Source organism: Pinus tabuliformis, chromosome Q (genome assembly GCF_031772625.1).
Source record: "Pinus tabuliformis cultivar Carrire ecotype Pingquan chromosome Q, CPIR1, whole genome shotgun sequence".
Lineage (NCBI taxonomy): Eukaryota > Viridiplantae > Streptophyta > Pinopsida > Pinales > Pinaceae > Pinus > Pinus tabuliformis.
The window spans coordinates 515,652,781-515,941,138 of NC_142296.1; the positions used below are offsets into that span (position 1 = coordinate 515,652,781).

At 39.1% G+C, this 288,358-nt stretch overlaps 2 protein-coding genes and 2 pseudogenes across 2 annotated transcripts; 2 read left to right on the forward strand and 2 right to left on the reverse strand.

Moving 5' to 3' along the window:
- Positions 1-28,515: 28,515 nt before the first annotated feature.
- LOC149220429 (putative boron transporter 2) lies at positions 28,516-133,528 on the forward strand (annotated as a pseudogene).
- Positions 133,529-149,200: 15,672 nt separating this feature from the next.
- On the forward strand, positions 149,201-175,223 carry LOC149220430 (putative boron transporter 2; annotated as a pseudogene).
- A 1,047-nt stretch (positions 175,224-176,270) lies between these two features.
- Positions 176,271-193,255, reverse strand: LOC149220431 (uncharacterized). Its single transcript, XM_089387096.1, has 2 exons — positions 192,468-193,255; positions 176,271-179,151 (listed from the first exon to the last, which is right to left on the reverse strand). The coding sequence occupies exons 1-2, from the start codon at positions 193,253-193,255 to the stop codon at positions 176,271-176,273; spliced, it is 3,669 nt and encodes a 1,222-aa protein (XP_089243222.1).
- A 2,703-nt stretch (positions 193,256-195,958) lies between these two features.
- Positions 195,959-196,660, reverse strand: LOC149220432 (uncharacterized). Its single transcript, XM_089387097.1, has one exon. It carries the CDS (start codon positions 196,658-196,660, stop codon positions 195,959-195,961), a length of 702 nt encoding a protein of 233 aa, XP_089243223.1.
- Between the last annotated feature and the right edge of the window lie 91,698 nt (positions 196,661-288,358).

The following is a 288,358-nucleotide window of genomic DNA, read 5'->3' on the forward strand; positions in this document are numbered from 1 at the left end:
AGCAGTTATATGGGACGCTTGTACCATTATGATCAATAATATCCATGCTAATAAGAATTTCATTCAAGCAACGTTTCACATCACAGGGAGCAATATCCATGGGCATCTAACCAATGTGTATTTTCCCCATAAGGCCATGCACAAGATAGAAATCCTGAACACCCTCTCAGTAATCAACACCGATAGGCTGCATCCTCTGTGGATTACTGGGGGCGATTTCAACATGATCACCAAGCTGGAAGAAAAAAGGGGAGGCAGGAATAGATGGGATAAGGAAGGGAATAACCTAAAAGATTTTATTCAGAACAACTAGCTTATTGACATGCCATTCAATAATGGACTTTTAACCTGGAACAACAAAAGAGCAGGGTTGCATCAGATTGCATCTCATCTGGACATATTCTTACTATCAGACAACGCAATACATATAGGAGGAGACTTTTCCGCTTCTATCTTGCCGCTCTCATGGTCAGATCACTGGCTAATCTCTCTTCAATGGACTCGTCCTGGTAACTCAATCCGAAGACCATTTCACTTTGAGGCTTTATGGATGTCTAATCAACACAGAATGGAACAATTTTTCTCCTCCAAATGGTACAAAAATGTTTCAATTTTAGCAGAAGCTTAAGCACCTCAAGGGCAAGATCAAACAATGGAACCATTCTTCTTTTGGCAATATTTTCCAGGCTCAGAGTGCCCTCGATCAAGATATGAAACGACTACAACAGAGGATTATAATAGAAGGCCAATCAGATGACCTGTCAGAACAGGAAAAGCATCTTGAGTCGCAGATCTTAGAGAGGGAAAAATAGGCAGAAACACTATGGAGACAAAAATCGAGAATAAGATGGCTTAAGGATGGAGAAAAAACACAAAAATTTTCCACATAACCACCATCCAACGTAGAATGAATAACAACATCACTCATATTCAAAATGAACAGGGGGTAAAGGTGGAAACACATGAATAAATTGAAAGCGAACTTCTAAACTATTTCAAGCAAGCTCATCATGAGCCATAAATAGACAGGTCGCACGCCATAGAAAAAATTACAAGGAATATTCCTAAAGTTATTACAGAGGAGCATAACCAACTACTTCTCAGGCCTATCGACTTATAGGAAGTGGAAATGGCAGTTCGTCTACTGAAAGATGGGAAGGCGCCTGGCCCGGAAGGATTCACCTCAAATCAATTTCTGAGAGCTGATTAAAATGGAAGTCTGGCAGGTTGTTGAGGAATCAAGAACCTTGAGATGGATGCTTCCAAGAATGAATGCTACATTCATTGCCCTTATTCCCAAGGAAGCTCAACCCAGCACCCCTGACAAAGATAGGCCTATTGCCCTGTGCAACATAATCTACAAGATCGTCTCCAAAATCATTGCCTCCAGACTCAAACTGCTGCTCCCTCTCATCATTTCGCTTGAGCAATCTGGATATGTTGAAGGCAGGCAGATCATGGATGGCATCATCCTAACTCATGAAATTATCCACTCCCTGAAGCACTCCAAAAAGTTAGGTATGCTCCTTAAAATAGATCTTTCTAAAGCATTTGATAGCTTAAGCTGGTTATACATCAAAAAAACTCTTATTGCTTTTGGTTTTGCTCCTTCCTGGGTAAGGTGGGTCATGAGTCTTATATCCTCCTCCTTCTTTTCTGTACTGATCAATGGCATTCCCTCCTCCCCCTTTCATCCTTCTCGGGGAATTAGACAGGGAGACCCTCTCTCCCCCTTCCTTTTCGTTATTATGGCAGAAGGGTTGGGCTGCAGCATTAAAAAAGCTCAACAATCACAGCTCCTAAGAGGTTTTTCTTTTCATAACTCTTCCACCTTTACTCACCAGCAATTTGTTGATGACAACATGCTTTTTGGTCATCCATCCGTCCAGGAAGCTCGCCAACTCAAAATGTTACTAACGGATTTCTCGGAAGCCTCGGGGGCCACTATCAATAAAGCCAAATCCAAAATCTTCTTTTTTCATACCCATGTTCCTACCCAAGCAACCATAGCTCGCATTCTTGGATTTTCTATTGTTGTCCTCCATTCCAAATATTTAGGAGCTCCCATGACTACCTCGGCCTTGAAGCACTCTTCTTGGAAAGTCCTCTTAGAAAATCTGGAGGCTCGCCTTACCTCTTGGACTCATCGGGCCCTCAATATGGCGAGTCGGCTAGTCCTTATAAAAGTTGTTCTTCAATCCATGCCGCTGTATCTTTTCTCGATCCTAGCGGCTCCCAAATGGGTTCTCAAAGGAATTAAACATCTCCAGCGATCTTTCTTATGGGGCAATTCAGGTCAAAAACGCAAATGGGCTCTAATCAAATGGGACACAATTTTCCTTCCAAAGTGCGCCGGTGGAACTGGATTGAGGGATCCCTATCGTAGCAACGAGGTCATGGGTGCTCGAATCTGGTGGAAATGGCTTACTATGCCATTCACCCCCTGGGCCACTCTATGGACAGCAAAATATGCCAACAATTGCCCAACAGAAGAGCTAATAAGAATGTCAGAAGTTAGCATGGGTTCCCTAATCTGGAATTCGGCCAAGCAACACAGAAGCTTAATTCAGCAGCATAGCTTCTGGGAAGTTAAGGACGGCAACACAGCAAGGTTCTGGGAAGATTCCTGGCAGTAGCAGCCCAAGTTAAAGGACCTAATCTCATCTATGCAACTTTCGGAGCAGGATATGCAGCCCTATGACAAAGTAATTTTTTTTTGGAATCCCTCTACAACACAAGGATATAGGCAATGGATTAAGGCGGATCAAATCTTAAGACATGGAACAAAACAAATTCAACAAACTCTTGATACAGAATTAATGAAGAGGAAAATACAACACTCAGACGAAAGGGATATTCTTAGATGGGGCTATGAAGAAAAAGGTACCTTCACCACTAGGGAGGCTTATAATATCATTATCAAGGAACATATGGTCAAAGACCCTCTTTGGAGCAAAGTCTGGGACCCTACCAACTGGCCGAAAATCTCAACCTTTCTCTGGCTTTTATGTCAAAATAAAATCCTCACTTGGGACAATCTCAGGAAGAGGAACTATCATGGGCCCTCACTATGCCCCAATTGCAGACAAGAAGAGGAATCCATAAAGCATCTTATGCACTCTTGTCATCTTGCGCGTAAACTTTGGGAAAAAGTCAGTTTTCGATGCCAAAAGGAAGGAAGAATACATGGAGACATCATAGCCACTGTACGCAACTGGGATCGGAATCCATATCAAAGCAAGATTTTAAACTTCCTATGGAAGCTCATTCTGGGCTTCCTCATGTGGAATATTTGGAAGGAGAGAAATCGGAGAATCTTCAAGGATCACTCTGCGCCCCTAGAGAATCTTTGGACAATCATCTGCCAAAATATCAAGGAAACCTTACTTCTCCATACCTGGTATGAGGAGGACTTTCCTTCTCTCCCCCAAGAACAAAATATCTGGGCTAATTGGAACCTTCAGTGGAATCAAGTACCAATATCCAAAGGAACAACTCCTCCAAAGGGCAGTTCACCTGAAAAGTGGCTCCCTCCCCCCAAGCATATGTTCTAGTTAAACTTCGATGGAGCCTCGAAAGGCAACCCAGGTAATGCAGGCTTCGGAGGGATATTCAGAGACTATAAGGGTGCTCCTCTTCTAACCTTTTTAGGATCAAAAGGCTGGGATACCAACAACTCGGCCGAACTGGAAGGTCTATGGCAGGGTCTTATTCTAGCTCAAAAAAAGGGATACTTTCCGCTTATTATAGAAGGTGACTCTTAGATCATCATAAATATGATAATCAAAATTATGCAAGGCACTCCTTCAAGCAAAGTGAGCAACAGTTGGAGAATGGCGAAGCGGCTTGAAATCATTGAAATCTGGCTCTCTTCTCACAGGGCGATCACTTTCAAGCACATACGCCGGGAAAGAAATAAAGTAGCTCACTTACTAGCTAATATTGGAGTAGAAAGTGGATTGGATCTTCACACAGGCTCAAATTCCAGATTGGCCTCAGAAATCCAACTCATGGAATACCAAAATATTGTGAAGAATGAAATGAAACAAGGAGGAGAAGAGCACCCGGATGCGGGTGATTCTCGAGCTCATTAATGGAATTAAATAGGTGTGACGGCGCTCGGCCATGCCAGCTGTTGGCTAGCACTATTATCAATGCCCAGACTTGGCACATGATGGCTCACCTAAGGCGAGAGCAGGTCCACCTGCAGAATGAATTAAATGCTCACTTCGGCCGAGACAAGGCAGATGATGGTTTAAACATGGCGAATTCGGCCTTCAACCCCACTGTTCGCACCCCGTCCTCTAGCCTCTGCCCGCTCCAAGCAGGAATCCCCTGTAACATAATGGTTTCAGGCAATTGTCGTTGGCTCCTGCTGGTTATTGATTTTGGAATTGGGTTTCCTTTCTCCCATTCCCAGCCTTGCTCTCTGAACCCTGTCCAAGATCCTGATGTGCATTCTTGGCTTTCCATCAAAGAGCCCCATTCTACTGAGCTTCCCCTTCGCTGCTTAGCCATGATTCGTCATCGCATGAGAAGCCGCCATGGTGGGAGCCGTCGTGGTCGTGCGCGTTCTTAGGTTGCTCAGTCCGTTGATCGGCCTCCGTCCCCTGCCTCTCCGACCTCATCTGAAGCTAATTCCCCCCCCCCCCCACCAGCCCATCCAACAAACCCTTCCCGCACAATGCCTTCCAGTCGACACATTTCAAATTTCAGAGCAGCCTGAATAGGCCCATCATCACGATTCATATCACCATCATTTTCTCCGAAGAAGAAGCTCAGCCTCATGCTCTTGCGCGTACCTTGGCAGAGCACTCTTGGGCGTACGTAGAGTTGCGGGCAGCCATGGCTCTGAGCAGAACCTAGCAGATGAAGGCAAGGCAGAAAGGCGTGGCGAGCAGCATGAGGAGGGTGACACTCTAGGCGACATTCGGCCACTAGGTGGTAGCTCTCATGGTGCCACAGTTTCGATGGCCATTGCGGGCAGCTCAAGTGGAACCGTCCAACGCTAGATCCTCCAGGTGGCAGCGTGGTTGGTGACGTGGAGAGGGATGGCAAAATTTGCTATGGCAATGCTTGCCCCGTCATTGAGGAGTCACTAGACCAGGACGTCCCCATGTGATGCCACTTGGACCCCCTCATGTCTACTCAGAGTTTTTTTACTGCTCACTGGTAAGGTTCAGATGTTCATGGTTTTGTGGTTTTGTTTATGCTTCTATGGCTCGGTAGTCTGTGGTTCTATTGCTGACATGTACAGCTTTTCTGTCTCTCGGTGTCTGTCTCGACTGCTTCAAAAGGGGTTATCTCAAATCCTCATTTTGGTTTTGTCGTTGTATTCCCACTCCTATGTATGGTTTTTTGTTCACTGTAACTGGTTTTCCCAATTATGGGAGAGTTTTGATGACCTGAAAGCACTCAGATGCTCTAGACTGAGGCTACTGCCTCTTTGTAATTATATTCTTCCTTCTTTTTAATAGAATTAGTCTTTACAGAGAAAAAAAAATTGTTTACTCATAGGGAATTAACAATGTAGAGAAAGAGGCTCGGGTGGAGATTCAATTCATTTCTAATGTGGAAGTGGAAGAAAACATGGGACATTGGGTCCTTGATACAAGGAACACTCGAACTAGATAGAATAGATATTTCCGAACTATTGATTTGTATTAGCATATCAAGACAACCATGGGCAAGGTGTTAGTGAAAAGAAATAAGGCCCAATAAGATATTATTCTTAACATTGATGCATTTTTTTCTATGTGGTTCATGGACCCGAAAGATTGGTAATCGGTATGTCCACGAAATATTGTACTAGGCAGATCCACCCAAAGGGATCACTTACTATTGGCTCAACCACGGAGCCTAACACTAAGAGTGTCGAGAGAATTGAACCTATGACCTCTCTTTAACAAAGGTGCTTTAAACACGGGGACTCGACCAATTGAGCAAACCCTTGGGGCTTCCTTAGCATTGATGCATTCCAACACTAGCTGAAGAAATTAGACATTAAATTTTCTCTCATGGCCAAGAAACTTGTTGATTTAGACTTCTCTAACTCCGAGGAGGATAGTGTTGGTCCTTGTCCTATAAAGGTGGACTCTCCCACAAAATGAATGTTTAAGATGTTAGCTTTTGTTTATTTTCTTGAGCAATAATACTACTACCCAAGAGAGATATAATCCAAGATATCATAGCCATTATTCTTATCATATGAGAGTTTTTATACTATATAATTGTGTTATTAAGTTTGGATTGATCATATAGCCTAAAGCAACATACCTTTGCTAGTAATCTAGTTTCCTAAGTGGCACGTTAGTAGCTACAAGTTATATGTTTTCTATTTTTTGTTAAAATAATACAGATCTATGCATAGCTTTAAAAAAACCACCCAAACCAATTTTTTTACAAGAGACCAACTGAAAAATATATATATTCATATCAAGAAATTACAATAAAAAAAATATGTAAATACACCATATCATAAATCAAAATCGTTGCCTTATTTCAATTTAACAAAGGAAATGGTAAGCATAGACTTTACACTACACACCCATATTTAACAACAAGTAGACCTCAAAATTTAACCCAAATTTTCAAAATTTAAAATAAATATAACAAAATTGACATGAACTTATAAACCATAAATAAAATTTGAAATTTTTTGTTAAATTAATATTAATAAAAATATTTAATCCCTATCAAATTTTTAAAACCCTTGATAATAAAAAATAAAATAAAATATGAAATTTTACAATCCATGTCATAAAAATGATTCATTATAATTTTAGTTTTTCTTCACTAATTTTACTACCTATCCTTATCATTCAAGTCTATGATTTCTAGCCTATTTTTTTAGGGCAACTCTCTTATTTTTACTCAGTCATGAAAATTATAATTATCATTTATCAATTTTCTTTTTCAAATATCATTATTTTATTTTGTCTGAACCTTTTCTTGAAAATTATAATCTCGTTTTTCATTTCCCTTTATTTAAATACGCTAAACTTAAAACAATTGGAAATTTGTAATCCATTACTTGATTATCAGTTGTACTTGCATGTAGCACCCATAGTAGCATCACTTGTAGCAACTTCAACCTCTCTTTGCTCAAATCTCAAAAACACAGTCATCTGCGAGCAAAAGTTATACATCCTAATTTAGAGTGCTGAGTCAAAACTATTGTATATCGAAAACAAAGTTGCAAGTTGAGTTTCTACTGAAAAAAAAAGTTGTAAGTTGAGTGCCCTAGGCTTCGAAAGTTTAGGCTTTAACAATGGATACATTGTAACATGTACACAAACTCCACATTGCACAATCCATTGTCCTCGTCGAAAGTAAATAGTGGCAGGTACCTACCCTATTTTATTGGTAAATAGTATCGATATTCAAAAATGGCATTGGTCGAAGCTCCAACCTCCAACACATAACTGCAGTGTGAAGGAAGGACCGACTCTAACTGCAGTGTAAAGGAAGGACCAAATCTATACTCCAAACTCAAAATCAGAGTTTGCAAATGCATTCGGGTTAAGGTGAGAAAGGGAGGAGGGAGGCATTGTTTTATCAATATAAATTTATTTTTAAATATGGATTTCACATGAGCGGAGAGGTATCCAAATTTTTCACGTGTAATTTTTTTATGAGCAAACATTATTTAAATGTTTTGTATAGTGTTTTTTTGTTTTTTGGTTGACATGAGCAAAATTTCAATTTTGACGACGGACGAACATCTTTACACATCATACTGGGTTGTAGAATGAGCCTCTCGGCTCAACGAGATGGAGTAGGCACAATAAATGGAGTAGGCGGCACCTACACATAATATAATCCTTCTGAGTTACTTTAAATAAACAATGTAATGGCCATCAACCTCAATGTGACATATTTTCCATTTAATTCTTGCATAATGTGAGAGTGGTCTAAAAAGTAACATTACATGGGATTATTGTGGTTCAAATGATTGTGACGATATAATAAGATAAATTAAAGAGAAAATGGTGGTAGGTAACTTCGTGCAACTCATTAACCACCACCTCTTTCGAAAATGACATCAATTGAAGCTTTAGCTTTCAACGCATAACCTCATTGCAAAGGTATTACTAATGTTTTATAAAATTTATAGCCCACCATAAATAAGTTTTACCAACTCGAATGCTCATTTCTCGAGACGATGACATAATGAATTTGGTTGCATTTGACAAGAAAAATACCATGTGGAGGGCATTTTTCCTATTATATTCCAACTCTAATGGAAATAACACATTTCACACATTAATTACATAGCCGTTTTATTGTGGGGTCTTTTGTAGCGCAACGTAGAGATTCGTCGTCCTCTCATACTTGTCCCTACCCACATCATCTTAATTTGCCGTTGATCATTTAATCGGAAAGGCGTGGCGAGCAGCATGAGGAGGGTGACACTCCAGGCGACATTCGGCCACTAGGTGGCAGCTCTCATGGTGCCACAGTTTCGATGGCCATTGCGGGCAGCTCAAGTGGAACTCGTCCAGCGCTGGATCCTCCAGGTGGCAGCGTGGTTGGTGACGTGGCGAGGGATGGCGAAATTTGGTATGGCAATGCTTGCCCTGTCGTTGAGGAGTCACCGGACTAGGACGTCCCCATGTGACGCCACTTGGACCCCCTCATGTCTACTCAGAGTTTTTTTACTGCTCACTGGTTAGGTTCGGATGTTCATGGTTTTGTGGTATTGTTTATGCCTCTGTGGCTCGGTAGTCTGTGGTTCTATTACTGACATGTACAACTTTTCTGTCTCTCGGTGTCTGTCTCGATTGCTTCAAAAGGGGTTATCTCAAATCCTCATTTTGGTTTTGTCGTTGTATTCCCGCTCCTATGTATGGTTTTTTGTTCACTGTAATTGGTTTTCCCAATTATGGGACAGTTTTGATGACCTGAAAGCACTCAGATGCTCTAGACTGAGGCTACTGCCTCTTTGTAATTATATTCTTCCTTCTTTTTAATAGAATTAGTCTTTACAGAGAAAAAAAATAAAATTGTTAACTCATAGGGAAATTAACAATGTAGAGAAAGAGGCTCGGGTGGAGATTCAATTCATTTCTAATGTGGAAGTGGAAGAAAACATGGGACATTGGGTCCCTGATACAAGGAACACTCGAACTAGATAGACTAGATATTTCCAAACTATTGATTTGTATTAGCATATCAAGACAACCATGGGCAAGGTGTTAGTGAAAAGAAATAAGGCCCAATAAGATATTATTCTTAGCATTGATGCATTTTTTTCTATGTGGTTCACGGACCCGAAAGATTGGTAATCGGTATGTCCACGAAATATTGTACTAGGCAGATCCACCCAAAGGGATCACTTACTATTGGCTCAACCATGGAGCCTAACACTAAGAGTGTCGAGAGAAATGAACCTATGACCTCTCTTTAACAAAGGTGCTTTAAACACGGGGACTCGACCAATTGAGCTACCCCTTGGGGCTTCCTTAGCATTGATGCATTCCAACACTAGCTGAAGAAATTGGACATTAAAGTTTCCTTCATGGCCAAGAAACTTGTTGATCTAGACTTCTCTAACTCCGAGGAGGATAGTGTTGGTCCTCGTCCTATAAAGGTGGACTCTCCCACAAAATGAATGTTTAAGATGTTAGCTTTTGTTTATTTTCTTAAGCATTAATACTACTACCCAAGAGAGATACAATCCAAGATATCATAGCCATTATTCTTATCATATGAGAGTTTTTATACTATATAATTGTGTTATTAAGTTTGGATTGATCATATAGCCTAAAGCAACATACCTTTGCTAGTAATCTAGTTTCCTAAGTGGCACGTTAGTAGCTACAAGTTATATGTTTTCTATTTTTTGTTAAAATAATACAAATCTATGCATAGCTTTAAAAAAAACACCCAAACCAATTTTTTTACAAGAGACCAATTGAAAATATATATATTCATATCAAGAAATTACAATAAAAAAATATGTAAATACACCATATTATAAATCAAAATCGTTGCCTAATTTCAATTTAACAAAGGAAATGGTAAGCATAGACTTTACACTACACACCCATATTTAACAACAAGTAGACCTCAAAATTTAACCCAAATTTTCAAAATTTAAAATAAATACAACAAAGGACATGAACTTATAAACCATAAATAAAATTTGAAAATTTTCGTTAAATTAATATTAATAAAAATATTTAATCCCTATCAAAATTTTAAAACCCTTGATAATAAAAAATAAAATAAAATGTGAAATTTTACAATCCATGTCATAAAAATTATTCATTATAATTTTAGTTTTTCTTCACTAATTTTACTACCTATCCTTATCATTCAAGTCTATGATTTCTAGCCTATTTTTTTAGGGCAACTCTCTTATTTTTACTCATTCTTGAAAATTATAATTATAATTTTTCAATTTCCTTTTTCAAATATCATTATTTTATTTTGTCTATACCTTTTCCTGAAAATTATAATTTCGTTTTTCATTTCCCTTTATTTAAATACGCTAAACTTAAAACAATTGGAAATTTGTATAGCATTACTTGATTATCAGTTGTACTTGCATGTAGCACCCATAGTAGCATCACTTGTAGCAACTTCAACCTCTCTTTGCTCAAATCTAAAAAACACAGTCATCTGCGAGCAAAAGTTATACATCCTAATTTAGAGTGCTGAGTCAAAACTATTGTATATCGAAAACAAAGTTGCAAGTTGAGTTTCTACTGAAAAAAAAAAAAGTTGCAAGTTGAGTGCCCTAGGCTTCGAAAGTTTAGGCTTAACAATGGATACATTGTAACATGTACACAAACTCCACATTGCACAATCCATTGTCCTCGTCGAAAGTAAATAGTGGTAGGTACCTACCCTATTTTATTGGTAAATAGTATCGAGATTCAAAAATGGCATTGGTCGAAGCTCCAACCTCCAACACATAACTGCAGTGTGAAGGAAGGACCGACTCTAACTGCAGTGTAAAGGAAGGACCGAATCTAGACTCCTAACTCAAAATCAGAGTTTGCAAATGCATTCGGGTTAAGGTGAGAAAGGGAGGAGGGAGGCATTGTTTTATCAATATAAATTTATTTTTAAATATGGATTTCACATGAGCGGAGAGGTATCCAAATTTTTCACGTGTAATTTTTTTTATGAGCAAACATTATTTAAATGTTTTGTATAGTGTTTTTTTGTTTTTTGATTGACATGAGCAAAATTTCAATTTTGACGACGGACGAACATCTTTACACATCATACTGGGTTGTAGAATGAGCCTCTCGGCTCAAGGAGATGGAGTAGGCACAGTAAATGGAGTAGGCGACACCTACACATAATATAATCCTTCTGAGTTACTTTAAATAAACAATGTAATGGCCATCAACCTCAATGTTACATATTTTCCATTTAATTCTTGCATAATGTGAGAGTGGTCTAAAAAGTAACATTACATGGGATTATTGTGGTTCAAATGATTGTGACGATATAATAAGATAAATTAAAGAGAAAATGGTGGTAGGTAGCTTCATGCAACTCATTAACCACCACCTCTTTCGAAAATGACATCAATTGAAGCTTTAGCTTTCAACGCATAACCTCATTGCAAAGGTATTACTAATGTTTTATAAAATTTATAACCCACCATAAATAAGTTTTACCAACTCGAATGCTCATTTCTCGAGACGATGACATAATGAATTTGGTTGCATTTGACAAGCAAAATACCATGTGGAGGGCATTTTGCCTATTATATTCTAACTCTAATGGAATTAACACAATTCACACATTAATTACATAGTCGTTTTATTGTGGGGTCTTTTGTAGCGCAATGTAGAGATTCGTCATCCTTTCATACTTGTCCCTAACCACACCATCTTAATTTGCCGACATCATCCCGATCAAGATTTGCCCTTCGTTCTATGTTGCCCCGGATTAGGGAAATTATGTGTTGTCTATGGGTGCATGCCAGGTTGCATAAAGCCTAATTAACGAGCATAAATGTATAAATGCCTAATTCATTCTGCCTAGTTATTACTGTGCGATCTCTACAATTACTTTGCAATTACTCTCATTAACAACAAGACATCCCTGTAATTATTCTCATTAACATCAATGATTCATTCTGCCTAGTTATTACTCTTTGCAATCTTTGTCATTACTCTCATTAACAATAAGACATCTCTACAATTACTATCATTAACAACAACAAAGATTGGAAGTTACATTAGAGTGGATGCTCTGATCTTCCACAATCATATCATAATCTGATCCAAAATTGTTATTGATCATTTATTGCTCCCTCTGTTGAATTGGTGGATGTTATATAAAATTAAATACTCTGTAGTTAGTAAGTAATTAGGAAAAGGGCATGATCATTCACCAAGAGGCACCCAGGGCTGTATTTAAGCCAAGGGCTCACATAGTGGTAAACATCATTCAATCAATTAATATATATATATATATATGTAAGTTTAAATGCTCCATTTCGTATCAGAGCCAACAATCCTTGGTCACATCTATTGTTGCATTGCTCACGTTCTTGTCACCATTCTTCAGTTGTGTTTTGTTGTCCAATTCACCACCCAGCCACCGTTGTTCCTTTCTGCACCAGCGGCCATGCCTTTTCATGTTGATCCCTGCCAGACCCTATGGCACCTGTCAACTATTGTACCCAATTTGGCTCCATCTAAGACACACTAATTCCACTAATTTGTTGACCTGTCACCATTTCGCTTCTCTACTCGTGGTTTGTTTAAATTCGTTCTCGTCCACTGATTCGCTACCCTATCACCATTCCGCTTCTCTGCTCGTGGTTCGTTTAAAGTCATTCTTGTCCACCGATTCATTGCCTTGTCACCATTTTGCTTCGTTGTCCTTGGTTGCTTACAGTCGTTTATCATTCACCAATTCCCCATGTCTTCCACCCACCGGCCCGTCCGCTTCTTCCACTGTCGTTGTAATTTCTATCGTCTGTTTCTTCCACTGGCATCGTAATTTCCGTTGTTCGTTCCAATTTATATATATATATATATATATATATATATATATGGAGACCTATATATATACACATTATATTATAGAATCAACATATATATATATAGATATATGGAGACCTATATATATACACATTATATTATAGAATCAACATTATATATATATATATCTATATATATACATTATGATTAATTATATAGTTAATTAATATAATTTAATAATATAGCCTATATATATATAGATAATTAAAAAATTAGGGTTAAGTTGAGAAAAAAGGTTAAGTTGGATGAATATATGCCACTACATACCCAATCAATGTTGTCATCAATGTCAATGGCAATTTTAATAAAAAATTGATTGATCTTGAGAATAAGGTTACCAGGCATTCCAATGAAATCAAGGAGCTCCGGGATACAACAAAGAGAATAGAGAGTTAGCTCGAGCAAAACCATAACACATTTAAAAAGGATCATGCCATCCTTTCAAATACGGTGAATCCAAATCATAGTCAAGCAATGGTGACGATGACCCGTATTTGTGACAAGATGAAGATTACACACGATCAAATACCCCAGAATAATGAAGCTACTCAACATCTCAATTCTCAAATTCACCAAACTCGTCAGAATCACATAAGAAACCCAAGTCTCCAAAAGCATCGTCCATACACCATCAACGAAATAGTAACACGAATTTTCAAAATATGCAACTCCGGAATCAGTTCTCAAATATGCAGCTTGTGAATCAATACCCTCTCTTTAATCCTACAATTGTGACATATCAACGACAAGCAAAACTTGAACTCTCTAAATTTGACGGTAATGAGAAAAGTAGTGTCGCATGGTTCAATAAAGCAGAGGAATATTTCAAGATCTACGGTATTGACAATGATGATGAAAAGATTAGGCATGCATCCATGCAAATGGAAGGCAAAGCATATAATTGGTATATGTGGTGGAAAAAGACGACACTTTCTATTAGTTGGAGGAAATTCAAAAATGCATTCTTTAAAAGGCTCCAAGGAAGAAGAGTTCTTCTCGGCACTCACCAGAATGCAACAAAAAGGAAATGTGGACCAATACACTTGAGAATGGGAAACGTTAGCTACACGGGTACCTAGATTATCATAAAATCGTCTCATTCAGTCATACATCACGGGGCTTAAACCCCATATCCAGGCTGAGCTCAAGCTTCATGACATCACTTCTATAGAAGTAGCAAGACAAAAGGAAAAAGTTGTTGAAAATAAGCATGAAAAGATGCAATGGCCAAAAGTTGAAAGAGTATATTCAAGACGAATATTTTACCAAGTCGCGAACACAGATAACACAAAATATGTTCCACCACATCTTTGTGAAGGAGAAAAAACTAACTTGGAATGGCAAAGAATGAAAGAGGGCAAGTGCAAACATTGTGGCAAAAAATGGGACCCTAAACATAGGCGTGATAAAGGAAAAGAGACCAAGAACCTATATAAATGTGAAGCAACTAATGATTCAGACAATAAAGAATCAAATGGAGAAGAAATCAAAGATTCTCTAGAATTTTCTCCATAACTAGATAACGAGAATATTCCACAAGTGTCATTATCAGCCATGGCAAGTAAATCACAACCCCAAACATTAAAATTAAAATGACATATCAAGAAGATCAACGTAATGGTTATGATCAATACCGGTAGCACCCACAACATTTTGGAGTCAATTAAGGTGAAAAGACTCAACATTTTCACATTTCCCATGCCCAACATGAAAGTTATGATGGTTGACGGTAAGAAAATTGAAAAAGTAGGGAAATGCCATAAAGTCAAATTACATATTCGAGACTATAATCTAGAGTGTTCATTCTACACTGTACCATTAGGAGGAGTGGATGTGGTCTTAGGTATCCAATGGCTTGAAACCCTAGGTACTTACTCTACCAACCATCAAAAGCAATTTATAAAATGTAAATGGGAAGGGCATAAATACAAGTTATATGGGTTCCAACTCCCTGAGAATCAAATTGTATCATCATCCCAGATTATGAAAATGATTCGAAAAGGAGCACAAGCGTATTTAGTATAGTGTCATCAATTAGAAATGTTAACTTCAAATATGGTCAACAAAGAAGCACCAAAGGTCCAAGAGCTAATTCAAAAGCATGAAAAAGTATTCCAAGATCTTCCAATGAAGTTGCCTCCTAAAAGAGAAATCGAGCATACAATCGAAATCAAATCAAGATAAAATCCCATAAACATCAAACCATATCGATATCCACATCATCAAAAAACCAAAATTTAAAGATTAGTCTAGGATGTTTTAAAATGTGGCATCATCACAAAAAGCATAAGTCCATATGTTGCTCCTGTTGTATTAGTTCGAAAAAAAATGGATCGTTTAGATTATGCATCGATTATCGAGGACTAAATAAAATAACAATTAAAAACATGTTTCCAATCCCTTTTATCGATGAAATGTTGGATGAACTACATGCGGCTAAATACTTATTAAAATTGGACTTAAAGTCAGGGTATTACCAAATTAGAATAAGGTTGGAAGACATAGCAAAAATTGCATTCCAAACATATGAAGGTCATTACGAATTTAAAGTAATGCCTTTTGGATTAACCAATGCACCAACAACATTCCAAGCTAGTATGAACGAGCTATTACGTCCATACCTAAGGAATTTTGTGTTAGTGTTCTTTGATGACATTCTAATTTATAGTAGAACATGGAAGGATCACCTACAACATTTGGAGCAAGTTCTTACTGTATTATAAGAGCATCAATTTTATGCCAAGAAATCCAAATTCACTTTTGGGAAGGAAGAAGTAGAGTATTTCAGATATATAATATCCAAGGAAGAAGTAAAAGTAGATCCTAATAAGATCAAGGCTATAAGGGAATGGCCCAAACCAATTAATATCTCCAAGCTAAGAGGATTCTTAGGATTGATCGGGTATTATCGAAGATTTATTAAAAATTATGCCCATATAACCACACCCCTAATGAACCTTCTAAATAAGAACTCATTTTGATGGAATGATGAAGCATAAAAGTGTTTTGAAAACTTGAAGGAAGTTATGTCTAATGCCCCTGTATTGGCAACTCCATACTTCTCAAAGCCATTTGTAATTGAGTGTGATGCTTCATATTTTGGCATAGGAGTAGTACTAATGCAAGATAGTCACCCAATCGCGTTTGAAAGAAGGAAGTTCAATAAGCAAGAACATCTCAAGTCTACATACCACAAGGAAATATTTGCTATTATGCACAGATTGGCCAAATGGAGACAATATCACTTGGGAAGTAAGTTCTTAATACGAACATAACATAATAGTCTTCGGCATCTCCTCCAGTAGAAAACGCTATCTATAGAACAATAAAAATGGATAGAAAAAATCGCTACATTCGACATGGATATATTACATAAGAAGGGGAAAGATAACGTAGTAGTTGATGCTCTGTCTAGGAAGGACGAAGAACCATCACTATTTGCAATTTTGATTGTTGTTCCCGAATGGCTTAATGAGATTCGAAGTGAATATGCAAAATATCCAGAAACAAGTGCTATAATCAATAACCTTCCTCAAAATTCAAAATTTGAATGGAAGAACGATATTCTATGGTACAAGGGAAGAATTTATTTGAATTCAAATTCCAAATTTAAAGCCAAGATTCTCAAGGAGTCACATGATTCACTATGAGTCGGACATGTAGGGTTCTTTAAAACCTACTATAATGCACGTTAGTCATTCTTTTTTAAGGGAATGAGTAACGATATTTGGAAATATGTAGCAGAATGCGATAAATGCCAGAGGAATAAAAATGAAAATATTATGACACCTGGACTACTTCATCCTTTAAATATCCCAAATCAGAAATGGGAAGAAATATCAATGGACTTTATCGAAGGTTTACCTGTGTCTGATGGTAAGGATAAAATTCTTGTAGTAGTCAACAGACTCACCAAGTATGCTCACTTTATTGGAATGAGGAAATCAGACTCAGCAAAACAAATCACTAAGATATTTTGCAAAAATGTTTACACATTACATGGATTTCCCAAGGTCATTGTTAGCAGTAGAGATGCCAAATTTAAGGGTAATTTTTGGAAGGAATTTTTCAATCATATAGGAACCTCTCAACATGAGTTCAGCTTACCATCCTCAAATAGATGACCAAACATAGGTTGTCAATAAATTTTTAGAAGCCTACCTACGTTGTTGTGCCACAAACAAACAAAATAAGTGGGTTCAGTGGTTACATCTCGTTGAATGGTGGTACAATTCTACTTACCACACGTCAGCGAAAATGACTCCATTTCAAGCTTTGTATTGTTACGAACCTCCAAAATGGAAGTACTTTTCTATCATCGAGACGAAACTTCCAGCTGTTAAAAACCAGTTAGAAGAAAACCAAAAATTCATCCAAACTCTAAAAAAATAAATCTAAATATGGCAAGAAATCATATGAAGTAACAAGTTGACCGAAACAAAACCAAGAGAGATTTTGAAGTCGGAGAATGGGTATTTGTTAAACTTCAGCCTTACAAGCAGTTATCGCTAAAACAGAAGGGAAAAAACAAATTGGCACCAAGGTTTTATGGACCGTACCAAATCAACAAAAAGATCAACCAAGTAGCATATAGTGTAAGCCTTCCTAATAAAAGTCATGTTCACAAAGTTTTCCATGTATCCTGCCTTAAAAAGGCACTTGGAGAAAGTCAATCAACACAAACAACACTTACGACCTTAGATGACAAAGGAAGGGTCATTCCAGAACTAGAAGGAATCATCCATTAGGGAAAATAAGCTGCGATCATGAGTAATCAAAGAATACCTGATAAAGTGGAAGGACTTACTAAAAGAGGAAGCTTCTTTGGAGACAAAAGCATTTCATCAACAACACTCGTCGTTATGTATGCTTTGAGGACAAAGCATCTTTTCAAGTGAAAGGCAATGTTATATAAAATTAAGTAGTCTGTAGTTAGTAAGTAATTAAGAAAAGGGCACCGAGAGGTACCTAAGGTTGTATTTATGCTAGGGCCTCCCATAGTTGTAAACATCATTCAATTAATGAATATATATATATCTATTTTTGAGTTTAAATGCTCCAGTCGACATATCCTCTATTTAGCCTCGCAATGTCAATCCACAAATTCTTCTCATTCCCAATATCGAAATTATTGTTGTTGTTGTTGGCACCTATTGTTTCTACCTCCCGCCTCCTGTTGTTGTTGCATGGAATTCCTGCCTGAAATAGTTGGTTGTTGTTGTTGTTGCATGTTGAACCGATACCTCGACTGCAAGTACTTGTAATTGAAGCTTGTTAAGGTACGAAGCATTGTCAGTCTACCAAAACAACAAATTCCATAGCATGTTTAATCATAAATAAATAAGTTAGGTTACTTCCATTATCAAGCCACATTTATCTTAATCCACAAAATCTTCACGATCTATATTGCTTACAGTGTTGTTACCTCAGATACTTGTAAAAAACTATATATGTGTGATCGATGGTCATGAACACCTGTAAATCTCAAAGTCCTGAAATATTAAAAGGAGAATATATTCAGGTCAGGCAGTTCTAAGACAACACATGAACAATTGAACAGAACAAACCGAGGAAAACAAAGTATATACAATAGACTTAACTGGAAAATGAGAATATTATTTCAATTTTTTATTCATAAACTTGCTAAACTACATACAAATAGGCATGATGTTTGGTTTTACAAGTTGTTTCATTTCCGAAGTCTATTCAAATGATTAGTTCTCACACTCCTATTCCAATGTAAACAACTTAGCTACCTATTACTAATATTCCCACTTAGGCAAATTATTAAAAATGTTAAGTGGAGTCAAACTACATCCACTATCAAGTTGAAGTTGTTCTTGCAAAATCAAAACCTTCATCATTACATATGTGATCATCTTCCTTGTCTCACAAAGCTACGCCTATGTGTTTCCTTTTTTAACTTGGCCATGGACAAAATGGTACTTCAATTTTGCGATTTATAGCATGTAATCTTGGTGATGGACACATAAAACCAACAAAGATAGAAATTTGGTTATAGATTTTGACATCAAATGCCACCCACAATCAGATTATAGGAAATTGTGATGCCAGGGCACAAGCAAGAAGGGTGAATGAAATAGCACATTGTCTCCATCTATTTTTACTGAGCATTGAATACATTCAACTATTTCAGTGATTGCCAAGTAAAGGTACCCAATGGTAAGGCACAATGAGATTGTAACTGCTTGTAATTGAAGTTGGTTAAGGTACGAAGCATTGTCAGTCTACCAAAACAACAAATTCCATAGCATGTTTAATTATAAATAAATAAGTTAGGTTACTTCCATTATCAAGCCACATTTATCTTAATCCATAAAATCTTCACGATATATATTTCGTGCAGTGTTGCTACCTCTATTGCTTTTGTTTATGCTTATGGACCCTTATCTTGAGAAGTGCCCTCCCATGCCTATGCTACCATGTTAGTAATTGTAATATGTGGGAAAGCAATTGTCATATGTGGAAAATGGTGGAGGAAAGCATGGCCTTAAGGGCTGCAGAAAGTGATTGTCATTTGGAGAAGAAGGCAGGCGAAAAACAATGAGGCACTTGTCCAATTTGACACAGATAATATGAGCGAGACAACCATCTGCCCCCATATAGAAAAACTAGCATGATAAATCGTTAGGTGGTATGGTTTAGGCCTTGCGCCTATGTTATGGAGGCAAAGTTGTCGGACACTTGGCTCTCATGTGATGGCCCGCATGGTCCATCGATGTTGTTTGTAACTTCTTTTGATTCCACACTTTATGTTTAAAAACTGCTTTAACACCTTTGTGAGGATGTCAGTGTTGTTTTCGTGCCACCTCCAAATGCATCTGAGTACAACAATTTAGTAGTCACTGTGCTCTTGTTTTCATATGTTTGGATTCATTAGAAAGTCTGTAATTCTCTTTTTCCTTGGATTTTCTGGTTTTGCAAAAACCGTCTCTACAAAAATCTGATTATTTTGTTTTTTCCCCTTTTTTTGGCCCTTGCTAAAGTTATCTCTGCAGAAATTTCCAAGTTGACTTGTTTTTTTATTAGTTTTTTAGCAAACCCAAAACAACCAGTTCTACAATTTTTACCATTATATCTATTGGATGCAATGGGCGTAACCAACAATATAGACAAATGGCTTCATTTGAACCTAGTCCTATCTTTTCTTCCAATTAGAAAGTTAGAAAGAAAATTGGGCTAGCAATGAGGATTTGGATAATGCATATTTTGATATTAGAAACTAGCATATGGATTGATGAAATACGTTACAATGGCATAATCAATAGTATCGATAAAGGGATTATTGTTTCAGTATCGAATTTATCTTTTCATATGTTTGGATTCATTGGAAGTTTGTTATTTTCTTTTTCCTTTGATTTTTTGGTTTTACAAAAACCGTCTTTGCAAATAATTCTGGTTATTTTATTTTTCCCCTTTTTTTTGGCCCTTGTTAAAGTCATCTCTGCAGAAATTTCCAAGTAGACTTGCTTTTGAATACATTTTTAGCAAACCCAAAACAACCAGTCCTACAATGTTACCATTATATATATTGGATGTAATGGGTGTAGCCAATTGTATAGATAAATGCCTTCATTTGAACCTGTTCCCGTCTTTCTTCCAATTAGAAAGTCTGAAAGCAAATAGGGTTTGCATGGGGGATTTGGATAATGTATATTTTGATATTGGTTGCTAGTGTATGTATTGATGGAATAAGTTACAATGGGCATAGTCAATAGTATGGATAAATGGCTTGTTGTTTCAGTATGGCATGAACCTATTGATGTTTTGTCTTCCTTTCATAATGTATATAGGGTTGGCATGGAGGATTTGTTCTTCTAGGGTTATTGTTATTTGAATATGTTTGTAAATTATTTGATACATATGATTAGATTTGGAAACCTTTGCAAATTTTGGAGATGCCCCTATGTATATACTTGCGAGGATTTCAGAGTTAATGTCCAAAACTCTGCAAATTTTGGAGACACCCCTATGTATATACCTGCGAGAATTTGAAAGTTAACGCCCAAATTGGTGAAATTTTAAACTTTTTTAAGAGTCCTGAAAAGGGCTTGCTAAATTAGGTTGGTTCTAGCTGAGACATTGGACAACCGTTAAATGTTTTGTTGGGTGGTTGGAAACTATTTTTAATGTTTTCTAGGTCTGAAGAATGAGAAAAAAAATATACCAGAAATGTGAAATGGATCTATGAAAGTATGGATATGATGATGCAAAAAATGTGGAAGTTTAGGCAATTTCCATGCCTATTTACTAAGCCTTGAACTCTTCTACTGTCTGATTGATTGTTTCTCTCAGATTTACTGATTCAATCCATTGGATTCTCAAATGCTTGCACATGGATAGAAATAAAGAGAAAAACGTTTAGCCATTTCCAGTCAATTTTAAAAGCTTCTTCAATGTACTTCATATTCATGTTCTTGGAATTTGTTTCATAACAAACCATGTCACTTGCTTGAGGCATGGCAAGATTTATTTGAATCCACTTAGCTTTTTCACTTGTAGCATTCTTCAACTTTGAAGTAGAGAACTGAAATAGAGCATGAAGTAAGGTTTGTGTCATGTTTTATAACATTAATGAGTGGTGAACTGAAATGGAGCATGAAGTAAGGTTTGTGTCATGTTTTATAACATTAATGAGTGGTGTTTCACTCTGATATTGTATAGTTATTCATTCATTGGGATTGTAAAGCTTATCCTCTTATAGGAGAAGTGACCTAATGTTTGGTTATGATCTATTTAGATGTTAAAAACTAGGGCCATAATTGTTCATGGAATATTGATTCTAGTTTCTCATATGAGTTGACTTGCCTTGTGACCCTTGGGTTGCTTGTTTCCACTTTCTTGGCTTACTTCCTGCCTGGGTGGAATGGTTGGCTTGGGCCATGACTATGTGCATAGGGACTTTCAGGTTACATGCTTCCACTTGGCTGACTCGCTTCCTTGTTGGGCATACTAGTTGGTTTGGGCCATAATTATTGGCATTAGTGTTGATTGGTTAGTGATGTCATGATAACTACAATATGATAAGACCTTAAATCCATTTGTCCTGCAACTAGCTACCAAATTTTTGACTGAAATGATCTTGTTATGATGTCATCCATTTTCTGAGGACTTGTGAATGTAAGCCCTATCAATCGGTTTATTTGTTTGGAGGTAGCCCATCTTAAAGAGATTATTGAAAGTATGGAGATGCTCGTCTTGTCCCCAGTTGAGAAGTTGTCAATTGGATAGATACATGTTTAATTTAAGGGTTTGATGTATATTTAATTATTTTATTTGAGCCCTTACCATTTAATTCAAATTTGAAGGTGTACGTTTCTGCCTCTAGAGTCCATACCGTTGTATTGGAATATTTCAAATTTCATTACAGCAAGCATGGAAAAATTGGATAATGAATGTTCTCATTATTGTTGGTATATTGGAGTATTGTTTGTCAGTTTTGTTGTTTTCTAAGGAGAAACCCCAACTTGGCCAGTTATGTTCATTTGTTCATACATTTTTGTTTTAGCTATATTGAAAATAGTGTGAAATATGGTACCCAGGTTGTAATGTGAACTAGCCCTTTTAAACTAAACGACACTCTTCATAGGAGGGATGAAATTTGGGCAAGAAACATATAAGGTTCAAATTTCCATCCTTTAATGGAAACAAGAACAAACATTTTCAGGCAAAATTTGTCTTTAATGTTATTTTTTTTACTGTTATGCTTTTGTCTATTGAAAATCAGAAATAAGAGGTTTTTCTTTTAGGGTTAGTAGGTGATTTAGGGAAAGTGTATGATCCTTTTTGTTTTTTTGTTTGTTTGTTTGTTTTTGTTTGTTTGTTTGTTTTGTTTGTTTGTTTGTTTGTTTGTTTGTTTGTTTGTTTTTTTTTTTTTTTTTCGAGCTTTGAAAGTAGTCCAAACATGGTCAGAACTATGCCAGTTTTAGCAAACATTCAAGGAACTGTGACACATGTTTTTGAAAATCGTTGGAAACAACCTCAGAGGTTTTTGGAAATTATTGGAAGTCACTCAACATTTTCCTAGTATTGCTAGACACTTTTGAAAATGGTATCTGTCATCTGGAAATTGGAAATGTTTGGGACAGTGGGAATAAATTTCCAATCTAATGGGAATAGTTTCTTGGATTCATTGATAATTGGTAGTTGAAAATTTCTAGTAAAATTTGTACTAAGATCATTATTTACTTCACATACTACAAAGTTGTAGCTAAGTGTTATGTTTGGTCTAAATTTGGACACATTTATGGATTCATCTTTAGATTTGAATATGGATATTACAATTTTAAATGCAGGTCTCATCACAACCAACAATTACAACTATAACAAAATCTATTAAGAAGTATGCCTTTGATTCTATCAACATTGTCCAGCCTAGAATTAAGATGCTATTCTTTTACCTGGATACAATTTTTCAAATATGCATTGGTGTTACATTCAACTTTGATCTTGCTATCTTGATTAAAAAACTTGATTTTAAGAAGGGCCAATTAATATTTTACTCTCGAACATCATTATCATGGAACCAATTGACAATAATGACATTACTTGGAGCTCCTTACTGTCAATAATAATCTCGGGGGATGTTATTTAGATGTGCACTCAAAGTGAGGAGGTATGTTTTCTCCCTTTTGTTCATTAGTTATGTAATGGGTCCTTATGATTTTGGGTCTCTACTATTAGCGTCCCTAATTTACCCATAATACAAACTGTTGGTATGTGTTGAACAAAATTGGTAATGGGTATCTTGAATTATGAGTCGATGTTGTTGTAGACAAGGAATCTCGGTATCAGATGTTTGTGAGATTTATTTCATTCCCTATGTTTTCTCGAAGAGTCTTATACTTATATTACTGTAATGGATGCAATTGTCGTCCCTTTACATAGTATATTCAAAGACAACATTATGTCATTGTAAATGGAGTTGCCTCAAGAGACACACTTTATAGCTCATGTAGGTCGAGATCCATCAACACTTCATATGTTTGGTCTTTGTAATGATTTACACAAATAGATTCACCTTGAGGTTAAGATGGCTGGCCTAACACCCCTATTGAATTCACCACTAACATATGTCTCAAACCCATCTCTTATCTGCCAAGACCTATTGAATGCTTGAGGTAGTAATCTCGATGCATATCCCTGCTTAAGATTGATCTATGCTAGATGCATGAGATCTAGCTCCTACATGTAGGTTTTGATAATATTTTCATAAGGCCATCAAACAAGCCGATTATTGATTTCTGTAAACCTTTATTTGGATGATCTTTGAACATCTTGTCACACCTCATTTGCCACAAGAAATTGAGAGTGATCATCTTGTATACCTGCCAAACCCTCCAACCACATTTGTGGAAGCATCAATAATCACAAAGAAGAATATTTCTCTAATTGAGGTGAACAAACTAAAGATTGAGCTCGGTTTTATTTTTGTTCAATATTTTGATAATTAGTGTGACACTCCTCCTTACTTTTCCTTAGATTATGTCTCAAACAACTAGCCCTTAGATCAAATTTCTAACATGATTCTAATTGTTTTTCCCTAAATTCATTAATCCAACTTGGAAATTTTTACATTTCAGTCATATATATATATATATATATATATATATATATATATATATATATATATATAGATATATATATATATATATATATATATATATATTATCTCTTCCTCGTTCAAACTATACATCTGCACAGGGGTTAAAGTTTCCATATTTGTGGGTGGAAGTGATGTGTTTTCCATTGTAAATAACTGATCCATCAAGTTCATTTTATAGGAAACTCCTTCCCCATCTCAGAAGAGAAGGATCGATGTGCCTTACCACTAGGTACCTTTACTTGGAAATCATTGAAATAGTTTAATATATTCAATTATTTGTAAAAATAGATGGAGATAGTATGATATTTTATTCACCCTGCTTGCTTGTTTAAATAATTGTTAGCCCTAACACGACAATTTCTTGAGGATTTGGGAGTTAATGGCACTACCAGATAAATGCTACAACTTTATTTCCTGCACATATATAACACATAACTTGGGGCACTATAAAGCTCAAATAGGTTGAGGTCCAACACACTTCATATGTGTTGAGAAATCTATAGGGTTATGGATAGAATGATTTCTCTTTAACTTGATAATTGCTTGTTATATCTTTTTACTTTTTCTTACTTATTAGCTTCTTCTTATATTATTATATTATTCTTATCATAAAAAAACTACCAAAACAAGAAGATTAACAATACATAAGGACATGGAATATAGGCTGCAAGCCCGGGCCAAAGCCTCACCACTTGAGTGGAAAACCCACAAATCTCTTCTCTTCTTATAGATTCTTCAATTGACGAATTCCAAGACCTATAGACCAATACCAACACCCTTCCAAGACCAAGTCCAACCTCCTTGATGATGTGATTCCTTTTGTCCAAGTCAAACCCAGTAAAATTTCTTCCAATGACACAATTTCGACCCACAACAATAGAATTTCAGCCTCTACTGCAAGTCTGAAATTTTTGGCCCTTCGAGTAGCAGCAACTTCCACACGTGTGAGCTTATTTAGGGCTTCCAAGACTTCTTTAGACCTTCGCTTGACTTTATCCTTCTTCTAGGGCTTGAGGATGACCTAATTCAACTTTATTTCTGCATTTTTTCCAAGTTTGATCCTGCAGCAGCAAAACCCTAACCCAATAGTAGAAACCTTATCTTCCTTCCTTCACACGTGTGAAGAGAGAGAGAGAAAATAGCCCAAACACTTGATCCTTGTCCTTCTCCTTCTTCGCTAGCCTCTTTCTTCTTCTCCTTCACTTGCTTGATGAGAGAATGAATTGTGTCTCTAGGAGGTCGAGTTCCCTCCTATATATAGGCTTCCAAGGTGGACGAAGTTCCTCAAAATAGGTCAACTTCTTAGCTGGCAGGCCAACTTGGTCTTGAAGGATATTTTGACACTTTTAAATAAAAAAATAATTCTTTTTACAAGTTACAATGCACCCAATGGGGTCTTCAACATATGGCAATGACTCTTTTGACTTCTTGACCTAGGAAAAACCCTATAAGCACTCAATGGGTGCTTGACCTATAAGATAAAAGACCTTGAGCATGAACCCATGCTCCAAAATAATAATAGTAATTTTTCTTTTATTTTACAATATACAAGAATCAAAAGTACATTTCATATTTATGAAGATTGAACCTAATTACACATTTTTCAACACTCCCTCTTAACTAGGGAGGTATTCATAAATGGTACATGGACATTCTCAATATGAAGAGATCTCATAAGAAGAGTCATATTGGTAACCTATTTGTTTAGCATCATATCAACCAACATTGTCACATAGCAAGGCCTTGACTAACAACTTTATCTCTGCCCAAGATCAGAGCACAATTCTAGTGAGACCAATGATTTATAGACACCGTCATCATTATCTCTCAAGGAACATATGCCACCCGAGTTTTCATAGGGTATGTCCTTCAAGGACTATTCTTATCTTGGATTCCCAACCCTCAATAAATATCATTCCTCTGTGGCTACTCTTATCTTGGATGCCCTACCTCATCCTCAAAGAGTATTGGATTTCAGATGCTTACCCAATCCTCCATTCTTTCTTCCCAAAGTGAAGATAAGAATGTGTGTCTATATCTCCCTCTCAACTAGGGAGGATATGTCAACTAGTCCAAGATTGTCTCTCAAGTACACAAGCTTCTTATTAGGAACATATTTTGTTAAGATTTCAGCTACATGTTCATCAGTGGAGATATATCATAGCTGCAACACACCATTCTACACCAGATTTCAAATGTAGTGATACTTATTGTTGATATGCTTTGTATTTCCATGAAACATTGGGTCTTCATACAACCTTATAAGCTGGTTTTATCACAATGTATCACTGTAGGGTCCATTGGTCCTTCAAACAAATCGGACAACAACTTCCTCAACCATACAACTTCTTTGCTTACTTCATAGGATGCAATATATTCAGCCTTAGCACTACTCAAAGTAATTGTTTCTTGCTTTCTACTCATCCACGAGACCATGAATGATCCCAAACTTTAACATCCTCTAGTAGTGCTTCTTACATCCCACTCACTGCCTCCCTAGTTGGAATCTGTATATCCAATCAAGTGGACATCATTCCTCTTGTCATATTTCAAGCACTAGTGGATTGTTCCGTGCAGATATCTTAGTATATGCTTGGATGCTATCCAATTATCATACTTTGTTATACCTATAATTTTGAGGCAGGGGAATTCGTAATTTCTCGTTGACCGAGAGGTCAAAAAACTTTTACCAGAGGAGTTGGTTCCTTAATGTGTGGTTTGTTAAGCTAGGATTTTATTTAATTGGACATGTTAAAATAGACAATTTGTTGCAGTAGTTGTCGTTTTAGTTCAATTTGCCCAAATGGGTCTTTAGATCCTATCTTCAAGGATCTGAACCGAATAATGTAATTCTTATATATTTCATTTGATTATTGAAAGTGGAGTCGAGAGGAGAGAGTTTTATGCGTGGAAATTTTGGCTTGAGAGCTTCGAGCTCACTCAACCAGTCCTTCTGTAATATGTTTTTATTCTTACAGTTCTTTAAACCTTGTATTTAATTAAATAAACCCAAGAGTCTGCGTACTATATGTATCGTTGTCAGAGTGTTGCAGGAGGAGAAGAAAAGGGTGAGAGTTGTTTAAGTGAGGAGTAGAGATGAAGGAGAAATCTGAGAGGAAAGGTTGGAAGAAAACCAAATCTCAAAGGAATCAGAAGATTAAATCCGAGTTTAAGCCGAGAGAAGCCAACAATTAACCATTTTTTCCCTTTTTAGAGAAGTATGACAAGTGTCAGAGCCAAGATTGTCTATTGAAAAATCTCATAATAGAGAACCAAAACTCGGAGGTCAGAATCTCAGAACCTCATAATATTGCAATTCTTTAAAAGTTTTGGGACCCGAGACTGTCACGTGACGGTGACGGAAAATATTTCCATTTTAGGGACCTATTAAATGTTGTGGCACAATTCTTCATAACTGTGAGTGGGCCATATCGGAGGTCGGAACCTTGAAGGATCGTTTAAATTGAATTTAACAAAATTGCCGAGACCCAAGATCCTAAAGGCGTGAAGTCCTGAGACTGCAAGAAGTGAAGGTTCTGAGACCACTAAGAACCGAGGATCTGATATTTGAGATTGAAAAGCGCCAAGAAGTCATTTGATTTGAGATCCGAGATCGAAAAGCACCGATAAGTCATTTGATCTGAGACTTGAGATTCGAGAAGTGCCGAAAATATTTTGCCTTGTTTTCTTAAGTTTTTCCACTGCGCTTAATTTTGTGGTCATGTTTTTAATAAAGATTTTGATCAGGGAATTGGAGGAAGCACCTACTAAAGGGAATCAACTCAGAGAGGGACTGATTCTAAGAAAATCTTAGTTAGATTTGCATCAAATGGTATCCGAGCAGACCCTACACCTGCTTCAGGAACATCAATCATGTCACCTAAAGCTTTCAGAGGCACTGGAAGAGGCGTAAGAGAAGGAAGAGGACAAAGACTTGTTGCCAATAGAGAGGTATTAAGGGAAATGCGACAATTAGAAGAACGAATGGTAGCAATGGAGACTGGTCGACACCGAGAACCAGAAGCTGGAGATGTGAGTTCTGAGGAGGAAGAAGCTTAAGAAGAAGAAGAAGCGGTAGAAGAACCAACATAGGCTAAGATATTCAAAGCAGTTTTGGGATTTGTTATGAAACCTAAACCAAATTTGTCTTCTTACATAGGTAGCATGAATCCAAAAGAGCTTATTGATTAGATCACAAAAATGGATAAATTCTTCGAATATGAAGAAAAGGATGAGGAGAATAAGGTCAAGTTTGTAGTAACAAGCTTAAAGGGACCAGTAGGGGACTTTTGAGGTCTAAAATGGGCCTCCTAAGAAAAATTTACAACCAAATTCAACTTTATAAGAACCAATAGGATTCAAGATGATGATGTCAACCATGGGGGATGATTCACCGTTTTTGGAGTAAAATAAAATAAAATAATAAAACTACTTTTTCAACTTGTATTTTTAACTTACCTCCCTAACATTTTACTCAAATTTTGAGCGGGAGTATTCGTTGGATACAAAATTTACTTCTTCATCCAAGGAATACCCATGTTGCATATTTTGATGGACCATGTTGCACGAAAAATGAGATATACATGAAAAAACATGATTGTAATCATGTTTTTCATGTATTTCTCATTTTTTGTGTAATAGGGTCCATTGAAAGTATGCAACATAAGTTTTACCAAAGGATTACTGCTTGAATTTGTTCAGGAATACGCAAAACCTCAGGCAGAGGGGCATGACAGTTAGAGAATATATAGAGTTATATAAGGTGAATATTAGAGCTAGATATGTGGAAGAGTCTGTAAAGAAGACTGCAAGGTACATAAATGGACTGAGATCCAAGATGAAATTAGTGTACTGTGACTAAGGATAGTATAGGAGGCATACCAAAGTTCTTTAAAAGCAGAGGAGAAGCTTACAAGGAAACAAGTTGGCAAAGGTAAAGGTGTTGTTAAAGGCAGAGGACAACAACACAATAGATGAAGATTTGCACCAAAAGATGGGGCTAGTAGTTTCAGTCCACAATGACAGCAAGAAGGAGAGTCCAAAGGTTGAAGATCCTTTTCCAGAGGATAAGGAAGAGGTAGGAGAGAGGTTCATTGCTACAGGTGTGGCAAGCTCAGACATATGGCTTATGAATTTCTAGAGAATAGAGAACTAGGTCAAAGGCACGATTGTGCAACTTTAGTAGAAGAGGTGCAGGAAGGAGAAAATGTGCCAGAGAGAGAAGAAGTTATGATGATGAAGAATGTGTTGATCAAATAGGAGAAGGAAGCGGTAGAACTTGACGAGAGGAAAGAATTATTTTAGATTGTTTACAAAATCTAGGGTAAGCGTTGTAAAGTAGTGATTGACAATGGTAGTACAATCAACCTAGTGTCTACAAAGGTTGTAGAAAACTTGATTATGAAGAAGTAGAAGCATCCAACACCCTATAAAGTGTCTTGGCTGCAGAAGGGACATCAGATTTTAGTGATTGAGCAGTGTGAGATAGAGCTATAGATTGGTAGTTACAAAGACATGATTGTGTGATGTGATGTTGATGGATATATGTCACATTTTGTTGGGAAGACCATGGCAGTTTGACAGAAGTGTGGTGCATGATGGTAAGAAAAATACTTATAGGTTCCAGAAGGATGGCATCAACCATACTTTGTTGCCATTACAGGAAGAAGGGACTTTTGGAGGTAGTGATTCAAAGGCGTTGTTAATGAGTGGCAAGGAAATTTTGCAGCAGTTAGAACTAGAAGAGATAAATTTTGCTATTGTTTGCAAGCCTAGAGTAATACTTACTTCTAGTACTATTTATGATTTGCTTGTAGAAATTCAAGAAATGCTAGAAGAATATCATGATATTGTGGTGGATGATCTACCAAGTGAATTACCACCAGTGAGGAGTATCAGTCATCATATTGACTTGATACCAGGAGCAAGTCTGCCTAATAAAGTTGCCTACTGCATGACACCTAAAGAGAATGAAGAAATCAGGAAGCAAGTGTAGGAGTTGTTAGATAAGGGATTAATCAAATAAAGTCTTAGTCCATGTGTTGTACCCATAGTGTTGACTCCAAAGAAGGATGGTGGATGGCACATGTGTACAGACTCTAGAGCTTTAAATAAAATTACCATCAGGTATCATTTTCCCTTGCCACGTATTGATGATTTATTAGATTGTTTAAGTGGTGCCAATTGGTTTTATAAAATTGATTTGAAGAGTGGATACCATCAAATCAGAATTAGAGAGGGAGATGAGTGGAAAACTTCTTTTAAAACTAGTGAGGGTTTGTATGAATGGAAGGTAATGCCATTTGGTTTGTCCAATGCACCTAGTACTTTCATGAGGTTGATGAATGAAGTACTAAAGGATTTTATAGGGAAGTTTGTGATTTTTTACCTGGATGACATTTTAGTGTACAATCAGTCTAAGGAAGAGCATCTGAGACATTTGAGATATGTACTGAAGAAGTTACAACAAGAGAAATTGCTTGTGAATTTTAAGAAATGTTCCTTTTTGAAGCTAGAGCTTGTATATCTAGGATTTGTGATTTCCAGAAAAGGATTGAATATGGATCTAGGTAAGTTGAAAGATATTCTTGAATGGCCCTCTCCCAAAAGTGTTTTTTAAGTAGAATTTTTCATGGTTTGGCTAGTTTTTACAGGAAGCTTATTAGAAATTTCAGCAAGATGAGCACACCAATTGTAGAGACAGTGAAGAAAAATCAGCAGCCATTTTAGTGGACTGATGAAGCTGAAAGAGGATTTCAAATGTTGAAGATGAAGATTAAAGAACAACCAATACTTGTTCTTCCAAATTTTAATAAACCTTTTCAAGTGAATACTGATGCCAACAATGATGCAATCGGAGAAGTACTTATCGAGGAGGACAATGTAGGGCACTGGTTTTTGGGAGATTTACAATTTTTACTGATTGAAGATTTAATTATACATACAATGACATCTTAAACACATTTGTCAATTTAATATACAATACAGATGTGGCTTTTGCTTTTGATGTCGATCCCAGGCTGTTGTCACTTTGAATTCGTTCCTGTTACCAAATTACCAAATCCTCTCTACCAAACTGGGCACAACCCTTGGTACCCAGTTCCAAAATACTTCACAATTAAGGTACTCTGGCCCCCATGCCCAAAAGATTCAAGAACAATTCCTCAAGTCTCCAGTTCTAATCCCACTCTCTAGTTTTTTTCCTCCTTGATGTCTCTGTGTACTTAGATAAGTATCTCTTCTTAGGCGGTTGCCACCTTCTTCCACTGCCCTCATCCAATTATATGTGCTAGTCACATGGTTTACGTGTAGCCTCAAGGTGAGGTGCGTATACATTAATATACTTGGTTGTTTATTAATAAATTTAACATTTAACTTTTTAATTATAATATTTAAATAAAAGTTTAACATTTAACTTTTTATAATATTTGAATAAATGAATAGTTATCATATAAATATATCAAGTGTTTGTTGCATTAAATTAATAAGTTGAACTTTAAAAATTTTAATTAAACATATTTACATTAACAAAATTGAAAGTGTTAATTTAATTTAATAACCTTATAATTACGAAATATTTAATATTTATATTTGAGAGTGTCGAAATTTAGGTAATATTTCCTTTCTTAATAATTTATGTATTTAAACATCTTTCATAATTATTTAATGAGTATACTAGTGCAAGGCATGCGATGTATGCATATGTAGCTATCATATGCATACATCATATACATGCTAATACCCTTTTGCCTATAAATCAAATTGGGTCATTACAGATAGACCGATAGCTCATTACAGTGAGAAGTTGAATGAGGACAGAAGAAAGTACACAACCTAGGACAAGGAGTTTTATGCAGTGGTTCAAGCTCTTAAAAGATGGAGGCAATATTTGTTCTCTAGGGAATTTATTTTGTATACAAATAATCATGTTCTTCAGTATATAACACAACAACCTAAATTGAACCAAAAACATATTAAATGGATTGAGTAACTACAAATATTTACATTTGTTTTGAAGCATATCAGTGGTCAATCTAACAAAATTGTAGATGCTTTGAGCAGGAGACGAATTTTGTTGCAAGAAAGTCAAATTCAAGTTTTGGGATTTGATTATATCAAGGAGTTGTTTGAGGAGGATACAGACTTCAAGGAAGCCTTTGAAGCTTGTAAACATCCACCTACTCAAGATAGGATTCGATGGCTTGATTACATGATTCAATATGGACTACTTTTTTAAAAATGACCAGCTATGCATTTTGAACTGTTCCATGAGGGAGAACCTGATCAAAGAAAAGCATAATGGAGGCCTTGGAGGACATTTTGGACAGGACAAGACTTATGACTTGTTGAAGAGACATTATTATTGGCCAGAGTTGAGATTTGATGTGCGGAAGTTTGTGAAGAGATGCAAAACCTGTCAATATGCCAAAGGAAGAAGTAAGAAATACTTGATTGTATACCCCATTGCCAATTTCAGAGAGGCCTTAGGATTCAGTAAGTATGGAATTTATTATGGGATTGCATAAAAATAAGAAAGGTAATGATTTTGTTTTTGTGGTGGTAGATAGATTTTTAAAAATGGCTCATTTTATTCCTTGTGCTAAGACTAGTGATGCTAGTTGTATTGCTATTTTTTCCTTAAAGAGGTAGTGAGGCAACATGGAATTCCCAAAAGCATTATTTTAGATGGAGATACCAAATTCTTGGTACATTTATGGAGGAAATTATGGAAGAAATTTGGCACAAAATTGCAGTATAGTTCAACATATCACCCGCAAACTGATGGTCACACTGAAGTTGTGAACAAAAGTCTTGGAAACATTATGCGCAGTTTAGCATGAGATCACCCTAAACAGTGGGACCAAATTCTATCACAAGCAGAGTATGCTTATAATGACACTCCAAAAAGAAGTATTGGACAAAGCCCTTTCCATATTGTGTATGGAATGAACCCGAGGGGAGTACATGAACTCATAAATTTGGGACGAACAGAGCAAAGGAGCGCATCAGGAGAATATTTTGCTACAACAATACAAGAAATCCATAACCAAGTCAAACAAAATTTGTATGACAGTAGTCTGAAATACAAAGAAAGAGAAAAGCTTCGTAGAAGGGAGAATTTTTTTGAAGTTGGAGGTCTAGTACTTGCACATTTGAGGAAAGAGAGATTCCCCAAGGGTGAGTACAACAAATTAAAGTTTAAAAAGATAGGACCCTGAAAAAATTTTGAAGAAATTTTTTGCCAATGCTTATGAACTTGAACTACCACCTAGAGTTGGAATTTCACCTATTTTCAATGTAGCGTATCTATATAAGTATGAACCTGACATAGAACAACCAACCAGTGACTAGAAGCAATGAGCAATACAATGGGAGAAACAATTTATAGTAGCTAAAACTTTGCAACTAGAGAAGATCTTTGACAAAAGATTGATCAAGAAGATCACGGACAAAGAATAATTTGAGTACTTGGTTAAGTGGAAAAACATGCTAATGATAGATGTAACCTAGATGACTACCACACTCCCATAGAAAAATGGCAAATCTATTGAAGAACTCATGGATAGGAGCCCATGAAATCTTTTTTCCTTGGGAGTATGACGTAGGGGCATCCGTAATTTCTCTTTGACCGAGAGGTCAAAAAACTTTTACCATAGGAGTTGGTTCCTTAATGTGTGGTTTGTTAAGCTAGGATTTTATTTAATTGGACATGTAATTAATTAAAATAGACAATTTGTTGTAGTAGTTATAGTTTTAGTTCAATTTTCCCAAATGGGTCTTTAGATCCTATCTTCAAGGATCTGAACTGAATAATGTAATTCTTATATATTTACTTTGATTAATGAAAGTGGAGTGGAGAGGAGGGATTTTTACGCGTGGAAATTTTGGCTTTAGAGAGATGAGCTCACTCAACCAATTTTGGCTTGAGAGAGATAAGCTCACTCAACCATTCCTTTGGTAATATGTTTTTATTCTTACAGTTCTTTAAACCATGTATTTAATTAAACAGACTTGAGAGTCCACATACATATATGTATCATCATCGGAGTGTTGTAGGAGGAGCAGAAAAGGGAGAGAGTTGTTTAAGTGAGGAGTAGAGCCAAAGGAGGGAGTCGAGAGGAAAGGTTGAAAGAACACCAAAGCTCAAAGGAATTTGAAGATAAAAATTTGAGTTTAAGCCGAGAGAAGGCAACACTTAACCATTCTTTTCCCTTTTTAGAGAAGTCTATCAAGTGTTGGAGCCAAGATCATCTATTGACATATCTCGTAATAGAGAACCAGAACTCGAAGGCTGGAATCTCGAAACCTCATAATATTTCAATTCCTTAAAATTTCGAGGCCCGAGACTGTCACATGAGGGGGAGAGCAAATATTTACGTTCAGCGGACCTGCCAAATGTTGCGGCAAAATTCCTTATAATGGTGAGTGGGCCCATATCAGAGGTCAAAACCTCATAGGATCATTTAAATTGAATTTAACAAAATTTCCGAGGCCCGAGATCCCAAAGGAGTGAAATCCCGAGACAACGAGAAGTGAAGGTTTTGAGACCTCTAAGAATTGAGGACCCAAGACTAGAAAGCAGAAGTCATTTGATCTGAGATCTGATGTTCGAGATCAAAAGGCACCAAGAAGTCATTTGATCTAAGACCAGAGATTTGAGAAGCACCAATAGTTTTTTCCCCTGTTTCTTAAATTTTTCTGCTACGCTTAAATTTTCCATCGTGTTTTTAATAGGGATTTTGATCGAGGAATTGGACGAAGCACCTATTACAAGGAACCAACTCAGAGAGGGACCGATTCTAAGCAAATCTTAGTTATATTTGCATCAAATTGACAGAAAACATTCACTGCAAAACATATGTCTTGTCGAGTATTCACCAAGTATATCAACAAGCCAATCGATTGTCTATACCTGGTTGGATCCACTGGGCTCGATTCAAAACTTCTTAGCCTCTTCAAGTTTGTGATCATGGGGGTTGTCATAGGTTTTCAATCCATCATGTCAAACCTCTTCAGCATATCAATCACATACTTTCCTTGACCTAGATAAATCTCATCAGGTCCTTGCCAAACTTCCAGTCCCAAATAAGAGTGCATCAGCCCTAGATCCTTCACGTTGAATGCTGCTGCTAGTTTCTTCTTGCATTCTTGGATTTGACCTTCCTTACCTATCATGAGGAGATCATCCACATACATAAGAATGATTACAGGCTCAACCTTCACAACCTTGTTATAGAGATTCGAATTAATATAAATCTTTGTGAACCCCAATCTTTGTAGGTATGCATCAATCCCTGCATGACATGCCCTTGGTGCTTGCTTAAGGCCATATAATGCCTTATTCAACCTGCAAACACAAGCCTCCCTATCTTTGACTTCCAATCCCAAGGGTTGCTCCATAAAGACTTCTACATCAATTGTTCCATTCAGGAATGCAGTATTGACATCGATTTGATGGAATATCCATCACATCGATGCTGCCAAAGAGACCAATGAACATATAGTTATATACTTTGTTGTAGGTGCAAAATTCTCTTCATAGTCGATGCCTTCCTGTTGGGAGAAGCACCTAGCCACAAATCTTGTCTTATACTTTTCAATTCTTCCATCTGCTACATTTTTAATCTTATAGAGCCACTTGGAAATTACCACAGATATGTCTTCGGGCCTAAGTACGATCTCCCAAATTCCATTTTTCATTATGGATTGATATTCTTCAATCATGGGATCTTTCCATTCCTGATGTTTGGCGGCCTCTTTGAAGTTGGATGGTTCAACTTCTATTAATTTTTTCATGTAGGTTCCATACCTTGAATATATTTTAGGCTTCTTACATTCCCTGAATGTGCCTTTGGCTGCTCCATGTCCCTCTGTATCTAATAGAGTAGATTTCAACTAGTTAGGTTTCTTTCTAGTTTCGGGGATGACCATAACTTGCACGAGGTCAATGAGATCTTCATCTTCATGATTTGATTCTTCTTCTTTCCTAGTACCTTCCTCTTCAAGTATAGCAAGTTCTTCATCATGATAAGCCATTGGGAGATCCTTTGATTTCTTAAATGCAATATCAAATAACACATCTTGAATAACTTCTATTTGGTGTTCTTCCTTTATGTAGATCTTATTTGCATTTAAAGTATTGCTATAGCCAACAAATCTTCCCTTCATGTTTGTAGAATCCAACTTCTTTCTCTTGTCCTTTGGTATGAGAATATAGACATGACAACCAAATATTTAGAGATGGTCCACACTTGGTTTCTTCCCATTGAAGTCATGTTGTCTAGTGATATGTGAGGAATTTGATTTTGAATATATACAATAGTATTTGTTGCTTCTCCCCACAATTTTTTTGGCAAATCTTGATTATGTAACATGCCTCTTACACTTTCTTCAATAGATCGATTCTTTTGTTCTACAACTCCATTTTGTTCAGGATTGTATGGGACTATCAACTTCCTATTAATCTGTTGACGGTGCTGGACCCACCAACATGTCAAGGGGATCTCCCGGTAAGAAGTCCCAATTAGACCTCAAACCGTTTGGTGTAGTAGTCCCAGCAGTGGGTCGTAAGGTAATGCCTTGACTGCGATGTTGCATAGAGGCAAGTAACATAACTTTATCAGTAGCAAGGGTGTGACCGCTGCAGTGAGTCAAGGAAGGTGCATGAGAGGTTCTAACACAAAGGAGGTGGGATGAGTGCGCCCCTTGACAACCTGTATTAGTACTCAGCTGGGAAGGGAACACACAAGAGAAGATGCATCACAAGCTGGAAAGTAGAGAAGTTGACAATCCAAAGTGATGGTTAAACCAACATCACATTTGCAACAAGATTCATATAATTTCATACGAATCAGTTCATACACAAATACATAAGTTAAACAACATATATCATTAAGGCAACCAGAACAGTCCAACTACAATAACAACATATGCATGAAAATGTGTTGGCTCTTATTATATAAAGAAGTGTAATTTCCAATCATACAATACATCCATGTAAACTTGCTAGCCCCATCAGTGGAACGTTACAGCCACATCCGCCTGCTCCTCCAAAGAGATGTACTAGCTTTGTACAATGGAGAAGCCAAGGCGCGTTACAATACTGTCTAAGCTTTCTTCAAGATAGTCTTAACAGAAGCTTGGTTGACCAAAAGCCTATACAATGAGTTATGATGGACTATTTATAGCAAAGGGTGGGGTGATCCTTAACATTCCCCTTTGTGACCATTCAACTACCCTCATGAGTCTTCACCTACTCTATGAATGTTACATCCACTATTGAGACTTGACTTACACTTGACATGACTCAACATTACAATGCACATGTACCCATGTGAACAATGGCTTGAACAAGCCAAACTAGACATCATTCTGACTTAGACAACTATAGAAGTCCAACTGCTCGACATCCTCATGCTGATCAACAGTAACATATTGATGCCAAGATTGGTAGTCCTTGATAGTGTTTGTGTGTTCCACTGTGACATCTGTCTGAAACCTAAACCTTGCCTCCATAACATCCAGGTACATTGCTTAGGCTCCTCTGTCCAACTCGTTTGAAAGCATGCACATCATTGTCTTCAATGTGGCCGGACTAGCAACATACTTGCGCATGATGTCTACACTAATAGGCAAGTCTGGGCTGGTTGTGGTGCGCATCAACTCGTCAAAGTATGAATCAAGCTCCTGCCAGACCTACTTCATTGTCTTCTCTTGGGTGAGAGTCCCAAGTGATGGGATCGCATGTGTGTGCACCACAACATCCATACTCTTGAATACTCGTGCATGGGAAGCATGTATGCTAGTGATGAGTTGCGTAGGTCCTCATAGTTCTAGATCTGATTCCCGATACGTGCTTGCAGCTCAACCTCATTGGCCCTCATCATCTTTGGCAAGTGAAGCGGGGCTCCCTTGTACTTCGTCGTCCATGCTTGCATGCTATCAACAACAGCATGTATGTTCTTTAATATGCCTACTCTTCTCGCACATCGCTGCTGCCATCCGTGGAGATGGATGATTCCTTGGTGCATGGTACCAAACTTGGAGTACAATGCTCACATAACTATGTCAAAGGACAATACTTCATCTACTATTGCCTTCTTCAGTTCATCTCGGGCGGACATTGTCACCAAGTCTCCTCCTTGCTTGGCCACCTATAGTTCCTTTGCCATTCGCTCATTCTCAACTATGAGGAAACGAACACTTGAGCTAGTGGCTTCGACATACACTCTAGTTGCATCGACCAAAGCAACTGGATGCTTGTGCACATTAGTCACGATCACTTGTTCTTCAACTTGCGTAGGAGATGTTTGGTCCTCTGGAGTCAGTACTCTGTGAGACTGCACAACTCTGTGATGAGATTCATCAAAGGAGATGTTGTGCATCTCTGCTTCCGGCTGACCACCAAGGATCTCAGTGCCTCCTTGGTCATTTGAGACTTGCTCATCATCTGGATGCATTGAAGCGGGTGAGTTGACCTCTTTATGGTGAGGCATGAGGTTGGTGTCCTGTTCCAACTCCTGTTGCTCCATGTCTATGTCCAACTGTTCAAGTGCTTGTTCTATCTCATGAGCAAAGTCTTGCCCCTGCAATGGTTCACCCTGTTCGCCCGATACCAGCTGCTAAGATGAATCAACTACTTGTACGAGCGTTGTTGCGTCTGTTTGCTCATGATGCACCCCCTGCTATATCTGCTGCTGTTTCTCTTCCTTTTCCTGTTGGCGCAACTCTTTTTCTTTCCAGAGTTGCTCCCTCAGTTCATGCAACTCCTTCTCCACTTCTTCCATTCTCTTCTTCTCCCTCTACCTTCGCATGATTCGCTTGTCGCATTGTTGCCTCTTTGCCTGAATAGCCATAAATGCTTGTTCTACAAGTGGATCTGCTCGAAACTTGTAGCTTTGCTCCTCCTCCATGCGATCGACAATCTTCCTCTTCCCTTTATCACTCATAGGTATGCTTGGCTCTTCTGCCTCTGCTGCTGCCGCTACTGTTGGTGTTCTTCGTGATGTTGCTTCATGCTGCTTTTGCTAACCACTCTACGGCGAAGCCGACCTGTTCATTGGGCCTAGAGGAATTGTAGCACTACCTCCATGAGTCTTCCTCAGCCCAATGAAATGCCCCATGGATCCAGTTGAATGGAACTCTCATGCAGTGACCCTTCACAATGAAATGTGGGTCATACAGGCTAAAGCTTCAAAGGTCGATCGAGTACTTCTTCATCTTTTCTACTTCGACATCCACTTGCTTGATACTCCAAATATCATATAACCCAATCCGCAATGGAAGAGTGGGCCAAGGTGCCTTCTTCTTCCACTGCTGTCTAGCTGTCAATCCTCCCGAGATGTGATACGCTACTTTCTGCATGACAAGTATGTCCAAGGCAAACTTTGGCAGAACATGTGGAGGCTTCTTTGCACTAAACATTCGGATGAAAGTGCCAGACGGTGAGGCATACCAATCTGCAATGCCTAACAACGCCTCCATTGCTTCCTTTGACATGCAGGGTGGAACATTTTCGAATATCATCGTGCATACTGGGGTGACAAAATGGTCGGACATCCGTATGATTACTCCTCTGAAGTTTCATTTGGACACCAACTTGAAATATGTGTTCACAATAGTCTCTGCCGGTGACCATGCCCACTCAAAGCCCGGGAACTCATGTTGGGCACAGATTGCATATAGGATGTAGGTGGACATGTAAAGTTATGCATGCATACCTTCGGGTGACTGTCGAGCCTTCATGACTTGTTCCTTCAGCTGATGAGCTAGTATGCCAGACCAATTGCATGGTTTTCCTTCTCTAGCCAGTTGGTCCAATGCGATCACCCAACTCTGAGGAAAGGTTTTAGTGCTTGCTTGGCCACATAGTCGACATGCGAATATGACCAAGTATTGGTACGCCTTTCTCAATATATTTGTCTTGTAGATCTGATTGGGTGTCATCCTGAAACGAGCTGGCTCCTTTACCCAATCCTTCAAAATGTCTCTGGAGTTAGCTCTGCTGTTGGGCAAGCTGAATGGAGGACTCATGACAGTCACGGGCTCTGACATTTGATACATCTCATCATAATCTCGTGCCCAGAAGGTTGCAAGCTTCATCCCACTGACACTACTCAAGGTCATCGTCTCGGGATCAGTGTGAGAGATGATCCAGTGAATCATGTCCGCGCATGGGAACGCGGGGTATCTGCATGCAATCTGGTACAAGCCGGACTTGTGAATGTTCATGTACACCTGACGGTCTTCAAGGTCTTCCCCAAAAGTGCCTGTGAATGTTTCATTAACCTCTTGCCACTTCAGTTTGATGTCCTTGTCTAGATACAACTTCGTATCTTCATAGATTGACAGACTAGAGGACACCTGCTCAACTGCTTCTCCAACTGCAACTCCATCAGTGTCCTGTGATCCTGTTCTCTTGGAAGCCATTGAGACAGATGAATACCTGAAAGATCTGGAGACAAGAAACATGCATGGCAAGAGATATGCCAGTGAAAACAAAGCAAATTGGGGGAAGGACACAACATATACCTAGGAAATTGATGAAAAATATTGTGCAAATTTTACTGGGAGGCTGGGTGATTGGCTACCAGAACTGAGCAAAATGCAGCCTGGGTTGTCTAGGAGGCAGGACTAGCTGCTGGATTTGTGAAATGCGCAATCTAGTCAGGCAACTGGCTATTGGGATTGCATAATGGACAATTCGAACTCGGAAGGACTACTGGCCCAGGGACAGATTTGCACAATTTCTTGGGCCAACCAGCCACTGTCCTCCAGAAATGAGCAAAATAGTCCTGGAGGCCAGTGTTGGGCAGTAATGCGCAATTTTGGAGAGGAAGGTGAGCCTTCGTTCCCCAAATTGCGCAATGCAACCTTGGTGAAGGCAGAGTCAAGCCAAGGTTGGCCCGACTTGCCGATGGGCAACTGAAAGCAAATAAGACAGTGAATGCATGGTGACACTAAGTGATAGTATAAGTGATTGACAGTGCATACAAAACATGAATGAAAGATTCAACAAACAGATCAACATGCATGTGAGTGAGGTTGTTCGCCGGTTTGCTGAACATCCGTGAAAAACAGTTTCATGCATGCGACAACAGTGAGATAGCAACGAAAAGTGAAACAGAACTAGGACAAGCTAGTAAACATGTAAATAATAGCAAGCATTCGAAGAAATCAAGCAAACAACACTTACACAAGTGAATACACAAAAAATGATAGAAATGTTGAAAAGGACAAGTTGAGGCCACTTACTCGTGAATAGCTGAGTCAGATGTGTTGAAGAGTCCTAGATGTTCTATGGGATGTCAGAGCTCCAAGATCGATGTGAATGAATGAGCTTTGATGCATCGAATAAATAAGTTTGGTCTCATGACGCGCATGCCACAAATATAGGAAAAAGCGACACTTGGAGGGAAACTTCTATGACAACTTTGCATGTAACCCCCGGATGCTAAAAATAGCTCCACGAATCATGGGATGCCTTTCGCATGTTGCCTCTTGCTATTCTGGGAAGAGCAAGCATGCATGCATGCAAGTCAAGTTTCCTTGGTCCCGAGTGGAACTGGTCAACCAGATTGCTCATGCATGCAGTTGCTCAACTGCTTGGGAAAAATGCGCATTCCTGGCTGGGAGCTTGGCTGACTACCCAAGAGGATTGTGCAATATCTGGGCAGAGTAGCTGACTACTGCCCAAATTTGTGCAAATCCTGGGTTGAGCAACCCTGCTGGGGAATTTTGAGCAAATCTTGCTAGGAGTGTTGACTGGCAGGATTGTGCAATCATGGAGCCCAGAAAGATGCCTGAGAGGATTGCACAATTTCTAGAGGGAAGGTTGGTTGCCCTCCAGAAATGTGTAATTTTCAAGGGGAAGCTACTCAGCCTGCAACTAGACCAAGTTCGGATGAACAGATTGTGAGGGGAATATATCAATTGTGATCGAGCGGCTGTCTTTGTGTGAGGAAAACACTGAAGCTTGAGTACTTGACGAAGCAAGACAAAGTGCTGTGAAAGGTTCGTAGGGAGGCTCCAAAATAGGCTAAGGCAAGATTTTGGAGGGTGGTTGTAGTCACTACAACACTTGGTGACACACTGGTAGAACTCTAGCTATTTGAATGGCTTGTTCGTGAAAAGCAAGTCTAATGCCTCTAGAAGTATTGTTCAGTTCTCAGCTCATCTTGGTTTCACACTGGTTTGATTGTAAGATGCAACATCTGCCAAACTCTTGGTCGATTGACACACATTCCAAGCCAAGGCAACATAGTTGTTTCGATTGGGGTTGATGTGGAAATTCTATCACCACAACATCTGATTTACTTTGCCTACTTATTTTCAATAAGTTATTTATGAAATTCCTTCAATAAACATTAAAATAAATTCAGCTTTAGATATCACACCATAATACAGAAACAAATACATGCACAAGAATCAACTCATCGACACAAATATTTTGGACAACAGTTTCCGGAAAAACAGAATGTGGGAAAACTGGTGCAACAAGGGAGGATTTTATTATTCAGCAATTCTTCAGTACAACCGGGTGCCAAACTGGCTTACCCAACAGAGAGAAAAAATTCTCCAGCACTTCTCCCAGTCCCAGTGTCAACTTGGTTGACCTTTGCATATCTCCCAGACACTCTGCATAATCCCCTTCTTGTCTGCGTCAGCCCCGGGCCTCTCTGTGTCACCCAGCAGGCCCTCTAGTGACTGTGCAGTCTCCTACTGCCTCAACATCTGCTTGAAAGGCCCTGCGTATGCCTCTCCTGCCTTTGTGTTGGTCTTCTATTGCTAATCCTAACTCTCTGCTCCATATTTGTTGCCTCCTGCTACTCTCCAGACCACTAGTTCAAATTTCTCAACTAATCCCGCTCCAGAAATCGAACTGACTGGTCTCCCTCACTATATTCTCCAACCGTCCCTCAAGCCTCTTCTTATACTTTTCTCATTGGAAATTCAACGACCAAGATTAAGTCCCTAATAAACGGCTAAGATTAGATCTGGCTTGATCCATGACTTTTGGACCATTCTAACTCAGTTTTATATGAATTCACATTAATATTTTATTTTACCTAAGTTTAGACTTGGGGACTCCATTTAAAATGTTAATTATTTTAATATCTCCCAAACTGGTTAAATTCTGCCCAAACCATTTCTGGGTATTGGAGATCTCATGTGTTTTAGCCTCTCCACCAATTTTCGTGGCTATATCACATCCGATGCCTCCCAAATCAACACTCCCTCTTAGCGAGGACTGTGCTCTAGTAATACTCCTCACTGAGTATCACCCTGATCATCCGGCAGCGGTCCCTGTGCTGATGCTAAGCCTCCCTACCCAACATCCTCTACAATGTTGCATCCTGTATTGATGCCCATGACTCTGCTATTGCCATTGCTGCATCTGTATGACAGCTCCCTCTGCATCTGTGTTGATGCTGGTCCTTTTCTCCCAACACTGCATCCGCACTGGAACTCCCTCTACATTCGTGCTGCTATCACCCCCATTTCTGCTACTGAAATGGGTTCTTTATCATCCCCATATTTTCCCTCAAGTAATCAAACTTTGTCCTTCCAAGGGCCTTAGTGAGGATGTCTGCCACTTGTTCTCCTGTAGGAGTGTAGCTCAACTGTATAACTCCTCGTTGGACATAGTCTCTGACAAAGTGACATCGGATATCAATATGCTTTGGTCGATCATGAAACACTGGATTCTCAGAGAGCTTGATGCAACTCTGATTATCGCACATGATCCTGGTCACCTCCATTTTCCTTCTGAATAGGTTCACAAGCAGTTTTCTAAGCCATATGGCCTCACATGAAGTTGTGCTCGTTGCCATATATTCTTCCTCAAATGAGCTCAGAGCCACGGACTTCTGTTTCCTACTGCACCAGGAAGTCATTCCTAATCCAATGTTGAAACAATACCCATAGGTACTTTTCTGATCCACTGAACTTCCTGCCCAATCCACATCAGTAAATCCACTCAACCTAATATCCTTACCCCTGGTGTACAAGAGTCCATAATCGACTGTTCCTTGCAAATACCTGAGAACGTGTTTGGTTGTTGCCCAATGCACCCTCTTCAGTTCCACCTTGAACTGAATGAGGGTGTTGACAGCATAGCAAATGTCTAGCATGGTATTGAATAGATATATCGAGGAACTTATGAGCTGCCTATATAGGGTGGGATCAATATCCTTGTCTTCTGATGCATCAATCTTCTTCCAGTTGGTGATCATTGGAGTAGCCATGGGTCTACATTCCTCCATCCTGAATCTTTTTAGGATTTTTATAGCATACCTCCCTTGCCCAAGGAAGATCTCTCCCTTCTGCTACCAAACTTCCAACCCTAGGAAGTAATGCGTTAGTCCCAAGTCCTTCATATCGAATTCTGTGGCTAGATTCTTCTTGCAATCCCCAATGATCCTGGATAATCCTGTCAGAAAGAGATCATCCACATACAATACTAAGAATAGTGGCTCATTCTCTATAACTAGATAGTAGAGATTCAGATCCGCGTCACTCTTGACAAATCCCATCTTCTGCAAGTAGCCATCGATTTGACCATAACATGCTCTAGGTGCCTGTTTCAACCCATACAAGGCTTTCTTCAATCTGCATACATGAGACTTCTTCTCATGTGTCTCAAAGCCCTCTAGTTGTTCAATGCATACCTCTTCTTCTATTACCCCATTCAGAAAAGCTGTTTTGACGTCCATCTGATGAATCTCCCACCTCATCGAGCTGCAAGAGATATCATGGTCCTAAGACATGTATACCTGGCTACCGGGGAGAAGGTCTCCTCATAGTCAATTCCTTCTTTTTGAGCATACCCCTTAGCCACAAACCTAGCCTTTTATTTCTCAACACTTCCGTCTACAACATATTTGATCCTGTAGATCCATCTCAAACCTACTACTGATCTATCTTGAGGCCTTGGCACTACCTCCCAGACATCGTTCACCATTATGGAGTTGTACTCCTCTACCATCGCATCTAGCCAAGCCTGATGTTGAGGTGCCTCCTGGAAACTGGCAAACTCCCCATCCTGAGCTATTAATGCATGATATCTATTTGGCTGTTTTTGCTCCCTCTTATTATTTCTTGACGCACCAATGAAGTCCTCTACATCTCGCATAATATGACGAAGCTCCTTGCTAGTTCTTCCTCTGCCAGCAAGTGCCTCTGTTAGCTCCTCCTCATTCTGTGAATCTTCTTGATCCAAGGTAGAATTCTTTACTTCTGTTGGTTGAAGAGGTTTAACCAACTACTCTTCTTTTGACTGCTCCTTGGAAGGCATCTCACGAGATTTTCTGAAAGCCCCGTCCTCCATGAACTTTACATCTCGTCGAGCCACTACCTTCCTGCTCCCTAGAAGATAGATTTTTTATGCCTTAGCGTTCTTGCTATATCCCACTAGATATCCATTTTATGCAGTTTGATCCAGCTTTTTCCTCTTTTCCTCGGGTATGCGACAATATGTTAAACTCCCAAATATTCTTAAATGACTGACTTTAGGCGTCTTCCCTGTGAAAACTTTCTTTGGAGTAATCTTGCCCAACGCTTGATGAGGAGTCCTATTCTGAACATAGATTGTTGTGTTGCATGCTTCTGCCCACAGGAATTTTGGCATATCCTAATCATACATTGTGGCCCTAACTGCTTCTACAATAGTCATGTTCTTCCTTTCTACTACTCCATTCAGCGCCGGATTGTACGGAGCTATCCACTCTCTTCTGATGCCCTCCTTAGTGCAATAATCAATGAAGTCCTTATCGACATACTCTCCTCCATTACTTGAGTGCAAAATTTTTATTTTCTTCTCAACGAGATTCTCCACTAGAGCCTTGAACTCTTTGAATCGAAAGAAAATCTCATCCTTAGATTTCAGAAAATAAATCCAAGTTTTCCTTGAGTGGTCATCAATGAAGGTAAGGAAATACTCAACACCACGAAGAGCTTTGGTGGACATAAGTCCACAGATATCTGAGTGTATCAATCCTAGTACACTCTTGGCCCTGTGTTTACTCTTAGGAAATGCTGCCTTGGCATACTTTCCTAGAGCACATCCTCTGCATACATCATCTCGTTCTGTACTAAGATCCAGAACTCCTGTTACAGTGCTCCTAAGAATTCTCAAAGCCCCATGGTGAAAATGTCCCATTCTTCTGTGCCATAGTTCATCCAATCCTTGTCTCCATGACTTCCTATTAGTGCCATTGGTGATTCTAGTTGTAATCTGTACAACCTGTTACTTTTGATCCCGTTCTGCACTTTCTTTTTCTAACTCGAGTGTTTGACGTATACCTTCTCCTTGATGAAGTAGATGTCATAGCCCTTGCCTTGAAGTTGCGACATGGAAAGTAAGTTCATCCCCAATCATTGTACATGCAACACATTTGTAGCGCAGAACCATTCTCCCGAATATGTTTGAAAGACTATGGTACCCTTCCCTAGTGGAGTACACTTTGCCTTGTTCCCCAGGTGATCTGAAAGTTCATCTTCTCTTCTCGATACTCTGAGAAACATTTCTTGGTTCTCGTCATATGCCAAGAGGCTCCACTGTCTATATACCATACTTCTGATGATGCAGAACTAGCCATACAAGCCACTTCTTCTTCCATCCTAGAAGCCAACATGGAGAAATCGAAATCTCTTGTGCAATTTTCTAAAAATATGTGTGAGTCCCCTGACATGGATGCCTCTGCATCATGGTCTCGACCCATAACTAGTTTTTCCTTCCTGTCTCTGATTAGTCACTCCTATACCATGTGAAAATTCTATCACTGCAACATTTGATTTACTTTGCCTACTCATTTTCAATAAGTTATTTATGAAATTCTTTCAATAAACATTAAAATAAATTCTGTTGTAGACATCACACCATAATATAGAAACACACACATACACAAGAATCAAGACATCGACACAAATGTTTTGGACAAAAGTCCCTGGAAAAACCCAATGTGGGAAAATTGGTGCAACAAGGGAGGATTTTATTATTCAACAATTCTTCAATATGATCGGGTGCCAAACTGGCTTACCCAACAGAGAGAAAAAATTATCCAACACTTCTCCCAATCCCACCGTTAGCCTAGCTGACCTCTGCGTAGCTCCTAGACACTCTGCGTCAGCCCCTGCTTGTCTGCATCAGCCCTGGGCCTCTCTGCATCACCCACGTAGGCCCTTTAGTGACTGCGCAGTCTCGTGCTGCCTAAGCGTCTTCCTAAAAGGTCCTATGTCTACCTCTCCTGCCTATGCACTGGTCTTCTGTTGCTGATCATGACTCTTTGCTCCCTACATTCTACCTCATGATACTCTCCAGACCACTAGTTCGAATTTCTCAGCTAACCCCACTCCAGAAATCGAACTGACTGGTCTCCCTCAGTATTTTCTCCAATTGACCCTCAAGCCTCTTCTTATACTTTTCTCATTGGCAATTCAATGGCTGAGATTAAGTCCCTAATCAACGACTAAGATTATATCTGGCTTGATCCATGATTTTTGCACCATTCTAACTCAGTTTTATATTAATTCATGTTGATATTTTATTTTCCCTAAATTTAGACTTGGGGACTCCATTAAAATATTAATTATTTTAATATCTCCTAAACTAGTTAGATTATGCCCAAACCATTTATGGGTATTAGAGGTCTCATGTTTTTAAGCCTCTCCATGAATTTTCGTGGCTAGAGCACATCCGATGCTACCCCAAATCAACAGTTGAGGGGTATATAGGTGTACAAGTAGTATAATCGTCAGAGTCTTTGTTTCATTTCTGGTGCTACTCCACTACCAGCAGGACTGGACAGTACCCCGGTGGAGTCACATAGAAACACAAGCATGGCTCTGCTGCCAATGAGCCTGGTTAGTACCCCGACGGAGTTACTTGCATTCCCTCCCTGCGCAGGAGGCCTTTCTCTTCTTTCGCCTTGTTCATTTTTCATTTTGAATTTTTTTGACTTTTCATTTATTTTTTTTCGTAACTGTGCATATCACTTACTCATTTCAGAGGTGTTAGCACTTGAAATTTCACCTCAGGCTGAAAAGGCAAATCTCAAAGCTACATCAAACCATTCAGCCTCGTAGCTAGCCCTACGGGGCAGGAGAAGGCTCTCTCCGGTCAATCTCGGTAAAATTTTCAATAGGAAGAGATGACCAATCAAGGTAACACTGATATTAGGCTAGTAAACTGATTATAAAGGTTGATTTGGGGGTTTTTTGGGTTTTTGGTGGCAATTAGAGGGAGTGCAATTCAGGGTGCGGGGATTGAGCTCAGGTTTTGCAGGTGGGTCTTTGGGGCAAGGTAGGAGTTTGTGCTGATACCTTTAGCTGAGATGGATGATCAAGGAAGAAAAAAGAGAAGCTAAAGAGGGCAAACAATGACTTTGAATCCTCTCTAGACAGTGGAAAACATAAACATTAAACAAATTTGAAAGCTGAGCATGGCAAGCATGAATTCAAACTTTATCACTTCATTTGTTTAATAAGCTGCAGTAAAGAAAGAGATGGAACACATAAACACACTTACAATTACAATAAGAGAACACACCATCAACACAAGAGTCCACAAGAATCCCAATGATGTCTGCAAAACCCTGGTCTTCCTTTTCCTCAAATTGCAGAGATACAAGTAAAATATACAATAGGAGCTTCTCCCTCAAGAGTCCAACCATGAAAATGAGCAAGAGAAGGCATAATATAGATGATCTAACTCCTTTCCCCACCTCTAGGGGTCGAGCTCAGCTTCCTAGGAGCTGTTTCAACTAATTCTAAACTGAGCACTAGATAATAGGCAGTCAAAACAACTTGCCTCTAAAACTTAGGAAACCTATCCAGGCATTAAATATTTACCATTTACATCAAAGAATCTTCTAGAAGTGATGAAGGAGAGTAAAAGTATCTAAGTTCCATGAAAATTACACAAAAATCCATCATTTACATGCCTCAAAAGTCAACCAAGATGAAAACAGTGTTTTGCTGGCCGAACTGGTCAAAACAGGCAAATTTCCCTGACAGGTCGCGCACATCACTCTGACAGGTCGCGCACATTCACAGCTCTGTTTGAGGGCCTTTCCGGTGTCCAAATCAGGTGCAAGATAGCTCGTTGGAAAGGTCTGCGAGTCTACTTTCCAACCCCACCAGAATTTTTGAATTTGGAGTTGATTTGACCCCTCAAAAGTCATTTCTCCCAAGACAGCTTTCTGCAACTCAAAATAGGGGCAGAAAGTCAAAATTTGCATGTATTTTGAGCTTTTGGAAGCCCAAATCTCCATAAAATCTGAAACCCATCCATAGGCAAGTGTATTTTTGCATGACAATTCCAAAAATGCAAAGTTTTCCCCGTTCTAAGTTGCCCCCATGTAGGGTCGCGCGCGGGGTGAGACCCGTCAAATGGCCAAAACCTGTAAAATTCCCAAAAATGCCAAAAATGCTTCAAAACTCTCAAAATTTCTTGGGTTTGCTGCTAGGAGGATGCTAATGAGTATCATGGTGAGTGAGAGAGGCCTCAGCCAAGATACGGAGCGGGTTGGTCTTCTTCTTCCTCTTGCGGGCCTCGGACAACCTTCTTTGGAACATTTTCATCTTCGCCTTGCAAACATGCATCCTCGCCCAATAATGATTCTTCATGTTCCTTAGCAGCCTCTTGTCCTGGTTGGCCTTCTCCAACAGCCTCTCCAAGCGAGCATTCTCCTGAATAAGCAAAGACTCCCGGTCAGCAGGCAATGGGTCACCGGGCCTCCTACGGTTCAAAGTTCGATCACTGCGGATCCTCCATAGCTCATCAAGTTCTTTTTCCTCTTCTAATTGTTTGTTGCGCTGCTCTAGATAAGTGATGGTCCATTGAGCCATTTGGAGCTTTTGCTGCAACACGAGGTTCTCCTCCTCTCTCTGTCTGATAATCTCATAAAAATCTGAAGAAGGAGAGCGGGCATCAAGGTCAATGAAATCATCATGTGTATCACCGGCTCTCTCATCCTCAACCATGGGCTGCTTGCCCTCCCGCACTGCCTCTGCTGATGAAGAATGCGAGGCCCCTTCCACCTGGTGTGGAGATAACACTCGCTGCCCTGAAGATGATGACGAGACCCCTTCCACCTGCTGTGGAGAAAGTACTCGTCGAGCTGCTGCAAACAAGGCCCTGTGGCCTCTCTGGTAGGTGACCTGAGGTGAGGAAGCAACATGTCTCGGAACAATGATCTCGGGCTGGTGAGATGGACCTCCCTCCTCATAAATGGCCTCTGGCTCTGGCTCTGGCTGTGGTGGCACTGTAAAGAACTCATGAGAAATGAAGTCTGCCCATGGAATGCCCTGCTGACTCAACTGATGGGAAACAATGAGCTGGATGAGACCATGATGGCACAAACTCCTATACTGCTGAGCTGGGGACCGCCTCTGAAACACGGACACCATCCTCTGAATGTCCTGGAAGAAGAAAACCGGGATGTTCATCATCCTCACTTGGGTAAAGTGCATCAACAGGCGAATGTGATAAGAGAAGACCTGTGAAAATCTCCCCTCACATGTGAAGTAATGCATGATAAGCCGCATGATCGGAGCATACTCCCCCCGGAGGAATCTGAAAGGAAAGACCCCCGACAAGTGGCTCATGAATGCTGGCCTGACATATGGCTCAAAATAAACATAATCCAACATTTTGCGCTTGGGCCACACCTCACCCACATTTGGTATCCCGGTAGCCTCTGAAATCACCTCCGGAGATAGCACAAAATTCACCCCTGCAAGAGTGACCTGCCCATCATGAAGGTGCAAAACAAATAAGCGGGCCAACTCCCTGTGGTGCTGAATCTGGGCAAGCCTCTCACAGAACTGAAAACATGACATATAACGGAAACAATTCACTGCCATAGGACAGGCCTGCAACTCTGCCAAAGAGGTGGGCTCCTCTCTTTTATGATGACCACCTTTGCCACCCCTACGAGGCCTCCGCTGTACCTCAACCTCTGTGGAAGAAGATCGGTCATCACCTTGCTCATAGGTTTCAGTGGTTGACATGGTACTTTTGAGCAAAGTGGAGAAAATAGATAAAGTAGACTGCTGCCCTTGCCTGCAAAAATGCTGAGTTGTATGCTGTTTTCAAGGGGAACAAAATCATGAAGGAAATGTTAGGGGAGGGGATTTTTCATAAGGAAAGGGAAACATATAAAAATAGGGAATTTCTAAGGGACAATTCACAAACTGTCAAACATACAATCTCATCTTAATCACCGGAAATCATTTGCAAAGAAATGTTTTTATTAGGGAAACATGGATGATAATAACCAAGGGAAAGGATATACATGCTCAACAGGGGGTAAGGGACAGCATGAATAACAGGGGTATGGGGCAGCATAGATCACTAGCATCAACAACTTGCTCTTTGATTTTGTCCTTTGACTGTACATTATAAGGCATACTCTGTTTTTCAAGGGATTCATGTACATTTGATGCTAAGGGAAACAAGGGATTCTTTTACATTTGTCATAGGGGAAGGAGGGCTTTATTTACATTTTTGTCAAAAGGGGAAAAGGGATTTCATTGACAACTTCAAAAGGGAAAAGAGTTGTATTGAAACAAGGATATTAGGGGATAGAAGGGAAAAGGGAAAACAGGGTTTAGTTTTGGGAGACACAACAACATTATTTTTGTAATGAATACTCAAAGCAATATGTCTTTTTGATAAATATACACAGCTGCATTGTCTTTGTTTTTGTTTTGAATATACACAGCAATATGTTCTCTGTTTTGTAATGACTATGCACAGCCATATTGCCCTTTTCTTTTTGCACATCATTTTGTTTTTCTTGCATAGAAATTTGTTCTTTTGCTGTGTGTGTTTTTATATCACAATGGAGGGTATCAGGGTTTTGGGAATATGTTTAGGGAGGGATAGGTTTTGACATTTGGAGATGGGAAAATTTTAATTTCTTTGCGAATGACATATGATAGAGATGTATAATGACAATTGCGAAATCAATGGGAAAAAATGGAGGGAATATAAATGGGAATAAAAACCTTGAAAAAACACCAACCCTAGCACTATGCCTACATGAACAAGCAATAACTAAAATCCATTTCTCTTTACATTCTTGGTAGCAAAAATATATATAAGCACAAGCCCAACATCCTTGATTCAAGCATCCAACACGTTAAAAGACCCTACCTCGATTGATTTGGCAAGCACGAGGGCGATTGAGCAAATTTTGAAGCGGTTTTGTGAGTGACAGGTTGACGGGTCGCGCACAGGCTTTGACAGGTCGCGCATGGGCTGACAGGTCGCGCCCGTTATGTTTTTGCACTGCGGAGAGGCGCCTGACAGGTCGCGCACCGCCCAACAGGTCGCGCACCTGAAAAACGACCAATTTCTCTGCACTTCGCCTTCGTTCGCCTCTTCGCCCTATCTCTTTGCCTTGCAAGCTCTTAGATGCACAATGAGGGTGTTTTAGAGGGAATTTGACTCTTTATAGGCCCAAATTTAAAAAAAAATTACTTACCAAACCCACTTTCTAATGTTTTGTTTTGGCATTCACTTTTAACACTGATTTGAGTTTTCTTTGTCCTGAATTTGGCTCTTTGAGTGCTCTAACTCCGTTCTTTTTACAGGTAGACCATCTGATGGACTCTGGCGAGAAGACTAGGGCTATTGCCGACATTTTGAAGAATTTTTTGAAATTTCCTTATTTTTTGCAAAATTGACATGACCTTGGCTTTAAAAACAGGGTTTTTAAATCCAAGGTATAAATGAGCTGTACCTGATGAAAATATCAATGAAACATATTTACATACCTCCTTCTGGCTTGCTGGGGACTCATGGACTTTTGACTCATGACATTGCAAAGACTTTTGACCGAAACCCTAGACCTAAGACTTTGGACTTCAAGACAAAGCAAAACAAATGTGACACAAGCTCATTAACTGATATGACCTGATCCAGCAAAGCCAAGAAGGGAACAAGGACCAGCTCCTCCATCAGTTTTATGGCATGTCTAACGGAATGCAAAACTGACATTGATGAGACACCTACCTATGCATAATGCAAAGAGCTTTTGATCACCGATGGAGGGCATCATGACTGACACTAACAAGAGGCAGAAGAGGGATCCCGAATTTTTGAGATCAGAAGAGGTTGTTCCAGTAGAGAACTAGTTTATTGTATCTTTGACGTTCCTGTTAAGGTTTTCCCCCTCACCTTACTCTACTTGCTGAGCTGACAAGGGTTAACCCAAAAATTACCCACTAGAGAAGGTGACACTAGTTAGCGTGCAAGTGTTGTGTTATCACCAAGGTTCACTTCGAACATTATTTTCCTTCGACATATCATGCACTAAAATTAACAAGCTCATCATACAGAGGCAAGATGACAAATTTCCAAGTAGTGATAGCTATACAAACCCTCTTGTACTTTGCCCAGCTCGCTTCAAGAGTCATACATGGCTTCATGCAAAACTAACCTACGAACGAAACAAGTGACTGACAAATAACAAAGCAAAGCAAAAGTAGAAGTGAAAGTGAAATCAAAGGAAATAAGAAAGCATGCCAACAAATAAAGCATGTAAGCAAACAAACATGCAAGCAAACAACTAAAAACAAACACTACTCCTACTCCTACACTAATGGTGCATGGGCCTGATCACGTGAAGTGATACTTCCAATGTAGCCACCGGCGCATTTGTAGACCCATGTTGGTGAAGGCTTGGTCTGTGAGCAACCCAAGTGTGTGAACCAACAAGCAAGAAAGATATAACAATGAAGATAGCCACACTTCGTGTTTCAAAGTGCCCATGGGACATAAGTGAGTGCAAGTGCATGACGGGCAGTCCATGGACTTATCATGGTGCTGGGTGACACTACGTGCAACTTTGAAGCATAAGCACACTCTTGACTGTGACATGCAAGCAAATGAAAGAAACAAAGATAACTTGCGTCGCAAACGAGTGCTTGCAATGTAAGACTCCTCCAATGCATGAGCAATGGGATCGTGCAGTTCGAGTGGAGGAAGTGTGATCTGTGTGTGAGATGGATCTTCAATGCATATAGATGAGTGATGAGGAGCCTTGGGTGATTGAACAATTTCATGATCGGAAGTGAGACTAACCCCAAGAGAGCGAGGACTTGACATAACCATCAGCTTGGGCTGAAGTGCCTCGACAGTCTTGGGTGTCTCAACTTCATCATCAGGTAGATCATCATAAACCGGTGGCTTCGAAAGATCAACTGCGATAGAGTCATGATCGTGATAAAAAATGGAAGTAAATGGATCACGACTGCCATGATCAGAAAAATCAATGAATTCTTTCACATCCTCATGATCAAACAAATCGAATAGAGGGGTTGATGAAAAGTAAACAAACTCATCCTCTGTGTCCCCAAGAAAGACAAATGAAGGATCAAGTGGATCTTCAATGAATAAATTATCCTCTCCATTGTCGAATGATGGACTAACATCCGATGAGTCTTATGAGTGATCAACAATGGGTGCATCCGTGGATGAAGACACACACGCAAAATCATGGATGGTAGTTTCACCAAAGAGGTTAGGAAAGAATGGAGGGGGCTTGGACAGAAGGGAACCATCCTTCGCTGAGTGTTGATGTTCAAGCTCCCATTCATACTCTTCATGAATGATAACAAATGTTGGTTGTGCAACACCAACTCCTTCAATGGGTTGTTCCTCGTTCACAACAAGTTGAGAGTTTGGAATGGACGAACACAAGACAACATTATCCAGAGGAAGACCTCAGTGCGAAGACAGAGGTCGTAGAAAATAATGCATATGAGAACTCGAAGGAATCACAACCAAATCTACGTGAAAATTGAGTGAAGTGATGTTGGGAGAATGTGAAGGATGGATAGGTGTGTGAGCATGATCCTCAACATCACTTGTCCGAGGTGGAGTTGTTGAATGAGAGGAAGGTAGACAATCAGTAGAGATAGTGCCCGCATCCACATGAGATTGCACAACTCCATCAATGGAGAATGTTGAGCGAGGCTTGATTTCAAACTTTCTCTTGGGACGAGTAGATTTCTTAAGGCAATACTCAAATTGGTCCCAAAGGTAAGAGAATTTCATCTGGCTCCTCGAAACTTGAAACTGCAAGTCACGGAAGCACTGCGAAAAATCAATAACTTATGCGGGGCCCTCCATTGTTGTAACTGTTTCCGGTCAAGATGGTCTGGATCAAAATGATAGAACGTGTCTTCAATTAGATCACATAAGTGCTCAAATGAGTGCACGGTGTCAGTGAGTAGGCGAACAACCAAAGAAAAGAAGATTCTCGAAGTGTGTATGCAAGAAGCAAACTAGACTGTTCGTTAGAAAACTCATCTTCCTCATGAATCATGGAAAGATATGTAAGTGCTTAGGCCAGGCCACTTCACCTTCACCATCATACTTGAAAGTGGACAAGAGATTGAAAATCTTCCCCGTGATGGAGACATCTTAACATTTCGAAAAACACCACAGGGGAAGAAGAGTGCAAGACTCCATGAATGATATGCAAAGATTCAAAACTGGATGAGAGGACAAAGCTTTTCATCAGGCCCTCCTTCTAGCGTTAGAAATGTTGACGGTGCTGGACCGGCCAACATGTCAAGGGGATCTCCCTGGTAAGAAGTCCCAATTAGACCTCAGACCGTTTGGTGTAGGAGTCCCAACAGTGGGCCATAAGGTAATGCCTTGACCGCAATGTCGCACAGAGGCAAGTAAGATAACTCTATCAGTAGCAAGGGTGTGACCGTTGTAGTGAGTCAAGGAAGGTGCATGAGAGGTTCTAACACAATGGGGGTGGGATGAGTGCACCCCTTGACAACCTGTACCAATACTCATGTGGGAAGGGAACACACGAGCGAAGATGCATCACAAGCTGGAAAGAAGAGCAGTCGACAATCCAAAGTGATGGTTAAATAAACATCACATTTGCAACAAGATCCATATAATTGCATACAAATCATTTCATACACAAATACGTAAGTTAAACAACATATATCATTAAGGCAATTGTAACAGTCCAACTACAATAACAACATATGCATGAAAATGTGCTGCTCTTATTATATAAAGAAATGTAAGTTCCAATCATACAATACATTCAACTACTCTCATGACTCTTCACCTACTCTATGACTGTTACGTCCACTATTGAGACTTGACTTACACTTGAAATGACTCAACATTACAATGAACATGTACCCATGTGAACAATGGCTTGAACAAGCCAAACTAGACATCATTCTGACTTAGAGAACTATAGAAGTCCAACTGCTCGACATCCTCATGTTGATCAATAGTAACATATTGATGCCAAGATTGGTATTCCTTGATAGTGTCCGTGTGTTCCGCTATGACATCTGTTTGAAACTTGAACCTTGCCTCCATGGCATCGGGGTACATTGCTCGGTCTCCTTTGTCCAACTTGTTTGAAAGCATTCGCATCATTGTCTTCAATGTGGCCAGACTAGCAACACACTTGCGCATGATGTCTGGACTGATAGGCAAGTCTAGGCTGGTGGCGGTGGGCATCAACTCGTTGAAGTACGAGTCAAGCTCCGGTCAAACCTACTTCTTTGTCTTCACCTAGGTGAGAGTCCCAAGTGATGGGATCACATGTGTGTGCACCACAACATCCATGCTCTTGAATACTCGTGCATGGGAAGCTTGTATGCTAGTGATGAGTTGCGGTAGGTCCTCATAGTTCCAGATCTAACTCCGGATATGTGCTTGTAGCTCAACTGCATTGGCCCTCATCATCTTTGGCAAGTGAAGCAGGGCTCCCTTGTACTTCATCGTCCATGCTTTCATGTTATCAACAACAACATGTATGTTCTTCAAGATGCGTGCTCTTCTCACACATCGCTGCTGCCATCCGTGGAGATGGACAATTGCTTGGTGCATGGTACCAAACTTGGAGTACAATGCTCGCATAACTGTGTCAAGGGATAATACTTCATCTAGTATTGCCTTCTTCAATTCAGCTCAGGCGGACATTGTCACCAAGTCTCCTCCTTGCTTGGCCACCTGTAGTTCCTTCACCATTCACTCATTCTCAGCTATGAGGAAATGAACACTTGAGCTAGTGGCTTCGGCATACACTCTAGTTGCATCGACCAAATTAGTTGGATTCTTGTGCACATCAGTCATGATCACTTGTTCTTCAACTTGCGTAGGAGATGTTTGGTCCTCTGGAGTCGGTACTCTGTGAGACAGCACAACTTTGTGATAAGATTTGTTAAAGGAGATGTTGTGCATCTCTGCTTCCGGCTGACCACCAAGGATCTCAGTGCCTCCTTGGTCATTTGAGACTTTCTCATCATTTGGATGCATTGAAGCAGGTGAGTCGACCTCTTTGTGGTGAGGCATGAGGTTGGTGTCCTGTTCCAACTCCTGTTGCTCCATGTTTGCATCCAACTGTTCAAGCACCTATTCTATCTCATGAGCAAAGTCTTGCCCCTACAATGGTTCACCCTGTTCGCCTGATGCCAGCTGTTCAGATGAATCAACTACTTGTACGGGCGCTGTTGCGTATATCTACTCATGATGCATCCTCTGTTGTATCTGCTGCTGCTGCGCTTCCTTCTCCTGTTGGCGCAAATCTTGTTCTTTCTGGAGTTGCTCCCTCAGTTCATGCAACTCCTTCTCTGCTTCTTCCATTCTCTTCTTATCCCTCTACCTTCACGCGATTCGCTTGTCGTGCTAATACCTCTTTTCCTGAATAGCCATATCTACTTGTTCTACAAGTGGATCTTCTCGAAACTGGAAGACCATGGGTATGAATTGATCTTCAACAAAGGGAAATCATTCTTGAGACACATAGCCATGGGACAGGTGAAGTAGATCGGGGTTTGTGTGAAGAACCTGTATAAGTTAGATGTGGAATATTGTGTTGCATTAAGCAATAACGCAAAGAAAGTGCAGAGCTGCGATGTCGGTGAACTTTGGCACATAAGACTTGGCCATTTGCATCATGGCACCTTGAATATTGCACCTCCCTAAAGGAGAATTTGAGAAACATGATGTATGCAAAGGCTGTACCTTGGGAAAGTATGCAAAATCCATATTCGATGATTGAGACAACAAAGCACAAGCAATCTTGGAAATGATCCAATATGATGGTTGTGGACCTTTCTTGATAGCCTCCATAGCTAGACACAAATATTTTGTCATTTTTATTGATGAATTCTCAAGGAAGTGTTGGATCTTATTCATGCGAAAGAAAGATGAGACATTCTCCAAGTTCGTAGAATTCAATGCACTAGTTGAGAAAGAAACCGACAAGAAGGTGAAGGATCTCAGGAGCAATAACGGAGGTGAGTATACTTTGAATGAATTCAAAAATTTATGCACAAAACAAGGCATTCAAAGAGAGTTGACAACACCCCACAACCACAACAGAATGGGGTAGCTAAGAGAAAGAACTAGAGCATTGTTAGAGCTACGAGAGCTATGCTACATGACCAAGGCCTCCCATTGCATTTATGGGTAGAGGCATGTAACACAACAATATACTTGTAGAACCAGAGTCCTCATCAGATTCTAGGTATGATTACACCAGAGGAGGCTTTCTCGGGGAGAAATCTAGATGTGTCGCATTTCAGGATTTTTGGAGCCTCTATTTACTGCCATGTATCCAAGGAATCAAGGAAGAAGCTTGAGATGATTGCAAAGATGGGGGTATTTGTGGGTTAGACAAAAACTCCTCGTAACTACCACGTGTAGTTACCTTCCCTCATAATGAAAATTATATGAGGGGATGTAAATTTTGATGAGGAGAAAGCGACGTGGTGCTCTCTTGAGAGGGATCTTCAAATCCCACCAGAAGAGTAGTTATTAGCTCCAAAGGAGGAGCCACAAGAAGTTGTGGAGCAACCACAAGTTGGGGAGTAGAGAGTGGAGATATCCACTCAAGCAGAACCATCCAAATAGGGTAGGAAAAGAACTAAGGAAGCTGATAGACTTGTGCAGGATGCAAGGGAGAATGTAGGAGCTCCTTCAAATTTGTGCAGGCGAAGGAGGTCACTTGATAGGTACATTGGCTACATGGCTCTAATGACCGAGCCATCCTCTTTCGAGGAAGTAGTAGAGCAACCTATATGGGTTAATGCCATGGTGGAAGAATATGAATCCATCATGAAGAACAATGTTTGGGAAGTGGAACTAAGACCGACAGAGAAATTAGTTATGGGTTCAAGATGAATCTTCAAGGTAAAGCATGCAACAAACGAAAGCATAGGGAATTATAAGGCTAGATTTATGGCCAAAGGATTATCTCAAGTCAAGGGAATTGACTATAAGGAGACCTTTGCTCCTGGTATTCATCCATTAGATCTATTCTTGCTTTAGATGTGCGGATGGGGTGAAAGATCCACCAGATGGATGTAAAAACAAAATTTCTCAATGGGGTTATTAAGGAAGAGGTGTACATTGAGCAGCCAGAAGGTTTTGAGACATTTGATCGACAATATCATGTGTGCAGACTCAAGTGAGTGTTGTATGACCTCAAACAAGCATCTCATGCTTAGTGCACCAGGATCTACAACTATCTCACTGGTTTGTGCTTCACCAAAAGTGAAGCGGATGCAAACCTCTATCACATCTTGGTAGAAGTTAAATTGCTTATTATTGACTTATATGTTGATGATTTTGTTTTAACTAGTGATGATCAACTAATTAGATCTTGCAAGGAGGACCTTGCAAGGGAATATGAAATGAAGGACATGGGTATCATGCACTACTTCCTTAAGTTGGAAGTATGGAAAGGAAATGGGGAACTGTTTGTTGCTCAAGGAAAGTATGCAAACAATATACTACATAGATTCCACATAGAGAGTTGTAAACCCATGGGGACACCTCTAGCGACCAACTGGAGGAAGGTGGATGCCACTTCAGGTGAAGAGGTGGATGCTACCATTTATCAATAGCTAGTGGGTTCACTAATGTATCTTGTAAACACATGACAAGATATGTGCTATGGAGTTAACCAGTTGAGCCAAGCTATGGTTAGGCCAACAAAATTGTATTGGAAGGCAGCTAAGCATGTTTTACGGTACCTCAGAGGCACTACCTAGTTTGGACTATGGTATAAACGGATAAAGGGAGTGAAGTTGTGTGGCTTCACATATGTAGATTGGGCAGGGAGTCCATCTGACCAAAAGAGTACATTTGGTGTAATTTTGAGTTATGGGTCTGCAATGATTTCCTAGTATAGCAGGAAGCAAAGATCTGTGGTGCTCATCTCGCCAAAAGCATAATACATGGTTGCAAGTCAAGCAACATGTGAAGCGATTTGGATGAGAAATATACTTGTGGGATTATTTGGTCAGATGATGGATCCAACTGTGATCTATTGTGATAATCATAGTTGCATCAAGCTCTCTGAGAATCCTATATTTCACAATCGATCCAAGCATATAGATATCTGATATCACCATTTACGAGACTATGTGCAGAGGCAGATAATGTTGCTACAATACATTCCGATAGAGGAACAAGACACTTCCATTTTGACAAAGGCTTTGTCAAGAGGGAAATTCGAGTTCCATAGGTGTAGGATAGGGGTGGTTGATAATACCTTTCTTGCTGAGAGTGAGTGTTGAAAAATGCAGCAAGAAAGTCTCAATTTGATTTTACTTTGTTCAAATTGAGAAAATTTGAATTTCCACATCAACAGACAACTTGGATGTAGTTAACTTGTGTGACATGGACTTTTTCATTCAATTAGCTTAGTAAATTTGAGTTAGAGGAGTTAGAGTTCAATTAAGCATGTGTGATTGCTAATTTGTAGAAATCAAGGTCAATTATTTCTAGTTGTTTTTATTTAAACTAGTTCTAATTGTTGGAGGAACTAGTGGAAGGTCAGTTATGTAGTGAGACTTCAGTCTAACTCAATGATCATCCAGCTCACTGATAAATCAACCCAAAATAGCTAGTGCATGCAAAGAATTCGAGTTTCCTAGCTATGGTGGATATTCCAAGGCAGTGTAACATTAGTTGTAGAGTTGAGGCTTCTGTGATCAATATCAAGTTTACAAAAGATTTTTCGGCGAAGATCACATGAAATATCATTTGTCGACGCGTTTCGAACCAACCAGTGTGGTTCATCGTCAGGACAAGTTGAAGAAACAGATCCAGCTTAGCATGTTAAATAGACTGAGCAGAGCCTCCAACGGCTAACTTGACCAACAGCTAATTTTGACTATTGGACCGGGATCAAAACTTTTTTAATAATATAAGGGAGATAAGTTATATAGGTGACCAATCCCTTAATAAATAAAATATATAAATAAAAATAATTTAAATTAGTGATAATAGTTAGTTAAAAGGTATTAGTGATAATTTAAATATACTAGTCTTGAGTGTACAGGTGTTGCATGTAGTTAGATGATCAACCTTGGGAATTCCGCAATCATTTTGGATGAAATTCCTAAATAATAGGGGCGTAATTTCCTCAAGAATTACACAAGGAAATAGGGGCTCAAGTAGAGGCAGAAATTGACTAAGTTTGGGTTAGATCTTCTCAGTCAGTAGAGAGATAAGTTATTCACTTATAGGTTGAGCTCAGATTGAGCTAAAAATTGTAATACATCTCTATTCATTAGATTAATGCAAGCATGAAAAGGGGTTTTTAGCAGATTACTTTCCCCTAGAAAAATATTGTGTGGACGTGTGTTATTTCTCATTGCATGTTTGTGACTGACGTTCTAAATTGTGAATTGAATTCCACCGAGAAGTAGAGTAGGATTGTGTCTTGTGATTTAGATTAAAATTTCAGGAGCAGTTGTAATTCTACACCATAATTTCTATAGATTACATATTATAACTCGTAGCGTTGAAATAACATTTTGTTCATGGTCAATTTAAAAAAGGCTAAGCACATGTGTAGCTCTGCGAGGCAAGGAAAACAATCACATATGTAATGATGAATGTTTTAATTTTGAAAGAACAACTTCAACTTGATAGCGAATGCAATTTGACTCCACTTAGCATTTTTAATAATTTTCCTTAGTGGGAATATTTGTAATAAACAGGCAAGTTGTTTACATTGGAATAGGAGTGTGAGGACGGATCATTTGAATAGACTCCAGAAATGAAACAACTTGTAAAGCCAAACACCATTCCTATTTGTATGTATTTTAGCAAGTTTATGAATCAGAAATTGAAATAATATTCCCATTTTCTAGTTAAGTATGTTGTATATACATTGTTTTCCTCGGTCTGTTCTGTTAAGGTGTTGTCTTAGAACTGCCTGACCTGAATATATTATTCTTTTGATATTTTAGGACTTTGAGATTTACAAGTGTTCATGACCGTCGATGGCACATATACAGTTTTACATTGAATTTTAAATTTGCATTGCACCTAGAGAAACAAGTTGCATTCTACGTCCTCGATCAAGGTATAGTGATCCATCATTTCTACATGTAACAATACATTGAATCTATATGGTGGACTGGTATCTCTTCTCCTTTTTATATCTCTCCATGCCCATTGCTACCACCCTCAAGAAATAAGTTTTATTCAAGACCCACCCCTCTTCCAAGTCAATATCATCTCGAGGCTTTCGTTTCTTCCCTCCACCAACCGCTTTCAACTATTTCCTTTGCCTTTTTGTTCGTGAACTCTCTTTGGTACATACCACTATACATAAACATCCATTTGATGCACCTTCTTCCTTCCCCTCATCTCCTTTTGACCCTATGTCAATTTCCATTGTGGAAGGAATGCCACATTTATAATACATCTGTCTGGACAAATTTATAGATTGCTAAATACTTCTTCCTTTATAATGCAATGCTCACATTTACTGAATTCACTAGCTCCACCTTTTTAACCAGACTTTTGTTGTGTTGGCCTACTACTGAATATGGACCTCAAGTTTGAGTTTTCTTCTAATATAGGTTTGGCATCTCACTTTAGCTCTCTAAGGCTAAGTACTATGGAGGTCACATGGCAGTGTCAAGGATGTTTTTAGGTTGGATTTGTGCATGGCTATATAAATGAGAATAGATAGAAACCAAATCGTCTTGGTACTATGGAGGTCAAATGGTAGTTTCAAGGATATTTTTAGGTTGAATTTGTGCATGGCTATATAATTGAGAAGTGATGGAAACCTAATTGGCTTAGATTTGGCTTAACATTCTTCATAATTTTGTGTGAATAAACATTCTATATATTTGGATCAATTGCATGGATAACCCTACGTAACTATTTTGTTTATAACTTCTAAACAATATAAAGCAACATTTGAAAATCTACATGTGCTCGAAAGGCTCATTAACACAATCCTTCCTACTCATTTTCAATGTGTCTCCTTCATAGATTTCAACTTCAACCATTTTGAATTGTGTCCCCACAAGCAATATATACAAGCATTATATCGTTGTGTTGTATGTGGGAACATGGTACTCAAAACATTAAGACAAATTTATCCAAAGTGAACATTCAAATGTTAAGTTGTGTACCATTCATACAAATGTTGAACAAACTAAGCCTAAAAATTGAATATGAATAAAGTAAGCCTGACAACTGAATATTTGATGCACAATAGTTTAGAAAAAAAGAAATATTGCTCACAAATGTACCCTCACATAAGAAATCATTCATAAATTATGATTGTTTAATGATCATTACTAGTGCATATTGCTCATAAATGTAGCCTCACATTAGATATCATTCATACATTTTTCTTGTTTAATGGTTATTATTGGTGTTGTTGAAAACAACAAATGTTTTGGTTTTATCATGTATATACCAGATAAATGGGTTGCCTTTTGAAAGTTATCTTTCATTGTATCAATTGTAATAAGAGTTGCAATTGGATAATATCCATGATGGTTATCTAAGTTGTTGTGTGGCGTGATGTGTATATTGTATTTCTAATTTTATTCTTTTCATCATATTTATTTTGGGTTTCCTTTTAAAATTATATGTTATGATGGTGGTCACACCTGGATAATGCCCATGGTGGTTAACCCATTCAACAATTGAATTGTTGTCTGTCTTCATGTGTATACTTGTCTTTTTTTTTTTATTCTTTGCATCATCTTTTTATTTTATTCATTACATCATATTTGCAAATCACATGGAAACTAAATGGCATCTACTTGTCTTTGCAATTAACAATGTTTTCTAATCATCCCCTTCATTCCAACCATAGCCTTTTCATTTTACATAATTTACATGGAATTAAGGCATATTGATTTCAAAATGCATGCTTGTGGAAACCATGAAGAATCAAACACCTTGTTAACCCCTATGGAATTATTAGTCATTCTCTTCTTCAAACTATTTCATTGATACCTACCCCCTGCACTACCATTTTGCGGGATTTCACCTTCCAGGACAACCCTGTTCCTTCTCATCTTGGAGCCTACCTAGACAGAGAATTTCATCACTTTGTTGCTATATGGCTATACATCGCTCCAACCATCCCTCCAAATAGTCGAGTTCATCACTATTCTTTGACAAAGTCATCATCCTTGCGCGACCACATTTTCCTCTTTGATGGTGCCTACTAGCAAAAAACTTTGCTATCGTCTACTTACAATGGCCATGTCACCTCCAATAACCTACAATTGGGGTCAATCATCATTCTCAAAAAATACACTTGCACACTTTTGCAAAACTATGCGTATATTCACACTCTTCAACTCATCCTTTATGCATTTGTTTATTTTTCCTCTCTTCCCTGCTTACATTGCAACTGATGGCTCATTTCTTTCCTCTTTGTTTCCTCTTCTTTAGGACTATAAAAATGCTTGAACTCGAAGTTGTTCAATGTCATGCAAATTTGACCGGGGACCCAAACCTTCTTCAAATTATACAGTTGTCCACATTCCAAGTGGGTTCTTTAATATTGCAAGGCCCCTCCTTGCACACTCTCGCTTTGGCAGAGGGTTACACTTCAACATCAATTCAAGTATCCTCTGTTGCACCTGTTTCCATTACATTCATGGCAGTCAAACCCTACCGTAAATATTAGTCATTCTAAGGTAGGGTGCTTGCAAAAACAACCCTTCTCTCATACAACAATGCTTGGGGCTCGAAAAAGGTCTTCGACTTTCACCTCGTTGATTGTGTCAATGATGAGATCCATCTCTCTACTTTCAATTTGGAAAATTCCTTACATGCCCTTGACCAGGTTGGGTAGGTTTGCATTGTTTCCAATGGGATAATTAAGCCAACAAATACAAGTTACAACCATCTAAATAGCAAATGGGAGGTCTTCCTCTTTGCATATTTCATTTTCCAACCTTGCTCGGATGATGCTCCTACTATTCCTTTCCATCACTTCTGTTTCAAACCTGTAAGTGAAATCAAATCTGCAGACCTCGACTCAATTGTGGACATCATTGGTGTGGTCAGATCCACTTCCCCTACCTCCACCATTCGTTAAAGAGATGGGTCTGAAACACCTAAAAAAACTCTCAACTTGGAGGACATATCTGGGTATAATATCGACATCACCCTGTGGGGAAAACATTGCCACTCTATAGGCAAGGAACTTGTTGCGCTATGCTCTTTTGGTGCATCACCTGTGTTCACAATAAAAGGGTCTTGCATAGCCAAATTTAATGGAAGGATTGTAGGGACCATCTCCACCAGCAACCTCCTCCTGAATCCAGACATTCCAGAGACTCACCAGCTCCAGTCATGGTTTCGTGAAAAAGGCTACTTGAGTTCTTCACCATCATTAAGTAGAAAGTTCTCTGGGTCTTCCAAGCGAGCCCACCCACAAAATACAATTTTTGACCTCATAGGTTTGCATCCCCTCAAAAAAGCATTGTGGTTATATGTTCGTGCAACCATCACCTTTATTGACATGCATTATTTCTACTTCCTTGCATGCCCTCTCTCATCTAATGGTGTGTAGTGCATGAAAAAGGTTGTCCACCACTATTAGGTTCCTATACTACTAGTGTAACACCTTATTGTTATTAGTGCAACCCCCTCATTATATTATTGTGCCCATATAGTCCCCATGTTATTATTATGCCCCATAGAAGCCCACTATTGTTATTGTTGTGCCCCTACAATATTATTGTTATGTAGGCTCTAATTGTATTGGGACCCCTTAGACTCCTACATATAGAAAGGAGGTCTTGTCATTTGTATTATCCAAGAATTGTTCATTTGTATAATGCAAGGCAGGTTTACCCTTAGAAAAGGCTGATTTTTAAGTCGTTGATCTATCTTTTCTATCTTTTTGTGAGCTGGTTTCATATCATTTGGTATCAGAGCTTTGGATTCTATGGTTTCGCTGCTCCGAACAGGTCATTGTGGAATTTTTTCTATAAAGTTTTCTCTACGAAGTTTCAGAAGCTAACCCATTTGAGCCGAAATCATTCTGAACCTCGGGTCTGAATTTCAGATCTTATCTCGCTATATTTTCGGATATATGATCTACGAAAGTTAGGGTTTTTGTAAGCTCCAAACTTCCATCTCAAATAGGTCATTGTGGTATTTTCACTATAATTTTTGTTCTATGAAGGTTCAGACTCTGAAATTAAAATCCATTTGAGCTGAAATCTTGGTGAATCTTGGGCTCGAATTTTAGATCTTATTTCGCTATATTTTCGGAGAGACATTCTAAAACATTTAGGGTTTTTGAAGGCTCCCGAATTACATCCAAAACAAGTGACCTTGGAAAAATCGTCATAACTTTTTCTTTGAGCATCAAATTGAAATTTCGTAAGAAGTTACAAAAAGAGGACGAAATGTACTTTTCTGTGTATTGTTTTCAGGTCTGAAGGTCGAAACAGTGACACGTGGCACTTCGTACAAGTTCTCTCTACTGAAAAAATATATATTTAGGTCATCTTGGGAGATATGGCATAATGTTTTCTTGAAGAACCCAATTTCAATCAGACTGGTGGAATTGGAAAGAGGACGTAGAGGGATACTATAGGTTGCAATGTTGAACCTTGGAGACTGGAAATTTAAGATATACAACAGATTCAAAATCGATCTGCTAAAAGCAAGAAACATAATGAATCGAATCAAGAAAATAGAAACACCTAGTAAGAAAAATTGGATGGATGATTTAAAGAATGCGATCGAAGCTAAGATAAATAGTTTTATATGTGCCATGGAAGCAGATTTGAAGAAATGCATGGAAGATTTGAGGAAATACATGTAATGTTTGAAGGAAAGTGGGACAAAACTGTTACAAGAAAGGCCTCCTAATGACGAAAAGGTAGTAGAGGAAACTCATGATGAGAAAAAAATAAATGTTAATAATGATTTCATAGAATCTAACATTGGATTGAAGACCCACCATATTCAAAAGATTGAGATGAGGAATTTTGATGGCAAGGATCCCATAACATGGATACTACAGATGGAGAAATATTTTGATCTACATGATGTGTAACTGTTACAAAAGGTACGTATTGCATCTTTATATTTTGAACTGAATCAATTTTTATGGTATAAAGGGCTTTGTTCTTGTAAACCACTTGTCACCTAGTCGATTTTCACAGAGGAAATGATATCACATTATGAGGATACAAAGAGAAACACCTTTTTTAGCCAATTGATAAATCTCAAACAAAAGGGTTCAATGATGGAGCATATTGAGGACTTCCAAAAATTAAATATAAGGGTAAAAGATATTCCAGAGGAGCATAGGATTGATGTGTTCATAGGGACTTTAAAGGATAACATCCAACATGAGGTTCGCCTTTGGGAACCTGATTCATTGGAGAAGGCATTCAGGTTGGCAAGAAAAATGGAAAGCAAAATTATGGCAACAAGGAAGCCTACCACTCACAACTATAAAGATGGAAGTGTTGTTTCTCATAGCCTTTCACCACCTATAAGGTTGACACCACAACAATTGGAAGAAAAAAGATAAAAAGGGCTTTGTTACAATTGTGATAGAAAATACACTAAAGGTCATAAGTGTGCTGAGAAGAAATTAATTTACATAGATAGGGAAGAGGAGCAAGAAAAGGAACAAGAAATGTCAAAAGAAGAGGATATACACAAGGAACCAATCGTAGAGAAAGAAGAAATGAATATGACCATATCTTGTAATGAATTGACAGGAATTACCACTCTTCAAAATCTCAATATAGAAGGGCATATCAAGAATAAAATTTTAATAGTGTTGATTGATTCGGGTAGTACCCATAATTTTATTCATTGTAAAATAAACAAGGAATTGAATTGATTCATATATCCAACACCATAGTGTCAAGTAATGATTTGCAAATGGAGGAACCATAAATTACTTTGGAAGGTTCCATAATATCACGCTATCCATCACAGAATATGTCTTGAATGGTCCAATGCTTTCCATTCTAATGGTTGGTGTAGATGTTGTACTAGGAGTCCAATGGTTACAATCTTTGGGTATGATAGCTTTTAATTTTCAAGAACTTTTCTTGAAATTTTTTTGGGAAGGAAAGGAAGTTTAATTTAGGGGTATTGAAGGGGAACTGGTAAAGATAATCATCTCTAACAGCATGAAAAAGCTTCTAAAGAAAGAATGACAGGGCGTAATTGCACAATTATGTTCACTAGAGGTTCCCACATCGAAATCATCTATTTCAACAGATCTCCAAAACATTTTGGACAATCATTCCAAGGTATTTGAGACTCCCAAAGGCCTCCCACCTATTCATGATTATGATCATGCTATTCATTTGATTCCAGGAAGTGTTCCCCCAAACATCAGGCCTTACAGATATCCATATGCCCAAAAGAGTGAAATTGAACGTATGGTTGCAGAAATGCTATAGGTTGGTATAATTCAACCTAGTCAAAGTTCTTTCTTTGCTCCAGTGGTATTGATACACAAGAAGGATGGATCATGGTGCATGTGTCCAGATTATAGGGAGCTCAACAAGCTTACTATTAAAGATAAAAGTTTCCATTTCTGTCATTGATGAATTATTGGATGAATTACATGGAGAAATTTACTTCACCAAGTTGGATCTTCTTTCAGGATATCATCAAATCAAAATGTAGACTAAAGACATTCCAAAAACAACATTTAGAACTCATGAGGGTCATTCTGAATTTTTGGTCATGCCTTTTGGCCCTACCAAAGCACCTTCTACATTTCAAGGTTTAATGAATTCCATTTTCAAACCCTTCATTAGAAAATTTGTGTTAGTATTTTTTGATGATATACTAATCTACAACAAGTCTTGGAAGGATCATGTTGGCAGGGTGCTCAAACTATTGGAGCAGAAACAATTATATGCAAAAAGATCCAAATGTTTCTTTGGAGTACAAGAGGTGGAATATTTGAGTACTCAATTAGCTCATAGCTCATCTTATCATCCACTGTCCATCACATCATCTTTAAAAGAAAATTCTAAGGGTCAAGCAGTGGAAGATCACATCGAGCATCAACAACAAGTTCTCAAACTATTAAAGGATAACCTCACTTTGGTGCAGAATAGAATGAAACAACATGCAGATCAACATCGCAGCGAAAGAAGTTTTGATGTAGGTGACTGGGTATTTCTACGACTACAACCATACAAACAAATGTCCCTCAAGCAAGCTAAGAAGGATAATAAATTATCACCAAAGTATTATGGTCCGTACAAGGTGTTACAAAAGATTGGTACTATGGCATACAAATTGGAGCTTCCTGCATCTTCTCGAGTGCACCCAGTTTTCCATGTTTCATGCTTAAAGAAGGTTATAGGTGAGAATATCCTAGTTCAAACAATATTTCCAGAACTTGACGAGGAAGGAAAAATCATATTGGAACCTGAAGCAGTCACAAAAAAAGAAATCAACAGCTACGAAATCGATCAATTTCAGAGTATCTCATCAAGTGGAAGAACTTACCGCTAAAGATTCCACATGGGAGGATGAGAATTTTATACAGAAGCATCTAAAACTACTCAAACATTGAGGACAACACTTCTTGAAGGAGCGGGGCATGTTAGGTCCCTATACTATTAGTGTAATCCCTTATTGTTATTAGTGCAACCCCCTTATTGTATTATTGTGCCCATATAGTCCCCATGTTGTTATTATTATGCCCCATAGAAGCCCACTATTGTTATTGTTGTGCCCCTACAATATTATCGTTATGTAGGCTCTGATTGTATTGGGACCCCTTAGACTCCTACAGATAGAAATGAGGTCTTGTCATTTGTATCATCCAAGAATTGTTCATTTGTGTAATGTAAAGGAGGTTGCCCCCTCGAAGAGGCTGATTTTTAAGTCGTTGATCTATCTTTTCTATCTTTTTGTGAGCTGGTTTCATATCAACCACTCGAATGGAATGTGGCATCACATAAAATGTGATGACGACTTCATGGAGTGTGACTACCACTATGTGCTAAAACGTGAAATGCATGACAACACAGGGTTATTGAAAAATGCCACGACTTTTGATGATGCTGCAAAAGAGCTCATGGGTGTCCTAGCCAAGGACTTGTTCATACTCTCCACTGATCCTGATGCTACCCATGATATTTGTTCAAGGGTTTCATGCTGTCATTTCCTCTTCACACTGTCCATAAAAACAGATAGATTCAATAGTATTGACTTCCTGAAGGTTATCCTGGTCAATTCATAAGAGATTACCTATGGTGCTGCATGTGGTCTTGTTCTCGAAGATATGAAGAAAATGTGTGGCCTTGTAGTCATTCATTGCCTTTGAGCCTCCCTCTTCTTCCCCCATGTCAAATTGAAATGTAGACAACATATTCTATATGTTTCTCTATTCATTTTCATCTCTTCCCCCTACCACCCTCTTCTTCCATCCACACATGATGTTATATGTTCACTTCATCATTGTAATTCTATCCTCTATATATCTATATCTATGTTACATGTTGCATATTTTTCCGTTAAATATAATATATATGCTCTTTTGTTGTTCATTCTAAGCAAGGTAGTATATTTGTGTCCATGATTTTTACGATTCCCACTCCCATTATTTCATTTACCCCCTTCCTTATTGCGGGAATAACTTCCTCCTTGCTATATTGTTTAAAGTAGTCTCAGGCATATTCTTCTTTCTTTTCTTATGAGCTTTTAAAGTACGTGTTGTGCAATAAAAAAAAAACATTGAATTGTTAGAAAAGGTTGTTGCTTCTTTAGCTTAAATATAATTAATCTTTAGTTATGTTGCATGTTGCATATTTATACTTCTTACCTTGTACATGTCTCATTCATCGCTTCATGTTGCTAAACTAATATGTGGATGTACCCCCTTTTTCACAATTTGCAAAAAAAAGAAAACAAAAAAAAAACTTGCTCCTATTTCCTTTCCTTTTGAATATGTAGTTCTTCCCTCCCCTTCCATTAAAATATCTTCCTTCTATGGACACTCCTTAATGAACTCTTTCTTTGCACTCAATGCTACTCTCTCTTAGCTCATGTATGCACTGATATTCACATCCCCGTGTTTGTATCAGGGTGGACATGTTAGAGGCTTCTGAGAGACGCTCAAGAAATGTTTGTAGGAGACTCCTCTATGCACATAATAAATACACCTCCAACAAACAAATACATCTCAAATATGGAGCTAGGTTAAAACCCCAATCCTGTCAAACTATACCCTAGATAATGTTGCTTGACCCCAACACCTCTAAACTTTGCTTGCAACCCCATCTCCTTCAACATTTCCTACTCCTGGTATGCCTTCCCTTTTCCTTCCTACATTCATTATCCTTGCTTTCTCGTCTACCTCACACACCCAACCATTGACTGATACCGCTTCACCCTCCCATCCCCAAAATATATTCAACCCCACCCTTATCCATGAACACCACCAATTCTGTGAAAGGATAGATTAGCTCTCTCCTTTGCATGTATACTCAATATGCAAGGGATTGTACCTAAGTATGAAAACAAAGTTCTTGCATGGTAGCATTTATTGCTTCTGGTGTGAAACTGCTTCTAATTTTCAAATAACATGGACCCTAACAACCAACCTTTTTTCCTTGCTACTCTAACCAAAATAGAGGAAATGATCATAGTGCGCGTCAAACGAATCTTGCAAGTCACCCATGCATGTGGTGGCCAGTACAAGTACACCGATCATACTATTTGTTTCCCCCAAGAAATAACTGCTATTTCCAGTAGCTTTCCATGCTTAGTTTCTGATTTGGACATCCTAATTGTTACTAGACGTGGCTCTGATCACAGGCCATATGAGTTCTTTGTAAGCAGAGCACATGTTGTTATAGCTTTGGAGTACAAGCTATCACATGATCCCTACTACAAGGATGTCCATGTGGACCAAGTTGCGGTATCTTTGTTGCCTACCCACCCTACAAATATCTCTTCTCTACTCTATGACATCACCCCCTCCTCTCCTGACCCCTAAATTGGCCTTCCTTCTTTGGATCATGACATTCCTGCACCACCCACCCCAATAGACCTCCAACCATCCTATTTTGTATCAACACTCCCAAATTCCCATACTGAGATTGAAGAAATATGAAACTACTTGCACTCTTCCCATCCTAATTCCATAACTTTGATTTCTTGGACCACGGTTTCCCTCTTTGTTGTCAATGAATACACGAAAAAAGGCCTCTTTACTATGGAATTCCCACGATCTTCCCCATAGGGGTTTCCATGATCACTCAACCATTACTTAGAAAAGCTGAAATGCAAGAATATGCTTTGCACCTCATGCACTTCCATAATATCTATTTTGGCCAACATCCAAGATTCTATTATTTCTTGTACAACCTTATGTTGTTGCACCACAGCCAAGCAACTGCTACCATTTTTGTGACAAGAAACCTCAAGGATAAATTTATAGTGATCGTTGCAGACCTTCAAGCACGCCTCCATGGCATGCCCGATATGGTGCTTCCTGAGTAGATTATGCACTTTGGGTTAGGCCTCGGGGGGACACACTCTTTTTGGAACAAGCGTAGAGGTGAACTCACTAATATGATCACAAAGATAGGTAGTCCTACTTTGTTCTTAACCCTTAGTGCAACTAACACTAAATGGCATGAATTACACGTGGTCATTCCTAGTGACTCCCCCTCTACTTCAGCCAGATTGTCTTAATGGAGATTCCATAATAAAATCAAGAATCCACATCTTGCATTACAATACATTCATTGTTGATTCACAATATTCCTCGAAGAGGTCTTGCAAAAAGGACTCCATGCAACAAACTATTGGTGCAGGTATTCATCTAAATATACTTCTCTTCTTTGTTTTCAATTCTACATATACACTCATCTCACAATTTATCCTTTCTCATATTTGCAGATATGAGTGCAAACATAGGGGATCCACACACATACATGGTTTCCTATGGTTGGAAAACACACTTGATATGGACAACCTCAACTGGAATGACCAAGTCAAAGTTGACAAAGCAAAGTGCTATTTCAATCAACACATTTATGCTTGGAACCCTTGACCTGCTCAACAACGTGAACCTTATGTACATCGTTCTATAGAACATGACCCATGCATCCTCCCAACACCATCAATATTGGCATAGGCTTTCGCATTCAAGACTGTGAAGAGATTTTTAATCGCATTTAACGACATACAAAATGCCATCTATCGTCTTGTCTTGGCAATAAAGGTATTGCTCTTACCTGTTTCTATGGAGCTCCATGGGATTTTCATCCCACATCTTATTTGTTGATTGATGATAATGGATGAAAGACATACGTCCTAGCTTGTAATGACGACAGGTTAAATGTTCACAGCTTCGACATGTTGTCCATATGGAGAGAAAACATCGATTGCAAGCTGGTTTTGTCTCATCATGTTGTTCTCAGCTACATCTCAAAATATGCAGCAAAAACAAAGACAATATCGGAAATCAATAACCAAATGTTGTCACGTATCTCACAAAACGTGCATCCCAAAGCACCCATTGTTAATGTTATCCAAAAGATCTTAATAGAAATAGTTGTCGATAGGGACATAGGTGCATAGGAGACATGCCACATGCTGCAAAAAATTCCCCTTTCACTCTGTAACAGCTCATTTGTATTCCTCAATGTTAGTAGAATTGTTTTTAGATGTGTTTCTCATGGTCAAGGTGCCCCCTCCCAACACTACCCTTCATTGTAGCATACATGGATAGAAACTCCTTCACTAGAAGCAATACCTCTTCTTGAAGCTGCACATTCCTGGTCCTTCTCTACTCATCGAAAATAGAACCAGTGGAAGCACATAAACCCTCCCAATATTGTTCATTTCCTACGTCACTACAATTCCATCCCTTCTCCTATCGATGTCTGCTACACTTATTTCTATTGGATTGAACTAATTCTATACTTCCCTTTTCACACACTCCCATCGGACGTTGGATTCACTGATGAAGAAATCATTTCATATTGGGAACTTAAAAAAACACATATGTTGCATGGCATGTTCATCGGGCCCATGAATACCCTCTTCCCCCTTGCTCTGATGACAACTTCACTCATGCTATGCCCTCCTGACTCAGTAGACATGGATGAATGAAAATTCCTTTATAAACTACACCCAAGGACCAACATGGAAGTTGATGAACTTGACATGCTTATGCATCACGAATTTGACTTAAACCGCAATTGGACCCATACTACTATCCCTTCCAATTTGCAAGAGGCAACCATAAGTTTCATAGAGTTCAGTCTCTCTTCCACCCAAAGCCATTCTACCCCCTCTCCAGTTCCCTGCTCCCTTGACTCATTGTTTCCCACCCAATTAGTTTCTCTCAACATTGTCCTCACCCACCCCAGGACCATTTCCTCCATTACTCCACTTAGAATGGTCATACAAGGTACCACTCGCACGAGGAAGTATTTTTTAATTTATTGCCTAAAATATACATTCCTTGTCTAATCTACTTCCAATTCAAACACATTACTCCACTTAGAATGGTCATACAAGGTACCGCTGGCACGAGGAAGTATTTCTTAATTTATTGCCTAAAATATACATTCCTTGTCTAATCTACTCCCAATTCAAACCCATTGCTCCTACTTGCTCCAATAGGTGTTACCGTATTTAACATAAATGCACTTACAATCCATTTTTCCCTTTGCATTCCTATAGTTTCAATGCATCCTCTTGAGCTACAACCACTTCTACATCTCCAAGAACAAATCTATCATGTCAAATACATTCTAATCGATGAGATGAGCTTTATTGGGCATAAATTTCTTTCACTCATAAACGATTTCTTAAGGGAGGCATTCCCTTTGCATCATAATATGCCTTTCAACAATTGGTCTATCATCCTTATTGGTGATCTTGGGAAATTACCTCCTATAAAAGACATCCCCATGTATGTCGACACTTCACGTGAAAATTCCCTTTGGCACAACTTTGACACAATCGTCACATTATCTACCATCTTTTGTCAATAAGGGGCCAACTCTGCTCAAGTTAGATTTTGCCAGCTACTTACAAATATTAAGAATGCAACACCTACAATTGAGGACTAGAATCCTCATATCAAGGACTGACTCCTTTCTGTCAATGGATAACCACCATGCGTTTGACAATTCAATGCACATATATCCAACCAACCAAGTTGTCATGTTGCATAACAAACAAATGTTAAAAAAAACTAAACACATCAATTTCATGATGCTATGCAGAGAAAAGGAACCACCATCCTCTTGATACACATGAATAAGATGAACAGTTGGGTGCAAAAGTTCTTATTTGAAATGAACATCAAGTTTTCATCACATGTAACTTGTGAGTTGAAGTAAGTCTTATCGATGGATCTCTTGGAAATGTTTTTTCCATTTTCTCTGCACCTTGATCAAAACTCCATGAGTTTCCATCATTTGTTGTTTTTGACTTCTTCCAATACAAAGGGCCACCATGGGATGCCTCTAACCCAACTTATGTTCCACTCCCCCGCAATAATGTGAGGTTCTCATAGGCAAATGCCCCTTCGAATGGCATGGGGCTTGACAATACATAAATAATAAAGAATGAAATTACCAAAGGCGATAATAGACATTGGCTACACAAACTGACAAGGCTTAACATTCACTGCCATATCCATAGTCATAATCTTGGTTGACCTCCGCATCTCTCCACTGTTTCCCTTCATCTGCTACTCCCACATTCAAGGAAATGCATATGTTTTTCATAGACAACAAGAGGAGTCCATCTTGAATTCAAAGTCTATACATCCAACTACAGTGTGATTGTTGCATCTAGTGCCTTCCGATCCCCTTTTAGTAAGTATAATTTTGACTCAATTTCCCCTTGTGCTTCTTAGCATGGTTTTCACTTTTCTATCCATCCATAATTTGCGCTACTTCACCACCCCTATACTTCCATTTTAGTGTGAGGAAACATACTTTCTTTCTTTTACATATAATTGCTGCAAATCTCACTTGCATTTCCAATATGGTTTTCCTTTCTCAAATAAATAAAATCCCCCTCCTTTACAACTTGTTATCCTTGTATTACTTTTTACATTTCATAAATGTTTTACACTTTCCTTATATTATTTTTTATTTGATTTCCACTTATGGAATTTAACTAACTCATCAACTCTTGTTTTCTCCCTCTTTCAGAATATCATGATGATTAGCGAGTACATGTCCCTACTATATGGATACTATAAAGAGATACATAGCCAGTAAGTTTCTCTTCTTAGCATAAAGGCTAGACACCTTCCACGACCGGTCTTCCTTCGCCATCATCTTCAACCAACTATTGACCTTCTCAATAGGCTGAAGGCCTTCCTAGAATTCCTTATACATGTTCATGAACAAGATGTGGTAAGAATGCTTCGGTTGGATTGGCAGTCCCATCTTTTAGTACTATCATAGATACAAACTAGTGTTTGCATTTCCATTTCTCACTCTGCATATATGCATAGTTTCTCATTTAATACCATTGCTTCAAATCCAATGTAAAAAACAGAAAATGTAGTGTGCTTCGTTCCATAAAAATTTTGATAGCAGTGAATACAATATATTGCAATTTTGTCTGCACCTCTCTCCCCACCAATATTGATGCAATTTTGTTTGCACTTCTTCCTCTGTTTGAGTACACGTCAAAGAAATTTATTAGGAACTAAAGAAACCAATTTTATAAGTTGTTGAATCTTATAAATGCAAAATGCTTCCTTTTTTTAATTTGAATATCAAGTCATAACTTCTTTCAATTTGATCAAGGCTATTGTTATTGTTAAGCCTTTGAAAGAGCTTATATACCATCTTTATGATATAGATATTGAAGGTTAATTATTGAATGTAAATTCATCTATGCATGATGTCTTGAAAGGTATAGGTGCTATATTTGTTTCTCTGTAACTAATTTTAGATTCATTTCAATTTAGTACTCAAAGCGAGTTCATTATAGCGTTCTTACATGTTCCTTTGCTGTATCTCATTTGATTCTCAATCATTTCACTGCTATTTTTCACCTCTTAACTATTCTTTCAAGCAAAGGCTTACAATCCTCATGTGACATGTATATTTGATTAATGATGTTTTGAATTTCGAGACCACAAACTATCCTTGCTGGTTGGAGTGAACTTATTTGACTATGGTTGTTGGTAAAAAGCATAGTTCTTTTACATATGTTGTTCAATGTTTTTTACACACTTCAATAAGATGTGGGTTGATAGTGTAATAATATGAACTAGTTCATGCACATTGATGTAGGCTCCCTTCTTTCTGATTTTGAAGCGACTTCATCTATATATGCTTTGCCAAAAATATTTTATCTCATAGGATTTAGTTCGTGATATATTGGATTGTTAATGTGTTGGCTGTAAAGTTCTCAAATATGAGTCCCCTGATGATGCTTCTCAATGTATTGTTTATTGTAAAGTTTTTCAATGATATATACCTATCACAGATCATAGTTGACTTGCAATTTCTCAATGAGCTATACCTGTCACAGATCATAGTTGACTTGTAGTTTCTCTATAAGCTATTGTGCAATTAGGTTATTGGAGCTACTTAATATTATTTAATAAAGTATTCTGCTTGCTTTACAATTTCTTCACTGCTTTAAGGTGCATTATGATAAGTTACGTTTTCTTGAACCCTATACTATGGTGGTTTATCTAGGTGATTTATTTAGCTTGATTACAGTTCTTGCTTTTAGGAATTTAAGGCCTGTTGTTAGTTTATGTTTATGTGTTTTTATGAGTTTATTGCATGGAAAACGAGAAAAAAAACAATGCATACCCTCTTGCACATAGAAAATTCCATTCATAAGTTTGGAACCTTCAACTACTTTATGCAAGTAGCATTTTGAAGTTCACCATAATTAAGGGGTCTCAGCCTAAAATAAAGTTCCCCTTCTTGGATATATTTTCAAGTCAACCCTACATATAAAAAAATTTGTAAGGTTTCAAAGGTTTCTCTTGAACTAGTTTGAGGGAGTAAATATAAATTGACAATCAAAGATAAATAATACACCCATGTGAAGATTGAAAGGTGCACTAGGCTTATCATTTTGTTTTTTAGTAATCTTCCTTTCACTTGAGGGTACAAAATGAAGTCTACTTGATGATCTTGGGGAGTATACAATATATTGAGGAAGTTGTTTTGATAGCTCAGGGTTAGGCACCTATCTCACACAAAATCCTACATGATTTTCTTATCAAAACAACATACTACCAACAACTACTTTATAGAACTATGGGGAAACATCTAGGTAGTTTCATACCTTAGATGTGGATGTTATTGGATGAATCTACTAACCAAATAATTATGAGAGTAGGACACACACATTCCAGTACGTCTGGCCATATAAGCTTACATTTTGGTACTTCAAATCTGGGTCAGATTTTTTGTGAAATATATGGGGGGATATTTGGAGGAGATCTCAAAGAAAGCCAACATGTATTACATAAACCTGTAGAACAATTTAGTGCCAAAACAATTGTTGCAGCCGAGTTTTATCCAATTCCTTTGAAGCATAATAAAGACAAATGACAATCATATTATTTCCAGTTGAAGGAGTGCCCATACCTATTGTTGTGTCTATCCATTTGAAGAGGTCAATCTGTAGATATGAAGATCAGTTGATGGTTTTGCAGCACAAGGTTTCACCTTTGAGACCATGGTTTTATCCTTGTAATGGAGCCCTCTCATTGTTCCTGGGATGTTTACACACTCATGAGGGGTGACCTAGCTTAAAGGTCCACTTACCACATCTTTTGAGCATTCATTCATGGAGGAGTTTGTTGCTACTTGGTTCATATGTGGACATATCACCTAGGAGGGTGCACATATGACACCAGTTATTTTTTAGCCCTAAACATTGTCAAATACTCATTCAAATGAATTTTCCAACACACATATTCTTGCATATCCATAAGGGAATATGCCATCCACCTATCTCTTCTGTCTATTTGGTCACACAACATACCATCTACCTTCAATCAGCCACACACATGCCCTCTTGGCTCATTCCAATGCATCTATTGATATCATTCCACTACTCTATGCATGCTTATCTCACATGTAAGGCTTCAATCACATAATTCAAATTCTTCACTTCTAGTAACAAATTTACACACACAAAATCCAAATGGTAAAGAAACAAATTGTGGTGCATTTCAACTATTCAAACATACATAAAAAAATATTTAATCCAAGTGCTAGGAAGTTAGAAAAATGAAACATCTAAAACTCCAAAGCTAGATGCATTTTCAAATCCATGTAGCTGATCATTTTCCAAGACAGAGTTTGTAGCCTACATTATGCCATAACTCCAAAAGCATTAATTATAGTCTACAATTCACATCAGACTATGTTGCGTCTGCGTGAGAATATTCTAATGGATTGAACAAGTCCTACCCTTTTCCATATATAATCTCTTTAATTAAAGACCTACCAACAATTCTCTTCATGTTTATAACTTTTACCTGGATTAATTATCTTACTCGGATTGATTTGATTTCAAGGAGTGGATATCAGTTTCCTTGATTAAACACGATAATGCTATGCATTAGCTTACATCCTTATATCATTGTCAAAGTTGTGAAGATCTGTATTGGTAGATTGATTGGTCTTGTTCTTTTGCAATAGGAACTGATTGCAGTTACATCCCTTTTAGTAATGCAAGTATCAGGTTTTTCATTTAAAATAGAAAAAATAAAAATTTGCTCCACACTTTCATGGCTCAAACAAGGAGATCCACTATTTATTTATGTTGGCTCTTCATGGATTTATTAGCAAGATCATTCTCCCTTTCATAGGAGAAATCAAGAGTTGAAAAGGAGAGTGAAATGATTATTTATTTTAAATCGAACTTACAACATCAATTTTATATGGAATTTATATACGCCAAAACTCATATAATTTCTCTTTTGCGCAAGATCTCTGATGAAGAGAGTGTGGGGATGGAGCTCTGACTGAAGACCCGACTGCATCCTAAAGCAGGTTAGGGTTAGGTTTTTTTGTACTGCTCTGCCCACACAGATTGCTCTGATCACGCATCTGCCTACACCGTGTCGCTGTTTTTCCTGTTACCATTAGCGATACATGAGGTAGCCCTCCTACCCATTTTGTTTTGTGTTTGCAGTGACCCTTCAGCATAATGACATTCCGTGGGCTTTTTGGCATCTGGCACAACTTTTTCACTGTCTGCTACGATCATGGAGCTAGACTAGGTGGAATACTCGGAGGATCCCTATGCCTTGGTTCCCATCTGGACGACTTCTCCTCCCCGGATATCGGATGTGTCATTTTCTCAACATTCCATCTCCTTTGATGTTCTCCCCCAGGTGGTTACCTTGCCGTCGCATTATGATCCGAGAACCTCTTGTCCAACTGAACCCTTGCTTGAAGACCCCCTCTCATGGCCGGTTTTTCTACCCCTCCACCTTCGCCAACAACCATTCATTTCATGGCCACTTGCATTAGCCCAGACCCTTCCATTTATCCCCTAGGCTATACATTGAACCCTCTGGCTGACATCTCAACCCATTTCCCCTCCTTTACTCCTGAAGGTTGCCTCCCTGACTTTCCCGCCGGTTAGTCACACTCCCCTATTTCAACGCCACCCACATTTGGATACTTTGAAGGGATACTGTTCGGGGTTGAGGTGACCACGTTTGAGAAAAAACCTGATGAACCAATTCCCCCTCTGGGATCCCCTCGAAGCATCCACAGCGACAAGGTTCACAAGAAAGGGAAGAAGACAAAGTGTGTGAAGGAAAAGTACTAGGACATTGCCCTTTGATTCAGTGAAGACATCAAGATGGGAGAAGTGCTTGATACAACAGACAGATTTTTGGTTGGCCACATTCGTGGAAGGACCTACTCAACGACCAGACTCAAACAATGGACTATAGAAATTTGGGGTCACATTCTGACAGACCTCCCGTCTGTTCTAGCTCGGGGCTGGTTCGCCCTTCTTTTTGTGAGGGTTGATTACACCACATGGATTTTATCAAAATTTTGGCACATAGAGCATACCCCGGTCCTGCTAAAAAGATGGAGCCCATTGTTTGATCCTGAGAGGGAGCAGCTTGGAGTAGGGCCTCTGTGGGTAAGACTCCCTAGTTTTCCCCTTCACTTCTGGTCTGAGGACATCTTCCGCCATATAGGGAATGCCCTGGGAACCTATCTGGAGCATGACAAATCATATCTATCTTTGGCCAATATGTCCTTGGCACAGATTCTGGTACATCTCGACACCATGGAGGGCTTATAGGAGCATATTACTCTACATTGGAAGCACTACACGCGCACTCAAATTCTTAACTATGAAGGTGTCCCATTCTGTTGTAGAAGCTATCATAAGGTTGGGCATTTATGTAAGGAATGTCCTCTGAACAAGAAATCCACAGCTTCGGAACACCAGACGAAGGACCCGGTTATTGGCTCAGAGGCATCTGATCAATGACGACCACTAGCATTGCTCCGAACAAGGCTTTCAAAGTGACTCTGAAGAAGCACAACAATGCTCCCACTCGGCCTCCCTCACCTCCCATGACCAGGGCAAGGGAAGTTGCGCAGCTGCGCTCTCTTTGGGTAATTCTAATCCTTGTTCCTTTATTGATTCCATTTCTTTTTATGTATCTGCATTTGACACATCTGGGAAACATTGCATTTTATTATCTTCTCCATCCCCTCACTCCTTGGCTTTCCCTCTGAATCCTCACCCTCCGACTATCTCTTGCACCCCTCCCTCCTTCCCAGAGCCAACCTCCTCTGCTGAACACTCCGCCGCTTCCATTTCTGTGAATCGCTCACACTCCTACAATCTTTGTTCTCTCAATCGGTCTTTGCCTCTGGACACCTTAGGCATTGGGTTATTATCCCCCTTCATTCCCCCGAAACCTCCTCGGGGTCGACCTTCATAAATTTCCAAGGCCAAGATATAGGTTGGCATGGATGTCATTGCAGGCCGTCAAATCGCCATTGACCAGGTTCTTAGAGCACAAAACACCCTGGTGTCCTCCCCCTCATGAATTTTCTCTCTTTTAATTGTAGAGGGTTAGCTAGTCCCACTAAAAAAATAACTTTCTAGAGGCTCAAGTGGATGTTATTTTCCTTTAGGAGACTCTGTGTTTAGCCAAGCCCATCCCTCACCTTCTTGAAACCATGTTACCTGGATGGCATTTTCATGCCCTAGATGTTAATGGGAGATCTGGAGGCATTGTGTTGGGTTATAACCCCAGGCTGATCAAATTAATCAATATATGGGGGGGAATTGGATTCATTGGGGCAGATTTTTTCACACCTGAGCTTGGCATCGAAATCAGAATGATCAATGTTTATGGTCCTTGTCAAAACCAGGTCACTTTCTGGGATCAGTTACTCAAATCTAGCCTCCTCCAAGTGGATAACCTTATTCTAGGAGGCGATCTTAATTTCTCTATTGGTTATTCAGAATCATGGGGACATAACGCGTAGATTGACTCTTTATCTGACTACTTCGAGAACATACTAGAGGATCATGGATTAATTGACATCCCTTCGGCCCGACTCCAACCCACCTGGAGGAACAGAAGGACTGGGGATGCAAGGATGGCTCGAAGATTAGACCATTTCCTCCTTAAAGAACGATTGCTAGGACAAGGATGCATATATCGTCAGTGGGTTGGTTCGGGGGGGGACTGTCTGACCACTCGCCCATTTACCTTGATCTCAGTGGATGAGTCAACAAGCCCAAAGCACCATTCAAGTTCAATGCTACATGGTTAAAAGACCCAAACTACATCAGGCTTGTCACAGACTATTGGAAGGCCCATCCACCTAGTGCGGGAGAAAATTTATCAGAAGGGTTTGCTCACAATTTAATCAACCTGAAGCACCTCTCCATGAGTTGGGCTCATAATAAGAGACTGAGCGATGATGAAACCCTAAGAAACATTGAGGCAGAGATTGCTAATATGGAAGACTGACATGGGAGATGATATCTGACTACTTAACACAAGGACCAACTCACATCCCTTGTCACTCAAAGGGATAAGATCCTTAAGGACAGAGAAGAATCATGGAGGCTCTGAAGTCGTGCTATTTGGATACAAGAAGGAGACGATAATACTAAGTTCTATCATAAATTTTCTAATGGACGCAAAGAAATCAATACCATTTGGAAAATGATAAATGAGCAGGGCATCCGGGTACATTCCTTTCAGCATTTGGCCTCTCTTGGCACCTCACACTTCAGAAATATCTATAAGGCCCCTCCCAATGCATCTTTTGTTGAAATCATTAGGGTTGCCTGACTCGTCCCCTGCTTTGTGAATAAGGAGGATGTTGAGGACCTTAATAAGCCTATATTGATGGGGGAGATAGAATCTACTATGAAATGGTTCAAGAAGGACAAGAGTCCTAGACCAGATGGCTAGCCTGTAGAGTTCTATACTGCATTTTTTGATATCCTTGGTGAGGACCTCCTCAAAATCATTGAAGATTGTCGCACTACAGGTTGCATGTACGAGGCCTTCAACTCTACATTCATCGCACTCATCTCTTCTGAGCAATTTGCATTCCTTCAGGATCATCAGATACATGAAGCTATCGATACAGCCCAGGAGGCCTTGCATTCCATCAAGTAAAAAAAGATGAAAGGTATGATCCTCAAGGTAGATCTCTCAAAATCATTTGATGGTGCTAGCTAGTTATATATAAGAATGCTTTTAACTCATTTAGGTTTTCTTCCGGATTTCATTAATTGGATTATGTGCTATATAACAAAAGTATCTTTTAGCGTTCTCATAAATGGTTTGGCTTCACCCTATTTCCACTTGGAAAGGGGACTCAGACAAGGCTGCTCCCTCTCCCCACTACTATTTCCGCTGATTATGGAGGGTCTAAGCAGGCTCATCTTGGAAGATCATAGGCTGGGACGAATACAGGGAATTAAGATCTCCAACAACTACATACTGACTCATTTACTTTTTGTAGATGATGTCCCGCTTTTCCTTAATGGAGGTATCGGGGATTTGATCGGGCTACAATCTATCATGACCATCTTCAGTATTGCATCGGGCATGGATATATACAAAAATAAGTCTACCATCACTACATCGGGTTGCTCTCCTCATAAAATTCAATTTGCACTCCACAACTTTCCCTTCACTCTATACTTCGTGGATTATGGTATAAAATATCTTGGATACCAGCAAAAAACTCACCACTATAGAATCGCTGATTGGCTATGGTTCGTTGCCAAGATCAAGCGAAGACTCTGCATTTGGCATCACAAATATCTATCCAGAGTAGGTCGACTGGTCCTCATAAAATCTGTTCTGGAGATCAGACCTATCTACTAGATGTCCCTATCATGGATCTCTAGGGGCATTCTCTCAAGAATACAAAACCTATGCTGCAGATTCCTTTGGAAAGGTAACTAGACCTCAAATCATTTGGAGTAGGAGTCCCAACAATGGGTGGTAGTGTAATTCCTTAATTGTGGTAGCGTGTAGAGGTAAGTATGATAACTTTGGGTGAGATCAAGTGTGTGACCCTGCGGAGAGTCAAGTGTGATGCATGAAGGTTCTAACACATAGAGGGGAAAAGGAAGTGCGCCCCTTAGAAGCCTATAATAGTACACAAATTGAAAGGAACACACAAGTGGAATGAAATCACAAGCTAAAATGTAGAATAGTCCACAAATTAAAGTGATGATTTAATCCAACAACACACATTCAAAAAAAATTGCAAAATTGCAGACAAAGTAGTTCATAAGAAATTACATAAGTTAAACAACATACATTTCTAAAGCAACTAGAATAGTCCAACTACATTAACAACATATTCATGAAATCGTGTTGGCTCTCATATTATTATTATAAGTGAAAGTTCCATCCATACATACACCATTTACAACCACTAGTCCCAATAGTGGAACATTACAATCAAGAACACCTGCTCCTCCAAAGAAGTATACTTGCTCTACGCTATGGAGAAGCCATGGCTCTTCACAATACTCCCAAGCCTTTTCTAACCCTAAGCCTAGCCAAAATATTGGCTCCCAAAAGCCCATTCTATGAATTATTAGGTTCTATTTGTAACAAAGGGTGGGGTGTCACTCGACATTCCTATTTGTGACTCTTTGACTACCATCATGACTCTTCAACTTCCTTACAAGTAACTCATTACATAACATGATGACCTTTCACATTCCACTAATGACACTAAGAATTTCACTTACAACATATTTACAATAATATTACATTTTCCACATGTACCCATGTAAGACAAAATAGGCTAGAGACAACTTGACAAGACAAAACACTATGATTTCGAAGTTTGGGGAAAGACCAACTCTACAACCTCCACTTGGTGCTTCTCAGTCACATATTGATGCCAAGCTTGGTACTATGTGATGGTGTCCCCAAACTGTTTCATGGTGTCTTTCTGAAAGTAGACTCTCACCTCCATGGCATCTGGGTATATGGTCTTGGAACCTATATCCAACTCATTCCGAAGCATGTGCAGCATGGTGTTGACCGTGACAGGACCACTGATGTACTTATGCGTGTTATGTGTGCTCAACTCCAAGTCTTCTTGGTGGCCTCTCACCTTAGCTGCTCCATGTACTCATCAATCTCTAGCCTGAGTTGGTTCTTGGGTTGAGCATCGATTAGGGAATCGATTGATGGGATCTTGTGCATTCTCACCATTACATCCAAAATGTGGCGCAACCATGCATATGATGCTTGTATGCTACTGACGAATGGGGCGAGTTGCTCGTAGTTTTGGATTAACATTCAGACCTTTGCTTTCTCCAGCCCTGCCTATGGCTTCATCTTCTTTGATAAGTCAAGCGGGGCCCCTTTACACCACATTATCCCCTCTTGTACATGGGCTATGGAAACATGTACATTTTTTAGAGTTTGAACAAACTCTTTGCTTCGCTGATGTAGGCCATGCACACGGACAACTGCTTTATTCACGATGACAAATTCATCATAGAGCTTCCACATGGTACTCTCAAGCGTTGCAGAAAGTATCACTTTCTTCATCTCCCTCAACGCGGAAACTGCATTCTGCATTGATGCTTGGAGTTGTTCTACCTATTGCATGGAACCCTGCAAGTTATTTGCCAGTTGTTCATTTTTGGCCGTCAGGTACTTAACATTTGAGCTTGTTGCTCTGACATAGGCCAAGCTAGCTTTGGCAAGGGCAGTTGGATGCTGCCTAGTGTCTGACACTATCACCCTTTCCTTGATGAATGCAGGTGATGCATGATCATTCAGAAAGTGATTCCTTCGAGCCTGTACAATCCTCTTATGCAACTCGTCAAATGATAGATTGCACACATCCAAGACCAAATCATCATCAAGGAGAACAAATTCTCCTTGCTCACTCAGGGCTGGTTCTGACACTGGATGTGGCAGAGACTGAGAGATGACCTATGGTGCTCTATGCATCAGGTCAGTGTCTTGATTCTATGGCCCTGCTCCAACTCCATGTCTTTCACTTTGATTAGTTGCTCAATCCGCTGAACAAGCTCTCGATCTTGCATCTGTTCACCCTCTTCCTCAACTGCTAGCTGTTCCAACTCATCATCCTGTATGGGCATTGTTCTCTCTATCATCGTGCATTGCTTGTATCCCTCTTTTCGCTTCTGCTTCTCTTCTCTTTATCTCCTCCTAAACTCCTCTTCTTCCTTCAAATTCTTCTATGTCTCCTAGAACTTCATTTCTACTTCCTGCAGCCTTTGCTTTTCTCTCTTCCTTCACTATGTTCTCTTTATATGCTGCTACCTCTTTGCTTCCACTGCCAAAGTTGCTTTCTCAATGGTAGGATTTTCTCTCATTTTTCAACTTTGTTTTTCCTCTATGTTCTCAACAATCTCCCATTTTCCCTTATCCTGCACTAGATTGTTTCTTATTGTTGATGTTTTTGATACTTCCGAAGCTCCTATTGCCTGCAAAGCAGGTTTCCAATTTGTTGCTATACTGAGTGGCTCATGGAGTTTGGAGGCACTGTAACAATACCTCTAAGGGTCCTCCTCTGGCCAATGACATGCCACATGGATCCATGGAAAATACACCCTTGCACAGTGGTCCTTGAAAATACTGTGGGGATCATACGGATTAAAGTCTTTGGTGCCGAACTCGAATTTGACTATCTCCTTAGCATTGACATCTGCATCCTTCAAGCTCTTAATCTCCTATAATCCGATCCACGAAGGAAGAGATGGCCATGAGGCTTTCTTCTTCCTATGCAATACTACTGACAACCCTGTAGAGAGGTGATATGAAACCTCTTGCATGATTAGCTTGTCAGTGGAAAAACTTGGTAAAACATGTGGAGGCTTCTCTTCGCAAAACACTCTGATGAAGGTGCCATTCGGTGTGGCATACCTATCTACAATGTTTACTAACGCCTCCATTCCTTCTCGGGTCATGCAAGGTGGATCCTGCTAAAAGATAAGCTTGTACAACGGGATGATAAAATGGTCAGTTAGATTTTCCATCACTCCTCGATAACTGCAGTCGGAAAAAAACCTGAAATAGATGTTTACAACTGTCTCTTTTGGTTTCCATGTCTAGCTCATGCTAGGGAACTACTGCTGGGAACAAATTGCATCAAGTAAGTATGCAGACATGTAAAATATTGCTTGCTCATTCTTGGGCGTATTTCGAGCGTTAGTCACATGGATCTTCAACTGATGAGCCAACAAATCTGACCAGTTGAATGGCTTCCCATCATTCATTAACTGGTCTACAATGACTACCCACCCTTTAGGAAAGGTTTTAGTGTTCTCTTGACCATATATTTTGCAGGAAACGATGGTATGGAATTGATAAGCCTTCCCGAGGGACTTTGTCTTGTAAACATGAGTGGGTCTCTATCTAAACTTTGATGGCTCTTTCACCCAGTGCTTGATGATATCTCTAGTGTTCACAAAGCTATGGGTGGCATAGAAAAATGAGTCCATGCGCTTCACTAGTTGGGGTAAATGATACATCTGCTGAAAATTCTCTTCCCTGAAGGTGGAAAGCTCTATCCCTATGGAAATGCTCAATGTCATAGTCTGTTCATTTGTGTGTGAGACAATCCAACTGATAACGTCCGTACATGGGAAGGTAGGGTGCCTACATGCAACCTTGTATAAGCCTGACCACTAGATACTAAGATAAACCTGCTAGTCCTCTAAGTCTTCCTTGAAGTTCTCTATGAAAGTATCTTTGATATGTTTCCATGTCAATGTTGAACCCTTTTCGATGAACAACTAAGTATCTTCATAAACTAATAGATCAACTGATATCTTCTCAACTACTTCCCCAGTACTGCTCTTGGCAGTTTCCTTTGATGCAACTCTCTTGGATGCCATGTTAACTGTAACTGCTATGGAGGTGCTCAATAGATGTTGTACTTGTGGGACAAAGAAGACACTGATAGCAAGAAAATGTTAGCTTAAAAACGAAAGAAACTTCAAGACAAGATCAAGCAACAAATCAGGTTCATGATGGGAAGGATTGTGTAATTCTAGCTGACAGAGGTCACTGGATGACTGTGGGAATTGCACATTACGCAATCCTAGTAGTCAGTCAGGAAGCTTGATGATTGGAACTGTGCAATGTGCATTTCAGTTTGGGCAAAGGCCGGGAGAGACTACACATTGCACAATCTCAATGGTCAAGCTAGGAGGCTGGCTCCTAGAATTGAACAATGCACAATTGTAGCAAGGATAGGACAAGCTCTGCGCAATTCCATAAGGCAATGCAAAGGCCTTGAGCTCCCATATTGTGCAGTGCATGTAGTGAAGTGTGAGATCCAGGCAAGGGGGGCCTAGATCTGCCCAAGGGAGTGTGTAAATCAAGCATATTTGAAGGATGGTATGATGCTGAGTGCAGATCTGACTAAGTGTTGATGCATGGAAGTGAAACAAGTGCATGAATCAATTAAAATGAAGGAAAATGAAGCATGTGAAGAGAGTCGCGGTAATGATGACCGTTGGTGCAAAAAAAGGGTAACTCATGCGACACTTGGGAAAGGAAATCTAAAACTTAAACCTATAATTCTACAAGCTAAAAAAACTTAAAATGCTAGCAGTTGTTCAAAGAAACAAGTGAAGCAACACTCTAATAATCTAAACAACAAAAGGTGACAGAAAAAGCGGCAAAAGACTAGAAAAGCAAAAATCACTCGGAAAAGCGACGAAGATCGCACTGAAGTTTCCTTGACCTCATCGGGAATGCTAGAGCTCCAAGATCGAGTGTGAAAATGAGCTCTAGCGGTGTGTATTAAATATATTTGGTCAAATTAAGGTTTATGATGCACATGCTTAAAATCAAGGAAAAAGAAACTCTTGGCAGCGGTTTCCAAAATAACTCAAGCGCCTCCTTCAGATTGCTAAAGATATATCCCTATTTTTTAGGGATGCTTGCTTATTTATTTATTTATTACTTTTTTCTCTTTTACGAAAAAATGACCATGCATTTTCTGGAAAGATTGTGTAGTTCTAGGAAGAATCGGGCAACTCTCTAGCCCATGCATTGCGTAGTTTCTGAGCACAATGGGTTCTGCGCAATTTCCCAGCTCAATGCTAGCTTCCATCTAGTACTATGCATTTCCTAAGCTCAAGGCTCACTGGTTTTCAGGACTGCACAATTCCCAAGAGCAAGGCCAGTTTCCCTCAAGAATTGCGCAATTCTCTAAGGCAAGCTTGAAATTGTCGAAAGACCAAGTCAAGGGATCAGATTGTGGGTTAGAAAAAAGAACTGAGTGAGCAAACACAAGCCAAGATGAAAATAATAAAGCTCAGTCAAAGTACAAGTACCTGGATTAGTGTAAGATGAGCTATTGTCGTTTAGAAGGGAGGCTCCAAAATCAAATCATAGGAAAAATTTTGGAGGGTGGTTGTAGCTGCTACAACATTGGCGACACACTGGTAGAACTCCAGCTCTATGTATGGACCTTGTCTCTTGTAAAGTGAGTCTAACTGTTTCAGAAGTATTGTTCATTTCTTTGATTATTATAGCTTCTTCACTTAGCTTGAGTTAAAGATGTAGTCCCTACCATTCTTTATATCATCATCACACATACCACGCCAAGTGAAATTGAGTTATTTTGATTGGGCATGAGGGGTATATAGATGCACAAGTAAAATAGAATATTAGAGTTTTAGTTTCATCTTTGATGTTGCTCCCCTACTAGCAGGCTTGGACAGTACCTCGACAGAGTCACTTTAGGAACACAAACATTGCTCCGCTACTAGCGAGCCTGGACAGTACCACAACAAAGTTACTTACTTCACCTCTCTGCGTAGGAAGCCTTTCTTTCTTTTGCCCTTTATTTTTATTTTTTCATTTTTCAAAGAATTGTGCATAGGCACTTATTTATTTCATGAGGTGGAATAGGGATCCTGACTTATTGAGAGAAGAAGAGGTTGTCCCTTTAGAGAAGGATATTTATATATGCCTCTGACATACTTGTTAAGGTTTCCCCCCTCTTCTTACTCTACTTGACTGAGTTGACAATGGTTAACCGAATATAGAAACTCGATTAGGGTAGGCGGTACTAGTTAAGAGTGCAAGAATCATGATTTCACTGTGAATCTCTATGAAAGGAATGTAATTTCCATCAGGGTATCATCGATTAGAATAAATGAAAGATTCACATAAAGAGAGGGAATAAACAAATAACCAAGTGTTGATAGCTGTATGAGTTCCTCTTGGGTTTCACCTTGCTTGTCTAAGAAGCCAAACACGGTTTCATGCATAAACTAACCTACAGGTGCAAAAGAAAACAAGCAAAGAAAAGAAGCAAGACAAATCAAAACAAATTAAGCAAATCAGAAAACAAACAAGAAAAGAAAACACTACTCCTATTCCTAACCTGAGCAGAGCATAGGCCAACTCACGTAAAGTGATACTTCAAATGCAACCATTGATGTATTGGTTGGCCCATGTAGGTGAGAGCATGATCAACAAGAAAGATATACAAGGAAACCAACAAACAAGAAAGATACAACAATGTGAATCAATTCATTCGAAGTTTGAATGCATCCACATAAAAGTAAATAGGAAAACCACATGAAAGGAATTCTGCGGATGTATCATGGTGTCCTATCACATTGCGCATGGAAGACAAACATGTACACACTTTCGAACTTGAAAAACGAGAAAACATAATGAAAAAAGAAAAATCCCGTTTCACAACAGTGCTTGCTACGTATGACTCCTCCAATGCTTGCTAAATAGGATTGTGTGATTCTAGTGGAGGATACGAAAAATTGTAAGATAGATTGATCTTCAGTGTAAACAATAGATTGATGAGGAGCTTGGAAAATTTCAACAAATTTCTGATTAGAAGTGGAACTAAACTGAAGGCTACGAGAACCTGGCATAACCATCATCTCAGGCTGAAGTGCTTTGACAACTTGAGGAATTTCCAATTCATCAGAAGATGGGTCATCAAAGACCGGTGGCTTAGAAAGATCAAAAGTAGAAAAATTAGAATCATGATCAGATGAATGAATGAAAAGATCACGATAACCACGATAAAAAATTAAAGATGATGGACAACGTCATCCTCATGATCTGACGAATCATAAAGAGGGGATGATGAAAAACGAGAAATTTCACCCTCTATGTTTCCGAAATGGGAAGATGAGAGATTGGAAGAATCGGGGAAGATAGATTGGTCCTCTCCACAATCAAATGAAAAATTGGCATTCCACGTGTCCCGTGCATGAACGAAGATAGAAACATTTGGAAGTGAATTTTTGCAAGATGGAACAAAAATGGCAGAATCATGGAATATGTCAAGATAAAGCGAATGAGGTGCAGATAGAAGGAGGTCATCCTTCACCACAAATTCTTGTTCAGATTCCCACACATACTCATAAAAAATGATATCGCAGGTTGGTTGTTCAACACCAACTCCATCCAGAACTTGATCCTCATGAACATCACATGTGAGATCCGAGATAGATGAACACAACACACCAAAATCTGAAGGATAAAAGGGCGTGAAAGATGGAGGGTGAGGAGATAAAACCGCATGAGAACCATAGGAGTTACAGTCCAAATCTGTGCAGAAATCTTGAGTAGGTGGGGTAGGAGGAGATGGTGATAGATCAACAGGTGGATTTTCAACTTCTCCCACCTCGACTTGTGGAGCTAGAGCTATTTGATGAGAAGGGGACGAAGGGTCACTTGGGACAACAACCTTGTCCATCTTAGATTTAGAAGCTCTAACACCGAGGTATGTTGGGAGAGGTTTGAAAGATTCTAACTCGTGTGGATTCTCATAAACGTGAACAAGATATTGAAATATTTCCTGCAAAAATTCCTTGTCAACTTCATCTTTAGGAAGTTCATAACAGTAGTGAAGAAAACGATTGTGAAAATTTTGAAGATATTCGTTAGGAGATTTTCGCAATTTTAATTTTTTTTAATTTTTTATTTTTTTTTTTAATTTTTATTTTTTTAATTTTAATTTTAATTTTTGTTTTTTATTAAGGGATTTACGGTCATAAATAACAAAAGCATGACATAATTATCTAAAAAAGTGATCAAAAGAGTGTATAGAGGTTGTAGGAAATGTGTGGCACCATTGCTTTGCGCTCCCTTCGAACGTGAAAGCGAATAACCCACAAGCAATGTCATCTCACCGAACATCATGCCTGTCACAGAAGCTAGAAAAAGCAATTGTGTTCCTAAACAAGTTTGTTTCAATCCTTGCCATTGAAATTATATCTGGACAAGTCATCTATGATGCTCGCCGACACTTCAAAATAAAAAAAGTTAGATAAACATGTCGGGGTTATGATTTGGATAGAAGTCGTGAAATATGTGAAAAAATTCAAAACAAACTTCAAAGGCTCAGCTTGACATCTGAACCTCCTTCTAACACCAGAAATGTTGATGGTGCTGGATCCGCCAACATTAGGAGGATCTCCCCAATTTGAATTCCAAATTATACCTCAAACCATTTGGAGTAGGAGTCCCTGTTAGCCTTGTTGGCAAATGGCCCAAAAATGGATCCAAATATGTTCTTTAAATCTTCAAAATTTGCTTAAGATCATCCAAAGATTGAAACGAACGCAGGAGGAGAGCCCTTAAGAGGGAGGAAAGACACTATCAGGAGGCTAAAACACTGAAAAAATAGTGAAAAACCACATATTGGAGGCTTAAACTGAGAAATGCACATCAGCCGTTAGATTTGGTCGATCAACGACCCATATCTAAGCGGAAAATTGCAATCGGCACAGGCAGGCAGTGGCAGTCAGCGCAAGACACCCCTGCTCAACGATCTTCGATGATTGGATTGGTGAGTCGTAATCGGCGGAGGCAAATCGGTGGGTATCAGCGCAAATAGTATGGAATTGACGATTGCGATCAGCGATGCAATGTGGACCGTCGATTAAGTGCAAAGATCGACGGCCCACATCGCATCGCAGTATCACATCAGAGAAATCTTAAGGGTGGGGCCTTTACACATATATGTGTGCAACTCGATTAGTGGACCCGACGACATTATAAGTATTATTTCATAATATTTCAGGTCCACAGGAAGGCCGTTTTTAATGCATTTTTGTGTATTTTCCTTATATAACGAAATACAAAGGGAACTAAGGAGGAGTGCCAATGCGATAAGACCCGGACCCAAAAGGGTTCAGAAATGAAAATTTATAACATTTTCAGGTTCGCCAAAGCCATTTTTCATGTGTTTTCAGTGTTTTGTGTGTATTTCAGAATACAAAGAAAAAACACAGGGACAGGCCGTCTGTGACATGCTTTAGCAACCCTAAGGGCGGACCCGATAGGAATAGGCCATGTTTAAGGACTTTTGAAGTCTGAAATAAAGAGATGGGCGAGATTTTTACAGTGTTGCAACGTTTTCTGTATTAAACAAAAAACAATCATTATAAACATTTTAAGGGAAAACAGAGGCCCGAAGACCCATTCGACCACATAACAGAGGCTGGGAGACAGAGACCGGAAAGGGAAACAAAAGGGCCCAGCATGACGCAGCCACAACCAACAAATGATCATGGAGCATCTCTGGCATGAGAGAGCTCCCTGCCAGCACAGCCAAAAAATTAGAATGTGGTTATTCTTCTGTCAGAAGAAGAAACCTCCGAGCCATACTTTCCTAGTCAGGGCATCAAATAGTTAACAAGAAAGAGAGGATACATTAAGACACTCCGAGCCTCTGAGAGCTCAAGAGCATTGTAAAAGGCCTATAAATGGTTGAAATTTAGATGTAATAGAGGTTCAACTTCTAGAGATTGTAGAGACTTTGCTACTCAAGCGTCTCATCTTCATTCTAGCAAATATAAGCTTCTTTTACTATTACATGTTCAATATCCATTTCTCTTCGGTTCTAAGCTTGCACTTGGATAGTCTATTCATGATTTCTTACATGTCTAATGCTAGATAACTGTCATCTTATCTCTGCATTGATAAATTGGATTTGCAATTGAATAGGTTGTTCATGTTTCTTCTGTGTCTAATGCCAGATAATTGTCATCTTATCTCTGCGTTGATAAATTAGATTTGCAAGCTTCTTTTACTTCCTGTAGCTGGCCATTCATATGTTTTTATATATGCATTTGCTGGTACAGTCGGTATTCTCCATCCATCCATTGAATCTACAAACTATTGAACATTAGTGGTCTAAAGCCTTAGAAAGTTGAGGGTGTTCATGCATGTCTTGAGTAAAAACAGAGTTGAAACAGTTATCTGGCTTGATCCAAACCATCATTCACTCCAATAGTTCAAAGAACAATATTGAAGATTATATGTTACCAGGCATCTTCGAGCTGCAACTTAGGAGAGTTTCCTGGAGTGATAACAGTCCCAACAATGGGTGGTAGTGTAATGGCTTGACTGCGATAGTGCGTAGAGGTAGGTATGATAACTTTTGGTGAGAGCAAGTGTGTGACCCTGTAGAGAGTCAAGTTCGATGCATGACGGTTCTAACACACGGAGGAGAAAAGGAAGTGTGCCCCTTAGAAGCCTGTAATGGTATGCAATTTGAAAGGAACACATGAGTAGAATGACATCACAAGCTAAAATGCAGAATAGTCGACAAATTAAAGTGATGAGTTAATCCAACAACACGCATTCAACAAGATTAGTACAATTTCATACAAAGTAGTTCATAAGCAAATGCATAAGTTAAACAACATATATTGCTAAAGCAACCAGAATAGTCCAACTACATTAACAACATATGCATGAAAGCGTGTTGGCTCTGATATTATTATTATAAGTGAAAGTTACATCTATACATACACCATTAACGACCACTAGCCCCAATAGTGGAACATTACAGTCAAGAACTCTTGCTCCTCCAAATAAGAATACTCTCTCTACACTATGGAGAAGCCAAGGCTCTTCACAATAATCCCAAGCCTTTTCTAAGCCTAAGCCTAGCCAAAAGCTTGGCTCCCAAAAGACAATTTTATGAGTTATGAGGTTCTATTTATAGCAAAGGGTGGGGTGATCCTTGACATTCGCCTTTGTGACTCTTTGACTACCCTCATGACTCTTCAACTTCCTTACAAGTAACTCATTACATAACATGAGACCTTTCACAGTCTACTAATGACACTTGGAATTTCACTTACAACATATTTACAATAATATTACATTTTCCACATGTACCCATGTAAGAAAAAATATGCTAGAGACATCCTAACAAGACAAAACATTATGATTCCAAAGTTTGGGGAAAGACCAACTTAGAAACTCCTATTTGGTGCTTCTCGGTCACATATTGATGCCAGTATTGGTACTATGTGATGGTGTCTTTCTAAAAGCGGATTCTCGCCTCCATGGAATCCATCTATATGGTATTTGAACTTGTCTCCAACTCGTTTGGAAGCATGTGCAACATGGTGTTGACCATGATAGGACTACCATGTACTTCTCCATGTTATGTATGCTCATCTCCAGTCTTCCCTGGTGGCATCTTGCCTTAGCTGCTCCATGTACTCATCGATCTCTAACCAGACTTGGTTCTTTGGTTTAGCATCAGTGAGGGAATCAATTGATCGGATCCTGTGCATTCTCACCATTACATCCAAATTATTGTGCAACCATGCATATGAGGCCTATATGTTACTGATGAATGGGGCGAGCTGCTTGTAGTTCTGGATCAACATTCATACCTTTTCTTTCTCCAGCTCTGCCTGTGGCTTCATTGTCTTTACTACGACAAGCGGGGCCCCTTTGTACCACATTATCCACTCTTGTACATGGGTGATGGCAGCATGTATGTTCTTGAGAGTTTGAACAAACTCTTTTCTCCACTGTTGTAGGCCATGCACATAGACAACTGCTTTATGCATGGTGACAAATCCATCATAGAGCTTCCACATGGTACTCTCAAGTGTTGATATTTCAACAATTATCACTTTCTTCATTCACCCAATGTGGAAATTGCATTCTCCGTTTATGCTTAGAGTTGTTCTACCTCTTACCTGGAAGCCTGCGAGTTATTTGCCAGCTGTTCATTCTTGGTCGTCAAGTACTTAACATTTGAGCTTGTTGCTCTTGCATAGGCCAAGCTAGATTTGGCAAGGGTGGTTGGATGTTTCCTGGTGTCTGAAACTATCACCCTTTCCTTGATGAATGCAGGTGATGCGTGATCATCCAGAAAGTGCTTCCTCTATGCCTATACAATCCTCTTATGAAACTCATCAAATGATAGATTGTACACATCCATGACCGGATCATCATCAAGGAGAACAACTTCTCCATGTTCACTCGGGGCTAGTTCTGACACTGGAGGTGGCAGAGACTGAGAGATGACGTGTGGTGATCTCGACATCAGGTTCGTGTCTTCATTCTATGGCTCTTGCTCCAAATCCATGTCCGTAACTTCGATCAATTGTTGAATCTGTTGAGCAAGCTCCCTATCCTGCATCTATTCACCCTGTTCCTCAACTGCTAGATGTTCCGACTCATCAAATTGTATGGGTATTGTTTTCTTTGTCATCATGCCTTTCCTTTGTTCCTCTTCCTACTTGTGCTTCTCTTCTCTTTCTCTCCTCCTCAACTCCTATTCTTCCTTCAACTTATTCTCCGTCTCTTGCAACTTCATTTTTGCTTCTTACAACCTCTACTTTTATCTCTTCCTTCACTCTGCTCTCTTTATTCGCTGCTCCCTCTTTGCTTTCGCTACCAAAGCTTCTTTCTCCATGATAGGATCTTCCCTCATATTGTAGCTTTGCTCTACCTCTGGGTTCTCAGTAATCTTGCTCTTTCCATTTTCCTAAACTAGATTGCTTCCTATTACTATTGTTTTTGTTGCTTCGGGAGCTGTTGATGTCTGCAAAGAATCTTTCCAAGTTGTTTCTATACTGACCAGCTCATGGAGTTTGTAGGCATTGTAACAATACCTCCAAGGGTCCTCATCTATCCAATGGCATGCCCCATGGATCCATGGAAAATACACCCTCATACAATGGTCCTTGCAAATACCGTGGGGATCATACAGATTAAAGTCTTTGGTATCAAACTCAAATTTGACTATCTCCTTAACCTCGACATTTGCATCGTTCAAGCTCTTAATCTCCTATAATCCAATCCGCAAAGGAAGAGTGGGCCATGACGCTTTCTTCTTCCAATGCAGTCCTGCTAACAACCCTATAGAGAGATGATATGAAACCTCTTGCATGATCAACTTGGAAAAGGAAAACCTTGGTAAAACATGCAAAGGTTTCTCTCTGCCAAAAACTCTGATGAAGGTGCCACCTTGTGAGGCATACCAATCTGCAATGTTTACTATCACCTCCATTTCTTCTTGGGACATGTAAGGTGGATCTTGCTCAAATATAAGCTTGTACAATGGGATGATAAAATCGTCAGCTATATTTGCCATCACTCCTCGATAGCTATAGTCGTAAAAAAACTTGCAATAGATGTCGACGACAATCTCTTTTGGTGTCCATGTCCAGCTCATGCCAGGGAATTTCTGCTAGGCACAGATTGCATCAAGTAAGTATTCAGACATGTAAAATCTTACTTGCTCATTCTTGGGCGGATTCTAAGGGTTAGTCACATGGATATTCGACTTATGAGCCAAAAAATATGACCAGTTGAATGGCTTCCCATCATTCACTAACTAGTCTGTACGACTACCCACCCTTCAGGAAAGGTTTTTGTGTTCTCTTGACCATATATTTTGCAGGCAAAGATGATCAAGAATTGATAAGCCTTCCTAAGGGAATTTGTCTTGTAAACATGAGTGGGTGTTTGTCTAAACTTTGATGGCTCTTTCATGCAATGCTTGACGATATATCTAGTGTTTATAAAGCTATGGGTGGCATAGAAAAATGAGTCCATGCACTTCACTGGATGGGGTAAATGATACATCTTCTGGAAGTTCTCTGCCCTGAAGGTGGAAAGCTCTATCCTGCTGGAAATGCTCAATGTCATAGTCTATTAATCTATGTGTGAGATAATCCAGCTGATAATGTCCGCACATGGGAAGGTAGGGTACTGTTGAAGCCTCGAAAATATTTGCTTCAACATGGGGGAAAACCACCCAGTCTGGACCTTGGTTAGCAGCTCCTTTTCCATTTGGAGTAGTGGCTTTGACTGTGGATAATGGGACCAGTTTCCCAATCTAACTTATGATTGTGTTGATGGGGTGATATGTGATATTTTGGAGTAATGTTTAAGCTAAAAGTAATCTAATCTAAACTAATAATCACATGCATTTATCCTAATTTAAACACTATCTAATTATGACTATACCCGGGAATAATTTGAAGTATGCGATCTACAATAATGTCCAAAAGCAATTGGTAATAAAGATCATTCAATTGCAATAAGAAATGAAATCGTTTAACAATAATAATTTCATATAAAAAGTTAGCTGAAACGATTGTGAAAGATATATCGCATAAGAAATTATTCATGTATTCAACATAAAATATAGGCCATCATCATACAGAAGTGCAATAATGCTAACCAAGATTCAAACTTTCATACATAAACAACTTGAAGAGAAATTATTGCTTAATACATAAGTAAAAGAGAATTACAAGATAAAAGTACCATTTGTAATAAGTCCTACTCATGTGCTTCAACAATATTGATCTACTTTCAATCCATCCAACACCATCTAAGAGTACAAAAGTGCAATTTCAGTAGAAGATGCCAGATAAGATAAAAATAAATCCTGTTCCATTCATTTCACTAGAACTTCCTCAAAGGGACAAAAGTGCATGTTTTGAAGATTGTTTCTGATAAAATTTCTGGACCCCTTTCTAAATGCATGAGAGGGGTTTAAATACTAAACTATAAAACTAAAAATAAATTATTACAAAATAGTTGAGGAGGTTTAAACGACCTTCCTCAAATTATGCAAAATAAAACAAAAATAGAAATGAGCATGGTGACTAACTGTTCTGCATTCGATCCTTTAGATCACAAATGTCTGTCATGGGCTTGAGCTGTGTTGGTTGGACGATTTCAGCTTTCAACTGCCCAGTGAACATGACGTTGGTCAGTGATGGCACCATTTTCTCTGTAAAAGTGGTTAGGCAACGCAGGGTCATCCACTGGCTGTGAGGTTTCACTAAATGTCGCCAATATGCTTCCTAGTTTAACTTGGTCATTTACCTAATTGCTTCTACATTTTCTTCTGTTGCATGTTTCCACTATAGCTCAAGCCGTTTTACATTAGGAACAAAACCCGGAATGGACTATGCTACTAGGTTGGCGCTATGTAAATTTTCGTTAATATTCTTGATCACACTGTTTGCTGCTGCTGCCGCGCCTGCTGTTTCCTTTTTTGCCTCTCTAAGCTGAGAATCCCAGTTTGAAAATAAGATTTCTTTGTGTGATTCCTCTAGTTTAGGCAAGTCAGCTTTTCTCCCATCTTTTGAATTTTCCAAGGTAATGAAGTTGGAATTTTTTTTGAATATTTCATCATATTCAAGCCTCATTTCAATGACTTGACTCGTTAATTTGTCGCTTGTTTCGCAATAAGAATTCCATTGTGAAATCTTCTGGCATAATAGTTCCTTTTGGTGCATCAGTTGAGAGTTAAGGCCAAGCACTTCAGTAATAAACTGATCAATTTTTGGATCATCTTTATGTAGATCGGTTATTCCTTATATTTGCACTTCCTTCTCTGCTAAGCTCGCTTGATGTATTATTTGCATCTGCTCGAACTCTTGTTGGAGCTTAGCTAACTCTGTCTCTGCTGGCTGGTCAGATTTTGCTTGTTGTAATTGTTGTTCAAGAGATATAATTTTATCTTATTTTTCCTTAAGCAACATTTTCACCTCTATTTCTTTGTCGATGGTCGCTGTAGCATAGGCACCTGCAAACTGTGACAGTCTAGTAAGGTTGCTGATGGGTCAATGGGCAAGTCTTTCTAGAAAACATCCATCGATTTATTATCAAGGGTAGTAACAGCTGTAGAATCCAATTTCCTTTTCTTCCTTTGTCTTTTAACAACTGCTCTGTGTTGTGGACTATAGAATACATCTAGAGGAGGAATCTCCGCAATCCTCAAAACAATTTCAGAGGTAGGAGTGACAAGAATGTGCTCTACCTCTTGAGTATTTACAGTCTTCTCTGCTGTAATTTCTCGAGTTGCTTTCTGTTGTGGAGTTTGCAACTCTGGCATTTGTTCCATGGTATGGAGCTTTTTATTGAAGTTCTCCCATTCTTCCTCTAAATTAATCACCAGGGGTTTTATTGGCTGGGTGGAGGTGGAATGGATTTCAGCCTATTTGCTAGCTAAAGTTTGCTCAAATGTCTTTTCTATAAATTGGGCTGTATCTTTTTCCGACTCCTTGCTTATACTTTTCCCATTTTGTGATTGTTGCTCTGACTGCTCTGACTCCTTGGTAGACTTCTCTTGGGATTCTGCTCCAAAATCAGTTTTAGAATTTTCTTTGGAATCTCCTTCTAGAATTACACTGGGAGTAGGCTCCCTTATTGTTTCAATCTATAATTGGACCAATGGAACCTTTGTTAGCCTCCTTTCTCTATACACGTAAAAGGCTTCAAGATCTTCGCGGTCAAAAAGTAATTGTGCCATATGCTTCACTTCTGTGAATGTTTTCTTCTGTAAAAAGATGTCATCAAATTCATCTTCCTCATTACTGAATACTTTTATTTTTACCATGGTGGTAAAGTCTTTGACAGTGCCGAATGGGTCATATTTCCTACCTGGGTATTTAGGTAATTGTAGAGCATAATCTTTGCTTCTTTGAATGCAAGCCCCAAGTCGTGCAATGTAAATTCTCCACACTATAAAGGGAATGTAGGACAAATGGCCTTTTTTACTTCTTTTAATGTTTTTTTCATCCCACCTTCACTAGCTATCTGATAGGCTATCTCTCTAGCCATCCATTTGTCTGGGACATAGTCTGGGAGGACATGGGGGGAGGTAATGCTACCAAATACCCTAATATACGTGAATGTTTCCTCCCCAAACCATCTGGCCACTGGGAGGATATCTACCTTGGCTTCTTTGTAAAACCTGGGGGCATCTCGGTTATAAAGCTATTTGTGAATAGGGAGTATTACTCCATGACAAATTTTTTAAAAAATGTGGTTGAAAATAAGATTCCCACATGTCTTTATGGTATATGTGAATGGGAAGTGGATTTTGGACAATCCACTTCCATCCCATGACAGAAAATCTTGAACCAAAACAAATTGCATCCATTACATAGGTGCTCATAAAAAATGGAGGGTAAACCCTCGAAGCAACACTTTCCTTCTATACTCCATTCTTTTTCTTGCTAAATTATCAGAAAAAATTTATGCCCAATTCATTATAGTTTCATTTATGGATGCATCTATTAATGGCTGCCATTCTGGGGAGAATTTAGTGCTATCGGGTTTGCCAAATAGTCTACATAGTATGGCCGCTGCAAAACTATGAGGGGGACAAATAGATGCAGTAGAGTACATACCGTTCTTGTCTTTTTTGATTTTTCCCTCATTATTTGACCAGGTCTAGGTGTAGTCCGCTGGGTCATCATTCTCTTTGTCAAACTTCTCGACGAACTGCTTGTTGTAGATGACTTGTGGCTTTGGTAGGTGGTACATAAGTCGCAGGTTGTCTGGCGTAAAAGATCCCATAACCTCTTGGCTTTTGGTCTTGAATTCCCTATCTGAAATGTTGGCTTCATCAATAACTCATTTAACCATGTCTGTATAAGGAATTATCTTTGGACGTGTAGCTATGTGATGCAAAAATGAGCATGCTGTCTCAAACATGGAGGCGTCTGAGGAATTACATCTGCCAACTGTAACTTTTGGTTCCAAAATCCTTGGTTGCTCTTCTTCCAGTATATTATACATGGCTTCCCATGTAGAGGTTCCTCCCTCTCTGCTGCATGTAGTATTTGTAAATAGAGGAGTAATTTTTGATTTCTCAGAGACAACCGCATTGCCTTTCTTCACCATTGCTCCCAACGATTCGCTCTGTGGATTTTTCCTGAAAGTGAAGAACAACAACTATCAGATACACAAAGATGATAATGAACGTGAAATGGAGTAATGTGGATAACTTGTAAAGGTGATAAAAGGAGTTTTATTTGAACACACATAAGAAGATATCATATCACGTTAAATGGCTTTTCACACATAAATGCAGTTAACTCTTACTAAATGCCCACTAATGCTTCGTTATCTCTTAGCTTTAATGCTCATAAATGTCTGCATCATAAGCCGGGAAGAAAGCTACTAGGGTGGAGAGCCTTTGAATTGCGATAATGCCAATTTTGTGATTTGCGAAGCAATATCGCAGATCACAATATTGCATTCTGCCTTTTCTCTTTTCTTACTGTTATCACCCCAAGAAACTCTCCTAGGTTGTATCTCAGAGATGCTCGGGAACATTACAAACTCAACAAAAATGTTGGAAATTGGTGGATGAATGAAGGAAATGCTGCATATTCAAGCCAGATAACCACTTCTACTATGCTTAACCCCAGACGTGGGTGAACACCCCCAGACTACAAGGCTTTAGACCACCAATTACTCACATTTTAAAGGAAAATGTGATGATGGAGAATACTGATCACACCAGCAGATGCACAAGACCCTGTGATGGCCAACTGCAACCAGTAAAGAGGTCTGTAAATTTGTTTCCTAATACAGAGACAGGATGACAGCTCTCTGGCATTAAAATAAAAAAAACCTGCATACAAATTCAATGATACATGCTAGATTCAAACACAGAGGTGGGATGACAACCCCTCTAATGCTAAACATCTACAACACATGAATAAATGCATAACAGGCACAACCTAGAACAAAGAAGAAGAAGTGGAAAGTGAGCAATTAACAACAAAAGAAGCTTGCATTAGCTGAAAATGAAGACCAGACGCTGCAGGTATCACAATAGTTACAGTCTCCAGAAGTTGAAGCTTACAAAAAAATAACATTCATCAACCATCAACCTTCTATCTTTCAGATATATATAGAGGTTTATTACAAAATTGCTCTATTGTGTTACATGAGAAGGGGTCATAATGGACCACCTAACACAATTACAATTTAGATATGGGGCTTTGCTGCACACTGTGTGTTTTAATGAATGAATTTGACATTTACTGGTAATTTTTTGTCCTTCCTGAACAAGTGGCATATAATATGGAAAAGATCTATCGTTGATAGGTGGTTCAATTGCTCGAGGATGTCCTTCTTGTCCTTCAGCCACTCTTGTCTTTTAAATATGGTTGCTAAGGATTTATTATGCTGGGAGCTGAAACACTGGCCGCCTTCCTCCTTCAGGAGTTTGGAAAGACTATGGGAAAGGACCATGTGGGCGAGCTACGGAAAAAATAAAAAGGCCGTAGGATCATGCAGATCAAAGGCAAAAAGCACTCAGCGAAGAGTATCGGGAGGTGAGGCGGAAGAAAGCTGTGAGCCGTCGGATCAACTAAATGAACGGAGAGGATCATTGGACAGAGGATATCAGAAGATGGGGAGCAGGGAGATTGACGGCCGTTCGATCTCGTGGATCAACGATGGGAATCTATCAGAGGGAAAAAATCGAGCGACGGTGGGTCAAACAGGTGTGGATTGTCGGATCATGATCTGCGCAGATCCGATGGTGATCGGGAGATGAAAGAGCGCAGAAGTTAACGGCCGGGGGACAGGGGGTTTCGCAGGCGGGCGGTATTCCCCGCATCGCTTTTAGACCCTCGGCGGTTTCTGTATAACCCCGTGCGATCCAATACAAATACGCCACGTGGCGGACGAAACCGCCGCCCCCACAGGTTATCGCGCGCACAAGTCATGCGATCAGGGCAAGCGACTACTGTTAGATCTAACGATGGACAACCAGACGGTGGGGAAGGCGCACGAGGTTTAACGCACAGGCAAAAGAAAAATGACCGTTGGATCGGGACGATCAACGACTACAGCTAAACGATGAGGAATAAATGGATAAGGCGCGCGGTCATGCGATTTAAACTTTGCGCCCGAGAGTTAAACAACATGGGTTTACACTGAAATTTGAAGGAAAACAGGGCTAGCGGGAGTTTAAGGGAAGGTAGGGAGAATCAAGGAGAAGAAGGTAAACCGACTGCTGCGAGCTACCCTTTAGCATAAAACAACATGGCCAAGCTGTTAATGACCCTCAAATGTCGAAATTTGTAGCAGAGCTAACACTGGCTCCTTCTGGGGATGAGATCCTCCCTGTGAGGTCTCAAGAACCTGTAGACCAATGCCTTCATACAAAACCAGCTTAAAAATAGTGCCTAGTGTCCATTGGGCATGGAGTCAAACCAAGTCTACATTAAAACCTGAAAAAGGAACTGCTCACAATCAACACAATTACTAAAAAATTGGCCAACTGATAGGCCATAAAAATTGTTTCTCCTGCTCCCAGCCCCTTCATCATAAAGCTGCAAAACAGGATTGATTTGATCATCTACCTCAAATAGTTTAGGATATTTAAGCTTAATAGGTAGATATGGATCAACTTTCATCTCCCTTCTGTGTATTCTCCTCCTTGGATGTTCTTCATGGGAGCTTGTGTACACCTGTTGAATAGTAATTGCTGCTGTGCACATGTCTTTGTCATCTGTGGCCTGCACAACTAATATGAATGATGAACGATTGTATTCTTGTGCAGGGGAGACAGAGACATCATCCGCCCCTGCATCTTTGTTTGAACAATCCTCATCCAAGGAGGAGTCCCATAACTGCACATCCTCTTCCTCTATCATCTGATAAGCTGCCATTTCAATCTGTGTGGAGGCCACCTGAGCAGGTTTCGGAACATCAAGACTGAGATGATCAGCTTCAGCCTTGAGCATTGAATTTCGTTCTGCCTCAGTGTTCAAGGGGCAATTTTGAGGGATTTTTATTTGAGCAGACAAAGAAACAAAAGATGATGGGGAGCATTCCTCTCCCTTTTTGATTACTGGGCAGGGGATGATAGCTGGCTGTCTAATTTGCAGATTTGCATAGCCATGTGCAGATGAGCCTGCTTCGGGCACAGATTCTTGGAGGATGAAGGGGCCTTCTGCTGATAAGCTCGTTGTTCTGTAGGTACAACAAACTGACAAGCAGTGCCTCTAGATAATGCTTTCTTATAAGCAGCCCTTGTTAGGAAAGCAAGACCTTCCAAAACATGGACCTCCTCCTCATGCTACACTTCTTCCATGACTATATTCTGTAAAAGGGGCCTCACCCCTTTGTCTTCATTTGTAATCTTATTTCTTTGCAAAATCTGCAAATGGTCATTTTCTCCTCTATGTGGATTTGAAGTTGGAAGGGAAAAGGAACAATGAGCTCCTCCTTCTTCAAAATGCTACTTAGCCTTTAGTTTGGAAACTTCAGAGGCCAAAAACTCTATCATCCTAGCCAATTCATCTATTTTAGAATCATAGGATGATGAGGATTCACCTCCCTGCCTTCTCCTTTCATCATCACCTTCAAGTCTTTCTGCAACAACAATGTTTGCTTCTACTTCAAAGGCTGCAGCTTGCATATCAACCAAAGAAGTACATCTTCTTTCTCTTAATAGCAGGCAGAACTGAGAATCGAAGGCATTAGCATAAATCAGCATGGCAGAAGTAGAGGTGGGTCTTACTTCAGCTGGCATTCTGCTGTACATATGATTGAATCTGATGTTAAATTCAGATAGCAGCTCACCATCTTCTCTCTGCAAATTCCCAAATTCATCATGATAAAAGAGCAGATCTTTATTATTCCCCCAATGCTTTAAGAACACATTATCTAGGGCCTCAAAATCTACAATAGACCTAGGGGGTAATTATCTAAACCATTTTCTAGCTTCCCCATCTAGGCTTTGAACAAAAACCCTCATCCAGACATCCTCTTCATTGATATCTAGATTATCAGCATAGCTATAAAAAGCTTCAAGGTGCTCTTCAGCTGATACTCCTTCTGTACCAGTAAACTTAGGCATGCATTCTTGATAATCTCCTACAGGCATGGCATTCAAAGGGGTAGGCAAGACTAAGGGTCCATACCTAGTAGTAACTATTCTTTCTATCTTTGTGAGGGCTTGCTGGCCTGCCATGACTGAGGCAAATGGAAGGATACTGGTAGACTGAGTGGAATGGATCAATGAAAAGAATGACAAAAACAAAGGAATATGATGGAAAACATGGATGTTTTTTTGAACTGGAATCCAAAATGGAGATGAATGACTAAGGAGCTAAATGAATCTCTGAAGGTGACATTCACTAACAGGGATACATGGAACATTTAAGGCTTACCTGATCCTGATGCTCCTTACTGTGATATTTTCTTCTGCTTAACGATCTTCTTAGGGTTAGGCATTGATTCAGCTGATGGTTTCTAAGGATTTCTCTGAGCATACCTCACCAGCTGTGCCAGAACGGCAATGTGGAGTCGCCAAAGCTTGGTCTTCCTCCAATGGAGTTGCCAGATAGAAGATTACAACCAACATATGTGTCCAAACCTTGTCTATCATCAAAGCTTGGAACTGTGTCGTTCTCCCAGGGAAGCTGAGCTTCAATTCTCCTCTCCCCAGCAATGACGCCAACTAATGTTATCACCCCAAGAAACTCTCCTAGGTTGTATCTTAGAGATGCTCGGGAACATTACAAACTCAACAAAAATGTTGGAAATTAGTGGATGAATGAAGGAAATGCTGCATATTCAAGCTAGATAACCACTTCTACTATGCTTAACCCTAGACATGGGTGAAAACCCCTAGACTACAAGGCTTTAGACCACCAATTACTCACAGTTTAAAGGAAAATGTGATGATTGAGAATACTGATCACACCAGCAGATGCACAAGACCCTGTTATGGCCAGCTACAACCAGTAAAGAGGTCTGTAAATCTGTTTCCTAATACATAGACAGGATGACAGCTCTCTGGCATTAAAATAACAAAAACCTGCATACAAATTCAATGATACATGCTAGATTCAAACACAGAGGTGGGATGACAGCCCCTTTCATGCTAAACATCTACAACACATGAATAAATGCATAACAGGCACAACCTGGAACAAAGAAGAAGAAGTGGAAAGTGAGCAATTAACAACAAAAGAAGCTTGCATTAGCTGAAAATGAAGACCAGACGCTGCAGGTATCACATTAGTTACAGTCTCTAGAAGTTGAAGCTTACAACAAAATAACATTCATCAACCATCAACCTTCTGTCTTTCGGATATATATAGAGGTTGATTACAAATTTGCTCTGCTGTGTTACACGAGAAGGGATCATAATGGACCACCTAACACATTTACAATTTAGATATGGGGCTCTGCTGCACACTGTGTGTTTTAATGAATGAATTTGACATTTACTGGTACTTTGTTGTCCTTCCTGAATAGGTGGCATATAATATGGAAAAGCTCCATCATTGATAAATGGTTGAACTGCCCGAGGATGTCCTTCTTGTCCTTCAGCCACTCTATCTTTTAAATATGGTTTCTGAGGATTTATTATGCTGGGAGCTGAAACACTGGCCGCCTTCTTCCTTCAGGAGTTTGGAAAGACTGTGGGAAAGGACCATGTGGGTGAGCTGCGGAAAAAAAAAAGGCCGTAGGATCATGCAGATCAAAGGCGAAAAACACTCGACGAAGAGTACCGAGAGGCGAGGCGGAAGAAAGCTGTGAGCCGTCGGATCAACTAAATGAATGGAGAGGATCATTTGATAGAGGATATCAGAAGATGGGGAGCAGGGAGATCGACGGCCGTTCGATCTCGTGGATCAACGGTGGGAATCTATCGGAGGGAAAAAATCGGGCGGCGGCGGGTCAAACAGGTGTGGACCGTCGGATCACGATCCATGCAGATCCGATGGTGATCGGGAGATGAAAGAGCGCGGAAGTTAACGGCCGGGGGACAGGCGGTTTCGCGGGCAGGCGGTATTCCCCGCACCGCTTTTGGACCCTCGGTGGTTTCTGTATAACCTCGTGCAATCCAATACAAATACGCCACGTGGTGGATGAAACTGTCGCCCACGTAGGTTATTGTGTGCACAAGTCGCGCGATCGAGGCAAGCGACTACCGTCGGATCTAACGATGGACGGCCAGACGGCGGGGAACGCGCATGAGGTTTAATGCGCGGGCAAAAGGAAATTGACTGTTGGATCAAGACGATCAATGGCTACGGCTAAACGATGAGGAATAAATGGATAAGGCGCACAGTGATGCGATTTAAACTTCGCGCCTGAGAGTTAAACAACATGGGTTTACACTGAAATTTGAACGAAAACAGGGCTAGCGGGAGGTTAAGGGAAGGTAAGGAGAATCAAGGAGAAGAAGGTAAACCGACTGTTGCGAACTACCCTTTAGCATAAAACAACACGACCAAGCTATCAATGACCCTCAAATGTCGAAATTTGTAGCAGAGTTAACACTTACCCTCCCTTACGTTTCTACGAGATGCGAGATGCTCATTTATTGCCTCAAAGCATAGCTACTTGTTAGGTTTTTCTATGTAAAGACCTTTTTTAATAAGTGGTGGACCTAAACATTTGTTCGTAATGTATTGAAGGTGTGGGTCCGGGTCTTGATCACATTTCACAATATCGACTGATGGTAAGTTTGCAATACTCTTTTAAATGCTTGAAATGCGATGTGATAAAGGTTACGATGCCATCACAGTTTCGCATTTTGCTTGTTTTGGGATAACCTTTTAAGGTAGACTCTTCATAAATAGCGATATGCGATGCGAGACTTGGTTTTGACCAGAAAAGATTTAGGACCTAGTTTGTATAGAAAATATGATAGTTTCGAGGTATAAAGCGTGGAGTCCTCTTTTAATCGTTTTTCACTAGATTTGGTGGGTTAGGAAGGTTTTTGATGATGCTTAATCATGCGATACGCAGGAAGGCAAGAATATAGTAGTTCTTTTTAAAAATGGGTTTGGTTGATATCTTGCTTTATTTCAAAATTAAATAAGGAAAATGCCTGAATTCTAAGTTTATTTTTGGAAAGATTTTTTAAAGGGTCCCCATTTATTAATGCAATATTAACTACTACTATTAATAAATGGGGGGTTGTTGAATATCACAATAGGTACCTGCATGCAACCTTGTATAAGCCTGACCGCTGGACACTAAGATAAAAATACCGACCCTCTAAGTCTTCCTTGAAGTTCTCTGTGAAAGTATATTTGATCTACTGCCACGTCAGTGTTGAACCCTTCTTGATGAACAACTGAGTATCTACATAAACTGGTAGATCAACTAATATCTACTCAACTACTTCCCCAGTATTGCTCTCGGCGGTTTCCTTTGATGCAAATCTCTTGGATGCCATGTTAACTGTAACTGCTAGAGAGGTGCTCAAGAACTTCTGTACCTGTGGGACAGAGAAGACACTGATAGCAAGCAAATGTTAGCTTAAAAACCAAAGCAACTTAAAGACAAGATCAAGCAGCAAACCAAGCTCATGATGGGAAGGATTGCACAATTCTGGTTTATAGAGGTCACTAGCTGATTCTGGGAAATGTGCATGTTGAAAATATCAACAAGAAATGATAAAAATAGAATCCATAAATTCTAGTTTAATTTGTCCTTGAATTAAACTAAGAATTAAAATAGAATTTTATTCTCATAACAACTTGTTATAGTTAACTAGAGTGAGTTGACTTAGTTAACTTAGGAATTTCGAGTTGAAAGTCTTTCTGAAGTCATGTATATGTTCTCCCTATATTATAGGGATCCATGATGAATTAAGTATGAGTTGTAATTAGTTAACTCAATTTACTGAGTTAAGTCCAATTAAATTAGTTCCAAACAGTTTGAGGAACTAATACTGAGTTAACAATCAGTTGATGCATCAGTGCACTCAACTAGTAATACTCAAGTTAACTGAATATTTACTCATCAGAAACTCATGCATGTCAATTTTGAGAAGACCCAGTTGAGACTATAATGCAGGAACAATGCACTATTTGTTTTATATTTTTCTGAGTTGCATTGATAGTGCATGCATTTAGGAACTGATCCTTAAGGGATTGCACAATTTTTAGAGGCTTTATTTCGCTTTAAATGCAAGCTATCCTCCATAAGAATTACACATTGGAATAAAGACGTGGAGAGATTGTGAATAAGCTAAGCTTTGGCCTTGAGCTTTCTTATGAGTTGGAGATTGAATTTGATGATTGTTGGGATTGTTCTTGAGAGAACAAGCATTGTAATTTCATCTTGATTTTATGGATTAATACAATATAGTAGTGGGGTTTTGAGCTGTGGCTTTCCCCGAATATTTATTGTGTTATGTTCCCTTGATGTTCTTCCTCTTGTCGATTATTGTTTGCTCAATATTTATGGGCTTTCCCTGTAAAGAGTAGAAGTAGATTCTTGTCTCTTGTTTTAGTAGATTACATGAGCTTGTGAATCTACAAGATTATCTACATGGTATCGGAGATGAGAACAACATACTAGAGGAGATTTTGAAGTTTTGAGTTTTGGGTTACAGGTGAAATTCAAATTTTCAATACATACTTCAGGATCGATAGATGGCTTTCTACGGTTTATGGCTCGAGTAAGCATTGGATGGCAGCTCGAATTATCTAAACTAGAAGGACATGATGGAGGCCGCGTTGGAGGATAATGGCTTGAAGGAATTCATTGATCAGAACATTCCTAAGCCACCAACATTGGATGCTTAGAATCTGGTTGAATGGAAGAAGTGTGTGGCAAGGGCAAGGTGGATAATCCTTAAGGGAGTTCGAGACCACATTGTCTCGAGTCTCCATGGGAAGGAAACTCTGCATGCTATGTGGAAAGCATTGAAGGACCTTTTCCAGAACAATAGTGACCAAAGGAAGTTGGCACTGAAAGATAAACTTCGAAAAATCAAGATGGAGGTGGGTGACTCAATTCCAAATTACTTGACCAAGTTCACTCAATGTCATGATGAACTTGGAAGTGTTGGAATCACAGTTGCCGAGGATGATATGGTGAGTCTTTCTCTTCTTGGACTCCCAAAGAGTTGGCATAGTTATCAGGACTCTGTCAATGGTTGGGAGAAGCTGCCAGATTGGGAACAACTATGGTTAGATTTGATGCAGGAGGAGATCAGGAGGAACACCAGAGATGGGACCTCTTCCAAGGAAGTGGAAGAGGATTTTGCCTTAGCGAGTAAGGCAAAGTGGGTGACCAAGAGCTCAAAAATCAAGGCATCGTAATTTTTTCAAAATCAGCTTTAGATCGAAGAGCACGTCATTCTGAATCCAACCGTGCAAATGACACTCAAATCCGAGCTCGTATGCAGAAGTTGGAGCAAGTCAAAGTTCAAGTTTGACTTTTCTACATGGTAGGATTGGATGATGTTGCAAAGCCCTTCAACGAATGGGGAAGCGCTAAGTGGTAGGTTTCCATTGGCCCCCACATATCACATATCAGCGAAAAAGGTAGGTTGGCATTAGAAATCGCCCCCCAAGCAGGAAGGATTGCCATGCGATAAGGCAATCGCAAATCACGATCGCAATCGGAAAAGGGGAAGGTGTTGCAGAATCGGCCCTCGGTAGGATGGGTTGCAATGCAATATCACAATTGCATATCAGAGGAGTTAAGAATTGGCCCCTGATTCAAGCACAATTGCAATGCGATTTATCACATATCACAATCGCAGAAAGTCCTGCATTACATTACCCTCGGTTCTTCGCCGATGCGAAATGCGATAGGATATCCCGGATGCGATGTGACTTTAAACTCCAGTTTATAACCCCGACGAGTCCACTGCTATCATAGTGTATGGACTTTGATATCCACTGAGGGATAGTGCCAATTGCGACAGGATTTCCAGATGCGATATGTTATATGTTGTGTTTTATAATCCCGATAGGTCCCCGTATCGCAGAGTGCCTGTTGTTTGGGCTTGGGGTTATCCGTCGATTGTGATAAGTGATAAGTCCCAGATGCGATATGTTTCATAGTTGTAGTTTATAAGTCGCCAGGTCCACCACATCATCAGATCGCATGTCACAATGCGTTAAGTCTTGTGTAAAAGAATCACCCTCGGCAAAGCCGATTGCGATATCCGACAAAGTTGCAGAACTGTAGCGTTTTCTGCTGGACCACCACTCCGCATGTGAACAATCGACCCTTAACTGCGAGATAGGAGGGAATGATGGTGGAACCGCTGATTTCAGTTGAACTTCCAGTTTTAACTGTAGATAATGAATTTAACTGGCAGTACGCCAGATTTGGAAGATAAAATTGTGGAAAGACTGACAGAAGTCATAACTAAGAGAATTTTTGACCAAATGGGATGCAAAAAGAGGCTAGATAGCCATTTTTGGGCATTCTGAACTGATTGGAACAGGATTTTGGAGAAAAGGAGCACTTCTGGATAGGATTTTTGTAAAGTGAAGCCTATGGATGCTCTGGTCAACCAGAGTGTTGATTCAGTTTATGGAGGAGTATGAAGGTGGAGATGACCTTGCAGGGGTCTTCCAGCCTCCATATGTTTTCTACAACAACCATTACAACAGTGCTTTAGATTTATTTCTTCTTTGCTCTATATGTGTATGGAGAAAGAGACTTGTTTGAGTACTTCAAGTGGATTGTAGTATTGTTTATGCTCTTGGAAGTTGGAATATGGGGTCTTGATTGAGAGCCCTTAGCTTGCTGATAGTTTGATGAATAACTGTAGGTTGTCATGTGTTTAGAGTGAGAGTTCTTTGTAGAAGAATGTTTCCTTGAAGGGGAAACTAGCGACTCTTTTTATCAGCACACTTATGTACTCTTTACCATTGAATAAATTTGAGCATAATGAGAAGGGGTCATGCCTTTAGAGCTGATCCAAGGAGATGTAGCCCAGGAGGGGTGAACTCCTTTATAAATGGCTGGTGTATTATTGTTTGATACATGCTTCCATTCAGTGTTTTAGTTTCATGTTTTAAGTTTTCTTCATGAAAATAATTTAAGTAAAAACACATAAAATTCATGCTTTTACTTACTATTTTGGAGTAAAACCTCAAGCACATTTTTATATTCTGATGAAGGGAATTAGCACAACATTACTAATATTCCAAAAAAAGTGTGCTCACTAATTCCATGATGCTTTTACTTAAGTTCACTGATGATACAATAATACACCAGCCATTGATAAAGGAGTTCACCCCTCCTGGGCTACATCTCACTCGAATGATAAGAATGATTAGTAATGATGGCACTCAAGTAATGATGACACCAATTCCATGCACTTTTTTCCTTTCATCTAAACATTGTATAGATAAGTGCGATAAAAGGAAAGAAATCATCACAAAGATGTTTATGTCTACTGGAATTGAGACCGAAAGGAGAAAATCTCAGCCAAGGTTAAAGGCAAGTGAGCCAAGAGGAGCTCAAAAGAGCTTCTGTACTCACTCCAATATTAGTGGGCTTTGGGTCGAGAAGTGTTGGAAATTGTTTCCACAACTTCATCCTGGTAAGGGGGAGAAAATCATTCAAGCACCAGAAGAGGAAGCGACAACAGAAAAAGTGGCACAAGATGTGACCATCCCTGAAGCAACTTCAGAAGAAGAGAAAGTTCAAATAGAGGGTTCATTTACCTGGTTGGGTAAGAAATGGGTGGACTATTTGTCCAACTAAAGTTTGTAAATTTCTGTTTTGCACTAGTTACATATCCCCATAGTTTGGTAATTTGTAAAAGTGATGTTCATAAATAAATCACTTAAATGCAACAGTGTTTTCTTTAAGCAATTACAATGCTAGTTTGGCTTGTTGATAGTCAATTTGAATGGAGAAATTTGGAGTCAAGTTTATTCCATTTTGTAAAATGCATTTCTACTTGTAGTTTGAAAAATCATTTTAAAATTATTGTATGAGTAGTTGCAACACATCTAGTATGTTCCAAATGTGTGTAGCACTCAAGTTATAGAAGTATTCACTATGTGAAGCTTGTTTGGGTTCATTTGAAAAAGTCTTTTAGGAGCTTATCTTCGATAAGGATGTTGTAGATAGAAATTCCAAGGTTATCATTTTCTTGGAATTCTTCTTGGGAATGGTGTTGCTATAGTGAGAAAAATCCAAGACAAGTACAAGTGAGGGCACTTCAAACATCGATTGGATAAAGTTTGGAAAAATGAAGGAACTGTACCTTAAAATGTTGAACAATTGAAAGTAAACTTTTGGAGACCAAAAGTTTTTTAGTGGGGAAGAGTGATCAGGAGCTGAAAAATCAAAGTGTCTGAATTTTGTCAAACTCAGCTTCATATCAAAGAGCTTTTCATTCTAACTCCAACGGTGCGAACGACACTCAAATTCGAGCTGGTATGCAGAACTTGGAGCAAGTCAAAGTTCAAGTTTGACTTGTTTACATGGCAGGATTGGATGGTGTTGCAAAGCCCTTCAATGAAATGGGGAAGTGCCAAGTGGCAGGTTGCCATTGGCCCCCACATATCGCATGTTGGAGCAAAAGGTAGGTTGACATTAGAAATCAGCCCCCGAGCAGGAAGGATTGCAATGTGATAAGGCAATCGAAAATCATGATCGCAATCGATGAAGATGTTGCAGAATCGACCCCCAACAGGATGGGTTGCGATGTGATATCGCAATCGCATATCGAAGGAGTTAAGAATTGGCCACCGGTTCAAGCACGGTTGTGAGGTGATTTATCACATATCACAATCGCAGAAAGTCCCGCATTACATTACTATCAGTTCTTCGCCGATGCGAAATGCGATAGGATATCCCAGATGCGATGCGACTTTAGACTCTAGTTTATAACCTGGGCGGGTCTGTTGCTATTAGATATCCGCCGAGGGAAAGTGTCGATTGTGATAGGACTGTGAGATGTGACATGTTATATGTTGTGTTTCATAATCCCGACAGATCCGTGTATCGCAGAGTGCCTGCTGTTTGGGCTTGGGGTTATCCGCCGATTGCGATAATCGATAAGTCCCAGTTGCGATATGTTTCAAAGTTGTAGTTTATAACTCATTGGATCCGCCAAATCGTCAGATTTCATATTGTAATGCATTAAGTCTTGTGTATAAGAATCACCCCCGGAAAAGCTGATTGCAATATCCGACAGAGCTGCGGAACCATAACCTTTTTCGCCGGACCACCACTCCGCATGTGACCACTTGACCCTTAACCACAAGATAGGTGAGAATGATGGCGAAACCACTGATTTTAGTAGAACTACCAGTTTTAACTGTGGATAATGAATTTAACTGGCAATAAGCCAGATTTGGAGGAGAAAATTGTGGAAAGATTGACATAAGTCATAACTAAGACAATTTACGACCAAATAGGATGCAAAAAGAGGCTAGATAACCATTTTTGGGCATTATGAATTGATTGAAACAGGTTTTAGGAGAACAGGAGCACTTCTGGATAGTATTTTTGTAAAGTAAAGCCTATGGGTGCTCTGGTCAACCAGAGTGTTGATTCAGTTCATGGAGGAGTATGAAGGTGGAGATGACCTTGTATGGGTCTTCCAGTCTCCATATGTTTTCTGCAGTAGCCATTACATCAGTGCTGTTGCTTTATTTCTTCTTTTCTCTATATGTGTATGGAGAAAGAGACTTGTTTGAGTACTTCAAGTGGATTGTAGTACTGTTTATGCTCTTGGAAGTTGGAGTATGGGGTCTTGATTTGAGAGCCCTTAGCTTGCTGATTGTTTCATGACTAACTGTAGGTTGTCATGTGTTTAAAGTGAGAGTTCTTTGTAGAAGAATGTTTCCTTGAAGGGGAAACTAGCGACTCTTTTTGTCAGCACACTTATGTACTCCTTACCAATGAATAAATTTGAGCATAATGAAAAGGGGTCATGCCTTTAGAGCTGATCCAAGGAGATGTAGCCCAGGAGGGGTGAACTCCTTTATTAATGGATGGTATATTATTGTTTGATACATGCTTCCATTCAATGTTTTAGTTTCATGTTTTAAGTTTTCTTCATGAAACTAACTTAAGTAAAAACACATAAAATTCATGCTTTTACATGCTATTTTGGAGTCAAACCTCAAGCACATTTTTATATTCTAATGAGGGGAATTAGCACAACATTACTAATCTGCCCCAATTTAGATCAGGTTGGTATTAGAGCTATGGTTTGCTTTGTGAAAGGAGGAATTGACTGCTTTTTGCAAGTGAATGTGTTTTGAAGCTCATTGAGGAAAAGGTTTTGGAAAGGAGAGAAAGATTGTTACAACCTCTACCACCAAGTTCTACCTCAAATTGCAGTAGAAGCTTCAAGAAAATCATGTCCCAAGGAGGAGAGCCTGCAAGAATGCCAGAGGATGTGAAGGCTTTTAGAAAGTCTTTCTTAGACATGGTAAAAAAGGTGAAAGTCCTCTATGAAGAGAGGAATACCAAATTGCAAGGCGAAAGCTTTAGACCTCTAAGAGGAGAATGTTTTCCGAGGGAAGAAGGTAACAAGAATGGTGATATACCACCATCTTCTCCACAATCTTCATGTTTTTCTACAACTATTATACAAGATGCTAGTGTAGAAAGTCCCTCCGAGAAGGTATATGGACAATTTTGTACCTTTTGTTCACATGATGTGGAAAATGAGGTTCAATCAGCACCCAAAGCCGAAGATTCCAGGAGGGCACATCTCAAATCAAAAGGGAATTTGAAAACATCTTCATGTGTCAATCGAAAATTGAAGAAAATGGTAAGAATTTACATGCTTCTTCCTTATGTGAAAGTATTGACGTAAATTCATTTGCAACCTTGAAAAACACAGTAAAGGCATTGGATCCAAGCTCTTGACCAGGATGGGTCACAAGGGAGGAGGCCTTGGAGTAAACCAGCAAGGCATCAAAAATCAAATTGCGGCGAAGGAGAGGCCTAAATTTGAAGGCTTAGGCTATGGTTCAAAAGAAGAGTGGTATTCTAGCGATAGGTCATGGATATCATGTTCCTTTTGTTGTAAGAAAGGACACGAGGAGGCAAGACGTTGGGAGTTGCATCCAGAAATGGTTCCTGCTTGGTTCCTCAAGCATAAGGAGGACTTACAGTGCAAAAAGTCTCCAAAGAGAGATGTAAAAGATGAAGAACACGGAAATTCGAGTTCTTCTTGCCACACAAGTTCCTCACGTAGGCAGCGTAAGCCAAAGGGCATCAAACAAAGGTATAACCGTTCTGTTAATTCAAATTATGTTCATGATGGAAAACAACATGAAAATTTGAATAACATGTTGAGGAAAATGTTTCCATGCACCTTTGTGTAGATAAGTGCGATAAAAGGAAAGCAGTCATCAAGAAGATTTTTATGTCTACAGGAGTTGAGACCAAAAATAGAAAATCTCAGCCAAGGTTAAAGGCAAGTGAGCCAAGAGGAGCTCAAAAGAACTTCTGTACCCACTGCAATATGAATGGGCATTAGGTCAAGAAGCGTTGGAAATTGTTTCCACAACTTCATCCCGGTAAGGGAAAGAAAATAATGCAAGCACCAAAAGAGGAAGCGACAACAGAAAAAGTGGCGTAAGATGTGACCATCCCTGAAGCAACTTCAGAAGAAGAGAAAGTTCAAATAGAGGGTTTGTTTACCTGGTTGGGTAAGAAATGGGCAAACTATTTGTCCAACTGAATTTTGTAAATTTCTGTTTTGCACTAGTTGCATATAACCATAGTTGGGAAATTGATGTTCATAAATAAATCACTTATATGCAACAATATTTTCTTTAAGCAATTACAATGCTGTTTGCCTTGTTGATAGTCAATTTGAATGGATAAATTTTGGAGTCAAGTTTATTCCATTTTGTAAAATGCATTTCTACTTGTAGTTTGAAAAATCATTTTAAAACTGTTGTATGATTAGCTGCAACACATTTAATATGTTCCAAATGTGTGTAGCACTCAAGTTATACAAGTAATCACTATGTGAAGCTTGTTTGGGTTCATTTCGAAAAGTCTTTTAGGATCTTATCCTCGACAAGGATTTTGCAGATAAGCAATTCCAAGGTTCTCATCTTCTTGGAATTCTTCTTGGGAAGGATGTTGTTGTGGATGGCTGTAGTGACATGGACAAGTCGAGAAGAACATCGAACTTGAATTCTTTGGTCAAGTTATATTTTAAGTTCAGCTTGAGAAAAATCCAAGACAAGTACAAGTTAGGGCACTGCAAACATCGATTGGATCGAGTTTGGAAAAATGAAGGAACTGTACCTTGAAATGTTGAACAATTGAAAGTAAACTTTTGGAGACCAAAAGTTTTTCAGCTGGGAAGAGTGACCAAGAGCTCAAAAATCAAAGTGTCAATTTTTTTTCAAACTCAGCTTCATATCGAAGTGCTCTTCGTTCTGAATCCAACGGTGCGAACGACACTCAAATCTAAGCTCGTATGTAGAAGTTGGAGCAAGTCAATGGGGAAGCGCCAAGTGGTAGGTTGCCATTGGCCCCTGCATATCGCATATCAGAGTAAAAGTCAGGTCGGCATTAGAAATCAGCTCCCAAGTAGGAAGGATTGCGATGTGATAAGGCAATCGCAAGTCATGATTGCAATCGGTGAAGGGGAAGGTGTTGTAGAATCGACCCTTGACAAGATGGGTTGCGATGTGATATCACAATCGCATATCGGAGGAGTTAAGAATCGACCCCCGGTTCAAGCATGGTTGCGATGCGATTTATCGCATATCGCAATCACAGAAAGTCTCGCATTACATTACCATCGGTTCTCCGCTGATGCGAAATGCGATAGGATATCCTGGATGTGATGCGACTTTAGACCCAAGTTTATAACCTCGGCGGGTCCACTGCTATCGCAGTGTATGGAATTTGATATCCACCGAAGGAAAGTGTCGATTGCAATAGGACTACCGGATGCGATATGTTATATGTTGTGTTTCATAATCCCGACAGATCCATGTATCAGAGAGCGCCTGTTGTTTGGGATTGGGGTTATTTTTCAATTGCGATAAGCGATAAGTCCCGAATGCGATATGTTTCAGATTTGTAGTTTATAACTCGTCGGTCCGCCACATCACCAAATCGCATGTTGCAATGAGTTAAGTCTGGTGTATAAGGATCACCCCCGACAAAGACAATTGCGATATCTGACAGAGCTGCGGAACCGTAGCCTTTTCTGTCGAACCTCCACACCACATGTGACCACTCGGACCTCAACCGCGAGATAGGTGGGAATGATAGAGGAACCGCTGATTTTGGCGAAACTGCCAGTTTTAACTACAAATAATGAATTTAACTGGCAATAAACTGGATTTGGAGGAGAAAATTATGAAAATACTGACAGAAGTCATAACTAAGAAAATTTTGACCAAATGGGATGCAAAAAGAGGCTAGATAACCATTTTTGGGCATTCTGAACTGATTGGAACAGGTTTCAGGAGCAAAGGAGCACTTCTAGATAGGATTTTTGTAAAGTGAAGCCTATGGGTGCTCTGGTCAACCAGAGTATTGATTCAGTTTATGGTGGAGTATGAAGGTGGAGATGACCTTGCAAGGGTCTTCCAGCCTCCATATGTTTTTTGCAACAGCCATTATAGCAGTGTTGTAGCTTTATTTCTTCTTCTCTATATGTGTATGGAGAAAGAGACTTGTTTGAGTACTTCAAGTGCATTGTAGTATTGTTTATGCTCTTGGAAGTTGGAGTATGGGGTCTTGATTTGAGAGCCCTTAGCTTGCTAATTGTTTCATGACTAACTGTAGGTTGTCATGTGTTTAGAGTGAGAGTTCTTTGCAGAAAAATGTTTCCTTGAAGGGGAAACTAGCCACTCTTTTTGTCAGCACACTTATGTACTCTTTACCATTGAAGAATTTTTAGCATAATGAGAAGGGGTCATGCCTTTAGAGCTGATCCAAGGAGATGTAGCCCAGGAGGGGTGAACTCCTTTATCAATGGCTGGTGTATTATTATTTGATACATGCTTCCATTTAGTGTTTTAGTTTCATGTTTTAAGTTTTCTTCATGAAACTAACTTAAGTAAAAACACATAAAATTCATGCTTTTACTTGCTATTTTGGAGTCAAACCTCAAGCACATTTTTATATTCTGGTGAGGGGATTAGCACACCATTACTAATCTGCCCCAATTCAGATGAGTGGGCCAAGGGAAAGAAGTCCAAAGGTGAGGAGGGCAGAAAAAAGATGCACTTGATGAAAATTAAGTGTTTTTCACTGTAATCAGCATGGACACTGTGCTAAGAACTGCGCACAGAAGAAAGCAAGCAAGAAGGATCAGACAGTAGCGACAATAGGTGAGGCTCTCACTTCATAATTCAAACTTGATTTCTCTCTCATTACTTTCATTTTCGACACTACCATGGGAGGCATGTGGTATCTTGATAGCAGTGCCTCATTCCATATAACGAGGAATAAAGATCTCTTTAGTGATTTTGAGGAGAAAGACCTGAAGCAGAGCATAGAGTTTGGAGATGACGATAGGTATAGAGCTACCAGGATCAGTAAGGTTACCTTTCAAAGGGAATCTGGCTCCCCTCTTAGGATCACAGATGTGATGTATGTTCCAAGACTAAAGAAGAATCTTATTTCAGTCGTGGTATTGGAAGACCGTGGCTATGATGTGGTTTTTAGTAAGGGAAAGGTTTTCCTTAGACACATCACCACGAGACCGGTGAAACAAATCAGTGCACGGGTCAAGAACCTGTATGCTCTTGAGGTTCAAGATGCATGCAAATACTTGAGGAGCAAGGCAAAGGTTAGAGACTTGGTGGTTGAGAGGGAGAGTAAATTACCTCTCAACATGCAACCCTAGAAGAAGCCTCAGAATCAACTTCAGGAAGTTGTGGAGAAACCACAACTAGAGAAGCTGAGAAAAGACTGAGTGGAGAGATCCACTCAAGCAGAGAAGAAGCATTCTTAGACAATTGTGAATCTGACACAATTGGAGAAGCCGATAGGAGACTGAGTGGAGGCATCCACTCATGCAGAGACCTCAAGTAGGGGGAAGTTTTGAGCCAAGTGGGTAGAGGGATCACATGCAACCATACGTCTAGGTGTGATGTGGGGTGATTTGAAGTGCTGGTCCTAAGAGAGATGAAATTGGGCAGGGTCCATTGAGTGGTTTTATCTCATGGATCGTACCTTGCTACGAGAGCCCAAAGTACATAGTAGCGGGAGGAATCAATGGGATCGATGCAGTCAGAGATAAAAATGACAGAGGCTAGAGCAGTCAAATACTGAAGAAGCGTAGAGAGGGTTGACAACATTGCAAAAAGACAGAGTCAATAGAAGCACAAAGTTTTCAGTTGATAAAGGCAATAGTAGTGAGATACTTTGATGATAGAGGCATCATTCTAATTCAGGTTGGATGTTTTTCGTTTCTAGAGTTGCTGGAGCAACAACACTAGAGAGAAGTGTTGCATGCAGAAAATTCCAAAGGTTTAGGATTGAGATCGAGTTGAATTCCTTTCTTGTTGAGAGGGAGTGTTGAAAATAGCAACAAGAAATGATAAAAATAGAATCCAGAAATTCCAGTTTAATTTGTCCTTGAATTAAACTAAGAATTAAAATCAAATTTTATTCTCATAGAAACTTGTAATAGTTAACTAGAGTGAGTTGACTTAGTTAACTTAGGAATTTCGAGTTGGAAGTCTTTCTGAAGTCATGTATATGTTCTCCCTATATTATAGGGGTCCATGATGAGTTAAGTATGAGTTGTAATTAGTTAACTTAGTTTATTGAGTTAAGTCCAGTTAAATTAGTTCCAAACTGTTTGAGGAACTAATAGTGAGTTAACAGTTAGTTGATGCATTAGTGCACTCAACTAGTGCTACTTTAGTTAAATGAATATTTACTTATCAGAAACTCATGTATGTCGATTTTGAGAAAGACCCAATTGAGACTAGAGTGCATGGACAATGTACTAGTTGTTTTAGATTTTTCTGAGTTGCACTAATAGTGCGTGCATTCAGGAACTGATCCTTAAGGGATTGCGCAATTTTTAGAGGATATATTTCCCTTTAAATAAAATCAATCCTCCATAAGAATTACACATTTGAATAAAGACATGGAGATATTTTTAACAGGCTAAGATTTGGCCTTGAGATTGCTTATGAGTTGGAGATTGAATTTGCTGAGTGCTGGGATTGTTCTTTAGAGAAAAAGCATTGTAATTTCATCTTGATTTTCCAGATTAATACAATATAGTAGTGGGGTTTTGAGCTGTGGCTTTCCCCGGATATTTATTGTGTTATGTGCCCTTGATTTTCTTCCTCTTGTTGATTATTGTTTGCTCGATCTTTATGGGCTTCTGCTGTAAAGAGTAGAAGTAGATTTTTGTCTCTTGTTTTAGTAGATTACGTGAGCTTGTGAATCCACAAGATTTTCTACAGTGCATTGCACATTCCCTGTAGGCAACCGGGAAGATTGATGACTAGAACTGAAAATGCGTAGTTCAGTTTGGGCAAACACCAGGAGAGTGTAGTCTCGATGGACAATATGGGAGGCTGGCACCTAGAACTACACAGTTTGAGCCAAGATAGGACAAGCTCTTCACAATTTCAGAAGCCAAGGAAGAGTCCTTGAGCTCCTATTTTGCGCAATGCATGCAATGAAGTGTGAGATCCGAGCAAGGGGGGCCCATATCTGCCTAAGGGGAGTGTGAAAATCAGGTAGATCTGAAGGATGGTATGATGTTGAGTGAATATCTGACTAATAATTGATGCATGCAAGTGAAACAAGTGTAGGAATCAATTAAAATGAAGGAAAACAAAGCATGTGAAGAGAGTTGCCACAACGACGACCATTAGTGCAAAAACAGGGTAACTCATGTGACACTTGGGAAAGGTAATATAAAACTTGAAACATCATTTCTACATGTTAAAACAAGTTAAAACACCAATAATCATTCAAAGAAACAATTGAAAAACACTCTCACAAGCTAAACAACAAAAAGTGACAAAAAAAGCAGCAAAAGACTAGAAAAGAAAAACTCACCTGGAAAAGCGATGACAATCACACCTAAGTTTCCTTGATCTCCTTGGGAATTCTTGAGCTCTGAGATTGAGTGTGAAAATGAGATCTAGTAGCATCGATTAAATATATTTGGTCAAATTAGGGTCTATGATGCACATACCTAAAATCAAGGAAAAAATGACACTTGGCAACAATATGCAAAATAACTCAAGTGCCTCCTTTGTGTTGCTAAAAATAGATCCCTATTTTTTTGGGATGCTTTTTTATTTTATTTTTTATTTTTTGGGAAAAACTGCCATGAATTGCCTAGAAAGATTGCACAGTTTTGAGAAGAACCAGGAAACTCTCTGGCCCATGCATTGCGCAGTTTCTGGGCTTAATGGGTTCTGCACAATTTCTAAGCTGAGTGGCTCTAGGCTGCCTTTTCATGTCTGCACATTTTTCTAGCTCAAGACTAGTTTCCATCTAGTACTGCGTATTTCCTGAGCTCAAGGCTCACTGGCACTCAAGATTGTACAATATTTCCCAAGATCAAGGCAAGTTGCACTCAAGAATTACGCAGTTCTATAAGGAAATCACGAAACTGTCGAATTACCAAGTCAAGAGATTGACTTGTGGGTTAGAAAAAAGAATTGAGTGAGAAAACACAAGCCAATATGAAAAAATAAAGCCTAGTCGAAGTGCAAGTACCTGAATCAATGTAAGATGAGTTGTTGTGGTTTAGAAGGGAGGCTCCAAAATCAAAGCATAGACAAAATTTTGGACGGTGGTTGTAGTTTCTACAACACCACCAAACCTAACTTAACAACTGTGATGGCTCAATTTATGATGATGGCCCACCTTGCATAGGCACAACAACTAATTTTTTAAGGAGTCAAACCATGGGGATGATTATAACAAAGCCCCACCTCGCCCCCAATTGACCTATATAGGCAAATGGCCCAATTATATAAGAAATATTAAATCTCTTTAAATAATAGATAAGCAATTCACAATCCACATTCTGACTGCAATTAAAAATGACTGAAAATCACATATCGCAAACCAGGTGAGGGTAGGGGTTTTCCATCAAATTTTTTTTGTGTGCTTTTTTTCCATATGTGTGTAAGCCCACATTACATGAATTCAATATGAATGCTAACACAAACCCATGAGAACCTAGGTACAATATGAATTCCATGGTGTGCACCTCCAAGTTGTAAAGCTGAAGGATGCATATCTCGATTTCACACAACCTCTAGCTTTGTAAACTTGAGGTGCCTATCACATCTAAATGGGCCTCTCCTAATTTCAAATCTAAATGGGGAAATGATAAGAAGTTAACATGATCTATCCTTGACAACTGTTCGGCTCTAAGGAGTGATAACCTGTTCTTCTATAGCCCTATCTTCACCATAGACATCATAAACTTATGGCAAGAATGTTGGGGGCTAATTAGCATGAGATTTAGTTTTTTGTCTAAACTTCACCAATTCAAAAGATTTTTGTTTTTCACGGAGTCTAACATAAAAGCAACATTTGGGAAAGGTGGTTGCTCACTATCAGAGCAAAGATGCTCTTGCAGGCTTCCATTGGGCATGAAATCACACTAAGAATATGTGATCATGGTCTGCACAATAACCAATCCGTGCAAGCATGGTCAGTGGAGATAGCTCAAAACATCAACCTGTTAAAGCAAAGAAGCCATAACAAATAACATCTTTAGCATATATATATATATGGGTAGAGTATGTATGCATTCATAGACTTTAGCAGTCAAATCACTACATAAAGGTGGGTCCCCTGTCCCACAAATAAGGTGGGCTCATACACCAATTTGGTGTCTAGCTTTGCTGTGACCATAGTAAATTTAGGGGCGAACAATCGCCCAAAGGAGAAATTTAAGGCTTTTTATATTTTAATGGGGCGAATTTTTAATTAAAATATATATATATATATATATATATATTTTTTTTTTAATTAGCCCTCATTTTATTTAAAAATTAATTTATTTTTTTTATTTTAGCCCAGGGTAGATAAACTAACCGAATCGTATTCCCTTAAAATTGCCCCATTTTGATATTTTTCTCCTGGTTTGGGAGATCAAAATCGCCATTTCTGATTTACAGTTTGGTTTTTTTGGTTTGGGAGTGGTTTGTGAAATTGTGAGGGTCGATTTGGTCCTGGGAGGATAGATTTGTTTTGAAATGGAGGGCGGAGGTTAATTTGTTTTCAAATGGAGGGTGGCTACCTGTTTTCACAGATTCAGCCCACTATTTTCACGAATTCTGGATTCATCGTGTATATGGCTCCCTGTTTTCATGGATTCATGGTGTATATGGCTCCCTGGCTCCCTGTTTTCACGAATTCATCCTGTATAAAATTGTTTTGAAATAGGGTTTTTGATCATAGTTCACAAATCATATTTTCTATTTAGCAGCAGTAGTTTAGGTGCAATATTCTTGCATTTTCAATCCACTTATTCTTCTCTTGTTTTGGTATCCATGGTTTCTTGGATCTAAATGTCTCATGCCATTGCAGCAACAACAACAACAGTTGGTACTTGACAGAATTGTTGGCTGAGCGCGAGAAATTAGGCCCCTTTATGCAGGTCCTGCCCATCTGTAGCCGGCTTTTGAATCAAGGTAAGTTGGCTTCATATTCCTTGTTTTTCTTTAAGTTTGAAGTAGGGGAGAAGATAGTTGTTGAGTATGATACATATTATCAGTTGTTTTGGAAGGCCAAATTAGGTGGATTCACGCCTCCTGCAGTTGGAACAGGGGTTATAATCACTTTGCCAACCAAAGTTGAATGCTTCTGTTGGTTGGGAAGCACATATAACCGTGGTTGCAAGAGACCATGAATTTTTTTTAAGGGTTGGATATCAAATTTTGTTAAAGATTCTCTCCATCTGCCTGTTACCCCACAAGCAAAAGAGAATCAACTAAAGCTAAACAAACATGTAGAAGTATCATTATGCTGATTTGGATTTCATCTTTTGGAAAGAAGATTTGGCTTCAAAATTAACCTCAATGGTGTATCGAATTTTCAGGAAATGGTCCATTCTGACTGTGGCCGAGGCCTTGTACATGATGGAAGTATTGAGGAAGTGATAACTGATAATAACCTCTTTACATCTGATAGAAAAGTTGAACAGAGATCATAGTATTCAACACGTGAGTGCGTTTCAATATATGAGAACTTTATAAGGTATGCTCAACTGTATTGAATGTTGCTTTATTTTGCTGCCAAATTTATCCACGGTGACTGTTTTTATATACAACACTAGAGCTGCTCGTAGTATGCATAATATTTGACTAGACCATGTCGGGCATTGCAAAAATTTTCTTTTCTCTTAATTTTACCCATGGCTGAATCTTTGCTTCCACTTATTCTGCTATGTTTTTCAGAGCATGCAATGGATTTTTCATATTTAACATTATCTTGCCATTTACCCCAGCCATTTGGACTTTGATAAAGCACTGACAATACGTTTTTAACAAGCAAAGTGGCCTACATTGTTGAACCATTGGGGGAATGATCCAAGATATTTAGCAGCAGTGGATTTCTCATCTCAGAAATTTTAAATATCCTTACGGTTGATGTTAATGGCATCTCAAAACCACTCTCGTAAGGATTCTCTCAATTTGTATTGGTGTTTTTGAACAATACCCTACCAATCCCAAGGTTTTGCTCTCCAATTGCCAGAAGATTTCAATGCAAATTCTTTCTTATACAAGTTATAATTAGTGGCTTGCTTGGTTACGAATTTCTTTCATCAAAATTTTCAATGATGCATACACTTTAGGCCATGACTTCACTGCCCTTGAATGTGCGGAGAAGGTCTGCTCATGTTTGGCAGATGCCTCCCAGGATCATCTAGCCAGGTCCTCTCAGGCATGGGTACTTTTCAGGGCCCAGACGATATTGTTAGACAATGTATTGGATCATTCTCAGTGACCGATTCCATGATAGATTCTTCTTTTTACCCTTTTCCTCTTCATCCTGTCTTATGTACCTCTAGTTAATCTCTTGCACTCTATCCTCTTTCCACTTTTTTGATCTCATATTTAGTTCATGTTCTCTTGTTTGATACTGTTATATTTTGTTTTATGATTTTGGGGTAGCATAGGGTGCCCCTACATATTGGCATCACTGGTTGTACTTCTTAGTCCCATTTACCTATCTGTCAGGCTTTATTTAGACTTAAAATAAAATTATCTTGCCTTATCTACAATTCCCCCAATTTTAAATGCAGTGTCCAGTTCCACGACAAGATTCTGTTTGAAAAAAATCTTACCAATTTAGTAGTTGTGCCTTCCCATGCGCCTTCAAAATCTACAAGGTGGATAGCATTTTGGAGTGATTTAGCATAAGAGAGGTCCAATTCTTCTCTCCACATCATTCCTGAGACATCTTTTTCTTATTTTAAAACAGAGGCTGGTTTTGATTTAGATTTATCCTTAACTAACAACACCTACATTTTGGGTTGTATGTGTATTTATGCAAGCGTGTAAGAAACAAACAGAGAACTGCGAAAATTATTGCTATTCTAGAGTTGACTGGCTGTATCCAAGATAGATGTCATTATGAAGCTATATGTTTAAATAGAGTGTTGACCATCAAACTTCAGCTTTCTTTCGATGACAGAAGCAACAAGGTAGTAGAATGCAAAGTAGTAGTTTCTCCAACATCTACGTCTTTAAACAAGAAAATTTAAACCATAACTAATTATAGTTTATACGAAACTAGATACAGAAAAGAAAGAAATTGTAATAACTACAAACTTTAAAACAGTCCATCTGATTGGTTAAAAAACAAGAAAGGAAACAATTAGAAGTGCTGAAAGCATCTCATATCTAAGTTTATTTAAAGGAGCAATACAAAAGCAGAAATATTCCAAGCTGTAGGTAATGAGATAAAAACTAGTAAACAGTTCAGACATGTAGAGCCCATGCCTCTAGGATGACCATTTTCTGTTATGAGGTTTGCTGTGAATAACCTGGGAGACTACCTAAACATATTCACTGGTGCTCAAGACCAAAAAGTGATTTTTGTTAGCAACAAGCTACCAATGTCTCTAGAGTGAACTCTGTTCTATGGTCTGCTGTGAATAACTTGGGAAACTACCTAACCTGATTAACTGGTGCTTAATACCAATAAGTCATTTTTCGAGAAATAAGGCAGTATTGAAAATTTTGTTATGAGATATTAGGTGGTAATATATCCTTGCTCTACCATGCTAACTCTCTTGTCAGGGATGCCTTCAACAATGCATCTCATTGAATAATCATGCATCAACAACCAGGTGAATTGTACAGAATTTTTACACAATGACAAAAGGTAAGTCTCAAATGCTGTGTCTTCTATGGCATGATATGGTTTACTAGGGCCTAGTAACATGAATCCTTTATCTCTTAAGGAAGAACCCCTAAGAAAAAGAGACACGGTTAACCTTCAAATAAAACAGATGCCATTAGGAGCTTTTTAACTCTTGAAATGTGTTACACTGTTACACCCAAGCTATTGCATGAAAGAAGGGAAAGCACAGTGATGAACTAAAAGTAGCTTATATGGTATTTAAAAATAAATAAATAATGTTTTGTTAAAGGAGAAATAGGTCCAATTGAATTATGAAAATCGGTGTATTCAAATCCAACTAGCTGAGACTAGTTTTGGCTATTTTCAGTTGAAACCAGGTGGTCAAACCCCTTTTGTTTTTCACTAATCAAAACTGGACAATCATAGTTTTTTTCCTCTTCAGAAAAATATATAAGATGAAGACAATTGCAAATTGATTAATTTTACAGATCCTTCTTTGAAAGTGACTTCATTTTTTTGAATATAATGGAGTATTTTGATAAGCACCAGGATAATCAACCTGAAAAAATCTTTAGCAAGAAGCCAAGCAGAATTTGAATATTTTTCTTAACCAAACCATATAAGGGTTCCCCTACAAATTGGCATCGCTGGTTGTACTTCTTAGTCCCATTTACCTATCTGTCAGGCTTTATTTAGACTTAAATAAAATTATCTTGCCTTATCTACATTGTTTCTCAGCCTTATATCTTATGCTACAAAATTAGATAGAACTTTGTAATAAAGGCAGGAAAACCTTCAAATCTGAGTCCTGACTTGCAGCGTCCTACAAGTTGGTTAGGCTTAAATTTTTCTGTTGGCAGGTATTGCACGATGACACTATATCTATAAAATATATTTCTTCTGTACTGACTATATTGCCTAGAATATTTTGGTCATTGAAGTTGCGGGTTGGCAGGCTCTAATTGCCCACTTGGAGCACAACCCCTTGAAAAATTTGACTTTAAGAAGAATTACATGAGAAAATTGTTGTCGCTTAGATGTCAGTAAAAACAGGTAGGTCTTTAGACTTTTGATCATAGTTGAGAACATTCCTAAGATAACTTTCTTTGACACTCCAGACTATAAAATTTTTGAGAATGCTGCAAAATGAAAAACCTCTTGAGGAAATATCTTTAGCAAGAAGCCAAGCAGAATTTGAATATTTTTCTTAACCAGACCGTATAATATTTTGTTGTTATCACTAAGAAACTTGGCCAACTTTACCCTTGACTAGTATATCATAAAGGAGATCCTTCAATGACAAAGGTTTTCTTTGATCATAAAAAGCAAAATGCAGGTTTTGATAATTCTGGATCTGTGTTATTTGCTAAGGTTCAATGTTCACCATTTTTCCCAAAATGGGAACTAGACATGCTTAAACCTTCCGCACTCCTCAAAATAGTTCCGCTTACACTGTTTGATTTATAAAACAGAAAATGCCAAGCCAACTGAGCAATGGCATCCATCAACTCCTATATCTTCAGACTTGATTGTTTCTCTTGAAGTCTCATCTTCCTAAGGCTGGTGATTGGTCAGGAAGAAGCCCTGACTTGCAGTAGGTGAGCTTTTATCTAAACAAACCTCTTGATGTGGAAGTAATAGTGGCTTTCCTTGACCCTGTCAAGACTTCCAAATTAAGCTTTCCATCTTATTATATTTTAACCATTTATTTTTCACATGCTAAGGGATGGAGGCTCTACCCCTTCCATACTTAGATTTCTGGTTGTTCAGATTTCTTCCTCAGGTAGCAATACATGATAAGGCATTGATCTTGCCTTTCATCCACCACCTCAAAACATAGAATCCATTTTTTTTTTCCTTTTTTGTTTTCGTTTCCATGCAATAACAGTGCTTATTTTTCCACACAAGAAATGCTTGATGTGCCATTGTTATACATTTTTGGAGATTTCATTCCAGCAACAATGATTGTAGTGCTTTATTATTTTGATCACAGCATTGCATCCAAACTTGCCCAACAAAAGGAATTCAACTTTAGAAAACCTTCTTCATACCATTATGACTTCTCTTAGGATTTTTGGTATGCAAATTACCTCAGTATATATATATATATATATATATATATATATATATATATATATATATATATATATATATATATATATATATATATATATATATATATATATATATATATATATATATATATATATAGATATATATTATTTAGAACTATGTTGTAATGTTTGTCAGAGTTCATGTTTAGGTTCAACTGTCACTGGCTACCCTATTCTGGAAGAGCTCTTGCTCTCCTGAAGACATCTTGATCTAACTCTTCATTCTTTGTTTTCACCTCCATAAAAAATCTCTAGTGGATTCATAAATTTTCCTTTTATTGTGGTAGACTATTTTATGTGGTCTTGTTGGCATACCTCCTTCAAATGGTGTTATTCCTCAATATCCCATGCACATGAAAAGCTTAGCTACCCTCAAACATCAGGTATTAATATATTGGAATTATCAATTGCAACTTCTCAGGGCAAAGACACAATTCAGACATTTTATAGATGAGTAAATTACAAGTACTTTTGTTACAGTTGGTGCTTAGCAAGTTAGTGACAACAGTCCGGAAAAGTATGTAGAAAAATTCCACCTTAGGGAAATTATACGGAAACATGCAAGAAGCCTATGAGCAAATGCAGACCCCACTGGTTTATCAGCCTCCACTTGCCTTGGTAATGGTCTTATTTTTGAGTTTGGGTGTTTCATTTTATCTAATTTTCGTCTCCCTTTATTTATTTGTCTTGTGATGTCCCAACCATTTATGTAGGAACTTAAGGAATTGAAAGAGACCATAATTCAGTTGGCCGCAAGTACTGGGAATATGGATGCCCCAGTTGATGAATCAATTTTTAATGTTGACAAGGACGTCGATGACCTGCTTCCTATTGAGGTGAAAGAACAACGCTTGAGTAATTTGTTGCAATCTCTGATGGTGGTTGGCTGCCTTGCAGCAATGCCCGTCATTAGAAATATCCCAACTTCTGTGCTTTGGGGTTACTTTGCCTTCATGGCCATAGAGAGTTTGCCAGGAAATCAATTTTGGGAAAGGATATTGTTTCTTTTCACTGCTCCAAACCGTAGATACAAGTATGAACTTTATTCAAACTATAATGTGATTGAATTTAATTCTTGTAATATAGTTTTCAAAGTTGATCAATGTTGAACTGATGGTTATAGAGAACTTTAGGAGTATCATGCTACATTTCTTGAAACGGTGCCTTTCAAGACAATTTCCACTTTCACCATTTTCCAGACATGTTATTTGCTGGCATGTTTTGGTATCACATGGGTGCCTATAGATGGCGTTCTCTTCCCACTACTGATCATGTTGTAACTTGTTAGTCTCAGCGAGGCAGTATATCCTTCCCAAGTTTTTCAAAGGATCACATCTTCAAGAATTGGATGCAGCTGAGTATGAAGAAGCCCTTGGAATGCCATGCAATATAATAGTGAGTGCAAGACACATATCAAACAAATTTTAAAAATATTACTCAATTCTATTTCATAAGCCCTGCAGCATGAACAGTAATAAATTGAACTGTAACATATATTGATTGCAGGAAGTTGGAATTCAGGGGTTCGGACTAGGAAGCATGGGAACAGGTGCAAATGATGGCGAAGTTTTGGATGAGATGATTACATGAAGTCGCAGTGAGGTCAAACACACATATAGTCCATGGATAACTAGCTCGAGTGATTGCACACCAATTCATGGATTCGAGTTTGCATTAAGTCCCCAAATTGCAGAAGCTAAACAAATATATAGCCCCCGTATAAGTGAGATTAGACAGACACATAGCCCTCACAGAGGGGAAAAGCATTCGGGCATTCCCCTGGTTAGTCAAGGAAAAAATATGAGTCCAAGTGCATCTGGTTTGAGGCCACATAAACCAACTTCCAATTAGGTGTTTGGAGTCTAAATCCTCGGCCAGTAATCTTTCCCTTCAGTGAGCATATCTTATGTTGAATAGTACATATTTTGTTGGCTTATCATTATTTAATCATTGTGCCATAAATCACTCAGTTGTATTTGGTGTGTCTTCACAAAGAACCTCTGTCCATCTCAGAGGACAGGGTAGACCATATAGTGCGTGTAAAAAAATGTAATGGAAGTCGAGCTTGAAGTATTTCTGTTTTCTTGAAGCATGAAATCTATTATGTCAGTCTTGTGGTTCTGTAGACCCTGGGCATGCCAAATAAGCATGGTGGTATTAAAGGGTCCTATGAGTAGTTTGAGCTTCATAGAAAGTCATCCTTCTTCTACCAGTTGGATCTTAACCACAAAGTTTGCAGCCTTTAATGTTTCATTGAAATAAAAAATGTGGAAATTAAACTTGACAAATGAAAGGGAAATGGTAAGGCTTACAATATTAGAACTTCTGTAAATGTTTAGCCATTACCTTTAAAAACTAACCAAGGGCAATGTCAAATGATCAAGGATATGTTGAGATGGAAATATCTATTTTTCATGACAGTAAAACATTTAGATAATGGAAATAAAGAATATGTGCATTCAAGTTAAATCAGATTTATCTTGAATGGTTGGGAAGATTTGTTATTATCGTTAATAATTTAAGTCTTGTAAAGCAAATTCAGATTCCACATTTTATTTTGACATATTTAATTTTCTTTGCAATCGTAAAACATTACAAATTTTATTCAAAATATGTGCAGTTACTATTTCAATGTTATATATCCATGCTTTCAATGAAGTTCCTCCATGATTTATCTCTGGTCTGTGTGGTCAATGGCAACAAACTTGAAGAAAAACAAGGAATATGAAGCCATATACAAGGAATATGAAGCCTGTGTGTTACGTTAATTTATGAGCAGTTTTATGCTCTGTAGTATAATCAGTGAGAAAATTGGCTACAATATTCAACACACAGGACATTATGAGTTTCTCAATTTTTGATATTTTTTTTTTTCCACTGGAAAAATCCGTAAACATTTCATTAATGATGAAAGGTTACATATGTAGATGCGTGCCGCATATGCCCAATTTGTCATTGGTATCTCTGTACATTTACCAAAAAAATAAATACATATATCTGCTGTTGCAAAATATTGCTGTATGGTCGGTATAGTTCAATGAGTTGATGCCTTATGGCGTCCATCAGTTTACAAAAAATTACAAAAATCGCAGTTCTGTGTACTGCTGCTGTCCTTCTACTAATTTGAGATCAGTTCTCATGCAGACCCACAGTAGGATATTGTGGGTCTATATATGGGCGGTGGTAAAACTTTTTCTCCTGTTGTTCCAAAATCTCGGTTATCTCCCAATGTCCTTTCTCCATCAGCGTGGCCTCCTTGGAAAGTTTATCAGCATCCTGGTTGTGTTCCCTGTATATATGAGAAACGCAGATGTGATTAAAAGCTGTCTTGAACTGTAGCACTTCATCAAGTATGTTATTGAGTGTGTGAATGTGACATGTAGTGGTGCTGTTGAACCAATTAATAATGATCTGTGAATCTCCGTAGATGTTTATGCTGTTACATTGGTGGCTTAAAGCAAAATGAAGCAGATGTCGAAGAGATATTAGTTCAGCGAAATTGTTGGTCCCGGCCCCCAAACCAGCCTTGATGCGATAGGAGTGATTTCCAGATTTGTGCAGTATGAACCCACCCCCGCTACTTTGGGCATTTGCTGCCCCGTCAAAGTATGCCCAAGGAGTCCCCCTGTCAATGGCGGGGGGATGGGATGGAATGCGAGATTTTGGAGGAGGAGGATCAGGTAATTCATTATATGCACATATGATCCGGGCTTCAATAAGTGGCCATTGAATGGCCTTCTCTTCGAAAATCAGTTGGTTTCTAGCTTTCCAAATGGACCAATTTATGATAATGGGCAGATTTACAAATTTGGTGCCTTTATGTCTGTTCCCCCAATCGATCCATGCATTAACGAGGTCGATTCCTCTCCATTCACCCGCGAATTTCATATCCTGTTTTAAATTGATCCATAATTGAAGGACCGCGTTACAGCTCAGGAATAGATGCTCTGTGGATTCGCTGGCATTCTTGCACAGTACGCATCTCGTTGGTCCGAAATGGGCCCTTCGCATGAGGTGCTCACCCGTGGGTACTCTGTTTCTGAGAACGCACCAGGTGAACAGCTTTGAGCGTGGGGAAGCAGATAGCTTCCATAAGTTGTGCCACCAGCGTTCAAGAACTTCGGGTTTTCTCTGCCATATGATGTGAACATAACCTTCTTTTGGTGTATACCTCCCACTATCCGCCAGGTGCCAAATGATTTCGTCCGGTCCCTCAGTTATTCTGACATGTGATTCCATCAGGGCCTCACAGAATTCACTCCAAGCATCGTGCCATCTCTGTGGGAGGTTGAGTTGTGCGGCATTTTTCCATGCCTGATGGAAAAGGTCTGTTTGTTCTTGGTCCGCGATTTGTGAGATGAATTTGGTTCCTTGGGCAGATAGATATAGCACCAGTTCTTGTGGGAGCCTGTGTCTCCCACCACATCCGCTCCATGGATCTAATCCAATGCGGACACTGCATCCATTCCTAATTCTCCATGCCATGTTATTCCTGATCAGTGGGAGAGAATGAAGGAGGGCTTTCCAGATTGAGGAAATGCCTGTCTTATTCCAAGCTGGGAGCCTCGCCCAATCCAGGATGTTGAGAGGCCAAATGTACTTATGATATGAAATGTTAGTCCATAAGCTTTGCGAGGTGAGCAATGCCCATCCCATCTTGGCCGCCAGCGCACTAGCGAAGGAAGGTAGGTCCTTCAGACCCCAGCCTCCCCATTTCTTGGGCAGTGCAATCGCTTTCCATCCTATCCAGGCAAATGTGCGTTTTTCTTTGTTACCAGCCCAGAGGTATCTGGAGCAGAGCTGTTTGAGTTTTGATAGGATGTTCCTGGGGATCCAGGCAAGGGCCATCCAAAAAACTGGGGTGGCTTCTAGAACAGATTTGATCAAGGTGAGTCTACCCGCTCTAGATAGATATCTGAAGCTCCAGCAAGTAATCCTTTTCTCCACTTTGGTAATCAGCCAGGTCCAATCCGCCACCTTCTGTGTGGTGGGCTTTAGCCAGTAACCCAGATATTTTAGTCCCCTGTCCAGGGGCTGTGTGGTATAGGGGAATGCTTGGCGAGCAGTAAAAGATTCATTGACCGAGGTATTTACCAAAGTGATAGAAGATTTGGTTCGGTTGACCTCCATTCCAGTGGCATGTGAAAATAGCTTTAGAATCCTGTTGAATGTCGAGGTGTCTTGAATACTGCCATCGAGTAGAATAAGAACATCATCTACAAACAACAGATGTGTAATGAAGCAGTCCGCAGATATCTTCAGGCCTCTGATAGTTCCTTCCCTTTTTGCCGAGATGATCAATCGACTCAAGGCTTCCATGACCAGGAGAAAGAGTAGGGGGGATAAAGGACAGCCTTGTCTCAGACCTCGCTCTGAGTGGAAGAAGTGGGAAGCTGCACCATTTATCAGGATACTATAAGTGGGGGATGTAATGCAAGCCATAATCCAGTTGATGAGGGGTTGAGGGAAGCCCAAATGAATGAGGATCATCTTGATAAAGAGCCAGCTGACTCGGTCAAAAGCCTTGGAGAGGTCTATTTTGAGGAGAATACTCTTCAGATGTTTAGTCCAGATAGAATGAATGGCTTCCTGTGTAGATCCTATGGCTTCATGAATTTGTCTATCTTCTAGGAAAGCAAATTGCTGGGGAGCAATATGCTTGGACAGGATTGGCCTGATCCTGTTGGCAATAATCTTGGAAATGATTTTGTATAGGACATTACACAGGGAGATGGGGCGGAAGTCATCAAAAGAAGAGGGAGAGTCGGACTTGGGGATGAGGGCGATGAAAGTGGAGTTGATCGCATGGTAGATTTGTCCCGAAGTTCTGCTTTCTTCAACCACCTTTAAGATATCACCCCCTAAAATATCAAAGAAAGCAATGTAGAACTCAATAGTCCATCCATCAGGTCCCGGGCTCTTTTCCTTCTGAAACCATTTGATCGTGCTTTCGAGCTCTTCCATGGAAACAGGATCTGTAAGGGCTTCAACATCCTCGATGTTTACAAATCTGGGAAAATGAGATGCCACATTGATAATCTCAGCAAGATTGGTCCCAGCAGGGCTCTTGAAAATCCTTCTGAAGTGTGCTGTTCCAAGATTCTCAATTTTTGATATTATATGCTATGGATTTTCTAACCGATATCTTGAAAACGCGGTCTGCACTTGCCATCTATGCCTGAGTTCTACATCGGTTTGTTACTTTCAAGCCATGCCTAATGCCATATTATTTGTTGCAACTTTAATGTAGAGAGCTAACCAGGAAGGCGCTGGGTCATTCATAGAGGATGCTTAGGGATGATTCCAGGCTTTTGAAAATAATTGTGATTTCCATCACTAGTCATAGCACTTGATAGAAAGTTGGGATATTCATGAGTGTGAATTTATGTTTGTATGTTTACATACTTTCTTATGAATTAACTAATGCTCAGTAGCAGTAGACATTGGAAAAGTATATTTGTATACTTATGTTTTAAACTGAAACAAATCCAGGGCTAAAAGGAATGGATTGATTGCACTAGTCATCCTTCTATAACTTTCCAACATAGGCTGGAGTAAATAGATTGTAATTTGGGTAATTTTTCTAACTACAAACAGGAACATACTTGTGTATTGGCAGGGTGGTTACGAGGTCCCTATAACTGATGAATTTGAATTCTTGGTTTTATATATAGTATTAGGTTTTTTCTCATGCTTTATGTGAATGACATGGGTGAATTTTATCCTACATCCACTAGGTTATCGATATGTAATTTCGGTAATTTTGATTTCAAAATATATTTTAAAGAAATGCAATGATTTCATTTGTGTATTCAGTAAACACAATATTCTAATGGAATTCTGCATTTGTGGTTTACCTATACAGATTCCATGGAGAAGTATTAGTGGTGTGACATCAATTTTCCTCAAGCAGAGGCTTTAGTTTTACTCTTTTCTGGAGCAAATACTTTCTTCCAACATTTTTGAGTTCCATGAAAAATTTGAAAGTCCTAATAGTATTCAATTATGGGTTCAAGATAGACATAGTATTCAATTATGGGTTAAAGAGATCCACACTGAATGATCTATCGGCCTTATCTTCACTTAGTTTAAGACTATTCACTTGGAGAGGCTGCATGTGCCCCCACTTCAAGAGCATAGTAAAGTCATGTAGAACTTAGAGAAGCTATCTTTAAGCTTTTAGTGAAGATTGGAAAAATGTCTGGGTTCAATAACACTCAATCGAGCTTTAAGCTTCCAATAATGCTAGATTTTAACTTGGAGCACTTTTGTGATTTGGAGGAGATGCCCCCTCGTATTTGTGACACATCTTCAGTTGTCAATTGGACTATTACTAACTGTCATTTCCTTCAAAAGTTACCTGATGACTTGGGAACCTCAACTCTTTAAGAATGTTAAGGAAGGAAAGAAAGTACATTATGCTAAGTTCTCTTATGCTTTTCAAGTTTTTCTTGGATATCCACAACGTTTCAGGTAGGAAAGTACATTCTGTTAATGAAAATTTGTCTTGATAGAAAGGCCCAGTTTCAAATTCTAATGCTTTCAAAAAACATTGTATAACTGTAATGTTTCTAAAAGGAAAGCATATTTTTTCAATTTAAGTATCATGATCCCATATTCCAACTTATTTTTCAGTAACCCATTAGGCTTTGTAGCTTTGAATAAATCCATGTCTTTTGATAAGATCCTCTTCCAAATTAGAACACAGTTTCCTTTTGGCAATAACCACATACAATGTCTTGATTTTGTAATTGAGAAAATAAAGGTTGTGAAACAGGCCTGTGCCATACAAGGACTTGATTCATTGATTATGTATCAATTATGGCTCTTGATGTAACAATGTCTTGATTTTTTTGCTTGAAAATAGAGGTTATGCTTTACTATTTCATAGAATTTCTTACAATCTTTCCATAAGTATTGATTTGTAATCTCAGTCACTGAGGGATGACAGTAATGACAAAGGTAATATTCCATGGTTTGAAGTTCCCCTCTTACTAAATATTTAAATATATCACCACAATTTAACTGTTAGTTAAAGGAATTGTATTTGATTTGTAAACAATTCATTGCTTGATTTATAGATTTTGATTTTTTCCCTTTTTTATTTTTTTCTCAGATTTGGTATGAGATATCTTCCAAGATTGGGTTCCCTAGTTTCCCCACCATATCTACGAGGTTCAGATGCTATCATTAAATATTCTCGGAATGTTACAAATTTTCCAGTAAGTGTGGTTTGAAACATTGTTGTTGCTTTTCCATGGTGTTAATGCAAATAAGCACTGCAACTAGTGCCATTATTTAGATTAAGTGCCGAAATCTAGGTGGTCTTGTAATGATAGAGTGATTGTTTTCTAGCTACTAAGGCCATATGCATTTTTATCTCTTATGTTGTCCTGAGATATTCAAATTCAGAATAAGAATTGAGGTCTTGTTTCCACTATAGATTGCAGTCAATTTCTTGAACATAATATATAGTAGATTATCTTTTACTAATCAATTGTGGATGTGATCCCTCGCAGGAAAGGAAATTCAAAGTGACTTTGATTTCACATTGATTTGTCAAAACATCCACACAGGAAAGGAGATTCAAAGTGACACTGATTTCACATTGATTTGTCAAAATGGAGGCAAGAGAAAAGGAAACTTTGTATTCAACAATGCTCTTAATTTCATATGTACATGCACAGACATATTAGTAGAAAATATTGAAGAGTTGCCTACGTAATATTTTCCATTCCACTACATTCTTTATAGCTTGTAAATAAATAACTCAAAACATATCATTACACTACTTGTTATTCTTTATTAATCAGTGGTTAAGATTTTTCTTCCTTCTGTGAAATTGTGTGTTATATAATGCTTCTTTTCCATTCACTATGTATAGCATATAAAGTGTGTCTAATGGAGTAGGAAGATTGGAAAGTCTTGTGATCCTTGAACTATGTTACAAGGCAAAAACCCAATGGGGCAGGGTAGGTGCATCCCCACAAAGGGGTCACAAATACCAAAGTTGGTATTGGCTAGTGCCTTGAGCTAGAAAATTTCCTTTACCCTTGTATTAACAGTGAATTTGGAGAGGATTTTAATATTATCTTTATAATATTTATATCAGTTAAGATTGATGAATAAAATTCATGAGACATGAGCTATGATGTCCTTGCAAGGTGGTTGTTGATTATTGGAAGCTATGATGGCCATTATGTCAGGTCCGGTGATCGCACTCCCTTGATCGTGAGCATGATTGTGATCAAGATGGAAGACTTCATAGTCTAGATTGATTATTTAGCAATGATAGTTAGTGGGCTCATTCACAAAAGCTTCTATTTCATTAATCCTTTTTATAGAGTTGTCAGATTCAATTTCCAAAGGTTTTAATTACACTATAGAGTTGAGTTCTAAGAGAGTTGTGATTCATAGTGTTAAGTATAGCGGCTATGACACTTGAATGAAGACAAGCATAGTAGAGGTATCAGACTCTGTTATAAGCTTACCTACATATTATAAGGGACTTGGTTGGCTTTTTTGTAATTTTATAAACAAGTTCCATGTCGTGGAAATGTGAAAAAAAAAACAGTGGTATTTCCACCATGTGGCTCTTGTCATATATGGTTTTATACTTTTTCAAAAAATTCTTTAAGAGTTCACAATGCTAAGATTCACTAGGACTTTACAAAGTTTTATTATTTAGTGAAAGACTCACCAAGATCTTACAAGATTTTATAATTGAGTAAATTATTCGCCATGCTTGGTGAGAGATTCGCCAAAAAATTATATATACATATTATATTATTGATAAAATCGCCTTCCATTTTTCCTATATACCATGGAGATTTGCCAATTTTTTATACATATAAATTTGGGGGGGTTCTTAAAATTTTCCCTGGCTGTGACCTTAAAATTGGATATCATATCATATATATAACCATTGTAGTGTAAAAAAAACATGTCAAATCACCACCATATTCAAATAAACATTATAACAACTGCAAATTGAGGCTACTATCATTTCTTCCAACAATATATTCCCAAAATATTAGCTTATAGATTGTTACATGACTATATTCAATCAAACTTTACCTAGGTGAGAAAATGCATACCTCAAAGCTTGGCCATTTCAAATTTGACTATAGCAGACCAAGGTAATCTGTAATGCCTTCTCGTGGATCCATGTGATTACTTTTCTTTAGTGGATTGCTAATTTTCCCAAAAAATAAACCTACCCATGACCACAAAGTCCTAACTACTCTAATCCATGCGTTGATTATTGCACACCCTAACCAGGATAGTTGGACACATTATTAGAATATAATATACATATCCCTAACATTACAATATCATTTGTAGATGCTTGGAAAAGAGGGACTTCATATAACTTCCAAGCATTAAAATAAATTATGTTATGTATGTTTGGAGTAACAAGATTTGCATAGCTTAAACATCATTCCTAAGAAATTTTAAGCTACACCTTCAATTTCCTCGATATTTGTTGTTATGAATCCACTCTTTCGACATCGATTTCACATTATAAGGTCTATACTATTAATATTCTATTGGATGAAGAGATTAGATCTTCAAGCTCTATAATTTGGTTCATAAACTTGTACATAACTTATCGTTGCATTAAAACCTACGACTTATTTTCCAAAAAAAAAAAACACAATGGGTTGAACAAGATTTACAATTCAATGGCTTCAATTTTCTAAGGTCATTGTCACCTCTCATTGTTGGGGGTTCTCTCAAACTACTAATGGTTTTGTTTCTAGGCCTGCCTCTTCTTTTGCTCCAAACACTATGGTTTTCATTGTCATGCCCCGCATATCCTTCCACCTCTATTTCAAATGTTTTTGTATATATATTTGAGGGGCCAAAAAAAGCACATAACTCTTTCAGCGTGCCCTTTGGACCTCCTGGTGTAAATGCTAGTTACACTGAAGGTATTCTTTTTTTCCAAAGAAAAATGCGTAATTTCCATTAAGCTTTTAAGAAAATTACAAGTTGTATGCTAGCATTTGTGCAATGCTTTCACTACTTTCAGGTGATGGAACAGTTCTGTTGTTCAGTTTTGTTGTTTGAGCATAAATATTTACATATTCCTTCATTAAACTTGAAGGCTAAAAAAAAATAAAACATTACTGTTTTTTGCATAGTTCTGTAGAAGTAAACAAAAACAAAAACAAGAGTAAACTGTGAACATAAACTAGGATGATCATATCTATTAGTCCTGTAGATGTATCGCCTCATCCATGTAAGGCCTGTGGTGGATCTGGAAAAAGTCTCCGTCCTTGTATTCCTGGATTATCCACTGTCCTCTAGTCAGCTGCGCGGCCTCTTTAGAAAGACAATCAGCGACTTCATTCCTTTCCCTGTAAATATGAGAGCAGACAAAAGACTCAAACTGTGATTTTAATGCAATAGCTTCTTCCATCAGGTCTCTGAGTGTGTGCATGTGACAGTTATAGGTCCCATTTATCCAATTTATGATGAGCTGTGAGTCCCCAAAAATTTGTATATTGTGGCAGTGTTTTTCCTTGGCAAAGAGGAGTAGATGTCTAAGACTATTTAGTTCTGCGAAGTTGTTGGTGCCTCTCCCTAGTCCCACTTTTATTTTATAGTTCACTGACTCGGACAGGTGAAGGACTGCTCCACCACCACATCCCTTAGGTTGGGCTGAGCCATCAAAATATGCCCAAGGCTGGCCCTTGTCTATAGTTTCTGGGATTATTGTTCGAGGGGGTTGTGGTGCTTTGTCTTAGGGATAGAATTGTAGATGGCCTGGATGTTGTTGCATATTGCCGCTCCCAGAATGTCTTTGTCCTGGAAGATTTTGTGGTTCCTGATAATCCAGATGCCCCAACAGATGATGGGAGGCAGATTTTTTTGCTTCTGGCTGTCAGTTTTGGACCACCAGATTTCCCATGCCTCTTTTATGTTATTGCCGGTCCATCGACAGGGAACATTTAGCCCTGTGGTAATTATATTCCAGATATCCACCGAGATAGGGCAGTGGAGAAATAGGTGGTCGGTGTCCTCCATCACCATATTGCAGAGGCTGCATCTTGAAGGCCCATGTATGCTCCATTTTGTCAGGTTGAGGTCTGTGGGGATTTTGTTTGAAAGGATAGACCAGAGGAGGAGTCGCGCTTTGTGGGGAGCTTTCAGCTTCCATATGGATCGCCACCACCAACATTGTGGGCCGATTGCTCGAGCTTCCATGATGGCCGCAAACCCAGATTTGGGGGTGTAGTTGCCGTTGGGTGCCTTTGCCCAGATTAGCCTATCTTCTCTTGTTGTAATCTTGATGTTTGCCTCTTCCAGGCCTCCCACGAAATGTGACCAGTCCATACTCCATCTATCTCTGATGCCCAGATTTTCAAATGCCTGCCATTGTCTGTAGGGAGTCTCGCCCGCCCCTCCTCTTTGATATGAGCAAGGAGTGTGTATCCGGCCGCGCTGAGTTCCTGTCTCATTTCCTATGGTAGAATGTGGGCATTTCCACTACCTTCCCAGGCATCGGCCCCAATTCTGATTTGTGAGCCGTTCCCCACCTTCCAGGCCAGTCCTAATTTGATGATATTGATAGAGTGTGTGACTGCCTTCCAGATATTTGAGACCCCCACTTGGTGGTGATATGTGCTACGTAGCCAATCTGTGGTTGATTGTGGATAGATGTATTTGTTGTAGATCACTTCAGTCCAGAGACTATTTGTGGTGATGATTTGCCAGGCCAATTTTTCTCCCAAAGCCTTGGAAAAATCTTGGGGTTCCTTTAATCCCCAGCCTCCCCATTTCTTTGGTTTTGCTATCCTCTCCCACTTGACCCAGGTGAAAGTTTTTCCAGCTGTTTGGCCCCTCCAAAGGAATCTACAATAGATCTGTTTGATTCTGTGATGGATGCCTTTAGGGATCCAAGCCAGGGACATCCAGTATACCGGTATGGCCTCAAGGACTGATTTGATGAGAGTGAGTCTCCCTGCCCTGGAGAGCCACCTCTGTTGCCAGATGTTTATGCGAGTTTCAATCTTAGCTATCATCCATGCCCAATCTGCAATGTGGTATCCATTAGGCTTGAGTCTGAATCCCAGGTATTTTAGGCCATCTTCCAGCTCTTGTCTCACAAAGCCGAAATGTTGGGAGGCGAATCTTTGTTCATTTCGTAGGCAGGAGTTGAATATGATTGTTGATTTTGTATAGTTCGGCTCCATTCCTGTAGCTTTACAAAAGAGAGTTAAGATTGCCTTGAAACTAGAGGTATCCCTATAGGATCCATTTAGAAAAATTAGAATATCATCAACAAAGAGAAGGTGAGAAATGGTGGTCCTGTCATTGATTTCCACTCCTCCCAGAGTGCCATTGTTCCTTGCTGATGTTATGAGTCTGTTGAGTCCTTCCATTATCAGTAGGAAAAGCAAAGGGGAGAGAGGGCAGCCTTGTCTGAGGCCCCTTTCTGCATGGAAGAAATTTGAAGCTGCTCCATTGATCAGGACACTGAAGGAAACCGACGTGAAGCAGCACCCCATCCACTTGATGAATTGGTGGGGGAAACCAATGTGTGTGAGCATGAGCTGTAGATAGGTCCAGTTGACTCTGTCGAAGGCTTTGGACAAGTCTATTTTGAGGATGGATGCTTTTTTTGAAGTGATTTTTATGGAATGGAGCATTTCCTGAGTAGTTCCTATAGCCTCCTAGATGTGGCGGTGCTTGAGGAAAGCGAATTGTTCCTTAGAGATCATCCTGGATAGAATGGGTTTGATACGGAGAGCGATTATTTTGGAGATGATCTTGTAGATACAGTTACAAAGGTAGATAGGTCTGTAATCATCAAAGGATTGTGGGTTGTCCACTTTGGGAATGAGGGCTATGAAGGTGGAGTTGAAGGCTTCAGACATTTTCCCCGAGGTTTGGCAGTCTTCAACAGCTAGCAAAAGGTCTTGGCCAATGAGCTCAAAGAAAGTGATATAGAATTCAATGGGCCAGCCATCTAGTCCAGGACTCTTGTCTTTTCCCAGGCTTTTGAGGGTGGCCTCCAACTCCCCTATTGTGATGGGCAAGTTCAATGACTCCTTTTCTTCTTCTTCGACATAAAGAGGGATTGCTTCAGCAACTTGGAGTATTTCTGCTATGTTTGCTACTCTAGGGTTCTTATAGATATTCAAGAAGTGTCGAACCCCTAAATCTGCTAGCTATGCGAAAGTGTTGGCTTCTCTTCCATTTTGGTCCCTTAGAGCCCAGATAGTGTTGATATTTCACCTTCCTCTGGCGTACTGTTGGAAGAACTTGGTATTTTCGTCGCCAGCTTTTAACCAAGTTGCTCTGCTCTTTAGTCGCCATGTCTCTTCGGCTCGTCTCAGAAGTTTTATTTTTTTCTTTTCTAGATTAACTAGTTGTTCCCTTGTGTCGAGAGTAGAGTAGCTTGTCAGCCCCAAAGAGTCGAGTTGGGCCAGTTCTGCCTCGATCTTGACCAGTTCCTCCTCTTCTTTTTGTTTTCTGGTCTTTACCGAGGTGATTGTTTTCTGTTTGAGACAATTTAGGTTTTTAGTGATGGCAGATCCGGGAGACAACCTGTCCTCCCTGTTATAATGGGTCCAATTCCTTTTTACCAGATCCTGGAACCCTTCTTCCCCCATCCAAGCAACATTGAATTTGAAGGGGGATCCTGACTTTTCTGGCTTCATCTTCAAGTTCAAGAAAAATCAGAGAGTGGTCTGAGCTGCCCCTTGAGCTGGACCAATGCCTGATTCGGCCCAGACTGTTTAGGAGAGGAGATCTGATGAGGAAACGATCTAATCGACGGGCAAGGGCATGCTCCCCGATGCGACGATTCCTCCAGGTAGGCATTTTGCAGGTTGAGTCTATGCTTATGAGGTCATAGTCATCCAGTAATTTCTCGAAGAAGCCAATTAGGGCATCAGATTGTGCCCTGTGCCCCCAAGATTCTACCAGCCCCAGGGAGAAATTTAGATCTCCCCCTATAATTATGTTCTCTGTCTGCATGAATTCTGACTGTAGTAAGCTTTCCCAGTAGGCCTCTCTGTGATGGGGGAATTGGAAATGATGTCTGCTCCCAGGAAACCCTGCCCTCCCCAGGCATTGATAATTTTAACTGAGGAGATGTTGAACCCCAAGGCTAGACCTCCTGAGCGACCTCTCGCATCCAGGAAGAAGAACTCCCAGTTGGGAAGGAAAGATTTAAGTGTTTTGAGGACCAGTGGTCCATCGCCAAGAGTTTCTTGTAGCATTAAGAAATCCAATTTTTCTGATTGACAAAGCCTCTTTAGAGCCAGCTTTTTGTCGGGGCTGGCTAAACCCCTGCAGTTAAAGGAGAGGCCTTTCATGGGTTCACAGAGGCAGGGTTCCCCTTTTCTCTAAGGACCTGGTCAATGGGAGTTTGTATGCCTGAAGCCACCTCCAAGCTGGCTCTTTTAATGGCTTTGGAGATGCGGGATTATCTGCCCTGTGGAGCTTTGGGGGGGAGGGGTGGGATTGGGTCTTCCTCTCGCTACTGGGTTTTTGACGAAAAGAACTTTACTTTCACTGTTCCCTTGGTGACTTGACTTAAAGGCCAAGTGGTATGAGAGACCCCTAACACAAACCTATGCTAGAAATTGGAAAGACCCAAAAAGTTGCAGAGCTCTGTTAGAGTGGTTGGGGTTGGCCAATCTTGAATTAGTTGTATCTTGGACGGGTCCACATTTACACCCTACTCATCAATGACGTACCCTAGATATTGAACCTGGGTCAAAAAAAAGGTGCATTTCTCCAAGTTAGCACACAACTTGTGTTGTTGAAGGGTTTGAAGGACCCGTCGAATATGGTGGAGGTGCTCTGCCCAACTCTGGCTAAAGATCAAGATGTCATCTAAATACACCACCAAAAATGCATTTTTGAAGGGCTGCAAGATGTCGTCCATCAGTCTCATGAAGGTTGCAGGGGCATTCGTTAATCCGAACGGCATGACCAACCATTTGAAATTCCCTCCTTGGATTTGAAGGCAATCTTCCACACATCAGAGGGTTTGATAGGCACCTGATGATAACCTGACTTCAAGTTAATCTGGTTGAAATATTTGGCCCCCTTGAGCTGGCCTAGAAGGTCATCAATTTGCAGGACTGGGTACCTATTCCCGACAATGATCTTGTTCAGTGCTCGATAGTCAATACAGAGTCTTCAGGTCCCATTCTTCTTCTGTACCAATATAATCGAGCTCCCATAGGGTGATGAGATTCATGTGATGTGCCCTTTCTGCAATAGTTCCTGAATCTTAATCTCATTGTTCTCCAGAACAGAGAATCAATAGATCGGTCCATTGCGCTATGGCGTGCATGGGGTCAGATCGATGGAGTGCTTGACTTGACAGTGTATAGGTACCCCTGTGGGTGAGCCGAAAATGTCCTTGTACTCCTCTATGACCTTGTCCATATGTTGTTGTTGTGTAGAGGAGCCATCCCCGGAAGCAGTGACCACAACCTTCTTCTTGGCTTGGGGGCGAATCATAAGGAAAACAAATTTCCTGGTTTGGGAAATGATCTTACTGCATTGTTTTACAGTGATCAAAGAGATGTCAGTAGGCAGGGCTACCTCCGATATCTTGTACAACTTATTAGCCAAAGTAATAATCACAGAGCGAGGTCTAGACTCATATACAGCATGTCGCTTCCACAAGTATGGTTGTCCTAACAATACATTAGAAACTTCAAGAGGAGCAACGTCACACAATAGCTCATCCATGAAGGGCTTGATGCTATAGGAAAGGCGACACTGCTGGCTGACATGAAGATCTCCTGCTTGGTGAAGCCACCCAATGTTGTACGACTATGGATGTGATGTAGTCTTTCGTCCAATTGCTATACGACCTCTGCTGCAATGAGGTTCTTTTGGTCTAGCTATCAACAATGAAATCCAATGGAGAACCCTTCACTCACATATGTGAGTGGAAGAGGCGTTCCCCCGCCTCTGGATCTTCAGGCTCAATTTTCTGGATCTTTGTGGTGGCTGTTGGGCCTAAGAATTATCCGAAGGCATGGAGGGGTGGAGGGATGGAGCACATATTATAGCAGTGGGAGGATCCAGATGTCAAAACCCTGAGGGGCTCACTATGCGGGGTGTGATGGCTGGTGGTGCAGGGGGTGTTTGGGACTGGGGTAGGAGCAGGAGTCACAGGGTAGCAGATTTGGCTCAGCTTGGGGAGGGGGGGGCTATATTCAAATTTAATTGTAAAGAACTAGAAACAGTATTGATACATTCAGTTGGAGAAATAGAGTTAGGGGAAGAGGAGGTACCCGTGAAGCCCGTGCCTTCTTTGGAGCGTGCCCTAGTGCTCGGCACCTCAGGGTTCAAGTTTTCCATTCCTGAGAGGCCTGGAGGAACTAGGGGCTATTTTCCTGGTCCCTCAGACTGTCTAGATCGCAGATTAGTGAGCTCTGCTATTCCTAGGTCCGTCTGTGTGTTGGCCACTGCAAACCTTCTCGGGGGAGAGGGTCTTTGTCCTGTAACTAGTGGGCAGGTTTTGTAGAGATAGCCAACTTCATGGCATCTCCTGCATCTAAACGGTATGCCCTCATAGTCCAATTCCTGCCAGCAGGTTGTAGCTCCCAGTTGGAATTGATAACTTTCCACCAAGCCATCTCTAGTGTCCCGGTAGACTAGGATTCGAGCCATTGCTAGGATGCCGATGTCCATATACGTTCTGTCATGGTCTAGATAAGTGCCGAGGTCATCCATAATGATTTTGAATATTTCCTCAGACTAGAATTGCAGTGGGAGGCTTGGTAGACAAACCCATATTGGCCCTGCTCCCAAGCTCTCCTTCTCTAGATCGAATAGCATAGACCATCGCTTAAGAAGCACTGGGGTCATCTCTATGTGCCAGTATCGGGTTAGTATCCAGCTCACGTCTTCTAGCTCAACAAAGATTAGGGAAAACCATCCTCTTGACATGGCCATCACTGCTGGAAGTTGTGGCAGGACATTCCCCCAGACCTCCATCATCCATCGTTTAAGACGGCCTGGCGAGTAGTTTCTTCCATGCACTCTCCCCATTAGGACCGTGCTCTCTGTTAGGGATGCTTTGTCCATTCCAATACCTTCACAAAAAACCAATTTTTTTCCCCTTTCCCTCTTCTTGGATAACTTGGACTATTTGGCCTTCTTTGCCTTGAGAATCTGTTGTTCAGATTGGCTACTTCCTTTTCTCGCCGGGCTGTTCTCCGGGTTTGAGTCCCTTGGCTCTTCCCTGTCCAGCTCGTTGTTTACCAAGCCCTTGAAATTGCCCAAGGGTTGTACCTTGCTCCTTGGGTCGAGCTACGTGATAACATCCTGTGGGTGCTCGGGCCTGTTGGGCTCGTTGTTTGTTGTGTGGTGGCCTATGTTCAACTCTATGATACCGAAGTTCGGGTCTTCAGAGATCCCAGTCGAGAAACCCTCGCTTCCTTGTAGATCCTCGGGGAGCTGTTGTTGTCTGCTCCAGCCTAAGAAATCGGACGGGGACGGAATAGTGAGAAATGTGGAGTTGGTACCCTCGACGAGGTTAATGAAACCATCAGTGACCGCTGCTCTCGTTTGGGTAATTTCCAGCACTTGTAAAGAAGTTTCCATGTTTGCCATCCCATAGGTGCCATGGTTTACCTATTTGTCCGGTGCTTTGTCAATGGCCGGTCTGACCCCTGCTTGTGTTAACAGACAGGAAGCCACGAAAATCTCGGATTCTGGGTAGTTTTCCGAAGTGTAGTCAAGGGGCTCCTCCTCATAAACCTCTTCCATCCTCCATAGAAGAGTTAACTGGTGGGGTTGGGTCACGAAACCACGGAGCAATTGGCCCGAGGAGAAAGTGGGGTTCATGTCTAGAAACCGTGAGATGATCACACCTCCTATCCCTTAGACCGTAGTGGGTTAGCTTCCAGAGTCTTGTTCCTTGAGGTTTGGGCACCCGAAACCTCAATGCTATCCTCGACGGTGGAAGAAACTGGGGTTGTCCAGGAGACTGTGCTTCGAGTTGTGGGGCAGGCCGATAGGCTACAAGAAATTTTGCTGACACCTGCTATGCGACCTTGTGACTGTGTTGACCATGATAGGACTACCATGTACTTCTCCATGTTATGTATGCTCATCTCCAGTCTTCCCTGGTGGCATCTTGCCTTAGCTGCTCCATGTACTCATCGATCTCTAACCAGACTTGGTTCTTTGGTTTAGCATCAGTGAGGGAATCAATTGATCGGATCCTGTGCATTCTCACCATTACATCCAAATTATGGTGCAACCATGCATATGAGGCCTATATGTTACTGATGAATGGGGCGAGCTGCTTGTAGTTCTGGATCAACATTCATACCTTTTCTTTCTCCAGCTCTGCCTGTGGCTTCATTGTCTTTACTACGACAAGCGGGGCCCCTTTGTACCACATTATCCACTCTTGTAGATGGGTGATGGCAGCATATATGTTCTTGAGAGTTTGAACAAACTCTTTTCTCCACTGTTGTAGGCCATGCACATAGACAACTGCTTTATGCATGGTTACAAATCCATCATAGAGCTTCCACATGGTACTCTCAAGTGTTGATATTTCAACAATTATCACTTTCTTCATTCACCCAATGTGGAAATTGCATTCTCCGTTTATGCTTAGAGTTGTTCTACCTCTTACCTGGAATCCTGCGAGTTATTTGCCAGCTGTTCATTCTTGGTCGTCAAGTACTTAACATTTGAGCTTGTTGCTCTTGCATAGGCCAAGCTAGATTTGGCAAGGGTGGTTGGATGTTTCCTGGTGTCTGAAACTATCACCCTTTCCTTGATGAATGCAGGTGATGCGTGATCATCCAGAAAGTGCTTCCTCTATGCCTATACAATCCTCTTACGAAACTCATCAAATGATAGATTGTACACATCCATGACCGGATCATCATCAAGGAGAACAACTTCTCCATGTTCACTCGGGGCTAGTTCTGACACTGGAGGTGGCAGAGACTGAGAGATGACGTGTGGTGATCTCGACATCAGGTTCGTGTCTTCATTCTATGGCTCTTGCTCCAAATCCATGTCCGTAACTTCGATCAATTGTTGAATCTGTTGAGCAAGCTCCCTATCCTGCATCTATTCACCCTGTTCCTCAACTGCTATATGTTCCGACTCATCAAATTGTATGGGTATTGTTTTCTTTGTCATCATGCCTTTCCTTTGTTCCTCTTCCTACTTGTGCTTCTCTTCTCTTTCTCTCCTCCTCAACTCCTATTCTTCCTTCAACTTATTCTCCGTCTCTTGCAACTTCATTTTTGCTTCTTACAACCTCTACTTTTATCTCTTCCTTCACTCTGCTCTCTTTATTCGCTGCTCCCTCTTTGCTTTCGCTACCAAAGCTTCTTTCTCCATGATAGGATCTTCCCTCATATTGTAGCTTTGCTCTACCTCTGGGTTCTCAGTAATCTTGCTCTTTCCATTTTCCTAAACTAGATTGCTTCCTATTACTATTGTTTTTGTTGCTTCGGGAGCTGTTGATGTCTGCAAAGAATCTTTCCAAGTTGTTTCTATACTGACCAGCTCATGGAGTTTGTAGGCATTGTAACAATACCTCCAAGGGTCCTCATCTATCCAATGGCATGCCCCATGGATCCATGGAAAATACACCCTCATACAATGGTCCTTGCAAATACCGTGGGGATCATACAGATTAAAGTCTTTGGTATCAAACTCAAATTTGACTATCTCCTTAACCTCGACATTTGCATCGTTCAAGCTCTTAATCTCCTATAATCCAATCCGCAAAGGAAGAGTGGGCCATGACGCTTTCTTCTTCCAATGCAGTCCTGCTAACAACCCTATAGAGAGATGATATGAAACCTCTTGCATGATCAACTTGGAAAAGGAAAACCTTGGTAAAACATGCAAAGGTTTCTCTCTGCCAAAAACTCTGATGAAGGTGCCACCTTGTGAGGCATACCAATCTGCAATGTTTACTATCACCTCCATTTCTTCTTGGGACATGCAAGGTGGATCTTGCTCAAATATAAGCTTGTACAATGGGATGATAAAATCGTCAGCTATATTTGCCATCACTCCTCGATAGCTATAGTCGTAAAAAAACTTGCAATAGATGTCGACGACAATCTCTTTTGGTGTCCATGTCCAGCTCATGCCAGGGAATTTCTGCTAGGCACAGATTGCATCAAGTAAGTATTCAGACATGTAAAATCTTACTTGCTCATTCTTGGGCGGATTCTAAGGGTTAGTCACATGGATATTCGACTTATGAGCCAAAAAATATGACCAGTTGAATGGCTTCCCATCATTCACTAACTAGTCTGTACGACTACCCACCCTTCAGGAAAGGTTTTTGTGTTCTCTTGACCATATATTTTGCAGGCAAAGATGATCAAGAATTGATAAGCCTTCCTAAGGGAATTTGTCTTGTAAACATGAGTGGGTGTTTGTCTAAACTTTGATGGCTCTTTCACCCAATGCTTGACGATATCTCTAGTGTTCACAAAGCTATGGGTGGCATAGAAAAATGAGTCCATGCACTTCACTGGATGGGGTAAATGATACATCTTCTGAAAGTTCTCTGCCCTGAAGGTGGAAAGCTCTATCCTGCTGGAACTGCTCAATGTCATAGTCTATTAATCTATGTGTGAGATAATCCAGCTGATAATGTCCGCACATGGGAAGGTAGGGTACTGTTGAAGCCTCGAAAATATTTGCTTCAACATGGGGGAAAACCACCCAGTCTGGACCTTGGTTAGCAGCTCCTTTTCCATTTGGAGTAGTGGCTTTGACTGTGGATAATGGGACCAGTTTCCCAATCTAACTTATGATTGTGTTGATGGGGTGATATGTGATATTTTGGAGTAATGTTTAAGCTAAAAGTAATCTAATCTAAACTAATAAACACATGCATTTATATTAATTTAAACACTATCTAATTATGGCTATACCCGGGAATAATTTGAAGTATGCGATCTAAAATAATGTCCAAAAGCAATTGGTAATAAAGATCATTCAATTGCAATAAGAAATGAAATCGTTTAACAATAATCATTTCATATAAAAAGTTAGCTGAAACGATTGTGAAAGATATATCGCATAAGAAATTATTCATGTATTCAACATAAAATATAGGCCATCATCATACAGAAGTGCAATAATGCTAACCAAGATTCAAACTTTCATACATAAACAACTTGAAGAGAAATTATTGCTTAATACATAAGTAAAAGAGAATTACAAGATAAAAGTACCATTTGTAATAAGTCCTACTCATGTGCTTCAACAATATTGATCTACTTTCAATCCATCCAACACCATCTAAGAGTACAAAAGTGCAATTTCAGTAGAAGATGCCAGATAAGATAAAAATAAATCCCGTTCCATTCATTTCACTAGAACTTCCTCAAAGGGACAAAAGTGCATGTTTTGAAGATTGTTTCTGATAAAATTTCTGGACCCCTTTCTAAATGCATGAGAGGGGTTTAAATACTAAACTATAAAACTAAAAATAAATTATTACAAAATAGTTGAGGAGGTTTAAACGACCTTCCTCAAATTATGCAAAATAAAACAAAAATAGAAATGAGCATGGTGACTAACTGTTCTGCATTTGATCCTTTAGATCACAAATGTCTGTCATGGGCTTGAGCTGTGTTGGTTGGACGATTTCAGCTTTCAACTGCCCAGTGAACATGACGTTGGTCAGTGTTGGCACCATTTTCTCTGTAAAAGTGGTTAGGCAACGCAGGGTCATCCACTGGCTGTGAGGTTTCACTAAATGTCGCCAATATGCTTCCTAGTTTAACTTGGTCATTTACCTAATTGCTTCTACATTTTCTTCTGTTGCATGTTTCCACTATAGCTCAAGCCGTTTTACATTAGGAACAAAACCCGGAATGGACTATGCTACTAGGTTGGCGCTATGTAAATTTTCGTTAATATTCTTGATCACACTGTTTGCTGCTGCTGCCGCGCCTGCTGTTTCCTTTTTTGCCTCTCTAAGCTGAGAATCCCAGTTTGAAAATAAGATTTCTTTGTGTGATTCCTCCAGTTTAGGCAAGTCAGCTTTTCTCCCATCTTTTGAATTTTTCCAGGTAATGAAGTTGGAATTTTTTTTGAATATTTCATCATATTCAAGCCTCATTTCAATGACTTGACTCGTTAATTTGTCGCTTGTTTCGCAATAAGAATTCCATTGTGAAATCTTCTGGCATAATAGTTCCTTTTGGTGCATCAGTTGAGAGTTAAGGCCAAGCACTTCAGTAATAAACTGATCAATTTTTGGATCATCTTTATGTAGATCAATTATTCCTTATATTTGCACTTCCTTCTCTGCTAAGCTCGCTTGATGTATTATTTGCATCTGCTCGAACTCTTGTTGGAGCTTAGCTAACTCTGTCTCTGCTGGCTGGTCAGATTTTGCTTGTTGTAATTGTTGTTCAAGAGATATAATTTTATCTTATTTTTCCTTAAGCAACATTTTCACCTCTATTTCTTTGTCGATGGTCGCTGTAGCATAGGCACCTGCAAACTGTGACAGTCTAGTAAGGTTGCTGATGGGTCAATGGGCAAGTCTTTCTAGAAAACATCCATCGATTTATTATCAAGGGTAGTAACAGCTGTAGAATCCAATTTCCTTTTCTTCCTTTGTCTTTTAACAACTGCTTTGTGTTGTGGACTATAGAATACATCTAGAGGAGGAATCTCCTCAATCCTCAAAACAATTTCAGAGGTAGGAGTGACAAGAATGTGCTCTACCTCTTGAGTATTTACAGTCTCCTCTGCTGTAATTTCTCGAGTTGCTTTCTGTTGTGGAGTTTGCAACTCTGGCATTTGTTCCTCGGTATGGAGCTTTTTATTGAAGTTCTCCCATTCTTCCTCTAAATCAATCACCAGGGGTTTTATTGGCTGGGTGGAGGTGGAATGGATTTCAGCCTATTTGCTAGCTAAAGTTTGCTCAAATGTCTTTTCTATAAATTGGGCTGTATCTTTTTCCGACTCCTTGCTTATACTTTTCCCATTTTGTGATTGTTGCTCTGACTGCTCTGACTCCTTGGTAGACTTCTCTTGGGATTCTGCTCCAAAATCAGTTTTAGAATTTTCTTTGGAATCTCCTTCTAGAATTACACTGGGAGCAGGCTCCCTTATTGTTTCAATCTATAATTGGACCAATGGAACCTTTGTTAGCCTCCTTTCTCTATACACGTAAAAGGCTTCAAGATCTTCACGGTCAAAAAGTAATTGTGCCATATGCTTCACTTCTGTGAATGTTTTCTTCTGTAAAAAGATGTCATCAAATTCATCTTCCTCATTACTGAATACTTTTATTTTTACCATGGTGGTAAAGTCTTTGACAGTGCCGAATGGGTCATATTTCCTACCTGGGTATTTAGGTAATTGTAGAGCATAATCTTTGCTTCTTTGAATGCAAGCCCCAAGTCGTGCAATGTAAATTCTCCACACTATAAAGGGAATGTAGGACAAATGGCCTTTTTTACTTCTTTTAATGTTTTTTTCATCCCACCTTCACTAGCTATCTGATAGGCTATCTCTCTAGCCATCCATTTGTCTGGGACATAGTCTGGGAGGACATGGGGGGAGGTAATGCTACCAAATACCCTAATATACGTGAATGTTTCCTCCCCAAACCATCTGGCCACTGGGAGGATATCTACCTTGGCTTCTTTGTAAAACCTGGGGGCATCTCGGTTATAAAGCTATTTGTGAATAGGGAGTATTACTCCATGACAAATTTTTTAAAAAATGTGGTTGAAAATAAGATTCCCACATGTCTTTATGGTATATGTGAATGGGAAGTGGATTTTGGACAATCCACTTCCATCCCATGACAGAAAATCTTGAACCAAAACAAATTGCATCCATTACATAGGTGCTCATAAAAAATGGAGGGTAAACCCTCGAAGCAACACTTTCCTTCTATACTCCATTCTTTTTCTTGCTAAATTATCAGAAAAAATTTATGCCCAATTCATTATAGTTTCATTTATGGATGCATCTGTTAATGGCTGCCATTCTGGGGAGAATTTAGTGCTATCGGGTTTGCCAAATAGTCTACATAGTATGGCCGCTGCAAAACTATGAGGGGGACAAATAGATGCAGTAGAGTACATACCGTTCTTGTCTTTTTTGATTTTTCCCTCATTATTTGACTAGGTCTAGGTGTAGTCCGCTGGGTCATCATTCTCTTTGTCAAACTTCTCGACGAACTGCTTGTTGTAGATGACTTGTGGCTTTGGTAGGTGGTACATAAGTCGCAGGTTGTCTGGCGTAAAAGATCCCATAACCTCTTGGATTTTGGTCTTGAATTCCCTATCTGAAATGTTGGCTTCATCAATAACTCATTTAACCATGTCTGTATAAGGAATTATCTTTGGACGTGTAGCTATGTGATGCAAAAATGAGCATGCTGTCTCAAACATGGAGGCGTCTGAGGAATTACATCTGCCAACTGTAACTTTTGGTTCCAAAATCCTTGGTTGCTCTTCTTCCAGTATATTATACATGGCTTCCCATGTAGAGGTTCCTCCCTCTCTGCTGCATGTAGTATTTGTAAATAGAGGAGTAATTTTTGATTTCTCAGAGACAACCGCATTGCCTTTCTTCACCATTGCTCCCAATGATTCGCTCTGTGGATTTTTCCTGAAAGTGAAGAACAACAACTATCAGATACACAAAGATGATAATGAACGTGAAATGGAGTAATGTGGATAACTTGTAAAGGTGATAAAAGGAGTTTTATTTGAACACACATAAGAAGATATCATATCACGTTAAATGGCTTTTCACACATAAATGCAGTTAACTCTTACTAAATGCCCACTAATGCTTCGTTATCTCTTAGCTTTAATGCTCATAAATGTCTGCATCATAAGCCGGGAAGAAAGCTACTAGGGTGGAGAGCCTTTGAATTGCGATAATGCCAATTTTGTGATTTGCGAAGCAATATCGCAGATCACAATATTGCATTCTGCCTTTTCCCTTTTCTTACTGTTATCACCCCAAGAAACTCTCCTAGGTTGTATCTCAGAGATGCTCGGGAACATTACAAACTCAACAAAAATGTTGGAAATTGGTGGATGAATGAAGGAAATGCTGCATATTCAAGCCAGATAACCACTTCTACTATGCTTAACCCCAGACGTGGGTGAACACCCCCAGACTACAAGGCTTTAGACCACCAATTACTCACATTTTAAAGGAAAATGTGATGATGGAGAATACTGATCACACCAGCAGATGCACAAGACCCTGTGATGGCCAACTGCAACCAGTAAAGAGGTCTGTAAATTTGTTTCCTAATACAGAGACAGGATGACAGCTCTCTGGCATTAAAATAAAAAAAACCTGCATACAAATTCAATGATACATGCTAGATTCAAACACAGAGGTGGGATGACAACCCCTCTAATGCTAAACATCTACAACACATGAATAAATGCATAACAGGCACAACCTAGAACAAAGAAGAAGAAGTGGAAAGTGAGCAATTAACAACAAAAGAAGCTTGCATTAGCTGAAAATGAAGACCAGACGCTGCAGGTATCACAATAGTTACAGTCTCCAGAAGTTGAAGCTTACAAAAAAATAACATTCATCAACCATCAACCTTCTATCTTTCAGATATATATAGAGGTTTATTACAAAATTGCTCTATTGTGTTACATGAGAAGGGGTCATAATGGACCACCTAACACATTTACAATTTAGATATGGGGTTTTGCTGCACACTGTGTGTTTTAATGAATGAATTTGACATTTACTGGTAATTTTTTGTCCTTCCTGAACAAGTGGCATATAATATGGAAAAGATCTATCGTTGATAGGTGGTTCAATTGCTCGAGGATGTCCTTCTTGTCCTTCAGCCACTCTTGTCTTTTAAATATGGTTGCTAAGGATTTATTATGCTGGGAGCTGAAACACTGGCCGCCTTCTTCCTTCAGGAGTTTGGAAAGACTATGGGAAAGGACCATGTGGGCGAGCTACGGAAAAAATAAAAAGGCCGTAGGATCATGCAGATCAAAGGCAAAAAACACTCAGCGAAGAGTATCGGGAGGTGAGGCGGAAGAAAGCTGTGAGCCGTCGGATCAACTAAATGAACGGAGAGGATCATTGGACAGAGGATATCAGAAGATGGGGAGCAGGGAGATTGACGGCCGTTCGATCTCGTGGATCAACGATGGGAATCTATCAGAGGGAAAAAATCGAGCGACGGTGGGTCAAACAGGTGTGGATTGTCGGATCATGATCTGCGCAGATCCGATGGTGATCGGGAGATGAAAGAGCGCAGAAGTTAACGGCCGGGGGACAGGGGGTTTCGCAGGCGGGCGGTATTCTCCGCATCGCTTTTAGACCCTCGGCGGTTTCTGTATAACCCCGTGCGATCCAATACAAATACGCCACGTGGCGGACGAAACCGCCGCCCCCACAGGTTATCGCGCGCACAAGTCATGCGATCAGGGCAAGCGACTACTGTTAGATCTAACGATGGACAACCAGACGGTGGGGAAGGCGCACGAGGTTTAACGCACAGGCAAAAGAAAAATGACCGTTGGATCGGGACGATCAACGACTACAACTAAACGATGAGGAATAAATGGATAAGGCGCGCGGTCATGCGATTTAAACTTTGCGCCCGAGAGTTAAACAACATGGGTTTACACTGAAATTTGAAGGAAAACAGGGCTAGCGGGAGTTTAAGGGAAGGTAGGGAGAATCAAGGAGAAGAAGGTAAACCGACTGCTGCGAGCTACCCTTTAGCATAAAACAACATGGCCAAGCTGTTAATGACCCTCAAATGTCGAAATTTGTAGCAGAGCTAACACTGGCTCCTTCTGGGGATGAGATCCTCCCTGTGAGGTCTCAAGAACCTGTAGACCAATGCCTTCATACAAAACCAGCTTAAAAATAGTGCCTAGTGTCCATTGGGCATGGAGTCAAACCAAGTCTACATTAAAACCTGAAAAAGGAACTGCTCACAATCAACACAATTACTAAAAAATTGGCCAACTGATAGGCCATAAAATTGTTTCTCCTGCTCCCAGCCCCTTCATCATAAAGCTGCAAAACAGGATTGATTTGATCATCTACCTCAAATAGTTTAGGATATTTAAGCTTAATAGGTAGATATGGATCAACTTTCATCTCCCTTCTGTGTATTCTCCTCCTTGGATGTTCTTCATGGGAGCTTGTGTACACCTGTTGAATAGTAATTGCTGCTGTGCACATGTCTTTGTCATCTGTGGCCTGCACAACTAATATGAATGATGAACGATTGTATTCTTGTGCAGGGGAGACAGAGACATCATCTGCCCCTGCATCTTTGTTTGAACAATCCTCATCCAAGGAGGAGTCCCATAACTGCACATCCTCTTCCTCTATCATCTGATAAGCTGCCATTTCAATCTGTGTGGAGGCCACCTGAGCAGGTTTCGGAACATCAAGACTGAGATGATCAGCTTCAGCCTTGAGCATTGAATTTCGTTCTGCCTCAGTGTTCAAGGGGCAATTTTGAGGGATTTTTATTTGAGCAGACAAAGAAACAAAAGATGATGGGGAGCATTCCTCTCCCTTTTTGATTACTGGGCAGGGGATGATAGCTGGCTGTCTAATTTGCAGATTTGCATAGCCATGTGCAGATGAGCCTGCTTCGGGCACAGATTCTTGGAGGATGAAGGGGCCTTCTGCTGATAAGCTCGTTGTTCTGTAGGTACAACAAACTGACAAGCAGTGCCTCTAGATAATGCTTTCTTATAAGCAGCCCTTGTTAGGAAAGCAAGACCTTCCAAAACATGGACCTCCTCCTCATGCTACACTTCTTCCATGACTATATTCTGTAAAAGGGGCCTCACCCCTTTGTCTTCATTTGTAATCTTATTTCTTTGCAAAATCTGCAAATGCTCATTTTCTCCTCTATGTGGATTTGGAGTTGGAAGGGAAAAGGAACAATGAGCTCCTGCTTCTTCAAAATGCTACTTAGCCTTTAGTTTGGAAACTTCAGAGGCCAAAAACTCTATCATCCTAGCCAATTCATCTATTTTAGAATCATAGGATGATGAGGATTCACCTCCCTGCCTTCTCCTTTCATCATCACCTTCAAGTCTTTCTGCAACAATAATGTTTGCTTCTACTTCAAAGGCTGCAGCTTGCATATCAACCAAAGAAGTACATCTTCTTTCTCTTAATAGCAGGCAGAACTGAGAATCGAAGGCATTAGCATAAATAAGCATGGCAGAAGTAGGGGTGGGTCTTACTTCAGCTGGCATTCTGCTGTACATATGATTGAATCTGATGTTAAATTCAGATAGCAGCTCACCATCTTCTCTCTGCAAGTTCCCAAATTCATCATGATAAAAGAGCAGATCTTTATTATTCCCCCAATGCTTTAAGAACACATCATCTAGGGCCTCAAAATCTACAATAGACCTAGGGGGTAATTATCTAAACCATTTTCTAGCTTCCCCATCTAGGCTTTGAACAAAAACCCTCATCCAGACATCCTCTTCATTGATATCTAGATTATCAGCATAGCTATAAAAGGCTTCAAGGTGCTCTTCAGCTGATACTCCTTCTGTACCAGTAAACTTAGGCATGTATTCTTGATAATCTCCTACAGGCATGGCATTCAAAGGGGTAGGCAAGACTAAGGGTCCATACCTAGTAGTAACTATTCTTTCTATCTTTGTGAGGGCTTGTTGGCCTGCCATGACTGAGGCAAATGGAAGGATACTGGTAGACTGAGTGGAATGGATCAATGAAAAGAATGACAAAAACAAAGGAATATGATGGAAAACATGGATGTTTTTTTGAACTGGAATCCAAAATGGAGATGAATGACTAAGGAGCTAAATGAATCTCTGAAGGTGACATTCACTAACAGGGATACATGGAACATTTAAGGCTTACCTGATCCTGATGCTCCTTACTGTGATATTTTCTTCTGCTTAACGATCTTCTTAGGGTTAGGCATTGATTCAGCTGATGGTTTCTAAGGATTTCTCTGAGCATACCTCACCAGCTGTGCCAGAACGGCAATGTGGAGTCGCCAAAGCTTGGTCTTCCTCCAATGGAGTTGCCAGATAGAAGATTACAACCAACATATGTGTCCAAACCTTGTCTATCATCAAAGCTTGGAACTGTGTCGTTCTCCCAGGGAAGTTGAGCTTCAATTCTCCTCTCCCCAGCAATGACGCCAACTAATGTTATCACCCCAAGAAACTCTCCTAGGTTGTATCTTAGAGATGCTCGGGAACATTACAAACTCAACAAAAATGTTGGAAATTAGTGGATGAATGAAGGAAATGCTGCATATTCAAGCTAGATAACCACTTCTACTATGCTTAACCCTAGACATGGGCGAAACTGCCAGTTTTAACTACAAATAATGAATTTAACTGGCAATAAACTGGATTTGGAGGAGAAAATTATGAAAATACTGACAGAAGTCATAACTAAGAAAATTTTGACCAAATGGGATGCAAAAAGAGGCTAGATAACCATTTTTGGGCATTCTGAACTGATTGGAACAGGTTTCAGGAGCAAAGGAGCACTTCTAGATAGGATTTTTGTAAAGTGAAGCCTATGGGTGCTCTGGTCAACCAGAGTGTTGATTCAGTTTATGGAGGAGTATGAAGGTGGAGATGACCTTGCAAGGGTCTTCTAGCCTCCATATGTTTTTTGCAACAGCCATTATAGCAGTGTTGTAGCTTTATTTCTTCTTCTCTATATGTGTATGGAGAAAGAGACTTGTTTAAGTACTTCAAGTGGATTGTAGTATTGTTTATGCTCTTGGAAGTTGGAGTATGGGGTCTTGATTTGAGAGCCCTTAGCTTGCTAATTGTTTCATGACTAACTGTAGGTTGTCATGTGTTTAGAGTGAGAGTTCTTTGCAGAAGAATGTTTCCTTGAAGGGGAAACTAGCCACTCTTTTTGTCAGCACACTTATGTACTCTTTACCATTGAAGAATTTTGAGCATAATGAGAAGGGGTCATGCCTTTAGAGCTGATCCAAGGAGATGTAGCCCAGGAGGGGTGAACTCCTTTATCAATGGCTGGTGTATTATTATTTGATACATGCTTCCATTTAGTGTTTTAGTTTCATGTTTTAAGTTTTCTTCATGAAACTAACTTAAGTAAAAACACATAAAATTCATGCTTTTACTTGCTATTTTGGAGTCAAACCTCAAGCACATTTTTATATTCTGGTGAGGGGATTAGCACACCATTACTAATCTGCCCCAATTCAGATGAGTGGGCCAAGGGAAAGAAGTCCCAAGGTGAGGAGGGCAGAAAAAAGATGCACTTGATGAAAATTAAGTGTTTTTCACTGTAATCAGCATGGACACTGTGCTAAGAACTGCGCACAGAAGAAAGCAAGCAAGAAGGATCGGACAGTAGCGACAATAGGTGAGGCTCTCACTTCATAATTCAAACTTGATTTCTCTCTCATTACTTTCATTTTCGACACTACCATGGGAGGCATGTGGTATCTTGATAGCAGTGCCTCATTCCATATAACGAGGAATAAAGATCTCTTTAGTGATTTTGAGGAGAAATACCTGAAGCAGAGCATAGAGTTTGGAGATGACGATAGGTATAGAGCTACCAGGATCGGTACGGTTACCTTTCAAAGGGAGTCTGGCTCCCCTCTTAGGATCACAGATGTGATGTATGTTCCAAGACTAAAGAAGAATCTTGTTTCAGTCGTGGTATTGGAAGACCGTGGCTATGATGTGGTTTTTAGTAAGGGAAAGGTTTTCCTTAGACACATCACCACGAGACAGGTGAAACAAATCAGTGCACGGGTCAAGAACCTGTATGCTCTTGAGGTTCAAGATGCATGCAAATCCTTGAGGAGCAAGGCAAAGGTTAGAGACTTGGTGGTTGAGAGGGAGAGTAAATTACCTCTCAACATGCAACCCTAGAAGAAGCCTCAGAAGCAACTTCAGGAAGTTGTGGAGAAACCACAACTAGAGAAGCTGAGAAAAGACTGAGTGGAGAGATCCACTCAAGCAGAGAAGAAGCATTCTTAGACAATTGTGAATCTGACACAATTGGAGAAGTCGATAGGAGACTGAGTGGAGGCATCCACTCATGCAGAGACCTCAAGTAGGGGGAAGTTTTGAGCCAAGTGGGTAGAGGGATCACATGCAACCATACGTCTAGGTGTGATGTGGGGTGATTTGAAGTGATGGTCCTAAGAGAGATGAAATTGGGCAGGGTCCATTGAGTGGTTTTATCTCATGGATCGTACCTTGCTACGAGAGCCCAAAGTACATAGTAGCAGGAGGAATCAATGGGATCGATGCAGTCAGAGATAAAACTGATAGAGGCTAGAGCAGTGAAATACTGAAGAAGCGTAGAGAGGGTTGACAACATTGCAAAAAGACAGAGTCAATAGAAGCACAAAGTTTTCAGTTGATAAAGGCAATAGTAGTGAGATACTTTGATGATAGAGGCATCATTCTAATTCAGGTTGGATGTTTTTTGTTTCTAGAGTTGCTGGAGCAACAACACTAGAGAGAAGTGTTGCATGCAGAACATTCCAAAGGTTTAGGATTGAGATCGAGTTGAATTCCTTTCTTGTTGAGAGGGAGTGTTGAAAATAGCAACAAGAAATGATAAAAATAGAATCCAGAAATTCCAGTTTAATTTGTCCTTGAATTAAACTGAGAATTAAAATCAAATTTTATTCTCATAGAAACTTGTAATAGTTAACTAGAGTGAGTTGACTTAGTTAACTTAGGAATTTCGAGTTGGAAGTCTTTCTGAAGTCATGTATATGTTCTCCCTATATTATAGGGGTCCAGGATGAGTTAAGTATGAGTTGTAATTAGTTAACTTAGTTTATTGAGTTAAGTCCAGTTAAATTAGTTCCAAACTGTTTGAGGAACTAATAGTGAGTTAACAGTTAGTTGATGCATTAGTGCACTCAACTAGTGCTACTCTAGTTAACTGAATATTTACTCATCAGAAACTCATGCATGTCGATTTTGAGAAAGACCCAATTGAGACTAGAGTGCATGGACAATGTACTATTTGTTTTAGATTTTTCTGAGTTGCACTGATAGTGCATGCATTCAGGAACTGATCCTTAAGGGATTGCGCAATTTTTAGAGGATATATTTCCCTTTAAATAAAATCAATCCTCCATAAGAATTACACATTTGAATAAAGACATGGAGATATTTTTAACAGGCTAAGATTTGGCCTTGAGATTGCTTATGAGTTGGAGATTGAATTTGCTGAGTGCTGGGATTGTTCTTGAGAGAAAAAGCATTGTAATTTCATCTTGATTTTCCAGATTAATACAATATAGTAGTGGGGTTTTGAGCTGTGGCTTTCCCCGGATATTTATTGTGTTATGTGCCCTTGATTTTCTTCCTCTTGTTGATTATTGTTTGCTCGATCTTTATGGGCTTCTGCTGTAAAGAGTAGAAGTAGATTTTTGTCTCTTGTTTTAGTAGATTACGTGAGCTTGTGAATCCACAAGATTTTCTACAGTGCATTGCACATTCCCTGTAGGCAACCGGGAAGATTGATGACTAGAACTGAAAATGCGTAGTTCAGTTTGGGCAAACACCAGGAGAGTGTAGTCTCGATGGACAATATGGGAGGCTGGCACCTAGAACTACACAGTTTGAGCCAAGCTAGGACAAGCTCTTCACAATTTCAGAAGCCAAGGAAGAGTCCTTGAGCTCCTATTTTGCGCAGTGCATGCAATGAAGTGTGAGATCCGAGCAAGGGGGGCCCATATCTGCCTAAGGGGAGTGTGAAAATCAGGTAGATCTGAAGGATGGTATGATGTTGAGTGAATATCTGACTAATAATTGATGCATGCAAGTGAAACAAGTGTAGGAATCAATTAAAATGAAGGAAAACAAAGCATGTGAAGAGAGTTGCCACAACGACGACCATTAGTGCAAAAACAGGGTAACTCATGTGACACTTGGGAAAGGTAATATAAAACTTGAAACAACATTTCTACATGTTAAAACAAGTTAAAACACCAATAATCATTCAAAGAAACAATTGAAAAACACTCTCACAAGCTAAACAACAAAAAGTGACAAAAAAAGCAGCAAAAGACTAGAAAAGAAAAACTCACCTGGAAAAGCGATGACAATCACACCTAAGTTTCCTTGATCTCCTTGGGAATTCTTGAGCTCTGAGATTGAGTGTGAAAATGAGATCTAGTAGCATCGATTAAATATATTTGGTCAAATTAGGGTCTATGATGCACATACCTAAAATCAAGGAAAAAATGACACTTGGCAACAATATGCAAAATAACTCAAGTGCCTCCTTTGTGTTGCTAAAAATAGATCCCTATTTTTTTGGGATGCTTTTTTATTTTATTTTTTATTTTTTGGGAAAAACTGCCATGAATTGCCTAGAAAGATTGCACAGTTTTGAGAAGAACCAGGAAACTCTCTGGCCCATGCATTGCGCAGTTTCTGGGCTTAATGGGTTCTGCACAATTTCTAAGCTGAGTGGCTCTAGGCTGCCTTTTCATGTCTGCACATTTTTCTAGCTCAAGACTAGTTTCCATCTAGTACTGCGTATTTCCTGAGCTCAAGGCTCACTGGCACTCAAGATTGTACAATATTTCCCAAGATCAAGGCAAGTTGCACTCAAGAATTACGCAGTTCTATAAGGAAATCACGGAACTGTCGAATTACCAAGTCAAGAGATTGACTTGTGGGTTAGAAAAAAGAATTGAGTGAGAAAACACAAGCCAATATGAAAAAATAAAGCCTAGTCGAAGTGCAAGTACCTGAATCAATGTAAGATGAGTTGTTGTGGTTTAGAAGGGAGGCTCCAAAATCAAAGCATAGACAAAATTTTGGACGGTGGTTGTAGTTTCTACAACACCACCAAACCTAACTTAACAACTGTGATGGCTCAATTTATGATGATGGCCCACCTTGCATAGGCACAACAACTAATTTTTTAAGGAGTCAAACCATGGGGATGATTATAACAAAACCCCACCTCGCCCCCAATTGACCTATATAGGCAAATGGCCCAATTATATAAGAAATATTAAATCTCTTTAAATAATAGATAAGCAATTCACAATCCACATTCTGACTGCAATTAAAAATGACTGAAAATCACATATCGCAAACCAGGTGAGGGTAGGGGTTTTCCATCAAATTTTTTTTGTGTGCTTTTTTTCCATATGTGTGTAAGCCCACATTACATGAATTCAATATGAATGCTAACACAAACCCATGAGAACCTAGGTACAATATGAATTCCATGGTGTGCACCTCCAAGTTGTAAAGCTGAAGGATGCATATCTCGATTTCACACAACCTCTAGCTTTGTAAACTTGAGGTGCCTATCACATCTAAATGGGCCTCTCCTAATTTCAAATCTAAATGGGGAAATGATAAGAAGTTAACATGATCTATCCTTGACAACTGTTCGGCTCTAAGGAGTGATAACCTGTTCTTCTATAGCCCTATCTTCACCATAGACATCATAAACTTATGGCAAGAATGTTGGGGGCTAATTAGCATGAGATTTAGTTTTTTGTCTAAACTTCACCAATTCAAAAGATTTTTGTTTTTCACGGAGTCTAACATAAAAGCAACATTTGGGAAAGGTGGTTGCTCACCATCAGAGCAAAGATGCTCTTGCAGGCTTCCATTGGGCATGAAATCACACTAAGAATATGTGATCATGGTCTGCACAATAACCAATCCGTGCAAGCATGGTCAGTGGAGATAGCTCAAAACATCAACCTGTTAAAGCAAAGAAGCCATAACAAATAACATCTTTAGCATATATATATATATGGGTAGAGTATGTATGCATTCATAGACTTTAGCAGTCAAATCACTACATAAAGGTGGGTCCCCTGTCCCACAAATAAGGTGGGCTCATACACCAATTTGGTGTCTAGCTTTGCTGTGACCATAGTAAATTTAGGGGCGAATAATCGCCCAAAGGAGAAATTTAAGGCTTTTTATATTTTAATGGGGCGAATTTTTAATTAAAATATATATATATATATATATATATATATTTTTTTTAATAGCCCTCATTTTATTTAAAAATTAATTTATTTTTTTTATTTTAGCCCAGGGTAGATAAACTAACCGAATCGTATTCCCTTAAAATTGCCCCATTTTGATATTTTTCTCCTGGTTTGGGAGATCAAAATCGCCATTTCTGATTTACAGTTTGGTTTTTTTGGTTTGGGAGTGGTTTGTGAAATTGTGAGGGTCGATTTGGTCCTGGGAGGATATATTTGTTTTGAAATGGAGGGCGGAGGTTAATTTGTTTTCAAATGGAGGGTGGCTACCTGTTTTCACAGATTCAGCCCACTATTTTCACGAATTCTGGATTCATCGTGTATATGGCTCCCTGTTTTCATGGATTCATGGTGTATATGGCTCCCTGGCTCCCTGTTTTCACGAATTCATCCTGTATAAAATTGTTTTGAAATAGGGTTTTTGATCATAGTTCACAAATCATATTTTCTATTTAGCAGCAGTAGTTTAGGTGCGATATTCTTGCATTTTCAATCCACTTATTCTTCTCTTGTTTTGGTATCCATGGTTTCTTGGATCTAAATGTCTCATGCCATTGCAGCAACAACAACAACAGTTGGTACTTGACAGAATTGTTGGCTGAGCGCGAGAAATTAGGCCCCTTTATGCAGGTCCTGCCCATCTGTAGCCGGCTTTTGAATCAAGGTAAGTTGGCTTCATATTCCTTGTTTTTCTTTAAGTTTGAAGTAGGGGAGAAGATAGTTGTTGAGTATGATACATATTATCAGTTGTTTTGGAAGGCCAAATTAGGTGGATTCACGCCTCCTGCAGTTGGAACAGGGGTTATAATCACTTTGCCAACCAAAGTTGAATGCTTCTGTTGGTTGGGAAGCACATATAACCGTGGTTGCAAGAGACCATGAATTTTTTTTAAGGGTTGGATATCAAATTTTGTTAAAGATTCTCTCCATCTGCCTGTTACCCCACAAGCAAAAGAGAATCAACTAAAGCTAAACAAACATGTAGAAGTATCATTATGCTGATTTGGATTTCATCTTTTGGAAAGAAGATTTGGCTTCAAAATTAACCTCAATGGTGTATCGAATTTTCAGGAAATGGTCCATTCTGACTGTGGCCGAGGCCTTGTACATGATGGAAGTATTGAGGAAGTGATAACTGATAATAACCTCTTTACATCTGATAGAAAAGTTGAACAGAGATCATAGTATTCAACACGTGAGTGCGTTTCAATATATGAGAACTTTATAAGGTATGCTCAACTGTATTGAATGTTGCTTTATTTTGCTGCCAAATTTATCCACGGTGACTGTTTTTATATACAACACTAGAGCTGCTCGTAGTATGCATAATATTTGACTAGACCATGTCGGGCATTGCAAAAATTTTCTTTTCTCTTAATTTTACCCATGGCTGAATCTTTGCTTCCACTTATTCTGCTATGTTTTTCAGAGCATGCAATGGATTTTTCATATTTAACATTATCTTGCCATTTACCCCAGTCATTTGGACTTTGATAAACCACTGACAATACGTTTTTAACAAGCAAAGTGGCCTACATTGTTGAACCATTGGGGGAATGATCCAAGATATTTAGCAGCAGTGGATTTCTCATCTCAGAAATTTTAAATATCCCTACGGTTGATGTTAATGGCATCTCAAAACCACTCTCGTAAGGATTCTCTCAATTTGTATTGGTGTTTTTGAACAATACCCTACCAATCCCAAGGTTTTGCTCTCCAATTGCCAGAAGATTTCAATGCAAATTCTTTCTTATACAAGTTATAATTAGTGGCTTGCTTGGTTACGAATTTCTTTCATCAAAATTTTCAATGATGCATACACTTTAGGCCATGACTTCACTGCCCTTGAATGTGCGGAGAAGGTCTGCTCATGTTTGGCAGATGCCTCCCAGGATCATCTAGCCAGGTCCTCTCAGGCATGGGTACTTTTCAGGGCCCAGACGATATTGTTAGACAATGTATTGGATCATTCTCAGTGACCGATTCCATGATAGATTCTTCTTTTTACCCTTTTCCTCTTCATCCTGTCTTATGTACCTCTAGTTAATCTCTTGCACTCTATCCTCTTTCCACTTTTTTGATCTCATATTTAGTTCATGTTCTCTTGTTTGATACTGTTATATTTTGTTTTATGATTTTGGGGTAGCATAGGGTGCCCCTACATATTGGCATCACTGGTTGTACTTCTTAGTCCCGTTTACCTATCTGTCAGGCTTTATTTAGACTTAAAATAAAATTATCTTGCCTTATCTACAATTCCCCAAATTTTAAATGCAGTGTCCAGTTCCACGACAAGATTCTGTTTGAAAAAAATCTTACCAATTTAGTAGTTGTGCCTTCCCATGCGCCTTCAAAATCTACAAGGTGGATAGCATTTTGGAGTGATTTAGCATAAGAGAGGTCCAATTCTTCTCTCCACATCATTCCTGAGACATCTTTTTCTTATTTTAAAACAGAGGCTGGTTTTGATTTAGATTTATCCTTAACTAACAACACCTACATTTTGGGTTGTATGTGTATTTATGCAAGCGTGTAAGAAACAAACAGAGAACTGCGAAAATTATTGCTATTCTAGAGTTGACTGGCTGTATCCAAGATAGATGTCATTATGAAGCTATATGTTTAAATAGAGTGTTGACCATCAAACTTCAGCTTTCTTTCGATGACAGAAGCAACAAGGTAGTAGAATGCAAAGTAATAGTTTCTCCAACATCTAAGCCTTTAAACAAGAAAATTTAAACCATAACTAATTATAGTTTATAGGAAACTAGATACAGAAAAGAAAGAAATTGTAATAACTACAAACTTTAAAACAGTCCATCTGATTGGTTAAAAAACAAGAAAGGAAACAATTAGAAGTGCTGAAAGCATCTCATATCTAAGTTTATTTAAAGGAGCAATACAAAAGCAGAAATATTCCAAGCTGTAGGTAATGAGATAGAAACTAGTAAACAGTTCAGACATGTAGAGCCCATGCCTCTAGGATGACCATTTTCTGTTATGAGGTTTGCTGTGAATAACCTGGGAGACTACCTAAACATATTCATTGGTGCTCAAGACCAAAAAGTGATTTTTGTTAGCAACAAGCTACCAATGTCTCTAGAGTGAACTCTGTTCTATGGTCTGCTGTGAATAACTTGGGAAACTACATAACCTGATTAACTGGTGCTTAATACCAATAAGTCATTTTTCGAGAAATAAGGCAGTATTGAAAATTTTGTTATGAGATATTAGGTGGTAATATATCCTTGCTCTACCATGCTAACTCTCTTGTCAGGGATGCCTTCAACAATGCATCTCATTGAATAATCATGCATCAACAACCAGGTGAATTGTACAGAATTTTTACACAATGACAAAAGGTAAGTCTCAAATGCTGTGTCTTCTATGGCATGATATGGTTTACTAGGGCCTAGTAACATGAATCCTTTATCTCTTAAGGAAGAACCCCTAAGAAAAAGAGACACGGTTAACCTTCAAATAAAACAGATGCCATTAGGAGCTTTTTAACTCTTGAAATGTGTTACACTGTTACACCCAAGCTATTGCATGAAAGAAGGGAAAGCACAGTGATGAACTAAAAGTAGCTTATATGGTATTTAAAAATAAATAAATAATGTTTTGTTAAAGGAGAAATAGGTCCAATTGAATTATGAAAATCAGTGTATTCAAATCCAGCTAGCTGAGACTAGTTTTGGCTATTTTCAGTTGAAACCAGGTGGTCAAACCCCTTTTGTTTTTCACTAATCAAAACTGGACAATCATAGTTTTTTTCCTCTTCAGAAAAATATATAAGATGAAGACAATTGCAAATTGATTAATTTTACAGATCCTTCTTTGAAAGTGACTTCATTTTTTTGAATATAATGGAGTATTTTGATAAGCACCAGGATAATCAACCTGAAAAAATCTTTAGCAAGAAGCCAAGCAGAATTTGAATATTTTTCTTAACCAAACCATATAAGGGTTCCCCTACAAATTGGCATCGCTAGTTGTACTTCTTAGTCCCATTTACCTATCTGTCAGGCTTTATTTAGACTTAAATAAAATTATCTTGCCTTATCTACATTGTTTCTCAGCCTTATATCTTATGCTACAAAATTAGATAGAACTTTGTAATAAAGGCAGGAAAACCTTCAAATCTGAGTCCTGACTTGCAGCGTCCTACAAGTTGGTTAGGCTTAAATTTTTCTGTTGGCAGGTATTGCACGATGACACTATATCTATAAAATATATTTCTTCTGTACTAACTATATTGCCTAGAATATTTTGGTCATTGAAGTTGCGGGTTGGCAGGCTCTAATTGCCCACTTGGAGCACAACCCCTTGAAAAATTTGACTTTAAGAAGAATTACATGAGAAAATTGTTGTCACTTAGATGTCAGTAAAAACAGGTAGGTCTTTAGACTTTTGATCATAGTTGAGAACATTCCTAAGATAACTTTCTTTGACACTCCAGACTATAAAATTTTTGAGAATGCTGCAAAATGAAAAACCTCTTGAGGAAATATCTTTAGCAAGAAGCCAAGCAGAATTTGAATATTTTTCTTAACCAGACCGTATAATATTTTGTTGTTATCACTAAGAAACTTGGCCAACTTTACCCTTGAATAGTATATCATAAAGGAGATCCTTCAATGACAAAGGTTTGCTTTGATCATAAAAAGCAAAATGCAGGTTTTGATAATTCTGGATCTGTGTTATTTGCTAAGGTTCAATGTTCACCATTTTTCCCAAAATGGGAACTAGACATGCTTAAACCTTCCGCACTCCTCAAAATAGTTCCGCTTACACTGTTTGATTTATAAAACAGAGAATGCCAAGCCAACTGAGCAATGGCATCCATCAACTCCTATATCTTCAGACTTGATTGTTTCTCTTGAAGTCTCATCTTCCTAAGGCTGGTGATTGGTCAGGAAGAAGCCCTGACTTTCAGTAGGTGAGCTTTTATCTAAACAAACCTCTTGATGTGGAAGTAATAGTGGCTTTCCTTGACCCTGTCAAGACTTCCAAATTAAGCTTTCCATCTTATTATATTTTAACCATTTATTTTTCACATGCTAAGGGATGGAGGCTCTACCCCTTCCATACTTAGATTTCTGGTTGTTCAGATTTCTTCCTCAGGTAGCAATACATGATAAGGCATTGATCTTGCCTTTCATCCACCACCTCAAAACATAGAATCCATTTTTTTTTTCCTTTTTTGTTTTCGTTTCCATGCAATAACAGTGCTTATTTTTCCACACAAGAAATGCTTGATGTGCCATTGTTATACATTTTTGGAGATTTCATTCCAGCAACAATGATTGTAGTGCTTTATTATTTTGATCACAGCATTGCATCCCAACTTGCCCAACAAAAGGAATTCAACTTAAGAAAACCTTCTTCATACCATTATGACTTCTCTTAGGATTTTTGGTATGCAAATTACCTCAGTATATATATATATATATATATATATATATATATATATATATATATATATATATATATATATATATATATATATATATATATATATATATATATATATATATATATTATTTAGAACTATGTTGTAATGTTTGTCAGAGTTCATGTTTAGGTTCAACTGTCACTGGCTACCCTATTCTGGAAGAGCTCTTGCTCTCCTGAAGACATCTTGATCTAACTCTTCATTCTTTGTTTTCACCTCCATAAAAAATCTCTAGTGGATTCATAAATTTTCCTTTTATTGTGGTAGACTATTTTATGTGGTCTTGTTGGCATACCTCCTTCAAATGGTGTTATTCCTCAATATCCCATGCACATGAAAAGCTTAGCTACCCTCAAACATCAGGTATTAATATATTGGAATTATCAATTGCAACTTCTCAGGGCAAAGACACAATTCAGACATTTTATAGATGAGTAAATTACAAGTACTTTTGTTACAGTTGGTGCTTAGCAAGTTAGTGACAACAGTCCGGAAAAGTATGTAGAAAAATTCCACCTTAGGGAAATTATACGGAAACATGCAAGAAGCCTATGAGCAAATGCAGACCCCACTGGTTTATCAGCCTCCACTTGCCTTGGTAATGGTCTTATTTTTGAGTTTGGGTGTTTCATTTTATCTAATTTTCGTCTCCCTTTATTTATTTGTCTTGTGATGTCCCAACCATTTATGTAGGAACTTAAGGAATTGAAAGAGACCATAATTCAGTTGGCCGCAAGTACTGGGAATATGGATGCCCCAGTTGATGAATCAATTTTTAATGTTGACAAGGACGTCGATGACCTGCTTCCTATTGAGGTGAAAGAACAACGCTTGAGTAATTTGTTGCAATCTCTGATGGTGGTTGGCTGCCTTGCAGCAATGCCCGTCATTAGAAATATCCCAACTTCTGTGCTTTGGGGTTACTTTGCCTTCATGGCCATAGAGAGTTTGCCAGGAAATCAATTTTGGGAAAGGATATTGTTTCTTTTCACTGCTCCAAACCGTAGATACAAGTATGAACTTTATTCAAACTATAATGTGATTGAATTTAATTCTTGTAATATAGTTTTCAAAGTTGATCAATGTTGAACTGATGGTTATAGAGAACTTTAGGAGTATCATGCTACATTTCTTGAAACGGTGCCTTTCAAGACAATTTCCACTTTCACCATTTTCCAGACATGTTATTTGCTGGCATGTTTTGGTATCACATGGGTGCCTATAGATGGCGTTCTCTTCCCACTACTGATCATGTTGTAACTTGTTAGTCTCAGCGAGGCAGTATATCCTTCCCAAGTTTTTCAAAGGATCACATCTTCAAGAATTGGATGCAGCTGAGTATGAAGAAGCCCTTGGAATGCCATGCAATATAATAGTGAGTGCAAGACACATATCAAACAAATTTTAAAAATATTACTCAATTCTATTTCATAAGCCCTGCAGCATGAACAGTAATAAATTGAACTGTAACATATATTGATTGCAGGAAGTTGGAATTCAGGGGTTCGGACTAGGAAGCATGGGAACAGGTGCAAATGATGGCGAAGTTTTGGATGAGATGATTACATGAAGTCGCAGTGAGGTCAAACACACATATAGTCCATGGATAACTAGCTCGAGTGATTGCACACCAATTCATGGATTCGAGTTTGCATTAAGTCCCCAAATTGCAGAAGCTAAACAAATATATAGCCCCCGTATAAGTGAGATTAGACAGACACATAGCCCTCACAGAGGGGAAAAGCATTCGGGCATTCCCCTGGTTAGTCAAGGAAAAAATATGAGTCCAAGTGCATCTGGTTTGAGGCCACATAAACCAACTTCCAATTAGGTGTTTGGAGTCTAAATCCTCGGCCAGTAATCTTTCCCTTCAGTGAGCATATCTTATGTTGAATAGTACATATTTTGTTGGCTTATCATTATTTAATCATTGTGCCATAAATCACTCAGTTGTATTTGGTGTGTCTTCACAAAGAACCTCTGTCCATCTCAGAGGACAGGGTAGACCATATAGTGCGTGTAAAAAAATGTAATGGAAGTCGAGCTTGAAGTATTTCTGTTTTCTTGAAGCATGAAATCTATTATGTCAGTCTTGTGGTTCTGTAGACCCTGGGCATGCCAAATAAGCATGGTGGTATTAAAGGGTCCTATGAGTGGTTTGAGCTTCATAGAAAGTCATCCTTCTTCTACCAGTTGGATCTTAACCACAAAGTTTGCAGCCTTTAATGTTTCATTGAAATAAAAAATGTGGAAATTAAACTTGACAAATGAAAGGGAAATGGTAAGGCTTACAATATTAGAACTTCTGTAAATGTTTAGCCATTACCTTTAAAAACTAACCAAGGGCAATGTCAAATGATCAAGGATATGTTGAGATGGAAATATCTATTTTTCATGACAGTAAAACATTTAGATAATGGAAATAAAGAATATGTGCATTCAAGTTAAATCAGATTTATCTTGAATGGTTGGGAAGATTTGTTATTATCTTTAATAATTTAAGTCTTGTAAAGCAAATTCAGATTCCACATTTTATTTTGACATATTTAATTTTCTTTGCAATCGTAAAACATTACAAATTTTATTCAAAATATGTGCAGTTACTATTTCAATGTTATATATCCATGCTTTCAATGAAGTTCCTCCATGATTTATCTCTGGTCTGTGTGGTCAATGGCAACAAACTTGAAGAAAAACAAGGAATATGAAGCCATATACAAGGAATATGAAGCCTGTGTGTTACGTTAATTTATGAGCAGTTTTATGCTCTGTAGTATAATCAGTGAGAAAATTGGCTACAATATTCAACACACAGGACATTATGAGTTTCTCAATTTTTGATATTTTTTTTTCCACTGGAAAAATCCGTAAACATTTCATTAATGATGAAAGGTTACATATGTAGATGCGTGCCGCATATGCCCAATTTGTCATTGGTATCTCTGTACATTTACCAAAAAAATAAATACATATATCTGCTGTTGCAAAATATTGCTGTATGGTCGGTATAGTTCAATGAGTTGATGCCTTATGGCGTCCATCAGTTTACAAAAAATTACAAAAATCGCAGTTCTGTGTACTGCTGCTGTCCTTCTACTAATTTGAGATCAGTTCTCATGCAGACCCACAGTAGGATATTGTGGGTCTATATATGGGCGGTGGTAAAACTTTTTCTCCTGTTGTTCCAAAATCTCAGTTATCTCCCAATGTCCTTTCTCCATCAGCGTGGCCTCCTTGGAAAGTTTATCAGCATCCTGGTTGTGTTCCCTGTATATATGAGAAACGCAGATGTGATTAAAAGCTGTCTTGAACTGTAGCACTTCATCAAGTATGTTATTGAGTGTGTGAATGTGACATGTAGTGGTGCTGTTGAACCAATTAATAATGATCTGTGAATCTCCGTAGATGTTTATGCTGTTACATTGGTGGCTTAAAGCAAAATGAAGCAGATGTCGAAGAGATATTAGTTCAGCGAAATTGTTGGTCCCGGCCCCCAAACCAGCCTTGATGCGATAGGAGTGATTTCCAGATTTGTGCAGTATGAACCCACCCCCACTACTTTGGGCATTTGCTGCCCCGTCAAAGTATGCCCAAGGAGTCCCCCTGTCAATGGCGGGGGGATGGGATGGAATGCGAGATTTTGGAGGAGGAGGATCAGGTAATTCATTATATGCACATATGATCCGGGCTTCAATAAGTGGCCATTGAATGGCCTTCTCTTCGAAAATCAGTTGGTTTCTAGCTTTCCAAATGGACCAATTTATGATAATGGGCAGATTTACAAATTTGGTGCCTTTATGTCTGTTCCCCCAATCGATCCATGCATTAACGAGGTCGATTCCTCTCCATTCACCCGCGAATTTCATATCCTGTTTTAAATTGATCCATAATTGAAGGACCGCGTTACAGCTCAGGAATAGATGCTCTGTGGATTCGCTGGCATTCTTGCACAGTACGCATCTCGTTGGTCCGAAATGGGCCCTTCGCATGAGGTGCTCACCCGTGGGTACTCTGTTTCTGAGAACGCACCAGGTGAACAGCTTTGAGCGTGGGGAAGCAGATAGCTTCCATAAGTTGTGCCACCAGCGTTCAAGAACTTCGGGTTTTCTCTGCCATATGATGTGAACATAACCTTCTTTTGGTGTATACCTCCCACTATCCGCCAGGTGCCAAATGATTTCGTCCGGTCCCTCAGTTATTCTGACATGTGATTCCATCAGGGCCTCACAGAATTCACTCCAAGCATCGTGCCATCTCTGTGGGAGGTTGAGTTGTGCGGCATTTTTCCATGCCTGATGGAAAAGGTCTGTTTGTTCTTGGTCCGCGATTTGTGAGATGAATTTGGTTCCTTGGGCAGATAGATATAGCACCAGTTCTTGTGGGAGCCTGTGTCTCCCACCACATCCGCTCCATGGATCTAATCCAATGCGGACACTGCATCCATTCCTAATTCTCCATGCCATGTTATTCCTGATCAGTGGGAGAGAATGAAGGAGGGCTTTCCAGATTGAGGAAATGCCTGTCTTATTCCAAGCTGGGAGCCTCGCCCAATCCAGGATGTTGAGAGGCCAAATGTACTTATGATATGAAATGTTAGTCCATAAGCTTTGCGAGGTGAGCAATGCCCATCCCATCTTGGCCGCCAGCGCACTAGCGAAGGAAGGTAGGTCCTTCAGACCCCAGCCTCCCCATTTCTTGGGCAGTGCAATCGCTTTCCATCCTATCCAGGCAAATGTGCGTTTTTCTTTGTTACCAGCCCAGAGGTATCTGGAGCAGAGCTGTTTGAGTTTTGATAGGATGTTCCTGGGGATCCAGGCAAGGGCCATCCAAAAAACTGGGGTGGCTTCTAGAACAGATTTGATCAAGGTGAGTCTACCCGCTCTAGATAGATATCTGAAGCTCCAGCAAGTAATCCTTTTCTCCACTTTGGTAATCAGCCAGGTCCAATCCGCCACCTTCTGTGTGGTGGGCTTTAGCCAGTAACCCAGATATTTTAGTCCCCTGTCCAGGGGCTGTGTGGTATAGGGGAATGCTTGGCGAGCAGTAAAAGATTCATTGACCGAGGTATTTACCAAAGTGATAGAAGATTTGGTTCGGTTGACCTCCATTCCAGTGGCATGTGCAAATAGCTTTAGAATCCTGTTGAATGTCGAGGTGTCTTGAATACTGCCATCGAGTAGAATAAGAACATCATCTACAAACAACAGATGTGTAATGAAGCAGTCCTCAGATATCTTCAGGCCTCTGATAGTTCCTTCCCTTTTTGCCGAGATGATCAATCGACTCAAGGCTTCCATGACCAGGAGAAAGAGTAGGGGGGATAAAGGACAGCCTTGTCTCAGACCTCGCTCTGAGTGGAAGAAGTGGGAAGCTGCACCATTTATCAGGATACTATAAGTGGGGGATGTAATGCAAGCCATAATCCAGTTGATGAGGGGTTGAGGGAAGCCCAAATGAATGAGGATCATCTTGATAAAGAGCCAGCTGACTCGGTCAAAAGCCTTGGAGAGGTCTATTTTGAGGAGAATACTCTTCAGATGTTTAGTCCAGATAGAATGAATGGCTTCCTGTGCAGATCCTATGGCTTCATGAATTTGTCTATCTTCTAGGAAAGCAAATTGCTGGGGAGCAATATGCTTGGACAGGATTGGCCTGATCCTGTTGGCAATAATCTTGGAAATGATTTTGTATAGGACATTACACAGGGAGATGGGGCGGAAGTCATCAAAAGAAGAGGGAGAGTCGGACTTGGGGATGAGGGCGATGAAAGTGGAGTTGATCGCATGGTAGATTTGTCCCGAAGTTCTGCTTTCTTCAACCACCTTTAAGATATCACCCCCTAAAATATCAAAGAAAGCAATGTAGAACTCAATAGTCCATCCATCAGGTCCCGGGCTCTTTTCTTTCTGAAACCATTTGATCGTGCTTTTGAGCTCTTCCATGGAAACAGGATCTGTAAGGGCTTCAACATCCTCGATGTTTACAAATCTGGGAAAATGAGATGCCACATTGATAATCTCAGCAAGATTGGTCCCAGCAGGGCTCTTGAAAATCCTTCTGAAGTGTGCTGTTCCAAGATTCTCAATTTTTGATATTATATGCTATGGATTTTCTAACCGATATCTTGAAAACGCGGTCTGCACTTGCCATCTATGCCTGAGTTCTACATCGGTTTGTTACTTTCAAGCCATGCCTAATGCCATATTATTTGTTGCAACTTTAATGTAGAGAGCTAACCAGGAAGGCGCTGGGTCATTCATAGAGGATGCTTAGGGATGATTCCAGGCTTTTGAAAATAATTGTGATTTCCATCACTAGTCATAGCACTTGATAGAAAGTTGGGATATTCATGAGTGTGAATTTATGTTTGTATGTTTACATACTTTCTTATGAATTAACTAATGCTCAGTAGCAGTAGACATTGGAAAAGTATATTTGTATACTTATGTTTTAAACTGAAACAAATCCAGGGCTAAAAGGAATGGATTGATTGCACTAGTCATCCTTCTATAACTTTCCAACATAGGCTGGAGTAAATAGATTGTAATTTGGGTAATTTTTCTAACTACAAACAGGAACATACTTGTGTATTGGCAGGGTGGTTACGAGGTCCCTATAACTGATGAATTTGAATTCTTGGTTTTATATATAGTATTAGGTTTTTTCTCATGCTTTATGTGAATGACATGGGTGAATTTTATCCTACATCCACTAGGTTATCGATATGTAATTTCGGTAATTTTGATTTCAAAATATATTTTAAAGAAATGCAATGATTTCATTTGTGTATTCAGTAAACACAATATTCTAATGGAATTCTGCATTTGTGGTTTACCTATACAGATTCCATGGAGAAGTATTAGTGGTGTGACATCAATTTTCCTCAAGCAGAGGCTTTAGTTTTACTCTTTTCTGGAGCAAATACTTTCTTCCAACATTTTTGAGTTCCATGAAAAATTTGAAAGTCCTAATAGTATTCAATTATGGGTTCAAGATAGACATAGTATTCAATTATGGGTTAAAGAGATCCACACTGAATGATCTATCGGCCTTATCTTCACTTAGTTTAAGACTATTCACTTGGAGAGGCTGCATGTGCCCCCACTTCAAGAGCATAGTAAAGTCATGTAGAACTTAGAGAAGCTATCTTTAAGCTTTTAGTGAAGATTGGAAAAATGTCTGGGTTCAATAACACTCAATCGAGCTTTAAGCTTCCAATAATGCTAGATTTTAACTTGGAGCACTTTTGTGATTTGGAGGAGATGCCCCCTCGTATTTGTGACACATCTTCAGTTGTCAATTGGACTATTACTAACTGTCATTTCCTTCAAAAGTTACCTGATGACTTGGGAACCTCAACTCTTTAAGAATGTTAAGGAAGGAAAGAAAGTACATTATGCTAAGTTCTCTTATGCTTTTCAAGTTTTTCTTGGATATCCACAACGTTTCAGGTAGGAAAGTACATTCTGTTAATGAAAATTTGTCTTGATAGAAAGGCCCAGTTTCAAATTCTAATGCTTTCAAAAAACATTGTATAACTGTAATGTTTCTAAAAGGAAAGCATATTTTTTCAATTTAAGTATCATGATCCCATATTCCAACTTATTTTTCAGTAACCCATTAGGCTTTGTAGCTTTGAATAAATCCATGTCTTTTGATAAGATCCTCTTCCAAATTAGAACACAGTTTCCTTTTGGCAATAACCACATACAATGTCTTGATTTTGTAATTGAGAAAATAAAGGTTGTGAAACAGGCCTGTGCCATACAAGGACTTGATTCATTGATTATGTATCAATTATGGCTCTTGATGTAACAATGTCTTGATTTTTTTGCTTGAAAATAGAGGTTATGCTTTACTATTTCATAGAATTTCTTACAATCTTTCCATAAGTATTGATTTGTAATCTCAGTCACTGAGGGATGACAGTAATGACAAAGGTAATATTCCATGGTTTGAAGTTCCCCTCTTACTAAATATTTAAATATATCACCACAATTTAACTGTTAGTTAAAGGAATTGTATTTGATTTGTAAACAATTCATTGCTTGATTTATAGATTTTGATTTTTTCCCTTTTTTATTTTTTTCTCAGATTTGGTATGAGATATCTTCCAAGATTGGGTTCCCTAGTTTCCCCACCATATCTACGAGGTTCAGATGCTATCATTAAATATTCTCGGAATGTTACAAATTTTCCAGTAAGTGTGGTTTGAAACATTGTTGTTGCTTTTCCATGGTGTTAATGCAAATAAGCACTGCAACTAGTGCCATTATTTAGATTAAGTGACGAAATCTAGGTGGTCTTGTAATGATAGAGTGATTGTTTTCTAGCTACTAAGGCCATATGCATTTTTATCTCTTATGTTGTCCTGAGATATTCAAATTCAGAATAAGAATTGAGGTCTTGTTTCCACTATAGATTGCAGTCAATTTCTTGAACATAATATATAGTAGATTATCTTTTACTAATCAATTGTGGATGTGATCCCTCGCAGGAAAGGAAATTCAAAGTGACTTTGATTTCACATTGATTTGTCAAAACATCCACACAGGAAAGGAGATTCAAAGTGACACTGATTTCACACTGATTTGTCAAAATGGAGGCAAGAGAAAAGGAAACTTTGTATTCAACAATGCTCTTAATTTCATATGTACATGCACAGACATATTAGTAGAAAATATTGAAGAGTTGCCTACGTAATATTTTCCATTCCACTACATTCTTTATAGCTTGTAAATAAATAACTCAAAACATATCATTACACTACTTGTTATTCTTTATTAATCAGTGGTTAAGATTTTTCTTCCTTCTGTGAAATTGTGTGTTATATAATGCTTCTTTTCCATTCACTATGTATAGCATATAAAGTGTGTCTAATGGAGTAGGAAGATTGGAAAGTCTTGTGATCCTTGAACTATGTTACAAGGCAAAAACCCAATGGGGCAGGGTAGGTGCATCCCCACAAAGGGGTCACAAATACCAAAGTTGGTATTGGCTAGTGCCTTGAGCTAGAAAATTTCCTTTACCCTTGTATTAACAGTGAATCTGGAGAGGATTTTAATATTATCTTTATAATATTTATATCAGTTAAGATTGATGAATAAAATTCATGAGACATGAGCTATGATGTCCTTGCAAGGTGGTTGTTGATTATTGGAAGCTATGATGGCCATTATGTCAGGTCCGGTGATCGCACTCCCTTGATCGTGAGCATGATTGTGATCAAGATGGAAGACTTCATAGTCTAGATTGATTATTTAGCAATGATAGTTAGTGGGCTCATTCACAAAAGCTTCTATTTCATTAATCCTTTTTATAGAGTTGTCAGATTCAATTTCCAAAGGTTTTAATTACACTATAGAGTTGAGTTCTAAGAGAGTTGTGATTCATAGTGTTAAGTATAGCGGCTATGACACTTGAATGAAGACAAGCATAGTAGAGGTATCAGACTCTGTTATAAGCTTACCTACATATTATAAGGGACTTGGTTGGCTTTTTTGTAATTTTATAAACAAGTTCCATGTCGTGGAAATGTGAAAAAAAAAACAGTGGTATTTCCACCATGTGGCTCTTGTCATATATGGTTTTATACTTTTTCAAAAAATTCTTTAAGAGTTCACAATGCTAAGATTCACTAGGACTTTACAAAGTTTTATTATTTAGTGAAAGACTCACCAAGATCTTACAAGATTTTATAATTGAGTAAATTATTCGCCATGCTTGGTGAGAGATTCGCCAAAAAATTATATATACATATTATATTATTGATAAAATCGCCTTCCATTTTTCCTATATACCATGGAGATTTGCCAATTTTTTATACATATAAATTTGGGGGGGTTCTTAAAATTTTCCCTGGCTGTGACCTTAAAATTGGATATCATATCATATATATAACCATTGTAGTGTAAAAAAAACATGTCAAATCACCACCATATTCAAATAAACATTATAACAACTGCAAATTGAGGCTACTATCATTTCTTCCAACAATATATTCCCAAAATATTAGCTTATAGATTGTTACATGACTATATTCAATCAAACTTTACCTAGGTGAGAAAATGCATACCTCAAAGCTTGGCCATTTCAAATTTGACTATAGCAGACCAAGGTAATCTGTAATGCCTTCTCGTGGATCCATGTGATTACTTTTCTTTAGTGGATTGCTAATTTTCCCAAAAAATAAACCTACCCATGACCACAAAGTCCTAACTACTCTAATCCATGCGTTGATTATTGCACACCCTAACCAGGATAGTTGGACACATTATTAGAATATAATATACATATCCCTAACATTACAATATCATTTGTAGATGCTTGGAAAAGAGGGACTTCATATAACTTCCAAGCATTAAAATAAATTATGTTATGTATGTTTGGAGTAACAAGATTTGCATAGCTTAAACATCATTCCTAAGAAATTTTAAGCTACACCTTCAATTTCCTCGATATTTGTTGTTATGAATCCACTCTTTCGACATCGATTTCACATTATAAGGTCTATACTATTAATATTCTATTGGATGAAGAGATTAGATCTTCAAGCTCTATAATTTGGTTCATAAACTTGTACATAACTTATCGTTGCATTAAAACCTACGACTTATTTTCCAAAAAAAAAAAACACAATGGGTTGAACAAGATTTACAATTCAATGGCTTCAATTTTCTAAGGTCATTGTCACCTCTCATTGTTGGGGGTTCTCTCAAACTACTAATGGTTTTGTTTCTAGGCCTGCCTCTTCTTTTGCTCCAAACACTATGGTTTTCATTGTCATGCCCCGCATATCCTTCCACCTCTATTTCAAATGTTTTTGTATATATATTTGAGGGGCCAAAAAAAGCACATAACTCTTTCAGCGTGCCCTTTGGACCTCCTGGTGTAAATGCTAGTTACACTGAAGGTATTCTTTTTTTCCAAAGAAAAATGCGTAATTTCCATTAAGTTTTTAAGAAAATTACAAGTTGTATGCTAGCATTTGTGCAATGCTTTCACTACTGTCAGGTGGTGGATCAGTTCTGTTGTTCAGTTTTGTTGTTTGAGCAAAAATATTTACATATTCCTTCATTAAACTTGAAGGAAAAAAAAATAAACCGTTACTGATTTTTGCAAAGTTCTGTAGAAGTAAAAAAAAACAAAAACAAAAGTACAGTGAACATAAACTAGGATGATCATATCGATCAGTCCTGTAGATGTACCGCCTCGTCGATGTAAGGCCTGTGGTAGATCTGGAAAAAGTCTCCGTCCTTGTATTCCTGGATTATCCACTGTCCTCTAGTCAGCTGCGCGGCCTCTTTGGAAAGAAAATCAGCGACTTCATTCCTTTCCCTGTAAATATGAGAGCAGACAAAAGACTCAAACTGTGATTTTAATGCAATAGCTTCTTCCACCAGGTCTCTGAGTGTGTGCACGTGACAGTTATAGGTCCCATTTAGCCAATTTATGATGAGCTGTGAGTCCCCAAAAATTTGTATATTGTGGCAGTGTTTTTCCTTGGCAAAGAGGAGTAGATGTCTGAGACTATTTAGTTCTGCGAAGTTGTTGGTGCCTCTCCCTAGTCCCACTTTTATTTTATAGTTCACTGACTCGGACAGGTGAAGGACTGCTCCACCACCACATCCCTTAGGTTGGGCTGAGCCATCAAAATATGCCCAAGGCTGGCCCTTGTCTATAGTTTCTGGGATTATTGTTCGAGGGGGTTGTGGTGCTTGGTCTTAGGGATAGAATTGTAGATGGCCTGGATGTTGTTGCATATTGCCGCTCCCAGAATGTCTTTGTCCTGGAAGATTTTGTGGTTCCTGATAATCTAGATGCCCCAACAGATGATGGGAGGTAGATTTTTTTGCTTCTGGCTGTCAGTTTTGGACCACCAGATTTCCCATGCCTCTTTTATGTTATTGCCGGTCCATTGACAGGGAACATTTAGCCCTGTGGTAATTATATTCCAGATATCCACTGAGATAGGGCAGTGGAGAAATAGGTGGTTGGTGTCCTCCATCACCATATTGCAGAGGCTACATCTTGAAGGCCCATGTATGCTCCATTTTGTCAGGTTGAGGTCTGTGGGGATTTTGTTTGAAAGGATAGACCAGAGGAGGAGTCGTGCTTTGTGGGGAGCTTTCAGCTTCCATATGGATCGCCACCACCAACATTGTGGGCCGATTGCTCGAGCTTCCATGATGGCCGCAAACCCAGATTTGGGGGTGTAGTTGCCGTTGGGTGCCTTTGCCCAGATTAGCCTATCTTCTCTTGTTGTAATCTTGATGTTTGCCTCTTCCAGGCCTCCCATGAAATGTGACCAGTCCATACTCCATCTATCTCTGATGCCCAGATTTTCAAAAGCCTGCCATTGTCTGTAGGGAGTCTCGACCGCCCCTCCTCTTTGATATGAGCAAGGAGTGTGTATCCGGCCGCGCTGAGTTCCTGTCTCATTTCCTATGGTAGGATGTGGGCATTTCCACTACCTTCCTAGGCATCGGCCCCAATTCTGATTTGTGAGCCGTTCCCCACCTTCCAGGCCAGTCCTAATTTGATGATATTGATAGAGTGTGTGACTGCCTTCCAGATATTTGAGACCCCCACTTGGTGGTGATATGTGCTACGTAGCCAATCTGTGGTTGATTGTGGATAGATGTATTTGTTGTAGATCACTTCAGTCCAGAGACTATTTGTGGTGATGATTTGCCAGGCCAATTTTTCTCCCAAAGCCTTGGAAAAATCTTGGGGTTCCTTTAATCCCCAGCCTCCCCATTTCTTTGGTTTTGCTATCCTCTCCCACTTGACCCAGGTGAAAGTTTTTCCAGCTGTTTGGCCCCTCCAAAGGAATCTACAATAGATCTGTTTGATTCTGTGATGGATGCCTTTAGGGATCCAAGCCAGGGACATCCAGTATACCGGTATGGCCTCAAGGACTGATTTGATGAGAGTGAGTCTCCCTGCCCTGGAGAGCCACCTCTGTTGCCAGATGTTTATGCGGGTTTCAATCTTAGCTATCATCCATGCCCAATCTGCAATGTGGTATCCATTAGGCTTGAGTCTGAATCCCAGGTATTTTAGGCCGTCTTCCAGCTCTTGTCTCACAAAGCCGAAATGTTGGGAGGCGAATCTTTGTTCATTTCGTAGGCAGGAGCTGAATATGATTGTTGATTTTGTATAGTTCGGCTCCATTCCTGTAGCTTTACAAAAGAGAGTTAAGATTGCCTTGAAACTAGAGGTATCCCTATAGGTTCCATTTAGAAAAATTAGAATATCATCAACAAAGAGAAGGTGAGAAATGGTGGTCCTGTCATTGATTTCCACTCCTCCCAGAGTGCCATTGTTCCTTGCTGATGTTATGAGTCTGCTGAGTCCTTCCATTATCAGTAGGAAAAGCAAAGGGGAGAGAGGGAAGCCTTGTCTGAGACCCCTTTCTGCATGGAAGAAATTTGAAGCTGCTCCATTGATCAGGACACTGAAAGAAACCGACGTGAAGCAGCACCCCATCCACTTGATGAATTGGTGGGGGAAACCAATGTGTGTGAGCATGAGCTGTAGATAGGTCCAGTTGACTCTGTCGAAGGCTTTGGACAAGTCTATTTTGAGGATGGATGCTTTTTTTGAAGTGATTTTTATGGAATGGAGCATTTCCTGAGCAGTTCCTATAGCCTCCTAGATGTGGCGGTGCTTGAGGAAAGCGAATTGTTCCTTAGAGATCATCCTAGATAGAATGGGTTTGATACGGAGTGCGATTATTTTGGAGATGATCTTGTAGATACAGTTGCAAAGGGAGATAGGTCTGTAGTCATCAAAGGATTGTGGTTTGTCCACTTTGGGAATGAGGGCTATGAAGGTGGAGTTGAAGGCTTCAGACATTTTTCCTGAGGTTCGGCAGTCTTCGGCAACTAGCAGGAGGTCTTGGCCGATGAGCTCAAGGAAGGTGATGTAGAATTCAATGGGCCAGCCATCCGGCCCAGGACTCTTGTCTTTGCCCAGGCTTTTGAGGGTAGCCTCCAACTCATCCATGGTGATGGGCAAGTTCAGCATCTCCTTTTCTTCTTCTTCGACAAAAAGAGGGACCACTTCGGCAACCCGGAGGATTTCTGCTATGTTTGCTACTCTTGGGTTCTTATAGATATTCGAGTAATGTCGAACCCCTAGATCCGCCAGCTGTGCGAAAGTGTTGGCTTCTCTTCCATGTTGGTCCCTTAGAGCCCAGATGGTGTTGATGTTTCACCTTCCTCTGGTGTATTGTTGGAAGAACTTTGTATTTTCGTCGCCAGCTTTTAACCAAGTTGCTCTGCTCTTTAGTCGCCATGTCTCTTCAGCTCGTCTTAGGAGTTTTATTTTTTTCTTTTCTAGGTTAACGAGCTGTTCCCTTGTGTCGAGAGTAGAGTAGCTTGTCAGCCCCAAAGAATCGAGTTGGGCCAGTTCTGCCTCAATCTTGACCAGTTCCTCCTCTTCTTTTTGTTTTCTGGTCTTCACCCAGGTGATTGTTTTCTGTTTGAGACAATTTAGGTTTTTTGTGATGGCAGATCCGGGAGACAACCCGTCCTCCCTGTTATAATGGGTCCAATTCCTTTTTACCAGATCCTGGAACCCTTCTTCCCCAATCCAAGCGACATTGAATTTGAAGGGGGATCCTGACTTTTCTGGCTTCATCTTCAAGTTCCAGAAAAATCAGAGAGTGGTCTGAGCTGCCCCCTGAGCCGACCCAATGCCTGATTCGGCCCAGACTGTTTAGGAGAGGAGATCTGATGAGGAAACGATCTAATCGACGGGCAAGGGCATGCTCCCCGATGCGACGATTCCTCCAGGTAGGCATTTTGCAGGTTGAGTCTATGCTTATGAGGTCATAGTCATCCAGTAATTTCTCGAAGAAGCCAGTTAGGGCATCAGATTGTGCCCTGTGCCCCCAAGATTCTGCCAGCCCCAGGGAGAAATTTAGATCTCCCCCTATAATTATGTTCTCTGTCTGCATGAATTCTGACTGTAGTAAGCTTTCCCAGTAGGCCTCTCTGTGATGGGGGATTTGGAAATGATGTCCGCTCCCAGGAAACCCTGCCCTCCCCAGGCATTGATAATTTTAACTGAGGAGATGTTGAAACCCAGGGCTAGACCTCCTGAGCGTCCTCTCACATCCAGGAAGAAGAACTCCCAGTTGGGAAGGAAAGATTTAAGTGTTTTGAGGACCAGTGGTCCATCGCCAAGAGTTTCTTGTAGCATTAAGAAATCCAATTTTTTTGATTGACAAAGCCTCTTTAGAGCCAGCTTTTTGTTGGGGCTGGCTAAACCCCTGCAGTTAAAGGAGAGGCCTTTCATGGGTTCACAGAGGCAGGGTTCCCCTTTGCTCTAAGGACCTGGTCTATGGGAGTTTGTATGCCTGAAGCCACCTCCAAGCTGGCTCTTTTAATGGCTTTGGAGATGCGGGATTATCTGCCCCGTGGAGCTTTGGGGGGGAGGGGTGGGATTGGGTCTTCCTCTCGCTACTGGGTTTTTGACGAAAAGAACTTTACTTTCACTGTTCCCTTGGTGACTTGACTTAAAGGCCAAGTGGTATGAGAGACCCCTAACACAAACCTATGCTAGAAATTGGAAAGACCCAAAAAGTTGCAGAGCTCTGTTAGAGTGGTTGGGGTTGGCCAATCTTGAATTAGTTGTATCTTGGACGGGTCCACATTTACACCCTACTCATCAATGACGTACCCTAGATATTGAACTGGGTCAAAAAAAAGGTGCATTTCTCCAAGTTAGCACACAACTTGTGTTGTTGAAGGGTTTGAAGGACCTGTCGAATATGGTGGAGGTGCTCTTCCCAACTCTGGCTGAAGATCAAGATGTCATCTAAATACACCACCAAAAATGCATTTTTGAAGGGCTGCAAGATGTCGTCCATCAGTCTCATGAAGGTTGCAGGGGCATTCGTTAATCCGAACGGCATGACCAACCATTTGAAAATTCCCTCCTTGGATTTGAAGGCAATCTTCCACACATCAGAGGGTTTGATAGGCACCTGGTGATAACCTGACTTCAAGTTAATCTGGCTGAAATATTTGGCCCCCTTGAGCTGGCCTAGAAGGTCATCAATTTGCAGGATTGGGTACCTATTCCCGACAATGATCTTGTTCAGTGCTCGATAGTCAATACAGAGTCTTCAGGTCCCATTCTTCTTCTGTACCAATATAATCGAGCTCCCATAGGGTGATGAGATTCATGTGATGTGCCCTTTCTGCAATAGTTCCTGAATCTTAATCTCATTGTTCTCCAGAACAGAGAATCAATAGATCGGTCCATTGCGCTATGGCGTGCACCTCTCAGATCGATGGAGTGCTTGACTTGACAGTGTATAGGTACCCCTGTGGGTGAGCCGAAAATGTCCTTGTACTCCTCTATGACCTTGTCCATATGTTTTTGTTATATATTTGAGGGGCCAAAAAAAGCACATAACTCTTTCAGCGTGCCCTTTGGACCTGGGGGCGAATGCTAAGTTACACTGAAGGTTTCTTTTTTTCCAAAAAAAATGCGTAATTTCATTAAGCTTTTAAGAAAATTACAAGTTGTATGCTAGCATTTGTGCAATGCTTTCACTACTGTCAGGTGGTGGATCAGTTCTGTTGTTCAGTTTTGTTAGCATAAATATACATATTCCTTCATTAAACTTGAAGGATAAAAAAAAATAAAACATTACTGTTTTTTGCATAGTTCTGTAGAAGTAAACAAAAACAAAAACAAGAGTAAACAGTGAACATAAACTAGGATGATCGTATCGATCAGTCCTGTGGATGTACCGCCTCGTCGATGTAAGGCCTGTGGTAGATCTGGAAAAAGTCTCCATCCCTGTATTCCTGGATTATCCACTGTCCTCTAGTCAGCTGCGCGGCCTCTTTGGAAAGAAGATCAGCGACTTCATTCCTTTCCCTGTAAATATGAGAGCAGACAAAAGACTCAAACTGTGATTTTAATGCAATAGCTTCTTCCACCAGGTCTCTGAGTGTGTGCACGTGACAGTTATAGGTCCCATTTAGCCAATTTATGATGAGCTGTGAGTCCCCAAAAATTTGTATATTGTGGCAGTGTTTTTCCTTGGCAAAGAGGAGTAGATGTCTGAGACTGTTTAGTTCTGCGAAGTTGTTGGTGCCTCTCCCTAGTCCCACTTTTATTTTATAGCTCACTGACTCGGACAAGTGAAGACTGCTCCAACCACATCCTTAGGTTGGGCTGAGCCATGCAGGGTGGGTGGCTGGTAGTGCTGGGGGTGTTTGGGACTGGGGAAGGGGCAGGAGTCTTAGGGGATAGAATTGTAGAGGCCTGGGGATGTTGGGGGGGGGGCTATATTCAAATTCTAATTGTGGAAGAACTAAAATCTAGTATTCTACATTCAGATGATGGAAGATAGATTTTTTTGCTTCTGGCTGTTAGTTTTGGACCACCAGATTTCCCATGCCTCTTTTATGTTATTGCCGGTCCATTGACAGGGAACATTTAGCCCTGTGGTAATTATATTCCAGATATCCACTGAGATAGGGCAGTGGAGAAATAGGTGGTTGGTGTCCTCCATCACTATATTGCTAGAGGCTACATCTTGAAGCTCATGTATGCTCCATTTTGTCAGTTGAGGTCTGTTGGGATTTTGTTTGAAAGGATAGACCAGAGGAGGAGTCGTGCTTTGTGGGGAGCTTTCAGCTTCCATATGGATCTCCACCACCAGCATTGTGGGCCGATTGCTCGAGCTTCCATGATGGCCGCAAACCCAGATTTGGGGGTGTAGTTTCCGTTGGGTGCCTTTGCCCAAATTAGCCTATCTTCTCTTGTTGTAATCTTGATGTTTGCCTCTTCCAGGCATCCATGAAATGTGACCAATCCATACTCCATCTATCTCTGATGCCATTTTCAAAAGATGCCATTGTCTGTAGGGAGTCTCGACCGCCATCCTCTTTGATATGAGCAAGAGTGTGTAACCGGCCGCGATAAGTTCCTGTCTCATTTCCTATGGTAGGATTGGGCATTTCCACTACCTTGGTAGGCATCGGCCCATTCTGATTTGTAAGCCGTTCCCCAAGGCTCTCCTTCTCTAGATCGAATAGCATAGACCATCGATTAAGAAGCACTGGGGTGATATCTATGTAGCCAGTATGTGGTTAGTATAGAGCTCACGTCTTCTAGCTCAAGAAATATTTGTGGAAAGGATTTCTTGACATGGCCTCCACTGCTGGAAGTTGTGGCAGGACATTTTTCCCCAGCCTCCAATTTCTTTCGTTTAAGACGGCCTGGCGAGTAGTTTTTCCATGCCTCTCCCCTTGGACCTGCTCTCTGTTAGATGCTTTGTCCATTCCAATAGGGATCACAAAAAACCAATTTTTTATACCCTTTCCCCTCAAGGATGACTTGGACTGATTTGAGCCTTCTTTGCCTTGGAGAGCCACCTCTGTTGCCAGATGTTTATGCGAGTTTCAATCTTAGCTATCATCCATGCCCAATTTGAAATGTGGTATCCATTAGGCTTGAGTCTGAATCCCAGGTATTTTAGGCCGTCTTCCAGCTCTTGTCTCACAAAGCCGAAATGTTGAGAGGCGAATCTTTGTTCATTTCGTAGGCAGGAGTTGAATATGATTGTTGATTTTGTATAGTTCAGCTCCATTCTTGTAGCTTTACAAAAGAGAGTTAATATTGCCTTGAAACTAGAGGTATCCCCATAGGTTCCATTTAGAAAAATTAGAATACCATCAACGAAGAGAAGGTGAGAAATGGTGGTCCCGTCATTGATTTCCACTCCTCCCAAAGTGCCATTGTTCCTTGCTGATGTTATGAGTTTGTTGAGTCCTTCCATTATCATTGGGAAAATCAAAGGGGAGAGAGGGTAGCCTTTTCTGAGATCCATTTCTGCATGGAACAAATTTGAAGCTGCTCCATTTATTAGGACACTGAAAGAAACCTACGTGAAGCAGCAGCCCATCCACTTGATGAATTGGTGGGGGAAACCAATGTGTGTGAGCATGAGCTGTAGATAGGTCCAGTTGACTCTGTCGAAGGCTTTGGAGAAGTCTATTTTAAGGATGGATGCTTTTTTTGAAGTAATTTTTATGGAATGGAGCATCTCCTGAGTAGTTCCTGTAGCCTCCTAGATGTGGCAGTGCTTGAGGAAAGCGAATTGTTCCTTAGAGATCATCCTAGATAGAATCGGTTTGATACGGAGTGCGATTATTTTGGAGATGATCTTGTAGATATAGTTGCAAAGGGAGATAGGTCTGTAGTAATCAAAGGATTGCGGTTTGTCCACTTTGGGGATGAGGGCTATGAAGGTGGAGCTGAAGGCTTCAGACATTTTTCCCGAGGTTCGGCAGTCTTCGGCAACTAGTAGGAGGTCTTGGCCGATGAGCTCAAAGAAAGTGATGTAGAATTCAATGGGCCAGCCATCTGGCCTAGGACTCTTGTCTTTTCCCAGGCTTTTGAGGGTGGCCTCCAACTCATCCATGGTGATGGGCAAGTTTAGCATCTCCTTTTCTTCTTCTTCGACAAAAAGAGCTACCACTTCGGCAACCTGGAGTATTTCTGCTATGTGTGCTACTCTTGGGTTCTTATAGATATTCGAGTAATGCCGAACCCCTAGATTCACTAGCTGTGCGAAAGTGTTGGCTTCTCTTCCATTTTGGTCCCTTATAGCCCAGATGGTGTTGATATTACACCTTCCTCTGGTGTACTGTTGGAAGAACTTAGTATTTTCGTCGCCAACTTTTAACCAAGTTTCTCTTCTCTTTAGTCGCCATGTCTCTTTGGCTTGTCTCAGAAGTTTTATTTTTTTCTTTTCTAGGTTAACGAGATGTTCCCTTGTGTCGAGAGTAGAGTAGCTTGTCAGCCCCAAAGAGTCGAGTTGGGCCAGTTCTGCCTCAATCTTGACCAGTTCCTCCTCTTCTTTTTGTTTTCTGGTCTTCACCCAGGTGATTGTTTTCTGTTTGAGACAATTTAGGTTTTTTGTGATGGCAGATCCGGGAGACAGCCCGTCCTCCCTGTTATAATGGGTCCAATTCCTTTTTACCAGATCCTGGAACCCTTCTTCCCCAATCCAAGCAACATTGAATTTGAAGGGGGATCCTGGCTTTTCTGGCTTCATCTTCAAGTTCCAGAAAAATCAGAGAGTGGTCTGAGCTGCCCCCAGAGCTGACCCAATGCCTGATTCGGCCAAGACTGTTTAGGAGAGGAGATCTGATAAGGAAACGATCTAATCGACGGGCAAGGGCATGCTCCCCAATGCGACGATTCCTCCAGGTAGGCATTTTGCAGGTTGAGTCTATGCTTATGAGGTCATAGTCATCCAGTAATTTCTCGAAGAAGCCAATTAGGGCATCAGATTGTGCCCTGTGTCCCCAATATTCTACCAGCCCCATGGAGAAATTTAGATCTCCCCTTATAATTATGTTCTCTGTCTGCATGAATTCTGACTGTAGTAAGCTTTCCCAGTAGGCCTCTCTGTGATGGGGGAATTGGAAATGATGTCTGCTCCTAGGAAACCCTGCCCTTCCCAGGCATTGATAATTTTAACTGAGGAGATGTTGAACCCCAAGGCTAGACCTTCTGAGCGTCCTCTCACATCTAGGAAGAAGAACTCCCAGTTGGGAAGGAAAGATTTAATTGTTTTGAGGACCAGTGGTCCATTGCCAAGAGTTTCTTGTAGCATTAAGAAATCCAATTGTTTTGATTGACAAAGCCTCTTTAGAGCCAGCCTTTTGTTAGGGCTGGCTAAACCCCTGCAGTTAAAGGAGAGGCCTTTCATGGGTTCACAGAGGCAGGGTTCCCCTTTTCTCTAAGGACCTGGTCAATGGGAGTTTGTATGCCTGAAGCCACCTCCAAGCTGGCTCTTTTAATGGCTTTGGAGATGCGGGATTATCTGCCCTGTGGAGCTTTGGGGGGAGGGGTGGGATTGGGTCTTCCTCTCGCTACTGGGTTTTTGACGAAAAGAACTTTACTTTCACTGTTCCCTTGGTGACTTGACTTAAAGGCCAAGTGGTATGAGAGACCCCTAACACAAACCTATGCTAGAAATTGGAAAGACCCAAAAAGTTGCAGAGCTCTGTTAGAGTGGTTGGGGTTGGCCAATCTTGAATTAGTTGTATCTTGGACGGGTCCACATTTACACCCTACTCATCAATGACGTACCCTAGATATTGAACTTGGGTCAAAAAAAAGGTGCATTTCTCCAAGTTAGCACACAACTTGTGTTGTTGAAGGGTTTGAAGGACCCGTCGAATATGGTGGAGGTGCTCTGCCCAACTCTGGCTAAAGATCAAGATGTCATCTAAATACACCACCAAAAATGCATTTTTGAAGGGCTGCAAGATGTCGTCCATCAGTCTCATGAAGGTTGCAGGGGCATTCGTTAATCCGAACGGCATGACCAACCATTTGAAATTCCCTCCTTGGATTTGAAGGCAATCTTCCACACATCAGAGGGTTTGATAGGCACCTGATGATAACCTGACTTCAAGTTAATCTGGTTGAAATATTTGGCCCCCTTGAGCTGGCCTAGAAGGTCATCAATTTGCAGGATTGGGTACCTATTCCCGACAATGATCTTGTTCAGTGCTCGATAGTCAATACAGAGTCTTCAGGTCCCATTCTTCTTCTGTACCAATATAATCGAGCTCCCATAGGGTGATGAGATTCATGTGATGTGCCCTTTCTGCAATAGTTCCTGAATCTTAATCTCATTGTTCTCCAGAACAGAGAATCAATAGATCGGTCCATTGCGCTATGGCGTGCAGGGGTCAGATCGATGGAGTGCTTGACTTGACAGTGTATAGGTACCCCTGTGGGTGAGCCGAAAATGTCCTTGTACTCCTCTATGACCTTGTCCATATGTTGTTGTTGTGTAGAGGAGCCATCCCCGGAAGCAGTGACCACAACCTTCTTCTTGGCTTGGGGGCGAATCATAAGGAAAACAAATTTCCTGGTTTGGGAAATGATCTTACTGCATTGTTTTATAGTGATCAAAGAGATGTCAGTAGGCAGGGCTACCTCCGATATCTTGTACAACTTATTAGCCAAAGTAATAATCACAGAGCGAGGTCTAGACTCATATACAGCATGTCGCTTCCACAAGTATGGTTGTCCTAACAATACATTAGAAACTTCAAGAGGAGCAACGTCACACAATAGCTCATCCATGAAGGGCTTGATGCTATAGGAAAGGCGACACTGCTGGCTGACATGAAGATCTCTTGCTTGGTGAAGCCACCCAATGTTGTACGACTATGGATTCGATGTAGTCTTTCGTCCAATTGCTATACGACCTCTGCTGCAATGAGGTTCTTTTGGTCTAGCTATCAACAATGAAATCCAATGGAGAACCCTTCACTCACATATGTGAGTGGAAGAGGCGTTCCCCCGCCTCTGGATCTTCAGGCTCAATTTTCTGGATCTTTGTGGTGGCTGTTGGGCCTAAGAATTATCCGAAGGCATGGAGGGGTGGAGGGATGGAGCACATATTATAGCAGTGGGAGGATCCAGATGTCAAAACCCTGAGGGGCTCACTATGCAGGGTGTGGTGGCTGGTGGTGCAGGGGGTGTTTGGGACTGGGGAAGGGGCAGGAGTCACAGGGTAGCAGATTTGGCGCAGCTTGGGGAAGGGGGGGGGGGGGGCTATATTCAAATTTAATTGTAAAGAACTAGAAACAGTATTCATACATTCAGTTGGAGAAATAGAGTTAGGGGAAGAGGAGGTATCCGTGAAGCCCGTGCCTTCTTTGGAGCGTGCACTAGTGCTCGGCACCTCAGGGTTCAAGTTTTCCATTCCTGAGAGGCCTGGAGGAACTAGGGGCTATTTTCCTGGTCCCTTAGACTGTCTAGATTGTAGATTAGTAAGCTCTGCCATTCCCAAGTCCGTCTGTGTGTTGGCCACTGCAAAACTTCTCGGGGGAGATGGTCTTTGTCCTGTAACTAGTGGGCAGGTCTTGTAGAGATGGCCAACTTCATGGCATCTCCTGCATCTAAACGGTATGCCCTCATAGTCCAATTCCTGCCAGCGGGTTGTGGCTCCCAGTTGGAATTGATAACTTTCCACCAAGCCATCTCTAGTGTCCAGGTAGACTAGGATTCGAGCCATCGCTAGGATGCCAGTGTCCATGTACGTTCTGTCATGGTCTAGATAAGTGCCGAGGTCATCCCCAATGATTTTGAATATGTCCTCAGACCAGAATTGCAGTGGGAGGCTTGGTAGGCGAACCCATATTGGCCCTGCTCCCATGCTCTCCTTCTCTAGATCAAAGAGCGTAGACCATCGCTTGAGAAGCACTGGAGTCATCTCTATGTGCCAGTATCGGGTTAATATCCAGTTCACATCTTCTAGCTCAACGAAGATTAGGGAAAACCATCCTCTTGACATGGCCACCACTGCTGGAAGTTGTGGCAGGACATTCCCCCAGACCTCCATTATCCATCGTTTAAGACGGCCTGGCGAGTAGTTTCTTCCATGCACTCTCCCCATTAGGACCGTGCTCTCTGTTAGGGCTGCTTTGTCCATTCCAATACCTTCACAAAAAACCAATTTTTTTCCCCTTTCCCTCTTCTTGGATAACTTGGACTATTTGGCCTTCTTTGCCTTGAGAATCTGTTGTTCAGATTGGCTACTTCCTTTTCTTGCCGGGCTGTTCTCCGGGTTTGAGTCCCTTGGCTCTTCCCTGTCCAGCTCGTTGTTTACCAAGCCCTTGAAATTGCCCAAGGGTTGTACCTTGCTCCTTGGGTCGAGCTACGTGATAACATCCTGTGGGTGCTTGGGCCTGTTGGGCTCGTTGTTTGTAGTGTGGTGGCCTATATTCAACTCTATGATACTGAAGTTTGGGTCTTCAGAGATCCCAGTCGAGAAAACCTCGCTTCCTTATAGATCCTCAGGGAGCTGTTGTTGTCTGCTCCAGCCTAAGAAATCGGACGGGGACGGAATAGTGAGAAATGTGGAGTTGGTACCCTCGACGAGGTTAATGAAACCCTCAGTGACCGCCGCTCTCGGTTGGGTAATTTCCAGCCCTTGTAAAGAAGTTTCCATGTCTGCCATCCCATAGGTGCCATGGTTTACCTATTTGTTCGGTGCATTGTCAGTGGCCGGTCTGACCCCTGCTTGTGTTAACAGACAGGAAGCCACGAAAATCTCGGATTCTGGGTAGTTTTCCGAAGTGTAGTCAAGGGGCTCCTCCTCATAAACCTCTTCCATCCTCCATAGAAGAGTTAACTGGTGGGGTTGGGTCACGAAACCACGGAGCAATTGGCCCGAGGAGCAAGTGGGGTTCATGTCTAGAAACCGTGAGATGATCACACCTCCTATCCCTTAGACCGTAGTGGGTTAGCTTCCAGAGTCTTGTTCCTTGAGGTTTGGGCACCCAAAACCTCAATGCTATCCTCGACGGTGGAAGAAACCGGGGTTGTCCAGGAGACTGTGCTTCGAGTTGTGGGGCAGGCCGATAGGCTACAAGAAATTTTGCTGACACCTGCTATGCGACCTTGTGACTGTTCTAGCTGGCGCGTTGTTAGAGTTCTCCCTCACCCTTGCCTGAGAAAAACTACCACAAAGTGTTGGAATACTGTGATGAAACCAGACCTAGCTTTGAAACACCTCTCCTTCGCTCCATTGCTCTCCTCCATCACTCCTAAATCTCCTCTTCCTCCCCTTCCCAGTGTCTGCAAACTCTTGCTATGTGGCTTGCCTTTGGATCTGTCTCAAAGCACACTGAAGGTGTTCTATAAGGGCACATTCATCCATTAACATTCATCATTTGTCGACAACAAATCGAAAGATGACACATATGATCAAATTTGATTGGATCACTCGTTATCTAAGGATGACACGTAATTGGATTATTCTCGCTTGAGGTAAGGTGTTTTATGTTGTAAGACGAGGCAAAGTGTTTTTCACATATTGTGAATTTTAAGTAGGAATCGACACCAATAGGAATGGCTATAATTAGACATGGATGATGCACAATCCATCTAGCTACTGAACTTATAATGCAAATTGTGACCACCAGTCTGGCTGATGAATCAACATTGATTACATTATGATATATTCAAGAGAATATATATGTGCCACGATCCATGATTTCAGTACTTGGTCTCCTATTCCTTTCCGGTTGTTCTCTACAAGATCATGATTTGCAAGAATGAATGGAATACTTTGAGTGCTAATACTACATATACTTCTACTGGCCCCAGTTGCATAGATGAGGAGGAGAATAAGCCATAAGGGAGATATCGATATTAACCCTCTCGATACCAAAATAAATCCACAAAATCTGAAAGAAGAAAAACTGTGATATATGGTTAACAACTTAGGGAAAATGTCGAGGATGACACTTAATCCAAGAGATAATATTTTGGTCTGTTCCTCTTCATGGCGGGCAAAGCCATTCATGGAAGGAAAAATGCTACCAATACACATAACATTACTCTACTACTATTTATCATAAGGAAGGCATTCTTACCAATCTCATCTTTTAATGTTTTTGGATAGCCATCATTGACCAAGTAAAGCCTGATTATTCTAGTGTTTGACAAAGTTCATAATGTGAATCATGAGAGCACTGAGAATGAGAGCATATCCTGACACACAGTAAGCTCCCTTCTTGAATGCTTTGATAATGTACACTACCAAAAGGATAATGAATACTAGCGTTCCTAATACAAAGCACCCCAGTTGTGCAAATTCACTCGTTGCCCTAATTGAGAATAACAAAATATTGGAGATGAAAAGATGACCAAGATTTATGGAGACTTCACCACACGAACATGTTGGGAAATTTGGGTCGCAGCTGAAACACATTTAAATGCACAGAGTAGAGAACCGATGACACAAGGTCTACTTTATTCACTGGAGGTACGACATTGGATTTCTTTCGAGGAATCTTGAAATCCCAAATAATTTTTTCCTAATCTTTAAATAATATATAGTGAGTTATGTAGAATCCTGATATTTCCTGCTAATCTTTAAATGATATTCCGGGAGCAAAAGAAATTCACTTTATTTTACTAGATGTTGCTTGTACCAATGAAATATTGTTAAAAGCAGGTTATATTCGTGTCATTTTACATTAAAATTAAAGAAATTTTCGGAAATGGTGCCAATTTAACAAATGCTTTCCCTCACCTGATGGTTTTAGTAAGAAATATTCTATTTAATTTTTAGTGGTGAAAGAAATTGGCTCTATTATGTGTATGTCATGTGATATGATATTTTAATGTCCACGAGACTAAAAATGGTCTATGGGGCTACCAACCTCCCTGTTTTTTTTCCTTTTGCAATTCAATCCTTCTCTTACTCAAACTTATAATGAGATGACCCAAATTTTTAATAGTCCTGTCACTGAAAAGACAATGCCAAGGAATTGATGCTAACATATTGGCATAACTATCTCCGATGTCTCTAAAATCATCAAATTCCAAAATGAAATGCTTTTCCGATTCCATTGCCCCATAAGTGCAAAAAGTAACACACTTGTTCTTCCCAAGCTTCTTTAGGTCTCTTCCACCATCCCGATTCACACCGAAGTTGATGTGAATTAGTTCTTAATTGAACAATAGGTATATTTGCTCTCCACTAAATGATGGCTCCAATGTACTCTTTTTGCTGGAGATCACAAGTGAGGTTGAATTCCTGAACATAATACTTCTTCTTTCTATGAAACTCTTTTCCCCATATACGTTTACGAAACTTCTCCATAACAATTTTTTTTAACTCCTTGATATTTGTGGGACATGCATTGAGATAAATATTCCATTTTTGCATCCATTTATTGTTTTGGGATGATGAACTAAATTTCAATAAAGTGGACATCTTCTTTTAGTTTACATTGAAGTAAAAGAAATTCCGCTAAACAAATTATATATATATATATATATATATATATATATATATATATATATATATATATATATATATATATATATATATATATTTTAAATTAATAGTTGTGTTTATTTTAAAATAGGATTTACATAATTATAATTTAGTTATTAATAATTATTAGGTGTATAATAAAAATATAACTTCTATAATATATTATAGAATATTGACACTGAATTTATCTCCAAAAGAGTAATGTTTTTAATTTTTATTTTAAATTGATTAATTAAAATAAATATCATATGAAATGAATTATGGTTTTTTGAGTATATGGTATTGATAAGCCATAATATTGGCCCATAGTATTATAAAAAAACATATTTATAAATTAAAAATCTCCATGGTAAAGTGAAAGTGATTCTCTATGATTAAATTATATATATATATATATCTATATATATATATATATATATATATATATATATATATATATATATATATATATATATATATATATATATATTTTTTTTTTTTTTTATAATTAATAATAATTTAATATAAAGATATAATTTAGTTATATAAATATATACACTTTCTTTTAAAAATTTAGTAACATAAAATGTATCATGAAATGTTTTCATATTTATTATGGCTTGATATCTACGAGGGTTTATTGGACATTTAATTTATATAATTACACTAATTACCAAATATTTTATTTAATAATAATATATCATTTATAATTAAAATTATTATAAAATATTTGTTTGAGCATATATTAATATAGTAATAATAATAATTATCAATTAGATTCAGTTTAGATAGTTAAGAAATATTGTTATGGTTTACTTGTGATGAATCTAGGCTGGTCCTAGGTATCAATGTGACATTGAAAATAATTTATATTTTTAAATAATAATAATAATAATAAGGGAAAATGGATGGAGCTCTGAAATCTCTCGTGGCAGCTAGGGTTTCGCGATAGTCATCAACTCTATCCTTCATTTGCATGAATATTTTGTAGATCCCTTCTGTAATGACAAATTCCAATGATTAAATAAAAAGGATAGTTTCTTTTGTAGGTGTGGCTAGCGTTCTAGCAAACTCTTTTTCGGTTTCATATAGTTCCATATTGAAATTTGGTTCTAGTCTTCTATCAATTCAAAAATTCCTTCCCTCAATGTTCTTATGGATTAGGAAGTTACCAGTTGTGATTTTTTTTTGAAGCAATGTTTGCTTTACAGGTTTAATGGGTTTTGGCGCAACTGGTTGATCTACACAAATGGATATTTGAAACATAGAAGCCCCTTTCAATAGATGAATTAAATATTTACCCTTTGGCTCAAGATTATTTCATTATGGTTTTTTATAATATAAAGGACAAAAAGGCCATTTGGGAAGCTAGGCCGTGGTTTTGCGGTAGTGTTGGTCTCTTCATGTAGCCCTGAACTCCCACTTTTGATCTAATAATAACATCAATCTCTATGGCTCCATTTTGGGTAAGGCTTCCAAACCTTCCCTTGAAATTTTGGAATCTTTCGTCACTTTCCTTTATTGGGAATGTGTTGGGGAAGTCTTATCATTGTTTTCTTGAAACTGCAAAATTTTTCAAGACTACTTATGCCCGAATATGTGTGGAGATAGACTTCAACAAGGGTTTTCCCAAGAATATTAATCTAACAGCTCCAAACTATGTTTGGGTCCTGTTAGTGTCTGTCAGTCCTACTGGACACCAGTGATCAAATATGCTCTTACAAGGTTTTTGTTAGGGTCTCAAATTCAAATTTTTATCATTTCAGTAGATCTTCAAATAAAATTTTGTCACTAATTAGGTTTTGTAGGCCGATTACTACTCCTTACGGCTCATGGTCAAATTTCCATTTTGGTTGTGTCATACTCATTATGATTAGTCATCAGTAAATATCTTGGTCTCAGTCTCATATCATGGTTAGTCATGTTTCAAGGTCCAAAACATTGGTTTCATATTCCATTAGGTGTCATTATTGGGGTCAAGTCATAAAAATAATCAAAAGAGTCATGGCATCACTTCTGGTAAAACATCATGGGAGTAGTAACTAGGGAAAGTGATGTTCAAGGAGATTTTTTGCATAACATGTTTGGATTAGATCAACATGTAGGTATTTTCATCAGCAAGTGCTTAGGAGCAGCTTTCTAACGATACCTCCTATACTCAAATCCAATTCCTAGATTGAAATATATGCCAGAAAGAAGTTTGGATTTCAAAACTCTAGCCTTATCCCAAAGTCTTTTTGAATATTCCTTTAAAACACATTTCCATTGTTATAAACCTTATGCATAATCCATTAATGTTCCAAACTATAGTTGCATTGCCTGCTTTTCCTTTGTAATACTTTACCATATAATATATTTCATATATACAAAATAGGTCAACTTCATAAGTCCCACCTCTCGTCTTAAGTCTCGCATCGCAATCCCGCATTGGCATATATCATAAAACAATAAACCAAGGCCGCTCACCACTCCATCGATTGCGATAAATGGGCCCACACTACCCCGCATCCCGCAATCGACAAATGTCACATGTATTACATATAAAGAAATTCCCCTCCCACTGCCGATTGCGATTAATATTGAAGTCCTATCCCGCAATAATCCTCCCGCTTTATAGTCCCGCAGTGTATGATCCTGCATCTCGCAAAAAATTCCCATTATCCATCCTGCTGATAAGTTCCCCATTGTGATTTCCCGCTCCAATATCGCAATCCATCCCGGTCCCAATTGCGATGACTTCCCAGTCCTGCCCCTGATTGCAATATCCTCATAGCCTCTCGGCCCCCGGTGATTACACTGTCTCAAGTCCCACTCCCATGTACCCCTTCCCCGATGCGAATGTGATTGCGATTATCCCTGGACAGATGCGATAAATCATAAATGATCCTTGATAACGTATCACGTTCGACCCATTGACGGAGTATTATTTGAACATGGTTAAAATCCCTCCTTTGAATTGCAATTGCGATATGGAAATCCCTCTGGATGTGATGAATTATAAAGTTATTTTTGATAAATATCAGGTCTGGCTCTAATGTGATATGCGTAAAGCCCGTCTCAGATGCGATATTGCATATGTTGTAACTTAATGGCGTATCACGTCCATTCATTGGTGGAATGTTATGAAACAGGGTAACGTCCCCCACCTGACCTCCGATTGCGATCAGACTGTGGATGTGATATTCTATGCATCACAGTGTTTAAATTTTTCAGGTCCGCCTTTGTTGTAAAACGTGAAAATCAGTGTTAAAGACTATTTGTCTGTATTGAAATTGCGATATGACAGAAACCCGATCCGGTTGCGATTGTGATGAAAGTCAATAGCCAAAGAAAGAATTGGTCCCTTGTCTCGCTTTTAATAGAAAAACAACATCGAAAGGAGCCAACATTGCACATTCGTTCCAACCAGTTCAGAATCGATTGCAGGAAAAATGGAACAACATGTAGTTTATGAACAAAAGGAGTAACAACATAATGTTTATTGAAGGCCCCCAGTTGCACCATCAAGCCCAGAACAATGCTAGAGCTTAGCCAAATCACATTTTCAACAGTTTTGAACTATTTTTATATTTTTTGTAACAATTTTTGAATTTCTATTTCAACAACCTTTTGTAAATAATTATAAATACTTCATATTTTTAAGTATTAGTGTTGGACATTAGTGGTGAGAACACTGGTAGCTTATATTTCAACTCTTTATTCAGGAAATCAAAGGAGTAGTTTCCAACTATTATCTAGGAATTCACGTGCAGTGAGTTTGTGATGAAGTATTTTCTCTGTTATAGTTTTTATGAATGATATATATCTCTCATTTCCATATCTTATTTATTCAGTGATCTTCCTTAAATGTTATAAACATAATTCTTTCATTAAAGCTCTGTTTTGATGGGAATATCATTTTTTGTCACTTTCCTTCTTTCTTAATGAATTCATGGTGCACATGCTCCTTAAGACCTCTTTCTTCTTTCAAACACTACACTACACCGACAAACCCTAAAGCTATCAAAAAATTATTGCTACCTTGATCCTCTATATCTTTCCTGCTATAACCCTTTGATCCTTTGACCTAGCTACCTGGTTTTCATCCCTTATCCAACATCAAAACCCTAAAACTTTCAAAAACCTACCTGAGCTTAACATATCTAGGCTAACAACTTTTCCTATTCCAGTCATCATTGGATGTGAATTCATAAAGAGATCCCTCTCTGGTTTAGCAGGGCTAGTTGCTGAACCTTAAGTGGTTTGAGGTTATCTCCTTCGGTCTCCCTTCTCAGCCTTGGGATGTTGTGGAGGATAACATTTGGGCACTGTTTCCGAGGAGATGACTAATATATTATTCCTGGGATTAGTTCTACTAGTGCATTCAAGGCTGGTCCTGTGGGCGATAGGTTCCAATACTCAAAGAAGGCTGATTTAGATCACATCAAGTTAAGGTGTTAAATTATGGCTCCTAAAAGATACACAAGGTCAAACCCTGACCCAAATCCACCTCTTGTTGTTGATGATCCAGAGAAACTGTTGAGGAAACTCAAATCTCCTCATCCTGAAAGTGGAGCTCATAAATTGGTAAGAACTACTTCTTTGCCTGATCAATTGTTTACTGCTGAAGATCTTTCTTTTGATATCCAATTTGAGTTATCTCTTTTTCGATCAAAGTCTGAATCTTTCCTTTCAGAGGTAGTATTTGACCCTATCAAGTTTGATTCTTACTTGCCTCCTTCTAAATCTTTGTTTACTAAACCTTCTGCTAAATCTCTATTTTCTAAAACTGATCATGAGATTTGGTCCAACTTTGATAAGCTCCAAAGCCTAGCTGACCAACTTCAGATCACCACTAAAAAGGCCTACATTCAATATCAACTTGAGATTTTGTCTGCTGCTACATCTTCTACCGTACCTCCAAATACATCAGCCACCACATTTGTTATTGTTAATCCACCACTACCTCCTTTGACATCATCATCTCCATCAACACAACCCATTATAGTTCCCAGACAGATTCCTCTAACAATCATGGCAAGATTTGCTCCTCTAATATTACCTGGTCAACTTGCAACTCTACCTCAAAAATATGGCCAAAGACTTCCTCTTTTCGATGGCAATTCTAAAATCACAACGTAGTAGCATGTTGACAAACTAGTGGATTTCATCGATCTTGAAGAGGTTGATGATGAAGATGCCAAAATGAGAATTATAGCACAGATCTTTTTCTAGAGATGTTAAAAAGTGGTTTCGTAGTTTGGCAGCTAATTCCATCAACAACTCTCAGCGGCTGATAGAGTTGTTCTTAGCCTGGTGGCAAGAGAAGAAGAATCCATTACAGATTTTGGCTAAATACAATTCCATGAAGAGAAATCTGAATGAGACAGTGTAGGAGTTCACAACAAGATTCAATCTTGTGTACAATTCTATCCTTAATGACATGAAACCTCTTCTTGGTTTAGCACTCCTCCACTATCCCGACGCCTTTGAGTCGAACATGGATTATCAACTTAGGGAGAGAGACACTGCCACTTTAGAAGAAATGCAGAAAAACACAATCAGTGTGGACGCTAATTTACAAAGAAGTCCAAAATAAAATTGGAGAAGAAAGTCACCATTAAGGAGGAGTCCTCCTCTTCTTCTGATGGTAAACTCGACACTCTCATAAAAACTATGGAAAGAATGATGGACAGAATGACCATTGCAGATCGACAAGCAGAGCCTTCAATAAGGAATCCAAATTACAGGGGACAACAATAGTCACAATTCAAAAATAAACAGAAAGAGCAAAAAAATCAGGATCCTCAGGGACAAATTAGAAATCCATTTCAACAAAATTACACTCAAGGTCTGGAAGAAGAAGAAGAAGAAGAAGAAGATATTGTTGAAGCAAACCATTTCTTTGAGGATGATCAATTACCTATCTTTCTAACCGAGGAAGATCAGTTCTCTCAGGATACTCTTGCACCAAGTGACCAACAACTTGTCCTTGCAAATGATGATTCGTGGGCAGTGCAGACTGAAGAATACCAAAGGGGATATTAGAATGCTCTCAGCCATTTGTAGAAGTAGTACAATTTGAGGAGCAGGATTGTGCTTGTTACTTTGAATCAGAAAAGCCAACATGCTCAAAGAGATGCATGAGACAAAGAAACCACCCATGCAAATCAAAACAGAGAAAAGGAGATTGTCATTCTAAGTCGGGACAAGACCAATGAAGCTTCTACTAGTAAGGTAAGGAATGATAAAGAGGCTCCTAGTGAAGGGCAAAGAAAGGAGTCTCATCCCAAAGGACAGCTTGAAAAGAAGGACACCACTTCGAAATAAGTAGACAAGCAATTTAATCTGTTTAGTTTAGAGAATGAAATTTCTAAGTTGAAAGTTTCAATTCCTCTAACTGAACTAGTCAAGAATGATAAATACAAGTCTCATATTGCTAAGATGCTAAAGGTAGATCAGATGTCAGATATGGTTAATGTTGCCGATGATGAGCTTGCAATTCTATTTGGTCCAGCTGTAGAGGGAAGTCTAGAAGATAGTGAAGTCCCACCTTTCTATCTTAGTCTGAAACTCCATGAGTTTATCCTCCATAATTCCATGTTAGATTCTGGGGCCTCACATAACCTTATGCCAAAAGCCATTATGGACAAACTAGGATTAGATATCACCTAACCATACCATGACCTCTATTCATTTGATTCAGGAAGAGTGAAATGCCTCGGTCTTATTAAAGACTTAGTAGTGTCCCTCGACCAAATTCCAGCCAAAATGTGTTGATGGATGTGGTTGTCACTAATATACCTCCACGGTTTGGCATGTTTCTCTCATGGTATTGGGGAGAAAAGTTGAAAGGCACCCTACAACTTGATTTCTCGTATGCTACTATACCTATATTTGGGCAGCTTAGAAAACTGTACCGAGAAAAGAAGATGAAATTCATGATTAGTAGCAAAGAGAGACCTAATAATCACCCAATCCATGCTGTACATATTGACCTAAGATATTTCATTTTGTATAGTGATATGAGTCCAGTAGATGATGACAATCATATTGTAGATATTTTAGAAGTTATAAGTAGTGTACAAGAAGATTTGATTGCAGAAAAAGAGAAAAAAGATGCAAACTATTTGCAGCTGGAAAGTTCACCTGAAAGGATTGTTGAATCAGTTCCAGAAACATAGATTGTTGAGACAGTGAGTCATCCTCCAAAAATTCAGACAAATCAACCCTCCAAATTTCAGTTTTCAGATGAAGAAGATGGTCTTTGGACCTTGCAGTTTGATGGAGCACTGGGAAAAGAAGAAGCGGGGATTGGCATGTGGGTTCATGGTCCTTTGCATCAATCATGTAAAATTCCTCACAATGTAAGATTGAGTTCATATAAGTTGGCTTTTGATTTCTCAAATAATGAGGCAGAGTACGAAGCATTGATTGCTGGCCTTAAAATTCTCAAAAAGTTGGGAGCAAAGAAAATTTCATTTTATGGCAACTCCGAGTTGGTGATTAAACAGGTAAAAGGGGAGTACCAGGCCAAGCATCCAAGTATGAGAGATTATCAAAATGCTATCCTTGACATTTCAAGAATTTTTCAAAATATACACTATCTTTGATTCTTAGAAGTCATAATTTTATGGTTGATTCCCTTGCTACTGCAACAAGTATGTTTAAGATTCCTATCCACTCAAATAAGAAGTTTTCAATTCATGTCAAACATCGTCCAATTGTCCCTAACAATCTGAGATATTGGCAGGTGTTTTGGGATGATAAACATATTAACAATTTTCTGCAGATGGAGGATGAATTCTTGCAATCCCATATTGATGATGCATCTGATGAGAATGATCTGAAAATTGAGGCTACTGAAGTTGAAATGTTGTAGTTGAAAGACAATAACATTCCACAAGGTCTCATACCTTTGGAAGAGTTATTTGATCATGATGATGTCACCAAAAATCCCACAATGGTCCCCATAGAAAAAGGTGTTGAAGATATAAATATTGGTATAGCTGACAAGCCCAAGATGGTCAAATTGTCGAAGTCTCTATCCCCTGAGGTGAAAAGTAAGTACATTTCTTTAATGACATAATTTTCTGATGTATTTGCTTGGAAATTTTCAGATCTAAAGGTGTATGATAAGAACATAATCCAACATACTATACCAGTCAATCCTGATCAGAAGCCATTCCGCCAGAAGCTGAGGAGGATTAATCCAAAATTGCTGCCGTCCATTGAGAAAGAGGTAAATAGACTTTACAAATATGGTATTATAGTTCCTATTCGTTTTTCTGAATGGATGTCAAACCTTGTGCTGGTAAGGAAGAAGACAGGGGAATTGTCTTTGTATTGATTTCAGGAATTTTTTAAAGGACAATTATCCTCTTCCGAAAATCGACCATATTCTATAGAGGGTAGTTGGGTCTTTCAGGATGTCACTTCTTGATGGATACTCGAGCTACATCCAAATTTTGGTGAATGAAGCTGATCAATTGAAAACAAACTTTAAGACACCATGGGGTACTTTTATGTACACCAAGATGCCATTTGGATTGAAGAATGCAGGGGCCACTTTTTAGCGAGCAATGGACATTTCTTTCGCTAACGAAAAGGATGTATTTCTGGTTATTTATTTGGATGATCTCACAATTTTTTCCAAATCTGATGACGAGCACTTGCATCATCTAAGAATTGTTTTTCAGAGATGTAGAAAATTTGACATTTCGCTGAATCCAAAGAAGAGCTTATTTTCTATGGAGGAGGGAAAATTGTTGGGGAAAATTATTTCCAAAGATGGTATTCGCATTGACCCTGCATGAGTTGAAGCAATCCAACAATTATATTTTCCAAGAAACAAAAGAGAGATTCAATCTTTTAATGGAAAAATCAACTTTTTGAGGAGGTTCATCCCCAACCTTGCTGAACACTTAATAGAGATGACTAATATGTTGAAAAAAGACAGTGAGGTAAGATGGTCAGAAAATGCAAAGAAATCCTTTAATGCAGTCAAATTTTCATTGTCTACTCCTCCTACTTTGATTAGTCCTGATTATAATTTAGATTTTATTATATTTTCATTCGCTTATGAGCATACTTTAGATGTTGTCCTAATGCAAAAGAGGGACTAGAAAAATGAACAGGCCATAGGTTTTTTCAGTCGAACTATAAGAGATGTAGTGCTAAAGTAAAACATTATTGAGAAGTAAGATTTAGCCTTGGTGAAAGCTCTTAAGGACTTTCGGGTTTACATTCTGCATTCACACATTCTAGCTTATGTTCCAACAACAACAATGAAGGAATTTCTTATGCAGATGGATCTAGAAGGCATGCGGGGAAAATGGATCACAACAATGCTAGAATATGATTTGGAGATAAAAATGACAAATATGATCAAGGGACAAGGTTTGGCAAAGCTCATGGCCAAATCCAACTTGCATGCATTAGATATCAATCTAATTGCTACCCTTTCTGAAGAAGAAGTGGAAGACTCATAGGTACAGGTATCAGAAATGTTTACTTCATCTCCTTGGTATGCTGACATTGTCTATGTATTGCAACATTTAAATCCTCCGCCGAAAGTGCCAAGAAGTAAGAGTAGATCATTAAAATTGAAAGCTTCAAAATACTGTATTCTTGATGGTGTCTTGTTTTGGAAATATCCGGGTGGTGTGTTGTTGAATTGTCTTGTCGAAACTGAAGCAAAAGATGTGATGAGTGACTTCCACAAGGGAGATTGTGGTGGCCACCTCTTTTGGAAAACTACAACCAACAAGATTTTGAGGGCTGGTTTTTATTGGCCGACTCTTTTTGCTGATGTGTATAAAACTGTGATGAGCTATCATGAATGTCAGATTTTTCAGGGGAAAAGGAAGCTGTTGCCATTGCCATTGCAGCCCATTTCAGTCGCGACACCATTCCAACAATGGGGTCTTGATTTTGTTGGTGAGATCCATCCTTCATCGTCAGCCCAACATAAATGGATCCTAATAGCTATAGATTACTTCACGAAATGGATTGAAGCGATCCCAACCAGGCAAGCTACTAATTTTGTAGTTATTCAGTTTATGGAATCTAATATTTTGTCAAGATTTGGCTGCCCGCAGAAGATAATCACCGATAATGTTGTTGCTTTTAAGTCAAAAAAGATGGTGGAATTCTGTGAAAAGTATCATATCACATTGGGGCATTCAACCGCTTATTACCCACAAGGGAATGGGCTGGCTGAATCTTCCAATAAATCATTGATCAACATAATCAAGAAGGTGTTGGAGGTCAACAAGAAGAACTGGCATAAAAAGCTCATCAATGCTTTATGGGCGGACAGAGTAAGTAACAAGAAATCCATAGGCATGTTGCCTTTTCAGTTGGTGTACGGGGTTGATACTGTTTTCCTTCATCTCTTGCTGTCCCGATCATGAAGATTTTGCAGGAAGTGGACAATGAACCGAATGATGTGCAACGAAGAATAAATCAGATGATTCACTTACAACAAACTAGGGAGGAAGTATTGCAGAACACTTCCAAACTTCAAGAAAGAATAAAGAATATTTATGACCACAAGACTAAAGAAGATAATTTCAACATGGGAGATGTAGTTCTTCATTGGGATGCACGGAATGAAGAAAAGGGCAAGCACGATAAGTTTGAAAATATGTGGAAAGGACTGTACAAAATCTCAACTTTGAGAGGCAAGAATGCTTATCTGCTAGAAGAAATGAATGGACAAGATTATTCAGGAGGAGCAATCAATGGTAGGCTTCTCAAGCACTACCTTACTTGAGAAATTTCTGGAAATTTTCATTATCATTGTACATACCAATTTACTTTCTTGTCAGAGTGTGAAGTGGCTATCATGGGAGCTTGAGACCGAGGAGAAGGCCATAAGGCTTCTTTGACCAGTTGCTGGTTTGAAAGATTCAATTTGTTTTTTTTTTTTATTTTTTTTTATTTTCGAAGTCAGTTTTCAGTTTTGAGTTTGGTCTCTGTGTTTTGACTCCATGTCTAATGGATCAGGCTACTTGGTCTACAGTGTTCTTGACACCTCCTTAAGGAGTTGCCATCCCCAACTAGAGCCAATGTTAGTGTCTGTCAGTCCTGCCAGTCACCAGTGATCAAATATGCTCTTACAAGGTTTTTGTTAGGGTCTCAAAGTCAAATTTTTATCATTTCAGTAGATCTTCAAATACAATTTGGTCACTGGTTAGGTTGTCTATGCCGGTTACTACTCCCTATGTCTCGTGGTCAAATTTCCATTTTGGTTGTGTCATACTCATTATGATTAGTCATAAGTAAATATCTCGGTCTCAATCTCATCTCATGGTCAATCATGTTTCAATGTCCAAAACATCAGTTTCATATTCCATTAGGTGTCATTATTGGGGTCAAGTCATAAAAATAATCAAAAGAGTCATGGTATCACTTGTGGTAAAACATCATGGGAGTAGTAACTAGGGAAAGTGATGTTCAAGGAGATTTTTTCATAACATGTTTGGATCAGATCAACATGTAGGTGTTTTCATTAGAAATTCCTTGGGATCATCTTTCCAACACTACCTCCTGTGCTCAAATCTGATTCCTATATTGAAATATATGCCAGAAAGAAGTTTGGATTTCAAAACTCTAGCCTTATCCCAAAGTCTTTTTGAATATTCCTTTAAAACACATTTCCATTGTTATATTAAAACTTTATGCGCAATCCATTAATGTTCCAAACTCTAGCCGTGTTGCCTCCCTTTCCTTTGTCATACTTTACCATATAATACATTTCATATATATAAAATAGGTCCGCTTCATAAGTCTCGCCTCCCATCTTAAGTCCCCCATCGAAATCTCGCATCGACGTACAATAAACCAACGCCCCTCACCCTTCCGCCGATTGCGATAACTGGGCCTACACTACCCCGCAACACGCAATCGACGAATGCCACATGTATTACATATAAAGAAATGCCCCTCCCACTACCGATTACGATTAATCCCGCAGTCCTATCCCGCAATAATCCTCCCGCTTTATAGTCCCGCAGTGTATAATCCCGAATCCCGCATTCGGTTACATCTCTCAAAAAATTCCCATTCTCCATCCCGTCGATAAGTTCCCCACTGTGATTGCATGCTTAGATATCACAATTCATCCCAGTCCCAATTGCGATGACTTCCCAGTCCTACCCTCGATTGCGATATCCTCCCAGCCTCCCGGCCCCCGACGATTGCACTGTCTCAAGTCCCACTCCCATGTACCCCTTCCCGGTTCGATTGCAATTGTGATTAGCACTGGACATATGTGATAAATCATAAATTATTCTTGATAACGTGTCACGTCTGGGCCATCATCAGAGTATTATGGAACATGGTTAAAAGCCCTCCTCTGAATTGCAATTGCAATATGGAAAGCCCTCCAGATGTGATGAATTATAAAGTTATTTTTGATAAAGTATCGGGTCCGACTCAAATGTGATATGCGTAAATCTCGTCCCAGATGTGATATTGCATATGTTGTAACTTAATGGAGTATCACATCCGTTCATCGGTGGAACGTTGTGAAACAGGGTGACATCCACCACCCGACCTCTGATTGCGATCAGCCTGCGGATGCGATATTCTATGCATCGCAGTGTTTACAGTTTTCAGGTCCACTTTTGTTGTAAAACGTGAAAATCAATGTTAAAGGCTATTTTTCTGTATTGCGATTGCGACACGAAAAAAACCCGATTCAATTGCGATTGTGATGAAGGTCAACATGTAGAGAAAGAATTGTCCCCTGGATTACTTTTAATAGAAAAATAACAGCGAAAGGAGCCAACATTGCACATTCGTTCCAACCAGTTCAGAACCGATTGCAGGAAAAATGGAACATCAGGTAGTTTATAGAACAACAAGAGTAACAACATAATGTTTATTCAAGGCCTCCAGTTGCACTAGCAAGCCCATAACAACACTAGAGCTTAGCCAAATCTCATTTTCAGTAGTTTTGAATTATTTTTATATTTTTTGTAACAAATTTTGAATTTTTGTTTCAATAACCTTTTGTAAATAATTATAAATACTTCATATTTTGAAGTATTAGTGTTGGACATGAGTGGTGAGAACACTTGTAGCTTGTATTGCAACTCTTTATTCAGGAAATCAAAGGAGCAATTTGCAGCTATTATCGAGGAATTCATGTGCAACTAGTTTTTGATGAAGTATTTTCTCTATTATAGTTTTTAAGAATGATATATCTCTCTCATTTCCATGTCTTATTTCTTCAGTGATCTTCCTTAAAGGTTATAAACATAATTCTTTCATTAAATATATGTTTTGATGGGAATATCATTTTGTGTCAATTTTCTTCTTTCTTAATGAATTCATGGTGCACATGCTCATTAAGACCTCTTTCTTCTTTCAAACACTACACTACACTGACAAACCCTAAAGCCATAAAAAATTATTGCTACCTTGCTCCTCTATATCTTTGCTGCTGTAACCCTTTGATCCTTTGACCTAGCTACTTTGTTTTCATCCCTTGTCCAACATCAAAACCCTAAAACTTCCAAAACCCTACCCGAGTTTAACATATCTAGCCTAACATCTTTTCCAATTCGAGTCATCATTGGTTGTGAATTCATAGAGAGATACTCTCTGGTTTAGTAGAGCTAGCCGCTGAACCCTAAGTGGCTTGAGGTTACCTCCTTTGGTCTCCCTTCTCAGCTTTGGGATAATGTGGAGGATAACAGGTCCAAAAGCGGAACTATGAGAATATGTATTTCTGGTGTAAAACATGTTTTTCCCCTTCGAAAAAATTGTAATTTTATTCATAAGACAAAATTACATGTTGTAGATTCTAAATAGAATATGCAGAATGAGCTAATTCTGTTAATACAGAATACAAAAAAGGAAAACTAGAAATTACAACAACCTATTCTTTTCTACCTTTCTTCTTTTCCACTTTTCTCCAACCTCCAGTGTTGGGGGTGGAAGTTACAATGGACATTTGATTTTCATCTGTGGGTATAGGATATTCTTTGTCAGAATTAGATCCTTCTGATCCATGTGTTCATTTGCTGCCATGTACTTCCATTCTTGTTATTTGGGACTCTTGATGGGACAAGGGGTTGTTGGGCCTCAAAATGCAGGCAGTGGTATGGTCTGTCTCCTCTGTTTGTGTGTTGTTCTAGTCCTTTTGTATATCCTTTTTTGCATTATTTTCTGTTGCTTCTGCTTGCCTTACTTCTTCTTCCAAAATGTTTGTGCCTTACTAGACTTTTGGTTTTTTGGTTGCTTTTTGTTCCTTTTGGGATCTTTTTTAGCTTGAGGGAAGGCACTGTAGAGGTGGCTTGTTTGCAGACATCCACAACACTGAAAAGGGGTATTTTCGTAATCCAGAGGTTGTGTCTAGTGTGTATCATTGAAGATCAATGTGATGCTGTCTGGTAGTCCTTGACTAAGGTCTACTTCGATGCATATCCTGGCAAAGGTGAATATGCCCCTTGCGAATCTATCTGCGTCGATCTTTAGAAACTTCCCCAGGGAGTTCCCTATACCTTCTAGCACTTGATGATGCCAGAAGTGTAATGGGAGGTTGTGTAATCTGACCCAAACTAGAATTTTTGATACCACCATTGTGTTGGCATCAAATTCTAGGAACCAAGGGGTCATGAAGAGCCCTGTGTTGCCCCAGAACCATGGTCCTTTATTAAGTATATTTTCCTTTTCTTGAATTGTGTTAAATCTGACAATAAAAAAACCTTTGGAACATAAAAGGATTTCACACGTTGGTGACCAAGAGGAAAAAATCCATTGGTGCAAAAGATCAGATTTGGGCCAAAACCCATTAAATCTGCATATGACTGCTTTGGTAAGAAAATTAGAGTACAACCCATTTACCTAAGGTATTGAGACTGTGAAGGCAGGATTATGTGATTTTTGCTCCACTATGTAGGGCCCTGGTAGTTCAGGGGATAATGCTGGTTTGGTTTGGGCTTTTTCTTTTCCTTTGTTTGCGTACTTAGATGTGTCTGTGCCCTTGGAACTGGTACCATAGCATCCACCTCGCAGCCGTAAATTGACTATGATATTCGAGTCTGTGTCAATACCATAATCATGTAGTGTTTGGTTATCTTATAGGTAGTGTCTTGAGTAAATCAGGTTTTTCATGCTTGCTAGTATTCCCATGTGTGTCTGGATTTCGTGTCTTGGATCTTGGACCTGTCTCCCGCTCGTGATTCTCCTGCATATTTTTTTTCCATCTGGCATTTTTATGAAGATTTGGATCAGATCTAGGTCAGGATTGACTAGATCTGCCTGATGTGGGGCTCGATCTGCTGCCAAAGATTCTGAGTCTGATGGATCTGGTCCACTTGATGCCTCAACTGGTCCTTTCTTCTCCAGATTTGTGCCGTGGAATATCTCAAAATAACAGCTGAGGAAGGGTGGCCGCGTGGGATAGGGTCGAGGATAGTTTCGACAACTTTTTGCTTCTCCTTAATGAGCTGTTGCAGAGTGGTGTCGACGCTAGATCCGTTATGATATACCCTATCCATTCTCAGATCCCTGGCTTTAGCCAAACGCTTAAAAACAATGCACTAGTCGAAAGGAAGACCCGCATCTGAGCATTTCAGGTCGTGGAGGCCGACGTAGCTATCTCACGGATGTTCCAACACAATAATGTTGATAAACAGTCTCTCCGCATCCTCCACGAGCTGTAATGAATGATGCAAAGTAGGGTTTAAGTTGCTCATTAAGGATTGAGGAGCAGAGCTGTTCCCAGGGACCTCCAAAAGAGCCTGCCATGTCGCCTTCTTAACCCCATCGTTGTAAAGTAAGCCTGCCCAATCTATAGCACTGTGTAGCCCACACCTTAGATTCTACAACAAACAGATGTGTGCTCCTCGTGTTGTTATCTCATTTAAGGCAGTGGTTGCATTGGCGTTCATGACTGTAAACCCTAGCCTCCATCTGTCAAGCATTTCATAAAACCTTGATTTGTATTTTGACTCTAGGTCGGCGAATCTATAAATGGTAATCCCAAATCTAGGAAATGCTTCCAGATCTAACCAGATTGAGGGTCGATCTAGCTTTGGGTTGATTATATCTGGCCCACTCCATGGATGAAACTTTGATCTAGAGAGGGTGTGATTGTCCTTTGCCAATGGAAGAAAATTTCCGCGTTTGGGTGTTCTTGACGATTTTGAAAGATCTGTTGTTTGTCATAAGTTGTATATCCATCATCCGATCTACTATGTAAGCTACGAGATCCTGTCTTGCGGCCTTCTTTGAGATCCAGATCACTAGGTGGAGGAATTTCTCCGTCCCGTACATCGGTTTTAGTAACCCTCGCCATCAGATCAACTCTCTCCTATATATTCGATATAAGGTTATGTTATATCATGGACATTGAAATATTTTATGGTTGAGATCTGGTGCAAAGCATGTTATAAAACAAGGCACATAATTAAAAATTACCCCAAGTGATTACAGAACAACAAAGACGGGAAAAAAAATCGAAGGTCCAAATGGTGGTAAGGAGATCAGGGTATTCACTATACGATATTTAAAGAGGATGTGCTTCAGGATAAGAAAGAACTAGAAGACAAGAAGGAATCAAATACGACGAAAGAAATTACATCATGTTGGGTCCTTCATTTTTGAAGTAATAACAGTTACGAAGGATGTTTTGGACAAAACTGCCGTAAACGGAGCATGAAAATCAAAGCGGTAGTGAAATGTTTTGGAACTTGTGTAGTACAATATAAGGGCGCGTGCCAAAGAACTAGGAGCTGATTTTGATGCAGTCAACAAAGAACCAAGGTAATGGCCCTAGGTATTGGAAAACCATGGATCAAGTGAGCGCGACTATAAAAGAAGACAAAAGGCAGCAAGAAATAAGTTTAGACGGTGCCGCAAGGTTCATATCGTGTCAGGAATATAGACAGTGCCTGTATATGTTGGGACTGTGTTGCAACATTTTGATGTTATGTAATGTTTGAGATTTGAGCTTGTAATGTCCTGTTTCTATATTGTCTGTCGATTTTGATATCCGCGCTCAACCATGTAATTGCCGCAAATTGTAATGGTGGTGCTACATTGTAATTGAACTTTTGCTACTTAATAATATATGGAGGATGGGAATTCTGATATTCAGTTGTGTATTTTATGGGCCCTTCTAAAATTTTCTACATATGTCTATTTTCTGTTAAGTGCACGAGTCAAATGGTTATAAATGGATGTGGTAATAATTGTACAAACCTCCTAATCAATCAAATCTAGATCCCCTACATCCTTTTACGGTTCTGGCTCACCTTGGTTGAGACGGTAATTTGTTCCAATGGGGTGAATATGTTGGTAAAGTGCTAGACTATGTGGACCTCTTTGTTGGCACCCTTGGTTGAACCCTAAATCAAACTAAAATTAAACTTTTCTGCCAACAACTGGTTCCGTTGTCGGCACCTCAAGTTTCTTAGGCAATTTAGATCATGTAACTGAGGTACATTCATCGAGATATCCAAAAATGGTGGCATGAAAGGGTTGATTACTTTATTTTGCAGCAGGCAGAACTGAGACAAAAGAATCTGAATTGGGTCAAAGAAGAGACGTTGTACTTTGAACCTGCTTGTGACTAGTACGAGATATTTTGGTGCGAATTCCCAGAGAAGTTAGAAAATTGGTTGACTCGCTTCCACCATAAATCGAGGGTTGTGGTACAACCAAGGTTGCGCATAAATTGGACCACAACTGATCTGGACGACCTTCATTGGTTGGATACAGAGTTAACAAGAGCTATTGAATTTTGGGTTAACACAACTCTTGAAGGTTATATCATTGAATTTGCGACTGAGAAGCACTAGTCGTTCTCTCGCACAAAAGCCATATTCAAATTTAGAATATGAGGATGGATGCTAAAAGAGATCCCTCTCTGGATTAAAGTATTGCTGGTTGAAGATAATTTGTTGGTGTTTCCACAAGATCAAATGGCAACTTAAGTCTCTAGTACTGGGGGAATGGATTAGCAGAGAGGAATGTCATGTCATTGTGGAAGGATGAAGGAGTTCCTATAATGAATCAAGAAGAGTTGCAGAAGGTGAGGGATTTTAGAGTGTTGTGGAGGGCAAGAATAGCTGAAGAGTGGTGTGAAAGAAAGTTGCGGGAAGTTAGGGCTAGAAGAAGGGAGTTGCATTACATAGGTGACATTGTAAGGAGTTCGACAGTGCATAGTAGAGAAATGGAGATTCCAGAGTTGCGGAATGGAAGTAAGTGGGAAGGTTCTTTTTCTGGCTAAATAGGAGCAACTAGTAGAAGTAGAAGTGGAAGTGGAATGGAAGGATCAAAAGTGGTTACTCTGATGCACGAGGAGTTGGAAGGATTTTAGACGCCTGAGCCAGATTCCCAACTGACTAGGATACCAGATGAAGATACTCTCATTAGGTGATGAATTTCATTTCATGATGAGAATACTTTTATTTGAAGATGAATCAATACCAAAATGTAGAACTCCGAAACCCAACAACATGAATCCTCTCCCTGACCTTTCCCTAGTGCTACATATTTTCTCTTTTCAAAGGTTCGCAAGTTTATTAAAGTTTAGTTATCGCTTAAAGGTAAAAGTAGTTCTAGTGGTGTTAAATAATCAGGTACAATTAGTTATACTTAGTCGGGTTCCTAAAGATTCATACCTATTTCTTCAAGACAAGCAACTATGACTAGAGTCACAGCCGATTCACTTACGAGATACCTAGAGGTCACTGCAAGTGGGGTTTGAGGATGTTGAGCAACACTGGTATTTGTGTGAAGCTGTCTAGAGAGCTTGTTAGACTCCAGATGCTACTAAGTTCATTGAATTCCAAACTACATTATGGGATCGAGCATTAAGGTAGTTCTTAAAATGGATCGATGCTAACCCTAACATCGATATTGATCATATTAGTTTATTCAAGAGTTTAAGTTACCACAGTCGAATCAACAAGGATTGGTGGAATTGTTGGATATTCACCATCGAGAAGGGGAATCTTCTTGGCAATGCATGCAGTGATTCAAAGATGCTATTAGTAAATTATCTTATCTTATTGATCCCCATCACCAGAGAGATTGTTTTATCAAGGCTCTGTTACCAATGACTCATATTCTGCTATCTCAGCAGAAGGTTAACACACTTCAAGATGCTTTGGAGCAAGCAATGCAAATAGAGGCTATGGCTGGTTATCCGCAAGATTGTAGAGTTAGTGGGCCTTCAACAGATCCTACTATTATGGGCCTTCAGAATTAGATTGCTACATTGACAGACAGGTTAAAATATCTGGCACCTTTACATCCTGCGAGACCTCATGTTTGGTGTACCCACTGTCAGGTTGAGGGACATCATGTTATAGAGTACCCGCGAATGAGAGGGCAAGACCGTTTTGTGCTCTTATGGGACCTTCGCCACCGCAATCTCCCATAGTTACAAAAATCTCATCTACACTTTTGTATCAGGGTCATACGCAATTCTATTCATTTCCTAGCCCCCAAGGTATGTTCGTAAATGACTATTGTAATATTTGTCGAATTTTTGGTCATTTACCTCGATTGTGCCCTATTCTATAGAAGTATTCAAATGTTCCAAATAACTTGTTTTGTGAGTTTTGTGGATCACCCAATCACCATACATATAAATGTTGGTCCTTAGATGCCTTAACGAACCTCCTCGACTGCTCTACTTTCCATGTTAATGAGACTTCTCGAGGGTGAGGAGGAGGGGCTCCCAGGGGAGGAAGGACATGTAGAAGAGGTCCGATTAGATGCTATAAATGTGATAAGGAAGGCCATGTGGTGAGGGAATATCCTTTTCTGTGAAGGCCATGGTGTTCATACTTCTCGATAAATATGCATGCAAATGAATACTTCCTTGAACTTATTGCTTGATGGGAAGAGCGAAACTAGGCTAAAGGAGCTAATTTAGTTTGTGCAGAGCCCCGGGATCCTAGTCCTTCAATGCAACCTAATATTAATGTTGTTCAAGAGGAGGAAAGAAGATAGGAGCTGATATTGGAACTCCTGATCAACCAACTATTATAAGACCTGCATCTCCAAAGAAATATTATCGTTCAAACCAACAAAATGAGTATTATAGGGATGCATCCAAACTTTTATGTCATTTAATTTCTTCACAAGGATATCACAATGAATTGTAGGAGCAAGTAAAGGCTCACAAGGAGAAGAATTTCGTAGAACCTTTCCAACCTAAAATGGATTGGTTTAGGTTTTTTTTACAAATTATGAATGATAAGTAGCTCACTGGTCAATTGCGAAAATGTTCAAGACTATTGTTAAGGATGATATGTTCTCTGAGGAACTGATTTATGCAAACCTACCCGAGCAGAATTCCAGATAGGTGTGGAGGAATAAGAAGCGGATTGGAAGGGAGTTTCAGGTAGATGCTCAGATCATAGGGTTTCAAATCAAGGAATCCATGTTGGATTTGGGGTTGGATGTTAATATTTTGCTGAGAAAAACCTGGGAAGCTCTCAGAAAACCCAAGTTGGTCTATTCCCCTATTCAGTTGCAGATGGAAAACCAATATTTTATTCTTCTTGTTGGCAGATTAGAGGATGTTGAGGTTGATATAGCTAGTGTTAAAACTTATGCAAATTTCAAAGTTATTGATATTATTGGGGATAAAGATCCATACCTGACTTTATTGGGCATTGATTAGGCTTTCGAGGATTTTGATTTGAAGTGAGAGGCTATGAATTTTAAAGTAGATGAAATGCACATTATATAACCTCTTGATCCTTATCAGGGTTTACGATTTATCGAACCTATTGATGATGTTGAATCCCATAATCTAGTGGACCAATTATATCAAATGACCGTTGGGAAGAGAGAAGATTATATTAACCCCATAAAACTGCTTCTACCAGTTGGTGGAGTATTCAAAGTAATGAAGTTTTATATGAAGCTATGATGGAATATTGGCAACAAGGCACTCATGAAATCCACCCTTGACATTCTGCTACTATTCGATGTGTCTGTTGGATTGGTACTGAGGTACGAAAGTATCCTATTTTTAATGGTACTAATTTTGTTGTAAACTTTATTAAAGAAATTGATTCTTGCATAGAAGAATGTCAGAAGATCCCTGTAATGAGTGTTTCTTTGCAAGTGACTCCCGCAAGATGGTGGGAAGCTCATCGAGATCAACTTCAAGAATGGAACATTGTTAAGGTTTTTTTGTTATATCAATTTTCTCCATTGAATGAGCTTCTAAGCAACATTCCTATTTATAATGGTCGTACTTCTCCGCAATACCATGTTGCACATTGTTGTTATGTATGGAGGGATGATGACCTAACAGTTGAAATGTGGCCGCATCTATTTATTCACTCTTTGGGAAATATTCCGCAAGCTTGGTATTTGCAGGAGGAGCTAAAACACCAGACAACATATTGGAATTATTGATGAATCAATTTTGTAGAGACTTTTCTTTTTCTGATGCTGATGAAAAGATGGCACAAGCCATTAGAGCTATTAGAGGAGTCTTGTTTTCAGGTGAGGATGCTTTAGTATAATGCAACAGGTATGGAGAATTTCCTCACCAGTATGACTCAGGGTTTCATGAAGCCGTGGTTTGTGGTAAACTTAACAAAATACCTAGACAATGATTTAGAGGAGTTAAGACACTTATCCTTGAAAGAGTCTGAAGAGGAGTGGAAAATTAAAGAGGATCCTGTATGCAATGCTCCACATTTGTAATTGATTAAGTTGAAAAAATGAATATTGGTACATAAGATAGGCTAGAGATTTCTTCCATTGGGGATTATTGGGATGATCAAACCACTCAGGAAATATTTGACCTGCTTAAAGAATACGAAGATTTATTTCCCTGTTTAGTTTTATAATTAAAGGGGATTAAAGGAGATATGGGTGAAATGAAAATTGCACTGAATCCAGATGTGAAACCGTTTAAGCATCATCCCTATAGATTGAATCCGCGGGTCAAGGAGAAGGTAAAGAAAGGAGTTGACAAAATTATAGCTGTTGGCCTCATATTCCCTGTTGATGAATTTGAATGGACAAGCCCCATTTTAAATACAAGATATGAAGGATTCATAAGAAATTTGGGTATGTGTTGACTACCACAACCTCAATAATGCATGTGTGCATGATCCATTCCAACTCCTTTCAGTGATGAAGTCTTGGATAATGTTGGGGTAAATGAAGCCTACTCTTTTACTGACAATTTCTCGAGATATCACCAAGTTCGTATTGTAGAAGAAGATAAAAGTAAGACCACATTCACCACTGAATGGGGGTCGTATGGATATAATGTTATGCCTTTTGGATTGAATAATGCTCTAGCTATTTTCTCCCATATTGTTATTGCTTCTTTCCATGAGTATATTCATAAATTTCTTGAAGTTTATATGGATGATTGGACTATTTATAACTTTTTCTTGAAGTTTATATGGATGATTGGACTATTTATAACTTACTCAAGAACCATCCTAGTTTGTTGTAGATTATGTTTGATAGATGCAGACAACTTCAAATTTCTCTCAACTTGAAGAAATGTATATTTGTTGTGCCATTTGGAACATTGTTGGGACATATTGTTTGCAAGGAGGGAGTTTGCGTGGATTTTTCTAAAGTTGCGATAATATCGAATATGTCACCAACTAATTCTGTTCGACAGCTGCGTTCTACTTGGGGACATATTGGTTATTATCACAAATTCATAAGAAATTATGCTTCAATTACAACACTGCTTTAGAATCTCCTTAAGAAATCTGAATGTTTTGTGTGGGTTCCTAAATGAGATGTTACTTTTGATACATTGAAGGAGAATCTTGCAAGTGCACCTATTTTAGTTTATCTTGATTGGAACAAGCAATTCCATGTCCATGTTGATGCATCTGGGACCACTTTGGGCACTAACCCGACACAACAAGGTGAAGGAAACTGGGATCATCCTATCTATTTCACAATGCAGAGAAGAAATATACCACCACAGAACGAGAAGCTTTGGTGATGGTGTATTCTCTCCAGAAATTCTGACATTACTTGCTGGGAGGCCCATTCAAGTTTTTCACAGACCACTCAGCGCTGAAGTATTTAGTTAATAAGCCTGTGCTTGAAGGAATAATTTGTCAGTGGTTGCTATTATTCCAAGAGTTCACTTTTGAAGTAATTGTCAAGCCAGGAAGGTCAAATGTGGGGCCAGATCATTTGTCCAGGTTGGAGTCAGGAGAGTCAGGGGGACCGATTGATGATGAGTTTCCAGATGCTCATTTGTTCCACATCAAAGTTGTCCTTGACTATTTAGAAGATATTGCTACCTTTCTTGCTACAGGACAGTTCCCTTCCGATTACACTATGGTGTAGAAAAAAACATTTAGTTTTCAGAGCAACATACTATTAACTTATTGGAGGATAATTATTTAAGATGGGGCTTGATTAGGTCTTACGTGCTGTATCCTTGATCACAAACACAACAGTGTATTGTGGGAATGTCATGCTGGGGTTGCAGGGGAGATGTTGGAGGAAAATCTACTACTCAAAAGGTCTTACAAGGTGGTCTTTGGTGGCTGAATCTATTCAAGGATGCAAAAAATATGCAAATATTTGTGATGTCTATCAACAGGTTGGTCGACCGTAGCGTCGAGATGAAATGCCCTTTCATCTAGTGTAGGGCCTTGCTGCATTTAAAAAGTGGGTTGTGGATTTTATTACACCGATCCGCCCTCCTTCTTGTTACACACATGCTTTATATATCATTACTGCAACAAATTACTTGACTTATGGGGTGGAAGCCACTCCGGTCAAAGAATGCATTGCTGATACGACTGCTCGATTTATCTTTGAGAATATTATTACCAGGTTTGGTTTTCCTCGTAGCCTGATGAGTGATCAAGGTTCCCATTTTATTAATGAAATAGTTCACACTCTATTGCAAAATTTCATGATACAACATCATAAGAGAACTCCTTATCATCCGCAAGCCAATGGAACTGTAGAAGCATTTAATAAAATCTTGGAGCGGGGACTTACTAAGATTTGTTCCACAAATCGAGATGATTGGGATGAATGGGTTCTTGCTACTTTGTGGGCCTACAAAACTACTGTCAAACGATTGCATATGTATACCCCATTTGAATTAGTTTATGGCAGAGAAGTTGTTGTTCCTGCTGAGTTTATTGTTCCTAATCTCTTCATTTCTCATGCAACTCAGATGTCGGAGGATGAATCTATTCCTGAACGAGTAAATGAATTATTGAAACTAGATGAGTCCTAATTTCTTGCATATTAAATCATCAAACATTTGAGAAGGAGCGCTAGAAGGCTTGGCATGATTGCCACATCAAGAAGAAGTCCTTTTTTGTAGGTGACCAAGTACTAATTTATGAAAACAAGTATCACAAGCATCTTGGTAAGCTCCAAATGCATTGGCTTGGTCCTTTTTATGTTTCAGAAATTAAGGATTCTGGTGTTGTTTGGCTTGCTCAATCAGATGGTATTCTTTTCCCTATATGGGTGAATGGCGCTCGCTTGAAATCCTACTTTTTTGCTTCAACTTTGAAATAAAGTGCCCTCTCCTTGTGAGAGTGGTAGGTAGGAGTTAGTATAATTGTGTCAATAAAGTACTTTCTCAGCTTGATAGGTTGTATTTTTCGCACGTGTAGTCTCTTTTTAGTTGCACCCTACCACAACCAATTGTGGTCGGGGAGATTTTGTCATATCTTATCTTGTCAAAGTCTTTAATGCTTGTCTTGTCTGTTAGTATTCCCAATCATGCCAAAGTTAGTTACCAAATCTGTATCTCAATTCCCGATAAGATTTTATTCTGTTGTTAGATTTCCTGTTATGTCACTGCATTCCTCAGTATGTGTCTAGATCACCTGTCATTAATTCGAATTTAAGTCACACTTCCTGTACCTAACGAATAAGTCCCCCTCTCATCGATTGTTCTATATCTTCCCGCCTGTTGTCTTCACTTTCATCTTTTCCCTTCACGCACTTTCAGTTTCTGCTCTGGCTCCACTACCACCCATCCCTGAACCTTCTTTTCCTCTCATCCTCTTGTCCAAATTTTATACACATGTCATCCTGAAAACATGGTTCGCCAGGCTAAGCCTTATCTCATTCTGTACCCTATTGATTCCCGTATCCAATGTGAGGATGATCTATTGGGGAAGTATGAAAAATCCCACCTTGTCAATAATGACCTCTCTGATCCCACCTTATTCCCTACGCTCCAGATTGATGTTTTTATGGAGCCCAATAACTGCCCCAATGCTCGCTCCACCATGAAAGTTAAAACCATTTTCCATCCACTAAAGCAATCCACCCTTCTTCTTTTGCGGGATTTACCTGTGTTTGGCACCACCGGTGAGATTATACGCTGCACAAAGTTCCTTATCAGTCAGCTTCATGGGGGTTCTCTTTGGTTGGATCACGAATACCCCATTCATGCAATATATATCCACAAAATCACCAGACTGTCCGCCTATGGTGTTGATGTTCATTCAGCCTTTCAGAAAATGGCTAAGTGGAACAAGAAGACAAATGAAAACAATTTGTACAAGAAATACGGTACCATACACAAAGGCTAGGGAACTATTTTACATATGATCAACAATATGCAAATTCAGGTTGCTGCTATAGTTATCACCACCAAGCTCATGTGCCACTATGCCAAAGGAGAATTCTTGTTGGATGTTATTTCTGTTGCAAAAGCCTATGCTCGAATTGATTAGTTGAATTGGTCCAACTATCTCCTTCGTGAATTATTTGAAGCCACCAATGATGTCTATGCTCGGTATACTTACTTTATTTTTGGATTTCTGCTTATTCCCCTTGCTATGTTCAAAAGGTGTACTCCATAGGGTCGTGACCTTTCCATAATTGCATAAGATGAACCTCTTGATTATATGTATGCACTGTGGCACAACACTGAAGATACAATGAACGAAGAGTTTAACGACCTCACATTTGGCCACTCGTTCAACAAGATGGTTGATCCAAGTGGATATTGGTGGCCACCCACCTATTCCACTTGGACCCCCACCATTGTTTCCTTCAGTGTTTCAGTTTCCTTATTTGTAGCACAATTTACTATTTTTGGTAGTTTTTCGGGTCACGAACTTCCAGAGCCGTTTTGAGGCCCTAAATGACATTTTTTGGGAAAACCAGGACCAACATGGGTTTTACATTAATGTTTCTCATTCAAAAGTTGTAGTCCTAGAATAGATCTTTCTAACGAGGTATTGTGCACGTCAAATGAATATCGTATGCCAAAGTTACGACCCTGAGAAGTTGATGTACCAATTTACCCAAACGGGGCCCATAGTTTGGTGCTTCATCTCCTAGGGTTAGGTTTTTGGATGTTTAGGGTTTTCCATTGTTTCTCAATAATAAATAGGCCTTTGAGCCTCATTGTAACACAATTCATAGGCATGTAGCCACAACATCTCTTCTCAGAGACAAGCAACCATTGCCCGAGCTAGTCTTATTTCCATTCTATTTGTGAGCATATTTCAGTATTTGATATTAATGAAATGAAGAGTTATTTATACTGCATCTCTGTATTTATGGTTATATCTATAATTTGTCTGCTCTTTCTCTGTTTTTCTTTGCATGTCCCCAACGAGGTCGGGATATAAGGAGTTAGGGCTCGATCTGGTTGAACCTTTGCAAGATCAGCGTCGCAAACCTCGATGGACGCCATGGGGGAAGAAAAGAAAGACGAGGGGGCAGGAGATCCTATCAAAATATTACTTGAGGAGGCCCTTGAGAAACAAAGGAATGCAATAATGGATAACTTTTCCTAGATCCTTCAATGGTTTCCCAACAACAGCGCATCCATATCTAGCAGCCACTCTGGAGGCTCCACTCCTTTTAAGGTACAAGTAAACTTTGACATTCCCATATTTGAGGGCCAAATAGATGCAGATTCCGTAGATAAATGGTTAAATTTGCTAGAAGGATATTTTTCCGTTCATTATTTTTCCATCCGAGAAGAGATTACTTTTGCTCTTCTCAAAGCTGCCCCCCACGTCAAAGATTGGTTGGAAACTTACTGTGGGCAGAAGGATGAAAATACGACCTCGCTGTTTTCAGCCGCACCACTTGGAATTCATTTGGGGATGCCATTAAGGAGTAGTACTAACCTGTCAGAAGCTATGAGGATAAATACATAAAGTGGACAATATTGCGACAAGAAAGGGACCAAGATATGACAGAGTTTACCAATGTTTTTCATACCCTTTTCATGAAGTTAGGTATCAAGGATTCTGAGAAAAATTTGGTACTCGAGCACTGTGGCTACCTACACAGGTACAGCCAGGACAAGATGGAGTTCCTGGACATCTCCTCTCCCGCCACAACATATCGATACTCCGTTAAGATTGAGCAGAAGTTTAAACAAAAGAAGTGAGACTTTGGATCTTTGAATCTGAATCAAGGGAAAGGTGCCCCTAAACAGTAAAACAAAGGACAGAGCCATGGCGGGGTGGCCCAGGGAAACCATCCAAGGCCACAAGCAAATAACAACACTGCGAAGCCGAATAAGGACACAAGAAGGTGGTGTGAGTTCCATAAGAGCTCCACTCACAACACAAGTGAGTGTCGGGGCAAGCAGTCATTGGTGGCCAAGCTAAAGGCTTCAGAATCAGATGCATGTTCTGACTTTGAGTTAGAACCTGACAAAGGGAATGATAAAGGGAAGCAAATTATCGATGCAGAGACCAACGCCAACATTTCCACCGCGAAGATCCAAGAGGAACCCAAAGATCCAGAGGAGGAGGAGCGCCTCTTCCACTCCAAGATGTGGTTAAAGGGTTCCCCGCTACAATTCATTGTCAATAGCGGGAGCCAAAAGAACCTCATTTCGGTAGAGGTCGTGAAGCGACTGGGCTTACCAACCACAACCCACAACCGTACACCATCGGGTGGCTTCACCAAGGACGGGATCTTCGCGTGAGCCAACAGTTTTGCCTTCCATACAACAACAAGCCCTTCACGGACGAGGTATTATGTGGCGTTGCTCCCCTTGATGTTTATGATGTACTATTAGGCCAACCATACTTGTGGAAGCAACATGCCATGTATGAGTCAAGGCCTCACACTGTTATTGTTACTTTGGGAAATAAGTTGTACAGGATACCAGAGGTAGCACCGCCTACTACCAGCTCTTTAGTTACTGCAAAATAATGTAGTAAGCTCATTTCTAGAAATAGGAAATTTAGTTTCCTGATGATACGCCCTCAGGGAAAGAAGAAGACGGTCACCACAACCTCCAGACAAGGCCCCTCCGCACGACAACAACAGATGGACAAGGTCCCAGAGGAGTACGAGGACATCTTCACCTCCCCTACAGGGGTGCCTCTGCATTGTTAGGTCAAACACTCCATCGATTTGACCCTAGGTGCGCAGTTTCCAAATAGACCAATCTATCGGCGCTCCATTCTGGGAACGATGAAATCAAGAGGCAGATTCAGGAGTTGCTGCCGAAAGGTCACACCCGGCAAAGTTCATCACCCCGTGGGAGCCTGATCATGTTGGTACAGAAGAAGGATGGGACTTGGAGACTCTGTATTGACTATCGGGTGCTAAACAAGATAACTATCTGGAATAGGTACCTGATCCCACGGATTGATGACCTTCTGGATCAACTCAAGGGGGGGAAATATTTCAGCAAGATCAACTTGAAGTTCGGATATCACCAGGTTGCAATCAAACCCTTCGATGTGTGGAATACTGCCTTCAAAGCCAAGGAGGGCCTTTTCGAATGGTTGGTTATGCCATTTGGGTTGACGAATGCTCCTGCAACCTTCATGAGGCTGATGGATGACATAATGCGGCCATTCACCACCTCATTTGTAGTGGTATACTTGGATGACATCCTGATCTTCAACCAGAGTTGGGAAGAGTGCCTCCACCACATCCACCAGGTTCTCCAAACACTGCGAAAACATAAGCTGGTGCCAATTTGGAGAAATGCACTTTTGGCATGACCCAGGTTCAATATCTGGGATACATTGATGAAAAAGGGGTGCATGTGGATCCAGGCAAGATCCAAGTCATTCAAGATTGGCAAGTCCCAACCACTCTGACAGAGCTCCACAAATTTCTGGGTGTTTCCAATTTCTACCGCAGGTTTGTGTTGGGATTCTCTTATATCACTTGGCCCTTGAGTCAAGTCACCAAGGGGGGAGCAAAAGAAAATTTCTTTTCGTTTGAATCTCAACAAAAGGCATTCATAGAGTTGAAACATCACCTCTGATTTGCACCAAAACTCACATTACCAGACTTGCAACATCCATTTGAGATCGAGATAGATGCCTCTGACTATGCTATTGGGGCAGTCGTTACTTAACAGGGGCATCCAGTGGCATATCACAATGAGATAAATATCTTATTGAAAATTCCTACTGTCGAACGAAATTCCTGCAGGTTTAAAATATCTTATTGAATTTATGTTCCAGAGTACCTTGTGTTTCGTTCGGGAGCAGGAACTTTTTGTCCGCTGCCCAGATTCGAGAACTCACATTTGGGCTCCAAGGTAGCGGGAAATCCTTCATTTGGGTCTTGCATACTCTGCCGGAGACTGACAACGAGAGGAGCTCCTCGCAGTCTCTGCTCCTGGAAGGATTTGAACGCGATAGCTACGAGCGAGGTATGGTGATGAGAGGATGGGCACCGCAGCTGCTCATCCTGTCTCATCCTTCCACAGGTGCTTTCATCAGCCATTGCCGCTGGAATTCCATGGTGGAGAGCATGAGCAGAGGACGGGCACTTTCATTAGCCACTTCCACTGGAATTCTATGGTGGAGAGTGTGAACAAAGGGTTTGAACCCTTTACCATTGGCAGAGTTTTTTATTTTTAAAAAGGTGTGCGACCACTAGACCATCAGAAGAAGTGTGGTTCATATATCATATTAACTACATCATGGTTACATCATGGTTGTGGGTGACGTATCGTGTCTCATTTGCGATTGGAACCCGGGTGGGGAGGTTATTATTAAACCCTCCCAACCACCCGGGATAACATCCATTGACAACCATTGGAAGACTTGTGCAAGAGGCAGTGGGAATCCAACAGGGTCCCTTCCAACAATTCGATAGCCAGAGGCAGATGAAAACCTAGTCGAAGAAGCAACAACAGGCACAGGAAATTTGCTCTCGCTCGCCGGTACGAATACAAAAAAATCCACACATGTGAACTGGGTAGAAAATTTTCCATGTGTAAAATTATAATAGGAAGGAAGACGACGAAAATGAGGGCTTGGGATTGGTTGGGATGACCAGTGTTTGCCAACCAATTTCATATAGGGAGCACTTTCTGTGTAAATATAAAACATTTCATCAAAAACACACACAGAAATGAGTTATATATATATATATATATATATATATATATATATCTTTGGAATTATACACTCTCCAAAAGACCAACAAGATCATATAAAACTTACAATATATAGCAAAATTGATGCAGGTTTCAGTGAATAAGTTCTAGAGTTATACTCTGCTATAAGAGGTACATTTAAATCTAATTTTATTATAGTTTCTACACTTTCCTCATCTAGATTGGAGGAGATATGAAGAGACAAGGATTTAATTGCATCCCATAGATCCTCCAGTTGTTGGCGAAGAACATTTGCCTCATCCTTTAATTTCCTTTGTTGAGTTTTGTCTTCCATCAGTAATTTCATTGTTGTCAAGACAACAAAAGAGCCCTGATTTAGTTTCGTACACAAAGGTTTTTGGTTTTCCTCCAACCTATCCATTAGCTACTCCAATGAGTATATTGTAATACCTTTATAGAAAATTCTTGTATCCTAGGCCCCCCCCATTGCAAATTCATTACTGAGCATCCAGTTGTTAAGGGACCATGAAGCACTAAGGTCTAGTAAGCCCCTACGCCTCTCCCAATAAAAAGAACTCACATCATTAAGACAAGAACATAGCAACAACATCAAGGGTGCCTTAAAGGTTTGATATTAAGGAGTAATTATCCCTATAATTTTTCATGTCATCACTTCCCAAATTAAAACTTCACACCAACTCAATGGCAACAAGATATGCCTAACAAGCCTTTCCTCTACTACTTGAAAAATGAAGAAATTTTGATTTCCATGCGAAGTTTACCTTCCTGACATATGTGAGAGCCAATGCCCAGTTGGTGCCTAGAGCAACTCTCCACTAGATTTGAGACCACTACCACATGATACCACTGATTCTAGAAAGTTGGTAGCCAAAATATGGACCTATAAATACATCAATGGTTGAGGAATCAAGAAGACATGGCACACAAAGGTTCTTGTCCCAGTCTTTGCTCTATATCCTTTGGAGCAACCACACCTTCTCTTCCTCCTCAAGATTGCATCAAAGAACTCTGCCATAACCAATATTAATATATGTATTTCCACCATGAATACAAAGGATTGTACAGAGGGCTTAATGCTTTCTCCACATAATAAAGTATTTCCCATCACACTATCATCAATGGCTCAAGAGCACATCAATAAGGGATAAAATGGCAAAAAAAAAACTAATGACAAGATACCTTTGACCTTCTTCCACGCTTATGCATTCAAGCCCAATTAAATTGAAATTAATATTATGTTGTGCATGATGCACTTTGGGAGGGGGAGCCACGTTGATTTTTGTGGCCCTCTCCCTCCCCCAAATTTCATTTTTTAATTCAAATAATTCCATAGTTAAGGGATGGGAGAAATTAAAAGGGGGTCATTGTGAAAAGAGGCCCCTTCTTCCTATTTTACACCTTCATTTGCAAGGCAATATACTTCAACATTATGCAATCTCAGGACAATGTAAAAGTTGAGCTTCGAAAAGGATTGTTTCAGAGCTTGGATCATTTCTATGATACCTCTTAACTTGCACCTTTTTGGTAATGTTCCATGCAATAGGTGTTGGATAACTATCAAGGAATCACCCATTAACACCAAGGTTTCAATCTTTGCTTCTCTCACCAGCATTATACCTTGTAGTAATCCATACACTTTAGCGGGGTTATTTATTAATTGGCCAACACCCCTAGAATAGTTTATTTGTTTGTTTCCTTCAAGGTTATATATAAGCCCTCCTGAATTATGTATAATTAAAAAATGTAAACAATAAAACAACATTCATTCTCATACTTTCTAATCTAAGTTGATAACATTAATTCTCATACTTTCCAATCTAAGTTTGAAATATAAAATAAAAAATAATTTAAGTCAAAATTCATAAAGATTAAAAAGATATTAGAACAATAATGGAAAACATGATTGATTACTCTAAGCATGCCTCTAAAACAAGAAGGAGGAAGTTGAAGAGAATTAAAGAATGAATACATTGTGCAAGGATAAAATGGAATATGTGTAAATACCAAACCATGAGATCATGAGGGAACCAATGAAAAATAAAAATAAAACATGTGGTTAAAGGTGATTACATGGCTAGATGTTGATAGTTTTCGAAGCATATACTTGTGAATATAAGTAATTTATAAGCTGAGATGGTGAGAACTCAACTATGTTGATAAATTTTATAGCTTTAATCATCATGGTAACGTACTAGGGAGGATAATCTATGGTACCTAGGGAGGTGCCCAAAGGGATAATGAATATAATATAGCTATAGTAATTAAATAAGTTCACTATGTAATTTAAAGGAAATAAATAATAATTAAGTTTATTTGGCATGGACCCATACAAATACTCACAACAAAGTATAAATACCTAAGTATCATTATATTAGAAGTGTTTTGAATTGTATTCTTTGGTTGTAAGCATGGGTTGTGGAGTGATTCCTTCTATAAAAAGTATTTGATGGTGTTACCCTACCTTAAGGGTTCTTCTCTCTAAATTTTTGTTCTGTTTATGGTGAATGTCATGGACACCTTTAGTGTTTTAAGGTTTATCATGGAATTTTATGGCATATTCTCTCCTATAAATTTGAAATTTTTACTACAAATAGTATCATAACTCTTTCTTCGATATAGAGTGGGGAAGTTTTTTTTTGGTTGATATTTTACTAAAAACGAGGATGGCAACATTCAAGTTGATATATATGTTGTGTTCATTTTTGTATGCTATAGTTGTGGATGATGTGGATAGTTTTTTTGGATATCCATATATGGACTTGGTACAATTGATATTAATGTGAAAATTATGTTTATGGAGTTTTTATATAAGGAAAAGAAGATCACATTACGAGATATGTCTCTTAGTAAGTAGGAAGGGCCAAAGGGGTTGTACTAATAAATTCCTATGAATAAAATAATTGTGGTACAAATGAAGAGTCCAAGGTTAAGTCAAAAGAAGAGATTACAAAATCTCTTGAATAAAAGCTAATGAGAGAGCATAAATAGGAATATGAAGCTCAGGAAATACATGTTAAAGTGTTAAAGAAATAAGCATCAATAGATAAGATTCATACATATTTCCACCCACATCACTCAAAGAAACATTAGTCATCAAGGCAAGGGCATAAGCATCAACAAACTTACTATGTAAATTAACAAACAATAGACATTTCAACACTATCATCACATAAATGGGCATGAATTAGTCATCAAGGCAAGGGCATGAGCATCAACAAACAACATATTATTCTAATAAATATAAAATAGTTAATTAAAACATATTATATCAATAATAAAACAAACTAGCTCAAGTGGTTGAGTGCTTTCAACTTCACATAAGAAATTTTGAGGTCAATCCCTCGCATTGGTTACCTTTGTTGCGTGCTTTACTCCATGTTCTTCTCAATTCATATGCCATCGTTAATGCAAACGAATTTACACTACCATCCATGAAATATAAGAAAGCACCTAAAGATTCCCCTTGATATTTTAAAGATATATCTAACTAAAAAAATTCAAACAACAAAACAACATTCATTGTAGTACTTTCCAATCCAAGTTGAAAACATTAATTTTCATACTTTCGAATCCAAGTTCACAATATAAAAACAAAATGAAAAATGCTTAAAATCAAAATGAAGAATTATTAAAAGGACATCAGGACAACGATGGAAGAGATGATTGATTTCTCTAAACATGCCTCTAAAACAAAAAAAAGGTGAAATATGAAGGGGATTGAAGGATGAATATGTTGTGCAAGGATAAAAGGAGAGATGTGTAAATACCAAGAAATGAGATGATAAAGGAATCAATGAATCATAGAAGTAGAACATGTGGTTAGAAGTGAGTGGGAAATGGATTGGTTAGTTATAAAATAGAGTAAATAGTGAGTTAAGTGGCATAATGTTGAAGCATATACTTGTAAAAATAAAGGAATTAGAGGTTGGGATATTCATAACCTAGTTATGTTGAGATATTTTATAGCTTTCATCACTATCATTAGACAACTTAGGAAGTATGCTCATTACATTAAGCTATACAGGGGTATACCTAGGTCGTGGTGGTAGTTAAAATGTCTAGGCTTAAAAACTATTATTAATCAAATTTAGATTAGAAAATGCATAATGAATCCTTTCATCTATTTGATGAGCACAAATATTCCTTCCTTGATGTTAAATGTGTTGAGCCCGATAACTTTCTCAAGTTGTAGAACCTGAGGACTCCTAAAATTTTAATGCTCAATTTTGAACCAATTATTAAGATATATCCTTTGTTTTGCAACTGAGAAGGAACTTTTCTAGTTATCTTAAGTTACATGGCTTGGTGGTTTTTTGGTGAATTAATAGAAATATATTATATCAACAATTTGTTCATCCAAATATCCTTGAGCTACAAAGCTATTACTATTGACTTTATCCATTGATTTAGTATTAGTGATATTTTCACTTCGTTTCCTTTGGGAAAAATATTGGATTGAGGTCTTTTGAAACCTTTCAATGTTGTGCACAAGTAACACATTCTTGTTTTTGAAGTAATGCTACCACATTGCACCCATTAAATGTTCAAGTTTCACAAAAATTGAAACCACGTTGTCATGACACAATTTTTGAAGATGCTAAATTGTATGATAGTCAAATTTTTGATGCATCATTTAAAAGAGTAATTTATGATGTCCAAGCCATGGTGCAACTATAGTATTTCAAACTCTGCAATAAATGCAACCTCATCATGACATTTATTGTGACCATGGCACAATAAATCAATATATTCAACTTTAGAGTGAATGCGACCATGTCATTAGCATCTGGAACTTCAAATTTTATCTCTATGCAATGAAAACCTACACTCTTTTACTACTGCATAACTTGCAAAGTTCAAAATTTAAGGGGAATGAATCACTACCATCGGAGTAAAGGGTGGCATTTTTAAATTGATGAATCAAACACTTTAACTTTTGAAATTCACGCAACTTCATCGCAAGTATCAAAAGGTTAAAACTTTAAGTCATTGAAACTATGGTTCAATTGTTAGAAAGATTAAACTTCATAGTGGATGTGACCATGTCAAAATTGCCAAAGGATTTAAAAGTCTCCACTTGTGATGAAAGGAATGAGGCCATGAGCAATCATATTGTCAACAAAGTTCAAAGTTACAGTGTCGTGATGACCACGAGTTTCAAGGTTTTTGAGAGATGTGATGAGGGCTTACATACTTATTGCCATCATGTCAAAAGTAAAGATCATCACCAAGAAGAGGGCTTGATGGGAAAGTGTCCCACTCTTATTTGCAACTAGAGTTAAGGGAAACAATGATCTTCACTAAAGGAACTTGAGGAAAAGGGTAAACTCCTATTGGCTTAGCAACCACTTGTTGACACATGCCAATATGTTGGTCGCTAAATTTCCTATATCTCTTTTTATACTTATTTTCCTTAACAAATAATTGGAATTCATTTTTAATATTCAATTAAAACAGGATTAGTAAAGTATTATGTTATCTCCTCCTTAATGAACACATACTCACGTGTTCCCCAACCCAAGGTTCAATTTTTAATGCCATTTGTTAACTATGGTTTTGAAACTGACATCTATGCTTAGAGGAACTGATCAAGAATATCCCTTTCAGGAATATTTGTATCACATGGTTAGAAAGGGATTCAAATCATAGCTTTTTGAAATGAGTGCCACTACAAGTCATTGATGATTTTTGAAGTTTCTACTATGAACAAAGTCACTTCTCCCTGTGCTTTAGGTTTAAATTTAGTAGAATGATGATTTATTTATTTATTTTATATTTCACTTACTCATGGAAGAAAACCCACCATTGCTTAAAGTGGAAATTTCCTCCCAAGTTGCAATTTTATATATGCTATAGCAATGAAAGTGATTTTGCAAATATGTTTCCATGCAGGGCACATATTTATACTTGGCATGAAACTTCCTTAATTTAGTTTTGAATTTTTATAGAAATAACATTGGAATTGTGTTGGTCACATACAACTTTCAAGCTTATATTCGAAGTTCTACAACATAGTCCATATTTGATTCTAGTGGGCAATATTCAAATGGATTTTAAAAATATTATTATCATTTTATCAAATACTTCTATTATCATATGCCCTTTTGATTTTACAATTATTGATATCACAGTGGATTATATATTATCATATGCCCTTCTGATTTTACAATTATTGATATCATAGTGGATTATATATGGAAAGTATCCAATCAATTGTGTGATTAAGTCTTCATTATAGGTAGAGTATCAAATCAATTGTATGATTAAGTCTTTAGGCTCACATGTTAGATATCACTAGGGTCTCGAATATTTATTGGAAATGGACATTTTAAATATAAATTCATTCCTCATAATCTTATAATGATTAGTGTGTCTATTAAATTTCAAGAAGATAATTATGGATTTACTTTAGTTATTTGTGTTAACAATGTTAATGGTTGATAGGGTTGTCATATTGAAATTCATTTTATCAATATTCCTCCCAAGAGGCAATCCAAAGATAAAGGAAAAGCTACATCAGTGTAAGATGAATAAATTTCCACCAAGCAAGTAGCTAAATAAGTATCCCGACCAGTTTATGAGAGATGGATACAAGATGGCCTTAGGCCATAAATCATTGTGGGGAGAGATTTATCCAATTTTTAGGAATGAGAATTATCTAGATTCAAGATATTTTATAGAGACACATAATGCAAGTTGGCCACATGCCATAAATCATAGGGGAGAGTGATTTATCAAATGCTTAAGGATGGAAATTATTTAGGGCCATGCTCATAGATAGGAGGAAGACATCTTAACCTTATAGTATATCATCATATTGAGAGATATCACTTTCACACAGTCATTACCAGACAACTTTGATGTTGTAACACACCCCCTTACCACCCTAACCTAAACGAGGTGGTTACTATGATGGCTTGACTCCCAATGTTCTGTTATGGAAATGGGGTCTAAAATTTTTGACCTTTTTCAAACTCCTCAAAACCCAAAATAGATGACACCATCAGGTTCATCTGGTCAAGAACTTTTTGGTGATATATAATTTTACCTTCATCGAGTTCTAGGATCAAAAGTTATGGCCTCCCAAAGTTTAATTCAAAAACCATGAGTCCTCACCTTAATCTGCCATGTGGCCCCCACGTGGTCCCTACTTGGCATATTTTCCATCGTGGATGGATCCACATGGGACAAGCATGCTCCACCTCATAGTTGGTAGTCGGTGCTGTGGATAGGATACTTGTTTGTGACTTTTCCTAGAGCCCTAACCTGACTCCACTGTATGGCCCATATTCTCAACCTAGAGATCCGCCTGAGTATACTATTGGGACCAACTTATCCACTGCCCTGACTAGCTCATCCCCCGACCTAGTTTGGGCCTGACCTATAGTCGAACCACTGGTACTTAGGCCTTTGGGTTAAACTCCATTATATGTTCTACCTTCTTTCGACTGACTTTCTAGCCCCCAATCTCGTAGGTCCCACTTCGAGTTCAACATATTTTTGACAAGTTTTTACAATTATAACAGTTCAATTTTCTTCTTGAGCTTTTGAACATGCCCAAACTGTGCACAATTTATCTGTATGTTGACTTCTTCCAACCTACCTTAATCCTGGAAGCCAAAGCTAAAATGCCCAACTGAAATGTGCCAATGCGCACATACAAACTTTGAGTGTTGTGAAAATTGTAAACTCAGGCAATCACATGACATACTGCCCGTTTTTAGGCCATCACAATGACATTAAATTATATCATGGCATCCCCATGTGGCATGCCACCTTGCTCTCAAACTACATATCATGCATCTAAGCCTACCACATGGCATGCTGCTCCACAACCATGTCATGGTAGTGGCATTTACAATCTTGTGGTATATTAATATCGCATGCCACTTCACCCTCTACACCTGTGGCTTATATCATGGATTTACATGCATGTATGCCTATGCGTATTGTACCATATATATAAGGGTCCACCTCACCCATGTCATAACACCAACCTGGCGCAATACATAACTTGGAGTGAAGTAAACAATGGTTAGCTCGCTCCATCCAGTGGTGGCAGGCACACTCATCCAATTGACAGTCAAGATGCAAACATAGATCCCCAATCAATTTTCTCTACTTAGGGTTCCACCCCATCCATATGATGACTCTTGGCTTGCGGGAAGATCGATGATTGACAAAAAATGTCGACCCCCCCTCTGCCACCTCACAGTGGGGTTCTGCGTTCTTGGTTTTGGAACACTATTACAATTGGTGACCTTCATGTCTTGTGCGAATTCGATGACAGAAGTTAAGTGCATACCCCTCTCATCCCTGCTAATGTCATGGGGGGGTCCGCCTTTTAAAATAACTGCCCGATTATAGAACCATCATGACCATTCATCGATCCCAAAACCTAGGGTTCTAGCCCCAAATCCTATCTCATGGCCATAATGCCTAACCCCATTCCATGGTCTCGATGACTTTGACCCTGTTTTGACTTTCGACAGGGTTATGTGTTGGCACCTAAACTTGGTTCTATGGGGAGTAACCCACGTGACCGCAACTCAATGCGAACGGAGTCACCATGTATATGTTCCCTAGCCCTTAGCTCTTCCTAAAGGTCGAATACCCCGCCATGTGACCTAGGGTCGATTATGGCCAAACCCTTCAAATTATTATGCATCAACAATACTACATTATGTATGTGTACATACATACATACATATACATATACATACGTACATATATATATATATATATATATATATATATATATATATATGCGTGTACTACACACACACACACACACACACACACACACATATATATATACACATACACAATTACTCTCATCAGGACCTTAGGCACATAGTCTAGTCTCCATTTCGATGCATGGCATATATTCATATACAAGCTTGTATATTATTTTGCAAGGAATCATCCCCCTTGAATTGACTAGGATAAACTTTAAGTTCAGAATAAATACAAAGATTAAGAATGAACCATTCCTCATTAATAACACAAAAGCACTACATTTCCCAAAGTCATGGATGAATCATTCCACACATACATAGTGGCATATAAACAATATAATGAGCAAGTCATGACATCTACACTCATACAGGGGTATACAAAGACTTACCCAATCAAGAAGGAATCTAGGCAACTGAGATGGGGACTATAATTTTCCAATCAACCATAGACAAGTTGTAGCCAAGTATTTCTTGCAGTTGTCACCCCTAAGCCAGATTTTAGATCTTAAGGGAGAGTGCCCAAGGATGTCACACTTAACACCACTAGGAGTCTAAATATTTCCCCATATCCACCCAACAACCAATACTTCATACCCATTACCTTTACCCCAAACTAGGAGTGCAGAGGCCATTGGAACACTACAACTTAGTAGTCTAAAGGAATATTTTTTGTTGTCATTACTTCTACAACTTGTCTACACTGCTCTCAGCCTCTTGGAAGCTATTTCTTCCCCTTTTCCTTGGCCACATGCCTTCACTCTACGATTGATTGCAAGCCTCCTAATTGAGATATATTTCTTTGTGTACCTCAGATCTAATTGTTCTCTGTAGTTTCTCTCCTCAACCAAAAGCCTCCTTTGCTCTAGAATGGAGCTAGTTCCCCTATTTTCTTGTTGTATCATCTTGCATTTGTTCCTTGTTGCACCTCTCTCTACCTTGAATTCCCTCTCCTTTTGTCTATCTTCACTTTTCCCATTTTTTCCTCTGCTTCGTGCCTCCACAGTTTATTTATCCACGTCCAACTAGAATTTCCTAGGTCAGTGAGATGGTGCCACCTGCCTCTCTATCTCCTTGTTGTCTCCTCAATTTTTATTTCTGGTTGTTTCTTGTTATAACTGATGGCCAACTCAACTCTACGTGCTTTTATCCATGAAGTGAATCTTTAGTAGCGTTGCCATCTCCTCCTTAATTTTTTTGTCCCCTATTACTTGTAACTGTTGCAAAGAGGGCATGCTCATTGTCCTTGTTCTCACTGGTTAATTTACTTGAATTGTCCTTTTGAGCACATGGGAGGTTGCCACTTAATCAATTAGATTTTCTACTAATCCCAAGAAATCTCCCTCCCTAGGATTTGAAATATGTGTCCCATCTTATCCTTTTGCATTTTATTTACAAGCTTATTACAATGTTCATCGTAGGGGAATTTGCCTAAAGGGGTTGTTGTTGAGCCTCAAGCCTGCACCTTCCTATACACCCTCTCAGCCTTCTTTTTCCACTTATTTCATCCACCCAGCTGTTAAATCATTGCATTGTAGTTTAAAAGAGCTTTTTACATGGTTTTCTGACTATGCTTATGACTGTTGTTTGGTTTAGTTTTTGTTCATGCAGCTGTGGAAACTTCTCAGTTTCCGCAGCCGCACAGGTTTCCGCAGCAAGCACAAGATTCCGCAGCTATTTTGTTAAAAGCTGTGCTACAGGTGTCCTATGAAGAAACGAGCTACATGGGCAAGCTACAGGTGACGGATACATGGAACGTGTCCCTTCAAATCAGCCAAATCATCCATGGAAGGTCACGGTCAACGAGGGTCAAAGGCAAAGCCAACCAAGGAGTTCAGCGGTGGCACGTCTCTGTTTTGGGCACGTGAATGATTACGTAGCACAGTCCTCAGGCCATGAAGACACTGACACACCTGGAGATCATCCCCGAAGATTTAATAGACATGATGACAGTTACGCTAGATCTCAGCTGAAGGGATCTACGTGTCTTTGGCAACACAGTTAATAGCGTAGGATTCAGTTAGTTAGTTCAGCGCTTTTTCATTATAAATAACACGTCGATGAACGTTGTAAAAAAGCTTTTTGGGATATGTAATTTCTGAACTGTTATTGTTATCACCCCACTGTTTTATATATGTTGCTGTTTTAATACATGAGAAGACTTTTCTGAGTTCATTCGTGTGACTACTCGTTGACTGGCTGAAGTGGCAGAGGGCCCCTGCGCGCTGAAGCCTTGTAAAGTTTTCATTTGGTTTTATTATGTTTCTGCTTTCATAATCTTTAGCTTGTACATAACACGCTGTTTTAATGTTTCTTAACTCACTGCTGTTTATATTTTCACCTCTGTTTTCTTATAGCTGTCAGCTGATCAGTGCTTTTCTGCAGGTTTTCTTAGGCAGCCCGGGCAAATTTTCATCTTTTTGATAACTATTGACATATGAGATCATCTTGTCCTTCCTGCTAACTTTCATTTTCTGAAGTTTAATTCCAGCACTGTCTTTTTCAAGTTGTGATTTGCTTATTTATTTTTCTGTTATTTAGATATCATACTGCTCATCAGTTCATGGTTTCTTTCTATAGTCAAGTGACTCTATTAGCAAGAAATCAGAATATTACTAACTGTAGTGTGATTTAGTTATCATATTGCTTAAACTTATTCATGATTGCTTCCCACAAGGTAGATTGAGTTGAAGGGTAAAGGATCAGAAGAGTTGAAGTAGTGTGATTAGTTTCCTTTCTGCAATTTAATTTCTTGCAATTTAGTTATCATATTGCTTAAACTTATTCATGGTTGCTTCCCACAAGGTAGATTGAGCTGAAGGGTAAAGGACTAGAAGAGTTAAAGTAGTGTGACTAGTTTCTTTTATGCAATTTAATTTCTTGCCATTTAGATAGCATATTGCTTGACTTGTTCATGATTGCTTCCCACAAGGTAGATTGAGCTGAAGGGTAAAGGATCTGAAGAGTTTAAGTAGTGTGAATTAGTTGCTTTGTTTTTAGTTTGAGTTGCTTTAAGTTCAGTTTTTACTTTCTTTTCATTCAGCAGCAAGGATACTGGGCCATTGTCATTAGTTCACTGTTTGATGCATTTACTTCCTCTTAAGAATTGATTTCAGTTTAGTTGTTTTAAAGCTTTCTTCTTGAGCACTTTCAAGTTTGAGAAAATCACTGTAGAAACCACCATCACCATCCATACTTCATACTTCACTTTCATTTTCACCATCACACATTAGGGAAAGATAAATCCAAAAATAAACTAAAAACTCAAAAACGACAAAAGATTAAGGAAATGGTTATCTAGTACATATAGTACACGTCACTTCGTCAGCTTACGAATCCCGATTTGACATTTTAAATAGCAATTTAGATCACACTAAATTGACCAAACATTTTGGCGCCGTTGCCGGGGAAGTGAAACTAGGTAGCCAATTTCTTAAAAAAAAACAAGAAAATTTCAAGGAAGGAAAATTGATAACCTCTCAAAGTATGCTCTCCTCTTGCACTTAGTGTGATCTGGAGGATCATAAAAGAGAAAGTTATTGGTTTAATAGTTCTTGAGTATGCTCTCTTCTTGCACCTAGAGTGACCTGGAAGATCAGAAAGAGAATTATTAGCTCGACTTGAAGAAAAATAAAAAAATGACATGCATAGAGCAAGAGATTCTAGGGGAAGCTTTTTAGCTAGAGCCAAGAGTTCGATTTTTACAACTCCATCTACTTCAAGGAATAGACAAGAGACACCTCCATCATCTCCAACCTACACTTCTAGCCCTAGGATTCCTGGAATTCAAGAGGCAGTAGTTGACTCTCCCACACCATCCTTCGAATCTGAATTAGGAAGAGATCCTTTCCTTCCTTCTATAGGGAGACAAATTGTAATTGAAGAAGTAGAATCACCTGAGGAAGAAGAGGGAGAAATTCCTCCTCGTTCACCCTTAGTAGAGGAACCAGAAGACTCTGAATTCTCCGGGGAAACTGCCATGACAGAAGAAGGAGCAAATGGATTTGGTAGAGGAAGAGGAGGAGGAAATAATGGAGGAGGTAGAGGTAACATTGGGGGAAATAGGGATGGAGATAACTCATTCGGATTTCCTATTGTCGATGAGGACTCTCGAGCCACAATGAAGAACATCTCACCATCTGTCCTCCCAAACTTTCATGGGTTAAGAAATGAGGACCCTGAAACATTTCTATTTGAGTTTGAGGTCGTGTGTCGAACTTATGATTATCTGGAAGACTCTCAAAAACTCAAACTGTTTCCTTCAACATTGAAAGGAGCAGCTTTGAAATGGTTCATGGGGTTACTCACTCAATCCATTAGGACTTGGAATGATATGAAACAAACATTTTTGGATAGGTACCTGGACTATTGTATGCCCACCAATCACAAGGATGAGGTATTCAAAATGGTACAAAAAGAAGATGAAAACTTGGAAGATTTACTTGAAAGATTCCAATATAATCTGAAAAGAGCAAAAATGAGTAACTTAGATGAGGAGACCTTGAAAGCCCTTCTATTAAAAGCCATTAGAGATGAATGGATAGATATTTTGAACATGATGGGGAAAGGAGACATATCTCAACTTCCACTTCATGATATAGCGGAGCTATGTGTCCATCTCTCAAGGGGGAAATCTAAAACTCAAAAAGGGCCTAGAGATCCTTCTCTCATCAGAGCAAACAAATCTGCAACTGGATCAGTAAGTAGGGCTGAGATTGGCAACATGCTTGATGAGTTCAAAACTGATATCTTAGGGAGTCTTAGTGAGCAACTAGACACTCTTAAGATACACAACAAGCAGAAAGCAGAAGCTGAAGCTTTGGCCATCTTTTGCCCAAAATGTAGAAAGAAACATGCTCTAAGGGAATGTCCCTTAGATGCAAAAGTTGTAGAAACATGTGTAATCTGTTCAAAGAATCATGAGACCAAGGATTGTCCTTCAATTCCTGGGCTCAAAGCTGTCTTTCAAGAAGATCCAAATACAATTGAGTCTCTCTGTTTTGTTGCAAGGAGACCTTGGCAGGGGCAAAAAAATCAAGTGTTTAACAACTCTATGAATTTTCAACCCCCACCAAATTGGAATCCTTGGCAACAACCTTGGTCCCAACCTCAAAATCCTTTTCAATCATGGGTACAAGGTATGCAAAATCCTTATGGGAGATTTGCTCAATTTTATCAATATCCTCCATCTTTTCAAAATCAACAAGCTCCACAACTTCCAAATCAAAACCCACAACTATCATTGCCATTTCCACAACAACAACAACCTTCTCAACAGAATCCAAATTCTCAACTCTTTCTCCCACTCCAACAGAAGTCAAATCAACTTCCTTCTCAGCCATTGCCAAACCCCAATAATAAAAACCCTCAAAATGCTTACATGATGGAAGGTCAACAATTTCCTACCTATATGATTATCCCTCTCAATGATGTACAACTCAGATAAGGTAGAGTCTTAGATAAGCCTTCTATAGATGCTCAAAATCAAAGCATTTCTGAGGAAGAATCTCTTGAAGCCAATAAAGGTTCTGAAGCATCTCTTCAAAACCCAAACACTCAAAAAGAAAAAGAAAAAGAACTAACCCCCACAACTCCTATAGTTAAGCAACCTGCATCTTCATCCACACCTCCTTTTCCTGAAAGATTACAAATTGACAAAGGGGTGGAAAAACAAATCTTGTTGCTTGACTATGATTTTCTAGATGAATTGAAGAATGTCTGTATCAAGATTCCCTTGTTACAAGCCATTAAGGAGATTCCTATTCTAGCAAAAACAATAAAGGAGTTGAGTCTTAAAAGACCAGGAAGGAAACCAAGAGATACAAGAAAAATCCACCTGGTAGGAAAAATTGCAGATATCATGATGGGAAAAATTACTATGCAGAAGTATGTAGATCCCGGTAGTCCAATTGTCAAAACACATATCAATGGGGTAGAAATTCCAAATACTTTGATTGATTTGGGGGCTGCTATCAACATTATGAGTAGACAAACTATGGAACAGCTGAAACTTCCTAACCTTCTCTTTACACCTACTTTACTGCAACTTGCATATCGATAAATTATTAAACCAGATGGTGTATTAGAAGACATTTCAGTCTCCTTAGACTCTTGGGAATATCCAGTAGATTTCATGATTTTAACTCCCAAGAGTAATTTAGGAGGACATCCTCTCATCTTAGGAAGACCTTGGCTAGCCACAACTGATGCTTTTATCAGTTGTAGGTATGGGGATATGTATATTTCTGATGGCAATTCGACAAAGAAATTCAATATGTATCCTCCAGCAAAAGCAATTACAGAAATAGGAGATAATGAGTGGATTGATGATGAAGATACTATACAACCTGTCTTTACCATTTCTGAGATCAGTGAAGATAGTCAAATTCTGAACACATTAGAAAACTTTGAAACATCTTCAGAATATGACCACACACAATTTCAGTTGGATTCTGACATTGAGTATCTATCATCTAGACAAATGTCTCTTTTCTCTATGGAAGAGTTTGGTAGTTCTGCCATTGAGATCTTTCCAAGTAAAACATTGAATATCAACAAAAATTTGGAAAGATCACAAGAGGAAGAGCTAACTAAAATCTTGCAAAAACATTCTACTGCATTTGCATGGGAGTATACCGATATGAAAGGTATTGACCCTAAAACTTGCATTCACCACATCTACATTGAGGAAAACAGTAGACCAATCAGACAACCTCAGAGAAGGATGAATCCAAACCTTAGGGAGATAGTGAAAGAAGAGCTCCAAAAGTTACTTAATGTGAACTTCATTTATCCAATTTCAGATAGCCGATGGGTTTCTCCTTTGGTTATAGTACCTAAAAAGAATGGTAAATGGAGGGTTTGCATTGATTATAGGGAATTGAACAGAGCAACCTTGAAGGATCACTTTCCTTTACCCTTTATTGATTAGGTATTAGATACTTTAGCAGGCAAAAAGTATTTCTCATTTTTGGATGGTTTTAGTGGTTACAATCAGATTCAGGTAGCACCTGAAGATCAGGACAAGACCACATTTACCTGTCCATGGGGAACTTTTGCTTACCGAGTACTTCCTTTTGGATTATGTAATGCACCCGCAACATTTCAAAGAGCAGTACTAGGAATCTTTTCTGATCTAATCCATGATTGTGTAGAGGTTTATATGGATGATTTTATCGTTTATGGTAATACATTTGAAGAGGCATTAGAGAATTTGGAAAAATTCCTTATAAGATGTAAAGAAACAAACCTATCATTAAGTCATGAAAAATGCTTTATGATGTTTACTGAAGGGATTGTTTTAGGACATCATATTTCAGGAGATGGGATTAAAGTTGATAGATCAAAAGTTGAGGTCATCTCCAAGTTGCCTATTCCAAATTGTCAAAAAGATGTTAGAAATTTTCTTGGATTTACTGGATATTATAGAAGATTTATTGAAAACTTCACCAAAATAGCATCTCCACTCTTCAAATTACTTACAAAATACTGTGAATTCAAATGGGATCCTGATTGTCAATCTGCATTTGAAACTTTGAAAACGAGAATATCTGAAGCACCCATTTTGAGAGGGCCAAATTGGAAACTTCCTTTCCATATTTCTACAGATGCTTCAGATACAGCTCTAGGAGTTGTGTTGGGTCAAAAGGATTTAGTTCCTTATGCCATTTACTACACCAGTAAAAATTTGACTCCCACTGAGTTAAACTATACTGTGACTGAGAAAGAGTTCTTAGCTGTTGTTCATGCAATCAACAAGTTTAGACATTATATAACCGGCTATGAAACTTTTGTCCATACTGATCATTCTGCAATTAGATATCTCATGAACAAACCTGTTACTAATGGCAGAGTTACAAGATGGCTTTTACTTTTACAAGAATTCAATATTACTGTGTTGGATAGACCAGGGAAACAAAATACAGTAGCTGATTTCTTGTCTAGAATCCAAAATACTAACGAAGATTCTCCTGTAGAGGATAAGTTTCCAGATGAATATTTGTTTGCCGTAACTACTAAGACTCCTTGGTATGCAGATATTGCTAACTATTTGGTTACAGGGAAACTACCTCCACACTTATTTCCTAATGAGAAAAGGAAAATTATTCAGGAGAGTTCAAATTATTCATGGATTTCTAATGAATTGTTTAAAACAGGGCTAGATTGTGTGATCAGAAGATGTGTTCGGGAAGATGAAATGCCTGACATCCTTAAGGCATGTCATGATGAACCATGCGGTGGACACTTTGCTGACAAGAGGACAGCCTATAAAATCCTTTCTTTAGGATATTATTGGCCTTCTCTCTTCAAAGATGCAAAACAATATGTCAAAAGGTGTGACAGCTGCCAGAGAGTTGGGAGACCGACTCTTTCAAATGAAATGCCATTACAGCCACAGGTACTCATCGAACCCTTTGAAAAATGGGCTTTAGATTTCATTGGACCAATTAATCCACCATCTAAACAAAAGAAGTATATATTGGTTTGCACTGATTATGTCACTAAATGGGTAGAAGCCAAAGCATTGCCTTCTGCCACTGAAAATTCAGTTATTCAATTTCTTTTTGAGGATATTTTTACTCGTTTTGGTGTCCCAAGAGAAATTGTGACAGATCAGGGAAGTCAATTTACATCTAATTTGATGGAGAAGCTGATGGAAGAATACAAAATCAAGCACAGAAAATCTACTCCTTACCATCCGCAAGCAAATGGCCAAGTGGAATCTACAAACAAAGTTCTTGAGAGCATCATCACCAAAACTGTTCATCTCCACAGAAGAGATTGGGCAGAAAGGCTTCCTGAAGCCTTATGGGCCTACAGAACTACATGGAGGAACACAACAGGACATTCTCCCTATGAACTTGTTTATGGGAAAGAAGTCCTGCTCCCCATTGAGTTTCAAGTCAAGACCTTCAAGATGGCAGTCCAGTTGGGGATGAATCTATCAGAAGCCCAAAAGCACAGAATGGAGCAGCTGAATGAGCTAGATGAGATCAGACAAGATGCAATTTTAAGGACTGATCTAGTTCAACACCAAAGAGCTAAGTGGCATGACAGATACATCAAAGGGAGAAAGTTTCAAGAGGGAGATTGGGCTTTATTGTTTGATAACAAGTTTAAAGACTTCAAAGGAAAATTTCAGACTCATTGGCTTGGGCCATATGAGATTGACAAAGTCTTTAACAATGGAGCGGTAATAATCAAGACCATTGATGAATTTCAGACTCCTCTTATTGTGAATGGCCACCGATTGAAAATTTATCATAAGCCACTTTCAAAAGAGGAGTTTGTCAAAATGTTCCAAGAGAATTTTGCAATAAGGCTGGTGGAGAAGAATCCTTCTCCCCCATCAACCTAATCTCTGTTTCTTTCAGTTTTTGAAAAAAAAAATAAAAAAAAATGCATAAGCCTGAAAACCAATCACAGATTAGCAGTGTTATGCAGAAAATGTAGAGTGAAAATCAGGGACACCTGACACTCTATACTTTCCAAAAAATCTCCTCTCCTTCTTTGCCATCTTCACTTCATCTCACTTACCATTTCACTTCACCTCCATCTCATTCCCATTTCCATTTCACTTCACTCCACCTCACTTTCATTTCACTCCATTCATTCCATTTCACTCCATCAATAAAAGTCCCCTTCAGGACTATTTTCATTCAGTTGGTTTTCCTCTAACTATCTTTGTGCAGTTAAGGGGGTGCTGTCTCAGTTTCCGCAGCTGGAGACCGTTTCCGCAGCCAGAAACAGTTTCTGCAGCCAGCATCACTCTGTTTTCAAAATTTACAGTCAACTGTTAGTGCCATAATCATGAAATGCAGGTGTAATTGAGCTAAAGACATGGGGCATCTCCAAGATAACAAAGAAGAGCAATTGGTTAGAAGCCTTGAGCAAGAAATGACAAAGTTACAAAGGTATGATCAAAAATCTTTATCAAATAACAATTCAAGTCATAATTACGCATAGTCATTAAACCATAACAAGTTCTACTATGAGCGATGATTTGATACGATAGCTCCACTACCACTCCTATTCCACGATATCACTCCACACACCTCGCATTCATTGCCCTAACGGTCTCATGATTATCCCGAGTTTAAACTCAAGACTGACTGCACTTCCATTTATTACCCGTACTCTTGAGACGTGACCTATTGTGTTACGGCTCTTCTTAGCCGTAATTTCCGCAGCCGTCTGTTGAGACGTGTAAAATTTCATATGCAGTCATCTGATTCGAAAGAGTTCCGCCGTTACTCCACTCGCTTATTACTCCACTTACACTCCACTTATACCATACTCCTCGCATGCATCCGCATTTCATTTCATGAACTCGTTTACTGCTGCTCACCCACTGTTCCTCCTGTAATTCGGGTATTTCCATTCACTGTTCTCCATTTCTAACTGCAGCCACTACAGTTCGTTCTAAACCCTGACCGCAGTCACTACAGTCATCCTAAACCCTGACTGCAGTCACTACAGTCTATCCTAAACCCTGTAACAGAGTTATTTTTTCCCTTAAACCCTCACACGCAGAAGAACTCTCAGTGGAATTTAAAACAGAGGATGGGAAAATTACTGAGAGCTGAGCCGGAAGGACCGAAATACTTGGAGGGTTATCCTCAAGTTAAGGAATTGCTGAAGAAAGTTAGATGGCTACGATTTATCCAGAAGTTTAAAGGCTATAACAAGGAGGTGACCAAAGCTTTTGCACGGTCTTTTAATGGACAAACAGTGGAGGTTGGAGACTTAAAATTCACAGTGACCGAGGCCACAGTAGCAGCTGCCACGGGCCTACCTCAAGAAGGTGAAAGGTGGTTTAAAAATAGAAGTGTGGACGATCAAATATGGAGAACCATGCTACAAAACCAAGGTATGGATACCACCGTATTTACAAGAGGCATCCCTGTTCATGTACTAAAAGAGGAATGGTCTAGTCTACTGTTAGTCATCTAGAAATTTATCACGTGTGAAGGTCGTTTTGGCTCTATGTATATGTATCATGTTAGATTGATGATGAATTTCATAGACGGTCACACTCTTAATTTGCCTCATTTTCTGCTATCAAGTTTGAAAAAGATGAGTTTTATAGTTCAAAAACACGTAGGCAACATTGAACCTCATCTCTACCATCATGGGCTCATAAAAATTCTTATTGAGGATCAGTTGAAGAAAACTAAGGATACTTGGGAGCAATTCTTGACAAGAAACTACTTCCAAGAGCCGTCTGAGGCCTCTGGAAGCAGTCCACCAAAGATTCCAAGGAAAAGTAGGAGGAAAGAAAAGAACATTACAATCCAAGACTCCCCTACAATAGAAATTCAAGAAACAATCCAAAAAGAAGAAGAAGATAGAGCTAAAAGTAAGAAACAGAGAAAAGAAAAAGGCAAAAGAACCATCCAAGAAGTTTATCCATCCCCTGAGCAATCCATAGAAGAAGATTATCAACCTCTGTCAGAAAGATTAATAGATCTTCAAGTTGTTGCCATAGCCAAGAAAAAGCAAAAAGGAAAACAGAGTGCACCAGAGAAGAGTACTAGTTCATACTTAAGAAGGAGCAATAGGCTAAAAGGGAAGGGGAATAAAACCAAAGAAAAACAGTCTCACTTTATTGATTTAGGTGAAGAGACACTTGAGAAATCTCCAACCCAGCCAAGCATTGAGTCAAGTCCTCCACGTGAGGAAAGCCCTTTTCGACCGGAAAGAGAGAGTAGTCTTCCTCCTCCACCAGATTTTGAGCCTAGTCCGAGAAAGACACCTGAGGTAGATCCTAATCAGCAAGAGGCATACAATTACCTGGAATCCTTAGAACAATCAGCTGCAGGACCAAGTACCTCTCTGCCACTTGATGCATAAGTTCAGTCTTTGAAACAGGAAGTATTTGAGTTAGAAGTCCTAAATAGGCATATCATACAGGAAAATGAAGCACTCAAAGAGCAGAGTAAAGTAGACAAGATTGTCCATGATAACACTATGCTTCATTTAGGACTATTGCAAAAGAAAAATAGAAAACTGAAGAAGAAGTGCAAAAAGTTAAGCAGAGCATTGATTAACCTCAAGTTCAAATGTCTAGTTAGGAAACCAAGGATGATGATGTTAGCATCAAAGAAGAAGAAAAGAGGGCTAGATGTCCTTGCAGAAGCCTCAGAACATGTGGATTAGAGGGAAATAACTCAATTTTGGTTGCATGAGGACATGCAACACCTTCACAGTGGGGGTATGTTGAGCCTCAAGCCTGCACCTTCCTATACACCCTCTCAGCCTTCTTTTTCCACTTATTTCATCCACCCAGCTGTTAAATCATTGCATTGTAGTTTAAAAAGAGCTTTTTACATGGTTTTCTGACTATGCTTATGACTGTTGTTTGGTTTAGTTTTTGTTCATGCAGCTGCGGAAACTTCTCAGTTTCCGCAGCCAGCACAGGTTTCCGTAGCCAGCACAGGATTCCGCAACTATTTTGTTAAAAGCTGTGCTACAGGTGTCCTATGAAGAAACGAGCTACATGGGCAAGGTACAGGTGACGAATACATGGAACGTGTCCCTTCAAATCAGCCAAATCATCCATGGAAGGTCACGGTCAATGAGGGTCAGAGGCAAAGCCAACCAAGGAGTTCAGCGGTGGCACGTCTCTGTTTTGGGCACGTGAACGATTACGTAGCACAGTCCTCAGGCCACGAAGACACTGGCACACCTGGAGATCATCCCCGAAGATTTAATAGACATGATGACAGTTACGCTAGATCTCGGCTGAAGGGATCTACGTGTCTTTGGCAACACAGTTAATAGCGTAGGATTCAGTTAGTTAGTTCAGCACTTTTTCATTATAAATAACGCGTCGATGAACGCTGTAAAAAAAGCTTTTTGGGATATGTAATTTCTGAACTGTTATTGTTATCACCCCACTGTTTTATATATGTTGTTGTTTTAATACATGAGAAGACTTTTCAGAGTTCATTCGTGTGACTACTCGTTGACTGGCTGAAGTGGCAGAGGGCCCCTGCGCGCTGAAGCCTTGTAAAGTTTTCATTTGGTTTTATTATGTTTCTGCTTTCATAATCTTTAGCTTGTACATAACACACTGTTTTAATGTTTCTTAACTCACTGTTGTTTATATTTTCACCTCTGTTTTCTTATAGCTGTCAGTTGATCAGTGCTTTTCTGCAGATTTTCTTAGGCAGCCCGGGAAATTTTGATCTTTTTGATAACTATTGACATATGAGATCATCTTGTCCTTCCTGCTAACTTTCATTTTCTGAAGTTTAATTCCAGCACTGTCTTTTTCAAGTTGTGATTTTCTTATTTATTTTTTTGTTATTTAGATATCATACTGCTCATCAGTTCATGGTTTCTTTCTATAGTCAAGTGACTCTATTAGCAAGAAATCATAATATTACTAACTGTAGTGTGATTTAGTTATCATATTGCTTAAACTTATTCATGATTGCTTCCCACAAGGTAGATTGAGCTGAAGGGTAAAGGATCAGAAGAGTTGAAGTAGTGTGATTAGTTTCCTTTCTGCAATTTAATTTCTTGCAATTTAGTTATCATATTGCTTAAACTTATTCATGGTTGCTTCCCACAAGGTAGATTGAGCTGAAGGGTAAAGGACCATAAGAGTTAAAGTAGTGTGACTAGTTTCTTTTATGCAATTTAATTTCTTGCCATTTAGATAGCATATTGCTTGACTTGTTCATGATTGCTTCCCACAAGGTAGATTGAGCTGAAGGGTAAAGGATCTGAAGAGTTTAAGTAGTGTGAATTAGTTGCTTTGTTTTTAGTTTGAATTGCTTTAAGTTCAGTTTCTACTTTCTTTTCATTCAGCAGCAAGGATATTGGGCCATTGTCATTAGTTCACTGTTTGATGCATTTACTTCCTCTTAAGAATTGATTTCAGTTTAGTTGTTTTAAAGCTTTCTTCTTGAGCACTTTCAAGTTTGAGAAAATCACTGTAGAAACCACCATCACCATCCATACTTCATACTTCACTTTCATTTTCACCATCACACATTAGGGAAAGATAAATCCAAAAATAAACTAAAAACTCAAAAACGACAAAAGATTAAGGAAATGGTTATCTAGTACATATAGTACACTTCACTTCGTCAGCTTACGAATCCCAGATTGACATTTTAAAAAGCAATTTAGATCACACTAAATTGACCAAACAGTTGTCACAAATTCCAATTGTAGAGGTAGTTTCATGTTTGATTAGTCACTTTGATATTGACAATGGGATGAAACATGAGAATATAAATTCCATAGCTTCATTTCAAACTTCAAGTTTGGATATATATTATAAGTTTCATAATATATGGATCATAGACAAATAGGTGACAAAATTCACAACAAATTAAGATTATCATGGGATATTGAAAAGGTGATGGATTAAGGAAAATGCTTTAAGTGTTAATTTCTAAACCCAACAACCTGGTTAATTACTTCCTCCCAAATTAGATCTACTAAATAAAAAACATGACTAAGATTTTAACACTTCAAAAAAATATAACAATGAAAGCAAAATGATCACACCAATCTCATATACCTACACACAAGAGATTTATTCCCTTCAAATCTATTGTTTCATGAAATAACAATTTGCAACATACAAGGGCTCCCTTCTTGGGATAACGACCCTTTAAGAAAAAATACCAATACAATGAGAACCTGGAATTGATCCAACAGATCAAAACCTTGACCTATCCTTTGATCTATTGGCTAATGTGGATCCTTCCCTTACTGCCTCTTGCACTCTTCCTTGAACCATACACACTTGGATTAAATTCCTTCTTGTTATAACATCTTTTTCCACCCTCATCATCCGATGCTTATGGTTGCCTGGGCATAATACCTTTCACTTTGCAGGCCTAACATTATATTAAAAAAACATTTTCAAAATCCATATGTGACCTGCTTACTGTAAAAGTGTGTGTGTATGTGGTTTTCCTTAAATCTTCCCATGTACAACTTTTTAAAATTTGAAAAAATGTGTAATTCAACTATTTTTTTAGGTAGGGTTTATGAGTTATACTGCCCACCTACATGAGCTCATGGCATAACCAATCCAACCAAGTTTTGGTGGTATAAATACATACCTTGGGTTTCTCTCATAGGCATCCATACTCTGCCAAATTTTCCCCAATTAGGTCTACTTATCCCGTGGTTTTAAGCGCTCCCCTATCTCCAAGAAACCCTAGTTTTCTTGCTATGACGATGAGCACTCTTATCTCACATCAATTTTCTACTATTGGAGAGGAGACCGTAAGTGGCTCAGGTAGGAAGTATCTAAAGGAAGGTTTTGTCAGTGCTGGTAGCCAGGATTAGGTCATATTGTAACTACTTCTATGTTGTTGTTTTTCAATAAAGATATATATATATATATATATATATATATATATATATATATATATATATATATATATAGATATATATATATATATATTCTGTTCCCATTTCCATTGTTTATATTTCATGAATGTGGATGTATAATGGATATGATTATGAATTAACTTGATTTACATGTATATTTGCTTTGAGTTCTGTGATTTTCTCTTAGTTTCCTGTTTATCTTGCAGGTCCATAACCTTGGAACTAGATGTTAGGGTTTGGACCCTGTGAGATCTTCATCAAATGTAGGACCTACGAGTGAGTACCACATACTAAATTTGTGAATTTGAAGTTGTATGCATCATTATTTGAGTTTCTTTGTTGAATTTTGTATTATGCTCTTTTTGGGCTTTCAACCATAGCCCTAGGGAAGTTTCCCCACAATAGAATTGGCAACTTTGTTGGGGAAAATACTTTTAAATGTTTTCCTTGAGGGTTGTCTTGCTTGATTTGGGTGATCAAGAAATTTGTTTTCTAGTCTTTCAGTCTTTTGATTCCTGTTAAACTTGTTCTTCCAACCCGATCTTTTGGATTTCGGCTTTTTTTTTTTTTTTTGCTTAGTTTTTTGTTTATATGTTGTTTTTTTTACAACAGTCGCATACACACATGACTTATATGCATACATATTGCGTAACTATGATTTTCCTTTGTAAAAATTGCATATGTACACAATTTGTCTCTTGAACAATCATGTATGTTTCTATAAGTGATTTTTTTTCACTTTGTTGATTGCCCAACCAATTTGGAAAACTTTATTTCTTGTCCTTGGTGTTTGTCTGATGTTGAACATTCTATGTTTGAGGTATATTTATATGTACTTCAATATTTTATGTGGAAGCACTTTAGTTTCAACTTATGGTTTCTTTTTTTTTCAAGTGATTTGGGTTATGAGTTGGGTGCTTGGGATTTGGTCTGAGGTTTCAAACTATTTTAAGTCTTTGTGGCAATATTTTTTCATAGCTTTCTTCACAAAATTGTAATCCTTCTCATTGTTTTTCACTTCTTGTGTACCTAGTGTTGATTCTGTCATTGGATTTTCTTTCATTAGTTTGAAGTTTTTGTATTTCCTTTGTTTGAATTTATTGGATTTCATTTTCTTGGATTTCTTGGATTTCATTGGCTTGAATATTTGGGATTTCGTTTTCTTGAAGTTTTTGGATTTCATTTATTTGAAGTTCTTACATTTCATATTCCTTTGAGATTTTGGATTTGAATTTCAGAAAAAGAAAAGAAATTTCTATTCAAGTTCGTCTTAATTCATTATTTCTTACTTTGAAAAAGAAAACAGAAGTTATAGGTTTTCATCCCATTTCATTTCATTTTGCATAAGGTTTCTTTCTTCCCCTTTTTTGCGTTGTTTCTTTCCTAGAAAAAATAAAAAAAGAAGAAGAGATAATTTTCTTTAGTAGGTGCTTTTCTTTACTTGTTTTCTCCCTTGCATTCATATTTGAGAAGAAGAAAAGAATTTGAGTATGTTTCCTTTTGTTTCTGCATTTGAGAAAATTACACTTTTCTTGCTTGTTTATAGGTCATCTTTTGGGTGCTTTTCCCTTGGTTTGTTGTAAAAATTTGCCCCAAATTTGAGTTTACACACTAGTTTACTATTGTGAAGGAAACACACGAATAGGTCCCGAAATAGACCCAAAAGGACCAAAATGACCTAATTATTCACACAAAAATGGCCCACGAGACCCATGGGAAGGAAACTTGATGGCATGCACTAGTCCTATTGGTAAAGAGTCACCAACCTCTACAAGTCATGTTGGTGGCAAGCCATTAGCCTCTGAAATTCATGTTGGGGGCACAAATCCAGTCACTGCTAGTCATAATGGTAAAGAGTCACCAACCTATACAAGTCATGTTGGCTATTGAACACCATCTTTTGGGAGTCATGCTAGGGGCATGGGTCCTATCTCTACTACATAAAAGCCACCAACCTCTGCAAGTCATGTTGGAGACTAGTCACCAACCACTGCGAGCCATGTTGGAGACTTACCACCAGCCATTGTAAGCCATGTTGGGGGAATTGATTCTAATAAGAGACCTAGGCATAGAATTAAACCTAACATCCATTGTATGCATTGTAGGGGAGATAATCTTACTTATTTGAGCCCACAGATTTCAATAGTACAAAGGTTGTAGTCCGAGTTTGAAGGTTCTCCTACTCTTGACCTCTTATGGTTTCTTGGAAATATATTCAACTATTGGTTGAAAAAGAGGTTGAATGCGATATTTGGTCGATCTTTCTCCTCTTTTGGAGGGTGAAGTGTTTACCAACCAAATCTTCTTCATTTCTAGTTTCGATTCTTTTGGACTAGGGGCATGCAAGTCTCTTCGAGTGTACCCCCTCCAAGTTCTAGGAGTGTTTCCTTTGATTAGGATAATCATGTTGAGATATGGCTTCCTTCTTCTGCTCCTTTTCAAATAAAGGATGGACTTTTTTGTCACTCATTGCATTGTGGGTTTCAGTTGGTCAACGTTTCCCAAGAGTAGTGAAGTTTGAAGCCACCTTCCCAAGCCACAGAAGGTCTTTGAGCTTAATCAGAACCTCCCCATTCCATAGTGCTTAGAAATATATTTCCAACGGTATATGGAAGTCCAAGAATGGACTTCTGGATTAGAAGTTCGAGCATGTTGAAGTTACCCTTGGAAAGTCCTGAAAACCAAGAAAATGATCAAGTATAAAGGCAAATCGCATATCGAGACCCGGGGGCTTATCGTAATCACTAATCGGCTTAAGGTAGAGTCCCGCAAGAAGGAAGTATCGGCAGGTTCTAAAGATCGACTATCGACGGTTCCTGGAGGTGCAAATATCACGTATTGATTGTCGGGGGGCCCATGGCACACAGTAGATCAGAGGTCCACGACATGGATCACCGATATCACATATCGATGATCACAGGGAAGAAAAGGGGCGCAATACAAACATGGGGTCACAAGGCTGTCAATGTTGATAACACATGAAATCGCTGAAATCTGGGCTTTAGTGTTAAAGCGCCAGGAGGGCCAAAATCTTATTAACAAAGGAAATGCATGGAAAAGCAGGGCCAGGCAGGCCAGTTCTCTCTCATCCAGGGGTCCACATGGTGGAATATGATTCGCCCTTATAGCTGACATGGAAGCTGATGTTATTAATGACGTGGCAGTATGGAGGACACGTGTCAAGAAGTTTTAGGGGTCCTATAGGGGAAATTATAGTTGACACGTGTCACCACTCACAGGGTGACACATGGCAGTGATGCCATCACCCCCGCTGATCGGCGATCGACCGTCGCACAGGTTAAACCACTCCATTCACCTCAGTCTCACTCAACTTGCGATTGCGATATGTGGGGGATCCTCTTGGATGCGATATTCTATACACTCTATTTTATAAGGGATTTGCGTCTGGACCAATCGGCCCATGCTATGGAAAAAGGGTAAAGAGCCACCCTCCCCAGGTTTCAATTGCGATGTCCTGAGTGGTCTTGATCCCGCATATCGACGATCGCAATTGTCTAGGGGATAAGCTTAATGAAAAGTGCATTCAGCTCTGGGATGCAGGATTCCGAGTAACAAAGGGAAAAGACCCCTAGTCACAGGTTTAAAGGACTCTAGCGCCCGAAGGCTAAGCCCCTGGTTCCAGCGCTCGGTCATATGAAGAAAATTACAAAAGGGGGGCTAAGGCGAAAGGAGCTAAGGGAGGTGGGGTTTTTTCTGTTTCGCAACATTTTGTACAACCAGAGGCCAGAATGAGAAATTCCCCCCATATTTCCATCAAGAGAGCTTCACCCAGTACATCAAGGTGTCAATAGCACAGGACAGGGATTTAAAGGCATACTAGGTCAGCAGATGTGGTTTTAAGAAGAACCGGTGGTGCATTCAAAGCACAAGATGGGCTGATACAGAAGAAGCTTACTGTGACACGGAAATGACTAGGTTGACACTGAAAGTAGCCATGACTTTCAATGAGTGAGATGGAGCTTTCAAAACCTAACACAGACAAGACCAAAAATGGGGCATTTTGTGGCATGGATCCAAAAGTTGACGTCGAATGAAATAAAGACAAAAAGGACAGAGGACGATGAAGCAATGCAGGAAGTCATACCGTAAGCAAAACCACTCCTGCAGTAGAGACGATCACAGGATGGGCAAGGAGAGATTTTGTGTATTTTTCATCTGATTGTTACTTATTTACTGTACTGTAACGTGCCTCCTTTCATGAGGCATTTAATTCTGTAATATTTCTGGGCCACAAAGCCATTTATGACTGAGACAACTAGTTGACCCAACAATTGAGTCTAGACTAGAGATATTTTGTTGTAATGATGGTTTTTGATACCCTCTCCAGATAAATAGGGGAAAACAAGACTTACAAAAGGTTCAAAAATTCTAGAGGAAACACTGCATGCTATATTTTTAGACTGTATCTCCTTTGTGATTCCATCTTCAAAGGATTACAATATGTGTTCCCCTTTGTTTAACTCATTTTCAAGTAATTATTGTTGCTAGATGTGTTTCAAGCTCCTTCACAGATTCATTAGTATCTATATGTTAATGCAAATGCCTGTAACTATTTCACAGATTCATTTGTCTGAACATTGTTTATGTATATGCCTGTGAGGAATATTGAGATTAGATATTTAAATCTGTAGCACATGAATCATAGCTCTTAGCTCCCCCTTCATTCACTATTTATGCTTGTAGCCCAAATAAGCATAGAAATCCTTAATGTCTCAAACTATGTGTGTTAAATATAGAAGTCTTGAAGCCTTATGCTCTATGTGATGAGTTACTCTTCTCTCTTTTCCTCTCTCACACACTCTGCAAAATATTATTAGCTGTAAGACCTTGAAGCTCTCAGCCTCCGCTATTTTTATGCTTATTTCTGAGATCTGAATGTGTGAAGAAGTACCAGAAATCCATGATCTTGGATTTCTGAAATTTTATGAAATTAATTTAATAAACATTGACATGGTCAAATTTGATTATTGGTTCATTGAAATATTTAATCAAGTGAGTCATTAGTAATAATTTACTAGAAATTGACAAATGTCTATCTTATTTTAATAAACAATAAAATTTTATTGTGGAAATAGAAATAGAAATAATTTATTTATTATTATTATTTTTAAATTTTAAACTTATTTAAATAGAATGTATAAACACATAAGATTTCTAAATATAAAATACATTTTTTTTTTTTTTTAAATCATGGTATGAAGTGAATCCATTAAGAACTAATCTTATGTGCTTGAATTTTATTTAGAAGAGTATATTACAATAATGCCTATGCAAATTAAGATACCTCATTTAAGTCATGGTCGATAAACTAGTTTGGTTCCTCCATTGAGTAGAACAAAAAAAATCATGTATTTTTGTGTGAGAGAGCTTGTAGAAATGGATCTAGAAAAGAGACTATTGATGTTGCAAATTAATATAGATATATTAAGCTTGGATCAAATATTAGGTTATGAGAAAATTTATTTCAAGTGGAAAGCTTTCATGAATATAGTCCATTACTCATTCTTAAATGTACCAAGGACCCAAGAAAATAAGGCATCTCCAAAGAGATCATTGAAATACTCCGTCCGGCTAATAAATCCAAAAATTATAGAGTCTTAAAAGTAAAACTAGTAAAGGAAATCCAAATAAAAAAACAACAAAAATGAAACTCTCTTGACAATCTAGAGAAATTAAAGAAGGAATCCTAGAGGAAAGTAAAAGCTTAAGACGAATATCTTAAAAACATTATAAGAGGCCTAAGTCTTGGGTTGAGAAAACTCAAACGGGGATCTATATATATATATTCATTTTTAGTCCAAATATATAATTTGTAATAAGAATGTATCTTTTAATTTTACAATTTTGAGTGAGATTTGTAATTTTAAATATTTAAATTATATTTTTTCATTATATAAATAAATCCAATAGTTTGAAAAAACAATTGAGAGAATATGGTTGTAGCTATAATCTACAATTTTAATAAATCTTTTTTCAATCACATATTTTTCTCCTTTCTCACGATTTCGATTTAATACTTTGTGAATGGATGCTATCAATTTTAAAATTGGTGAATCAATGCATTTTATTTGAAGCTAAAAATCAAATTTTATATATATATACATAAATTAAGTGGTAGAGACTAGCTACTATGTAGCATTTGTTTACTTTCTTATGATTGAATAGAAAGTTCTAAATTTTTTTAAGGGGAAAAACAAAATTTATTTAAAATAAAAAGAAATTAATACATCCAAAATTTCAAACTAACATTATTCATTTTCATTCTTTAAATATTTATAATAGTTAAAATTAATTATAAGTTTTGCATGACAATTTGTTAACCTAATTATACATCCTAGATTGCTCTATATGTATTTTATATAAGATTGTATCTCCAAACTTCAATATAACTCATCTATCATTTTTCCTAGGTTATGAAAGAAACTACATTTTGTTAATTGCATTTATTATAGGCTTTGTAATTAATGCCCCTTAATGAGTTTTAATATTGTAAACTACATAATAATGGAAAGGGACATGTAATGGATTATAAAAAAATAATGGATCTTTCTTATTTTGAATATATTTTTTAATTTTTCTTACTATATAATAAATATAAAAAATTTAAATTTGTTTGCATAACTTAGTATGGGGAGATGTTGTAGTGTGTAAATGAGTGCAAACATTTAACTATGAGCTCATTATAGAAGAGATGTTGTAGTGTTAGTAAAAGAGTATAAACATTTAAATGTGGTCTCGTTGTGAAGGCAAATTCCGTCTGCGGACAAAGGCGGTCCCTCTAGCCAATGAGTGGGTCTAGCAACAAACCGAACAATCTAATACACACTTTTCTAGTTTATGCTTTACAAATGCAGTAAGAAGGAGAAACCTCGTTCTGATGCTAATCACTCGATCCTCAGAGATGGCTTTGAATCTTTCGCTCCAAGCCTCGCTCCTAAGTTGTTCTTCACATCCGAAAACCTGCAAGGAAGATCAAAGTACTATGCAAGACACGAGAGCATATATAACATACATCAAGCATAAACTACTTAACAGATCAAGGAACATTAAGCTAATCACATAAATATTTACACAATTATGGAAAGTGAACATCAAATGTATATATTAAGAAACTAAAAAGGGAAGCATACAAACTATGCCTTGATGTTGGAGCCTTCCTTTGGGTGGATGTCCAAGTCCAAGCGAAGAATCTTTAAGCACTCCTTCTCCAAGCTATAATGGGTAGCATGTAAGCATAATCTTAGCATAGCAATGCAACAATCAATGACCAACCATTTGGGAATGAAAGGGGGTGAATTTATAGGAAAGGAGAGGGATTTAGGGATCCAGTACAAAAGAGGGAGGGAGGTCCACATCTCAAGGGGAAAGCCCATGATGATAAGATCAAGAGGCCCAAATGAGAGAGCTCGACCATATCAACAACAACCAATATCCAGCTCGCTGTTCCAGTTTGGGAAAGCCTGCTAGAAGGAGTTCAGTGCGAGTTTTCCTATGAAAATCCACACTGACAACACGAGTGTATAACTGAGCAACCTGCCATCAACACGTGCATGCAGTGGAGAAAAAATGCGTTGATGCCAAAAATTAGGTTTTTAGGCAACTTTCTCCAGAAAATTTCAGGACACCTTTCCTTTGATTCTTCAGGGAGGTTTTGGTCTGTATATCATGATGGATATGTTGCATAGTAGTCAATGTTTTGGCATTCTGTGATATGGCACGGGAAGTGAACAAGAGATATGAAATAATACTACGGGAAGTGAACAAGAGATACGAAACAATACTATGTAACAAGTCTCAATATGAGAGAGATGTTGTAACATCTATAAAATGAAGTATTAGATCAAATAGTAATATAATAATACTAAAACATAATGTCACTTGATTAAAAAAGTGAAAAATATTAAAAACAATTAATCGATTCAATTTAATTTTTTATATTGTAATTTTTTTTTATAAGTGAAATTATAAATATTTTCTCAATAAATCTAAATAATAATGATTCAGTTCCTAATTATTATATTTCAAGATTTGAAATTTAAATATAATTAATAAACGTATACAATTCAATATTTACAATATTTTTTTTTCAAAGTTATATAGTTATCTATATCATCAATGCTATATATATGATCAACATTAAAAAGATATTAAACATATCAAAAAAATGCCACATATGTATGTTACTATACGTAATTTTTTTCCTTGAGAAAAAATCCTTATTTTTATTAAAAAAAAATTACATTCTATAGACACACCATGTGTATATGCAATCCTCAATAGATACATGTTCTATATAATAAACAAGAAATAGGCCACGCAGGCCCACTAAATAACCCTGAGAGGAGCACCTGAAATGGCCCAACAATAGGCAACCAATACATTTGAAACTTGATAGCAAACCCTAGAAGAAAAATGATGTAGACCCTGCATACAAAACCATAAGGGATGCAAACATTCTAGGTCAAAACCCCAAGAGGATCATAGGAGAAAAACGCCACTAGGTTCCGAAGAAAAATAAAGACAGGAACCCCAAAGTATAGGATGACGAACACTAGCACCAACACTAGAGAATGGAGAAGATGTTGAGAAAAAATAAAAATAGGGCCATAAAGCCCAAAAGAAGCTTGTGACATCCATTATACCAGTGGCAAGCCACAAAGCACAGAGAAAAAAAACACTGAGAAGACAAACCCGCACCACAAACCTAAATCAATGGCAGGAAGAACCCCAACAACAAAAGAAGTGGCCATGAGGCCCAAACAAGGATCCGACATCAACTCCACAAGGCTATGTGAGCAAGGTAGTATTGCAGGAAAAAACATAACAACAAGAATGAAGATGGCGGTGAGAGAAACCCTAAGCAAACCTGGATGCCTGCAACACACTGCGAAAGAACCATGTTGAGAGAGAACTTGCAAAATGTAGCAATTCCCACTGGAGAAAATGAAGAAAAACACTGACTCCATGTATAAAGAGGCATGAGTTATGGGACAAGGGAATATAGGTTTCCAGCTACCTTGACCCCCGCTCCATGCTAATATGTGACTATATGTATTTATCAAAGTTTTAATTAAAAAATAAAATAAAAATATTTCTATATATAGAGACATGAAATTTACGCATGCATTTTGGTTGCACAAGTGGATTGGGATATGCATTGGCACTTCTTACGCATTTATTTCATCCCTATGAAATTGGATGTTGTAGATTATGAACTAGACAATCCCTGTTTAGGTGGAATTTTTTCAACTGATTTAGAATTTTTTCAAGATAGATCTAAACCATCAAATCTAGCTCTAGATTCAATTATCTGTGTGGTTACAAAGGTGACAGGGAATGATATTAATTATAATATTTTATAAAATGGCTCATCTATTTCCGTAAATATTTATGGCTAGGATTTCGAGACTACCTTATCAAGCTGGATCGCAGGTGCACTTTGATGAGCCTCATAAATGGGTAATTATATGGGCTCATTTTACCTCCTAACCTAGTCAAGTCAACTATTCTCTTAGCTTATTGTATGATTTTCTGATTATATTTATGCTTATAGGGTGAATTGATTTAGTTATTTGCCATGTGGTCTAACATGTATTTAATGCAGATTGTTGATGGATTTCAAGGTCAAAGTCAAGGATCTAGTGGTCAAACTGCAGCAATAACTCAAAGTAGACAGAGCAAAGGACTTATAGGAGGGAATCCCTCTCATTTATTGCTCCTCACTTCGAATTCCCCTTCATTCAGCTCGGAGTACAAGCAGCCGAATCATGCAGTAGAAGGCAGCCGAGCAAGTGGAAGATGATTGATAGTTATCTCGAGTTCTGGAAGCCAAGCCTCCCTGATTTTAAGGAAGCTATTAGTAGCTTCAGATGTATAAGTAGAGAGGCCTAGGGACTCACTAGGGTCGACTTATTTTTTGCTTGTGTAAACTCTGCTCAAATTTCAAGCTTACTATTTTATCACAGTTTTATGTAATCTTGCTATTTTTTGATAATGAAGATGGAATCCTTTTTGAGCTAGCACTGAGTTACCTAAAAGGGCTGAAGCTCTTGGGTTAGGGCCCAATCTAAGTAGCCAAGCTTCTCTTTACTTGTATTTGTATGCTTTACTTCAGTTTGTAGATTAGTTTTCTGTTAGATGTATTTCTCTTATGATTAAGAATATGTTGCTTTTGATGATTTAGTAGCTTGCTTCCATTTATGCTTTCTGTAGTAGGTTAAGTAGTGATCAGAGAAGATTTAAAAGGCTAGCAATAGTGCCTTGGCCTCTCTTCCTCCCTCTGGGACCATGATTTGAGGCAAAGACTCTCTTGCTGCCCCAAAAACACAGATTTTCGTCATTCCTAGGACTTGTAGTGTTTGCAGCTCTCTAGTAGGTAGATAGTCCAGTTTTTCTTTGCTTTAGATCTTCTTTATCATGTTCACTTCCTGATTTGCAATAGTCCTTTTGCATGCTTTCCTTTCTTACAACATTTCCCAACATTTCCTTCTATACATCATAGTTTAGGCCATTTTAATGCAAAAGGATGCACTCATTTCATTGGTTGCTTGATTTTCTTGGTTGATTGTCAGTTTCTATGCAGCAGATCTCTTCCAGCAATCGACCAGCTTACCAGCAAGCACACCTTCCATCTGATCCATGCCCTATAGGCCTCCCAAACCTCACCTCAATTCTGCCCTAGTTTCCTTCATTTTTCATAGAACTTCTTCCTCTCTCCTTGAGCAAACCCAATCATATTTCTCTCTCTTGGTGATTCATGGTAGACCTTAGGTGCCCTAACACCTCATTCCAACCTTCATCCACCTTTTCCACCCACTCTCACACCCTCAAAACAACGAAAATTGCTCTCGGCCTCCTCTTGTAGGCCTCATGTAGTTTCTCTGTTTTCCTCCTGTAGTTTTTCCTGTAGGATTTTTTTTGAAGGCTGAGTGTGGGAAAAGCCTCCAGAAGGCCACCTAAGACCTCCTAGGAGCCGTCCACACCATCCTACATCCTCCCAAGCTCAAAAACCTCCCTCTAACACTACCCGTTCGCTGCCACACTCACACACAATAAATTAGATGCATGTTAAATTCACATAAAAACACATAAAAATCCAAAAATATGTTTTTTGCTTATTTACTTCCAGAAATAGCATAATTAGATGTTGTTTACTTCCTTGAGTAGGTAATGACATTTCTTTCATGGTTTTCATAGTGTTTTTGGCAAAAGTAGGAGTATCTTGTTAATTAGGGTTTACTAGGTTTTACTTTACATTCCAGTCTTTCTCCTTTCTGCAGTTAGAATAGCATCTATAGAGTAATATTTCTTTCCTTTCATCACACATAGAGCTTCTTTTGAAATCTATAAAAGTTGGCTTGAGCTCCTAGTGATCTCGCGCTAGCTGACCAAGTGACAACCTGTAGTGAGAACTAGTACTTGTGCATATAGCATCGACGCTTCCAAGTTTGTTACGAACTACTGGGTTGATAAAAGTAAAGTTGGCAGCCCAGGAGTTGCAGCATTCTTGCTGCAATATTGGTGCTCACCACTTTTTAGTGTCGTTGCTGAGGAAGCGTTAGAGTATTATGTGATTACTGCTTTCTTCTATTTCCTATTGCAACATTCTGCTAATAGTTTATTTCGGCAAAAGTAGACTAGTCATTTCTTTTCTTTCAGTTCTGCATTTCCTTGCTTTCCTTTTCAATTCTGCAAATTTCCATTCAGCAAGTTCATTTCAGCTAGTTGAAATTTTTTTTGTTCAATCACAATTTCAATTTTTGCAGGTACTTTCAGTGTGGGGAAAAAGAAACAAAAAAACCAACCAAAGATATTTTCTTTCATGCCTCGTAGGAGTAGAGATAACTTAGGAAACTTTTTGCCCAACACCCCCACAATTTCACACAGCCAACCATCTCTCTTCTTTAGTGGCTACAATTAAGAAGAACCCTTAGGTGAACAACCAGACATATTTGAAGAACCTATAAGGGAAGAAGAAGAAGAAGAAAACATTCCTGGAGCCAATGGCTGAAAACATAAATGCTAGGGGAAATGGAGAGAGAATAGAGGGTACCTTCCCCATTCAGGAGACAAATGGGGACACCAAAATGAAGAATATAAGTCCTTTAGTCCTACCTCACTTCCATGGTCTGATTACAGAAGATCCTGACACCTTCTTGTTCGAGTTTACTGTCATCTGTTGAACTTATGACTATGCAGAAGATGAGCAAAAGTTGAAACTGTTCCCTTCTACTCTCAAGGACGCAACACTGTGCTAGTTCATGGGATTACCTGGCAATAGCATCACAACTTGGGCTCAGATGCAACAGGCCTTTAACAAAAAGTATCGAGACTATTGTAGGTCAAAAGATACTAAAGAAGAAATCTTCCGAATGACCATAGGAAGTGATGAGTCCCTGGAAGACTATGAAGAGAGGTTCCAGCTTAGTTACAAAAGGGCCAGGTGTACACTTGACCCTGAGTCTCTGAAGTTGGTCCTGCTCAGGGGAATTCGGGAAGACCTTTTAGACACCCTCCATCTACTAGCCGAGGGAGACATCTACCAACTATCCTATGAGGACATAAAGACTGTTTTTAGAAACCATTCTAGAGCAGCCAGAAAGAAAGGTAGGGGGAGTCAACCCATAGCCAGTACCTCTTCTTCCAATTCATCCATTAAAGGTAAAATTTGAACATGCTGGAAGACTTCAAGAGTGAGATGCTGCAAACTCTTGCCATGCAAATGGATACCTTACATATCAAAATAAAACAAGAGGAAGCAGAGAGGGCTTTGGCCATTTTTTGCCCTATATGCACCAGGAGGCATCCTAGGGATGAATGCCCATTGAACTCTATAAAGGTTTGTTCAGTCTTTGAAGAAGACCATTCTACAGATAAGTGCCCTTGCTTGCCTGGAATTAAAGCAGTATACCAAGGGGCCGAAGGAGTCACTGAACAGATCTATTACATAAACCAAAGGAGGCTGCATGGACCTAGACCATACCAGTAGGGGATGAAAGGGACATCTCAGGCATACTACAATCCCAACCAAGTCACCTCCATACCTTCTTGGGGACCCTCTGCTCATCCTTCCTGGTCCACGCTTCCTCCTTGGCTCTTCACATCTCAATATCATGCCCAACCAGCCACCCATTCATTTCAATCCTATGCTTAGCCGCAACCTCAGTGGAATGCATCTCATCAGGGGTGGAGGCCCCAATACAACTCTCTTCTCGCTCTTTTGCCTCCACCACCTAGCCAACCACAACCGTTACCTTATGCTCCACGAAGGCAACCACAAATGCCTGCCCAGCCAAATCCGAACCCGAACAACAGACAGGCTCAACAAGTGTATAGTGGGGAACCATCACACCCAACTTATGTTGTGGAGATTCAAGAAATTGTCTTGCGATTCGGGAAATTTTTCCCAGATAGCCAGCCTCCACCCAGGGAGGTTGAGGAAGATAAAGAGGAAAGTGAACCTAAAGCAAATCCACCCTTTCCTGAGAGACTATCCATGACAATCTAGCCTACCCTAGAAGAGACTGAACTCTTGGGAGAATTGAAACATTTATGTGTGAAGATACCACTTCTCCAAGCCATAAAAGATGTGCCTATCTACAATAGGTTGATCAAAGAGAAGTGCTTTAGGCATCTAGGAAGGTGCAAGAGAGATGCCCCAACCATCAATGTCATAGGACAACTGTCTGACCTGATGTTGGGGCAGATAATCTGTCCAAAATATCTGGACCCTGGAAGCCCAGTAGTTGATGTCCACATCAATGGCACAATGGTCCCACATACCTTGATTGATCTGGGAGCTGCCATTAATGTGATGACAAAGGACACAATGCTCAAACTTAACCTCCAAGGCTCCTTGAGGAAGACCATGACAGTGCTGCAGCTAGCAAACCGCTCCACAGTGACCCCTGAGGGGATTGTGGAAGATGTGATGGTCTCCATTGATTCTTGGGAGTACCTTGCTGATTTCTTAGTTCTCCAGCCAAAGGCAAAGCTCACTGGGTATCCTCTCATTCTGGGAAGACCCTAGTTGGCTACAACCGATGCCTACATTAGTTGCCGAGCTAGGAACATGACCATAAAGAACAGGCACATGTCCAAGCAGTTAATCCTATATCCTCCTGCCCAACACTTGCTATAACATGATCTACCTCTTTGGTTGGAGGAGGAGGATGAGGATGAAGTTTATTCTGCACCACTTTGTGCATTAGAAATTTCCATGGGGGGGAACCGCAAGATGAGGATGATATGATTGAAAATTTGATTCAGAATCCACCTCCTAGTGTATCACCATTAGAAGAAATAGTAAGAGAAACCCAAAACAACCCCTCAAATGATCTCTATGTGGCCGACCCCACTTCTCTCCGTGTTAAAAATATAGAGTTCGGCCTAGAAAGAACATTGAAAATCAATCCATCCCTATCTACTTCCCAAGAGAAGGAGCTATGCAGCATACTAAGAAAACATCTAGATGCCTTCGCCTGGAGTTATAAGGAGATGAAGGGAGTGCACCCTTCAGTATGTATTCATCATATATACATCAAATAAGATTGCAAGCCAGTCAGGCAGCCTCAAAGGAGGATGAACCCAACACTTAAAGATGTTGTAAAGGAAGAACTGCAGAAATTGCTTGATGCAGGATTCATCTATCCCATCTCTGACGGTGAATGGGTCTCTCCTTTGGTGCTAGTGCCAAATAAAAATGGTAAGTGGAGAATCTATGTCAACTATCGGGAATTGAACAAAGCCACTAAAATGGACCATTTTCCTTTACCTTTCATAGATCAAGTGTTAGACGGTCTGGCAGGGAAAAAGTTTTTCTCCTTCCTAGATGGGTTTAGCAGGTATAATCAGATTCAAATCAGCCCGGAAGACCAAGATAAGACCAATTTCACTTGTCCTTGGGGTACCTTTGCATACCGAGTCCTTCCTTTTGGTTTGTGCAACGCTCCAACCACTTTCCAAAGAGCGGTATTGAGTATATTTTTTGAACTGGTTCATGATGCAGTAGAAATATACATGGATGATTTTACTCCTTATGGCTCTGACTTTCAGGAAGCTTTATCTAACCTAGGAAAAGTTCTAGATAAATGTATTGAGATGAACTTGTCCCTCAGTTCAGAAAAATGTGAATTTTTGATGACTGAAGGGACCATGCTAGGTCATGCAATATCTCAACAAGGACTGCAGGTGGACCCCAACAAAATTGCCATCATCCAAAGGGTCCCACCTCCTCAAAAGGTGAGAGATGTCAGAAGCTTCCTAGGCTTAGCTGGATATTACAGGAGATTCATTAAAGACTTCAGCAAGTTAGCCTCTCCTTTGTTTGGCCTTCTTGGTGTTGAGTCTTGAAAATGTCATTCATTTCCATTACACTTTCACTATTATGTCCATTATATCACCTCCATTTCACCTCCATTTCACTACTATGTCACCACATTCATCTCACTTTCATTATCATTGGGCCACCTTTATGTTTTTCCAATATTTATTATTTCTAAGCCTTTTAAGTGAATTTGTGGTTAAACATTAGAAAATAATGTGCATATGCTTATACCTAACAAATGGGTTGAGATTGTTGACATGTGTAGGTTGAAAGGAGGCTTCTAGAAGACCCTTATGTGGCACCCCAAGGCCAAATTCGAATTTGAGTGGAAAGAATCATGGGATCATGAGGATATGTGTCACATCTCCTAATTGTATTGTAACTCTAAAAAGACATGTGTCTTATCAGTTCCTATTTTGATTAGGACTCTAGAGGTAGAGGGAGAGATTCATGGACTATCATTAATGAGATGGCTCTCATCTTTTTGTATAAATAGGAGATCTCTCTCCTTCATTTGTTAGTCCTTTTTAGTCTTTAGTCCCTAGTTCTTAAGTTTGTAGTTCTTCCTTGATGGCTTTTGAAAGCTTTGGAGAGCTTTGTTGTACTTTGTACTTTTGAAGAATTTGAATAAAGCTTTGATGTTCTCAACATGGAAGGAGATGTGAAGTAGATGTCATGGAGCATATTAGGATGTAAGGTAGAGTAGATTTCATTTTGTAAATATTGCTTTGTAGAATGTAAGGTAGATTAGATTTTTCATTCATGCAATTTTAATTCATGCAAGTGTGTTTAATTTTGCTTTGATTTCATAGGTAGTAGGGGGCCCCTGCCTTGCATAGTTGTCATTTAATTTTGCATTTTATTTCACCATGTATATTAGCTGTACATAACAAAGCTTTTTGATTACTGTTGTTTTACATTTTTCTCATGTATATTAGCTGTACATAACAAGTTGTTTTGATTACTGTTGTTTTACATTTTTCTCATGTATATTAGCTGTACATAAATTGCTTTCAAGTTGATTGTAGATTAGTGATGCACATAGCCTTTTAATGAACTAATGACGTGATAGAATCATTTTGTCCTTTTGCTGAAGCAGCAAGGATACTGGGTCTCATAGTCATTAGCTCATTATTTGGTTATTGTATTTTATTTTGATTGAACTAGTTGTATATTTACACTTTTGTTTAAATACTAACTCCATCAATAACATGTTTTAAGTTCTTTTGAAGTGCTAAGTTTTGGAAATTACCATTGGGGACAAAGGCCTTGTCTTGAAATCTTTATCCATACTTGTCCTTTAAAAGTATTCTTAAGACCTTAGAATAGGACTTCCATTTGCATTAAACACTTTAGAAAACCAACAAGAACAAAACCCCAAAAACAACATAAACTATAAAACAACGAAGTAAGAGAAAGGTTAACTAAGCACATATAGTGCACCACACTTCATCAGTTTACGATACCCAGATTGATAATTTATGTAGAGCAATTTAAGACATTAAATTGACTAGACATTTTGGCGCCGTTGCCGGGGAAGTGTAATTAGGAGACCTTATTTCTTACATCTGGAAAAAAAAAGTTAATAATTCTTGAGTATGCTCTCCTCTTGCACTTTGTGTGATCTAGAGGATCAGAAAAAGGATTGTTAAGTAAAAAAAAAAAGAAAAATAATAATTCTTGAGTATGCTCTCCTCCTGCGCTTTGTGTGATCTGGAGGATCAGAAAAAGAATTGTTAAGAAAAAATATAGGAGACAAAATAAACTTCATCACTTCAATTGATTCAAGAAAAAAAAAAGAAAAAAAAATAAACTTCATTTCATTTCCATTTTCACTCCATGCCATCCATTTCATCAATAAAAGTTATTTCCCCATGATCATTTCCATTAAGATTGCCTAACTATCTCTATTTAGCTAAGTGGTTGCTGTGCCAAGTTTCCGCAGCTGATACTGGTTTCCGCAGCTGTAATCAGTTTCCGCAGCCACCACTCTGTTTTTCACATTTACAGTCAAGATGTTAGTGCAATAAAATGAAAATACAGGAATGACTAAGCAATATAAAAATTCACAATTTCAGAGAAAAAAGAGAAGAAAAACAATCTATGGCTATCTCCATTCCTAGTTTTCGCTGTGGCTTCGTGACTCTTCAAATAGTGTGTTCTTTATTGGTGTGTCTTTCCTGTGGTTGGATTGGAATTTCTTGTCTCCCACATAGATCTCTGATAAGGATCAACAGTGTGAAACTACCACCATCAAACAATGGCGTACTGTCTTACTTATGGTATTGATATAGTGTTTAACACATCCCTTGTAGTCCTGGTCATGAGATTATTGTAGGAAGCCGACAGTGAGGAAGATGATATTTAGCGTCAGATTAATCAAATAATTCATCTTCAGCAAATAAGAGAAGAGGTTTCCCTAAAATGTGCTCATAACCATTGCAACAATGGAATAGATAAGCACTTCATTTTCTGCAGTTAAAAACCACTGTCCTAAAAAATGCATATAGAAGTGAGTTTATATCATAAGGATGAAGGGTTGCCAGATGGTGTCAACCTAGCCGTGGCCTCTGCGCATGATTCAAATGTGCAAGAAGAGGGATCCGTTATTTCTGATAGAATTGAAATACAGACTATGCAAATTGAGCCCCCTAACCATACTGAGGATATTTTCATTGTCATGAGGAGTGGCGAAGAGGCATCATAAGTAGTTGCATCGAATGAAAACAAGGTTCAGAATCAGAAATTGAAATCATATGATGAGGATGCAAAGAGAGATTCAATTGACGAAGAGAAAGCTACGTATGGCGCTTTAAGTTCTGAAGGGCAGAGTTGGGAGGAGTTGAGAGCTTCGGAATCTCATAGCGTCCCCTTCACAAATGAAGAGATTATCGGATTTGCAGAAAACATATGTGCAAACAGTACGGATTGTGAAGTACAGAGATGCAGGGGGTTGAATGATTTGGATGATTTGGATGTTTTGAACCCGTGTAATACACCTGCAAAACAGTAGATCAAACAAGAACAACGAATGCAGCAATAAAAACATCAACAGAGAACAGTTAACTCAGGAAAAACGTAAACACAGAAAAAACGTCAAACTTCAAATGTTCGATTTGACCAAACAGAGATGAATTTAGAAAAAATAAAACATGGGTTTTTTTTCCAGGTGGGTTAATTAGATAACCCAGAAACCGTTTGAAGAAATTTGTGGCGGTCTGGGAGAAATATTCGGTTCTTTGGAGCCTCTTTTTTGCTGCCGCGTGAAAAAAAACTGGATTTGAATTGATTAACTGATAGTTTGAATGCGCAATTCGACTCCGCGTGCCTGAGGGAAGGAATTCTAATTGGGATCAACTACATGCTGGCATCTAAAACCAATTACACGCCTTCCATCTTATTCAATTCAAACCTGTTTAGAGACGTGTTCGAATTGAACACGACTCTCTGCCATTAAATCCCATGAAGTCGCTGCCAGTTAAATGTTGGGAGAAAATCATGTTTGAAGAACTCAGGGAAATAAAGGATCCCCTGCTTAAGGATAATACCCTGCAGGCCTTGACATCTCTGTGCTTGGCTCTTAAACATGCTGTGGAGACCCTCAAGTTTGGCCACGAGAACAGCAAGCTGTTCATGGTTCTAGAAAGAAAGCAAGCTGCAGGCAAATTTCACAGTGTAACTACTCAGTTGGAGCAGGATTTAAGTGAATTGGCTTATGAAGAACTTGGATTGTCAGATGAAGTTCGAGAACAGGTTGAACTTGTACATGCCGTCATTTGTAACCATCTTATAGCCACTTCACATGAATTTTTGTGGTTATGGCTCTGCTACATATGGACAACCTGTTAGGGCTATCCTACTAAATTAATCTTGCATCAATATTACTGACGAAAAAGCCCATGTCCATAATGCCTTTACTTCACCAAAGGAGGAGCAATAGAGCAGGCCAGGTTATTGCCATTTTACTTTCGAAACTTTCTTCAGGTTGTAGTTGCCTCTTGAAGGGTTGGAAGGATGTACGATTCACTGATGCAGACTGCTTATTCTTGTTGCTCCCTAAAGTCGAATCTAGTTAAATGCCAAACAATAACCTGGTGATAGAAATGCTGAAGGTGATGAAAGGTGGAGGATTACAGATGAATCCCTTCTGCGTGCATTGGATAGTGTTTTAAGGGACTGAATGCCTCAGTTGGTCTGTTTGTTTTAATTTCAAACAATTGACCCGTCTTCGATGCAATCTGTGATTTGACTTGAATTTTATTTGCTAAAAAAACAATGAAAAAAAATTTCAAAATTGATGATTGACTGTTTTAGCCACTTTCCGCAGCTAGCACAACTTTCCGCAGCCAGCCCAACTTTCCGCAGCTGTTTTGTTAAACTCTAGGTTGCAGGTGTCATCAAGCAAAACAAGTCACATGGGTAGCTGGGGGAATGTTGGTACATGGATGGTGTCCTATTCATTTGGTCAAATTTGATGAAAAAGACCCCGGTCAAAAGGAAGTCAAGTTGAGTGTTATCACAAAGTCGCCACACTGAGTCGCCACACTGAGTCGCTGCATGTCAAGAAAAAATAATAATTTTGAATCAATGAAATGAATAAGTTATTTGCTCACTTTTCTGAAGGTATTGATTAATTTTGGACTGATGATGAAAGATGAATGGCTAACTTTGTATTCAAGATTTTTAGCTACAGAACTGTGCACATTCCGCAGCTAAAGTCCAATTCCGCAGCCAGAAAAACCTCATTGTTCAAATCAGCCTAACTTTTTCATACAAAATCAGATTTTGATGATTTAAGTACCATTGGAAAGATCTCAACAAGATCTACACAATGAGAAATCCATCATTTGAGTTTGAAATGGCAAATAATGAAATAAATTGCTGAAAATAAGCAACATCAACTTGAGGCACTAATTCCAAATCAGGTATAAATTCTTTTGATTTTTCCTTTGAGAACTTGTTTCATTAATACAAATTCTTAATTTTGTGTGTAAGTATCATAACTAGAGAGATTGGCCATCTCTCTCCTTTGATAATCTTACATTCCATTGCAGAAGAAGTATTAGTTTTTTTTGCAGGTTCCAGGAGGAAGGACAAATGACTACAAGAGAATGGTGTCTCTCTAAGAGACCAATTTGTTTCATAAAAGGATGATCAGTAACAAAGAGGAAATATGCTGATGCAAAATCAGATCCAAACACTTGAAAAAATTTCAGATGCAAATGACTACAAGAGAATGGTGTCTCTCTAAGAGACCAATTTGTTTCATAAAAGGATGATCAGTAACAAAGAGGAAATATGCTGATGCAAAATCAGATCCAAACACTTGAAAAACTTTCAGATACTATTGTCTCCATCGCATCCATCCATCACATCCATACTTCATAATAAACCATTCATCTCATTTTCCTCCATATTTTCCATTTACATTCACATACACTTTCCATCTCTTTTTGTCCATTCATAACCCACAAATAAAAGTAGGAGGCTCATTCATATGCTTATTGCCCATTGCCATTTCTACTCTCCATTGCCATCTTCCATTTTCATTCCGCAAATAAGCCCTGCTTCAATGCAAATTATTGAGTCCATAGTCCTTTGAGTCTAAGTTCTTTGTAAAAACACCTTGAGGCTTGCATGCCTTAATGGCAAGTTCTCATGCCGACAAACAATGGGAATACATTAATGTCCGTTGTTTGTTAGATCTTCTAGGTGACTCGACATCAGCAAATTCATTCGTACCTAGCAAGATGTGTTTGGGCATCTTGACTCTCATTGTCATCAATGGTGAGAGTTCTCGTGTTGACTAGTGGCATTCATTAATGGCCACTAAGCCAACAATTTCCTACTATGTTCGACATCAGAACATCTTTCACATAGTAGGAATTGTGCCAATGAGTTTTGAAGACATGAAGACTATTATTTTCAGCATTTTGGAGCAGATTCAGCAAGTTTTAGTAAAAGCAATAAAAGTCATCTTATTTCTCTATCCATGACTCCTCTTGTTCAGCCACTTGAAGAAGAATATGATCAGAAATTTTCAGCCACCACACATACAACTCATCCATTCCAAAGGGTAAGTGACGGTACGTCATTTTCTAACTTTTGACCATAGAATTCCATAAAAATCTAGAATGATAATTGTTGGAAAAACATTTCTCTTCCTCATTTCATAAAATTGCCAATACCATCAGTTGGGGGGGGGGGGGGGGGGGGGGAATACATTCATATTCATATCTTGCCATGTCCATATCATATTCAGGAGCTCACATACTTCCAACATATATTAATTATTACATTGCTATTATGAGCATACAATGGCTTTTGAAAAAAGTGCTTAAAGGATAAATTGGATACAAACAAAATCATGGTTGTCACACAAGAACCAACCATCATGCAATCCAATAAAGAAATACTTTGCAACAATAATCAAAATATCATTATGCAAAGTTCAAAGATCAAAATAGAAGGCAACAATAAAAAAAAAAAATGGTTGTAACACAAGAACCAACCATGTTGCAATTCAAGTGAAACACTTTGTAGAAACATGAAGTTATCAAATGATATCATGCAAAGTTAAGCCAAAGCTCAAGGATCAAAAGAGTTAATGTAATATATATTGCATGAGGACATGCAATAGCTTCAGTTGGGGGGTATGTTGAGTCTTGAAAATGTCATTCATTTCCATTACACTTTCACTATTATGTCCATTATATCACCTCCATTTCACCTCCATTTCACTACTATGTCACCACATTCATCTCACTTTCATTATCATTGGGCCACCTTTATGTTTTTCCAATATTTATTATTTCTAAGCCTTTTAAGTGAATTTGTGGTTAAACATTAGAAAATAATGTGCATATGCTTATACCTAACAAATGGGTTGAGATTGTTGACATGTGTAGGTTGAAAGGAGGCTTCTAGAAGACCCTTATGTGGCACCCCAAGGCCAAATTCGAATTTGAGTGGAAATAATCATGGGATCATGAGGATATGTGTCACATCTCCTAATTGTATTGTAACTCTAAAAAGACATGTGTCTTATCAGTTCCTATTTTGATTAGGACTCTAGAGGTAGAGGGAGAGATTCATGGACTATCATTAATGAGATGGCTCTCATCTTTTTGTATAAATAGGAGATCTCTCTCCTTCATTTGTTAGTCCTTTTTAGTCTTTAGTCCCTAGTTCTTAAGTTTGTAGTTCTTCCTTAATGGCTTTTGAAAGCTTTGGAGAGCTTTGTTGTACTTTGTACTTTTGAAGAAGTTGAATAAAGCTTTGATGTTCTCAACATGGAAGGAGATGTGAAGTAGATGTCATGGAGCATATTAGGATGTAAGGTAGAGTAGATTTCATTTTGTAAATATTGCTTTGTAGAATGTAAGGTAGATTAGATTTTTCATTCATGCAATTTTAATTCATGCAAGTGTGTTTAATTTTGCTTTGATTTCATAGGTAGTAGGGGGCCCTTGCCTTGCATAGTTGTCATTTAATTTTGCATTTTATTTCACCATATATATTAGCTGTACATAACAAAGCTTTTTGATTACTGTTGTTTTACATTTTTCTCATGTATATTAGCTGTACATAACAAGTTGTTTTGATTACTGTTGTTTTACATTTTTCTCATGTATATTAGCTGTACATAAATTGCTTTCAAGTTGATTGTAGATTAGTGATGCACATAGCCTTTTAATGAACTAATGACGTGATAGAATCATCTTGTCCTTTTGCTGAAGCAGCAAGGATACTGGGTCTCATAGTCATTAGCTCATTATTTGGTTATTGCATTTTATTTTGATTGAACTAGCTGTATATTTACACTTTTGTTTAAATACTAACTCCATCAATAACATGTTTTAAGTTCTTTTGAAGTGCTAAATTTTGGAAATTACCATTAGGGACAAAGGCCTTGTCTTGAAATCTTTATCCATACTTGTCCTTTAAAAGTATTCTTAAGACCTTAGAATAGGACTTCCATTTGCATTAAACACTTTAGAAAACCAACAAGAACAAAACCCCAAAAACAACATAAACTATAAAACAACGAAGTAAGAGAAAAGTTAACTAAGCACATATAGTGCACCACACTTCATCAGTTTACGATACCCGGATTGATAATTTATGTAGAGCAATTTAAGACATTAAATTGACTAGACACTTGGTAAAGATATTTAGTTCATATGGTCGGAAAACTGTCAAGAAGCCCTAGATACCTTGAAGAGCAAGCTAGTGATTGCCCCAATTCTCAGAGGCCCAAACTAGGCCCTACCCTTTCACATTCACACAAATGCCTCGAACAAAGCAATAGGAGTAGCCTTAGGACAAATTGATGAAAAGTTACCTTATGCCATATACTTTATAAGCAAAAACTTTTCAAAGGCAGAGTTAAACTATACAGTGACCGAGAAGGAACTCCTAGCTGTCATGCATTCCTTAAACAAATTCAAACATTATATCAAAGGCTGTCAAACCTTTGTGCACACTGATCATGCTGCAATTAGATATTTAATGAACAAACCAGATGCAAATGCTGGCATTATTAGATGGTTGCTTTTACTGCAGCAGTTTGATCTGACCATTATTGATAAGCCTGGTAAAGAGAATGTTGTTGCTGACTTTTTGTCTAGAGTAAATTTGCCTGCATGTGAAGAAGGAATGGTGGATGACCAAATGCCAGATGAACACCTATTTTCTATATCAGTACTCTCTTCATGGTTTGCTGATATAACAAACTACTTGGTTTCAACACAGTTCCCACCACACCTATCCTCAAAAGAGAAGAGAAAGACAGTAAGGAAAAACACCCCTTTCACCTGGATTGGAGGCAATCTCTTCAAAATTAGCCCAGATTAGATCTTGAGAAGATGTGTCAGGGAGGAGGAAGTCTTTGACATCCTCCTGACCTATCATGATGGGCCTTGTGGAGGTCATTTTGCAGAAATTTTGAATAATAAACACTTATTCACAGAGATTATCCCGATTATACACTATTGCGGAATACATGCACAATACATAATCTCCTCTATGTTGATAATCAATTTAGCAACATTAAAAACCATGAAACATCAATCGCATGCACACATTAACATAGTATGTAACCCGGGGAAAACATACAGCTGAAAACCTCACACTATCTGTATATTATAATGATTGAGAACATGTAACAATACATAGTACAATACTCCTCACAAGTACTCAGTACTATCTCCACCTGTTACACACAAAACTAGCTCAGATCCGAACAAGTCACAGGTTCAAATCTCCTCCACTGCTTTGCCTGCCTCCACTGCACAATCCAAAGTGAAAATCACGTGAGCACAAGCTACAATTGCCTTGGTATTGGCCCACATTGCGCAGTCCTCATTGGCATAACTCAATCCCATTGATTGTGCAAGATCTCATGCACAACTATAGTCACAACTGATAGCAATCTCAACCTCTAACACCTGTCTCCACTGAACTGTCCATGCACTGAGTTAACTGATGTATTATTTAGTTGCTTTATTAGTTAATAATTAGTGAATTAATTAATAATTAATTCACACAACTAATTACTAGTGTATTCTTTAGTTAGACTAAATACAACTAGTTCAACTAAGTCAAACTGAACACAACTCCATCAACTCCACATCCAACTCCATAGAACTCACATGCATGAGTTCTAACTGAAGTCCTCCATGCAATAGCTCAACTAACACATAAGAAACCATGTGATTCCTTCTGTCAGCTGCATGTGCCACATCCATAGCTCGAACTTAAGTGCTCCAAGAGAATAAGATAATGTTTAGAGTCCAAATATTACTAAGGGCTAATAATATTTGACTGTTTCTATTTTTAGCCTGGCAGTCTAAAAATAGAAACCTGCCCATATGTCTAAAAATAGAAGTCCATTTATTTTTACCAACATGACCAATCATCCACAAATAGCATACTGCAACTCATAGACCATGATCCATATGTCTAAAAATAGGCATAGTCTAAAAATAGACTTTGCGCCAAAAATAGCCTGCGGGCCCACTTAGTGAAGGCGACTCCTTTCCACTAAGCTCCATCATCTTGTTGCATTTTCAACACTCCCTCTCAACAAGATATGGATTATCAGCAACCCCTATCCTGCCTCTGTAATGTTCTGCATGCAACACATTTGCTCGGTCCACTTGCTCCAACAACACTTGGAACAAAAACACTCCCAACTGACCACTTTGTTGGGCTAGGAACATACTCTGATGCTGAAGCTCTACCTGCTACTGACAAGTGCTCCCTCTCTGACATCTACACTACTGCAACATCTCCATGCATCTCGCACCATTGCACACCTCTCTGTGCCACCTGACAATGTGCAAAACACTTGTGCGTCTCACATTGCTGCAGCTTGCTAGCTATGCGCTGTCCTAGGATTCCTTGCACTGTCGCTCTCTCTGCCGCTCCATCTGCATCTGTCTCTACCCAATGAGTTAGTTCCTGCTACTCCACATCCGGGGCTCCCGTAGCAAGGTCTCATTCAAGAGGTTGGGTACCTCAAGGATGCTGCCCCTCCTCCTTGGGACGATCAATCCACATCACCCCACCTCTTACCTGGAGGTATGGCTGCATGCGATCCCTTTGCCCACCTGGCTCGAAGTTTCCCCCTACTGGAGGTCTCTGCATGAGTAGATGTATCTACTCGATCTCCTCTCAGCTTCCCTTGTTATGGCTGCTCCACAACCTCCTGAAGCTGCTGCACCAATCGTGGCTCCTCCACAATCGTCTAAGACTTCTTTTGGCTCTGCATGTTGAGAGGTAATATACACTCCCTCTCAACCACCAAGTCTCCATCAGTTGCCTTGCTGCTCAAGGCTTTGCATGCATCTACATGCAACTGATAAAGGTTCCTGACTCGAACCCCTATCTTTCGGGTTTCTCCAGTTGTCTTGCTGCACAGGAAAGCCTTTCCCTCGCTGAAGACAACATCATATCCCTTGTCTTCTAACATCGCCACAGAGATAAGATTCTTCTTCAATCCTGGAACATGCATCACTTCCTTCAATACGAAGGGTTTACCAGACTCCCTCTCAAAGGAAATGGTACCGATACCGGTTTCACTGTATCTACCATTATCGCTCATCTCGATGTGCACTCCAAGATCTTTCTCATCCAGATCAGAAAACAAATCTCGATCTCCTGTCATGTGAGAAGACGCACCACTGTCCAAGAACCATACCGATCCCATCACACTTGATACCAAGCATGCGATCAACGAAAAATCCAGCTCAAACTGCGAGGCTAAGGCCTCTCCTGCTGCAGATCCAACAACTTGCTTATTTTTCTTCTTTTGAGGACAATCTGTGGCATCTCCATTCTCAGCTTTGATGTTTCTGAGTTTATCCTTGAGCGCCATTCCACCGGCTCAAAAATCAACCGCTTCTGATCTAAAATTCGTGAGAAAAAAATATTTCTTGTACAGAGATCGACTGTATGGGCATTCACCAGATATCTCACCTTCCAAAAGAAGGATGAATCCAGAGGCTACCTAGCCCGATTACAGACTCTACCTGAAGAAATAAGATGTAAACACTTTCTGAATAATAGATCTGATGATCAATAGCTCTGATACCATGTAGAAATTTTGAATAATAAACACCTATTCACAAAGATTATCCCGATTATACACTATTGCGGAATACATGCACAATACATAATCTCCTCTATGTTGATCATCAATTTAGCAGCGTTAAAAACCATGAAACATCAATCGCATGCACACATTAACATAGTATGTAACCTGGGGAAAGCATACAGCTGAAAACCCCACACTATCTGTATATTATAATGACTGAGAACATGTAACAATACATAGTACAATACTCCTCACAAGTACTCAGTACTATCTCCACCTGTTACACACAAAACTAGCTCTGATCCGAACAAGTCACAGGTTCAAATCTCTTCCGCTGCTTTGCCTGCCTCCACTGCAGAATCCAAAGTGAAAATCATGTGAGCACAAGCTAAAATTGCCTTGGTATTGGCCCACACTGCGCAGTCCTCATTGACATAACTCAATCCCATTGATTGTGCAAGATCTCATGCACAACTATAGTCACAATTGATAGCAATCTCAACCTCTAACACCTGTCTCCACTGAACTGTCCATGCACTGAGTTAACTGATGTATTCTTTAGTTGCTTTATGAGTTAATAATTAGTGAATTAATTAATAATTAATTCACACAGCTCATTACTAGTGTATTCTTTAGTTAGACTAAATACAACTAGTTCAACTAAGTCAAACTAAACACAACTCCATCAACTCCACATCCAACTCCACAGAACTCACATGCATGAGTTCTAATTGAAGTCCTCCATGCAATAGCTCAACTAACACATAAGAAACCACATGATTCCTTTTGTTAGCTGCATGTGCCACATCCGTAGCTCAAACTGAAGTGCTCCAAGAGAATAAGATAATGTTTAGAGTCCAAATATTACTAAGGGCTAATAATATTTGATTGTTTCTATTTTTAGCCTAGTAGTCTAAAAATAGAAACCTGCCCATATGTCTAAAAATAGAAGTCCATCTATTTTTACCAACATGACCAATCATCCACAAATAGCATACTGCAACTCATAGACCATGATCCATATGTCTAAAAATAGGCATAGTCTAAAAATAGACTTTGCGCTAAAAATAGCCTGCGGGCCCACTTAGTGAAGGCGACTCCTTTCCACTAAGCTCCATCATCTTGTTGCATTTTCAACACAAAAGAGAAGAGAAAGATAGTAAGGAAAAACACCCCTTTCACCTGGATTAGAGGCAATCTCTTCAAATTTAGCCCAGATTAGATCTTGAGAAGATGTGTGAGGGAGGAGGAAGTCTTTGACATCCTCCTGACCTGTCATGATGGGCCTTGTGGAGGTTATTTTGCAGCAAAAGAACCGCCTTCAAGATATTGCAAGCAGGCTACTACTGGCCCACTCTTCATCAGGATGTGAGGAGATACACGAGCCAGTGTGATCGGTGTCAGAGGATGGGGAAACCCACTCCAAAGGATGAAATGCCCATGCAACCTCAAGTGACCTTTAAGCCATTTGAGAAGTGAGGAATGGACTTTGTGGGGCCTATCAACCCCCTTTCAAAGCAGAAGTAGTACATCATTGTGTGCACTGACTACCTGAAAAGTTGGGCGGAGACAAAAGCAATCAAAGCAGCGACAAAGGGAAAAGTAGCTGAGTTTTTGAGGGAAAACATATTCTACAAGTTCGGGTATTCGAAAGAGTTGGTCACAGACCAAGGTAGTCAGTTCACTTCCAACCTGATTGAAGACCTGCTCATACATCATAAGATCAAGCACAGGACTTCCACCCCTTACCATCCTCAAGCCAATGGGCAAGTGGAGGTCACTAACAGAGCATTGGAAGGGATCCTAACCAAGGTAGTGAGTAGCAACAAAAAAGACTGGGCAGACAGATTAGTTGAGGCCACTTGGGCCTACAAAACGACATGGAAGACCACCTCCGGGTTCACACCCTATGAATTGGTCTATGGGAAGAAGGCTTTGCTGCCATTAGAGTTTGAATTCAATACCTTAAGGATGGTAGCTCAGCTGGACCTAGACCTCAGCCATGCACATAAGGAGAGATTACTTCAGCTCAATGGATTGGATGAATACCGATTGCAAGCCCTTCTCCATACAAAGGTAGTTCAACTTCAGAGAAAGATATGGCATGACAAAAATATTAGGGAGAAGAAATTCCAAGAGGAAGATTGGGCACTACTCTATGATTCAAGATACAAAGATTTCAAAGGAAAGTTGAGGACAAGATGGTTGGGACCCTACACTATGGAGAAATGCAATAAGAATGGTTCAGTTCTGATCAGAACCATTGATGATGAAGCCATCCCATTGCTTGTTAATGGACATCAGTTGAAAGTTTACAAGAAACCCCTCTCCAAGAGAGAGTTTATTGAAGATTTGAATAAAACAATGAGGAAAAAATAAGGACTCAAGTGAAAACCTCCATGAGGCGCTTGAGTCCCATCATTGGATTGAAAACCTCTTCTGAGGTGGCCCAGTGATGTCAAAAAAAAAAGGGGAAAAGAATAAGATCCCTGGGTGAAAACCTCCCTTGGAGGCACCCAGGGCAGGCAATTAAGGTGAAAACCTCTCTGAGGCGCCCTAATTGTTTTCAAAAAAATAAAAAAGAGAAAGAAAAAAAGAATTTTTATTGCATTGCAAGTTTGCAGGAGGACTACAAGGGGCAAAAGAAGGTGCCAAGGGGACCCTAACATTCATACTAGCATCCATTTCATCTTCTCCACACCTTCCTCCATCATTTCTGGCATCTCTTTCACCCCACTGTACCTCTTCTTCCAAAACTGTGTTTTCTACAGGAGGCTCTGTTTTTTCTACAGGAGGCTCATGTAGGAATTACAGAGAGCCAAAAGTGTCTATGGGGGGCAGTTTGAGGGACAATAAAAGCCTCATGAGGAACCTATAATCCCTCTTACCATCTTCAAACCTCCTTGCCATCATTTCCAAGCCTGCATCACACTCCAAGAATCATTATTATTTTTTTCCCTTCCAAGAAAAAAACACAGAAAAACAGTTTTTTAGTTTTGAAAAAAAACAAAAATAAAAGGAGGAAAAGGCACCATTAACTTTACCTTAAGCTTACCTACTATCCCTCCATCATTCATCTCCACCTATGGCATCATTCTCGATCTCCAAGCACAGGGAAATAGCTGAAGTTTCAAGAGGAGAAGCAGCGACAGGAGCTCCTGTAACAGCTAATCCCATAGAAGTCCAGCACGAGAAGCAAGGGACAACACATGAAGGTTGAAAAGGCACATGCATCTTAGCTCCAACAAAAGAAGAACCTGCAAAAACACACAACAACACATCAACAAGTAGAGACAGCATGCATGAAGGAAAATGAAAGCATGCAGCAGAGAAAGCCACAACACCTCACAGTCGATGGCAGCAAATACACTTGGATTAGAGGTAAGTAGCTAAGTCACTCCTCTATCTGCATTTGTGTAATTAAGAACCATACGAAGGCAACAAGATGGTTGAAATCGAAAGAGGGAAAGGTGGCCAATTAACTTGGCCACCTTCATTTAGTTGACTCCACTTAATCGAGATATCATCCACACGTGCGCACAGTCAACTCAAGCAAAAGATGCGAAGGAAAGGTAGTGGGAGGAAGAGTTAACTTTGATGCAGTAATGAGGAGACGATTACGAGGGGGGTCATGATGACCAACCAGGTGGGGACCAACGGTCCTAATCTGGGCAACGTACACCTTGCCAACTCAGCACTCATAACCGAAAACAGCCATAAAAGGTAATGAGCACTCCTCCCCACGCATTCTCACCACCTTTTCTTCAGTTTATCCTCGTAACTTAGCCACACAGCAGTCTTCTTATGCCCCCACAACCTCGTATCCACCATCCTCCATCGATTTCCTCCATATTTTTGCTCTCGACATTTTCTACAGGAGCACCTACAGGAAATCTACAGGAGGGACAGCGGGCTTCTACAGGAGGGGTAGTGAGTCATTTTGAAGGGAGGAAACGTGATTTTTGGCATGAATTTCAGTCTGAAGAGCTAGGGTTCATTAATACCCTTTGTTGAATATCAAAATGTGAAAGAGTTGGTCTCAAATTGAAGATTAAAAAAAAAAAAAAAAAAAACAAAACAAAAAAAACAAAACAAAAAAACATAGTCCCCTCTGTTTTTCTATTTCACTCAAAATTCTTTCTCCACCTCCCTATCTGGTTTTTCAAAATAAGTACAGGTAGTATGACAGGGGGCTTTATGAGAAAAGAGACCACTAACTCCATTAGACTCCATGCACATCCTCAAGTGGTGGAAATATTTACAAGGGCAAACTGGATGAATTTCTTTGAGAAGTTTAGGGTGTTTGATGATGAAATTGCCCATGAATTTGCTCTCTCTCTGGTCCCTCGCACAAGAACTCATGCTATTGTAACCATTAGAGGCCTCTCCATTGAAATAACCCCTGAATTCATCAGTAGGGTCACTACCCTTCCTCTTGGGCTGCCGTGGAGTAAAGATGAGAAAATAATTCGCCAGGTTGCCAAGAGGAAAATTTTCCAAGATAATGAAACCCCCGTTGAAGAAAAAAATGGAATTAGGAGGGCTAGTGTACGATATCCCTGGGATGAGGTTTGCTACCAAGTGATCAAATACATTTCTTGTGAGGGGAGGCACAACATTGTTTATGGATATCATTTCAGAATCCTCCAAGAATTGAGATATGGCATGGATACCCCAACACATCAAAAGCTCAGTATCCCTTACTTTCTCCTTCATTCCCTCATTGACTCCATGACCAAGGTACAAGAAGGAAATTCACAGCAGCTAGCTCACCATGGCCTAATAAAGATCCTAGTAGAAGAAGCCCTCCATACCCTTTCAATCCCTATAGCATGGGAAGTTTTCAGAAATATGACAGCTGAGGATGAAATCAAGGCATTAACCTATGATGTCAGCCCTGCTATCAGTGAGGAGGGAGAACAGCAAGGAGGAGAAGATGAAGCCAGTGGTGACATAGAAGAGCAAGAGAGGAAGGAGGAAAGGAAATAAATAGAGGAGGGAAGAGTTGAAGAGACAAAGCAGGAGGAGGAAAAAGAGACAGAAGAGGGAGAAAAGGAGGCAAAGAGGGCAGAGCAAAGAGAAGAGTCCCCTGAAACTTTGGAAAGAGAAGCAGCCACTACCCTCACTGCCCTCGGTACACCAGTCAAGCAGAAGCAAAAGAGGAAAAGAAAAACCTCCATGTATTTCAGCGGGGAACGCAAGTTCTATTGGATGGAGGATTGGGAGGTGGAATAAAAATGGCGAGGTGGGGGCCTCGGATACTAGGGGTGGCAAGGAAGAGTACCAGAATTAAAATAGGCAAACCTCAACCCTCATCAAAGACTCCCATTAACATTGAAGATTCACCATCTGCCAAGGTGAAAGAATCTCCTTCAAGGACACCCATAACCTATGAAAGGAGGACTACAAGATCTTCTACATGGAAGGGAAAGGAAATTCTACAGGACCCCAAACCAGACCCTAAAACAGTCCTACAGGAGACACAAAAACTGGAGGAAAAGATAGGAGGAAAACCAGAGGTGAAAGAGGAAGCACAAGAGCTACAAGAACCTGACCCCCAGCCTAATCTTGACCCCTATTAAAGAATACTTGAGGGAGACAAGATAATCCAACAGAAATTTTCAATTCCATTGTTTTTCGAATTGGAGAAAGAGAGAGTGAGAACGCATAGGTGGATGCAGATAGCCAAGTCCAAAGGAGTTGAGGATATTGGTCACATGGAAGACAAACTAAGGGAAATGGGTAGGGAATTGAGTGCTCTCAAAGAGAGAGAAGCCATTACAAGAAGCCACCTTGAGAATGAAAATGAATTACTAAGGAGGCAGCTGCAAGAGAAAGAGACTCATTTGGCATACATGGCCAGCTTATCCATATAAGCATTACAATGCAGAACACCAGCCAAATCTCATGGCCTCTATCTGAAGGATCAATGGCTTCAATTCCAAATAAAAACTTTGGCACAAAGAGGAATAATGCCTTTCCAAGACTATAGGAAGTTCATGGATTTGTGTGACCAAAGCACCTCCAAGGACAAAGCAAAGATGGCAGAGTTCTATCTACACAACATGGCCCTCACAGACCTGAATGTGTGGGACCCCAATGCCAAGCTAGGGGATCTGCAATTAATGGCCATGGTGTCATGGATGAACCATGAAGAATTGAGGGCAACAAAAATGAAAAGATTTTTAATAAAAGAGCAGAATGAACCATTGATGATAAGAGCTGAGCCATCAGATCCTATGGCACTCATTAGCACACACAACCTACTTTCCAATGACCCTCAAGTTGCCCCTAAATATATAGCCAATCAGGAACAAGCCATTGCAAAATTTGAAGATATGGTTAGGCTACTTGGGGATGATTGTGTGCATGCATGCATGAGAAGATGGAACACCCTACCCCACAACTTGCAGATCAAAGAATACCATTCCCCCGTGAGGCTAAGGGAGGCATTGAAAAGAGCGCTAATGTACAAGCACTCCATGCAAAGGCTAAAGGTCAACTGGATTGGCCTCAAACTGAGTCCTCCATTCATATTAGGCATGTTGGAAGGCAGAAGAGAAGAAGAAGAGAAGGAGAAGTGGAAGGACATATACAGAAAGAAAAGATTTTATGGAGAACATGAGCAGACCACATCAGAAGCCTGGAATTCTTGGGAGGCCACCAGGGCCATGAAAGACCAAGAGATTGACTGGGTTGCTTAGAGGATGAGCAACACCTTCAGTAGGGGGTGATGATGAGCCTCATAAATGGGTAATTATATGGGCTCATTTTACCTCCTAACCTAGTCAAATCAACCATTCTCTTAGCTTATTGTATGATTTTCTGATTATATTTATGCTTATAGGGTGAGTTGAGTTAGTTATTATGCCATGTGGTCTAACATGTATTTAATGTAGATTATTGATGGATTTCGAGGTCAAAGTCAAGGATCTAGTGGTCAAACTGCAACAATAACTTGAAGTAGATAGAGGAGAGGACTTATAGGAGGGAATCCCCCTCA

Bases quoted from the DNA above. Each gene is read 5' to 3' on its own strand.
- LOC149220431 (XM_089387096.1), bottom strand. From the start codon at position 193,255: ATGAAGCCAGAAAAGCCAGGATCCCCCTTCAAATTCAATGTTGCTTGG. The intron at 179,152-192,467 runs GTCTGAAGCCTT...TCATTTTCCCAG, and splicing joins TGCCGAACCTCGGGAAAAAT to ATTTGTAAACATCGAGGATG.
- LOC149220432 (XM_089387097.1), bottom strand. From the start codon at position 196,660: ATGGACAAAGCAGCCCTAACAGAGAGCACGGTCCTAATGGGGAGAGTG.